The 266802-nt window shown below is 49.2% G+C and overlaps 5 protein-coding genes across 5 annotated transcripts in view; 3 read left to right on the forward strand and 2 right to left on the reverse strand.

Annotated features, from left to right (window-relative positions):
- Positions 1–4331, forward strand: part of LOC143164519 (mitochondrial fission factor homolog B-like) — an 11500-nt gene extending 7169 nt beyond the window's left edge. Inside the window, exons 6-7 of the mRNA XM_076347201.1 lie at positions 1552–1630; positions 2104–4331. Coding sequence (XP_076203316.1) covers positions 1552–1630; positions 2104–2235 — 211 coding nt within the window. The 3' untranslated portion in view covers positions 2236–4331. The remainder of the gene's footprint in view (positions 1–1551; positions 1631–2103) is intronic.
- Positions 4332–7451: 3120 nt separating this feature from the next.
- CNGA2 (cyclic nucleotide gated channel subunit alpha 2) lies at positions 7452–14812 on the forward strand. The gene is made up of 6 exons (XM_076347200.1): positions 7452–7579; positions 7781–7891; positions 8411–8581; positions 12018–12125; positions 12573–12679; positions 13373–14812. Exons 1-6 carry the CDS (start codon positions 7467–7469, stop codon positions 14794–14796), a joined length of 2034 nt encoding a protein of 677 aa, XP_076203315.1. The 5' UTR covers positions 7452–7466; the 3' UTR covers positions 14797–14812.
- Positions 14813–62281: 47469 nt separating this feature from the next.
- LOC143164735 (uncharacterized) lies at positions 62282–72733 on the forward strand. Its single transcript, XM_076347659.1, has 5 exons — positions 62282–62318; positions 64896–64922; positions 65682–65942; positions 66069–66211; positions 72269–72733. The coding sequence occupies exons 3-5, from the start codon at positions 65718–65720 to the stop codon at positions 72309–72311; spliced, it is 411 nt and encodes a 136-aa protein (XP_076203774.1). The 5' UTR covers positions 62282–62318; positions 64896–64922; positions 65682–65717; the 3' UTR covers positions 72312–72733.
- Positions 72734–78073: 5340 nt separating this feature from the next.
- LOC143164523 (gamma-aminobutyric acid receptor subunit gamma-4) lies at positions 78074–121806 on the reverse strand. The gene is made up of 9 exons (XM_076347205.1): positions 121716–121806; positions 116145–116293; positions 115874–115941; positions 94313–94533; positions 93632–93714; positions 92046–92183; positions 90343–90495; positions 85340–85542; positions 78074–84215 (listed from the first exon to the last, which is right to left on the reverse strand). Exons 1-9 carry the CDS (start codon positions 121769–121771, stop codon positions 83922–83924), a joined length of 1365 nt encoding a protein of 454 aa, XP_076203320.1. The 5' UTR covers positions 121772–121806; the 3' UTR covers positions 78074–83921.
- A 26006-nt stretch (positions 121807–147812) lies between these two features.
- On the reverse strand, positions 147813–226822 carry LOC143164524 (gamma-aminobutyric acid receptor subunit alpha-3-like). Its single transcript, XM_076347206.1, is given in 11 exon segments — positions 147813–156376; positions 164139–164350; positions 166972–167124; positions 168770–168913; positions 172623–172705; positions 182539–182759; positions 186604–186671; positions 212579–212700; positions 217111–217239; positions 226643–226707; positions 226710–226822. Coding segments are annotated over 11 exon segments (1626 nt in total). The 5' UTR covers positions 226809–226822; the 3' UTR covers positions 147813–156046.
- Between the last annotated feature and the right edge of the window lie 39980 nt (positions 226823–266802).

Below are 266802 nucleotides of genomic sequence, written 5' to 3' on the forward strand. Positions count from 1 at the left end.
TTTGAAGCCAGCCACTTTGAAACGCCTCTTCTTGGTACTTTGCATCACTTCAGATGCATACGGTATCTCTTCGATACAACAACTTTGTACCCCTATGCAACAATAAAAATTAAAAATGACTGAGCTGACTTGTTTGTCCTGAAATTTTAATAAAGAAAAGTCTGGTCTCAGACAGAGGCTGGAATACTTGCCTGACAGTGACCTCTTGAAGGATATGAGTCATCGGAAGGTAATTTTGAGTCTCTACTTTAAAGGGTGTTCACCTGTATCAACTGGGATTTTTCAGTCAAAAGCTGCAGGATATGTCCCTTTTTAATGGCTCTGTGCTGGGGGAAATTGGATTTTCTTTCTGTTGTGACTTTCATTTTACAACGCAGCTACATTACGTGGAGGTATTATCTCACAAATGTATTTTCAGACAGAGGTTCACTGAATCTCCGCATGCTGTTCTGGCTTGTCTTCAGCGAGATCAACATCATGTTGCAAACAGGAATAAATACCCTCCCCTCCCCAAGGTCTCCGAAGGAGTGGTGTTAGACACTCATTAACCCACATGGTATCAGCAAGTGCCCGTGCAAGTTATTGATGTGCATAGGGGAATTTTGATTATAGAAGAACTGATGTAGAGCTAGCCTATGATGATAGGAACAACAGACTGAACATGGCAGTTTTGATTTTTCTCACTGTGGATCTACTTTATTTTGTGGCTTTATTTTGTGGCTTGGTGCTGTGGGCCCTACAGCAAGGCTGTGTCTCCAGGGGATGCCCTGGAGATCTGTGGCCTGTGTTGCCTCTGCCAGTGCAGCAGCTAATCCCAGTGTGGCCCCTTTGTTTCTGGGGATGGAAGAAAGTGGTTCATGCTTGGGTTGCTTGCTTATGTTTCAAGCTGCAGGTAAAATTTGCTATAAGAGCAAAAAGTGATACTTTTTTTTGTCGGGAGGGTGGGGAAAGTGAGCTTGTGGTATCGAGATACTGGAGAGGAACAAATCCTTGTCTCAGCAAACACAGAAACCTTTTCTGCTGGCTGATGCACTTGCTCAGATAGTTCCCCCCAGTTGATGGATGCTTCCCACCAGCGGGATCCTCACCTGCTGATGTAAATGAGATCATCTCTCCATTTTGGCATTGGCCCTGTGATACGTATTTACCTGACTGGCTCTAAAGATGATTTATCCAATCCTCAATGAATTCCTCTGACTACAGAGAATGGATGCTTGGTAAATATGTTTTCTCTCTGTTGGACCTCTAAAGAAATACCGGCATGTGTTTTCCCTGTTGTCTGTCATGGCCTGTGCTGTATGTTTTGTTGTGATCACTATGGGGTGCATGGTGGAGGGGTATAAATATGCATGATGAAGGTTAAGAAGAGATGAGTAGATGCTGTGCAGGTGCTGTTTCCTCTCTCCTGATGCTGCATCCAGACAGCACATCCTGGGCATGCACACGCTACCTGCATGGCTCGGCTCCCCGTGGCAGTGCCGCGTGTGCAGGAAAACAATTGCACCTCTGGAGTAGTGTTTGTCCGTCTGCATCTCTGTTTTTCTTCCACAGCTCCCAGGAGGCTGGCCCAGCCCCAGAGAGTGCCTTGGAGGAGGTCGGGGCAGCTGAGATGGCAGCAATGAGAAGGCAGGTGAGATGGGGGTGAAGGGCTGCAAATGTTTTCTGGGAAAGCCATAGGAGGGTGGGTGAGGAGGATCCAGGGGTCTGTTGCTCAGTCCTGATGGGCTGGCATTGCCAAACTAGTCCCAGCTGATATTGCTAATGAAGAAGCAGGGGAGGACTTATATGTGTGTTGACCCATCAAGCTCCTACCCTGAGGGGCTGTAGGGCTACAGAAGACAGCCAGACCCCTCCATCTGCTGGCAGTAAAGGGCTCAGATGCTCTTCTGATGGAAAGGGCCTTTTCCTGAAGCATCTGCTCAGGACCTGAGGTAGTGCTGCTAATTCTCCCACGCAAAGATAGCTGCTGCTCTAGAAAAGGGGGACCTGAAGGAGATGGCAGCTCCCATCCCTCCATCCCTTGCTGTCCCACGCTTCTGGGGTGTAGCCAGTATTCTGCACTTTGCTGCAGGGCTGACAGCAGCCCCACTGCTTCCCTTGCAGTTGATGAGGATCTCGGGGAGGCTCCATGTGCTGGAGGAGCAGTGCAACGCCTGGCGACAGAAGGAGGCCCTGGTCTACTCTGTGCTGATCTCCGCCTGCCTCATCAACACGTGGCTCTGGCTGAGGAGATGATTTTCCATGCCCCGACCTCCCCTGCCAAACCCTGGCAGAGTGGGTGAGGGCAAGGAGAGAATCCTTGCTCGTGTACTTGCAAACAGTAAAACTATGTATTTCTTCTTAACTTGACCTGCTTTTTGCACTGTAGGCCCTTAAGGATCTGTGTTCTTTAGGCCCTGATTACAATGAAGGTGCCATCCCTCTCCCATGCTCTAGCATCAGAGGTGGGTGAGGGAGATGATGAAGCTGGACCTCATGCCACAGCAGCTGGAGACAAGTGTCAGGGAGAAGTGGGGTACAAGGAATATGGTCCAACAGGCATAGTCCCAGGGCTGGGCTGTGGCTGCAAATGCTCTGTGTACACTAGCAACCACCTTGTATGTTTGATGGGGTCAGTGCTTGTGTGGGAAACTGTTGTGAAGAGCCCAGGTCTCATAAGAAATTGGTGGCTGACACAGGAGGTGACTGTCCTGCGCAAAGCAATGGGAGACCCTCTGGCCCTTGGGCTGTCTGCCAGAGGAGATGCAAAACCAAAGCGTTGGGTGTTTGCGGACATGGGGTCCTGTTACAGTCTTAGCCTGTAGTGGGCCGAGTTCCCTGACCACGTCCCAGCTTGGATAACTTAATTCTGGCCCCATAAAAGTCCCCAGCCAACTGCTGTGGTCTGTTCCTCATCTTCCACCCCAAAAGCTTGTGTAGGGTGGTTGAGTGTTTTTAAACTGTTGGTGGGTTTTCTTTTCTTCCTTGCGCAACTGCTCTCTGGTGGAGGTAGTACTGCCAGTTCTCCCGTGCCATAGCCCCTGCTCTAGGAGGTATGGAGCTGGAGGATCCAGGAGCTCCCACCCCTGCAGCCGCTGCTGTGCCACCGTCTCCTCGGCTCCTGTCCTGCTGGAGGCAGTTCAGCAGCGGGTTTGCAAATGTTCAGATCCAAAGTGACTGTAAGAACATTGCTGAGGTCTGGGTTTATCCAGGAGCTTGGCTCTTTCCCAGAGAGGTTTACATGGGAAACCTCCCCATGGTGACTCTCTGGATTATAAGACCTTGTACCAACAGTGACAGCACCAGACAGGTCATGAAAAATTGCCCATTTGGGCAACAGTAGATATTTGTTAGGTTGCCAATGCCAGAGGGTAGGATCGCTCCCAGGTTTGCTGACAAGCCATTCAGCGACGGTGCAAGAATACATGTGAGGGAAATTCTTGGCCCAGATGCTCTTTAGCTAAAAACAAGCCCAGTTCAACAGCTTTGCCATTTCTTTTCTTCTGTGGAGTTTAATAACACTTGGATCTGAGGTGACTTTGAGACACTTTTGGTGGTTCATCCAGCACATCTGCTGGAATTGTGCTTGCAGGCTCTGGGGGTAGGTTTTGGCATGGCCTAACAGGACCTCTCTGTTCCACCTATAAGTAATTGTAGCTGGATCTGCAGGTCATCCAGATGTCCCAATAGCTTATTTACAGACATGGATGCTTGGGTGTTTTCTGCCTGCAACTGCATCAAGCAGTTGTGACTGTAAATCTGGCAGCTGGACATTGACTAATAAATAACTGTCCCACAGTTATTGCAGGTCTGAAACTGTGCCTGACAGCTGAGCTGAGGAGAGCGCTGAGATTTATTGCAGATGAGAGCCACGATGGTGTGGTGGGCTTGGCGTGCCGTGCCATGGCAGGGTGTATGTAAGGGTTGGGAGCACTGGTGCAGGGGTGGTACCTGTGGCTTGTGGTTCAGGGATGTGGTCAGGGTTACCAGGGGACCTTACACAACAAGTCTGTGTAAGGGGGCTGCCGCTGTGTGACTCGTGCCAGGAAAGTAGGTAAATTGTTTGACTTGTTTCTCTTCTGTGAGAGGTGCAAATGTGTTATGGAGGAAGCTTGTGTTTTGGTTTTTTTTTTTAATATGTATTTTAGGGTGAGAAGGGTTGACCCTTTGGGGGACACACCACCTTCAAAGTGTGGATTGAAGATGTTTGGAGGAGAGGTGATCAAGCTGCATGTGTTCTCAAAGGCTAATTACTGGCAGGTTGCAGGGGATACAATATGACTTCTATGTAAGGCATAAATCCTGGTGTAAATCTGGAAACACTGACCCATAAAATGCATATTTTAATAAACTCCATGTGTTCTGGATGTGTTTCTTCTACCCACCATGAAGTCTGATCCTGGTATCCCAGTGGATGGGAACAGGTAAGGTTTATTCCCTTGGCAGCAGGACTCTGACCTGGTGCTGGATGTCTCAGCCACGTATGCTTATTTAATCGGATGCTGGATTTCTGATGTCTCTAGAGCTACAGGCCATTTTGTCCACTGATGTAAAACACACATGCCAGCCGCCCTGGCCGGGGGGGATCTGGAGGAGGAGGGTCTCTGGTTAATGCTGTCCCTGTTGGGGTGCAATGCTTTTATTTATTTCCTTTCTCTCTTTCCTGCCTCCTCCTCTTGGCTCTTGTTTGTCCCAGGGCAGCACATGTGGCAGGGCTGGGTGTCTCCTGGGATCACTGCCACAATGATGTGCACGGAAAATAAAGTGTCTTGTGCAATACAGTGCTCAAGGGAGCTGTGAGGGAGCAGCTCCTGGAGTTCCTGTGTTGCTTTTGAAGGCAGCTGCAGGCAGGGAGCAAAAGGAGAGGTGGAAGGGGGACACATGCCGCTGCCAGTGCTCCTGGTCTGTGAGCTGTCCCCAGTGCCCAGGTCTGTGGCGTGGGGACAAGAGCAGGGTGATGCGTCCCTTGCTGCTGGGTGCTCACCCAGGCAGCACCCAACACCGCCAGCAGCCCTGGCCAAGGCTGCAAAAATTCTGTTTCTTCCTTTGGGGCTCCCTGCTGTCCAGGTTTTCAGTGAGATCAGAACACGTGGAATTTAAGGCTTTGAAGGAAAAAAAAGGTAAACCTTTGATAGTGAAGGGACTCCCGGTGCTGGTGCTTTCAGATCAGCCCTGCACACAGTGCAGGACTCCATGCACACAGCAGGGACTGATCCAGCCTCAGCCACTGCAAGTAGCTAGATGCTGGAGGAAGGGGGTAAACATTAATCTCTTCCTTATTGCCTTGGGGATGCAAATTTTTTGCTAACTGGTTCCTAGAATGGCTTTGTGAACAAAATACGAGGGCAGAAATTGGTGAAAGATGCATTTCATGATCATCTTCAAACTCTGCGGCTCTCTTTGCTGGGACTCCAGAGCAGCACATCTGGAGGTCTCCTGCTCCCCGAGTGTGAGAAGAGATAACTGGATGGGAGGGTGTTAAAATGTGGCTACTTCTGCAAATTCTCGATCATAGTTGTGGCACAGGCTGTGAAGCAGGGAAATAGTCACCAGATTTGTTTTTCTGTAGGGCAGAGGGCTGCGAGGGGAGCAGAAGGCGGTGGCTCAGGAGGCAATCCCGGTGCATGCCCTTGTGTGGCAGGACCTGAGCCCAGCTGGGGGTCTGCCAGCTGTGCCTGTCCCCAGGTGGGCAGTGACCCTTCCCCAAGGTTTGCTTGGGACTCAGGAGCCGCTGGAGCCAGAGCTGCTCAGGACGGCTGCGATCTCCAGCGGGGCTCTGCCCTGAGAGAAGTCTGGGGTTCCTCCAGCCACTGATGAGGTGGCAGGGGGAGAAGGGGATGCGTGGGTAGGGAAATGGAGCATCCCTGAGCAGCACGTTTCCCTCCTCCCCTTTCATCCCCCAGACACAAAGCTGGCTGCTATTAACTCCTCTGAAGTGCGCCTTGCTGCTCAGAGCATCGAGGATGCTCAGAGGATGGGCTTGCTGTAGTGACGAGACACATGCACACACGCGTGTGCATCCTCCCTGCACACCACAGAGGCCCCTTTGCCACTGACAGGGTGCTGCCCAGCAGCCTCGCCTGCTTCTCTGCTTGGGCAGAGAAGGGCAGGAGTGGAGGCAGCTCCGCTTGTGCTGACTTTGCTTTGCAGCTCAACACGCATTTTAAAAGCCTGAGTGCTCTGGAGACAGCCTGGGAAGTCCCCTGGGGGAGGGATGCTCCCCAGCTGCCCCGCTAGCTCACGTTAGGCTGCAGCCAACTGTTGAAAGCTTCGGGAGATGCCAGGCTCGTAAGTGGACAGTGGTGGCTTCTTAGCAGTGGCTCTGCTGCCCCAGGGAGGTGACGCTCCTGAGTGTGCATGACTGTCCCTGTGCGTGCAGCGTGGTTGTAGTCTTTGTGTGTGTTGGTAGAGGTGTGCAAGGCATTGCCTTCCCCCAAGCAGAGCCTTGGCCGTGGGCTGTACCGTGTGAGAGCATAAGCGTGTTGTCTCCAGGAACCTGCCTCATCTGTGCATTGCAGGTATGGAGGGCATACTGTGCCCTGGGGGGAGCAGGCAGGGTGGCCAGGGTGGGAATACATGGTCTAGGTAGGGCTGGGCAATGCCTGTGTGCCTTTGCATCCATGCATGTGCAAGTCTGTTGTTTCTGTGAGGTGCTTTTGCATGGTGTCTTCTATACTAGGGTGCAGCAGAACAGTGAGGGCTGCATGTGATGCTGGGGCTGGACAAGCCCCGTGGACATCTCTCGCTTTTTAGACAAATCTCAGTGAAATCCCACACTTAACAGCTCCACAGCTGGCTCCGCATATTAATGTAGGGTCTTCTCTGCTGCTCTCTGAAACCAGGTGGTAGCTCCTGCCAGCAGGAGCCTCAGCAAGGCTCTTTTTGAATAGCAAACCTTAATTTCCAACACAGGGGAGATTTCTGCGGTGATGAGAGGTGGGGCTCACTGTGCAGACTACCAGCAGGTTGCAGTGCTCTGGGGAAGGAGCGTGGTTGCTCAGGAGCAAACACCCTTGTACACGCAAAGTATACTCTGTGCTGCTGTACAACAGCATCTCCCCGCCAGGGCTGGCCTTGCGCTTACATCCCTTACGAGTCTATTTTCTTGTACTCGGGCAGGCAGTGATGCCGAGAGCCATGGGCTCGTTGTTATGGCATGGCTCACTGGGGATGCCGTTGCCCCGGCAATGGCTGAGGAGCCTGAATGACGAGGAGAGCATCTTTCATGGGCCATGGGCAGATGTGGGATCTCTTGGGGAGGGCAAAATGCTCTGCAGGACTCTTAACTGCAGCATCAGCAACGGCTGGTGGTGGAAAACATGGGGTGGGCACATCCCATGGGGTTTGACCCTCTCTCTTCCCGTGCTGTGCCGTATCTCTGTGTTCAAACCACATGATGTGGCCTGTATGGCTCTTCTTGTGGCTGTTTTCTGCTCTTCACAGGTCTCTGGGGCAGGGTGTGTGTCTGTGGTCTCCTCACACGGAGGATGATGGCCAAGAGTAATGGTCTGCACAGCTCGCTGGCCAACCGCCACTCCTGCCCACCTGCCCAAGCCCGAGTGGAGGGTGACATGGAGGGGACGGGGCTCAGCACCAGGAGGTTAGGCTGGTCCCCAGTTTGGTTGAGGGAGGCAGCGGTGAGACAGGGGAGGGGAGGGCCAACTTGGTGTGTCTGCTGAGACCTGGCATCACATGGCTGTGATGCCAAACCTCAGCTGCCTGCTTCCTCCAGTTTGTCTGGCTGTGGACAGGTGCCACGATGGCACGGTGTGGCTGTGACCCCCCCTTTTCCTCACTGCAGGACCTGCTCAACCCAGGATGACACCTCCTCAGAGCTGCGGAGAGGGGCTCCCCCGGATGGGGGGGAACAGCCGGCTGCCTCTGCTTTCCAAGGCAGGCAAGCCTTGGCCAGGTACCTGTGTGTGCCGCCGGCCCGGGGTGAGCGTGAGCCTTTTGTGCCTGACTTTGACACAGGGGACTTGCGTGGGGTCGGGATCCCCTCCTGCTGTACGGCATTCAAGGGTTGCAGGGACCAGCGTCTGTGAATGCTGCTCTGCATGCCCTGCTGCCCATGGAGAGGGCTGCGGGAGGGGATGGCTCCATCACCTCTGGGGCCCCAGAAGGGCTTGGGGGCTCCTTTCCCTTGCAGGCAGCCTCACTCTGCCCCGGTGACCCACACATTCCTCATGTCCCTGTGGGAATGGCAGCAGGATTGGGGAAGGAGATGTGGGACTCTGCCAGGGTGGGCTCTCTTGCTTGTATATTCTTGGTCCCATACTATCACTACAAGGGGGGAAAAAGGAAATGTTTGGGCTTGAGAGAGAGCTGTGAGAGATTTCTTCTCAGCTGTAGCCCCCCTGCTTGCTCTCAAGCTTTTTCTTTCTCCTTGCTCTGCAGACACCTCCTGACTCTGCCTCTCTCCCCTGTCCAGGATAGTCCGGCTGGTGCTGGTGCTGAGGGACTGGGCCAGCAAGAGCTTGCATGAGGAGCAGCAAAGGCCAGACCCCTTCCTCGAGCGCTTCCAGGGCCCTGAGCTCCAGGCAGTGGCTGCAAGTGCTGGCAACAATCTAGAGGATGAGGACACCGAGGAGGAAACCAAAAAGTAGGGTCCCTTCCCTGTGGCCCCAGCCATCCTTGGCAGGAGATCAGCCATGCACGGTGCTTGGGGGCTCCCCTTGGGGGCTAATGGAGGTGGATGGGGATGGGAAAAGGGGAGGTAGGATGCAGTGGTGGGAAGGGTCCTCCCTGCCCCCTCCAGCCCCTGTCCTGGCAGCCAGCCTGGCTTTGCTGAGCTGTTGTGCAGGCACACAGGACCTGGTAGTCTGTCCCTGTGAGCCACAGTCCCTCCAGGGGTGTACCTGCTCTGTCATGGGCTTATCCATGGCCACATGCTTTGAGGTGCTCCAGCATGACCTTATGCACAGCCACTGATGCTTCAAGGTGTACCTGCTGCAGCATGGACTTATCCACAGCCACAGATGCTTCGAGATGTACCCTCTCCAGCGTGGACTTACCCTTGGGCCACAATACCTTCAGAGGTATACCTGCTGTGGCACAGACATAACCACGGCCCCAGATGCTTCGAGATGTACCTGCGCTGGCATGGTCTTATCCACAGCCACAGAGGCTTTGGGGTGTCCTGCTCCCGCGTGGACTCATCCACAGGTCACAGTCGCTTCGACTCGAGTTCACACTGGAGTTCCAGCCTGTCCAGTACCGCAGCACAGAGACAGCAGCGGTGCCCTGGCCGTCTGCCAGGCCAGGTGCATGGCCATTGCTGTTATCAGAATGTTCCCAGGCACAGCAGAGTAAGATGATAAGCAGCACAGCAGTACAGCGAGCAGCAAAAGCAAAATGCAGCCACTAATGAGCACTAGACTCTACTATACAGTAAGGCAAGCAAGCCCCATGGCAAGCACAGGAGCCTGCCAATTAATAGCTAAACAGCAGTAACAGCCATTAATTCGATCTAGCACATTCCAATCAAACCTGTCATTATCTCGAACCCTTCGAGCCCCATGTTGGGTGCCAAAAAGGACCGTCGTGGTTTAACCCCAGCCGACAACTAAGCCCCACACAGCCGCTCGCTCACTCCCCCCTAGTGGAATGGGGGAGAGAATCGGAAGGGTAAAAGTGAGAAAACTCGTGGGTTGAGATAAAGACAGTTTAAAGCAAAAGCCGCGCATGCAAGCAAAGCAAAACAAGGAATTCATTCACTCCTTCCCATCAGCAGGCAGGTGTTCATCTCCAGGAAAGCAGGGCTCCATCACGTGTAATGGTGACTGGGGAAGACAAATGCCATCACTGCGAATGTCCCCCCCTTCCTTCTTCTTCCCCCAGATTTATATGCTGAGCATGACATCATATGGTGTGGAATATCCCTTTGGTCAGTTTGGGTCAGCTGTCCCGGCTGTGTCCCCTCCCAGCTTCTTGTGCACCCCCAGCCTACTTGCTGGTGGGACAATGTGAGGAGCAGAAAAGGCCTTGACTCTGTGTAAGCACTGCTCAGCAATAGCGAAAACATGGGTGTGTTATCAAGGCTGTTTTAGTCACAACACTAAAACATAGCCCCATACTAGCTACTCTGAAGAAAATGAACTCTATCCCAGCCAAAACCAGTGCACCACAGCAAGCACAAACAGATGGGATTTGCCAGTCTCGTTCATCATCTGCAGGATGAAGGGAGATGAAGGGAGTGTGTTTGCTGCCCATGCCCCCCCAGGAGCAGATATTGTGACGGCAGCTTTCTGAAAAGTTTCTTTCAAATCCAGCCCTTTCATCTCCTCACCTCACACCCCCGGCGAAAAGCAATAACCTGGCTTTTCTTCTGCTGGCTCATTAAAGGGCAAAGCTCACAGACTACTCTGGACCCTACCATTATACGTGGTAATTAAAACACCAAAAAATGATTGTTTTCTGTAGGAGAAAAGTATCTGAGCCTTGTATCTGGGTCTTTACTAGTCATGGAAAAAGATGTTCTGCCCTGCGAGGTTAAGGGGAGCTTTTTAATTATCAGAGAGAGCTGAAGCATCCTGTGAAAGGGCTGCTCGGTGCCAGTGGGCTCCTGAGGAGACAGTGATAACTTCTGCTGTTTTCTAGGTCCTCAGCTCCACAGGTAAGAAGAGCCCCAAGTCTGGTAACTCCTAACGTGAGCTGCTGTTCATGGCCATGGGAACCTCCACGGCTGCAGGCTTGGGTGCAAAGCCTTCGGGAAGAAGCAGATGATTATTCCCTCTTCCTGCGTTAACCTAGAGCCCTGGTTTTCCAGCCCTGGCCCCGCTGTCAGCATAATGTCAGTGACTCTGGCAACCTGCTGCAGGCAGCACTGGTGATTTAAAGCTGAAATTACCAACATAATTTACACTGTTATTGAGGTTGTTAGTGCTTGTGGGTGCTACAATAGTACTGGCTCGCTGCAGGTGAGACAATGCTTCCCATGTTCTATGTCCCAGGGAGCAAAGAGTCCCTTTCTCAAAAAAACATTTAAGTCGCACTTTCTGAGCAAAAGATAAGCACTTTTAATGGGGAGGTTGGACCACCTGCTTGTCTGTGGCTGTACCCAAAGCGAATGTGAAGGACCACCGCTGGCTTTGCGCCGAGTGCTGGTCCCCACGCTCTGGGCACCGCGGGTGCCGCTGCCTGTGCTGCTGGGGAAGGAGACTTCAAGGCAGAAGTTTTGCTTTTGAAGCTGTCAGAAGCAGTGGGGTGGGCACGGGGAATCTGTTGGCAAGTGGGTTGGTTTTTTCCTGTCACTGGAGGGAGTTTTGCATGTTCAAAAGCTGGAAGGGAGGGAAGGAGGGAGCAGGAGAGGGAGTTTTGCCCTACCAGGCTGCAGCAGCTAAGCCTATCAGCCCAGCCACAGAGTTTCTCTTCCCTGGCTTCTCCAGTGAGATCTGGAGACTGGAGCACACACATCTTATCTCAGAGTCCCAAGATGAGCAGGATCAAACACTTGGGAGCAGTTCAAAGGCTGGACCCAGGACTGAGCAGACTGCAGGCAGGCAGCTGCGAGCAGCATGGTGATGGCAGCCTTGCAATGCCAGCTGCCCCCAGGTTGCTGCTCTGGGGCTTGGGCTCCTGGTGCTCTCACTGATCTGCAGCACACTTACCTTCCTGCTCTAATTAATCTTTTCTTAAGATCTCTCTGGCACCAATCCATACCTCATCTGGGAGACGTAATGTCATGTAACAAGAAGTTTTCTGATCACCCTCTTCCGTACATCTGTTTCTGGCTCTGCCACTGGGGTGCTGTGTGCATGTAGGCCACCTGCTTTGCCTTACCATCCTACAGTTTTCTCTTCTGGTACATTACTGAGCCCAGTTTTCGGGATAAAGGAGCTTAAACAGTGCTGGACATTTTTGCTCAGCACTGCTGGGACTGGTTTTAGCTTACAGACTGGCACTCAAGCTGCAGTTATGTTTGAGCCAGTCTAGTGCAAGGGATGAAGGATGTGGCTTGGATGATTCCTTCCAACCCTATTTTCTATGTTTAGCCCTTTATTCATACATTGCCAGCTCTGGCTTCTCTCTGCTTCCAGGAAGAAATGGCAGATCTTTGTGGTGGACCCTGCAGGGGACTGGTATTACCGTTGGCTGGCTGTCATTGCAGTTCCTGTCCTCTATAACTGGTGCTTGCTTGTAGCCAGGTGAGCTGGGAGGTTGTAGAGTCCCTGTCTCCTCTAATCCTCCTTATTCACCTGGTTGTCATGGCTCAGCCAGGAACAGACAACTAACTTCATTGGTGGTGCTGGGGCTGGTGGAAACCTAAAGGAAAGGGACCCCTGCTATCACTGTGACTTCTGCGGTGCAAAGGCAGAGCATCCATCCTCTGGCCCCGGTTGGAAAGGACCATGATTTTGGGGTAAAGCTGCAAGGTGCATTTGGGAGGTGGTTTCAAGACGTTGCTTTACCTATGTCAAGGGAGGGCAGATTTTTCATAGAAGGGGGTTTTAATTTCTAGGAGAAGAGGGGCAAGTGGCCAAGCTCTGTTGCAGAGTTAGGAGCCTCAGAATCAGCTTATATTCAGCTGTAATAGTTGGAGATGATATGGAGATTTGTTGGTCTTGCCACCCTATTTTATGACCTTCCTCCAGGGCTTGCTTCAGTGACCTGCAAAAGACCTACGTTGTCCTCTGGCTGGTGTTAGACTACCTCTCGGACTCTATCTACATTGGGGACATAGTGATCCGCCTGCGCACAGGTAAGCAGAAGCAGTGTCCTGGCTTGTGAGTGCTTTGCTTTAATCCCCTAAAAGTGGAGATGAGCTGCAAGGGAGAGGCCTAATCTACAGCTCCATTAGAAGGAGGGTTTTGTCTACCTTGGCACTCACTAGTATGAAGCAGTCTCCAGAGAAAGAATCTAATTAAAAGATCTGAGAAACGGAGTAAGTTTCAGAATGAAAGATTAATCATCCCAGCTTTCAACTTCACCTTTGAATAATTGTACAAAATTACCTGCATTACTATTAGTATTCAGGCATAGTTGAAGGTCTGTATCTCTGATTTTGCATCAGTTCAGCTAATGAATTATCTACATGGAAAAATGGTAGAATTTAATGTTCTCGGAACGCGGCAGGTGGCTGTACATTTTCTGTCGGAACTGCAATAATTTATGATCTAGAAGATGGAAACCTTTGTGTCCCCATTTCTTTGTGGAAACAGAGTAAATCCCTAAGTGATATCTTCAGGTGACTTTTGCCAGACGAAGGGCTTGAGTGATAACAAAAGCTTGTAAACTGAGTAGATCAGGTGGAACTGGTAATATTTGGATGACCCTGTGTACATATGCACACATGTGCATGGCGTACCATAAAATGTTTCTCAGAAGTGCTTACAAAGCCTGCAGAAGAGTTGAACGTAAGCCAAGATAATTCTATCATTTGCTTCTCTGTTAGGTTTCTTGGAACAGGGCCTCCTGGTTAAGGATCTGAAGAAATTATGGGATAACTACATCCACACCTTACAGTTCAAGCTGGATGTTCTCTCCATCCTGCCCACAGACCTGGCATATTTTGCTGTGGGATTGCACTGCCCTGAATTGCGTTTCAACAGGCTGCTGCACTTCTCCCGCATGTTTGAGTTCTTCAGCAGGACTGAGACCAGAACCAGCCACCCCAACATCTTCCGCATCAGCAACTTGGTTCTTTATATCCTGGTCATCATCCACTGGAATGCATGCATTTACTATGCCATCTCCAAGGCCATAGGCTTTGGAGAGGACACCTGGGTCTATCCTAATGTCACAGATCCTGAATATGGGTATCTGACCCGGGAGTACATTTACTGTCTCTACTGGTCTACGTTGACTTTGACTACCATCGGAGAGACACCCCCCCCTGTGCGTGATGAAGAGTACCTCTTTGTGATATTTGATTTCCTCATTGGTGTCCTCATCTTTGCCACCATTGTGGGGAATGTGGGGTCCATGATATCCAACATGAATGCCACCAGGGCAGAGTTCCAGGCAAAAATTGATGCCATCAAACACTACATGCAGTTCCGCAAGGTGAGCAAAGACATGGAAACCAAAGTCATCAAGTGGTTTGACTACCTGTGGACCAACAAGAAGGCAGTAGATGAACGGGAAGTCCTCAGGAATCTCCCTGATAAGTTAAGGGCAGAAATTGCCATCAACGTTCACCTGGAGACACTGAAGAAGGTGAGGATTTTCCAGGACTGTGAGGCAGGTCTACTGGTGGAGCTGGTGTTGAAGCTGCGCCCTCAGGTGTTCAGCCCAGGGGATTACATTTGCCGGAAAGGAGACATTGGGAAAGAGATGTACATCATCAAGGAGGGGAAGCTGGCCGTGGTGGCGGATGATGGAATGACACAGTATGCTTTGCTCACTGCAGGAGGCTGCTTTGGTGAGATCAGCATCCTCAATATTAAAGGGAGCAAAATGGGCAACAGGCGCACAGCCAACATCCGCAGCTTGGGCTACTCTGATCTCTTCTGCCTGTCAAAGGAAGATCTTATGGAAGCAGTCACAGAGTATCCTGATGCCAAAAAAGTCTTGGAGGAGCGTGGCCGGGAGATCCTGATCAAGGAAGGGCTGCTGGATGAGTCAGCTGCAGAGGCAAGCATGGAAGGGAAAAGCGTGGAGGAGAAGCTGGACAGGCTGGCCTTGAACCTGGACATACTGCACACCCGTTTTGGCCGGCTCCTGACAGAGTACAATGATGCCCAGATGAAGCTCAAGCAACGCATCACTGTTCTGGAGTCCAAGATAAGGCAGCAGGATCTGGAGGACTTCTTCTCTGATAGCTCAGACAGTCTGCTTGAGGATGAGGAGAAAGCTTTACATGGTGGGATGCAATGAGGGGGTGCAGCAGTCAGCTAGATGATGTCTGGTGTTGTGCTGAGACAGTGTTTGCTATTTCACAAGGCAGATCCTGTGTCTGCCTTGCCAGGGACTTCTCTCAAGTCCTTAGCATTGCTGCTGCCACTGCCTTGATGGCAGCTCCTGAGATGGCTCCAAATCAGGTGATTGTCCTTGCTCCTCCTCTGGCCAGTCCCTTTTCTCGTTGCTGAGACCTTGGACTTGGATCACTAAAAAGAGGAGAACGGCTAATGCCACTGCTAACGTTTCCTTCCAGCTTCTGCAAAAGGTGCCCATCACACCTCCTTCCTCCTATTTGCCTTAATAGAAGGTGGGACATGAACCTTGCATGGAGGGGTACCTGGACATGCTGACCTCCTATGTATGTTGAGGAGACACAGAGTCACGGTGGACAGAGCCTGCCATGTGCCACCTACCCATCCACACAGGGACCAAGGACAAGACGGGCTTTGGAAGATGCTGCATTCCTTGCAGATAACAAAACCACCCCAACGAGAGAGACCAAAACACAAGCCAGATATTTACAAATGCATTTTGGGTTCAGCCTTTATAACTCACCTTAGGTAAATAGTCTCTGCTGAATGTCTGTGGACACCTAGTCTGTTCCGAGAGACTCCTTACCTGCAAGATACCAAAACTCAACTAAGACAGCCCAATCTGTGTCTCATCTCTGCAAATGGGGAGGCTTGTCTGGGTCACTGTCACTACCTAGATCATCTCCACTACCCACACTGAGGCTGGACATCTAGCTGGAAGGGCAGGCAGCTGCCGTCCTCCTGCCTACTTCTCTTTTCCCTTCTGTTATATTTGGTGCTGTCAAATGGCACCTGGTGTGGGTGGCTCGGTACCCCAAGCACCGCACCTTCCAGGGAGATGGTGTTCCCAAGCCCTCCCACTATGGAGGCAGCATGATTTCCATTTGGGCTATGGATGTCTCAGATGACAAGTACAATACAGAGGTAAAGACCATGGCTCACTGGCCTGACAGCGCCTGTTGTGCTGTGCAGAAAGACGGCAGCAACTGTCTCTCTCTCCTCTATCTAATGATGGCCAGGTGTGCCAAGGTTTGACTGCAATGACACATTTTTAAGGAACAAAGCAGTGGTGGAACCCAACTGTGCCCATATTTGCTTTGCTGTGGGTAGCTCAGAGAGTGTGCAGAACATATTTATTTTCTTAGGCAGGAGGTTTTCTTGTATTCAGTGGGAGTTTTGGGGCTTTGCAGGCCAGTTGTCTTCTGGAGGAGAAATGAGTGGCAGAGCCACGGGGACACATGTGCGAGGGTGAAAACATGGCACCATCGCATGCACCAGCAAAGCTCTGCCAGGCTGTGCTGCAGCCCTGCAGGCTCCATGGAGCGAGCAGCTTGTTGGTGAGGGGTGCAATGCGGGAAAGGCCACCAAAACTGTGCAAGCAACAGCAACCTCAGCACAAGCAGTAATGCCACCCATGCCTAATGGTACTGTGCAGGTACTGGGACTGGGGGGTGCAACCTCATTTCTTGCTTCTGTCACATAGCTTGCCCTGACCCACGTGTAAGCATCTGGGACCTCCTGCTCCTGCCCACTGGATCCATGGGGTGGGCTGGGGCTGGTTTCCAAGGAGGAAAATGTTTGGTGGAGAAGGGAGTTTTGGAGGAATTCATGCTCTGGGTCAAATTCAGCCAATAGTTTGGCTAAAATAATGGGATGACACATGGGGAGGTATCAACCCAGAAAGGTTCATGGTGGAAAACTGAGGGTATTTGCTTTGTCCTTTCTTTTCCCTCCAACGTAAGACTGCCTCTCTTCAGTTTGTATGAGAATTTTCCATTTAAAAATAATGGCCTTGCTTTTTGGGATTGGTGGGGGAGGGAAGGTTAAATTACCAAAATTAGAATTTGGGGTGAGATAAAAAGGTTTTTTGTCATCTCTAAATTAAATTGTAAGGTTTCTGTTTTGCGGTTTTTTTTTTTAATTACTGAGATGACTTTTGTTGAAAATGAGGTGGTTTCTGTTCTGCTTTTTCTTATAACGCCAAGAGCCCCAGCTTTCTCCTTTCCTGTGGTTTATCGCTCCTGAATTTGCTGCTCGTTCTTTGCCTGCGGCAGGCGGGGAGGGTGCGGGCCGGCAGCGGGCAGAGCATCCCCGCCCCGCCAGCTCCGCCGGCGGAGCAGGGGCGGGCGAGCACCCACCTCCGCCGCTGTCGCCCTGCGGATGCGGCGAGGGAGCCAGGAGAGGGTGCTGTGAACCGCGGAACCGCCGCGGCACCCAGACCCAGCGCCCGCCCGCGGCCGCGGGGCTGCAGGGGGCTGGATGCGGCCCCGGCAGCCGGGACCCTCCGTGCGAGCTGTGGGTTCGCAGCCACTCGCGTTTCAGCTGGGGGGAGCCGAGCACTTGGCAACGCAACATTGAGTGTTTCCCGATGGAGCTGCAGCTCCTTGGAGGGTGAGTTGGAACCTCTTCCATCACCCCGGCGCTTCTCAGGTCCCTTTTTCCAGTCCCATGCACCTAATCCGTGCCCCTCTCCGTGGGCGGCATGTTGAGAGCCTGTGGGCTTTGCTTCTCTGCTGCTGTGGAGCAGGGGTGGCCGGGGGATGCAGCCAGCCCGGGACAGCAGGTGCCTGTGCTCCTGCCTAGCCCTGCCTGTCTCCGGGACAGGGCAACTCCTGCCTCCGGGTTGGGGAGCTGCTGGCAGCTTAGGGGATATTCTGGTTTATTCCAGGAAAAAAAAAAAAAAAAAAAGCAACGAAAAACACTCCCTCCCCCAGTTTTAATCCGAGATAATAATCCACTTGGGAAACTTTAAGCCTTCAGACAAATTACCCCAGAGGACGGCTTTGTGAATTCAGAGCAGATCCCACTTGTTTCCTCACGGCGGCAAGCCAGGAAACCGTAGATTGATGAACCGCTTGACAGGCCTGCTAATGAAATTAGCAGCAGCTCCATGATTTTTTCAGTGAGCAGGACAGGCAGATGTCGGAGAGAAGCACACAATGGCACAGCTGCCCTTGTGGGCTGCCTAAATTCCCGGCAGAGCAAACACGGGGCACAGCAGATACAGCTTTGGCTGCTGCCAATTTTACAGGTGGTTTCAGTACATACCTTTCCCCCATAAGGCTCTCCTGGAGACGGGGAGCAGAGGGTTGCTAAAGGCTGCTCCTCAGGACTGGCATCCAGGAGGAAAAGCTGAGGGTGTCCACTGTAAGGGTCTGCTCAGCGCCCTGCAGAAACTTGCCCATGCACCACGATACATTAAACTGCTTTGTCTGTATATTATTATTATATTATATTATTTCCTTCATTTAGGTCTCTCCCATAGCAAAAAATAATCCCCTATACAACAGAGGCTTTCTCAGCTGTGTGTTGTGGGTGGGAGACATCAAATATGGAGCAAATATATTGACCTCCAGAGACGTCAGACCAGGGGAAATGTGTGTGCCTCACCAGGCAGCCACCCCTTCCAGTGCCATTGAACCAGGGAAGCCCCCTGACTTCTGCGGCAGATGTTTTCTGCAAATCTGCTGCTACGAAAGGGTGCATCTTCAGACCTCACCTGCCTCTACCAGAGCTGCAGGAAAAGGGCTGGGATTCTCGGGTGAATCAACACTAAATGCATTGTGTGGTACTGGGTTTCTCTCCTTCTCTCTCAGCACTGCTTCTAGGAATGAAGTAATCATCACTGGATGATACCCAGAAAAAGCTCTCTCATCGGCCTCCGGGAAATGTAAGTACCCATTTCACAGCTGGGGGAAATGGAGAGAGCTTGCCAGGACACAACAGTGATAACTCCTGCCTCCTGGCTGCCTGCTTTTTGTTTTTCTTAAGATGTTCATGAAGAGGCCATTTTGGTGATTGTGAGGAAGCCCCAAAATAACCTCTTCTCTTTAGGCAGTGGCCAGCAGGCCTGGACACTGCAGCACAGGAGACCATCTGGCTTTGCCCCTTCTCCAGAGGTAAGTTAGGTCAGCAAGCTGCAAGCAGGGTTCATATGAGTTTGGACCACTGGATTCTGGGATTGCAGAGTGGGCCTGGCTTTGAGTCCAGGGTCTGGCACGAAGCCTGAAGCTTTGCAGCACAGCACGCTGGTGAGAAGATCTGTTGTGGTGCATGCAGTGCCAGGGGAAAGGTGTGAAATGCAGACGTTGTGTGGATGGTTGGCTCATGGCTCACCAGGATCCCTAATGACTGCAGTTCTGGTGTGTGGTGTGGCAGGGGCAGCAGTACAGCTGCTCTTGGTGCTGCTGAACCTGGTGATGGTCTTCATAGTGCTGTACCGCTGCAATAGCCTGCCCTGCACTGCTGAGATGGGGTCTGGCTGTCCAGCCAAGACCTCAGCATGCGAAGCAGTGGGCAAGCTCCAGTCTTGCTCTGTCTTCCTGACTGCATTGTGTCACTCCTATGGGCTCAGCTGGATTGAAGTCTCTTGAAAATCAGGAAAGTTTGGACGTAGCTCCAAGCTCTCCAGCACGGGCCCCTCTGAGCTCTCCCTAGGTGGCTTTGCCTCCCCCAGCTCCTGCCTTCTCTGCACCCAAGGTAACAAGGACTGCCTGCATGCTGCTGGTGCTGCCTTCCCAGGTGTGAGGCACTGCATGCAGAGAGCTGCCGTGAGCAAGATTTCCACACATTCTCCAGGGGCTGGAATGTGGAGGTGGTGTAGAAGGTCACCAGACTGCCATGCAGCTGTTCCCTGGAGGGGGGGGATGGCTTGCACATGATAATTTGGATTCAGTAGCTCTGAAATCAAAGCACTGCCTGATTCTCCTGCAGGTATGAGTGGGTTTTCAAAGAAAAGGCTCTACACTCAGCTTGTTCTCATAGTCCATGGGAGATGCTGGATGTGCTGTGTCCTGGGGCTGCTCCTGGGAAATGGCTGGAGAGGACAGCCACCACCAACCAGCGTAGGATCTACTGCCAAAGGGGTTTTGGTGGTGCTAGGCAATGTGTGTTTTCTTTGCAGGCCCTGAGGAGTATCTGAGGACCTTCTTGAGGTGTTTCAGTGAGTCTTGACTCACTGAGGTGTGGTCTGCCCTTTGGAGGGGAAGGTTGGTGCTGAGCACCCAGCACATCATACAGACTGATGGGTGCTCAGTCCCAGTTTTGTCCTGTGGAGCTCAAGCCCTCTATCACCTCTGTTTTCATGTGAGGTCTCGATGTGGCATGGAGGCAGTATCACCATCCCCATGAGCATGTTTCCCAGACATGAGGAGCAGAGCCGAAGTGGCTGACTGTTCCACCCCTCTTGCAGGTGGCAGGAGGCTGCAGACCTGCACATCGTGCAGGTCCAGGTCAGCCTCTCTGTGAGCTCCCGTGCTGACTGTCTCGCTTGCTCCCCTCCTCCTTCTCTGTTCAAAATACCAGGATGCTGCCTCCTCCTTGGTTAAACAAGCAGAAGCATCCATTCCTTCCTGAATTGGAGTGTGTGTTGCCATGACAGCAGCTCAGGGCGATGGATGTGTAGGAGGTGAAGCCACCTCAGCCATCCCCCTTGGAGGGAAAACCCTGGGATGCCTTTCCAACACCCCTTCTCCCCCTGACCCACCAGCCTGGGGCTCCTGAGGGTGAAGGCTTCCTTGCCCCATCCCTGGTGCCCTCCTCAGCCCAGCCCTGCAAGTGGTCTCCTAAGAGAAACTCCCCAGGCTGGTGGTCCATGGGGGAAAGGCTCAAGCCGAGACGGTGGTCAGTAAATCAGTTGGTGCAAGGTGGGGTTTGGGAGACCCTAGCAGACTCTGCCCATTGCTGGGAGCTCCATGGTGCAGGTAAGCTGTGCCAGGGCAGCGCAGGGTGTTGGAGCCAGGCAGCCTTGGCAGGGTTGCAGTGGTAGGGTCTCAGTTGGGTCTTGAAGCCAGGATCCAGGCTTGGGCTGGGTGACATTGGCACGGGACTGGTTGCCTGTAAGCTTGCCACCTCCTGAGGGGACATCCCCCTTGGCTGGTTCCTCCAGCCTCTGGGATGGGAGACATGTCTCCTCCACGCAGTTGGTTTAGGGTGAGAGCCTGCAGAGCCAGGGTCTGCAAGGAGGGATGTTTGTAGACTGCAGGTCTCCTCCTCTCTCCTTCCTGTGAGACTTCAGACACCCTTGTCCCCTCCCTGCCCCAAGCAACATGTTTTTCCTGGACCTGTTTCTAAACATTGCCTTTTGGTCTTGGCCACATGTCACATTACATCTTCTGGACTAGAGGGTGGAGGGGAGGGAGGGGAAATACAGTAGAGGATTTAGGCTTATCCTTCTTGGAGCCAGATAAAGCCTGCAACAGAGAGTGAATCCCTCTGTCTGCCTGCCTGGCTGGATTACCTGCAGCTGTAGCAGGACCTTTGATCTCCAACACTGTGATCCCTGCGTGTGGTGCAGGATCGGGGGGGGGGGGGGCATTAGTGGAGTGGCCACTGGCCCTCCCTGTATCTGGCTGTGCTCTAGGAAGAACTGCCTGGGTGCTTTGCTAGGCAGGATGGTCTGCTATAGCTTGGGTAGAGCAAGCTGTTGTCTGGGGAAAACAAGACAGGCTGGAGGAAGCAGAGAAGAAGAAGCTTAAGTGTGTGCCTGCAATCCCCCATGGCTTTCCCTGGCGCTCAGAGGAAGCCCTGATAACACACCAGGCAGAGGGTGAAAATCCTCCCAGGGCCCATGCCCATGATGTGGATGCAAACCTTGCTGAGGAGGCTGCCAGGGCAGTTTTGAAAGTAAGAAGTTTTGAAGGTACTCTGGCACTTCTCTGAGAAGCTTTTGGAGAATATCCAGAGCAAAAGCCCTTGCCTGCAGGATCATCTTTGCTTCTGAGTCCTCATATGGTGATGCTGCACTCGGGTACCCTGCTCCCTTTGTAATCTAGGCCATGGTGGCATCTGCTTGGTGTGTGTGATCAGAGGGATGGGGAGCAAGCTTTCAGTCCCAGTTTCTGGCTCTTTTCCGACCTCATGAGGACAGCTGTCGCTAGCTACACAAGACAGAGGGGTGGGGAGATGGTGACATGGGTAACGCGGAGCAAGAGAGCGGCAGTTTCTCACCTCATGGGTGGCTGTGGGTGCTTCTGAGTCTATTCATAGCTGTCACTGGCAGAGCACTGTCTAGATACTCTTCACTTGGCTTGTCTCTTGAGACACAAAGTTTTTGCTCTTGTTGAGAAGTGAGGATTCAGCAGCTACCTTCCTCTCCAGACAGACCCACACTGGCCAGGCACAGGCAGTCTCACCTCCCATCTTGTCATAAGCACCTTCCTCATCTAATGAACTGGGTGTTTCTACTGAGAGAAACCTAGCCATGGCAGAGACCCGAGTCCCTGCTGATGGCCTCCATCTCCCCTGCTCCTATTCCCATGAGAGCTATAGGCACTGACTTTGGTGCTAAAAACCATCTTCTTGTAGCAGGGAGGATTCAATGGTGTGCAGAGCGGATGAGCTGTGGACCATTTAGACTGGAAGTTGTCTGGATTTGCTGTCCCCAGGCACCTTCCTAGTCCTGCACGTACCTGAGTCACAAAGACAACATATTCTGTGTGTTTGCATACAGCTTCGCAGATGTGAAGGTCAGAGGGGACTGCAAGCGGTAACCTTTGAGCGTGCTGTGCCATTGCTGTAGAAACAGATCCCGACTGTGCTTTTCCACCATTTCAGGGTTTTTGTCTGCCTGCCATCAGCTAGTCTTAAAAATACATGGGGCATGCCAAGCTTCAGTGAGGGTTCACATGGAGCTGATGTAATGGGAATCTTGGAGACTTCTCTGGTAAAGAAAAGTCCCAGTGTCTTGGGGACAGTGTGTTGTAGGAGCAGGATTGTTAGAGCAGAAGAGTTCCCCATGGTAAGAAATCACAGGGAGCAAGGATATACCTGTCTGGAGCATTGCAGCCCTGCTATCCCCTCTTCTTCTTCCAGGCTCCTCATCCCTCTTTCCCCCCTGGCTTGCTCCGGATAGTTTTGAATGCCACACGAATCGATACTTTTAATTAGCTGCCATTCCTCATTTCTGCTTTATTGCTTGGGTAAGCAAATTAAAAGTGAACATGTGGCGAACTGTTACCCTGGATGGGCTGTAAGCACAGGCTGTTTCTTGCCCCTGGGAGGACGGGGAGGCTGCCAGGCACTGGGACAGGGGCTGAGGCGAGGGGGGGGGGGGGGCATGCAAAGGAGCTGGAGAAATGCCTGGCTTGTTTGGGGTGCTGGGGGGAGCTGGGCAAAGTGCCCATGCTTGAGATGAGGGACCTGGGGCCACCCAGCTCTCTGCCAGGTGGCCAAGCTTCTCTGTATCTCTCCACCTGGTTTTCATGGTGGGGAAAGCCAGGGTTAAGCAGCCCCACACAATGCCAAGTTTTGGGATTGCACAGTGGGGCAGAATCTGGGGGACTGTCAGGCCCATGCCAGCCTTCAGGATGATACCTGTCACATCTGCCCCCAGGAACATCCTGGGGGAGGCTGCAGGAGATGGAGCAAACAGGGATGGACCCTGCTTGGTCTTGGTGTGGCGCTGAGCTCTTGCTTGCTGGCAGATACCTTGAACTCATCCCTTTCTCAGCCCCACAGCATCCTTCCAGCCCTGCTCAGAGCCAGGTTAATGCTGTGGTCAGATCTGTGGTATCTGCAGGCAGGAAGCCCCAGCAGCCACAGGGGGATGTCCTCTGCCCCGAAAAGGGGCTGATCCCCATGCATGGGAGCAAAGGGCTCCCTGCTGCTACAGGGACTCAGCATGGTGTAATACTCTCAGGAGCTTATACAAACCGGCAGCACGCTGCCGTCTGCATGGGTATAGAGATGCTTTCCCATCGGCAGACTTGTCCTTCGCAAAGGTTTAAAGCCTCCCTTTGCTGCCTCTGACCTGGGCTGCTCCTGGGGATGTGGCTCAGCTACCTGGAGCACAGCTGATGTGAGCCAGTCACTGCTTCCCTTAACCTGCCTCTGCAGCTGTATCAGCAACATTAAAGCTCTGAGATTAAAGCTCTGCGCTTTTCTGCTATGCCTTCGCGTGCCAAGGCCTTTAATGCAAGGCGCGGGGACTGGTTGCTGAAGGGGTTTTCAGAAGTCGCAACTGCCGTGGCAGGCAGCCGTGCAAGGTGGAGGCGGTGAGTTAGTCTGTGCCCTGACCCACAAACATTGCTTTACAGGGGGGGAGAGCTGCGAGGCGTTAGCTCTGACTTTGCCCCAAGAAGGGTCTCTGTGAAGGGGGTGGTGTTGAGCCATTGGGAGGATGGCAGCTCCCTGCATCCCATCCACCCCTGGAGACAGGGCAGGACACAGATGTGTTCACCGAGCTGGGGGATGTTATCCACCAAAAGCCAAAAACACCTTCTTATGCTAAACCAAGAATTTATTGTTAGACTAATTAAAACTTTTAACAATAACCAAAAATGCAATGAACAGTTGTTATTATTAGTCTAGTTAAAATGATGCTAACACTGACAGCCTATCGATTCTGCAATCAATACTTAACAAATGCCATCAGCAGTGCTGCAGTTACAAGCTGCTGTGCAAATAAAAGCCAGTATTTCCCTTGTGCCCCTGGCGCTGGGCTCCCCCTAGGTGTCTGGGGGTGCAGGCAGTGGGGGCAATGAGCCATTACCCTCCTCAGCTCTTTGCCAGGAGCAATGTGCTGTTCACCGTGGGTGTTTCTTCCTCTTCCTGCTTGAGTCCGCTTGGGGCTGGTTTTATGTGTTTTCCAACAGGCCTTACGCTTGTTTCTTCACTGGTCTGTGAGTTCACATTGCATCTGACTTGACTAAATCTGGTGCCCTGCACATACACAGGACATCTACTCTCTGATGTTTCTGTTACCCTGGGAGAGATTTTGCTCAGCTCCCAAGTTTGCATTGCCATCTGTGAGATGTGGGTAGCCCTGGGGTCTTTTGCATCATCTGTGCCCAGATCGTCAAGGCTTGGTCTTGTAATGCTGCCACTGCAGCTTATTCTGGGGCCTTAGGCAGTTCACCCTACCTCAACTAAGGACTTTTTAATCATTTATCTATATCACAGTTATGAACAACAGGTGCTATACTCCACAATGAGCCTTCTCTGCTCCCCTCCTGCCCTGGCAGTCCCTTCTTCCTCCTACCTGGTCTCTGGTCCCCAGCTGATGGCTGTCCCAAGCAGGTCTCCCTGGGCCACCCCTCACATCCTCAGTGGACTCATGAATCTGGGCTGGTGTTAGTTGCATATCCCAGACATGGCTTGTGCCCACCTCCCAGCCCCCTCAATGAAAGACAAGTATAAATGATTATTCTTAATAATGTGTGCTGATACAAACTCTTCTTGGAACTAGCCCCCCATGATGAGATTTCCTACTGTGGCCACCTATTGCGGCATCTCCCTGGCAGTAAATTGAATTGTAAGACTTCTCCTGTGCAAAGTTCTGCCTTGTGCTGGTGCTCTCTGGTTTCTGATAGTGCACTGGCCTTGAAGGGAAAACTCCATTAGGAAAATAAAAACATTGAATGCAAAACCTTGAATGTAGCCAGGAGGCAAAATGTGGTCTGACAGTTCCTTTGGCTTGTCAGAGCCTCTGAGTGATGGGCGCCAGTGGGCTGCTGTCTTTAAAAATGACCTTTTGTGAAAGACAAATTGAGGGAAAATGTCTCATGAAAAAAAAAAAACAAACCAGCAGTTTATGGAAATCTTTCTACTGTAAAGCAATGGCAAAGGTTCCCTGTAAGTTGGCCTTGGCTTGATTGTTTTCTGTCAGACACAAAGGGCATAGCTTGTGCTTTCTGTGAGAAGTCAGACTTACGGACCTGCATGGAGTAGTTGGCTGTTACTCCTTTTTCCCTTCTCCAACCTTGGTCTTGGACCAGGAGGATGGTGAGGCTCCGCTGCTGATAGACCTCACCTGAGATGTTTCCTAGCTGCTCATCAGCACAGGTCATGTTATCTCAGGAGCCAAGCAACAGCCCAGAAAACTTCTCAGCTGCCACCTCCAGACCCAGTTCTGGCCAGGACCGGTGAGCGCTCTGGTGACCTACCCAAGCTGACTATCATGCTGCCGTGCATCGACCCACGAAACTCTCCCTCTTGCTCCAGCACAGGACATTCTGCATTGGTTTCTGCCACGGCAGCTCGTGACTTTGCCATGCAGCGTTACACGGGGTGCCACCATGCTCCCCAGCTGCTGGCTGGTCCTGCGCCCTCGTAGCTCCATGTCCCCGTGAGCCAGCCACAGCTGGGATGCAAGGGAGGGGAATCATGTCAGCTGGAGGGCCCCGGGCTAAGCTTGGCATCTCCAAAGGCCCTGCCAAAGCAAATCCCAGCACCTGGGGCCTCCCCATGGCACTTCACTGTCTGCTTAGACCCATGCCCTTCCTTCCCAGTCTCTTCTCTCTTTTTGGAGTGGGTTGGCTTTACACTGCAGGATCTTCAAAGAGTCAATGAATTGTATTGATGTTGCTAACGTTCTCTGTAAATTCAGAGAAATTACCAGATGAATATTTGATGAGGCTAGTTAAGGCTAAATTACTGCCACACTCCTCCTTCCCTTCCCTCTGTTCTCTCTGGAGTGTGGATGAACGTTTGGTTCCCTAATGTGTCCTGTCCCCAAAGCCTGGGTCTTCTGGTGGTCACAAACCGTCTGTGGCCCGTGTTGGAGCACAGCAGCTTTTAAACCAAACAAGTAATCTTGGGAAGTCCCTGGAACCACAACTTGCTGGAGGCGGAGAGGATGGGGCAAGTGTCCATGCCTCCTTGTTCTGTTCCTATTCTCATCCTGGTTTTCTCCTGTTTTTCTCCTGGGGCCTGTTACAAAGCCACAGATTTTCGGGGTCCTGGTTCTGCACTGGTCAGACTTACGGTTGTTTTGGCCTTTGGTTGCTGTGGTGGTTAGTTCAGACAAGACCTAGCACATCTGGGGAATCCTGGAAGGATTTCCCTACCACAATAAAGCTGGAGATTACTCATGACAACCGTGGCATTTAACACGGCGTGAACTTGGGAGGCAGGAGATGGAAGAGCTGCTGGGACCATTTCACTGAAGGTGAGACATGTCTAAGAAAGTGAGACTCATGCCCTGAGGCTGTAGATCTTTTCCACTCCAGCGCATGGCAATGTTGGAGGTGCCAACGAGCTTACAGTGGAAAAGCGCAATAATGAACTGCTCAACGCCAGATAAGGGAGGAGGAGAGCCTGCACTTGTGCATGGCAGGATCTGGCTCCTCTCGCCACACTCTGCCGCTAGAGGTGGGGGAAGGACATATGAGAAGAGGGATCTGGTGAATGCCTGGCTCCTGCTGGAGGTACTGGGAGTACCATTGCTGTGTAGCCCGCTGCAGCCTGGATGGAGCATCCCTCTGGGGTAGCGATGGACTCCAGTCACCATTACCCATCCTGGCCTCACTTTCTCTGCCCAGGAACATGTCAGAGAGCATCAAGCAGGGCTGTGGTGAGACTCTTGCATGGGAAGCATGAGTGTCAACTTTCAAAGCCCACCAGCTTGCAAAGAACATGGGAAGAATTTGAACCATTGATTCTGAAGCCCTAGACTGCACTTACACCAGAATAGCCAAAGCCAAAATAAACATTCTCTGCATGCTATTCCTTTTTCCTGACATTCCCAAGAACCCAACAGGACTTTTTAAATAAGGACGTACCCTTGCAGCCTCACTGTTATTGGGTTTTTTTTTTCTGTGAAAGCAATTTCCAGTTGAAGTGCTGGGATTACAACATGGGGACAGTTTTTATGGGAGGCATGAATCTTCTCCAATCTCTGTCTGCCACTGGTGGTTGTTTCCTCATCTCTCATTCGTGGCTGTGGCAGGAGGGCAAAAAATGGTCTTTGCATCAGTGTCTTGGTTGTTGCTGGCCCAAGCAGGGGCAATCTGGTAGTTCAGCCAGAGAAATGGAGATAGCAGATTTTCTGTCCCTGAGCTGCTATGGGCCATGAAGTAAACCAAGGTTTAGCCCCAGGATGTCTACTGCACAAGGCTATTGTGACTCAGGACATGTCTGTAGTGCTTTGTCCTCCTGGATACCACCCTGCAGGAAAACCTTCAGTGAAAAAATGAGTTTTTCCCTTGGCCATATTTCATGGAGCTGCATGTTCCCACTTTTCTTCAGCTTTTATCAGTGCTCCTGGGAGCAATTATGTCACAGTGCTTGATGGGGTCAGGATTTGGGAATTTCCTGAGGCCTCAGTCTCACTCAGGAAGGGCACTGGTGGCTTTCCAGGTGCGTCCACACTCTGTACATGCATGAGCATTTCTACTTGCTTAGATTTGCCTGGAGAACAACAGGGCGCTTTACAGTTAGGAGCCATCCTTAGGAAAGCTGCGATAGACACTGAGGACACACTTGCTGAGGATCCAGATGTACCTTCTGGCCAGAGTCTGGGTTTCCAACCCCACCTCATCCATAACGATTAGCTGTGGTAGCTGTTGACAAGTTTGAGCCTCTGTTAGTGCTCCAAGCCCAGTTCCCCAGCAGAGCGTAAGCCTGTCCCCAATTGCCTTCATGACAGATGGACGTCCCAGTGGTTTTGGTGTCACTCTCAATACGCTACGTGCACACTAAACATGTGCTTTGGTGGTGTCCAGATATGGGGCCTCCAGGGTGCTCAGTCCCACAGAAAAGCAGGAAAATATGGACCAGGCCATGCAAGGGTTTCAGTCCTGCCAAGCCCTGGGGAGGGATGGCCGGGCAATCTGGGCATCCATCAGCTCAAGCCCTCTGAAAAGTGGCTGCCTGCTGAGTAAGGAGGGACTTTATTCACCTGCTTTGAGACAGAAAATCCTTCTCCTTCCCCTTGTTCTGCTTGCCACAGCATGGCCCACATTAACGATAATGAGTTAATAAGCCAGGGTAAGTGACAGGGCTTTGTTCTTGGCCTCTCTTTCCCAGTTCACCTTTAAAGACATGAAAGGCAAAAATAAAAAAAGAGCAGCTCTGTGGGCACACCTCCATCCTCCCCCTTTTCTCAGTCTTTCCTTTATCCTTTCATCCTCTTTTCCCTGTTCCCTGCATTGCCCTGCTATGCCCTGATCCAGCCAGTGCGGAGAGCTGATGCCGCTGTCAAAGATGCCCTTATCTCCAAAGGTATGGCTGGCGTTTCAGATTCAGAGGTGGCATTAGGATCCCTGCTTGGTGTCCCTCCTCACTGGGGAAGGGGAAATGCGAAAAAGGAGGCTGACATGAGCTACACATTGTAAAACAGGACAGGTGTGCTGCAGTAAATTGAATGACAGGCAGAAATAAGCACAAAAGAATTAGATGGATAGATAGGAATGAGGGATCAATAAACCGAGACTAAAGATAGCAAGAGAGATACACTGAGGGCTGTTGACAGAGAAATAGATGTTGCAGCCAGAAAGATCCTCAAGTCAAAGGAACATTGAATGAGAGAGATGATGCTTAGAGAAGGGTCATTTTAAGTGCACTTCATTGCTGGGCCAGGATTAGCCCAGACAATACATGTCTAATGTTTCCTTTTTCTCTCCTTTTTTTAACCCCTCCTGAGTGGTGGGATTGGAGCTCCACTGGCCCCAATCTTGGCTACTGGATTCAGACCTCCATGTTAGAGTCAGCCCATTGCATGTTTTGAAATAATCCTTTCTCATGCACCAGCTTAGCCTGGCTTTACCACATCCTCCCAGCCCAAGCCAGGGACACTGGTTTGGTCCTGTGTGCTGGTGAAAGGCTGCTCGGAGCGATCTCCTGGAGCCGGGCTGCATAACTGCTGCTTTTATGGTCTCTTGACCAAATCTATGTGCTGTATAGCCATATTCCAGATTTAAATCAAACTTAGCCATAATTGAAACCTGCCTTTCTCTCAAGCCTGCCACTGCCAACTAGAAGGAGTGACAGTTTTGGAAAAGGAAAAAAAGTGTAGAACAAGCAGCATTGGGGTGCTCAGGTACAGGATGTCCTGGAAGACACAGTTTGGTGGGGTGAGGAATAAAGGCTTTCCAGGTGTTGATCCCTGGCAGGTTGATTTGTTGCAAGCCTGGATTTTGCTGGCTTTGGTTGTTTTTCACCAATCTAATGACCAGTGAGCTTGTTAGGGAGTCCCTGAGGCATCCTATAGTACCTGTCCTTAGGGGATCCCGTTCCCCAGGTGTTCCCAGCATGGCTCTCTGCCTAAAAGCCAACTGAGTTTGAGGAAGCCTCATACTCTGGAATTGCTTTACTTCTTAAGGGCTGGTCTGAGAAAGGAGTGAAAGAGTTCAGCAGCTTCAGAGCAGCTGTTAATTTTCTCTTGTTTCTATTAATTAGGTGAGCTACTCCCCATCTCCCTCCTTCTCTCTGGGCATTTGCTTAAACCCTGTGAAACCACTGAAGGCAACTGAAGTCCACCCTTCTGTCCTGGTTTTGCCTGGGATAGAGTTAATTTCCTTCCTAGTAGCTGATATAGTGCTGTGTTTTGGATTCAGGACCACAACAAAGTTGATGATAACACACTGATGTTTTAGTTGTTGCTCAGTAGTACTTACACTAGTCAAGGACTTTTCAGATTCCCATGCTCTACTGACTGAGAAGGCTGCAGGTGCACAAGAAGCTGGGAGGGGGCACAGCCAAACTAGCCAAAGGGACATTCCATACCATGTGCCGTCATGCTCAGTACATAAACTGGGGGGAGTTGGCTGGGGGGGCCGCTGCTCGGGGACTGGCTGGGCATCGGTCAGCGGGTGGTGAGCAATTGCACTGTGCATCACTTGCTTTGTATATTCTATTATTATTATTATTGTTGTTGTTGTTGTTATTACTACTACTATTTTATTTTATTTCAATTATTAAACTGTTCTTATCTCAACCCACGAGTTTTCTCACTTTTACTCTTCCGATTCTCTCCCCCATCCCACTGCGGGGGGAGTGAGTGAGCAGCTGTGTGGTGCTCAGTCACCTTCTCTTCATGTGTCCTGGGAGGCCCAGCCAGAGCAGGCACCCCACTCCAGGGGATGTGATGCAGGCATCTTCTCTGGCTCTGCAGGCTTCTTTCCCGATCATCTCCTTCTCAGCAGAAGACCCAGAGCCTCCAGCTCTGCTGACCTGCAGCCTGCCTGCTAGACAGAAGAGAATGGCCGTGGATGGGGACAAGTGACAGTGCACCATGCTCTGCAGAGGGGCACTTGTCTACACTGCCCTGCGGCTGACTAGGAGAGCGAGAAGCGGTGGAGCGACTGGCACTGGTGCTGCTCCGGGAGCACCCGAGTCCTTTGTGACAAGGGATGGGGGAACAGGGGACCAAAATCCTCTCTCATGCCAAAGAAGTGTTTGCAGAGGTGCTTCGGAGAGATGATAAAGCGAGCTGGCTGCAAGTCCTTCTCTGCCAAGGCTTAAGTTTGGGAAGCCTCCAGCTCCTCCTGTCTGTCGGAGGCTTGGACACCCTCCCAGAGCATGCCAGTGTCTCATGGCCACTGTCCGGTCACTGTCACACTGCACCCCGGCTGGCGTCTCTGCAAACCTAGCAGGGCTGAAAAGCAAGGAGGACTCGGAGCGTTCATCTGCTCCAAACCTGACCTGAAAAGAGAGAGGGTAGACATGAAGCAAGAGCCCAAGGGGACTGATTTATCTGAGCATGGCTGAGATGATAGCATCTCTGGAAAAGTGTCTCCGTTTGGTGTTAAGAACAGGGGGCAGGATGAGGTGCAAGAGGGGAGCGAGCCTGTCCTGCCTGGGAGATGCCTCCCTCCCCGGCTGCCTCTGGTTTACCCCAGCATGGCCCTTCCCAAGGGAGGTATCCACACTCAGAGTGCTTTGTTCAACAGGCTCACGGTGCTCAGCACGCTGGAGCCATTTATCAGTCCTGATGCATATTTAATGCCAAAATGGTGAGCAGCAGTAGAGCAGTGTTTGCAGACGGGTGAGCTGGGGAGCTTTGCTGTGGCCGTTAACAGTCCTGCATTAATTATGATAGAATAAATAATTCACAGGGCTAATAACAAAGGCTTGTTTTTAACGGTTATGGAAATCCCAGCTTGCTCCTGGAAGGGGGAATAAGAAAGCAATGTCTGGCTCTGCTTCTGAACCAAGTGGACAGCAGAACACATGGGATCCGCTGGGGATGCTGGCTGGTGACATTTTGGGGGATCTGTACCCCTTGCTGGCCCATGCACAACCCAGGGGCATCGTGGCTCTCCCCAGCACCTGCCAGTGCATATGGAAAGCCTGGGGGGACGAGGGCAGGAGGCATCAGCTTCTCTTGTGGGCCCAGGCACTTGTTTTCCTGCTGTTCATGTTAGGGAGCAGGGCGGCAGCCAGCTTGTTCCCCAGTGCTCCCTGCACACCCCATTCAGGTCCTGCACTGAGCATCTCTGCCGTGATGCCTCCGTAACCCCATTCCTGCCTTCCCCCCCCTCCTCCTTCTCCCACCTGGTGCCAAAGATTGTCTAATTTTGCCTCTCCATTTAACCTCGTCAGGCGGGAAGCATGTGGACCTCGAGCTCTGCAAGGGCATCTATCCCACAGGAATCCTCCCCTGGGAGAGGCAGTTCCCGCTCGGCCCCTGCCTGGCAGCTCTGTGGTTTGTCCTGCCTGTATCCCCTCTGTCTTTCCTTCAAGCCATTCATTCCTCCCTTCCTTCTCCCCATAACCAGCTCTTTTACTTCTTCAAACATTAATATGGATGTTTTCTTGTGCCACTATTGTCCTTCGGCTTAAATAGCTTTTTCCCCCTCCCTGGTGTTTACTCTCCAGATGTATTTATAGACAAAAAAATTGCATCACTGCCAGTTTGCTTTACTAAGGCTGACCAAGCTATGTTCTTCTATACTGCTTTTATACCATGTGCCCTCCATTCACCAGCACACTCAGGAGCCCTTCTCTGCTCCTTTTTAACCTTCTTTAATGTGGATAGCCTTCTGGCTTAGCCACCTTGTGGCGAATGACCCTGGGCAAGTCATTTCACTTTTCCTGCCTCAGCTTCCCTACCTGTAGAGAGAAGACAGTGATCCCATCCTACAGCATGGGGTGGGTTAGATGCTATAGGAGGTATAGGAGCTTTCTCCTTCCCAGCCCTCGTCCTTTATGGGGGCTCATTTCAATACTCTGTGAATTTACATCTCAACAGAAACATAAACTGAAGTGATATGGGAGTCCTGTCCCAGACCATTGCAAGCAGCCTCAGAATAGCTGAGTAGTCCAAACGAGCATCCAGAGTAGGCTGAATGCTGGTGACTCACCCACATATCACCAAACACATCCTAGGTCCTGCCATAAACCTAAAACTTGGGGGAAAAGTAATGATAAAAAGTTTTCCAGGGAAAACAACAGCAGCAGCTGGGAACTTGTGTGATGCCACCTCTCTGATCTGTTGATGCTGAAGGGTTTTCCTGAGAGTCTAACCAGTGACCCATAGACTGCTGTGAATGGAATTGTAACACCTCCTCTAGACTTGCATTTCTCTCTTCTAGGGTCCCATCAGACTCATAGTCTATCAAGGCTTTCCTGGACTTATAGACTTAGATCATTGTCTTCCTTGACCCTTCCCAACTGATGAGCCCTTGATGGGTGGTGGAAACAGCTGTTCCTAACCCCATGCTCAAGAGCCTGAGTTCTGCACACTGCACTTCTCGTTCCCTCTCCTGGTGGGCTCCAAGCTGTCTTCTGCTGGGTGATGGGCTGTGCACCCTCCATCTGCTCCTGCTGCCTCCTGGCTTTGTACCAGCATCAAATGTCATCAGCATGAGGTCATGAATGAAAAATTTGTATGGATCACAAACCCGCTCTGCTGGGATCTCTGCTGGTACCTTCCCTCCAGCCTCATTCTTCCCCTTCCAGGACTCACTTTTGGCTATTTTGGATTCTCCCACTCCCCGCATGTTCCTGCTTTGGTCACCATCTCCCATGGAGCACCAGCACTAAGACCAGAGAGGTGAGACTGCTCTATTGCCTTTGCCTTTCTCTTTCAAGACAGTTCTCACATTAGCCTGGGAGGATAAACCAGTATGTGGTTTAACCCCTTTTTCTTTTGTGTCTATGCTGTTCATCATCCTTTTCTTCCTAATCCTGCTTTGCAGCCCCATCTGCTGAGATGGCACAAGGAATAGAGCACACCTAAAAACTGCCCATACAGGGGATGCATTTGCACAGATAAATAGCCACGCTTGGACTGTTCCCATCCAAGACAAGAGATGTTTCAGAGGAGACCAGGACAGCCCCAAGCACCAACTGTGTTGACACAGGAGAATGCAGCAGATATCACCTAGAAAGTGGCTGTTTGAACAGAGGAGTGCAGCACAGCTCAGAAGTGCTTATGTCTGGAGAGTGGATGTTTACACAGGGGAATAGTGCATTCGCCTTGCTATTAGAGCACAAAACAAATGTTTGCCCAGGTAAGTGCAGATCCCAAGCTCAGGTTTTGCATTGGGTATGCAGCTTTGGAGCATACACACAGGGAGGCACTGCCTGAGCAGGCATTGCAGGTTAAGTGTCCTGCTCTGGACATCTGAAGGCAAAGCAGTGGCTTGAAGAGCTGCTCCTGGTCTCTCCCTGGGCACCTGCTGTGCAGGTGGAGTGGGGTGAAGGGCTGGGCCTGGTCGGCTGCATTCACAACCAAAGCGGGGTTGGGGGAGGCAGGACCCAATCTCATTTCTCAAGAATTAAAAGCCATAAAGTATACGCTAGTGAAAAATTGCTTTTAATATTATTTTTATTAGACAAATTCTCTCTTTTTCTTGTTCCAAGAGGATTGGTGAAGAAAATCCCTGGGGGATTTCCTCACCTCTCCATTTTAATCAAATGGATACATTTTCACACCACTAAATTCTTATCACACTTGCCTGAGTCTTTGGAGAAAGTTTTGGGGCTGGCACCTGGGATTAATGCTCCTTGTGCAGCTGTGGGAGGTTGCAGCTTGTGCCTCTTTGCATTCAGTGATGGTAAGACATGGCCACAGATGCTCTGATAAAGAAGATACATCCCCATCCTCCCCACACCACTCGCACATCGTGGTGTGGATACTGTGCCTGCCGTGGCAGAGAGTGGCTTTGGTGGCCAAGTGCTTCTCCCATGGCATGGGGAGGAGGAAAAGAGGAAGAGACTAGAAAGTGGGGTGGCTTGTGGCTTGGGGTGGGCTGGCGGACATGTTGTGTGGGCTGAGGGCAGGACCCGCAGCAGTGGGGATGCATCCTGGGGAGATGCTCTGCTGCTGATGGGAAGGGCTCATGTTGGGAGCACTGCGAGGCGGCGCGGCTGGCAAGGTGGACAGATTCTCCATTGCATTGCAGCCATCATTTTAATTTCAGAGCAAGCATTAGATTTTAGGCTGTTAACAGGAAAGGGAGTGGACCCAGATCTTTTCTGTCATGGGGGTTAACAGGAACAGTAAGTACCAAACAGCTCCATGAGAGCTGGGTGGTGTTGCAAGGCAGCCTGCCATGTCCTTGGCCCTAACTGTGGTAATTGTTGTGGTCTTTAGGGGGAGCAGCACCTTCCAGGAGCCGAAAGCCCCCCTCCACTCCACCAGAAGCCCTTCTCCTTCATGGCAGTGCCTGAGAGGCATGTAGACCTTTGCAGGAAGTAGGGGGGTCACATGCAGGGTTGGGGGTTTCTGCCCCAGCCAGCCAGGTGAGTTTGTGTAGGCTTTTGTTGCAGCAAACATTGGTTACGGTGGGGATCAGAGGGAGCCAATTGCCAAAATGGCTGTGATGAGGGCTGCTGTTGTGGTTTCTGTGCTGGAGCTTGTGGGCTGGAGAGGAGGAGGCAAACCAAAATATTTATACCATAAAATGTGCACTTTTTTTGAGCTGAAGCTTGGGCAGCATCCCAGCCCCTCCATATGGGCTTGTAGACATTGCTTACCTGATTTCTTTCTCTCTCAGGGAGAGCACAACGTGGCTGCTTGGTTGCAGAGGGGGAGGCAGGCAGCTCCCATGGCCGAACTCTGGGGATGCGGGGGCTGCAGTGGCTGTGGCTGCTCTCCCCCTGTCCCCTTGTGCCCCGGTGTCCCTGGCTGGAGCCCAGGGCTTCCTTTCTTGCTGTCGGTGCTGGCCCACGGGAGGTGACAGTGACCCATCTCATGTGGACCCCAGGCTTGGGGGGAGGCTCCTGAGTCTGCCCCGTTGCTGCTGAGTTCACGTTCCCCAAGTCCTTGCCATGAAAGCTCTACCCACTGGGCATGTCTGCCTGGCCCGCAAGCTTGCCAAGCTGCACAAGGACCTGAGGGCTGGGACGGAGGGGAGGGCATGTGCAAGGTGCAGGCAGAGCGGTGTGTGTGCACCCCAGCGTGGGCTCTGCTCAGCGGCACCCATGTGATGCAGAGAGGCGAGTGGCTTGGAGTGGGGGCAGAGGTTTTGTACACCTTGTGCTGGCAAGGAGAGGACCTTTTCAGGATCTGGCCCTCTCCAGCCCTGGGAAGCTGCTGCAGGGCTGTGTCCTCTTTCCCATGGCTGGGATGAGAGGCACTGCAGTGGCTGGGCTGGACATGCAGCATCGTTAATCAAAGGCTGTGGGAGCAGGGATGTGCAGGGCTGCTAATGTGTGCCATTGGATGGGACTGGCAGGACGTCCTCAGTAGCTGAGTCTTTTGAGCCTCTGAGCTGAGCCTTTTAGTGCATCCTGCATTTGGGCTGCAGCATCCTGACGGCATCCTGACCCTCCTTGGTCTTTGGGAGAGATGCTGAGCCTCTCCGCAGTGACTCCTGTGTTATTTAACCTCCCTCCCTTTGCGGCTGGCTGAGAACTGGCCCTCTCTGACTGCGGTGGCTGGCGCTCAGCCCTAACCAGCTCTGAAAGCATGGGCAGGAGTGTGAGCCCCTTCCCATGCAGCAGCAGCCAGTGTGGGGCGGGCTTATTTTACGATTATGCTGTGGAACAGCGGCGTTAAATCTTCCAACCTGTCCACTGGAGACGGCCTCTCTCATCCTCCCTCTGACAAGATTTAAGATGGTCACAGATAACTGGCTTTCATTATCGCTGTGCTCATAAATCCTTCCGTTATCCTCTTTCAGGCAGGCTCCTGCCATCACCCACAAAGTGGCCGCTCTCTGTCTCCAGCAGCAGGTAACTTCCCCTTGCTCCCCTTGTCCCACGGTCCCTGCCCATCCCCGCTGCCCCCCATTTCCATGTGCCATTGGCTGTTGTGCATTTGGTGTCTTGTCCCTCCCACCCATTTCTCCTGCGACAGGGCCAAACTTTCTGCAGGTGCAAGAGCGCTGGCTGGGCAATTTTCCCTGTTGTTGCTCCTACGGTTTCCCATTGCTTCTCCACCCTTGCATCTAATGTCCGACACCAATGAATTGCCCTCTCCCAGGCACTGGTCTCACAGCTCCCATCCTGTTGGGGCTGTTCAGCCAGGCAGGGCATGATTCAGCCCTTCAACACGCCTTGAGGTTTTGAATGACATCTGTTACTTTCTTCCAATTCCCAACTCATTGTTGATATGTTTTTGGCTCTGGCTGCCCAGTGGTATTGACTAGACTTTTTATGGAGTGAGTGCTCTTCCTGTATTTAGTTATCATGCAAGATGCATTTCTGTGCTACAAGAGCTATATGATTAAGACAAATTGAAAAAGAAAGAAAAAAAGCCTCCACATAAAACCAGGCCTTATGTCCTACTCCTCTAATTGCCTGTGAGTAGAGATGGCAAATAAAAATTCTTCAAGGCTTCTTATTTCATTTTTAAGAGCATTGCTTTTTGCAGACCTCTGGTCCTAAACACATGCTGATAAAGGTTTCTTTTGGGTATATAGAGAAGACCATAACAGTTTCCTCATCCATTGAGAGCATGGTAGCCCCACTCCTTTCTTTTCTCTAGGAAGGGGAGCAGTATGGACTAGTGATGGGAGTTTTACTGCCACAGGGACTGGCTGTGTGCAAAGCATGTTACAAGTTTGTGTAGGGGAAGACTCTGATTTTGGTTTCTAGACATTGGGATTTAAAGGCAGCAGCAAAACCCCTGAAACCCCTCTAAGAGCCAGCTTTGGAAAAGTGGCACTGATCATGGGGCTGATGCATCTCAGCTGCCCCTTGACCTTGAAGCAGGATGGGAGAGTGCATGGGGGGGCTTTCCCTCTCAGGACACAAAGGAGAGCACGTGCGGTAGTGGGACTCCTCACCCTCGATACACTTGTGGTGAAGCAAAGCTTGTCCCCCAGGACAGCACCTGGGTCACCAGTTTGCAGTCAGTTTTAACGGTTAGCTCTGATGATGGGATGGGGATGCACGGGGCTGCCTGGCCATGGGCTCGCAGCTGACCCTGTGGGTGCTCATCTATCCAAGGAGCTGCCAGATTTAAAAGAGGGGTTGAAGGAGGCACTGAAAGGGTCAAAATGAAAGACAGCACAGCAGAAAAAGCCAGAAAACACCCACAGTTTTATGAATGGCAGCCAGGAGTTGATTAGCAGTGAATGCTAGCTACGGACTATAGCGGGACCCCGGAGCTCAGGGGTCACTGGAAGAGGAGATGCGGTGAAACAGCCATGAATCAAGGAGAATGGTTTCAAAGAGGGACTGGTGGGGGAAATGCAGAGAGCCATGGCCATTGCTTTGGGATGCTGCCCTGGAAGCAGGGCCAGCCCTGACAGAAAGTGTGGGGCCACTCATGCCCGAAATGCATCTGAGGATGGAAGCCAATGGAGGGAAGAGCTGCTGAGCATCAGATTTGGTGCATCCAGGTGAGGAAATCCCAGGAGCTGTTGTGGGGCAGACCCCCCTCCCTGGCCTCGATGGGGAGGGCAGAGTCTCATCCACTTGGCTCACAGCTGCTCCTGCCAAAATATTTGCGTTTGAGGTACGGACACCTGCCAGCCAAATTTGGGTTGGCCTGAACAGCTCTCTGTAGTGGCCAAACAGCCACAGGAGATGGAGCTGGGCCTGCTTACCATCTGTCTGAAGTAGTGGCAGGGCTGTGATGCCAGCTCCAAAGGGAGCTGAGCCTCGCGCCTGCGCTGGGGCAGAGCCCCCAGGTGCGGGTGTCCCCCTGGCCAGTAATGCCAGACCACAAGGCAGCAGGGAGGCCCCATTCCACCACCAGTGGCACAGGTACAGGCAACTGCGTCTAGCACTGCTGCTCTCCCTGGCCATCGCCAGCTGAGCAGGGGGCTGGTTGGGATGCCAGGCTGAAAACAGAGGAGTCCTGCATTCCGTGGGCGCCAGTTTGGAAGGAAAGCACCAATCCTGGGCCAGTTTTCCAGTCCATTTGGTTTCTCTGTGGCTTGATGGGGACATTAAATGGCAGGCATTATGTGCCAAGCTTGGGCATCATATCCCTGTGCGGAGGGATATGATGATGAGCAGTTCTTGGGCATGGACACAGGGATAATCATTAGCAGAGCTGACTGTAGTCATAGTGAGGAGTCTATCTGCAGCGAGAAACAGAGCCAGTGTTGACTGCAGGAGCTCATGGTCCAGTCCTGCCCTGGCCCTGGCCCGGATTGTTTGGGCTGGAGACAGAGGATTTGATTTGTGGACTGCAGCAGCTGGGGGAGAAAACATTTCTGCAAACGGACTCTGCCTTGCTGAGCTCCAGGTGGGCCATCGCCTTCAGCTGCGCATCCCCAGGATGATGGTGAGTAACCCAGGGACAGCAGAGCAAGGACTGCACATCTCTGGTCTGCCTCAGTCCAGCCCCAGGCTCTCTCTGCTCCCAGCAAATGAGCTTTGTTTAAAGGTATGTTTTTCCCCTGTACTTGCCTGCTCATTGACTAGATTTCCAATAAGATCACTGCAGGTCTTAAGCAAAGTTTCCTAAGTTAATCCCCCTGAACATAATCATCAGAGAGAGCCTTGTTTTTGCAAGGCTGTGCCTTACACTTGTTAGGAGTTGAGTGGCAGCAGCTGTCACTGAATAATCGTTCTCATTAACTCGTTTTTGTACCTTTCTTTTGCCTGATGAAACCCTCTCTCCAAAACACAGCCTTGAGGGCTGCTCAAAAACAAAGCAGACAAACAAAATGAGCTAGCAAAGTGGACAAGGAGAGACAGGACCAGGGAGGCTAGAAACTCTTCCACCTCCTCATCCCACAGAGAAAATTTAGAGGGAGAACGTGCCCCAATATCTGGTCCCTGGTGGGCCCGAGAGGACAGACCAAGTCAGCTGCCCAAGCATGGCCAAGGTCACCATCTCTCCCATCCCTTCATCCCTCCACCTGCTGCCAGTGACTCCAGCAGAGACCTTGTTACCACTGCCCCTACGCTGGCCTGCTTCCAGCCCCTGATGAAAGACTGCCCACATCACCTGGGGCTGTTTTTTTAAGAAAACTCTCATAAATTGAATGTGAGCTTAATTTTCAGGATATGCTGTTTTGTGATACTTTTTGCAATCCCAGAACCCAAAGACACCAGAAAGGCACTCTTAGACTCTGGTCCCAGCTGTGGGTCAGCAGGTCAAGGTTGTAGTCCTGGCTGTGCTACTGGTTTCAGTGGCATAAATGATGTGGGATCCCAAGTCCCACTGACTCCTTCTGCAAACTACAGAGACCAGTTGCTTGGCCATGCTTAGAGATGCCACCAAGTGGGCAACCATGAGAAAATAACTTTAGGTCAAGGATTTCAAGCTCAGACTTCAAAGTTAGTTCCTGAATCCAGGTTTTAGTATACTTAGTGTGGCACTGGGGTCTGTCAGGCATCTGGAGCTCTCACAGACCTGCTGGGACCTCTCCCTGCCTCTGCGTATCCACTTCCTAACAGCCTTTCTTTGCCTCCTGCCATCCCCAAGACCTAGCCTTCTCCCAGCCTGCCCTGAGCTCCTCCAGCTCCAGCATTCAAAGGAGGGAATTGCATGTAGTCTGCTGCCATCTCTGCCTGCAAATGGTGAAATACTCAAAGAAGCAGATGCAGAGGGAGACTCAGGGCAGGAAGGAGTAGTCCTTCATCTGAGGAAGGCTTCAGGGGCCATGAGCAGAGAAGATAACAGAGAGGCACCAGGGCTCCAGGCAGGACAGGGAAGGTGGGGTGGTGGGCTGTATTTCTGGCTGTGAGCCAGTGATGCAACACTCAGGGTTGAAGGAGATGTGGTCATATGAGAGTGATGGAGAGAGCAATGGGACTCGGGTGCTAGAGGGATCCCCATGAGATCTGTGGGAATGGTGCTGTGACAGAAGTTGTGAGGTGTCAGGGTTGTTTTGTGGCATAGCCAGAAGGACCCTCTCCTGTCCCCACACTGCAAATTGTTCCTAGGCGTTTATATCACTCTGGGGACTTTCCCCCTCTGCCAGTTCTCAGCCTTTCAGAGAGGCAGGATCCCTGGGACCCCATCATGAGATGAAGAGCTATCTGCCTCCTTCTGCTCGTCTCGCTGCATATCTCTGGGACACTGAGTAGTTCTGACTTTTATTTGACCAATGGTCTCCTGCTGACAAGGAGCATATGGCTAGGGAGGGTGCAGAGGGAGAAGCGATAGATTATTCTTAATTGACTAGAACAGACGAAGCTGACCTTCAGAGAACAAAGCCATGAATCTTCAGACAACGGAGTGAGTGCTATGTGGATTTACTGTCCTCTGGCTTTAAAGGTCTGACCTCCACCACCCCTCTCCTGCTCTTGCAACAGAAGAAGGACTAGGAGGATCTGCTGGGCAAAGCCCTGATTTACAGGTGTCTCCCAGCTACAAGTCATGAGCACACAGGAGCTTTCAGGCATGTTTTCCCTGCAAGCTGCTCACAGCTAATGGACAAGAGGGAGAGCACAGACAGACAGACATGGAAATAGCACAGCAATAGATGGAGGGACACAGTCTTCACCAAGGTTTTCTCTAGCCTTCTCTGGAGAAAGAAAATCTTCTCTCTAAGACTAGGAACCTCATTAAAGAGCTCTAGAGGAAACCGTTATGGTGATAGTGCCTCGATAGTTCAGCTTGGGGGAAGGCAATACACCTTCCAAAAAGGAGTGAGGAGTTGTTAAACCTTGGGTTGTTGAGGGGAAACAACTCTACAAACCTTGCAGTGCTCCGTCACTGAGGCAGCAGGGACCAGTTGAGCTGGGGGTAAGTGCCAACTCCAGAGTGACCTGAAGGATCCCAAATCTCTTGCTGCCTTTGAAACAGGGTACTGTGCTCCTGTCAGGGCAGAGGGAGATGATACAGCATCTGCTTTTCCCTCTGTTCAATCAAACTTCCTCGATGTGGCTGGGAGCAGTGGGCATAGCTGCCTGTCGCTGCGGCTCCAGGGCTTGAGCTGTATGGAGAGGGATGAGCAGTCGAATGTGATGGTAGGGTCTTTCTGTGTGGTTTCCACTTCTGCAGTGCCAGTAGTCACCAAGCATGTGTTGATGTGGGAGGATTCCTATCAGATGCTTGGTCGCTCTGAATCAGCAAGGCTGTGTTGATGTGTACCAGCTGCAGCCTGACCCCTCCTGCAGACTCTTGGTTGTGCTCAGTAGCAGCTAGGAACCAAGAGAAGATGATACAAGTAGAAAAGAGGAAAAAAAAGCTTTGCTGCCTGAGAGCAGTTCTGTGAATACCAGCCAGTTTCTTTGTGGGAAAAGCCAGAAGCACAGCCAGGGTTTGTGTGACTAGCTCAGCTTTTCCAGGGAAAAGCCAGGGTGTTTGTATCTCTTAGGACCTGGGAAAGGCATGTCCGGGCATGTCTCACAGGGGCTGCCAGGGCCAGGAAAGCAAGTGGTAAGAGGGGACAGTGTGTCGACAAGGGACAAACCAGTATCTTAGCTGCAGTCTGAGTATGATAGTGTCTCCGGAGCTCTGTGTGTGTGTGGTTTCCTTGCTTCTGTACTGCTGTGTCTTGGCATTCATCTCTCCTCTCTGCTCTTCCTTGGGGCAGGAACAGACCCCATAGAATAAGGGAGAGAAACTCTTGCCGCACTGCTTGGTGTCAGTGCACTGACAAAACACATCTCCTGCAGAAAGAAGGCAAGGTTTCCAGAGGGGAGCACTGCTGGCTTTGCTAGTAGGCAAGACAAGCTTCTGCTTGGCAGCTCCATCATTTGCCATCTGCAGAGTGTTAGGGAGGGAGAGGAGATGGGGAGTGACAGGTCGACCCTCTGAGCGGTGAGTATCTCTGCACAGAGAAGGCACCAGTAGAGAGCCAAGGAAACCTTGGGGTGATCTGCAGTGCTGGAGGGTCTTCTTATGGCAGGAGGTCCCCTCCCAACTCTCTCTTGCCTTGGGCTGCTCCATGATATGCCTCAAGACACATGTGGAAGTGTTAGGGGGTGATTTTAATGGCCATTGAAGCTGTGTTTCAACTGATATGCCCAGATGTCCCCTGTGGACCGCCTGCTCACTCCCACATTCCAGTGAGCCCATGACACCTGAAGCTCAGCAGTGCCAAAAGCTATCCCCATTTGCAAGCTGCACAGCCCCTTTTCTGTTGTCTTTGCTACAGCAGGCTTGTTGTTGGGCTGCCCTCCTGCCGTTACAACTCCCTTCCTGAGCAGATCCTCTTTCCTCCCTCAGCATCCGTCACAGCCCTTCTCATCCTGAGCCATGATGATGTGATTCTGCACATGCGGGACTGTGGCTCCAGCTGCCAGTACTCAGCCTTGGGGAGCAGCACCTCTCTTTTACTGAGCAAAGGGGTTCATCTGAATGATGGGTATCTCTGAAGCATTTGATCATGTGAACACAGGGATGTCTCTGAGTGTCATTTCCCTCAGTGGGGTGAGGTGGGCTTTGATCATAACTGATTTGGCTACACGATCATACCGAGTGTGTACAGGCTCAGGCTGTGCATCAAAGAGGCTAATTAAAAGCCAGAGCCTTTGACCCCGGGTGGTGGGGCAGAGTGTGACTCCCACTGGCACTGGGGATCAGCATGCTCTGAGGGGCTGCTCCCTGCAAGGCTGCCTGCAGTCCTGGATGGGTTGGAATTGTGCCAGAGGGATGCTTAAGAGAAGCAACGCTGGCAAGGGCTGGGCCAGGAAGAGCAAAGAGGTGCAGTGCCTTGGGGTAGCACATAATCTGTGCAATAGCCTAGCTGATGGGATGCAAAGGTGCTTTTGGGTACTGTCATGCTGATTCCTTTTTGCTCTGTGTCCTCTCTCAAAAAACCCCAAAACTCTACCGTGGACCTGGAACAGCTGGGCTGAATGGATCCATCTAACAGCAGCTTCTGTCTTGTGGCTTCTTCATAGAGATCAGATTGGTACCATCAAGAGATGAGGGCAGGAAACATCCCCTCCTAAAGTAAGAGGATGGAACACACAGTGTTCCACACACAGATTTTCCAGATCCATACACAGTGGATCTGGAAAATTGTTCCCCTGCACTGACTGTCAGTAGGGCCTGGATCACCTATAGGTGCACAGGGAGCCATGGTGACTGGCTTGTCTAGAGTCACCTGTGTGTAGGTGCCTGACATTAGGGGAGATGAGTCCCACCTCCTGTGTTTGCTCTGCGGTGGAAGAGTAGCCTCTGGGGCAGATGTGGGCGCAGAAGCCATATCCACTGCTGCCACTTCTGTGGTTGTATACAGTGAAAACCCATTCTTGTGGTCACAGACATGCTGACCAGATCTCAGGGTGCAAAGCAGGTGGGAGAGGTCTTGAGGAGGCAAGCAGACATCCTAAACTGGTAGAGCAGACAGAACAACAGGAGCTTTGGAGTAAGACATCAGCCCTTCACTTCTGCAGCCTTAGCTGGGTTACCAGTGCAGTGGGCTGGGTCTGGGGTCTCTGGGGAAGCTGCCCTAGGACAGGACTCTCCTTCCCTAGCCATGTTTTGATGTAAGTAGTTCTAGCTGCTGGCAAACTGCATGTTCTCTCCCAAGAAAGAGCACTAAGGACTTTTTCCTTGGTAGAAATAGAGGCAAAACCTACAGGGTTCAATCTCTTGCACTACATTAGGGTGGCATAAAGGGGAAGGAGAGAAGTGTATCTATTATAGCATGACACAGCCTTTCCCTGGCTGGATGACGTGACCCCTGTGTTATCAAACATCTGGTGTTACAGCTGGCAGAGGACAGTGTCCATAGAAGGCACATTGTCTGGCAGTGCAGAGATCAGAGAAAGCAATTTTGTAGAAAGGTCAGTGAAGGGATCAGCCCTTCTAGGGATGAACTCTGGATCCTGGGGTTCCAGCTCCATCCAGATATATGCATCAGAGTTGCTGGGACTGGCTGTATGGGTACCTTTCTCTCACACTTTTGTAATCTTTATATTCTGATCCTGCAACACTTAGTGCTCAGAGGGACTGCTGTCCCCAGGCAGGCAGAGCTGCAGTGGTAGCTACTCCCAGGGAGTAGAGTGATGAGACCCATCTGAGAAACTTGAACCCTGCTGCTCTGTTTGGAGATCATTCCAGATCTTGCTGATCCTCAAATGCCAGGCTGCATCTCCCTTGGCAGCATGCTTTGGAAATCCAACTCTGTGTCACGGGGACCCCTTTCCCATCATCCCTGCCATGTTACACACTGAATTGTGCACAGAGGATGATCACAAGGGCAAGCCCCTTTGGGAGAAGGAAGAGTGTCATCTTCAAAAGGGATGTCCAAGAGAAACAAGTCTTGAATCCTTCTGCAAATTACTCCTCTTCCAGTAGTTCCAGCAGTGGCTACTGCTTATATATTTTTCTCAGGCTTTCCACAGGTTTATACAAAATTCATATTATAAATATGAATTAAATTAGGGACTTCTGGGTTAAATCCTCCAAGTGGTTGTTATTTTACTTCTTCCACTTGGGATTTCTGGAAGAATGCAGTACCTAGCACACATTTAAATGACAAGAAAGTGCAGAAAACATTAAAATATTTTTTACCTCTATTTCATTAACCTCTTTGCTTTCTGAAGGACTGGCACCCCCATAAGGGAGCAGATTTTCACAGTACAGGGTACTGTTGTCATGGCTGTCAGGAAGTCCCACCAGAATTCAGAGACTGCCTGCTTCTACTTTTCACGTCCTAAATCTTTTTTTTTTATTATTATTGATGGGCCTCGCCGCCTTTTCATTCATTTCTTCCACTTCCAATTGATGCTTCCCATTGAAGAAATATCCACAGAGTAGACCTCTCCCTCTTGATTTCTGACCCCCCAACAGACCCTGTAGCACATCCACTAACCTCTGAAGAGTCTCTCGGAGTTTTTGCTCTGTAGTTTCCTTTGCCTGGTCAGTGGTGGGCATATTTCTCCCTTATTTGTATCCCATTCTTCCCTGCACAGCCTCATCAGTCTTGTCACACTTGAGGTTTACTCTCATTGTTAGTGCTATTATGTTTATGGTTATACCTGTTCATATAGTGATGATGTTGGGTTTTTTTTCCTCCCAGATCTTGCTAAGGAGCAGATGTGATCTCACATGAGTGCAATCTTCTTGCAAGCAAATAAGGTATTGTTATTCTCATTCCTGTTATGCTTTTTGCCTGTTACCTTGGTGCTGTACAAACTTGTAAGTCGGGCTTCCCTGAAGATTTTCCCTACTAAGCAAGCACGGCAAAGGAAGGCTAGGAGGGAGGATGCAGCATGCTTAACTGAGGATTTTATATTTTGGAGGGGGTGGAAGTTCACTGAAGATGATGAACGGTTTGGAGTAATGTTGCATTTTCAATTATCTGCCATCTTTTTCAAAACATACATATAAAAAACCAAACTCACAGCAGTCTTGGCTGAAACAATTGGTCTTGGAAGCAGTTATTAATTCTTAATCACCTGCATCATGTAATAAGCCTCAGAACTGCTTGCATTATTTGAGGTGGATGAGATAGCAGGCAGCGAGACAGCATGAGAAGCATGCCCCCAACAACAGATACCGAGAGCTGCTGTGCTCTGCTGAATTTGGGAGGATAAAGCTTCACAGCAGAGTTAAAAGGGAAATACTGATAGGGAAACACTGATAAACCAAGCTATTCTGGGAGCAGCAGAATGTGTGCAGCCTGGTGACTCTGGGGCTCCTTGTGCCGTGGGGCTTCTCCAGGGTCTGCAAGGGAAGTTATGCCCAAGCTCTGAGATTGCTCTGGGGTGGGAAAGTGCAAAGTCGTGTCTCTCCTCTGTCTGCCCAGCTGCTCTTTGCTCATCACACACGTGGGACGGCTCTCTGCTGCTGCCTCTCCCAGGAGTTCACCCACACACAGCTTGGCACATACTCCTGGAGACAGAGAGGATTGAGGAGCCGAGGGAGGTAAGAGGAGGGGAGGTGGAGAAGTTTTCCAGTTTGGAAGATTGTTTTAAAGCTAAAAAATGGAAAACTAAAATCCCCCACTGGGAAACCCCTTGGAGAATATCAGAAAACGAGGCCAAGTAGTTTCTTCGGAACCTGTGGAATTTAACACAGATTTGTCATCTAGCTGTCAAACCCACTAGAAATGTCTCACTCTCTATTAATAGTTTCATAGATTTTAGAGATTTTCCAGCTCAAAAGACCATTCTGTTCATCTCTTCTTGCATAAAATGGACTATTCCTGTATCAAGCCCATCCACCCTGGCCAAACAGAAGCTTATCTTTCTAGAGGATCTCTGCTGAGATTTAAACACTTCCAGGCACAGAGAATCCATCACGTACTTAGTGAATTCTTGCAGAGGCTAATTGCTCTCACAATTAACCATGTCTTTCTGAGCATATCAAACCTTCCAGCTGCTGCCTTTGATGATGCAGGCAGGGATTCAGCTAGGTTAAAGAGCTCTTAATCATGTGATTCCCCGTCTAGGGACTTGTTCACTTCAGCAGCTTTTAGTCTGTGGTCCGCTGACCTGTGGGACCTTTCTCAAAGGGTCGCGACAAGGAACCTGGGAGGAGCTGGCATGTCAGGAAGCTTCAGTTAGTTGTACACGGGTGACCACCAGAAAAATATCAGAGGTCCACTAAAGGGAAAGAGCCCAAACTGTTGGTTTGTGGGTCTTTGGAGAAATAGAAATAGGATGCAGTTGTTGCAGTGTCTGCACCCATGTGAGGGAAGATGTGGGAGCAGTGGGGAGCTGCTGCTGGAGCTGGTGGAAGTAGCACAGTGCTGGAGTGCTCCTCCTTGCTGTTTTCCAGAGAATCAGCTGCAGAGAGTTGTGCCAAACCTCATAATTAAGAGCCAGTAAAACCTTCCCCTTGCTGCCATGGCTTCTCCATGTGGCTTGTCACGGCTGCATCCCAAGAAGCTGATTTAGAAGTGTTATTGGGACTGGGACGTTTTTATGAGGTGCTGCTTTCATACCCCACTGCGTGGGAAGCCCAAGCTGCCTTAATTAAACACCTGGAGGGACACAGCTACAGCTATGGAGTTAACAAGGGGTGCCTCTGCAGCATCTGTGATGCTGGTCCAGGACCCCCTGAGTGCCCAGCTCTGCCCTGAGGGGTCCAAGGACAGGGCTGGTGCCTGCGTAGGAGAAGAAGGACACATTTGTAGTGCAGGATTATTTTTCAGGGCTTGTCTTCTCAAAGCCCCTGGAGTGTCGCACTGGTTCTGCCTGGGGATAATCCATCATGAGACAAGTCTCTCTTCTCCACTGGGCTGTATTGTACAGTGATTGTCCTCAGAACCTAAGTAGTTTGGATGTATGACTCCAGCAAAAGTGAGACCCAACAGTAAATGAATGCAGCTATGGGCTGGAGTGGAACTTCTCAGGCTTTTGGTTTGATGTAGCAGCTATATATTCTCCAAATTAAACCATATTCCACTATCTGCCATACCTCTACCTGTTCTGCCAGTTGAATGCTCCAATTCATAAAAATCTGCACATGGCCTGTACTTAATAAATGATAACAAAATCATGTGTTAATTTAGTTAAATTTCTTGAGACAAGCAGCCCAGATAGACATGTTCAATGCACAGATGATGACAGAAATTTGTATTTTTCAAAAAGAGTAGCAAATCTAATCGGTTCTTTCTGGTGGAGAACTTCATGAATTGCACAATCTCCAAATGCTCTTTAGTCATTAACCCTAATTACTGGAGCTAGTTACATACAAATTTACATTTGCAACTGGGAGAGCAGGAAATCTAGATATTTAAATAAGTATGTAGATCTGTCAATTTTATTAACCCTTCTTCTCCCTGCAGAGAGCGGTGTGATCTGAAAGGAAGAAAGTCCAAGAGGCCTCGCATGTGTGATGTACCCTGGTTTCTAACTGCCAAGCAGCTATGAGCTGCGAAGCTTGGTTTCAGTAATGAAGCATCTTCTTTTAGTTTATTAAGAGTAGGTTAGAGGTGATGTGATAATGGTCTGGAAGTACCTACATCCAGGGAGAGCTTCTGGGAGGCTCTTTAATCTCTCAGACAAGAGCATCGTGAGATTGGAGAGTTAGCCAGAAAAAAGGTTAAAGGTATGGCATGCAATGTAAGTTTAATTATCCAGAGGAACAGTTCCCCAAGGGTGATGTGTGCTGCTTTCAACCAGACTTATTTTGGAAAAATGATGCAGAACCCCTGGTGGGATCCTCCGGAGAGCCCCAGGAAGCAGCTCCTGCTGACTGCCCCCAGTGAGCCGTCTGGGCAGAGCGAGTGCATTTATCTGGGAGCTCATCTCAATTCCCAGGCTCCCAGGTGGGACTGGCATGTTCTATATTTGTCCCAGGGTTTTGGACAATTGCTTTCTTTTCAGCTTACTGGTTGATGTGTGGTTCTCAATAGTTTCTTGGAATTTATGATAGCCTGGGAAGAGCTGGTGAGTCAGGAGGCAGGCAGTCATTAATTCCCAGTAATGCCTTGGATTGAGTTCATTACTGTTATCAGGAGATGAAATGATGTGAAAAGTAGATTTATTTATTTTTCTGAGGCTGATGCAGTTTTCTTTTGGAAGACACTGTGCTCTGGGGAAAAGCAGTGCCAGTGCATTGGCAAGCAAGGAGCCTGAATCCTCTTGCAGCAGTTTGTTCAACGCAGAACTGTTTGCTGTGTGTTCAAAGCAAGAGGTTGTATCAAGGTCCCTCCACCGAGATTCAGCTTTGCAGTCTCTGTGAAAGGAGAGCTGTTGCTGTTCTTGTAGATCTTTTTTTATTCCCCTCCACATGTAAAAGGCAGGTCCTGCAAGCTCTTGCAGAAAGAATAAAAGGTTTGCAGAATGGGACTCTTACAAAGTGTCCTGCTATAAAGGACTGCTCTGAATCAGAAACTGCATCTGTTCCAGAAACTGTCTCTTTCTCACACCCTCCCTCCGGGTTCAATCCTTGCCTTCGCTTCATTGCCAGGAGGGCAGTTTGGTGGTTGCAGAGATGATTCAGGGCTGTTCTTCCCATACCAGACCCTGCAGGGTGCTGAGGAGGAAATGGAGAGGTACCCATTTGAAAAGCATTTAGCAGATTACAATAAAATTAATCTGGCAGTTGCCATAAAACCTTCAGGAGCCATCCTCACAGAGTGTTTCCCTTCTCTTTTTTAACATCGCATGGAGGATGCACGGATGGTGAGACCAGCAGCATTTCCCACTGCCTTCCCAACCCACACAGGAGCAGCAATGCCATTTAATTCCTCTGCTCTGTGTGCTGTCACACTGGGCTTGGGAAGTCAATCCTGGTTTGAATTTCATTCCTTTCCAGCAATGTAATGCAGGCAGAGTGTGTCATGGTCACCCTCCCATTCCCAGTTAGCGCTCTGTTGATGCCACAGGGAGGGAAGCAGCCCTGGACAGACTGAGTCCCGGGAGCGCAGCTCTCCTCATGCCAGGGAGGGCAGGGGGATCATTCTTACGCTGAGGGGGGATGTGGATTAATTCAAACACTGCCAGCACTGAAGGAGAGACAAAAGCACCCATCCAGGCTGGAGGCTGAGCAAATAGAGACACTGATCGCTGGAAAGTTTTACGAGGATAATAAAACCCAACATAATAAATGGCCATGAATATTTCATGGTAGGTGTAGTGCTGATATGATGTATCATAGAGGAGTGATGGGGTTTTTCAACATTCTGATGCAAATGGGGAATGTGTTCTATATTTTGCAGGTTTCTCCCCAGACACGCTATGTTTTCTAAAAATCACATTGACTGGGAGCTTTTGATATGAGAAACAACTTCAGGGCTCTGGTTAGAGTAAAAAAGAAACACAGGCAGTATCAGAGGATTGTCGGTGCTAAAGATGAAAAAATCCCATGCAGATCAAGTAGCCCATCTCCCTAAATGTCGGGGGAAGCTAGGTAGGAGTTACCAAAGGGAAATTATGCACTGCTCTGTGCGGTCCTTGGAGCTGGGAGCTGAGTTCTCTGCCTGATAACAGCAGCCCCTCTGCACTGGGGACTCTGAAACGCGGGGTGGCTGTGGCACAACACAGCCACTGGTACCCAGGAGAGGAGATGAAAGCTAGGGACCAAGTCCTCCTTCCTCACTTACTGCTCGGTGGCAAATGTTTGAGCTTGCTTGGGATCAGCCTGGGGCAGACAGCAAAAGAATCTCCTTTCTGGATGGGACTAGAGTTTTTGAGTTTTGGGGTTTTTGAGTTTCACCCAAACTTGCGTACTAGGTTTGCTTTGGTGGAGCCCTTTGTTCAAAGGCATCAGCTGGCAAGATGCCTAGCCCGATGCCTTCATCTGAACAGGTTCCTCTGCAGGGACACTTGGTCCCCCTCCTCCTTGCCATGCCAAGGGCACTGGGCAACTGCACAGCACAGACCTGCTCTGCCCTGGGAACAGCACTCTTACCTACCGCAAGCCCCACAGGAGTTGGCCCTATGCTTTGTCACGTAGCCAGAGGAAACTGGATTTCTTGGGTGTTTGTTTCCTGCTCTCTACTTGCATATGCTTCTGCATGAGCACGAGCATGTTTCAGGGCACAAGCTTGCTAATATATAGTCCCTTGATAGCCGAACATCTGTATGCCATCACACACAGGAACACATGCACAGATGAGCACAGGCAAGTGCTTACAGCTGCCAAGGCCGAGTACCAGTCTGTGCCTGGATAAGACAGCAATGGGAGGACTGCTAGCCCCCCATTTTCTTCCCACAGCTCTCTAGCCTTTGCTGATACATACTGCACTAACACTGGCCCACTCGTCTTCACAAGCACCTTTCACATACTTGTCCTGTCTCCCTCTCTTTTAATTAATTCTATCAGGTCTCCAGACTTCTATCAAAATGCAATGCACGTTGTGTATTCACAAGTTTGGGTGTTGCAGGAACAGCTTCTAACAAGCCACCTGCCTGCTATCCCTCCCTTCCCTACACTGTCTTGTTTGGCACAGGTGGCAAAGCCAGGGTTTGAAACGAGAGACGGGGTAAGAGGAAAGCAGCCTTTGCAGGTGCCTGGCTGGGCCGAGGAACAGGTATGAAGTGGAATAAGCTGAAAGAGACAGTCTGCAGGCATGTGCTCTGCTTCACCAGCTGTGGGACAAACTTGGCTGTTTTCACCCATTGCTTCTTCTCTCTCTGCTTCTGTTTTCCCATTACTAAGGCAGGGTGAGGAGCACTCCGACCCCCCGAGTGAAGAATTGATGAGGAAGATCTGCAGATATGCACCTTGTAACAGTAAGATCCAACAAATTACCAGCTACTGCCACTTCCAAAGCCTGCTTTGCCACCCAGCATGGGCTGGGGACCATCCCTCCTGCCTCCTCTGTCTGTGGGGAGCCCCTCCATCCTTCCTGGGACATCAGTACAGATACCCCACAAGGGACTATTTCTCCTCTTTGCTTTGCAAGTTTCCAGTAAACCCACAGTGATTCCTTTGGATTTCTCACTTAGGCCCTCCTTATGGTGCTGCTGAACTGGTGGCACCAGTGACGCTTACCCTGGGTGCTTGTTCCCAAAATGGTTGCTCTATGTTTTTGCTCTCCGTGCTGTATTGGTGGGCTTGGGTGGCCCAGGGCCTTGCTACTTATTGCCTTTTCAGGGGCTTGTTCCAGCTTCCCGACCACCTCAACCAAGGTTTCCTCCTCTCTATTTTAATTTCACTCCTGACTACCCTGGTCAGGACACAACACCCGCACACAGGTGTGGATGCTGCTCACAGGAGCCCTTCTGCAGAGCACTGTTTTCACCAACATGTCAATGACTAAGTGGGTCACAGCCATTCGCAGAGCAAACCTTTGCTGATGTGTTCAGCCAAATGGCATCTCAGTGGAGTTGGGCCCATCAAACTGCAAGTACCTTTCCAGAAAAGAAAAAAAAAAAGGAAAAAGGGAAAAAAAAATAGAAAAAATCCACTTGTTTTTAAAGTCTGCACCTGAATGATGCTGTGAGCTAATTTTTCCCAAACTGGGTGTTGTCAGTTGATGAAAACTCTTCCACAAAGGTGTTAAGCTCACGTGCTGGATCAGAAGTATTTCTTCTTGGAGAGTGCTGATGAGATCGTGCCTTGATCAGCCAAAATGGGGCTGATTTGAATGTACTTTACTACAAAGCAGTCATTACGTTTCTCTTTAGGATTCAAACGAACATTTACTCCATATCTCAGCTGTGCTGAACTGGCTTTGCAAAGACCCCTCCAGGCATTTGCTTAGGAAGTGGTGAAATTACCCTGCCTAATGGACTCCAGAAGTTAAGTTACCCAAGCAGAAACTGTGCCACGGAGGTCCCAGCAGCTGCGTGAAGCAAATGGCACGTTGGTTTCTATGCCAGTCTCAAGGTAGCAGCTGAAACATAAACTGGGGATGGAAAAAGACTTAATATGCTCACACTCTGTTGTTTTGTTTTGGGCTCTTTTTGTCCATTAATTTGTCACTGCTCCTCCTGGAAAATGTGTGGATGGGAGAAGCAGCATTTGTCCATTTGTCCCATCTGCTCTGCTAACACCTCTGGTCAGGAGGGCTGGGGCTGCCATCAGCAAGTTCCATGCTGAGTGACCAAGGGCAGTGGCTGGTGACCGGGTTAGCTGTGCAAGCATGGGAGACCCTCCTGCTGCCTCTCTGACTGCCCTGTAGCAGAAGAGCCTCAGACTTCCTGCTCGCTACAGACAGGAGCAATTCGTCAGTGCAGCCAGGTAGGATGAATCCCAGTTAGCTGTTCTATGTGGTGTTTCCTTCACGTGGAAACTGGTGGGATTAAAACCAGAGATATTGGCCGCACAGATGCCTGTCAGCTGGACTGACAATTTTGGCTTTGGCTCTCCTTCTCCCAGCCCACTGCAGGAGGAAGAGCTCTCTCTGGGGTGAGCATGTACTCAGGTTTCCTTTGTCAAGGTTGAGGTTAGCTGCCATAAAGTGTAACGATAAAGGCAGCCTGTATCAGCTTCAAAATAGCTAGCAGAGCTCCAGATAGTATTTTCTACAAAGATTGACTCAAATCAGACAAAGATTTCTCAATTAAATTCACCGAAGTACAGAGTTATAGTTAGGAGCTCATGGGAGTACTTACATGTTCTGGTTTGCCACTTTGAAAGACATTGGGGAAGAGAAAGAGAAATGCTGGTAACCAACATGTTGTAACCAGCTGCAAAGCAGCTACAGAGAAATCACCACTGTAAATATCAGGTCCAGCGTCAGTGTCACCCCTTCATCTTCATGGGGCTTCTCTCGTTTCCTCCAAAGCAGGAGCCCAGTTCCACACCCAAGCTAGGGCCTCTTGGCTCTGCAGAGGCTTTTTGGACCTGTTGAGAGCTCCAGGAGGTTAACTGTGAATTAAGGATGTTGTAAATATACATAGCTTCAAACCTGGGGGCTTCTTGTTTTAAGATGTCTGCCCTGGAAGGTCTGGGGTCCCGTGATGTTTAATGGAGTGCTCCCACTGGGGCACAGAGGGGAGCCTCTGGGAGGTTGCAGTGATTTGCTCCCTCCCCGTGGTGACGTAGCTGTGGGCTCAAAGGGTGAAATCTCTCTCACACAGGTCAGGGAGGAGGTGCAGAAGAGGCAGGTTATGGGTGAAGGAAGAGGGGTAGTTTGCAGGGAGTGCTTTGCCTCTTCCCAGAGGGATGTGGGTGCCACAATTTTCCTTGGCTGGGGGCTCTGCAGCCCCTCGGCTGGCAGGGGGAGGTTGATGATGGGCAATGTCAGTGCTCCTAGGAAGGAGGTGTGTAGTCTCACTGTTGAGGGCTTTTTTGTTTTTAAAACCGTCAGTTACCTGGGTAGATTTGGCAAGTGCTATCACGCATATGAAAGGAAGAAGCATGATAAAGCATCATTAGAACAAGGTCTGGCTGACTGGGAACTCCATCACCAAATGTATGTACCTTCTCCCTGCATTGGTTTACTCAAGTAAGTCTGAGTTGTTGCAGACCTCTGAGATTTGCTCTCCTTACGTTTACAGTGACTAGCTGTAAAAGGAGACATCTTTTTTACTTGTCCTGTGTTAAGCACAAATGAAGTGCTTCCCTTCTAAAAGCATTTTAAGATGAAATAATTAACAATCAGGAAAACAACCACCAGTTTGGAGCCTTGTGAAGCTGTTTATGTTTCCCTCAGGACCCTTCCTCTCTCTCATCCCATTTCTCCTGCTTCCCTTGCAGTTTACGGCCCTGAGCTGGTAAATCACATTCAGGCCCATGCCTCACTCCACACGTAAGTAGTGGTGTGATCCCGTGGAATAAATGTGTGTGATGAGAGTGGCTTTAGCAAAGCACACTCCCGCTCCCCACCCCCCACCAGTGCATCGCCCCCAGGCTTGTGAGCACTCGGCTCGCAGGTTTATTATTTATCTTGATGAGCTGTGTTCAAACGTGAGAACCTGACTTCATGCCCCTGAATTACTGCATCAAATCTGTGCGTAAGGACCTGAGTTCCGGCAGTGACTGATATCAATAGGTCTGCCTGCAGCTAAAAATAGAAAGCACGGGGCAGGCTTCCTGGCAGAGCTGTAGTAACTTCTGATATAAGGTGGCTCAGCAGCAGTTCCCATGGCAAAGCTTCCTCTGACATGGTGGGGAAGGCTGTAGCATGCACTCAAGCCAATATTAGACAACAGAGATTCCTTGTGGGAACCGACTTGTGAGGCGCAAAGGCCAATATTGAGTTTTGAAGTTTCCTCCTCCCTAGTACCGGGGTGCCCTGCCCTGGAAAAATGACTCCTTGGCTTTGTATTTCTCTGTGCTTGGTTTCCCCTCTGCAAGGGGGTCTGGGTGCTGCAGTGGATGTGTTTTAGCTGCACGGTTTTCTTGCTCTCTCTGCAACAGGGGAGGCTGCAGTGCCTGGGCAGATCTGCAGACCCCAGCCCACTCCCCAGTGAGCCTGTTCTGCTCCGCCCTGCATTTTTATTCCTCCTCCTCCACATAAGTGTTTGCTCATTCCTCCACTCTCAAGCCCAGCAGGAAGATGCACTTTCTCAGCACCCCTGGCTATTCTGCCCCAGGTATTGCTCTGTGGCCTTCCTTGCAATGAAGTGTTTCCTTCCTTGCAAGGCCAGACATGTCTGTTGTAACTCTGTAAATCTCCTGCATCACGGGAAGTTATTTCTCTGTTCATTAGGGCTTATTTGCTGTGAAAATCTGCTTCCCCCCGCCCCCCCCCCCCCCCCCCGCCAATTCCCCCAGAGTTCTTGTGCCATCAGTCATGACAATGGTCCATCACAGCGATGCTAATCGCAGTGAGTGGCTCATTGTCCCCCTTGCTGGAGCATATGGTCTCCCGCCTTAACGCTGCCCCATGCAAAGGCTTCTGCACGAGGAGCAGCTGTGAAAAGGCTTAGTGGATCTCCCCAGGGTCAGCCAAGTGTAATACCCATAAGGAAGAGCACTAGACAACTGCGTTGCAAGGCGAGGCAGCAGGAGAGTACGGACGGCTCTCGGAGCATCTCTGTGGCTCCAGCGCAGCTCTCCTCCTTGCCCAGGAGCGACGGTGCTGAAATGCAGCTGCTTCCGGGGTGGAGGGTAGCAGCAGGACAGCATGAGGACAGGGCTGAGGGACGCAGGGCGAGGAGGAGTTCTTGGACACTACTGCTGGGCTCAGCTTCGTGTTTGTACAAAATGAAAGTGCTGTGATCTTTTCATCCTAGGCAGAACACTGCTCCTGCATCAACCTGGGCAACCCCTTGGTGTAGGACTTGATTTCTCTGGAGCTGAAGGGAGCTGTCAGGTGGAAGATTTCTTGGGGCTATTGCGTAGACCACAGAGTAACCCACAGGGCTGGGACCTTCACCTGCAAGGGTGCTTAGTCCCTGTATCAGCATAAGAGTAAGTGTAAATGAGTGCTGTGGATGGAGAAAGGAGCAGACCCAGCTCCTCTGGGGTGTGTGACTTTGGAGGGGAGGGAGGGCAAGCATGTGCCCCTGGCTGGTTCATCCCGACTCTTCCCCAGCTGGGGAGTGGGCTGCTGGAGCAGTGTGCACACTGATGTCTCCCTGGCCACCCTCTTGGCATGCTGCTGGGGTCCCCTTAGTTCGCTGGTGCTGCAAGAGGGTAGCACAAGTCTGAGGCTGCCCTGGTCTCTCTGAGCCTCATCCTGCCACCTCCCTGAGGAGGAGGCAGGAAAATGGGGCAGGGGGGTAATCTTTATTTCAAGGCAGAGCTCAGCAGGAACAAACAATCCAGCTTTAAAGGAAATGGGTTGCATAGGACAGGCTGCCATCACTTTCTTGTTCTGCCCTCTCCCCCACCAAGTAATTTTTGGCTGGCTGTAGCAAGGAAGTTGTCCTGGGGCTTTTTAGGTGGTGAAGGTGCTGGATCAGAGCTGATTGTAGCTCTTGCATCAGCATCAGTCTGTGGTGTGGAAGTGAGCAGCCCCGGAGTGTTGTGGGTACCAGGGGCATGCAGGGGGAGGAAAGGGTTGCCAGGGAGGGGGTGCAGAGATTAGAGATTAGGGGTGTGCTCTGGGCAAAGACAGCCCTTTACTTGGGATGGGAGCCCTCCACACCTTTGCTCTCTTGTTCCCCTGGTTTCTGTCCTGTCCCCAGAGAGCTTCTGGAGAGCCCCAGGACTGTTGCTTTCCCAGTGCAAACAGAGGCCTTACTGGGTAAGTACAAAATCCTCCTGTAGGAAGGCTGTCATTTGGTGTTGTGTTCATGGTCCATCATTTGATGCTGTCTCTGCTGCATACAGATGAAAGGCAGGATGGAGATGTGCTTGTGGCTGCCCATGAACTCTGGTCAGTCACAGATCCATCCCTAGGGCAGCTGTGCTCCCCAGAGTCCCTGCCGTGAGGGGTGACTGATGGGCAAGAGCAGAGCCCAGCCCTGGCAGAGTGGACCTCCCCCGATCACTGCCTAGAAGGTCTGGCAGTGTCCATAGGGCATGTTTTGATGCTGCTAGAGATCAGGCATGCTATTGAATGAGTCTTCCTCGATTTGCTGTGATAATGGCTTTAGGACTGTGGTGTGATGGATGCACTCCTCCTGTTTGAACTAACTGAACTTTGGTCCAGGCAGATGCTCAGCAAGTAGACGTAACCAAAGTTAATCCTATTGTGTGAGATTATCGGTGAGAACTCAGCACCAACCCCCCAAAAAAACGGTTTGGCTGGAGACTGGGCTGGTAAGCGGCCAGAACTGCATTAACACAGCAGAAAATCTGACTACAAATCAAACCACTTTACGCTATAAATACTTGCAGCCATCAGGGCCCGTTGAGCTCTCCCTCCATAGCAGATGGCTGCGCAGTGGTGATCTCCCCTTGCGTAGGGACGCCTCTCAAGGTTACCCCTTGAGGCTGAGAGATCCCTGACCTGACACCAGACATTGATGGGTTGGTAAGTGACATTTTTTGCATGCGTGTAACATTTAAGATATGTATAGTAACCTTAAGCGATAATCTTTGTATCCCATACTAACTTTAAGTGTAGTAAATAGTAGAGTATTCACCGCCAACCCATCTGTACTTATTAAATATTTTATGTACCTAAATTTACTGATTAGAACTCAATAAACTAACTACTAGCTCAGATCTGTCTGACTGATCTCTGACTCTTCTCCTGCGACACTGTGGTTGGCATTCATTGAGTTGAAGGTGCACTGTGAGATTTTAAGTAATCTTTTCTCCTGTTCTGCTCTGTTTTCTCTCTTGCTGAGATCCTGCATCCTCTGTTCGTTCAGTTCACAGGGAGCTTTCCAGCTTGCCGTGAGTGGGATGGGGGGGATTTGTGTTCTGGGGTCAGTGTTAGCTCCCCAGTCCCATCCCAGCTGAGAAGGGACACTAAGAGGTTTCCAACACTCAGCCAGTGCAGGAACTGGCATAACACTGATTCTACCTGGTGTCTTCAAGGGCTGGAATAATAATAGGAGGGATGGGCTGTGAGATGGAGAGCCACTTACAGATGTGAGGTGATGGAGGTAGAGATGCTATGGTTGCTGTGGCTTGCGGCTGGGTTAGGATATGTGCTGGTGGTGCAGAGCACAAAAAAGAGCCCAAATGGTGTCCCATCCCTATGCAGAGGTGGCCCAGGCAGACTGGGTCAGTAGTCTAGATGCAGTACTGCTGCATCTATAATGTGGCTGTATCCAAACTTCTAGAAACTCTTTACAGAAGAACAAACCTAATCCCATTAAAATGAATAGACTTTGAGGCCCTCAGTCTTTTTGGTGGCTTTGAAGACTTCTTGCCTGTATGATCAGTTCAAAGAAGTGCTGCTATGCTAGGACTTAAAAGTGGCATTTAAGGGATGGTCATGAAGTGTCTAGGGAGGAAACCAGATTTTAAATAGCTGCAAAGATAACCAAGGGCTAGGAGCTGAGCCCTGTTACCTGTAAGTGTAGATCAGCATTGCATTAGACAGAGTCCCAGCTGTTTGCAGAGAGCTGATCATACTAGCTGAATACTTGGCCCGCTGCATCATCTCTTCCAGAGTGGAGAAAAATAGCTGAACAAATGGAGATGTGCAGGTGATCTGCAGTTCAGGGACTTGCTTTCTGTCTTGTGGTTTTTGGCATTTTTTTGTTTTATTTTTTACTGCTGAGTTCTGAAGGGATTTGGATGGTTGACTCTCCCCAGCCTGCTGGCCTTGGCAAGAAGGCTTTAGCTTCTCAGCACTGAATAAGATAACTGTGCAAGCATGAGTGTTTCAGCCAGGTTGGATGTAGAGCTGATTTATTACTCAATAGAGCCATTGAAGAGCTGGAAATTGGATGTGATTTGTACTCAGGGCCAGTGCTGGCTTGCTGGGATGAATTCTGTTCAAGGCGTCACCTGTGACTGCAGCCTTCCCTCCCCATTACTTCCAGAGCAATAATACCGAAGGGTTTTACAGTGACCTCCCTCTCCCCACAGTGGGCCCAGCTGACAGCGGGATCCCCACTGCTGCCCCCCCATGTTCTTCTCCCTGCCCACACAGGATTAGCCAGCCCAGATATAATCTCCTCATCCCTACTGAACTGCTGAGAGACCCTGTGCTGGCTGTTTTGGGGCAAAAAAAAATCTTTGCTAATTCACAAAACTGAGGGGGGGTGGGGGGGGTGGGGGGGGGGGGAAGAAACTAGAGAGAATAATTGGCTGATTCCTGGCATCCTCGATGGCTGCTCTTAAGCAATTACAGGAACTCAGCAACACCCATATCACAGCACGTTCTCTGAGATTAACTGTCTGCTCAGCTGGCAATTAGAGCTGGTTAAATGGGAAGCTGCCACTTAGCTTTGACTTTGTAGTGGCTGTTTTCTCTTCTCCAAGTCAGGCTCCAGGCACTGAAGGGAGGGGTGTGAATATCTGTAGGGATGATTAAGTGTGAGCTGCCTTTCCTATGCTGGGAGAGAGGCTTGTGGCTCTCTCTCCCAGGGTGGCTGGGAGGGAATTAAAGCTATGCTGTTTCCTTTGTTAGTTCCCCCCCCACTTTTTCTGTCAACCTGGAAAGCACAGGCTGCTCCCTGGTCCCATGTTTCCTGCTGCTCTAACTTTCCCTCCATCTTTGTTTGCAACCTTGGAAAATGACTTAGCTTGCTGATACCATCTGTGAAAACACCAGTGCTGTGTGTTTATGTGTTGGCCTCATTTGCACAGGAAAAACGCTGAGCTGAGAGAAATGGCTTCATCCCTCTGCCCAGGCCACAGACCTCCTGCAAGATCCTGCTCAGGTCAGTAGGGTGCACTTCATGGTTTCTTTGCTACCGAAGAGGTTTACGACGTTCCTGCCTCTTGCACTCTGGTGCATCAGAGGACCTGAATGATAACAAATCCTTTAGCCTCAGCTGCTTCAGTGACCACTGGTGTATTGCTTCAGTGCTTCATGTAGACCCACTGGCCCAGCCAAGAGGGTGGCAAGCCCTCATCTCTGGCCTCTCCAGAGCTCCATGGGGTTTAGTACTGCACTAAGACAGTACTAGGACTCTTGCCCAGCTCCTTTGGTGGGGTTGAGGGTCTCGGATAATGACAATGTAAGGAAAGGACTGGAGTACGGAGGCCAAGACAAGTCCCTGCTGGTCCACTTCAGCCCTGTTTGCATCCTGCAGGCATGCAGAGGCTTGGTATGGCCAGGGTTGGTGAGTCTGTGCTGCAAGTGTGGTGCATTGCAGATTGAACAGCTGCCCCCGTCCTGCAGAGCAGGTCCCCTGGTTGTGGGGAAAGCCGTGCAGCCACCTGCTTTTCCCTGGCTATAAATCAGGCTGACATGAAGGGCTCTGACAGCTGCCAACTGTGGCTGGGTGCTGGCCACCGGTACGCTTGGCAGCAAGGAGTCGCAGTGGGAGCCGGTGCTATGTGGTGCCTCTTTCCTGTGGGCTCAGCAAGAACTTCGCACTTTGGAATTAGCTTCATTTTTTTTCTTGCCAATTTATCTTTTGAGTTTTCTAGGCCAGCTGTCTTCCTTTATTATTCTCACACTACCTATTTATCTCATCTGCCCCCTCTTCTTCCCGCTTTCCTCCCTCTGGTTGCCTGTCCGTTGCTGAGCTCTTGCCTGCCAGCAAAAACAAGCCACAGCAGCGGAGTGTGACAGACCCCACTGAAGACACATTGGGCCCGACAGCTGAGGCTGAGCCAGCAAAGCTGGTCCCCGCTCACTGTCCCCCAGCATCCAGCCTGCATGTGGGAGGAAACTCCTGAGGTGCCCTGCCACCATGAGCACCTTGAACGCATCTGCCATCCTGCCTGCACTGTTTCTGCTCTGCGAGGACAACTGAGGTGCCCAAAAGCTGCAGGTAGGAAGCCAGTTGCCATTTCCTTTACCTATGTGGCGTGCTCAGGCCAGCTCCTTCTCTACCCCTTCCTCTCACCCATGCTCCTCTGACAGCCCAGGTTGACAGATTGAGGGGCAGATCCAGGGTGGTGCTGGCCCCAGCACACTATTAGGCTGCATATCATCCTTCCTGGAAGTCCTTGATTATGGTCTCTGGGCCTCTAGACACAACCTGTTTTCACACAAACAATAACAATAATAATAATCTGCAGTTTTATCTTCTGTTCTGGGCATCATGCTAGAGGGGTCAGATGGAGGAGTTTGGGGCCATGCTCAGATGAAATAGTCTTGGTTGTCTGACCCAGAGTGGCTGTGGATATGAGGCAGAGCCCAGGGGCCCATCATCTGGCCAAGAAAAAAAAAAATCAAAAAAAAATATCACCTGTAGGTGCAGGTGCTATAAAGACAGCCTTTGCAGCACTCTGCTTTAACTTACCCCTTGCTTCTACTTCTGCTGAACTCCAGCCACCATGCACAGTCATGAACTAAACTGAAGGGACCCTTCAAAGGCAGACCATGGAAGTAGATGTAATAAACCCTGCCCCAGAATGTCCTGTGTTTAATTTTGCTCCCTCTTATCCCACATGCCAGCTCTACACCACAGCAGAGCTCTCATCCGAAATCAGAGATGCAGATCAGTAATCTGGTGCTTCAGAGATGTGCTTTCAGAGCCTGGAGAGGAAACCAACCCTTCATTGCCCACAGCTGTAGGACACAGATGTGCTGAGGCCTGGCCCTTTCCAGAGACGTTGTGCCTGTGTTAGACCTGTGCTTTTGAGAAGCTTCGGGCTTGCATGTGTATTGACTGCCAAGAGAAACCTCAGCACATGCAGGATCCCAGGGGAGGGACAGAGGGCTGACTCAGGTAAGACCTTGTAGTACAGCTGACTTACAAGCTCCAACTCTCTGGAACAAGGCTGTGCAAGCCCATAACAATGCCTCCAGATGTGCAGAACATGATCAACCCCTCTGGCAAGGGGAGCAGGAATGAAATTGAGATTGAACTGAACTTTCCTGGTCACACTCCCTCCTTCTTCATCTTTCTGGCACTGTCAAACTTTGTCAGGAACCTCCTGACAAGGTTTTGGGGTAAAGGCAAGAAAAAGCACGTAGTCAAATTCCTTTTAACTTCTGGAAGCAACAGGAAGGCTGCAGAACCTTTGATGTGTTGTTCAGCTCAGCAGCCAGAGCTGTTCCACATGGCTCTGACTCAGCACAGCTGGAGCAGTGTATAAGCCACATCTGTGGTGCTCAGTGTAGCCCTTGATGGAAAGCACAAAGGGCTGTGTGCACTGTCCCACCTGCCTGGAGTTTTAGAGAAGTAGATGAGGCTTAATCAAAATGAATCCCATTGGAAAAAAAACAACAAAAGCTGTGTGGCAAAGACCCTGCCTGATGGTTTGAAAATGTGGGCGCCTGCCTTGGATGGGCAGGGAGCGTGGGGAGAACTCTTGAAGCATTTGAGGATATGAATTGTCCATCACGAAAAGGACAGACCCAGCCAAAAAGATGTGGAGGGGAAGCAGACCTCATTCTGCTGTACTTAAATTTGCAGGGCTGCTAGAAGTAGAGAACATGGTAACTGTCTACCTCCCAAACTAGAATTAAATTTGGGGTCTGGAGGTTCCCCTCGTTGCCACTTGCTGTGTGCCTGTTTCCACCAAGCTGCACTACTCTCTTCACCTTCTTCATGGAGTGGACAGAAAATCAACACACCTGAACTGCAGGTGAGACTATAGGTATAGCAGGGGAACATCTTTGCAGTGATAGTGGTCAAATGTAGTTTTGTGGAAGTCATTATCAGCAAGTCCTTAGGTAAAACTGTGCAACTGCAGTGTACCATTCCACTGGGTAAACTATCTGGTGCTCTCGTGGGATCTGCTCTTACCCAGAATGCTACACAGGAAAGGCAAAAGCTCAGGGGAAGAAAGTCAATAAAAGGTGTCTCATGCAATACAGAAGGCAGGAGCTGGATCTTTTTGTTGATGGACGTAGTGCCTCCATCTCTGTCCTCAGTGCCTAGTTCCATCACCAGAAAGTAGGCTGAGTGTGCCAATGCAGACATCATTTTGCAGGCCACTTGCACATGATGGGCCGGAGTATTGAAGTGTTATTTTTAAGACAACCAAACTTTTGCAGAGAGAGAGAGCAGATTTTATTTTAGCAAGGGACTGGAGAGGCTGTGGGTAGCTGCACTGCTTGATGCTATTGTGCTGGGCTCGGGGTTAAAAGGGGCTAGTAACCTTTAGCAGGATTAGAGAGAACATAACATGGCAAAGAGAACCCTGAGTTTGGATTAAAGATGTTTAAAAGTCTCTTGTATCAGCAAGCTCTTTTCTCTGGGAGAGATGAGGAGTGCAGCTTCTCTCGGCCACTCTGTTAATCTGGTCTCCATGGAAACAGGATGATGTTAGTGGTGACGCACTCCCCTAAATGGCTGCTCAGCAGCCGCGTTAGGGGGAGACTGGCTTTAGTTTGTCACCCAAATCTGGCTGGCTTGTCCCCTGTCAGTCCCTGACAGCTGCTGCTGGGGGAATTTTTGCTGCTCATTTTGTGCTGGTGGAACCTGCACCAGTGCCCCCATGATGCAGATATTTTGCTGGAGAGTTCACAGACTCAAGTCTTCATGCCTCACTCAGCCAGCCCAGAAAAAGCCACAGATGTTTACACAATCGTGATTTTACTGGTGCTCCTGAACAGGACAGGCTGTGGCTCTCTTGCAAATGTGGCAGAGCTGTATGTCTCCCACGTCCTACATTGCCCAGTGTGACTGAGGTACCTCCTTATTGTGGGACCATATTCAGGAGGTCTCCTGGGTCTGCTGCAGTGACCACTCTTGGACAGATATTGCAATGCAATGGACAAGGCATCGAGCAAGAAGTCAGGAAACTTGCCTTGTCTTAAAGCAAATTCAGCCTTGCAACGTCCAGCCAACAGTAATCACTGAGGCAGACCTTGTGCGGCTTCGTTCTGTGCCTGTCTGTGCTAGGGACAGAAGAAATGCCTGTCCCAGGGATTCATCCCAAATGCTGGCCAGTCTGGCCTCTAAATGCAAACTGGAGGTGCTAATGTGGCCATCCAGGTTGAGGGTGAAATGGTGGTTGGCTTGTAAACGTTCCCTGCATCTTTCTAAATCATCCTGAGTCACACGTGGAAGGAGCGTGGGTGAGTGCGAGTAGGCAGAGAGAGAGAGGGATGGTAGGGCTGCATGAATTTGGATATGCACATCAGCTATCAAACATAGTGCAAAATCGCTGTGAAAGCAAGGAAAAAATGTAAATTTCATGTCACAGTCTTCAGATGATGAGATACTGCTGTTACCGTTCCCTGTGTTAGTGGAGTTAAAGTGGGACTTGTTTGTTGAGATGAGCAAGGGTTCTTCTGCACCTCATGTCTCCTCTTTCTAACCTTTCCCTCTTTTTTTCTCTCCACTGCTCCACAGTTGCGTTTCCCAGTGGATCTCAGCCAGGTGCGTGGGACTGCTGCTGCCTCTAGTCCTTTCAGATCAGCCACGGGTTTGGCTAAAGAAAGTTGAAACAAAGCAAACAAAACATAGACGACCTTTCTGCCTATCTGACTCCAGCTCCTGCTTCAATAACATTTTATGCCATCAGCTAATTCCATCTAAATCTGGAACTGTATAGTTATAAACATCATGAAATTGAAGAGTCAGGGGAGAGACTTTATCAGTAGTCTTGTTGGCCTCACTGTGAGCTCAACCCTAAATCGGACCTCAGAGATTTTCATCCCAGAGACAACTCCACAGGGATCCAAGCTTCCCTTGCAGAGCAGCTCACTGGCTTCCTGGGTCCATCTGGAATTGCGCTGGAACAAGTCCATGGGTGTTCCCTGTAAAACTCATTGCTTTTTCAGCCCATGTGAAAGTTTTCACAGAAAACATGTCTAGTCCAAACAGCCACTTCCGATGTAATATATGAGTGATGACTAAAAAAACAGCTACAGCAGCACAGTGTCAGCCAACACCAGGAAGCCTATTAAAGAGAGGCCCAGCCCTGGTCTGGCTGTGAGTGAGGGACAGGGCTCTGCACACCCTGCCCAGGTGGCCCTTTCCCAGCTAGTGAGCCCTGTGGAAGGGTCCTGCAGCCTCATGTATCATTTAAAGAGTCATTCTGCTCTGCAAAGCAGGCAGCAGCTCCCATGTGGGCTATACCTCAGCAATTGTAATTTGTCCCAGTTTATAAAGATGATGTTTTTCCTTGACTGCCAGGTCCCAGTGACATCTACAAGGCAAGCTGTGATCTCTATGGCCTGTGAATCATTGCTGATAATGGTGATCCTGCCGGCTGACTCCTACTCTTGCCAGCTGTACAGCACCAGAATTTGTGGATGCACCCAGAGAGAGCTCCCTGGTACTACAGTGAGGGAAATGGCCTCTTCCTTCTGGAGCACAGCCCAGACGGACATCACCTGGGAGGGATGCTCTTATGGACAGAAGGGTGGTACAGGTCACCTTCGTTGTTCCTGGAAGGTATTCCTACCTCCCTGGCCCAGCCTGGGGAAGGTTTGGCCTGTCCCTTTGCCTCCCTTCATGTTCATGCCTTCTCCTAGCACCAAGGCCAGATTAAGTCTGAATTTTCTCCTCTCTTGCCCTCAGAACTGTTCACTGCCTGGCCCAGGTGCAATAGTCTCCAGCAAAAAGGAGATGTTGTTCTTTGGGTCTCGGTTTGTCCTCCCTCTGGAGCATCAGCATCTCAGCCTCCATCCCTGGGATGTTCCCCTGCTCGGTTCAGAACTCAGGTAAGTCCTCTGCTCGCTCTGCGTGTCAGTGTCCTCTTTTCTGTGGTCACAAGAGCGTTGCCCTTTGTCAGAGTGAAGATAGCATCAAAAACTGTGGGGCTTAGTAGTAGACACCAGCTACATCTTGTAGGGTGAGAGACTGGAACCTGTGCATTTGCTGGGAACAATGCTCAGACGATGCTGGAGGTACTGGCTGGTTGGCGAAGTGTCTGGGGTCCTCTGCCTGCCTCCGCTACATCCGTCTGGCGCAGCTGACAGTGTGTTGTTTAGTCGCTCTGCATCTCTCCTTACATTACAGCCAGGATAACAACACCTTGTGGGGGTGAGAGTAAATGTTCGTTGGCATTTGTCATTGGCTCGGCTGCAAGCACCCTGGGAAGGCCTGTGAGGGGCTGTGATTCAGCAGCCACCGGAGGAGCAGCAGCTGCCACTGTGTCCATTTCATGATGATTTCAAAAGCCTAAACTCTCTTTTTGATTTGGGTTTTGGCAATAAATTTGCAAGAGCCCTCTCCACAAGTGAAGCAGGGGAAGGTGATCTGCTGTGCCTCCAGGGAGGATGGTGTGGAAGTAACCACTGTGGTAATGACGTAGCCCATGAGACTGATTGCAGGCTCCACCACAGCACCCTCATTGCTTATTGATGTGCATCTGCTTTCATGTTTCTTTCTTCTTCTGTTTGCTAGGGTGGGTTTTCCTGATGTCTGTCATTGCTGGGCAGAGAGAGGCACTAAAACAAATTGTTTAAGTCAGGCTTGTGGAGTAGCAACCAGGTATCTGGATGCGTTATCAAGGTAGCAGCGCTTTTGCATCTGCAAAGTCAGTGATGGGACTAATATAAGACTGAGTGATCTGAGCAAAAAGCACAACTGTGTACACCTTGAGGCTCTGAGCAGCAAAATTGCAGCTTGGATTTAGGTTCAGATCACCGAGTTCCGCTTTGGGAAGTTCACCCAGTGCTTTGGGACATTATTGACAGTCATGCTTTTGCAAGGCTGTGTGGGCCTGCGTCTGCTGGGACATGCTGAAGTAAAGGTCCTTTTCTGTGTGCATGTTAGGGGAAAAAAGTGTCCGTGTGTGTATGAACTTCTGTCAGCTACAGCATCGAAGCAGCTCTGCTCTCTGTGTCATTTTTATGGTCTGTCCTCTGCTAAAATAATCTTAGTGAAGGCCTTGGCTTTGTCTCCATTTGGGAGGGAGGATGTACGTCTGCCCCTTGTGTTAGGGTGTCAATATCCCCACAGCTTGATGGGGTAAAGCTTGCTGAGCAGGGTTGTCCATTTCCCCACTGATGAAAGCAGGAAGATGTTTTGTGGGCAGCGGGAAGGGGAATCAGTTGGCCCAGAGGGAGGTGAACAGTAACCATGAGAGGATGTGTGAGACCTGCGATGCCCTAGGAGATCCTAGTGACTCCATGTGGACCCAACAGCAGCAGCACTGAGCTCCACTGCTGGCTCAAAACCGCCTGGATGTCAGTCCCATCATGTGTTTGCAGCTTGGTGAATGAAGACACACTCTAGATATGTGCCCTAGATGAGAACATGGGGAAACAGCCACAGAGGCATCACACAGGCTTCTTGCTGAAGCACAGCCAGTGGGGAGGGAAGATCTCTTGGCCAGGTCATCCTGTGGCTCTCACCCTTTCTAATGAAGCCTTGTTCCTGGTGGCCACTCAGCCCTTCTGCTTTCAAGTCAACAAATTACAAAAAAGGTAAAAAGCAAAGAGGAGGAGAACAAGACAGAATGATACATTTTTGTGCACACTCTCCCTCTCCCTCTTTATTCCTTTGAGCCATTTTTAACCCAAGCTAATTCAGCTGGAAATATTAATAACCCTATAAGGACGCCATCTCCTTGTAATGAAGTGTAAAGGTCACTTCTGCTCAAATCGCACAACTCTTTCATTTTGTTCTCTATGAGGAACAGCTCCTCTCTTTAATTATTCAGTTTGCTTTTATATTGCAGTCACTACTCTCATCTCTAATCTCTGACACTTCCCCATTACGCAAGTCCCTGGGAGGCTGGGCGATGCGGCCTGCTGGGTCACATCGAGGACCATGGATGCTGTGAGCAGGAGTCAGGACTTGCCTGGGGGAGGAAGGAGAAGCTGGATGTGGAGAGGGAGAGCTGATTCTTGGTTTTCAGAGTTATTTCTTTGATGGTGTGGGTCTGCCAGTGTTTCTTCAGGGTGTGGGCACCCCAGGCCCTTGTTCATGTATCTGGAGGGTGGTGGGGCCCTGGCTGGGGTGGTCCTTTCTCCCTGCTGGGGCCACCAGCCTTTGCTTTTCCAAGGGTGTAGTAGGGAGTCTAAGACCACAGGCAGCGAGGCAAGAGCCTGCACGTGAATCTGTGAGGTCCTGTAAGATCTTTAGGGGCTGGAAGGGGCTATTTCAGTGGCTGAGATTATTATTGCACTAATTATTACTGTAGCATCCTAAATAATTAATAACCATAATTAATTCTATGGACCCAAGAGAGGCAGAAACAACTTTTGCGGTGGCTGTAACCCCTCCCTCCCCTGAGCACTGCTCCCTCCAGAACTCCTGTGGTGTTTTATCAACCTGAATATTTAAATGACTTGAGCAATATGGGGTTTCCTCCATTTCCCATGGGACTCCTCATTCTCTGCTCTAATTATAACACCACAGCAGCTATTAATGCCCACAAACAAACAGGTCCTTGGTAGCTGGGATGAGTTAAGGTTTATATAATCACGTGAAGATCTGAGAACTGAAAAGCCTTTCACTGTGCACTGCATTAACCATTTAAAAGGAGCCTGACTGATGGTTTTTGCATGTGTGTGTGGTTGTTTTCTTTTTTCCCCAGTCCCCATGGAGTCCAGCTGTTGTTGGCTATACTTGGTGTGCTCAGAACCAGCCGAGCCATTGCTAAAGCCAAAATGATTTCTGAAGACTCATGTTCACGTTAATCTGGTGATGCACTCATGCAAGTCATGCACTGTGCTGGTAGTAAACGAGCATACCAGGACCTCTGATGAGAACGTGTAAAAGTGTTGCTTGTTAACAGTAAGACATATTTCACGGTATAAGAAGTCTCACACTGAAAGGATAGAACTGGCATGGTCATTTCCAAATTATAGCTGGCAGCTGAGGCACAGAGACATGAAGCAACACTGGCACAGACACATGGGAAGTCTAATGAAGAGCATAGCACTGACCAGCTCTTTGGCCAAGGGTGGAGATGTCCTCCTCCAAGCTGTGCTAGTGCCAGGGGTTTGCCCTCTCATTGCCCCTTTTGGACATGCTGTGGGACCAGTAGCATCATGGTTAAGTCAAGCTACCAATTTAAACTTTGAAGCTATTTTCTCTGATGTTGCCTGAACACTGGGCTTCGACAGCAGCCATCCTTGACACAACTAGCTGCAGAAGATAACTGTTGTCCATAGCATAAGTTATGTATTAGCATCATCTCTCACTCCCTTCCCTTTTACGATTGCTCCTACAGACCATTAACAGCAGTGCAATATGCAGTAGCGCAGAGCAGATTGGGGCACAGTTTGCTCTGTGTGGAGCTACAAATGTAGCTTGGTTCCAGCTGACAGGCTTATATGACCTCATCTCTATAAAACCTGATCTTAAACATACACCATTCATTCATTCAAAACCTCACATGGACATAAAATCCAGAGTTCAAAAGCTGTAACCTTCCAGAGACAGGGGAAGGAAAAAATAGCTGTGAGTTTTTAGGTGAAAATCCAGAAACATTTGACTGTGGTTTTGCAGATGCGATTTCTATGCTGCATCCAAGATGAACTTTGGAGGGTACAGTGTGAGGTTTGACACCACTGCTGCCGCCATCCTCCTTCCAAGCTCCTAAGCATGGCTCATGGTAACGAGGTTTAAGGATATCAAAAAGTCCTAGAAGAGCTAAGGAAAGATAATCAGGGTTAGTGTGCTGACAATGGGGGAAGAGGCTGAAAGAGTGGGGGGGGCTCTATGGCCAGGATGGACGAAATGCCACTTTCCAGAGTCATCATTACAGCAAATCCGGTCTTCTGGCTGAAGATGTGGACTGTTTTAATACTGAAGACATTGGGATTAGACACAGAAGCTGAGAAAATAAGGGGACTTGCTCAGGCCTATAGGTAGTAATGCTCTGGGTAATTCATGTCCTAAACCTGTTTGTTTGAAAGCATCTCTGCTGAAATTGATATGGCAGGTATTCCTATGGTAACCGTATGTTAGGATGCCTTCTGGCCCCAGCCAAAGGCATTGCAATTAAGGAAACAAATGTCAGCTTTTTCTCCTGCTCTTGCTTAATAACCCAGATGTCTGGTGTGGTACTATCTTGCTCTTTGGTGGATGGTCTGTGCTGCACAGTGACAGCCCTCACCTGGGTGGAAACGCTAAGCTCTGGCATGCAGGGGCTGGCGTAGCTGTCTGTAACCCAGGGGAGCAGATGGCACTGCCTGACAAATGCAGACTGTCCCCCCCTTCCCTGCTCCTTTCTGCTGCAAATTGAGGCCTTAAAAAGGATTGATGGGGCTAACAACAACCTCATCTAGGATGACTCTCTGGGGGATTAATGATTAGTCGCTGGGGAAAGGTTTAATGGTCCAAAGAGATCAGCAGTCTCAAGCCAGTTTATTAATCAGCTGGGGCTAAGGCCATTATAGCTTAACGTCTCAGCTTGCGTGGGGGCAGAGGAGGCAAGGGATGGCAGTGATACATCTCTGCACACAAACAAACCAAACAAAGCAAGAAGATCGCTGGAATCCAGTACAGAAACTCACTGATTGTCAGGAACTAAGATTTAGCAAGGAAATGCAAAGAGAAAAGGGAGTGATGGGCTTGTTTCATTTATGCCTGATACACTGCAACCCACCTCACTCCCTCCCTGCTGCAGCGGCTCCTGAAAAAGCCCACGGGCTGCCAGCCAGCTTTGCCTCTAGTGATAGCCACTAGATACCACTAAACCCTATGCTGTGGCCTGGACAGTTGGGAACTACTACTGGGAGAGGAAATTTCTTTCTAACACCTTGTTCAGAGAGCAGGTTTCTGCCCTGGAGCGTGAAAACAGTTCTTATTATTTTTATCACGGCAAGTTGAAGCGCAGAAGCTATTCTTATTCATATAAATGTCTAATCCTACTCTGATTCCTCCTGAGCTGTTGCATTTGCTTTGATTACTTTTTCCAGTTATAGCTCAAATAAATCTTGCAGTATAATAACCTGCTTTTACAATGCAGCAGTCCCTGAGATGAGGAGAGGAGGCACTGATCAGGTCCTGCTATGGACCCTGTCCCATCTCAGGGCTCAGTTGGCTGTGTTGTGGCTGCCCCAGAGAAGTTAGATGCCATTTGTATGGAGGAGGGGGCTAGTGCTATTCCTGGACTACCTAACATGGGGTCTCAATGCCCGAATGTAATTATTTGCTCTTCAATTTAGACCCTTCGGGGGTAATTTATAGCAGCATGTCTGAACACAGCATAGCGACAAAGTCATTCCCCCTGGGGCACAGTGTGGATGAGCAGTAGGATCGCTGGGGAAGGAGACCTGCTCCCACGTACGGAGGTCTCTGGAGCAATTTTCAACTGCCTCCGTGCAGTGGGACTGGGTAGGAGCCACTGACTTATTTCTGGCCAGGTTGGGGTCTGGGAAATATTACAGCAAGCTGTTATGGGCGGCTTGGGGTCAGTAGACTCTTTACTTGCTTGAAAGTGAGGTCCCTGTGCTTCATCCTCACAGAGTCTATTTTAAGCAGCCTACAAAGAGTCTGATCTTCTGAGGAGAGCTCTGGCTTTGGTCTAGAATCTGATCACAGTGAGAAATTGTTTCCATTCTGATACATTTTTAGGTGTCCGAAATATTATATTATTTTTGGATTTTTTTTTTTTTTCTGTGCTTGCTCCGTCCAAAGTCATGAACTACTTGTGAAAGCAGATGCCTTATCTGCATTCATCAGCTGCCTTTTTGGGTAAAACTTCTTCTGAACTCATATTCTGCTCTTCCTCTTTCTTCCTGCAAATGCATGTATCAGTCATGTGCATTTCTGCTCCCTTGACACCCTTGCTGATTCACTCCTGCTTCCCTCTGCAGAGTTCCTGGAGAGCCTGGACCTCTAGCTGGCCTAAGATGGTGAAAACCAACATGCTCCATACACTCTGGTGCCCCAGCCTGAACAAACATCATGTACAGCACTACAGGTCTCTCCTGACTCGGTGTTTTCAAGAGCCACCAAGACAAACTCTTCCCTGGAGAGGAGCCTGGACAATCAGCAGGTGAAAGCTGTTTCTGCAAGAGGTAGTTGGTGGCAAAAAGTGTGTGTTTTTGTGTGTGTGTGGCTTATCGAACAAAGTGGGTGAGCAACCTCCTGTGTTGTTGGATGGTTTCTGCACATCACTTAATAAAGATTTCCAGTTTGCAAGGGCAGTAGCCTAAATTTAATGAATCACAGAGCAGAAAGGTGGCAGGCACCAGGGACAAGCTGAATTCATGGAGTTCCTTTTCTGGAGTGCTGTGCCTGGGCCTCACTTCTTTTTATCCATCTTTTCACCAGGGGGATGGCATATGTGGACTCAGTTTTCTGTACCTTTGGATCCCAAGAGTTCCAAACTAGATGTTTCTATTGCTTTAGCTAATGAAGGGTGGGGATCAATGTGTAGCATGCTGTGAGCTGTGATTCTATAAGATCAATCAAAACTTGGTTATGAGACTTTGTAGCATGTGGCAGAACTTTACGCCACTAGTTCAGCTTCAGAGGTGACAGTTCTCGGTGGTCTTGCTTTTTATGGCTACAGAGACTCATGCTATTGAGTCTGATAATGATGTTGGCAAGCCAACACATAGACCTATAGCTGAAATTAATTCAATATAAAATCTGCTGGGTTCTGATTCTTGAAGACCGAGGGCTGTAATAACTGGGGGAGCTGTAGGAGCCAACAAGTAACTTCTTTACATAAGCCTGAAGTATCTGTGCACCAAGTGGAAGTGGAAGAGCAGAGCTTCCTCAGATGAGGTACGCTGGCCCTGCTTGGACATCCCCTGTGACCAAATTCTGAGGTTCCCTGGGAGATGAAGAACGCATTGAGGAAACCACGTTAGAAATATGCTGAACTATGTTTCAACCTGCCAAGTTTTCCTCTAATATAAACATATGTACTGGTGCTGAATTTAAATTTAGGTCCTAAACACTGTAGAAATGTTGGCTACCTATAGTTCACATGGAATGGTGACCCTATAACCCCTAAACCCAGCAACATGTATTAATGGCTTATCTGGAGTCTCTGTAGCAAACATTTCAGTCTCTTCAGCCAGGGAGAAGTGGGTTACTTTGTGAATATCAATGCAGATCAAATAAAACTTATCTCAAAGACAAATGTATTTGTTCTGAAAATTTGGCCAAAGAAATCAGAAACGGTTCTTTAAAGTGTATCAGCCTAGAGCAAGTTTTTATCTTCCTTTTTGAGCAGTGAAAGTTGGTGATCAAGCCATAATTTGAAATATGTGGTAGGTTACAACAAAATCAATGCCATTGGAAATGCCTTGCAGTTTGGACATATAGATCTGAAGATTTGACAAAAACATGTTCTCTGGACATTAGGCTGTTTTCCTTTCATTTGACTTCATATATATGTAGCCACCCTGGCTTGTTTTGCACTGATCACAACTGCTCTTGTATTCTTTGATGAATCCACTTGTTTGGTTTATTTTGTTTGGTTGGTTTGTTGTGGGTTTTTTTGTTGGTTTGGGTTTTTTTTTTGGGGGGTGTCATATTGGGCACGATGGCGAGTGTTTTGGGAAAGGGATAGTTATTTTATTTCATGCATTTGGCATAACTGGGCCATCAATCTCAGAAAAGCATGTACAAGGTGCCTAAGTAGAGAGACACAAAGATGCAATTGCTGTTTTCTTCCTTTACTTATGTAAAATGAAAGTAAAAGTCTTGCCATGTTTAAAAATCCTCTTTTCTCCTCTGGAGTGAAGTGGTTTATGCCTGCAGCAGGAACCTTCTGGTTCCAGGCTGCATGGAACAATCCTGGGGCTATAAAGAATGTTGGAAAGGGAGAGGGAAAGGAGGGAAGATGATGACTCACAAGAAGTTTCCCTGTCTGTTATGATTTTGGTTTGTCGCTTTGTGTTCTCTGGATGGCTTAGGGAGGGATGCTTTTCCCTCATCTATAATTTGCTGCCAGGTGAATATATGGAGCAGCAGAATATTGAGAAATCTTGGGAAACTAATGAGAAATGCCTGAATGAGCTTTGCATGTTTCTCCACTCGGCCGTTAGTCTTTCATATCCAGGTGTCAATATGGTAAAAGACTTTTCCCTTTATGATGGACGCAGCTGAAAGCATGGCTGCCAGCAGCCCGGAACTGCGTGATCTTGAAAAACAGATTGCAGTGTGAATGCCTGAATTGCTGCCATGGGTATTTCTTTGTCCAGACCTAATGTATTTCTCCAGGAAGAGCGACGTATGCAAGGAAGCTAGTACTCCACTCCCAGATGGGAAGTTTTGCCTTCAGCTCAGCTCTGATTCAGATAGTGTTTTACCCTGAGGAGACGAAAACACCAAGCGAAGCAGAATAATGTGAGGAAGACAGCTGTGTTTCATCTTGCCTTTGGAAAGGGAAGGTGTCAGAAAAGATTGCCTTAGGAGGTGTGTCAGGGTCAGTGACACATGAGAGATGCAAATCAGCCCAATGGCAGCATGGCAATGGCTCAACCTTTCCCTACAGCCTGTTTTGCTTGTGTGTGACAGAAGCTATTGCAAAGCTGGCTTTCTGTGTTACTGCTACACATGAGGAACTTACCACTTTCCTTGGGCCTTTCATGCTGCAGACTGATGAAGGGCAGGAAGGTTATGGCAATAGAATAAAAGTCATATCCCAGCAGCTGTGAAACACAAGTCACTACCTTGTTTTTCCATGGAGTCTGTACTGGCCTTGAAAGAGCATGCTGACACCCATGGGTACCATCTATTGTCCACAGAGGTTGCTCTCTCTTGGAGCCCTACAGACCTGTTATGGCATATGTATCATCCAGAAACCTAACCCAGGGGCACTCACCATATGCTCTGTGGATTTCACACCACATGCAACTTGTGGTGTGAAAGATGGGTCCGTGCCTTCTCCCCTGCTCCTGTACAGCTGGCTGGTGTGTCTTGGACCTGCCAGTCATTCAAGTCCAGCAAAGAGTGATCTGATCGCAGGAGAGGTGCTGCAGCATCATTCAGCAGCTGGGGTAGGAACCTTCTCTCATAGATGACTGGGTGGCTCTACCATCTGATTTCAAAGTTGGCTGCCTTGACATGTGGTATCCTGTGCTTTGGTTCAGAAGGCAGTCAAGAGGCCTGAGTTCTCTCAGATAAATGGCTCAGCTTGGAGCACCGTGGCTTGATGTTCCTGAAGCTGCTAATCCTAATTAACAGCTTTTCTGAGTCCATTTTATACCACTCTAGCAGCCCAAGAGGGCTTTAAAGTGAACGGAAATGACCCCATGGAGAGCTCTCTCTGGAGATGTTGCTATGCCGACCTGCTTACAGCAACTGTTAAGGCTTCGGTTGCTCTCTTCTGTCCTGCGGTGTTGTTATTGTCATACGGGCTCAGATGGTGCCAGAAGCGTGGCCGGGATAGATGAGGCCTGGACTCTATTATTTACTTTTTTGGAAGTTGTGGGGAGAAGGGGAAAAAACAAGGAGAGAGGGGCAAAATCATGTCAGGCAGCAATATAAAGAATCAGCAACAGCAACAACAAAAAAACCCAACCTGAAAGACCTGAGATTCCTCTGACAGAAAATTGAGTCAATTTTCTCTTGCACAATCCTTAAAAAAATCCTTAAAAAAACCCCAAACCCAATTGTTTTCCCAAACACACTTCTTTATTGAAGGTCTGCAGGCAATGGGGCATTTCCCCTGGGTACCTGGGTTTCCTCACCCAGTCTGTGAGTGGAACAGTGGGAGCCTACCCCAACACTTCACAGCGGGTACCTCCTGCCCCTAATGGGCTGCCAGAAGTTGTGCTGTGCTGTCGGGCAATTGATGCCATTTCTCCAAGAGGAGACAAAGGTAACAAATTGGCGCAGTGTAGCAGTCACCCTGACACAGGCCTGGGGTGGCAGCTCCCATCCCAACCACGCTGGGGCTGTGCAGGCGGAAGTGTTTATCTCTCCCCTCTTGCCCTGCAGTGCACAGCTTGAAACATTTTTGGCCATGCTCATTCTCCTTATATTCGATCTTCCCAAAGCCTATAAATCTGAGGCATTAAGAGGAAGACAAATTATAATGAATGTATTTTAGGAATATAAAAAGTAACAACTTGATATAACTTTCTCTTCTCCCCCCGCCCTCCCCCTTCACCACCTCATGTTTTTAGCATTTTGTGAACCGTCAAAGCTTGAAGGGATGTAATGTGTGCCGGAGGGAGGTTTTCCCTTTCCCAGCTGCTGTGAACTGTGCCTGCAGGGAGCTCCTCCCCTGAGCCGAGGGGCCCTTTGCCCCAGGGCACACAGCCATCCCGGCCTTCCTCAGAAACCAGCTGCCTCCCTCGCTGCGCTTCAAATGAAAATAACGACGCCTCCCGACGGCACTCAAAAGTGGGGAAAGAAAGGGGAAAAAAAATCACGTTAGGAATACGACGATTTTATCGTTCAAGCACCGGCGGCAGACGCCGCGGCCTAATGCTTTCCACAGCGACGGGGGGGTGGGGGGGAGGGGTGTCGTGGCAACGCTCCGCGCGTGCGCGGGAGAAGTTGCCCTGGGCAGGGCGCCGGCCGGTGACATGGGCCCTCGTGTGTCGGGGAAACCCCGGGCGGCCTGGGACGGCGTGGGGGGGCAGGACGAAACCCAGAAAACAAGCCCCCAGAGAAGGATTAAGGGGAGGAAATAACATAAAGGGGAGGGAGGTGGCGTGGGCTGCGGCCTCTTGGAGGCGGCTCAGCCCCCCTCCATGTAGTGGGTGAGGTGAGATGATGGCGGGGCCACATCCCCCTGCAAGTTCATGAATACATATGGGTTGTAGAGGAGAGGTGGAGGAGTCTTTCAGGGCAGCAGGCCACCCTCAGGCAGGCCTCATGCAGTGCTTTGTGTGTTAGGATGACTGGTGGGGTTTTTTTTGGGGGTGTATGTGCGCTTTTCATTAGCATCAATGCTCCCTTCTTCCATCGGTAAATCGGTAAATCAGATGTTTAGGGGAGATTTTAGGGGAGCTTCAGGGCCGAGGGAGTGGCAGCAGCGTGGCGGGGCCGCAGAGGATGCGGGGAGGGAGACAGTGTTTTGGTGGGGGAGGGATAGTGAGAGGCCAATTAAATTCTCTAGCGCATCAGGCATGACTAATGAATGCTTCTCCAAAGGAGCAAAGGGTAGGGTTTCACATACGTGGCTGTGTGGGCCTAGGGCTGGATTCGGCAGCCGTGCAGGCACTGCTGGCCTTTGCTTCTCTGTGTGGTTTGGGGACAGGAGGCTGGGTGGCTCTTGTGGGAGGCCTTCTTCAGAGCTTGTCTTTTTGATTATTTTCACCCCAAAAGTCACCAGCATTATGATGGGGAACAGGAAGGCCAAAATAAAGTCCATCAAATATTAATACCACCACCCACCCCAAAACACTTGGGGAAACATCGGTATTTTTTTTACAATGGCAACAGACTGAGGGGACCAAGCAATGGATTCTCTTGCATTACAAACAATGATTTTAAATGGTAGAGACTGTTTCTGAGCAGTGTTGATTTGAAGAAACTTCTGTCTTTAAAAAAAAATGAGGAAAATCCCCCACCCACCCCAAAAACATCAGACCAACATTTTTCCCCACTTTCCAACACGATATGTTGGAAACCCCATCAGGAAGGGGATGGGGGACAATTTTTAGCCTTCTTACAATATGTGGATAGACAGTGGTGTTGAAGACAGGTAGTCCATACTGTTGTTTATTATCTATAATAAGTAGCATCCAGAAATCTCAGTTAAGGATCAAGCCCTAGCGTGCTAGTCCTTGTACAAACACACAATAAGAGAGTCCCTGCCCTGAAAAGCATACAGTCTAAAAACGGTTCCTTACATGGCATAATTTGGAGGGGAAGGATAGGAATTGGAGACAGAGAAATGAGAAACCAACCTTTTTCCTGACTTCCTTTCATCTTCCAAACAAAAGCCATAAAATATAAATGCTGAGATCATTGTTTCCAGTCCCCATCATTAGCCAGATGTTAGAATCATAGACTCATAGAATCATTTAGGTTGGAAAAGACCCTTGAGATCATCGAGTCCAACCGTAAACCTAACACTGCCAAGTCCACCACTAGACCGTGACCCTAAGCACCACGTCTACACGTCTTTTAAATACCTCCAGGGATGCCCAGTTCCCTGGACAGCCTGTTCCAGTGCTTGATAACCCTTTCAGTGAAAAAATTTTTCCTAATATCCAATCTAAACCTCCCCTGGCGCAACTTGAGGCTGTTTCCTCTTGTCCTATCACTTGTTACTTGGGAGAAGAGACCGACACCCACCTCGCTACAACCTCCTTTCAGGTAGTTGTAGAGAGCGATGAGGTCTCCCCTCAGCCTCCTTTTCTCCAGGCTAAACAACCCCAGTTCCCTCAGCCGCTCCTCATAAGACTTGTTCTCCAGACCCTTCACCAGCCTCGTTGCCCTTCTCTGGACACTCCAGCACCTCAATGTCTTTCTTGTAGTGAGGGGCCCAAAACTGCAGCGTTCAAGGTGCGGCCTCACCAGTGCCGAGTACAGGGGGACTATCAATTCCCTACTCCTGCTGGCCACACTATTTCTGATACAGGCCAGGATGCCATTGGCCTTCTTGGCCGCCTGGGCACACTGCCGGCTCATGTTCAGCTGGCTGTCGACCAACACCCCCAGGTCCTTTTCTGCCAGGCAGCTTTCCAGCCACTCTTCCCCAAGCCTGTAGCGCTGCATGGGGTTGTTGTGGCCAAAGTGCAGGACCCGGCACTTGGCCTTGTTGAATCTCATACAGTTGGCCTGGGCCCATCGATCCAGCCTGTCCAGGTCCCTCTGCAGAGCCTTCCTACCCTCGAGCAGATCAACACTCCCGCCCAACTTGGTGTCGTCTGCAAACTTACTGAGGGTGCACTCGATCCCCTCGTCCAGATCACTGATAAAGATATTGAACAGAACTGGCCCCAATACTGAGCCCTGGGTGGTGCAGGAAGGAGTCAGCTTGGCAGTGAGTCACACTGCTGATGTTGACACCATTCACCTCAAGAATATGGTCCCCAGGTGCTATTCTTCCATCTCCAGCAATGACAGAATCCCGCAAGACTTCCTGAACAACAGTGGTTCCTAGTGGGGTGTCTTTACCCCCAGCTATCCTCCTCCTCAACTCTTCCTCAGGGTCTTCTCCGTGAATTTCAATTGTGTTCGTTTCAGCCATAAGACTAACTCTCTGAGGAGGGTCTTCTTCAGTCTCTTTAAAAGCTGGATTAACCAGTCCAAGCTCTGCAGTTCCTAGCGATACCACAGCAGCTGCAGAGCTTTCTGCCACAAATGACGATCCTCCACTTGGTACCTCTGGATCCTTGTGTGTGTTTGTCTCCACCTTGGTAGGAGGATGTGCCTTCCCTTTGGAAATGGGATTCTTTTTCCACTGTAGTTCAGATTTGTATATCTTGAAGCCAGGACACCTGTTCTGCAGATGAGCTTCTAGTTCACACTGCTGCATTGCCTGCTGACACTCTGCCTTGAAAGGACAGAAGACAATCAGCTTATCCAACAGGTTTTGTACTAGAAGGCTGGACTTGTGCCACTGCTGGAAAGAGAGCTTTTTTCCAATCCACAGGACAAATTTATACTCCTGCATGACATTTTCAAGGCATTTGAAACAGTACATATGTCCACAGGGGGTGTCCATAGGTTGGAGCAGAGCCTAAAGGCAGATATGGCACATGAGTTCATCGTCCACTTTATTGTGGAAGTTGTAGAGATGATTGTCCAGCAAGAGGTGGAACTGACCACATTCATAGCAAAGTTCACTAACTTGGGATGCGTGTTCTTCTGCTACAGGATCAGCCATGATAGCCAGCATCAGGCACTCTCAGGCCACCAGCAAGGAAACTTGTCATGTAGTAGCTGTCTGACAGAGGTCCTCTGTAGGCGCTGCGGGTGGGAAGGTGACTCGATCAACCCTGGAAAGGGGAGGGAGGAGGTGAGGAAAGCCCAGTGCCAACTTGCCTGTGACGATGGCAATACCCGGCTTCTCCACCAAGTTTCCGGGCAGGGAAGAAGGTTGAAACCTGTGTGAGAGGAGGAGGCAGAGCAGCCACCCAGGTGTCTTACAGCTGCCCAGGTGTCTCTGTCCCTCCTGCCTGGTGATGCACAGCTCAGCCCCATGTTCTTAGGCTGTGTCCCCCTGGAGTGAGCTAGTCAGACGCTGGTGAAAAGGCAATAGCTGTCCCAGGCTGAAAGACACTGCGGTACCATAACCACTCCAGCATGATGGCAGAAACTACAGCATGCAGGGAAGGGCAGGTGGTTTATGCCAATCTAGGAGGGGACCAGTGGGGCTTGGCTCCCACTGCCTTGCTGAGCCGGGCCAAACACGGTTACTGTGCCCTGGATTCCCTGCTGAGAGCAGGGAAACCTTTTTTCAGGAAACTGGAGCTTTGCAAAGTAGTTAAAAAAAATGGCGGATTTTTCTTTCTGTCTTTTCTTAGCTTTCCTTTTTTGAGATACTGTAGAAACTGAAAAACATGATTGAATTCGTGCATGCCTTTATTTATTGAGCTATTTATGATGGGCACAGATTTCCCTAAGCCAAAAAGCCCCCTCCCTCCTCCTTCCCCAGCCTTAGTAATCAGCTTCCTTGTGCTCCAGCCCACGCTAGGCTATTTTCCTCTGTCAAATCCTCCATCATTGGTTAAACTACCTAGGTGTGTGTTGGCTTTATCTTTTTTTTGGTGAAATCTTATAATCTTTCAAGTCTACTTTGCCCAAGTCCCTGTCATCCTTTTAGGTCTCTTGTACACCCTGCTTCTCTCCTGGCTGATTCTGTAAAAGGTCTAATTTCAACAAGCTGCTGCTCTCAGGGCTGAAGTCTGTACAGCAGTGCCCATGATGATTATCTGTGTCCATCAAGTCTCCCAAGTGCTTCGAAGCTACAGTGAATTGCAGATGTTTGGACTCCTTTGCACATGGATGTTAAATTTTTCCTTCCACCATCCCTTTCTCAGATGCTCCCCTTCCACATTTTGCTGCCTGTGTTCGCTGCAGCCTATGTTGCCTGCACGCCTTTTATGCCACCGTACTGTTAATGAGCATATTTGGCACGGGCCCTGGTTTGCCACCAGGGTGCCCCCTCCCACGCACACACTAGCAGCTGCCTTCTGATACCTGAAGACATGCTTCACTCAGAGTCTGTCGCGTAAGCCAGTTTTAATATAGGATGCTCTTTCCTTTTGGCTCCCCACAGAGATCACAGGACCCTGTTTAATCCAGCTCCTTGTCAGTGTACGGTTGAGTCATAGGAGGTTTTTCTGTTGCTACATCTAATAGCGCTTTGCTATCAGAACCAGAACATCAGCCCACTTGCCTGGGAGTTGGTACTGTCACCCAACAGCTCTCCTTGTCTGGAAGTTGTTTTGATTCTTTTCTTAGATTTCTCCCTCTCTGTCTTTCTCTCTAAAACATTAATTTCCTCTAATTAGAGCCTCCTTAACAATTCTTTTTTCCCCTCTCCTCAGTTAATTTCCTCTAATTAGAACCTCCTTAATAATTCTTTTGGTAAATCAATTTCCTCAGTTAGAACCACCCGCCATAATTTCTTTCCATCCTTTCAAAAGCTGTCGGAATAGCTAAGCAAATTATGCTTCTGGGTAACCTTTATCTCTTACTTGGTATTTTAAAAGAAGAACTGTAACAGGTTAGACAGGCACAATTTCCCCTTCCAGAGCTATGCTGGTCTGACCCCATTAGGTTATACTTAGCTGAGTGTTGTACTACTGTATACTTAATTAGGCGCTCTAGCTGTTCCTCTGGAACCAAGGTAAGGCTGTATTTATGAATGAATTAAACATGACACTTCATTATTCAGATCAGATTTAACAGTGTCAAAATCCATCTTTAAACCAGATCAAATTGCTCTCTAAGAATATGTAAAACCTTCTGCCCCTGTTAGCTGTCCTGTAAGCCAGCTGTTCCTAGCTTTTTCTCTGCAGCCATGCCAGCTTTCTTCTCGTGACAAGCCTTTTAAGTACTAATTGTTTCTAAAACATGCTGTTTTTAAAAGGATTTTTTTGTTTGTTTGTAATTTACACAGTAAGTAACTATTAATGGCACACTGCTTTTCACAATCATGCTGTGGGCCACATCAGCAGTTGGTATAAATGGGGAGACAGCTGATTTACACATTATGGACCTTGGGACCTTGGGCTGAGTTTCCTCTTCCTCTTCCCAGTTGTGACTGTATTACGCATTTCTCTAGCCCTTTAAGATGGACCATAAGGAACCATATCACTATGTCTGACCTTCCTGAAATCTACCAAGGATGACTCGCTCCATTTCCTGATTTTGGGAAGAAAAGGGCAAATATTGCTGGCAACTGGGAGGAGCCATACGGTTTTAGTGAAGTCTGTTTTTTTAATGTAATTATTAAAAAAAAAGGAAGTAAGGAAACACATTTGAGCTGCAGGAATGCTCTCTCCCCACCACTGGTAGGTGCAGCACTGGTAGCTGATCATGTTCCCTTTTCTAGTACCCTTTTCTCAGGTTAGCACGTACTACCAAGCAAAGATCTAATGGTTTCAACAAGCGTCGTTGTGAAGGAGAGCACTTCCCTGCTATGATGCATGGTACAATAGGGCCCAGTTCACATGAGACAGGCCAGAGGAAGCTACATCACAACTGGCTCGTGAAACTCCTTCTGGTCTTTGTAGTGTAAGGACTTCCTCTCTCTTTTGGCTATGCCCAGCATAAGCAGAATGTCACCGTGGGCCCTGAGGAGTCTGCTCCAGTAAGGCAGATGGGCCTTTCAAACTTGTGAAGTGCTTTTTACCACCATCTGATGAGAATCAGCAATGCCTCAGTGGGTGGATGCCTTGGGTGCCACTTGGTACAACAAGTGGAGTGATGCATGAGGAATGCTCCACAGATATTCTACAGGGAGCTGGTGGAGCCTTGCAGCTACTCCATTCTTGTCAGTGCCACTGTCAGCTTTCTGGGCAGGTTCAAAACATTTTAGCCAAGCCCAGTTACTGTGGGAAAGCTGTACTGCTGCCCTCTTTCACACTTCTTTCCTTCTGACCTTTCCAAGCCTCTAGCGCTCCACAAAGTCTGTTCCGGTGGAAGTGGTGCAGAAGTTGTAAGATCTACTTTATTTCCTTTCCAATCTTAGTAACTATGCAGAAAACTCCATTTCCCATCACTTCCCATGGAATTTTGGAGTAGGATTGGATGGAAAAATGAAATGCATTACGGTTTTTGTTTTTGACAAAATCCCTAACATTTGAGATGGGAACAGGACGTTTTTGGGCAGTCTTACAAGGAGTAAAATGCTGGTGGTGCTGGAGAGGGGGTTGTTTGGGAAGGGTAGATTCTCTAAAAAGATATGTTAGAAGGCTAAAAAAAAGCTGTCTGGTTCTTCTCAGAAGAGATGAGAGAGCAGGAAGAGGGAATCACCAGGCTGGATTGCTCAGACCGACAATTGACTACAACAGAAGAGATGCTGTTCTCTATGCTCCTTGAGAAGCCCATCTTGCTGGTCCCCAGTCCATTCCAGCTGAGGACAAAGAATGGCTAGAGATAGAGATAGGCAATCCAGTAGACAATGTTGAAGAGCAGGAAGGCGGTGGGGAAGAAGACGCGAGAGTAGGAGTCCAGACGGGAGATGTGAATGCGGACCCTCCCCTCCCGCCACATTCCTGTCTGACAGTCTTCAATGCAGCAGAAGAACCTCTCACATTCCTTTCCTTCCAGGCACGGGGAGCCAGGGTCGTCATCCTCATCCTCCTCTATCTCTGGGGGCCAGTGCATGATGTTGTTGATGTTGATGGTGGTAAAGGATGGCATCACCTGTGCACCGGCAGGCGGCTGTAATGTGGAGGGGTAGGTGGATTAAAGGGAAGGAAAGGGCAAGAAACCATGTTCTAGACACCAAAACTCATTGACAATAGATCAGTTCATAGCATAGGTGCAGTTCAATGGAGAGGGATGACTGATCATCGCCCATCTCTGCACCTGGTTGTAAATCACCACCTTGGCATACTGTGGACACTGGCAGCTCCCTGCATGACTGTGAGTTTCCTCCCTGGTACCCTAGGGCATAGCCTTAGTCAGCAGAGACCTAATTGTTCTGATTCCCCATCTCTGCCACTAATAGTCAGTGCAGAAACAGGACCTGTTTGGTTTCAGCTGTGCTAGCCTCTTCCCTCATTCCCCTGAGCTCAGCTGTCTCTGAAGACACAGCACACAGTCCAGATGTGTCTTCTGGTTGCTGTCAGTTGCTGGAGAAAAGCTGGGGAAAGGCTGTGTGTGACTCATAACCTCTTGGCCCAGGAGAAGAGGCATATCATCAGCCTCATGGAAGAGCTCTCTCTGCCCGTGCTGGGAAATGAGACTGGCACAGAAGAGATCTGTCTTTTTTGCTTTCAGTTCTGTCCCAATTCAGAGGCCTGTTTCAGCTGATGTGTCAGAAGTACCTGCCATGAGCCTGGGGCAGATCTCAAGAAGATGATGACCACTCTGGGTTCACTATCCCCACACTCAGGAGGTCTTCTGATGGACAGACCACAAAAGAAAGTAGGTTTCTGCATCTCTGTGACCTAAGATACCTCTGTAATCCACAGAGGTCAAACTAGTCCAGGTGGAAGAACCTGGGTGTGGATCACCCTGTCTTAAAGTGGACATTTACATTTGGTCATGTCAGTCATCCTAAACTGTACTGATAAGCTCTCCAGCAATTTTGAAGAGAGCACAGGGTGCCTGGCTCTGACAGGGACCTCCTTGTTTTAGGGGAGCCTTAGCTGCTTTTTCTGGTTGTGTCTCACCTTTCAGGTTCTCAGACACAGCACACAGAGTGGTCTGAGGACCTTATGAACACAGTATGGGTCAGGCACTAAACCACATCAGCAGTTTCCAATGCAGGCTCAGGAGGGATATTTCTAAATAGCTTGGGGTTCTAACAGTATCCACCTCTGCTGGCCCCTTTGACCTACCAGCCTGGCTTTCCTGTTGTTGTGCTCAAGTGGTTTCTTGTTTCCCACCAGGTAGTTGAGTGTAGCATACTCCATGAGAGCTGCAAAGACGAAGATGAAGCACACAGAGACAAAGAGGTCCATGGCTGTGATATAGGAAACACGGGGAAGGTGCTTGCGGGAGATGGTACTCAGGGTGGTCATTGTTAGCACAGTTGTGATACCTAAGAGAGAAAAGAACTGGTTTAAGTAAGTAATGAAGAGGAACAGTTCTGTCTTCTACATGCATCCAGCCCCCAAAACATCCCCATTTCCCCTCTCCTGTGGGAAAGAAATTCCTCTGGTTGTCTAGTTCCATTTTTGCTCTGCTCAGCGAGACTCTGGTCTTGAGGTGCCCTCTGACAATGCTCTATGGAAAAAGAGCTGTTCAAAACCCAGGTGTCACACAGGCCATCAGTGTGGACTGGTAAAGGAGTAGGGAACTCGCACTCTGCTTAAGGCTGTACACAGGAACAACTGCTTGGATGATGGGAGGAGAATCCAAAGGAAGGACGTGCTAAGAGGCAATAACACTGGATGGATGGCTTTAGGCAGGCAACGGGTGAGTTGGGATTCAGTCAGTGATGTCTGGCTGAGTCAGCAATAAGCATGGCAATGTCTCAGATGACACAGGACTGTGTCATCTGACATTATATTCCAACCACAGCTGGAATACAAAGGCCTCTGTTCTTGTTTTCCCTTTGTCTTTGAGCATTTGCTCCCAGGATGACTTCAGCCCAATGCAAAACTCATCACAGAATCATAGAATAGTTTGGGTTGGAAGGGACCTTTAAAGGTCATCTAGTCCAACCCCCCCTGCAATGAGCAGGGACATCTTCAACTAGATCAGGTTGCTCAGAGCCCCGTCCAACCTGACCTTGAATGTTTCCAGGGACGGGGCATCCACCACCTCTCTGAGCAACCTGTTCCAGTGTTTCACCACCCATAAAAAACACACCATAAAAATGTCTTCCTTATATCTAGTCTGAATCTACCCCCTTTTAGTTTAAAACCATTACCCCTTGTCCTATCGCTACAGGCCCTACTAAAAAGTCTGTCCCCGTCTTTCTTATAAGCCCCCTTTAAGTATTGAAATACCGCAATAAAGTCTCCCTGGAGCCTTCTCTTCTCTAGGCTGAACAACTCCAACTCTCTCAGCCTTTCCTCACAGGATAGGTGTTACATCCCTCTGATCATTTTTGTGGCCCTCCTCTGGACCCGCTCCACTAGGTCCATGTCTTTCCTGTGCTGAGGACTCCAAAGCTGGACGCAGTACTCCAGGTGGGGTCTTGTGAGAGCAGAGTAGAAGGGCACAATCCCCTCCCTCGACCTGCTGGCCACACTTCTTTTGATGCAGCCCAGGATACGATTGGCCTTCTGAGCTGCGAGCGCACATTGCTGGCTCATGTCCAGCTTTTCATCCACCAGTACCCCCAAGTCCTTCCCAGCAGGGCTGCTCTCAATCTCTTCATCTCCCAGCCTGTATTGATACCAGGGCTTGCCCTGATCCAGGTGCAGGACCTTGCACTTGGCCTTGTTGAACCTCATGAGGTTCACATGGACTCACTTCTCAAGCTTGTCCAGGTCCCTCTGGATGGCATCCCGTCCCTCAGGCGTGTCAATCGTACCACTCAGCTTGGTGTCATCTGCAAACTTGCTGAGGGTGCACTCCATCCCACTGTCTATGTCACTGATGAAGATATTAAACAGTACTGGTCCCAATACAGACCCCTGCAGGATGCCACTCGTCACCAATGTCCATCTGGACATTGAGCCGTTGACCACTACCCTCTGGATGCGACCATCTAACCAATTCCTCACCCACCGAATAGTCCATCCATCAAATCCCTCTCTCTCCAATTTAGAGAGAAGGATGTTGTGGGGGACTGTGTCAAAGGCCTTGCAGAAGTCCAGACAGATGACATCTGTAGCTCTTTCCTTGTCCACTGATGTAGTCACTCCATCATACAGGGCCACTAGGTTAGTCAGGCAGGACTTGCCCTTGGTGAAGCCATGCTGGCTGTCTCGAATCACCTCCCTGTCCTCCATGTGCCTTAGCGTAGCTTCCAGGAGGATCTGTTCCATGATCTTCCCAGGCACAGAGGTGAGGCTGACAGGTCAGTAGTTCCCAGGGTCCTCCTTTCCACCCTTTTTAAAAATGGGTGCAATATTTCCCTTTTTCCAGTCACCGGGGACTTCACCTGACTGCCATGACTTTTCAAATATCATGGAGAGTGGCTTGGCAATTGCATCAGCCAATTGCCTCAGGACTCTGGGGTGCATCTGGTCAGGTCCCATAGACTTATGTATGTTCAGGTTCCTCAGGTGGTCACGAACCTGATCTTCTCTTACAGTGAGAGGGACTTTGCTCCCCCAGTCCCTGTCTTGCAGTCCATCCACTCGAGGGGTGTGGGAAGAGAGGTTGCCAGTGAAGACTGAGCCAAAAAAGCTGTTGAGTACCTCAGCCTTCTCCTCATCTGTTGTTACCAGTTTGCCAGTTGTGTTCATCTGGGGGGTACTCTTTCTTTGACCTTCCTTTTCTGGCTGACATACCTGTAGAAGCCCTTCTTATTATTCTTTGCGTCCCTTGCCAAGTTCAGCTCCAGCCGGGCCTTGGCCTTCCTGACCCCATCCCTACACAACCGGGCAGCATCCTCCCAGGATACCTGTCCCTGCTCCCACTGCCTGTGCATTTCCTTCTTGCCCTTTAGTTTGACCAGCAGGTCTTGACTCGTTCATGCCAGTGTCTTGCCTTCCTTTCCTGATTTCTTACACATGGGGATCAAGAGCTCTTGCGCTCTTTGGAAAGTGACCTTAAAGATCTGCCAGCTCTGTTCTGCTCCCTTGTCCCTGAGGGCAATTTCCCAGGGGGTCCTACTGACTAACTCCTTGAACAGCTGGAAGATTGCTTTCCAAAAATTCAGGGTCCTGACTTTACTCTTCACCTGACCCATACCCCTCAGGACTGCGAACTCCTCCAGTGCACGATCACTGCAGCCCAGGCTGCCTCCAATCTTGACGTCACCGATTAGCTCACTTGCATTGGTGACCAACAGGTCCAGTATCGCATCCCCTCTGGTAGGGCTGTCTATTACCTGGCTTAAGTAGTTATCTTCAATGCCCTCCAGGAGTCTCCTGGATTGCCTGCGGCTTGCCGTGCTACTTTTCCAGATGTTGGGGTGGTTGAAGTTCCCCAGCAGGATGAGAGCCTGTGAGCGCGATGCCTCCTCTAGCTGGAGTAAGAAGGCTTTGTCAATAGGCTCCCCTTGATCGGGCGGCCTGTAGTAAACACCAACCACAAGGTTCCCTTTGTTGCCTCGGTCTCTAATTCTTACACATAAGCTTTCAACCTGCTCATGACTATTCTTCAGAGACAGCTCTTCACAATCTATCCATTTCTTGACGTAGAGGGCAAGTGGGTAGGACATGACAAGGAATCCCTTTTGACTTGAATGGGACTTGGAATTGTTTCTGCAGCAGCAGTAATGCTCACAGACCTGTTTCCAGACATAAAGTATCAGGAGCCAACAAAGGATCAGCTGCAAGAGCTGGTATCGTGATCTCATCCACTGCTTTTTAGGATGTGGAGAAGAAGCAGGAACTCCACCTGTTCCTCCTTCTTTAGCATTCATCTAAATCCACCTGCCACCCTTTCCTGGGGTCACCCCAATGGCTCTGGGTGGGAGCATGGCAAGAGATTTTAATATTTTCCTGCTGTATTTGCATTAGTAGATGTGATGTGACTTCCCATATATTTGAAATGCCAATGGAACTGGTCCAGTTTACATCTCCCTAATGTAAGCTGACAGGCTTGAAATGTACTGGGGATCATTTGTATTAAGTACAACAGGGGCTGTGGAGAGAATACATTACTCTTGGTGTACTGAAGTCCCTTCCCACAGAGAGAGGCCCCCATCCTGGGGAAACTTGCCTTTGTTTTTTGAGACAGCCACCATAGTGGTGTCAGCTACTCAGAACATTTTGCCTCTTGCTGTTCATTCCTTTCCCAGCCATGGACTATGGCGTACCCTCATCTCCATTGGAAATGACACCCAACTCCTCCTCCTGCTCTCTCCATGGGCACCAAAGAAATTGGTTTTGATAGGGAGGTGGGGAGAGATGGCCAGAATGGATGCGCTCTGAATAGCCCTGCCTGATGCTGATGGCCCCTTGCCCCTCCTCTCCCTCCCCACAGAGGCCTGCAGGCAGGGCTGGGAATGCTACCTCCAATTAAAGGGAAAGTCAGTGGGGCTGATGGAAAGGACAGCACTGGGAAGCAGAGCTTGCTGCAAAATGCAGATACAGCCAAAGTGCATTAAAGATTTGTAAAGACCTCTCTAGCGCCTATCAGAGCAGGATTCAATCAACATAAGCTTTTTCCTGCCTCAAAGAGCCACTGCAGGTTGCTGAGAAAGTCTAAACAATAGGCAGAGCTGTTGTCACGTCCTCCCGCTATGGTGTGACTGACAGAAAGGCTGTACCTACAGGGCTTCGACATCCTGCCAGAGCTTGGGACTCTATGGATACAGCTGAGCAACTTTGCTCATTACCTTACAACCTTCATGTCACTGGTCCTACACTGAGCCCTTGAAAAGTCATGAGGAAATGCAGAATACATGCATGTGACAGGAGCCCTTTGGCCAGCATTGCAATGCCACAGCTCACCCCTTCCCTCTCCCTTTCGGCGCATGAATATACCACATTGTCAATTTGGAAAAGACTGTGTTCAGGTCTCAGATCAAGATATGAGACTGTTGTGCTATCCTGAAATAATCCAATAGTCCAAGCCAGCACAGTTGGAGATTCGGTTGAGCTTGAGGATAGTGTTACAAACAGAAAGATGGAGGAGTGGACTATCCTCCACTAAGCTGAATAATGCCAGAAAACAGCAAAGTACTTTAGGAGATTTTTGTACTCCAACTCTGCCAGTCTGCTAGCCTCGCAGAGTTTGATAAGCATCAGACGTGCAACAACCTGCCTCTTACCCAGAGATGTCCTGGCTGGTGTAGAGTCTCTCTTGATCCAGAAGGAAACCCAGGAAAGAACAACAGTCAGGATGCAGGGAATGTAAGTCTGAATGGCAAAATAACCCATACGTCTACTTAGGTCAAAAGAAACTGTCATCACCATGTACTCCCCTAGGAAAAAGCAACAGAGACATTGGAATGATAACATGTGGCTTCCTAAAACACAAAAATCAGCGAAGTTTCAGAATTTGGAGTGTTTTTGATGAGGTTTTCTTGTTGTTTTAAGTGCCTGGCTGCTGGTTTTGTGGCTGGCTTTGTGGCTGCCCAGATTGTTAGCTTCATGGACAGCTGCGTGGCTGGCTGAGTAGGTTTGGTGACTCGCTGGCATTGTGGCTGGCTTGCTGGTTTTGTGGCTAGTGGACTCTGTGGCTACCTGGCTGGCTCTGTAGCTGTCTGACTTAATGTCTTTGTGGCTAATTTAAGAGCTGACTTCGTGGTTGCCCAACTGGCTATCTGCCTGGCTGGCTATGTGGCCACCAGGCTGCATTTGTACTGGCCTGGCTGTGTGTCCAAGCACACTGTAAAGCACACTGTCTTGAAAAGTTTCAGGGACAAAACTATAGAGAACATTCATCTTCAGCTGATTGCTGCAAGGGTTTCTTTTCTATAGAAGCTATTTAGCTGTAACAGGCTACATGGCCTGGCTTGCCAACTAACTACCTGAGCTGTGACAAAGGAGGTGTCCTTCAATCACTTTTGTCGAGACTCTGGTTCTGCCCCTGGAAAAGGCATGTGGTGCTGTACATCTTAATTGCTCATTTGGCAACTTACAGCTGAGGTTCTTCCTCTTTTTCAGAGGCTCCTAGTGAGGAGTGGAAGAAAGCCACCTGACAGCTCTAGGGTTAAGATGGAGCTTGCAAGCAATTACCACAAAAGAGGATTACAAGTGTCAGACAGCCACTGGTGCATTCAAGACACTTTCACTGCACCACTTCTTGTCCTGGTTTGTGCTGCCTTTCTACCCCGGTTAGAGGCTAGCTGCCGGTGTTGGCAGCAGCAGCTTTCTGCAGAGTGGGAGAAGCACTACTTGAACTTGCTGCTTCAGAGGGCTTAAAAATATAAGCTCACCCCACCTGCAGGAACCCAAAGAGGCTTTCCTCAGTTGTCTGTGGGAAGGAAAGGGGATGTGAGCTATTACAAGGAGGAGGAGCTGAAGGGCCTCCATTCCCTGGTTTCTTCACACATGCAGCCTTGTTCCTGTCTCTTAAAGCATAATTCATGTGTTCATCAGCCCTACACAACGTTACAGAAGGAAAGATTGAGACCTGCACGTTCTGATTTCTCCACCCCTGTTCCAATTATAAGCATCACCCAGGGATTGCATAGTATGCACATACTGCAGCAAGAGGGGATCTGAGCTCCATCTCCTCTCCCTCCTGACCCTTCAATTAGGGATAGCTTCATTCACATCAGCATTGTCACCCCACAGTTCACAGATGTCAGTGGTTCTGGCCTACCCCTGCTTTGTCTTCCCTTCACCCTTCATCTCCATCACTTCTGCTCCCTCTAGCAAAGGTCCATCCCTTCATTCTTAACGTTTATCTAATTGTGCTGTTGTGACCTTCCTTCCCCACCATTGTGGAGCTGTCTGATGACTCCTTTGCCTCCCACGAGTTCTCCAACACATTGGCATTTCTGTGGGCTGTCTCCCTTTGACTCACCTGCTCCAGTCCTGAGAACTTCCGAGGTGTTCCTCAGCCCTGTGAAGTCAAACTGGTAGAGCCTCCAGGTGCGCTGGTCAGAGACCTCAATGGAGTAGCGCCTCCAGCGATAGACAATCTCCTCGCGTGGGTAGCCATCTGGGAAAAGGGGCAAGGACATCAATGAAAGAGTATGTCATGTGCCTCCACCTCATTCACCACCCTGACTGCAAAAGCACTGGTATCTCACTCTAGCTGTTTTGTAAACATGAAGCTCTCAGGTAGATATTTCTGATGCCTTTTGTTTAGATTCCCTTAGGCATCCCCACATGCAATGGGAGTAGGGATAGCATCTCCCCTTGTGGGCTGCTTCAAATCCTAGGGATGGGAAAAGCAGTGCTAGAAAGCCTTTCTAAGGACTGCACTGGTGGGAACGAGACTTGAGTTGTTGTAAGCGGACTCCCCCAGCCTGAAATCTTTAAGGGTTTTAGCTCCTGGGGCAGCACGGGGCCTTCACCACTCCTCATCACTACCTTCCCTTCCCAGGCATGAGTACACCAGGAATACAAAGGTGCCAACATGGGAGGTAGCATGACTCTGGCTGCTCTGACTATCTCCGTACCTCTCACCCTGGGAGCTGATCTATGCATGGAAAAGAAGGGATGCATTCTCCATGGAGAAGGAGACCTGGCTCCTGCAGGCTGGAGCAGGGCTCCTCCTAGCTCTGGCTTTCTTGACAAAGAAACAAGGCTACTGTGAAGGAGGGACCTCAACACCTACGAGAGAATTCCTCAGAGGAAGGAAGGAGCAAGAGCTTGGCAGCTATCTAAAAGTGTGTTTCTAATTATCAAGCATGTATGGCATGCACTGTTAATTAGCAAAGAATGAAGGATGGTGGGAGACGAGGGGATGGTATCTCCTCAGAATGCTGCCTCCCTCTGAAGCACCTCAGAGCCACATGAGCTGCATCCCTTCAGTGGCAGAGGAAGCAGGAGAGGTGAACCCAAGCTAAGATGACTAAATCAGATTTCCAACCAACGCATGAGGACAGGAATCTCTTGGTGCAGAAAGGCTCCCTGCAAAATTACCAGTGGAGATGTGCCAATATCAGCAGCCCTGTCTGCTGATGAGAATGGACAAGTGGGGACTGAGAGGGGAGGTCTGAGTACCCCTCCTTTGCGATGGCCTTGGGTGCAGAAAGTGGGCCTGTCTCTGGGCTGAGGTCTGGAAAGCCAAGCTGTCCCCTCAGAGAGTGGGAGAAGGGGCAAGATGCAAGGCAGGACGGGTGCCATTTGTCTGCCAGCTGAAGGGATATATTCTGTCTAGTAGGTCATAGTGACCAGAAGGTCAGTGAAATAATCACCTCCAACTGTCCACCCAAATTAAGGAGAAACTCAGAGGTGCTGTGAATCTGTCCCTGAAGACCTCTGCTAGCCCAGGAGTGGGAGGATGCTTCAGGGAATGACGGGTAATAGCCCAGGAAAAGAGTCATAGACATTAGGTGAAAAATGTAGCTAAAAGGGAGGATGGTCTCCCCAGAAGAGTTTTACTCTGCTGAGGCTTCTCTACTTGCCTTCTAAAACTATTTTAAAAATATGTATACTCACAACTGGAAAAAACCAAAGGGCAGGAGTGAGTGTCCATTGGGAAATTCTGCAGCTGCAGCAGACATTCAGCCTCGATTGTTAGTCTGAGAGAGGAAGAGAGAGAGAGGGAGACTGAGATTTTGTGTTGGTGAAGGTGGTTTGTTTCCAACACCACAATGTGACAGAGGGATTCTCGCTTTCTTGAGAGAGAAACACCAATTTGTTGAAGATCAGTCTGTTTGCAGGAACATTTCAAAACAGCAGCAAAACAAAACATATGTTTGGATATTTTCAAAGTGAGAAAAAATATCTAATTTTCACATTCAGAAAGACTTTTTGTTTAGTGAGCTTTTCAGATTAATTTATGGGGGTGAGAATTTATGGGAACAAAAGCCAAATGTTTATTATCAGAACAAAATAGCTGGACTGACCAACATAAACTTTTAAAGGATTTTGGTTTAGGAAACTATTTGTAGTTTTGACTTTTTTCTAGGTATGATATGGAAAAACAGTTTGATTTTTTGGAAGCCTTCATCCTGGGAAGAGGAAGCCCATTCTGCAACCAGTACTGCATGTGTACTCCCATCAGCTCTAGGAGACATCTCCACTACTCTGTCCCAGGGCACCTGGAAACCTCCTCTACTTTGACCAGCTCCTCGTTCCCTCACGTCAGCAACCAGCTACAGTGCCTGCTGGATATACCTGAGCGTGTAGAGCACTTTTCCGTCATTCCAGATGCGGAGGAGCTGATTAGGAGTGGTTATCCAGTGGGAATCGGCCCGCTTGGAGTTCCTAAAAAAGGTATCTGGGATCCAGATGCGGCTCACCATGTTGGTGTTCAGCGTGAGGGCCTTCAAGGTGCTGTTGAAACGAAGACGCCGGTCATACCACGTCTGAGCAAAGAAAATATCAATGGTGTATTCCTGTGAAAGAGAAGGAAGAACATGTCTTTCTGAGAGGGATTCAGGCAAAGCAGAGCCCTGTCCTCTGGTCTGCAGGCCACTGTTTTGGAGTCACAGCCAGAACATTTGCTTTTTAAGTCTGGGAGCAGGTGTTGGTGACCACTGACACCTTTGCAGGCTCATCTTTAGCTTGGGGTCAGGACATCCATGGCACACTTAGGAAGAGCCAAAGACTGTGTGTTGACTGGTGGGCTGAGCCATAGCATGTTTGGCCTGACCCATGCCTGGAAAGCCAAGACCATATGAACAAGGGCTTGGGCTTCCTCTTGATGGAGAACTTAAGCCAAACATTTCTTTTAAACACAGGCATGAAGGGGCAGTGTGGGCATTGGCTGAATCCAGTCCTAAGTTCAGCTACACGTTTCAAACACAGGCAAGGAAAGCTGCTCACCAGCTTACCAGAGAAGGCAAGCAGACAGCTCTTTCTGTTATTTATTAGGATACAGCCCAGCAGTGCTCCATACATCTACTTCGTACATATAGAAATAGTAGTGTTGTGCATAAACCTAGTGAGAATCCATCCCTTGCTGCAGGACTTAAATGGTTTATATAATGTAATGGTTTATATGTAAATGGTTTATACGAAAAAATAGGGCACTAGGGTTCCTGGGCAGATACCCCTTGCTGAAGATTAGAAAAGGAAACTGGGGCAGGGGCTGCTATGGACCCAGCTCTTGGTGCAACCAGTTCAAAATCTTGAGTCTTTTCAAACAGAGTTTCCACCATAATGAGGACCTTTGGTTCTGGTGAGAGACAGGGTGTCCTACCTCACCCATAACTAGCATTTCTGGGAGGCAGCACCTGTCTGGATTGGACTGGCAGTAGTCCACACCATTGGCCCACTGTTCTGCTGCTTGCTGCTGCAAGCCAATTTGCTCCTTACCCTCTTTTTAAGCCTGCCTGAGAAGGTGCTAATTAGTGCCATGCAGGATCATGTCTGGCACTCAGTGGCTGTCTGAACCAGACTCCCAAATCCAGTTCCACCAGCCTATACTAAAGGCTGTCACCTGCTCCTGACAGCTCTTCTCTGACTCGGACTTTGCTCCCTTTCACTCCTGTTAAACCCCCATGACCATGGAGGCGTTGTCTCTCTCTCTCCTGTGGGCAGAGATGAACAATGTCTGACTTTGCCATCTCTCCCTCCCATTCTCTTTCTCCCTCTATTGATTTATCTCGGTGGAATTTTTATGACTGCAGCACATCCTCCCTCCATTGCCCTCGCTGCTGGTTCAGAGCTGACTTCCTCAAACCATGCCGTTAAAATAGATGCGGAGCTCTTAGCGCACTCCCTTGGACAGCATGTCCTGCCTGAGGAGGCAGAGCAGGGCAGTGCACGACTCCTCGCTTCATTTTCCTTGCCCTCGCTCCACTGTCAGGCAACCTGTGATGAGTGATTGGTACCAAAAACGTCCCTTGCATAGGAATGAGATCATGAGAAAAAAGCATTTGCCATCAGGCAGTTGAGTCACTCTCTGGGCTGATCCTTCACCCTGGTTAGACACAGGGATGAGCAAAGGCGATGGGGATGAGGTCCTAACATACCTCTAAATGGGGACAAATGCAGCATGTTCAAAGTGATGGTGTTGCCTCTACAGTTCATTCAAAACAGACATGAGGAGACAAAGAGCTAGGATAGCAGCAGCCCTCAAAGCCAAGTGCACAAGCATGGCCAGTGCCGAAAACAGGAGGTGGGGAGAGCCCATTCCAGCATCTGAATGCTCTGGATCGCACTGGGTACTGCTTGGAGATAGGGTGTGGTGATGAAGGCATGAAACACGTTGTGAAACGGTGAAATAGAGCCCACAGGCAGGCAAAGAAGCATTGGCACAGCAGGGACAAAATGGGGTAATGGCAGCCCAAGAAAACGACATATATGGGGAGGGCTGACTTTATTCTGCTTGGGGTAATCTTCTTTTCTTTGCCAGCTGTTGGGGCCAAAATAAAACAACATTTGACATATTCTCCCCCACCCCTGCAAACCCTGTTTGAGCCAGTATGAGCTTACATTGCTCCTCCTCAGCAATATCTCTGCTGTAGGAGAAAGCAACCAAAAATGCAATGATAAATGCATGTTAGATGCCACTATCAGTTTCTAACTCCTAACTGGAGTCACTTGTGAGATCTCGCTTCTGGGCTGGCTGCTCAGGTCAGATGTCCTGCTGTAAAGGTCAGCATTCAGGTCTGGGATAACCAATGCTAACGTTTCAGGAGAGTGGAGGGTCAGCTATCCCAGGGGTTTAGTATTTGTTGTCAAGCCTAGATTTTCAGAAGGGATCAGCATTAAAGAGCTCCTCTTGTGCCACTAATAGCCAGCCTTTGCAAAAAGTCACAAAAAGCTGTGCATAAGTCATTCAGCTCTTCTGAAAAATCTGAGCTGTTATTGTCACTGTCCTGTGGTTTGATCTAATTTCAGTGGCTATCATAAGCCCAGCTATTTACAAGGAAGAACTTACTAGCTGAGCTGGCTCCCTTGCCTCTAGGTGGGGAACCCATTGGGAAACATTGGCATTTACAAATGTATTTTCATTCAGAATTATCTGAGGCAAGATTTATACAAAAATTATCCGGCCTTTGGGACCACTTTTACCCTTCTGATTCTCCCCCCCATCCTGCTGGGGGGGAGTAAGCAAGCGGCTGTGTGGTGCTTAGTTACTGGCTGGGGTTAAACCACAACAGTTCCTGAAGACTTTAGCACCCATCAGGTGCGGTTTGCATTGCTGCTGAGGAACCTTGCACGACTGCGGCTCTGCACTGATCAGCTGTGGAACAGTGCTTAGACCTTTCTCTGAGCATTAATCAGATCCCACTTAGCTGTAGGCATCTGAACAAGGTGATTAAAATAGGAGGTGTTTGACCATGGGTTCCCTACAGTCACTGGAGAGGGGTAGGCACTGGAGGGAAACCCCAATATGAAGCAGTCCAAGTTGTCTTCTGGAAATGCCTCACACTCTTACTGACCTTAGAAGAGTCCAGGCTGATCAAAGCTGAATAGCTGAAGTTTGGCAGGATGAGCTCAGCCCCTAAAACTTACGGCAGTACTGTTTCTTGAACTCCTGCACTCCTGCAGATTCTTTCTGCCCCTGATTCATTCTCAAGCATCAGAAAGAGACTTCTCAATACCTCAATTTCCCCATGTGGAAAAAGGTTATTGTAAAATACGCCTCCAACATTACTGTACCATCTGCTGTGCAGCACATGGAGGTTGCTAACTTCTGTGTAAAAGCACGGGCTTTTTTAGTGTTTTCAACAGAAGGAGCTAGCGAAATAAGAGGAGTCGCTGTAAGAGTTAGGTCATGCCATTTGGATCACACATCACGTAGCACACACATGTTGGCATGCATGCAATATTACATCAAACTTCAGTCATAAAAAATAATAAATCAAACTACCCATAAGGCAAACACTGAAGACTGCCTACCCTAAATACTATCACGTGAGTTTCTTCAATGCTGAGGAACACCCTGCAGCGTCACCGCTACTAGTTGTGTGGGCTCATGTCCAACTCAGCCTTTAAGCATGTCCCTGCTGGCCCTTAGTCACCATCATCACCTGGCACTGCCACACATCACTGATCAGTCCTCGTTTTCCTCATGTGAGCAGCACAGATGCTGGTGGAAACCCAGTTCTAGAAAATGGTAAAATCTGAAAACATTTAATGGAAAAAAACCTGTCCTGTAAAAGAGCATTTGTGGGAGACAAGGGGATGTGGAGTTGACAAGAACATTTCATCTTGGAAGAAAAAATTAAAACAACAACAAAAAGATTTTACTGCACTCTCAAACCCTTTCAATTTTAAAAACATAGTTTAAGTGAAAAGCTATGGAATTTCCGTGCGAAAAGTCATTTCAAAGAAAATCCCAAATTTTTCAATCCAAAAGAAAATAAACAGGTTCAGAAATCAGCCTGTCCCCAGCACAAGAGAGTTGGGAGCTGGCCACTGTTCTCATTTTGTGCTACCCTAAGCCCTGTTCCTTGGGTCTTCCCAGCCCCAGCCACTCTGCCCTAACCTTCATGGCCCTGGAGCACCTCTCTGCTCCCCATCCTGATCTCCTGATACAGCAAGGACATCCAGCCTGGCTCCAGTTAGCTCCTCCCTGTGCCTCCTCTCTCACCTCTGTGTGTATGTGCACACACATGGGGAATCAGCCCGTATTTCCAGTTGGATTTGGCCGCAGGAACTCTACTCTAGACTAAGTTCCACCCTGGGTTCAGAGCAGATATGAGTTAGGGCCACCCAGTTTCAGACTGACAGCTTAAACTCACAGGGTTAGCATGACACAACTTGAAATTAGCAGTTTGTATTTTCAGGTTACCTTATACACCAAATAAACACAGTGTGCACTGCCAGAAGATCCTTTTCAAATGGCTCAAAGCAAGTTTGTGTGTGCAGTTCAGCTGACCCCTCTCAAGGGTGCAATTAGTGGGATACAGAGGAGTTGGTACCCCATGGTTCCTCTGTATCCATCTATGAGCTTCTTTCTCTGTGTTCTTTAAGAGCTCAGCTTTCTGACAAATGCCAAAGAGAGAAGCAAAGCCATGAGATGAAGATGTCTTAGATGTCTTCCTAAATTAGGATAAAATTAAGGATTTAAAGGTGCTTTTGGCAACTTCACTTGTATTCAACAGCAACAAGAAAACCTCTAAATAGAGGAGACAGAGACCTGGAAACAGGTTTCTCCATTTTCCTCTGCTGGAGAGATAGCTTGGAAAGATCCTAAATAACAGTGGGGCTAAGAGATTAATATCCTAGCCAGTCTCATTCTAGCTGTTACTGTTCTGATATTTGTCTTTATTCATAGAGCCCACTTCCCCCTGCACCTCCAAGCAAATCCCTTGCTGCAGTGCAATGAAGCAGGCTGCTTTCCTGAGAAGCATGGCCAGCATTTCAGGTGGGCTGATGTGAACCTGATGGGTCCGTGCTGTCAATCACAGAGCTAAGCAAAACAAGAATTATAAGCAAACTCTTTGGGGTGTTGCAATTCAGGAAAATCTCAGGAGTTATTGGAGGAGACCCAGGAATGGGGTGTATTTCTTTCAAGGGCTGGTAGGTCACTTTGTGCAGCTCGAGGCAAGCCAGGAGGCCTCTCCTCCAGTCTCCCTCTTCTGCAAAACAGGGGTCAGCCCAAGCATCCCCCCTTCAGACAGAACTGCGTTCAGCAACTTCACACCCCCACAGCCCTGCACAGGCGAGCATTTTCCTCTCCACGACATCCCACGCATCCCTCCCAGCCTGCAAACATCTCTGACAAACCCTGGGCTGCTCCCAGCAGCTGGCTCCATGTCCCAGGGAACATGCTTAATAATAGCAAAAAGTCTGGAGACGCTGTCCACACTTGGATAACTAAATAAAATAATCTTATTTTAGAATAATCTTCAAATCTGATGCACAACTTCTTGTCCCCACAGCTTGCAGGCAGGAACGTGCTGACATGTGCAAGCACTCTCCAAAGGCAGCAAGCAGAGAGGACGTGTACTAACCACATCTGCTAATGCCTGACAGTGACCACTTCAGTGGGCAGCTGGGCAGTGTCAGGCTTCTCTCAGTTCTCCCATTAGGAGTGTGAGACTCCTCGCTTGTGGATGCCTCCGTGTCCCTGCTCCTCCCCTGGGGAGTTTTATCTCCCCAACACAAAGAACAAAAGAATGAGAATATAAGTTTCATTATGTTTCCAAGGTCCTCCTCTCTCCAAATCAGACCCCAGAGAGCTTTCTGGACATGATGCTGGAGTGACTAGAGGATCTCACAAGGACAAAAGGAGCAGAGCTCTGATGATCTGTGTTTTCAAGGTGACACACTGAACTTCCCATCTGTTTCACTTCTGCAGCAACACTGGCAGCGCTGTCCTTGTCTGAATGTCTTTCACCTCTGCCCAGGGAATCTTAGTTGAGACAGCGTTCTTTTTATAATACAGGCTCGCTGTTAAAAACCATCACCATGTCCTGTGCTCGTGCCAGGAGCCTTCAAACAAGACATGCTGTACATGCTGCTCTGTCGATTGCAAACTCCCCAGTCATGGCTTGCTCACCCTTTGAGTCTCTGCAGACAGGATCTGGACAGGGCTTTCAAAACCAAGTGCTGACTTCTGAGATCTCTACCTGCCTGTTCCCACACACCTCTGCTCATGCCTGCTCCCATGCATGTGTAAGCAGGGACATCTAAAAGGTAGACTTTTATACTCATGACAGCCAACCATACCAGACTGTTTCTTTTCCCCCAAACCCTTTCTTCTGAGCTGTTCCCTTGTACCACCGCTTCCTGTCCTTCAGTGATATTATCTCCTCACATGCAACCCCAAGATGGCTGCTGATTGCCATGGTGCCTGTTCTTCTTTTCATGGGAACATAGCCTGGCACACAAAGTCTCTCACTGTGAGCCCCAGGAGTGTGTGACCTAGACGCATGTGTTTTAGCATCTGATTAACAGTCATTACCCAAAGGATCAAGGAAAGTCCTTGAGTCGAGACATGACATCAGCCAGACTTTGGTTTATAGAAGCACAGTCTGTCTGCGCTGTCCCTGACGAGGTTATTACTGAAAAGGCAGAGGCGCAGACACAGGATGCTATATGCAGATGGGGCAGAATTAATTAAAGGGGAAGATACTGAACACGTCAATGAAGTATTATGCAAAGCACCACAGGGAAGGAGCCACCTCCTTTTAGTTTGGTGTTTCACCACTCTCAGGACAGGACATGGCCTGGGTGGAAAGTCATGTGTAAGCACCTTCTGATGCAAACAAGGATGCAGCCCAGTTACCATGATCTCTAGAAAATGACTGGGCTGCTTGCAGAGCAATGCCACACTTGTCCAAAGTCTTGTTTGCATGTCAAACCTTACTGCTAAATGCTTAAATGCTCCCCACGATGTTGGGCTTGAAGCAACTTTGTGCTGGAAGAAGAAAGCAGGTGGGGGAAGAGAAGAGGTGAGGACAGAAGCACGTAGGATAACTGGAAGAGAATACTTAGCACTTCAGGCAGGTGCTCTTGTTTATTTGTCCTTTAAGCTCATGGGGCGTTTGACGAGACAAAAAGAAATTTCCTTTGAAAGGGCTAGAAGACAAACCTTCTCACTACATACAATTAACTCCCCAAGATTGCTCCTCCAGGACAGCTTGGCAAGATTTAGATGGGAAGCTGGAATTTCTTTAATTGCACTTCCCATTCCCACACCACCCACTGCAATTAAAATGAAACACTGGGATGGGCACTCTAATACTGCCCAGGACTGGGAGAGCAGCTGCTGCAGCTCCCCTGTACCAGGCAAAGGAAGGTAGGAGGTCCCACGAATCTCCCAAGGTGTCCAGTCCTAAACACTCCTGGGGAGGGGTGTCTGGGATGGTCAGCTTGTCCCCACGGAGACATCTGCAAGTCTGTCATTGCCTGGGAACATGCTCTGTTCCTCCAGCTCTGACATGCTCCTTGCCCTATCTCTCTGTCCTTACAAAACTCACTGTCCTGGGCTGCTGGATTCTCATGAGGCTGCCTGCAGGCTCCTGCTCAGTTCAGGAGCTGGACACTGCAGTCTCACTGCCTCCTCCCTAGGATGGAGAGGCAGGAATGAGAGCAGTATCCTGTTGCAGCAGCAGGGAAATGGCCCTCAGGTGAAGCGAAGGAAGGCAGGAAAGTCCTCCAAACATTAAATGACATGAGTGCCTTCAACTGTCAGAGGCATGTGGCTGTGTGGTTTTGAAGTATTAGAGCAAGCATCCTCCTAGGCTTAGGGCTTGCCAGCTGGGCCTGTCTCCCTGCCGCCAATCTGGTACCTCATACAGAAGGGACCACCATTGGCATCACCACTGGCTTTGCCAGACCCCAGGAGCTCTGCTTTCTGTGTGGATCAGAGCCAGAAGCATCCTTCCAGTGCAGGAATTGCATGGCATGGCACAGCGGCGTGCAAAACCAGAGGGGATAAGAATGGGCAAACAATGTCAGGCAGTGTCCCTCTGTCCCAACAGTCTCCTACAGTGGCCAGTCACAGGAGCTTAGGGGCAGAGTATAAGGAGCAGGAAAATCACTACAGCTTTCTCCTAAATATGCCCTCCTCTGTGAGAACCACTCACTTCCAACAAGCACTGAGCTCTGTCAAACCACCTTCACAGGCAGCACGTTGACAGGGTGGAGAAGCCCGCAGAGCCCAGAACTGGCGCTGAAGAAGCAATGCTCACCACCAGCCATGGGAGCTGTGCTGCACCTGGGAGATGAATCACAGGCTGCGGTGGGCTAACGGGCTGCCCCACACGAGGAGTCATGACACAGCACAAAGCATCATGAGGAAACTGGCCCTGGGTTGGCAGTATGGTTCAGCTCTCCAAGAACCAGTGAGCCAGGGTGGCACCTAAGAGAGAGGCCTACCTCCCAAACCCTGATGCTACTCTGTCCTCCTCCCACCAAAATGGGTCTGAGAAAGCACAGTGCACCCACGTCCCTGGGATGCCATCCATTGTATGGAAATGTCTGTGCTGGCCAGGAGGAAAACAACTGTTTGCCTGTATAAATCCCTTTCTAATCCTCATCCTCAAGGAAAAAAGCACATTCAAAAAATCTGAGAAAGTTCTGCTTTCACGAAAGTGGAGGGTTTTGTGCTCTCTGCAGAAATCCTCACTCCTGACACTCTTCTCTCCTGGTCCCAGATGAAGAAGGAGGTGGGGACAGCGTACTCTGCTCCACTGACTCTTTCAAGGAAACCTGTTTCATGTTGTCTCTCATGCCCCCTTGCTGTGCTTGCCAGCTTTCTCTTCCTGCCCTGCCAGTTCCTTGATTTCATAGAATCATAGAATCATAGAATCATTGAGGTTGGAAAAGACCTCTAAGATCATCGAGTCCAACCGTCGACCCAACACCACCATGCCCACTAAACCATGTCCCTAAGCGCCTCATCTACTCGTCTTTTAAATACCTCCAGGGATGGGGACTCAACCACTTCCCTGGGCAGCCTGTTCCAATGTTTCACCACTCTTTCAGTAAAGAAATTTTTCCTTACATCCAATCTAAACCTCCCCTGGTGCAACTTGAGGCCATTTCCTCTTGTCCTATCGCTAGTTACTTGGGAGAAGAGACCAACACCCACCTCGCTACAACCTCCTTTCAGGTAGTTGTAGAGAGCGATGAGGTCTCCCCTCAGCCTCCTTTTGGAGAAAACAACCCCAGTTCCCTCAGCCGCTCCTCATAAGACTTGTTCTCCAGACCCTTCACCAGCCTCGTTGCCCTTCTCTGGACACGCTCCAGCACCTCAATGTCGTTCTTGTAGTGAGGGGCCCAAAACTGAACACAGTATTCGAGGTGCGGCCTCCCCAGTGCCGAGTACAGGGGCACGATCACTTCCCTGCTCCTGCTGGCCACACTATTTCTGATACAGGCCAGGATGCCATTGGCCTTCTTGGCCGCCTGGGCACACTGCCGGCTCATGTTCAGCCGGCTGTCGACCAGAACCCCCAGGTCCTTTTCCGCCGGGCAGCTTTCCAGCCCCTCTTCCCCAAGCCTGTAGCGCTGCATGGGGTTGTTGTGGCCGAAGTGCAGGACCCGGCACTTGGCCTTGTTGAACCTCATACAATTGGCCTGGGCCCATCGATCCAGCCTGTCCAGGTCCCTCTGCAGAGCCTTCCTACCCTCGAGCAGATCAACACTCCCGCCCAACTTGGTGTCGTCTGCAAACTTACTGAGGGTGCACTCGATCCCCTCATCCAGATCATTGATAAAGATATTAAACAAGACCGACCCCAGTACTGAGCCCTGGGGAACACCGCTCGTGATTTAGCTCCTTCTCCCAGCTTCGTTTTGTTTGTGCTTTCGCAGTTCTTCTTTTCAAGCCACCACAAAATCACAGGCCAGCCCTAATGAGATTTCAAGGGAGCACCAAGCTGAGGAAAGCAGCTGGGAGAAATGAATCAGGTTACAGAGGAAGAACAATTTCTTTCTGTCTCCCCTGTTGGGTATTCGAAGGGCAAAGCAAGCTGGACTGCAGTTACAGAAGGGACACCAGGCCAGCTGATTCTCCTTTCCAGGCATACAACCACACTTCAGGCTAAGTGTGGCGGTCATTTGGAAGCCAGGACACCAGCCACTGGGCAAGCAGTACCTGCAGAGCTCTGCTGCTCTGGGCTGCTCTCTTCCCATGGCACCTGGCGGCTGCAAAAGACTCTCCTCAGAAACTGGGGGCTGGTATTCCCAGTCCTTTTTTCCAGCTCCCAACTGTTTTGTAGAGACCCAGCCTACTGCAGATGCCTACTTTAAAACTCAACCACTCTACCTTCCTCAGCTCCTCTAGATGGCTTTAGGACATCTTTGGGGAGTAGTGAAAAAGATGAAGGCTCAGGTTTTCTACACAGAGGTATAAGGAATGCACTGGCAGAGCTTGTATATCCCAGAATCATACATACAAAGAAACTGAACCATTTTGGCTCTTGAGCATAGTCCAAAGTTCCTGGGAGCTGGATAGCCCATTCTCTGCTGCTCCTTACCAAATCCCAGCACTTAGACCTGCCTTTGGCTTTCTGTGATAGCAACAACACTGAGGTATTTTCATCTCCCCTCTTGCTGATCCAGTAAGAGAGTACCAGCGTCTAAGCAGCCCTCAACCTCACTGCTGCAGAACTGGACTGAAGCTTGCAGCCAGCTCCGCAGGAAGCTGCATGCAGAGCTCACATCTGAACAGCCGTGAGCAGCGGGAAGGGAGCTTGGCTTCATGCAGTGGCTCACTCCTCCCTTGCAGTGCAAACTGAGTGCCCGACATCCTCATTCCCAGTGCTCCTTCCATCCCCTACCTCCTCTGCAGAGACCCTTCCTCCCCTAGCCTCCTGGTGAGATTTACTCTGCAAATCCCTCTGGCACACTGCTCCAAGCCATGTCACCACTGTGGCTCTTTGTTGTGGCAGAGGGAATCAGGGTCCATTGTGCCTTCTCACAAGGTGAAGATTCATGTGACAAACTAAGGCTGCGAGCTCTGGACAGGTCTGTCAGTCCACCACTGCCAGATCATGAAAGGAAATGGTTATCTTGAATATTACGGTTCTCTTTGCCTTCAGCTTTTCTTTTCAAGGAGCAAATGAAGAGAAGATCAGCCAGTTATCATCTTAACTTCACCATCCTACCTCCCTGTGGCTGTAAGAACAACCAACCTAACTCCCACAAATTTTTTGCACTTCTCTACCGCACTGCTCCGCTCCCCCTCCTTGTCCTCACTACACTACTAAGGTGACTTTGGGTGTCTGTGGAGGAGAACGACAGACCAATGGACATAGGTCTGGTGTGGGAGGTGTAACAGGTACACTGGCAAAGCTGGAGGGAAAGAGAAGCAGATCAGGGGGGGAAGTGTCAGAAACAAGGCTTACAACATTTGCAAAATCCTGCTCTGACCTTCCCTGTTCCCCAGCCACATGGAGACAAGGTGTTCCCCCACCCACACTCCTAAGTGTTTTGGTTCACACATCCCATGTGCATCTGCCTGTGGGTGAGCCATTATCACCGCCCGCAATTTTCCTGTTGAGCAAAGCTGATCAGATGGTTAGAGCCATTCCCAGCTAACTGCAGGTCAGAGAACAACCACAGAAATCCTCACAGCAAAGCCCTCTGGACACAAAGATGGACAAGTAAGGCTTGTACCAGGGTCCCCAGCTACCATCAGCTCCATGCTACCAGCACACACCAAGCCCAGCACACAGCAAGCCCAAGACTCCTGACCAGACTTATTCCCCCACCCACAGCACCCCGTGCAGCCAGCATGATTTCTCTGGGGCTTTGACGAGCTGTTGCATTGGGAATTGGTGGGGCCAGTCTCATCAACGCTGGTGTGAAACAGCTGCAGTGTCAGCAAACCCGCGGTGGGGAAGGATGGGCTGCTGCCGACCAGTGTGAGGCATCATGGCAGACAACTGTGAAGATCTACCTGCCCACCCACTTGCTGACCCTAACACGTATCTCCTGCCAGCACATAAGACACCAGGCTGAAGACACAGAGGCACCGAGGAAGTGCCTGGAGGCATGGAGGAGATGTGAGGGGTTGCAGGGAACAGAAGCAAAGTGCTGCCTCAGCCCGGCCAGCCCTGGTGCCACCAGGAGGCTCAGGCTGTCAGTATCACCGCTCCACTGCTGCTTGCTTGCAATTTGTATCATGGGCAATTAAACCCTTCCTGTGCATGGTGATGGGATGTAATAGTCTGAATAGTCAGCCTTTAACATCAAGGCATGAAGAGGTCTTGAAGCGTATTGCCTCTGGTCACCCACAACCTCTGAATTCTGAGCAGGCAGATTTCACATCAGCTTTGTAGGGAAGATGGTAGGACTGCTTCGTCTGGGGATGCAGGAAATAAATAGAACTGATTTCTAATGAAAAAAAAAGAAATTTTGTTGAAAATAAATTAAAATTGTCAGAATCTAAAATGAATCATGTCAACCTTATAATTTCATTCAGAAACTTTTTTTTCTTCAGTAAGCTAACAAAATATTTTGCTTTACCCTTATCTATTTGATTCACTTCATTTTGACTTTTATTTTCAAATACTTATTTTCATGCTTTACTTATAGGACAGAATTTATCACCATATGAAAAGCAAATCAAACCAATCTGATGATACTAAACATAAATGTTTTGATTGTCCCTAACCCATTTTCCCTCAGAAATGTTCAAGAATTTTGGCTGTTTGTCCCAGGTGGGAGGGGAGAGTGAGACCCCCTCCCCTATGATGCTGGCTGTTCACCCTAGACCAGAAACCTTGGCTGCTGACCAGCTCTTTGACTTGGCTTTCACACACCTTAAATATCTAGACCTCTCCTGTGGAGACATCTAAAGCCTCCAGTTCAGATAAATCAACTCTGCCTTAAAAATAATTCAGCCCATCAAGCGACAGCTATTGGTACAGCTCAGAGCCTATATCTTTCAAATTTGACACAGTAGTGCTTTCCCTTTGACTTGGAAGAATCAATTTAATGAGGTTCAGAGCACAGATCAGTACCCGAATCAAACACATGCTTCCTGGCCTGTCCACGCATACACGTCTCTGTATGGAGAAGCGGGGCTGTTGCGGAACTGCAGAGCAACTCCATTAGCTAACGCTCTTGTGATGGAGATGGCTGCATCCGTGCTTTTCTTCACAAGATGCAGCTGCACGCAGCAGCTCTGAGCCTGAGCCCGCATCTCCCAGGCACGTCCCTACCAGTGTGTGATGGGCAAGGTTGCATTCCCACCGCCCAGTGACTGTAGCCATGTCCACACCTGTGCATCACAGAAAAGCCTCTTTTAATGCCCTGCCAGAGGGCAAAGCTCCTACCAAACCGAGAGAGAGCTGCTAGCTGCCAGGGTTGCCAGGGCAGGGGACATCTCTCCAGCCTGGTCCAGGCCCCAGTAAGGAGAGTTGCCTGGTCGCTGGAAAACTGTCATCATGGTCTATTAACAAGCAGAAACCCAGTTACTGGCAGAGACCTCTGGAAAGGGAGACCAGGAGCAGCTGTTGTGGTCACGAGCTGTGTTAGAAAGGTTTTCTGTGAGTAAGAGTGAGGAATTACGAGTTACAACGCTCTCAGGTCAGGCACAGCGAGCACCCTGGCTACTTGGGAAGCGCCTACAGTAAGCATCCTTCCTGGGCTGCCTGCAAGGGCTCAGGGCAAAAAAACCCTTTGCATTCAGCCTGGCTGAAGAAATGTGAGTTTTCTCCAAAGGCTGGCATGAGATGAATGCGGGATTGAGCCATTCCTGCCAGCAGAAGGCCGGAAATTGGATCTGCTTACTTAATTATGAATGTTGATTTATCCCATGTTGCCAGAGGCCACCCGAGCTGTGGGCTGTGTGGAGGCACCTGTGTGCCAGGACTGATGCTGCAGTTTAAGAAACCTGACTGAGTACAGCCACATTCCCCATTTGGTGTTGGACTGGGGAGCACAGATGTTAATTAACTTCAGGGATTTGCTCTCCAGAAATGCCTCTGAAGAAATGCACTTATCCCCCCAGGAGGCCACTGTCCAGATTTTCATATTTTATTTAGCTCCAAATTTTAGAGGCAAACCCCCTGCTTTTTGTTCATTTTCCCTGATAACAGACTCCTTGTGTTTTCGGCACAATAAACAGCCTATAAATAAAATACCGACATGGATGTCACACAGAAAATAACTAGAGGGGATTAGTGTATGCTCTGGATAATAAAAGGAGCTGGTTGAATTATTCATAGTGAATAAATCAGCCCTTTTCTGGTTTGGGAGCAGACCCTGAAACTTGCAGAAGCTCTTGGGATACGTTCAGGATGGGAGTAACTAATTTATTTCATTAGACCTTCTGTTGCGGTTTGTGATTTGTCCCGCAAGTCACACATGATTGGTGCTATTCCTCAGCGGCCTCGTGATTTTTTTTTCTGAAGGCAATGACAAATGATGGCTACAGGATGGCCGCTGCCCTTCTCCGTGTACCCGACCTTACCGCCATGCGAACACGAGCAGCTACGTGAGGAACAGTCACTCTCCTAGCACTTGGGCACACAGGAAGGTGACTGTTCCTGAACATCAAGGAATCGAGAGATACGAGCACTCTCCAAGCAAATGAGTATTTGTGGAGACGTTATAAATGCACCACCAGCTCCAGCAGTGCTGAGCCATCACTCAGGTGTGGAAACTAATGGCCAGAAAAAGCACTGGGGCCCTTACCGAGCAATACCCATTTCCCAACATTTTAAATTTCTACTATATGCATCTTTATCAGGGACCAAAACCCAACCTAGCTCATTACATGAGTGCGTGTCCTGTTGTGACTTCACTAGATTTATGCTGATGCCTGACTCTTGCTGCACACCGGGCAGGCCAAGAAGAGCACGCAGTCCTTGGCAGAGCATTGCGGCATGCTTCAGGCATTGCCATCCACCCTAGAAGTGGGTGCATCTGGGCTACTGCCTCCTAGACAGATGATTTGTTAAGCATTTTTAAGTCCTTTCAGTTGAGAAGTGCTGTGCAACTGCTGGAGTCTATTATTATCAGGGAAGAAGGGTGTGTGTGTGTAACAAATTTCCTTTACCTATAGGCTTATTTTGTGCTCCAGAGCAACACATTCAAGCATCTTAAAAAGTGTGCCATTTTCATTTAATTTCATTCCTACTTATTCCAAAGCAGCCAAAGCTAAGTATAATCAAGACTTAAGTGTTCCTCAGAGCCAGACAATTATTACCAGTCTCGGTTTCCCCATCTATTAAGAAATGAAGATATTAACCCAAGCTTTGCAGCGGGACACCAGGGCTGTGACCCAAGGTTTCCCACTGCAGCTCCCACACTAACTGCCTTCCAACCAAGCACAACCACCGTTCCTCAGGATGCAGCTCTGCTTCTGTGCGGAGATGCCTCAAACCGTCTAAGGGCTCTCTGCAAGGGTGGCTTAGCGCCATACAGCTTTTGTAGAGCCTAGCTCCTCTCTTGGGGATCTTTGCCCCTGCTGCTGGGATAGCTCAGCTGTTCACAAGCAGCTGCTGGCTTGCTGCACACTCTGATAACGTGGCATTGATGGGGATTTTACTCAAAGAGCTGTGATTCAGCAGCTCGGCCACCCACAGCTCTGAGCAGGGAGCGAGCAATCCTTGGAAGAGGGTTGTGTGGACAGCCACTGCCTCCCTGCCCCACTAAGCCATCCCTGCATGGAAAGCACCCATGAGCAAAGACAAAGTGCCCCAGGTCCCCAAGCTGGCTTTGTCACAGCAGCCCCTTCCTCACCGCTACTCCTTGTCAGCTTTAACTTTGAAAGCCAAACCTCTCTCCCTGGCTCCTCAGGATTTACATGAAAGCAGTCAGTGGGGAGTTCTCTTCATTCATGCTGGGCTTATACTTCTAAATTATAAAGTGTGTCAAATGAGGATTTAATTTATATTTAACAAGACAATGTTTGTAAATTAATTATTCATCAGCTGATAACAAATAAACATTTTTCCCTTCCCTCCCTCCCCCTTTTTCAGTGTTTTCACAAATGCACCATACATGCAAATCTATTAAATCTATTCTGCAGTACTCCAGACGTGGGAAAATATGTTCTTCATCCTCGTTAGTGTGTTGCATGGTAACTAATGCAGCCAGGCACAGCATTATGAATTTAATAGTGCGCAGCATCTCCTTCCTAAAGAGGGAAGGGGGGAATATTAAATGTGTGTTTGGACGTATCACCCTCTTCGGCTCACAGGCAGAGCTAAGAAAATAATTTGCTGTAATAATGGAGGCAGGAGCTTAGCCTGACCCCCTGGAAATCACAGGCACTTCAGAGGTAGCAGAATCTGGCCCCTGGTGAATGACAGAGGCTGATTTTGCTCTTTCCATCTTCATTATCATTAAGTAATGAGATTGAGGTGGTGCACAATCCCAGCAGAAGAGCTGTCATCAAGTTTTGCTACAGAATTTGGCACACACGGGCATCTCCTCGCACATACCAAAGAGAGGAGTCTCCAGCATCTAAACTAGCCCTGGCTGCACCGCCTCTGATCCCAGACACCTGAAGCAGGTAACCAAGGCAGGTCCCTAGATGAGTGGCATGACTCCATTTACTTCGGCCAGGAGGCTACCACAGTGTTTGGGCTATGTTCTCTGTGTTCACGCTTGGTTTTGTGCAAGAAAGGAAGAAAAGGACGTTCAGCTCTGACCTCTGGGGTAATCGGAGAAGCTCTGGGCAGGACTTGCTTCATCCCCAAGCTCGGAACAGAAGCGCTTTTTCCACTCCCACCCATGCTGGCTCTCATGGACGCTTCACGGACATCCTCAGGAATGAAAGACACTCAGCCCCAATTTACAACCGCTTTACTTCCACAGCATCATTTCCTGAGAGTTAAGCATCCCTAAAGGAAGGTGATCCAGAACTCTAGGTGCCCTTGACACCAGTTAAAGCTATAATCTATATCAATAAAGCCATTATGAAACAAAACCAGAAGCAAATCCCTCCAGCAAACAACCAGTCAGCGAAAAATTTGAACCCAAAGTCTCCTCCATCGGTCCCTGCTGCCACAGCCCTCCTTGGCACCTCTTCCCGCAAACATGCTCGGAGAATCAAGGTGGGTCTTTGCACCAGGCTCAGCTTAGTGATAAGCCAAGGACACCTAAAAACTGTCTGTGTTAATGGGAATCTAATTGGGCATCCAGATCCACGACACAGCTTGGAAAGCTGTGGCGCTGTGGGTGATAACTCATTTGGCTTGAGGTGCTGCTGGCCAACACCCAGAGGCAGCAGGCAGCTCTGGAAGGGCTTGTGACCGAGTGCATCTTTTCCTTGATGGTGTAAATGCAGCTTCCCACCACCCTGAGAAGCGCCAAGTGCCCCAATCTCACGCAAAGACAACAGGTTCATGGGGATGGGGAGGAAACCCCAGTCCATGCAGCGACTGGAGCAAACAGCTGTGGGACTTGATGGTCCCACTTTTCCGCACCCTTTTCCCTCTCAGCTCATCCTCTTTCAACCAAACCCCATCGCACTTCCTATCATTTAACCATCTCTGAGCTTTATTTCTGGTTACTGCCACATTTTGGCTGGCAGAGCACAGAGGGTCCTTTCCCCAGGGTGGAGAGAATGTAAAATTTGCTCAACTACCTAAATGGGAAACAAGACTGCCATTCTGGTCTACAAAAGATACCAGGAAATCACTTTATGTTTCTTCCCCCTCCAAACCTGCCCGTCTTCTGCTGACTCCTGAATGTTAATGTTATTCATGACAAGTGATTGATAAGGGGGATGCAGAATTCACACCCAGCCCAGGGCATTTTCAAATCACCTATTCATTTTTAAGAACCAGAATGAGTTTTGTATCCTGACATGATTTATCATTTGGAGGTTGAGCAGCGGCTACGCAAGGCCAGCTTCCAAGCCCTGACAGAGCATCACCAAGCTGCAGGCAGCGGTGAGTAGTTAACCCTTTGAGGGGTAAGCAGAAGATCACAGGACACCAGTATTCAAACTACATTGCTTAAGTTGGAGCCTTCTATTCCACCAGCATGTCAGGCCATCCTATAGCCTTCAGCTTCAGATGCACAGACCATGCTGGTCCAAGCTAATAGCCACAGAAATGCTGCTATATTTCTTAAAAGCAGAACTAGGTTTTTATCTTCTATGTAGCCTGGCTATGTGAAAGAGAAATACTTATATAAGACACTGTCATCGCAATGCACCTAAAAGAGATCAATGAGACATTTCCCCTCCAGTGGACCTTCCAGGCTACACAAGGCTCTGTACCTGTGGTAGAGAGAAGTCTCACCATGGGCTCAGGGGAGATCTAGCCCCGAGTCAAATTCTGGTTTCCTTCCCTCGGAAGTGTGCATTTCCTCAGTTTACATATGGGGAAAAGGGAAAGATCAGACATGTGGGATGGGCCTGACAGCTGGGAGAAGGCAGAGCTTCTCAGGTTGGGAGAAGCTATATAAAAAGGGACAAAGTGGGAATGACATGTCCCCAGCAAAGACAACCTGTATCATACGTTTGATGCCAGCCTGCCAGTGGCTGGCACGACCCACAGAATGACTTAATTCATTGCATCAGCATGGAAAAGCAAACAATCACAAAACAAGCGGGTGAAGCAGCCAAGTCCAGAGGTGACACTGTAGCAGTTTTGTCACAGCCCTTTTCTCTTGCTTCAGGAGACACTACAGCAGGATGCAGCCTCTCTCATGAGCAGGGGGAGGTATTCAGAGTACAGATGGCAGAAAGCTGCCATCCAAGGCTATGAGACCTGGGTCTAGCTGTCCTCAGTACCTTTAATATCAGCCCAGCATCTCAGGAAGAAGGGTTTTAAAGCTCAAGGGAATCACAGTTTCAAGCCTAGGAAGTTACCTAAGGGGACAGGGAAGGGGGCATGTCCATAGAGAGTCTACTTGGGGACTCATATGGAAGTGTCTTCAGATCACTGGTGTCTGTTGGGACCCAGCAGGGAGCCCTGGACTTGTAGCATCTCGGCACTTTGGAGAGACAGTGCAGCCAGTTGTGACTGACACCACAAAAATCCCACAACTGTCTCTACACCGAGTGGTTTCCTCCCCTGCCTGAGCAGCTCCTTGACATGCCATTCCCACAAATGGCAATGCCTTCCTCACGTGGGAAAGCTGCAGATGAGTACCTGCCCTGTGGCAGCAGCTTCCCCAGCAGAGCTCTGCAGATGTAGGCAATTCCAAGTGCCAGTCTTGCCTTCACACTCCTGGCTTGCATTAAGTACACTGAGACCCCCTGGGATCCTGTGCAGTTGTGGAGCCCCACTTCATGAAGCGTAAAAGCTTCTGCTGACTCTTAAAAGAGCTAAACACATGGGTTGAGCTGCTCTAGGAACAGTCAGGGCTGTCTTCAGCAGCACTCTCCCATATGATTCTCTGGTGTCTAGTAAGGGTTGAGTTCACACAGCAGTTTTTCCCCTCGGTAGGGATGCACTGCCTTGCATCCTGTTTTCACAAAAATACTGGAGATGCTGAGTATGCCTGAAGCTCCTATACCTGCAGCCATATATGGTTGTTATTAGCCCAGTGGATCTAAAATACTGAAAGACTGGGATGGATGTACGTATGTTCTCACATACCCATCACCATGGCATAAGCTGTGTTTCTTAGGAAACCAGACTAGCAGTAGTGCCTGGTATCTCCGTTTAAGAGAAGAGATGAACTCTGGATGCAAGACTGGATTTTATAAGGCACTCTGCTGCTACCACCTGCATGGCTATGCAGTGCTCCTGCAACAGGGAGGAGAGCAGAGCTTCCAACAGGGGTGGAAAGGGGTAAAGTAAATGGATGAGAGGGAAAGAGAAGGAATGAGGATGTGCACTGTGGTTTTGCGTGGTTTTCTTGGCATACCCTTGGGCAGTGCAAAGCAGATGGGACAGCCACCTATAATAACATGACTCTCATGCTCTACCTCCAGGCACAGCTGTGGCCAGGGAGGTGAGTACACCCAGCCCCTGCACCCTTCCCCCTGCACTGCTGCTCTTACGTCGCTGTGGCTTCATGTCCACACACCCACATGGGATGGAGGAGCTTGCAGTATCTGCTGGCAGCCAGAGATGACATCCACATAGCTTGGGCTGTGGTTCTCTTCCTGGAGACTGGGCCCACAGAAACAATGAAAGGAAATTTTTTGCCTTGAGGCCGTCCCTGCTGGGCATCCTGATGGTGCCCTCATCGTGCAAGCAAGTGCCCAGCCAGGTGCCCATCTGGTGGCTTGTGAGCAGGTGCTGCTCGGAGGCACATGCTCAGCAGTGACCGGTCAGAAGGGCTGCTTCAAAATGCTTTTTGGAGTGAAAGTGGTACTACAACTACAATGCCATTCCTCCATCCCCAGAGGGGTTTGTTCAGTGGAAATTTTTTACTTGGGAAACTAAAAATAACATGACCATCCTGGGAACTTTCTTTTTTTGGTTTAAGGAGCCTGGTTTTGTTTCTGCTCTGTTTTGCATTGAGAGAGACAAGAAAAGCCAAATTGTCCTGGCTGTACTTCTCCTTTGTCCTCTCCACCCCACTGACCAGAAGACCAAAGAAGTCTTTCAAAACCTGACAGCAGTCAGAAAAGAGGTAAAAATGACGTCAGGAAAGAGGTAAAAATGACTTCACAGGCGAAAATAATAATGGAAGCTTCCTGTGAAAAATAAGTAACCAACAGTTGCTCTCCAGTGCATGCCCTGGAGGCTCTTCAGACCAAAGAGCATCTCTGTTGAGTGTTTCTGCAGCTCCTGGTACAGCAGGGTCCTGAGCCATGAGCAGAAACCATTGCAGTCATGGTGGCATCAATCCAAGGTGCTACGTACTGAAGAAGAGCCATCAGACCTGAGGCACCCTGCCTGCCCCTCCCCAGCACTGCAGGCCAGGCCTGGGCACCTAAGTTTCACACCATCAGACCATTTCTGTGGAAACCATCTCCAGGTACCTATTTCAGCCCTCCTGGGAAGCGCGCTGCTCCCCCTCCCAGCCACCACTGCACTGGCTCAGCCACAGTGGTGCAACTTGCCCCAAGCATCCTGGTGCCCACATGCTTCCCAGGCAGGAGAGGGCAAAGCCACCAGCCAGAGGTGTCTGTCAACATTGCCAGTGGAGAGCAAAGAGCATCATCATCCTTCTCCCTGAGCTCGTGAGCATGTTAGGGTTGCTGAACTCACCAAGGGCACTTGAGGACCTTGCTCCTAACCAGGGATGGCTGTCAAGCCTTTCTAACTCCAGCTGTCAGTGGGTCAGAGCACCTCTTCCCAGGGAAGGGAAACAAATCCACCTCTTCTCATGACAACACCACCTTCACACCATGTCTAGCCAGCATGACACAACCTGCCAGCAGCACTGGGCCAGCTACCTCCCATGCTCTCAGTTGTGGTGATACCGCAACCCTGCAGCAACAACACCACTCACCATCTGGATGACAGACACCGGCCCGATGCTGTTCACATAGATATCCACATCAATAAACGTGGGCTTGACTGTAAAGAAAATAAAATAGGTACAGATGAGCTAGGGCTAGGATCATTTGTGAAGGACTGAGGACCAGGGGAGCATCTGGGATCAGCATGGCTCCACCTCGCCAAAAATACCAACTACAGCAGCCACAAAAGCATGGAAAACACAGATCACAGCCAGGCCAGGTCACCACCCGTGGCCACAGGGAGCTTCAGGGGACACTTACTGCCAATGTCAGGCCTCAGCTTGTTGTCATAGTTCTTCAGCAGTGCGTTGAGGATCTGTGTGGCATCAGTCTCCTGTGCCTTGGGGGTGAGGACCCAGGTTTTATTGATGCTGAGGTAATCATAATCATATTCCTCTGTGCTCTCGCACCTGGAGCAGAGAGACAAAAGGAGAGAGACATTGCTGTGGCATCTATCTGGCGCTCTGTGGGAGCAGGGGCACAGCTGGGTTTCAAGAGATACTAAAGGAGGAGGATGCAGCGCTGCTAAAAGGCGGAACATAAGGAGCTCAGGGATCTCCTCTCAGCCACGCTGTTAAGATGACACAACTCACCTGGCACCTTTGCTCACTTCAGGGTCACCAGACATGCAGGGGCCTTGCTACCAGCAGTCAGGACTAGCAGGCATGGGGTACTCCACATCCTCCCCAGCCCCTTTGGAGACATGCTGCTCATCCCCAAAGTGTGGGAGCCAGTCCCTGCCCTCCCCTGCCCTGTTCCTGCCCATCCCGCTCCTGGCCCTCCTCTGCTGCCAGCAGCTCCTGCTCCTGGAGCTGCCTGTTAACCCCAAATACCTCAGCTGTTCTGCCTGCTGCTTGTATCTGAAGTGGGCTTCCTCTGAGGAAGACAACAGTGACCAAACAGCATTTTTGGGAAGCAAGGTATTTACAATAAAAGCATTTCAGAGAAAAGAGGTCCTAAAACTACCAAGCAGGCAGCATGCACATCTGGCTTGCCAGGAACCCAGCCATCTGCCCTGCACAAATCCTGGGAAATTAAAGCCTTATGCAAACCTCGCTGCCCTCAGGCCAAGACCTGCCACAACCCATTCCCTGTACTCACCAACCCTTCCTCCCCAGCCTTTGGTGTGAGCTCCCATTTAAGGATGCTCCATTTTCCTGATCTTCCAGTTCCAAGCCAGGTGAGGAAAGCTTGCATCCTCCTTTGGGCATTATCCACTAAGCAACAGCTTCTCCCACTGCCTTTCAAATCTGCCCTCTCTAAACCTTTTGCACCTCTCCCTTTTCCTAAAGGAGTTTTCCTAAACCCTCTAATTAAATTAGGTCCACATGGTCAGCTGGGAAATTCTAACCACCTGCTGCTGCTCTGGGCAGCTCATTCACAAGATTGTCCCAGGAACGACACAGCCATATGTGAGAGAGGATGCCGAGCAATCCCACACCTGGCACACCCCCCTCAACGTCTGCCATGTCAGTGTGTCACCTGCTCCAGCGCCAGAAAGGGTCTCGCAGCAGGAGCTGCCACTGTGTTGACAACTCCCAGCTGGAGCCTCGCAGCTCTGAGGTGCAATCAGGCACCACCGATACACATCTCTCTTCAGTGCCTGGGGAGGCAGAGCCTGGCAAAGGTACTTGAAGGGGGAAAAAAAGCATTAAATTGACATGTTGCAGTCAATTTATCAGATGCTCCTCTTTTAAAACCCCAGATAAAACTTGCTTTCACAATCACTTTAAAACTCTTTGCATCTGCCCAGCTTTCAGGCACTGGAATGGGTCTCCCAACAAGGGCTGGGCTGCATGCAGCTGGCTGCCTGCCGCCACATGTTAGGTATTGGCACATCAGCTTGTTTCCTGTCTGATTGCACTGCACTTTCTAAGGATGCTTAAGGAGTCTTAAGCAATGCTGTCAGGATGCACTTCCCTATCTGAGCAGCAGCAGCGTGGGCTCGCCTGGCTGTCGTGCTGTGGCGTGCCTTCGAAATGCAGCCGAACAGACAGCTCCACGGCATCCAGCAGCTGCAGGAGGCACAGGGGACCACTACTGCACCCACCCGAAAGCTGGCAAGAGCCGAAATCTGGGGCTGGCCCCACTGTTGTGGGGCACAAAGAGGGACACGTGTCTCTGCCCACAGCCCAGCCCAGGGCAGGAGAAAGAAATCCTCACTGCTTTCCCTTGCTGCCAGCGTTTTGGGTGATGCAGGCTGCTTCTAGCAGAGTGGGAACAGCTACACTGAAACCTTATCTCAGTGTTCCCTTGACCCTACTTGAAGTCAGCCCAAGACAGGTCACCTGCCAGCACTGAACTCTGCATGTCCCACTGCCCTGCCAAAATCCAGTTCCTGCAAGCCATAAGGCCACAGTAGAGTCCGAAACATCCCTCCAGGGCCGAACAAAACCAGACTGGTTACTCTGACCTCAGCCTTCTGGCTTCCCCCCATTTAGTGTCGTTGATTAACACCCTAAGGCTTGGGGTAGCATGTTCAGGGAGTTACATCCTTATTACAGATGCAGTGACACTACCAAAAATATGCTTTTTGCTAATGCAGCTAATCCTGGACTACTAAACCATACTAAGCCATCTTAGCATAAGCAAGCCAGCTTTTGCTGGAGAAAATATGCTTTTGCTAGGTGTCTGTGCACACACAGACCCACACCAGCTCTTGCTGGTTAGGAGTGTGACTCTCATGCCACCCTATGCAAGCCCCTGCCTCCTCCCCAGTCTCTTCTGAGTGGCACCACTTCAAATCAAGAAGGGAAGAATCCAAGAGCTATTGCAGAGAAGAGGAATTAAGGTGACATGTGCATGTCCCCCCCACAACTGCTAATGGAAATGTCACACTGCAAACCTGCAGCGATCCCCAACGCGCTGTGAATACTTGCTGGCCTGGCGGCTCCGTCTCCTCACACAAAGTGACTGGTTCAGTGACAGGGGACAACCAGTTCTCATATGTCTCCGTGCAGCCAGGAGGAAAGGCAGAGCCACATTTCCTCACCTCCACTTGTCGAAATGTCAAAACATCCACCTCACAGCACTTGTGCGCTCAGCCGGGGCTGGGATGCAGCTGCGAGCGTGGGCAGGGGTTGGGCAGGGGGGATAATGGCAGGGCAGAGCTGGGGACATTGCGAGGAAATCCCTGGTCTGACACATGTGGTCAGGGCCATGGCAGCTCCCGCTGGTGCCCAGAGCAGGAGGCCTGCACGGCAGGGAGGTGTCCTTTCAGATGCGCTCACATATATGGATGGGGTTGGACAACCCTCCTCGGGCAACCCTTGGCATTACAGCAGGACAGTGCTCTGCCTGGCCTCCCTAATTCTGTTTTACTCAAGCAGACACCTGTTTTGCTGAGGTTTCCAAGCACACTGATGATCAAAGTAAAAGCCACCTGAAGAGCTGGTGGCTGGCTCCCTCTCCCAGTGCCCAAGCTGTCTGACAAAGTTTCATTTGGCTGGAGGAGGGGAAGAGCAACATGTGCCATGAGCCCTCGAAGCCACTTCTGCTCCTTGCCTGGTAGGACAGCCGATGGTGCTTGACCGGAATGCATACCCACTACTATTTGCAACCTGGTGTGTTAACGAAGTCTGAGACCAGTAAAATTTTGTACTGAGACCTGCACCAGCTGGGGAGGTGACACACACCCTCCCAGCCATCCCTAGTCCTGAGGCAGGAACGTTCTGGAGCAGATGCTGGTACCAGGGCTGTGATTGTCCAGCCCCTCTGTAAACACAGCTCAAAGCCTCCCCTGCTCATGAGGAACAGACAGCAACAAAATGCAAGAACAACATTTCCTTTGGTTGAAAAACACTGTGGTCAATCCTAATTACCACATGCTAATGTGTCCTTCTAGCCACCCATCCCAATGCCTCCAAGGGTTGTAGGCACAGGGACATTCAGGCAAATTACTCTAAATTAGAAGCAGGCAGAGGATTTAAGGACAAGGGGCTCACTAAACTGTACCCTACCCGTTTCACATGTCTTTGTACCTCTCCTTTGTGGGCACGCTCCACGAAGCCCCAGTGGCCAAGTCTACACAGTTTCAACCATCCGTCAAGCTCAGCTTTCCGGTGGTGCGATGCTGTGCAGGGATCCTGCCGTCAGGGCTCAGAGTTGGGTGCCTTGGTCCCAGCCGAGGCAGTGCCCTGGGAAACGCTGGTGAATTAGGCTCTGCAGTGGGGGGACCCCCTGGGGAGTGCTGAGTCATCCGGCACAAAGCATCCAGCCCCCTCCAGTGCCAGGGGACAGGTCTTGCAGCTTGTGCTGGGAGAAGAGCTCGCACACATGCGGCACCTGAACTGGGCTCCTCACCCCAGCACCCACCATCAAGTGTGGGGCTGGCGAAATTCACCCCCTGCAAGCTGCAGCCAGGAAAAATGCAGTGAATGCACAGTAAGACCCTGATATAACTTGCTCCTTTTCTCCTTCTTCTCCCACAGGCTTCCTCTCCCGCTGCATCACACCCCCCAACATGCACAGACACTGCTCCTGGCAAAGCGGGACTCAGGGAAGAGGTAGACATGAAGGACTGGGCAGAAGGGAAGCTGGGCCAGCTACGGGGCTGGCCATAGCTAGCTTTCACATGCTCAAGGGCATGTGAATACATGACTTAACTGCTCCTCCATGTGATCTTGCAGCTTACGACTCATCCTCTCAAAATGCAGTGCTCGTGGCAGTGCACTGCAGGGATGGTGAGGCATAGGAACCGGGACCACCATGGACCCCCATCTTGGCCCTTAAATGCCCTCCGGCACCAGCATGCTGGTGAGAGGCTGGGTGTCAGGGCATGAGCCATGGGGCAGCTCTCGCTGCCTAGACCCCGGGAAGGCCGAGCCCCAGAGGACTGCAGCAGGGATGGACTTTCTGCCCGCACCTGAGGTCAGGAAGCCTTGGCAGAGCAGACCATTAGTAGCAGGATTCATGCTCCCTGTCCCTGACTGCATTTGTAATGGGATTTGATCAGCTTTAAGGCAGCTTATTCTGCCAATTAGCTTCAGCCAGTAAAATCCCTCTTCCCCCGAGCCCTGGGGGCAACAATCTGCTGACAACATGTTCTTTCCCCTAGCTAGCCATTAAACTCACCAGCAGGACTAGGAATTGTAAAAAAAAAAAAAAAAAAGGTGGAAAAGAAACTTGAAAACCCCTTGTGTGGGGGGCCTTTCATCGCTGTCTACAGAAAAGCGCTACGAACTGCTGGCCCTGGGAGAGAACAGTAATCTGCCAGCCCCACGCCTCCTCACCCAGCATGCTGGTGGCATTGGGCTGGCATCGGGCTCCCAGCCGGCACCCAGAGCTGGGACCTGGAGCCAACCTGTAGAGCAAGGCAGGAGCCCGCGCTGCGCTCCTCCTGCCAGGCTGCAAGCCCTGCAGGGGCTTTCGGGGTGCCAGAGGATGGAGTGCAGGGAAGAAAGCTCCTTCGCACCCAGCCCGACTCCGCATGGAAATGCCCCGGTGACGGATGGAGCCCCCAGGAGATACCGAGCTCCCTCTGCTCCTGCTCTGGGCACCCCCAGAAGGGGCTCAGCCCCCGGCAAGATTCAGCCAGCGAGGTGAGGGCTGGGTGGAAAACGGGATGTCCTCTTGATTCCCGGCATGCAAAGAGGGGATCCGGGGTGCAAAGGACATGCAGGCACTTGCATGGTGCTGCCGCGACCAGACCTGATCCTGCCTCGGCGCCGGCTGGAAGGAACCGCTGGGGGCACAGAGGTTCCCAAACCCCCGCTGAAGCCGGGGTGGGGGGGCGTGGGAAGACATGCTGCGACTCCAGCCCCCTCCCCTCCCATTGCCCCGACGGGTAAACTGAGGCGGAGAGGGGGCGTCCCGGCCCGCGGGGGGGCTCACCTGGCGCGCAGGACCGGCCCGAGGGCCAGGCAGAGCAGCAGCACCGTCCCGGGCATCTCGGCGAGGCGAGGACCGGCCCCGGGGGGGCGGCGGCGGCGGTGCGCCCGCCCCGGCGGGTCTCAGCGCGGGGCCGGGGCGGGGGCGGCGGCGGGGCCCCCCCGCTGCCCGCTGCGCCGCGCTCCAGCCCCGCCGCCGCCCGCCCGGCTCCGCGCTCCGCGCACCGCTCCGCGCCGCCGGGGAGGAAGGGGAAAGTTGGGCATCTCTTCTCCGACTCCGCGGCGGGGAGGGGCTCGGCGCAGGGTCCTACCTCCCCGCGCAGGGGCTGGCTCCCCCCACACCCCCCCGAGGGCTGAGCGCCAGCGGGGAGGGGCGCGCGGCAGAGTCAAACCCGCGCATCTGCCTGCCGCCGCGCTGCCGGAGAGCGAGCACCGTCAGCTGGTGTAAGGATCTCTCGCTCCCCCTTTGCGTAACGAGGCGCTTGATTTGTCTTAGTAGCTTTTTTTTTTTTAAATGCACAACAGTTGGTTTTTTTTCCTAAAAAAAAAAAAAAGGTGGGTAATTATTGTTAAAATATGCAAGGCGTCAGTCCCCGCTGGGCTGAGCTGCAAGGGAGATGCAGCCGGGAGAGGGTCCTTTCCCACCTGTTGAGGCTGCTGTCCTGCAAAAAAAGCCGGGAGGGTGTGTGGGAAGGAGCTGCGGGACAGACAGGGGTCACGGGTGGGCTGCGGGTTTTCAGGCTGTTGCTCTCTGCTCTCACGGTTTGCCAAGCTGCACTTGGGCATTTCTTTTCACTGCTGGCATCCGACTTGTAAACAGGAATAACAGATTCCTTCTTGGCGAGTTTTGGGTGACAGTTGCTCTGAACCAACATTGTTACAGCTACATGAGGTACCAATAATTGTCCTTCATCATCTGTTTACAGCCGTGAGTTGCAGGAGCCCATCCCCAGAGGGGCCTGGTCCTGCATCTCCCAGAGGATCTGGTAACACTGATGACAAATGGGGATTTGGTGCCACCCCTCGGGACTGGAGTGGGACCATCCCTGGTACTGGAGTGGGACCACGGACAACTGACTCTCTCAGTCCTGGCCCTGTCACAGCCTTCCCCACATGAGCATGGGCAAATCACTTCTCTGGTCTCCATCTGCAGCGTGCCGGTAACCACTGTCTCATTTGCTCAGCTCGGCAGGATAGGGAGATACCTGTTCCCTAGGCATGTTCAGTGCTTAATAGCCAGGACCAGTCCCAGTGGGGACTAGGAGTGCTACAGGACTGCAAGCGGTAAATAACAGCAGCACACCTGGGTGATTTTTCAAGGCTCTTACTACACAGGCTCTCCCTTGCTGATTCTTGCAGTGATCACCTTGAGCCCTCAAGCATGAGATCTGAGCAGCCTCAAAGCCATAGGAACCAGCTGCAGGCATCGCAGCTCCGAGATGGCATTTCCCTGTAGCGAAGCAGCTGCAGATTATGTTTCCTTTACTGCATGCAAAGAAGCCAGCTCTGGGATGGCAGATTTTACAGGAAGCACATGTCAAAAGAGTAAATAATGAATATCAAAGCAGCTGTGAAGGTGAAAAGAGCCCTTTAAGCTTCAAAGCAAGCCACTGGATTGCCCCAGAAGTTCTTCAGGGATCCAGATGAAGCCAAAGTTGGGAAAGGTTCAAGAGCAGCCACAGGGAGGACGTAGCTGTTGAGGATGCTGGTCATGAACAGATCACAGAAAATCCAGGGGTTCATATATGTGCTCTCAGCTCCCCCTCAAGACGCAGGATGTGAAGTGGTATGTGAGGAAATTCTTGGGACTGATTTCTTTTGACCACCCCTTCTGCCACCTGAGAACTGAGAGATCTGGGGAAGACTGGTGCTTGGAGAGCTGGAGGTGGTCTGTGCAGTGTTAGGGAATCACAACATCCGTTATGATGCTGTTTTGGGGACACCTTCCAGGCAGTTGTATGTATCGAGAGTGTCTGAGCAGCTCTCCTCCCTGGTCTTCTCCTTCACCTACAGTGGTTTCTTGTTGTAACTGGTACTGAGTCTTTTACTTGGAGCAAGGATAAGAATGAAGCATATCAATGGTGTAGGAGAGCAAGAGGAGAGCGCTGCTTTTCAAGCAAACACCTTATTTATCAACAGCACAGGCTCAGCCTGGGAGAAACCCATTTCAAATTCATGGTGAATGATTTTGACCAGGAAAAAACACCCTCAGTCCAAATCCTGAGAAGGACAAAATGTCCTGCACCAATGTTTTGGGAGGAAACAGCCCCTATTTTCCACTTTGAAGAGACATTTGTTTTGAGGTGTACTGTCTTGGGATTCTCCAAACTTAAACAGGACATGAAATGTTTTATTCAAGATGCTTTTTGTCCCTTCTGGTATTTCAGTTTAACTGGAAAACTAATAAAACCTATTATTTACAGAGTCCTTATGAGCACAGAGCCTGGGGGCCATGCTGCCATAGTAAATGAGGGTTTGATCATGCAGTCCTCACTGCAGGATTTAGCCCTGGGAGACAAGGAGACAATTCTAGCCCTGGCCCAGGATCCCAAACTTTGCAAGGTTGGCAGTGCTTTCAGAGGGAGCTGCCCTATAGCCAGAGTCCTGTATGAGTCTGGGCACATCTGCAACCCTTTCTGAATCCCATTGTGCTCTCTCAAAAGCTCCTTTGCAGTGTCAGTCATGAAATCTGTGCTGCCTGCTCCTGCGTTGGTGGGTAGTGTTTATGACTGCAGGCTGGAGCAGCAGGTGAAGGCAGGAGGCAATGCTCTGCCCTCCTCTTCCTTGTGCAAGGGGCTGGTCACTCCTTGCCTCAGGCAATGCCAAAGACAAGGAGTGTCTCTCTCCAAGGAGTGTCTCTCTCCAAGGAGACTGCTCTTCTGGGCTGTGGCAGAAGTGCTGTACTGAGGGAAAATAGATACAGCTGGAGAAAAATATTAACCCAAGGTGCTTAGGAGCTTGTTTCTGAGAAAACTGAGGCTCTTAGCATTTGCAAAATCCTCCTCAGACAGGTATCTTTCAAGGGTGGAGGAGCAAGGTGACCCACAGTGGGACTGGAGGACCCCGGGCAGAGACAGATGCCACAGGGCTCTGCAGGATCAGCTCAGGCTTGAGAGCACTGCTGGCAGAGCTGGGGACACCAGGACAAGGAGCTGCCAGGGTGTTTGCAGGCAGCCACTGCCAAGGCCATGCAGCAAGACAGCTCTGAAGGGCTGCATAGAGGTGAATTTGCCTTCCCCTCCTCCCGTCACTGCTCCACGTCATCTGTCTGAGGGCAGAGCACAGTTAGAGCCACTGTCCTTGATGCTCACTCTCCTCCTGGTAACAAACTGGGGCTTGTGCTGTAGGTAACAGCAGCCAGTGCATCCTCCAGGAGCAACGCAGGTTCCCACGCCGAGGTTTCCCATGGATCTCCTTCCTGTGCCCAGAGCTGCGGGCTCTGGCAGAAGGCAGAGGCTGGTCAGGCTGCGAGTTTCCTACAGCAGCATCCATGAGGCTGAGTATGCTGACACGCCTGGGACGAGAGCAGTGAAGGTTAGCTGAGGAGCAGCTGGTTACAGGGTCCCTTTGGAAAACTTGGAGGATTAAAAACCCTGTATAAGCCTCAACCCTTTTCTCTGAGTTGGGGCATGTCCTGCATGGTAGAAACATTTGTTTACTCTACCAGGGCATTTGTTCAACATAGCCGAGGTTTTGTCTTTTTCAGGCTCACCAGGCAGACCGGGCACAGCAGCAGATGCTGCATCTGGGCTCACACGACATCAATAACTGCTCCAGCTGGGCTCTGGCTTCCCACTATTATGGACAGCGATGATATATGAAGCAGACAGGACACAGTTTGGTTTTTAGGTGCTGGAGTGAACTTGCAGTGCTGACAGATTAAAAAAATGTGTTTGGAGCCTGAACAAATGTGATGTGAACGTTTTCCAAGGAGAATGAAGGATGTGGGAGGACAGCCCAGGCCATAGCAAGAGCTGGTGCAAGCTGTCCCAGAGGGTGACAAGAGCGTTGATGGGAGCGAGAACTTTACTTTCATCCTCTGCTGCTACGTCAGGCCGGGCCTGAAGGAGTCTCCACATCCCTTCCACTGTGGACAGTCCCTCTTCAAAATTAGTTGCTTAGTGGGAAGAGATCACCAAACTGATAGGTGATCTGATACTGGGTGTCAGAACGGTTCTCGCTGTTGTCCTGAGGATGGGAAAGATGCCATTTCCTGCGCTTTTATGGTTCTGCTTTTCTGGCGCTCTCCCCAGCTCAGGGCTTAACACGTTACATTCCTCCTAGGGATCAATACATGAAAAGAGAAAACGTACAAAGGAAAGGGTGGGGAGGGGAAGAGAATTGGCAGCATTTGACAAAAAAGGGAAAAATCTCAGCAAATTGAGCACCAGGTGTTTCAATACTTTTTCAAATGGAATTTGCAGCTATGCCATCCGTATATCTGATGTCGCACGTCCAGTACAGGACGATGCGCTGGTAGTTTGGCCTCTTGCCCCCAGAATAACTCCCAGGTAGTACATCCATATTTTAAATACTGTGCAACTGCTGACACAAATTTTGGGGACATGCAGCTGCAGGAGCAGGAGCAGCTACTTCTCTTCACTGTAGAAATGCATCTGCCTCTGGATGGAGACACACTAGCTCCTTGTCAACCTGTGCCACAATAGTTCAGGGTAGGGAAAAAGGAGCCAGGAAGGTCATGGAGGCAACAAAAACTGTCATTGGGATGCAAACTTATTTCACACAGTGATTCCTCCCAGGGTTGCTCAATACCTGGGAAAAACCTGGGCTTGGGGCTCTCCAGAGGACACACTGGGATTCAGAGCAGAGCCTACACATGCAGAAGACGGTGCTCACGGCCAAAACCCATGGATGGACCTGGCCAGCAGTAACCCTGCCTGACCCTTTCCGTACTGCAGCTCTGAAGGCACAGTTGGTGGCACATCACCACCCACTGGCACCCCTGGCAGGATTTTAAGAGAGTGAGAGAGGGAGGCACAGTTGCCTTTATTGTTAATACCCATAGGCACTTCTATCCAGAGATGCGGGCATTTCAATGACTTCTCTCTACACTGGCTTGGGAATGTTTATACACCAGTAAATAATGTTAACTGCTCATCTGTGGCTGTGTTTAGCTCTTGCAATTACAACCATTTCCACCAGCTGGTCTGGGTCCTGCACTCTGCTTTTCCTCTTGCCCCAGATCTGTGGTTTGCCAGGCAGTTTGACATTTTGTCAGCCTGAGGATAATGCAGGGCAGTTGGCAAGCAGAGAAACCAGTGAAAGAAGCTTTCCTCCCAGAGCTGAGGCAGAATGCAGTCCCTCCTGTGGGAGGTACCAGGTGATCTGGGTACCTTGATCACACAAGCTGTGTTTCTTTGCTGTCTGTTATGGGACTGACTCTGAAGCCCCAGGACAGATGCCTGCAGTGGACCCATATTCTCACACCTCTTTCCTTCTTGGGAGCTACTAGGCATTTTCAGGGCCTCTTTATTTTCCTCCCCTGTGAAGCTCTGGTGCCTCCCCCAGCAAGAGGGAAATGCCCTTCTCGCTCAAGTGCCTGAACTCAGGGGACACATTTTGTTGGGGCTGGTTTTTGTTGTGTTTTAGAGAGGCAGTGCTTGGGACTGTGGCACTGCGGTCCACAGTGCCACCCCAACAGGGCTGCATTAGCAAGAGCTCACCGGGGGGGGTGACCAGCTGATAATGGGCTTGGCACACCTTGATGCACTTTCACCATACGGCATGTGGGCTCCCCAGCACACGCCTGCTCAGGGCAGGGGCAGCACCTGCTCCTCGCCTGGAGCAGCTTGGCAGCCCCTCTTCCACCCCTGGCTCAAAGCATCATTCATTCAGGGGGAAGAGAGCATCCTCTGTGCTGCTATTACCCACTCCCAGATGGGGGGAAGCAATGGGACCGCCTCTCCTTCCATCTCCTCTTGGCCCATGTGGGGGACAGCAGGAGAGCTGGCCCCCATGGCAGCCCTGAGAGCCCCCCATGGTCATGCCACCAGGGTTCCCCCCAAGTCCATGGCAGAGCAGGGCTGCTCTCCCAGTCCAGACTCCATCCAGCAGCCAGCTGCTCTCTACTGCTGGCACTGCCATTTGCACCCTTTCCACCTCCACACCCTTGTGAGCATCTGTGATGCTCCTCAGCCCGTGCCCACAAGAGTACATGGAGAAATGCCAGCACTGCTCTCTTCCTCAGCTCCAGGATCTCCCATGAAACACTGACCTAGATCAACCCTGCGCCGCACATGAGCTCGGGCTGTGCTGCTGTGGCTGCCGGGCACGGTGAGCCCCACTCAGGTACCCCCCCCCTTCGGGATTTTAATTTCCAACTGAATAGTCCTCACACCTCATCGCGTGGAAATCCAGACCCTGTCCAGCCAACGCAGCCAGTGCCACAGTGTCCAGCATCCACTGTTCCCCTCACCCTCAGTTTCCTCCGCCTCCATCCCAGCCCCTCCGGTTGCCGAAAGAAATCAGTGCCAGCTGAAGTGCAAAGAGGCCGACACTGTGAACCACGGCTTTCGCGCTCGGTGCCCTCCAGCGTCCGCGCTCCCAAAGTCATCGGAGCAGAAATGGCTGCACACACAGCACCCCTCCAAAAGAGAGATGCTGGCACTAGGATCTGGTAATTGCCAGCATGTCAGGAATGAGAGATCTTCTCGTAATACTCACTAATCTCCAATCTTAATCTTGTTTGTTGCTGTTAAGTCTCAGAGAAATTGGGCCAATGTGTTGAAAGGAGGTAAAATAAAAAGATTCAAGAGGAGACTGAAGTCTCTTCAGAAAACTGAAAAGAAATAATCTTCAAAGGCTCCCACAAGCCTGCACGCCCTGGCCTGGAAAAGCAGAACAGACAAACACTGAGAACAGCAGCGGGAGCCTTGCTGGAGTTGTTTTTTAGTCAGGTATTTTGTGGGAGGAGACAGAAGAGTTAAGGCTGGAATATCAGAAAGCAGTTACAGGATCTCAGCACCCAGGGCTTGACCCTTTCCCCGGGACCCCATCCCTGGGGTCACTGCTGCCTGGCAGGCTCAGGTCCCCGAGGCAAAGCCCAGTTCCCTTTTCCCCACCGGGCTGGCAACCAGCCGGAGCAGCAGCACATGAGGGGCTGGATGCTTTTCCCTGGGTGAGACCCCCCAGGCAGGTCTGCGGTCCCTCCCCACTGCCCCACCTGCGAGCGGGATCCAGCCAGGTGGAGAGAGCTGCAAAGAAACAACCTGTTCTGGGGGAATGGAAGGAGTTGCCTTGGGCAGACGGCCTCTGCCTATGTCCAGGCAGGGTATTTGCTGCCCCTCATCCCAGGCTTTCAGGGCAAGGAGCCAGGGCAGCGCAGCACCTTGCTCCCACCACCCTGCCTGGGGCTGCCTCACCCCTCCCGCATCCTATTGCCTTGCAGCATCCCTGCAGACAGCCCTGTGCCAACACCCTCTCACCCTCACACAAGGGACACGCATGGAGGGGTCTCCCCTCTCCTTGTATCCTCCCCTGAGACCTGTGAGGTTCCTGCAGTGGAAGCTGCTTCCAGACTATGTACTTGTCACTGCTCACCAAGCTGCTGCTGAATCCCTTCCTCAGGTCACAGGTACTTTTAGCCTCCCTGACAGCCCAAGGCAACACATGTTGCCATTAAATAAGGTCCTGCTGTGAAAGGTGCTGCCCTTTCACCTCACTGCAAAAAGTGTGTGTGTGTGGAAGAGACCAGGGATCATCCCTGGCATACTCCAAATGCACTTTTGTGCCACACACTGCAGAGGGACATGCCCAGCCCCGGGGTGTTCGCAGAAGGGGTTGCGGTGCAGAGATGTCAATAAGCTGAACCAGATCGTGTCTGAGCAAGCAGGGCGGGATCTAATGGGGGTCCCGCAAAGTGGGGGCAGTCTGTCTGCAGGCTCTTTGCTAGAGCCTGCGGCGGGGAGGCAAAGCATCAACTCCCCAGGCAGCTCTGCCAGCTTCAGGCTTTGCAGCAAATTTTGCCTTTATCATTGCCCATGTGTTTGGTGGACAGGGGACTCCTGTCTTCTAGGAGGCTGTTAGAAAATGCCTTTCAACAGCAGTCAAATTCCGTGCCCCCCCCCCCCAAAAAAAAAGAAAAGAGCAAGTCACAATTACACCCACACAGCTCTCCACGCTGCGCTAAGCTTCACCCCCCTGTCAGAAATGCACCCGCACCAGTAGAGTGGATATGTTGATTAAAAGTCCCCCAAAATGAAGAGATCAAGAGAAATCTGCCATAGCCCTGCAGCAAGGGTGAAGTGCTTTTTAATTAAGGACAAAGAGATGCAAATGTCCTGAATCATCACAAGCAAATAGCAAAATAGCACCTGTCAGAATATTAAAAAACAAGCACTCAGCGTTCCCTTGTGATCAGCTTGAAGGAGGCCTTGAGTTAAAAAAAAAATAAAAATTCCACCGAAAGTTGAAAAATGTAATAGGCTGAGAGTAAGTGAAGAAAATGGCTCGGTAAAGACAAGTGGGTATTACTTGCTGGTGATTTTGGCATGGGAACGTGTCACTGCAGCCGACAGAAGGGTCTGGAGCATCCCTGGCCCTGGCATAGCCTGCGCCGGACCCGTTCGGAGGGTCAGTTAAGTCAGTTAAGTGCACAAGGCACTGTTAACCTGCCCAGCCTGCCTGCAGGCTCCTTCCCATCAGTGGCAAAGCCCCGCTCCTCCCAGGTGCGAGATCCCTGCCGCGACCCTACAAAGCCCGTAATCAGGAACACTTGAATAACCCCAGTCAGCTGGGAAAAAATGACTTAATGTACACTGAAATGCTTTGCTGGAGGATCAGCCTGGGGGTCTGCTCCATGCTTATTCCCTCACCCGTGTCAGACCTACCCATGCTGAAGGAGAGGGGATTTAAGTCTTTCTGGGTAATGAAGGTGACAGGGTTGCATTTCAGAGCCGTGCGACAAGACCCCGTAAGCCGTTCTCCTCCTCGCTGTGCATTTGTTTGCGAGGCAGCCTGGGAATGCACAGGAAGGGTCCTGTACATGTCCAGAGCCTTTATTATTAGGATTGATTACAGGGGAAACTGGCTGGAAAGGATGCCTGGATGCCGATGCTGCTGGGGAGAGCAGGCAGGCAGTCTCAGGCTGATCAGGGCAGACCATTATTTTTCCAGAATAAAAGGGTTAAACGGGGAGGTTTGGGGAATTCTTTTGCATTTTGGATGTTTTCATTGCTATCGTTGCTTGCTTTCACCTAAAACCATTTGTGTTCAGGTTAAAAACCCAGAGATGGGGGGACATGGTGCTGTGAGGAGTGCCCCACACACGCAGCCAACCCCCTGGCCTCCAGCTGCTGGGCTGCACCCCAAAACGGTGGCCTTGAGCACCCCCTGGATTAATGACACGGCTGAGGCCACTGCTGTCCCCACTGCTGTACCAGAGCCGGGGGGGGATGAGGGCCGGGAAAGGCAATGAAAGGAGCGTGTGTTGGGAAACATGGCAAGAGCCAGCACAGCCCAGAAGCAGCGACAAAGGGCCGGGGCTGTGAAAGGAAGGCAGAGCAAAAGGGAAATGCCTGGAATAATAAGTGACAGACGGATGCCTTTGAAGGGGACTTGGATATCTTAGGTCTTCTGCCTGACCTACTTAAAACTGGCGTAATCTGATGAAGGAGCATCCTCCGGCTCTAAATATAAACTTCGCTCCTCTTTATTTAAATTCCTTCCCTCTGCCACCCAGGGGTAGGACTCTGGTCGACAGCTGGGTGCAAGGCACTGTATGTATTCTGTAGGTCCCAGAGTCCTGCAGAAGGGCCTCCCAGCCGGGGAGAGCTGGGGACTGCAGGGAGGCTGCTGGGCTCTTTTCCCGTGAGAATGGGCTGTGCAGCAGCAGAGGCACTAGCACAGACCCCAGAGGGACAGCACTGGCATTGTACGGTTTTCTAGCAGCCTATTTATGAATAGGAGCAACGCTACACTCCACAGGGCATTGCCTATAGGGGGATTACAGGATGCACTGCTGTCAGGTAGCCATTCCCAGCGCAAGCTGCAGAAAACTGCACATCAGGACCCAAAAGTCAGGGGTGTCCTATTAGCTCCTTGTATATGCGTGATCTGCAGTCAAAGATTTTTAATTTTAAATCAACAGCAAACCTGGTGCACAACAGAGTCCTGAGGCATCTAAACAATTGGTAAATTTAGGCAGAATTCAGCAATAAGTTTAAGCAAGAAGAAAACCAAACAAAACCACAATCCAAGAAAAAACAGCTGCAATCAAAGCACTTTTTTCAACCTGTTTTGAAATAAAATTTCTGCTTAAGAATGCCAAAATGTTTCATCGATCCATTTTCTAAATTAAATGCTTCACGTTTTTCCACTTCAGCACACCATTGTTCATTTAAAACTCAAATTTCTTTAAATAAAAAGGGTAGAAAAAGGACCACTGTTTTGGTTTGAACAAAAACTAAGATGACAAGATGAATTTTTTTCATTTTTCCTGTTTCACTGGAAAGCCATATTAAAAAAAAAAAAAAAGATGTTTTGATTCAATCTGAACCAAATTTAATCCATTCTTCACTCTGCTCCAGAGCAATTTCCATATCTGCAATGTGTATTCCCTGGAGAGCCGCTCTCGCTGCAGCCCCAGCCCTGTGCGCACACTTGGCGTGCACAGCTAGAGCTGGCATGAAGGGGATGTTCAAGCAACACTCAGCCAGTTTTGTTCAAACAACTCAGCAGCGATCAGGTATCTGGCACGGGGCCAGCTTTGTGAGAGAAATAGCGATCGCCGGTGGTAGAACTCCAGCAGAAATTAAGACCCATAAGCAGTGAGATGGCCGAGGGCAGAGCAGGGGGGGCAGACAGCCTGGCCCTGTTCCTGTGGGAAGCCCAGCAGCAGCACATCCCCAGCTCAGACAGGGACACTGTGCTGTCCCCAAGCAAGAGCAGCTGCCACCACCCTGGACTATTGGGCTATAGCCAGGGACGGTGCATCTCTGCTCTTGTCCTTCCTGCAAGAACTACAAAGCCAGGACATGCCAGGGGCTTCTGGAGCTCCAGGTCTTCCCATTGCCATGCGGGGAGCAAGGCGAGTTTGGTGAGAATTCCCAGCAGATCAGAGGAAGACTCATAACATTTTTTTATCAAGGGCTTCCGTCAAGCCCTTACAGCTCCCAGCTGCCTAAGAATATAAAATTTCCAGCTCATAGACTCTGGGACTGTATGAGCTATTTAGGAACTTTCATATGTTTTATTCAACTTCCTTATTTTGGTGGCAAAAATGTATGTGGGATTAGAAAGGAAAAACAATTAAATTAAAAAACAAGTCATTACAGAAAGCTAGCAAGCTGCATGTCTCTCAGTACCACCATCAGAATTCGATGAGTTTGTTCCCTTTGTGGGGATAGGCCCTGTTAATTTTCTTGGCAGGATCTCCCATGTTAAAGCAACAAGGCAAATGTTTGCTTTGACTTTTCAACAGTGTTTGTGAACCCTGGGAAGCTTGTGGAGGGGGAAGAGAAATTCTCTTAATCAGAAATGCTATACATGTTAATTTTTGCAAAGCTCAAATTTAGGGTCAGATTCGAACTGACAGAGTCTCCTTGAAGGAGGAGGAGGGGCAGAAGATAATATTTGGTAAAGAGAAGAGAAAGATGAGACAGGCAAAGTGGATTTTTTTTAAGCTTGCAGGGAGATACTAAACTCAATAAACAGACGAGAAAGGCAATGAGCAGCTATCAAAGCAGCAGCCGTTTTAAGAGCTGTACTCATCTGAAAGCAACTTTTAGTTCTTGTGAAAACTGCCGCCTTAACAGCTGTCCCAATTAGAGCCAGCCGGAAATTTCCCGATAAACCAACATTTTTGTCAGAAAATAATTCGCTGAGTCTGAAATGCTCCAAGTTGGCTGAACTTTTGTTGAATCGAAAAGCAGGGCTCCAACTGGGTCTGGTGCTCAGCTGCCAGGTTTGCGCTATGAGCAGCAGCACTGATGAAAAAGTCAATTTTGCTGAGCAGCTGCAGGCACCAGGAAGCGCCTGGTTCCCATAATTTATATTTGGGATGTGGTTTGAGTTGGAAAAAAAAAAAAGATAAAAAGGCAACTGAGTTCCTTATAAACTTGAACCAGACAAATTTGCTCATGCCATGATCCCATATGCCTGACCCATTTTAGGATCTGGCAGTTGGATCTGCGAGAAAAAAACACAACCCTAAAGTGCTGTGGAGAGGCCAATGCTGGAAGTGGCTCCTGCCAGGAGAGATGGCTCATGGCTGTGCCCACCTCTGCGTGACCCCAAGGCCAGCAGGTCTCCCAGGGTCTCGCCTTCCCTGGGTTGGCCCTAGGAGAAACATCCTGACACCACCTTCCTTCTCTTTTATTTTTTTTTTTAAGTATAGCAAAAACAATGACTACAGGTATTAGTTTTTTTCAGCTACATCTTTGAAAACTGATGTGTTACCACTGGACATATCACCAGATTTGTTCCAGCTGCCTCACTGCATCAAAAACTCATTAAAAGAAGGAAAAAGTCAACAAGACTTAGTCTAGGAGACCCTGTGCAGAGCTTTGCATGAGCATGGAGATATTTTAGCTAGCTGGATTTAAATTATATTTAAAAAAAAAAAAGTCACCAGCCAGGACAACCCAGACTCCCCTCAACCACCCTCCAGGGGTCTGCCAGACTCCGAGGCAGCTGCCAGGGCCAGAGGAGTTCCTGGGCCAAACTGGAGCTGTGTTTGCAGGGGAAAAAAGCTGTTAATGCTCTGTGTGACTCCTAACCAGCAGGGAAAAGCCTTTTTGTGAGTGGTGATGATTAATTACTAACAATAATTAACCTACAACAACAATGGCACTCACAAACTAGAGCAGAGGCACATGTCCCATCACGTGCAGCTCTGAATGAAAACAGAGTCTCTGCCCCAAAGGGATTTCTTTTTAAAAATGCCTAGAAATGATGACTGACACAACTGGAGCTTTTCCCCACGTGAGCGCTCCCCAGGGGCGGTTTGCAGGGTGCAAAGCCTGCTTGTAGGTGACAGTCTCCCTTCCCACATTGCTAGCTGTTGCTCATGGAGGGTGGCTCCGACGGCATCCCTGCGGGTCTCTGGTGCCCCAGGGAGAGGTGCTTCACTGGGGCCCTGCTGCCTCCCCATCACCAGTCCCACCTGGTGTCCATCACTTGCTGGCCCCATCACCATGCAGGTGCGGTACCAACGCTGCCCATCGTGCTGCCACTTACACCAACAGAAACATAGGGGTATGGGGCTGGAGCTTGAAATCATCCCCCTTTGGTCCATTAAAGTGATATTAAGGGCTTCTTGCTAAGGGCCCTCTGAAGCTAGAAAAAAAGCATCTGCCACATTCCCCATTTCATCTTGCAAGCTGTGAGATCCCACCCCTCTCACTGCCTATCCCTGCTGACAGCCGTGCTTCCTACAGAGCAAATGGGCTTGAAACTCCACGATCAAAGTAATTTGCATTGATTTCCATGGCCTGGTTTCTCTGCCTGGATTCTCCCCGTCCCTGTAGCTGCCCTGCCCCTTCGCAGCGGGAGCACCAGTGTCTTGCCTGTTTGGGGTTTTGCTGTATCCCTGTTCCCTTCCCACAGGAAAACAAAATATTGGTGCTGGACACCAGTGTTTACCTGCAGGTTTAGCAGCACACACACCGAGCTGCTTTTGCTTGACCCGGTCACAAGGCGGAGGCAAATGTTTCCCTGCACACCGTTTCCCAGCGAGCTTTCCCATCTCTGCTCCCTCACAGGTCACGTCAGCAGCTCGCCTATCCCCAGGCACTCTGTTTCCTACCAGATCAGCTCACTTGACAGCCCCTGTTTGTGCCCTCTAACCAGCCTGCCCCCTCGAAACCTCTCAGACAAAGAGCTCAGCCCCCAATAGGCTTTGCTGTAGGGCCAGTTGCCCCGGTGGGTGGCAGCCGGTGTCCCCAGCCCAGTCACTCCTGAAAGAGCTGCTTCTGCTTTCTGTCCCACTCAGAAAAGGACCATAACAGCATCTCTCACTCTGGGAGAAAAGAGGGTCTCCATGGCAGCTAGGAACAGAACTAGCATGACAGTAAGACTGTGCAAGAAACTTGATTTTTTTTTCTTAGAGAAAATGCTTCTATTTTTGACAAAAGGCCTTTTTGAGGTATGAAACCTCTTATGAAACTTCTCCCACATCAGTGCTTTACATAAACTATTTTGCTGTAGTTGTGTTATTCATTGCACACATATTACACCAGCGTGAACTAGTTTATCTCCAGAGAATGGAAACCAGAGCCTGGCTGTGGGGCAGGGCATCCTGCAAGCCACATCCCCTGCAGGTCATCTTGTCCAAGCCATGCCTATTACAAACAACAATTCAGCCTGGTGTGACTCCTCTGAACAGGGTAGAGCTGCACTACAGAGTGAGAAAAGGGTTTCACCAGCATGAACATCACCTTTAGCCATGAAGGAGGTGAGTGTAAATGGGCCAGGAAGCATCACACAGGTGCACCCTGAGTCACAGCCTCTGCTGGTGGGAGCTGCAAAGGTGAACAACATTATGCTGACCTGCTCCCAAAGAGCCCATGTGGAAGATGGCCAGCTACATGCTCATAAGGATTAACAGGGTGTACAGTCCATTCATTGCATTAGTATCACAACCTTATTTTTGTTTTTTCTCTAAGCCTGAGATGTCAGGGCTGATAGCAGAGAGTTTGTTTCACAGTGAATGTACAGCTATAGGTCAGGGGAACAAGTGAAAATGCCACCTTTGAGGGGAATTAGATCATTAACATGTCACAGTAGTACCTTGGGAAGCCAACCAGAGATTCCAGCTGCAGTTTCTTGCTCCTTCTGCTAGGAAAAATAAATAACACCTGCCAAGCGAGACCAGGCCTTTCTTTTCTAAAGAGATTAGTATTTTTTTATATCACCATTGTTTCACACCATTCTGCCAGCAAGAGAGTCATGATCTCATTTTCCATTGCCACAAAGTCTGATTTTGGGGGAGTAAAAGCTTTACTCCAAGCCTGGACTAAAGCATTAAAGGGAGTGCTCTGGGGACAGTAGCACAGAAGAGAAACCTATACACCACCCCACCTCCCATCACATCTGATGAACATTAAATTAATGGCAGTGCTATGCTAGGGTTATTCTCTTTTCTAGCTTTTCACGCTCTGCATTTTTTCCAGCAGCGATTTTACTCTGTGGGTCTTTGTTTCTGCTCCCCCATCCACACTGCTATTGCTTGCTTTCTAAATGCCCTAGAGATTGCCAGACCCTCCTCCCATCATGTGAAGAAGCATTGTCCATTGAAAAATATCATGGTCTAGGGCTGTTTGCTGCTCTGAAGCTGTCTTGGTTGGAGCCTGCAGGGGATTTCTCAGTGCTCAGCTCCCCAGCTGTGTAATGGAAGAAATAATCCTTATCTTTAGCATGTATCCTTAGCACTGAGGAACACTGTGCTGCTAACATCGACCACCATCCATGTTAAAAATTTTCTTTCCAAGCACATATGGAAGGAGATCTGCACAGTAGTAGCACATTTTAGAAGAGGCCACAGTAGGTAAAGCCAAGTCCTCACTGTGCCTGTTGTCCCATCTCCCAGTGGCTGCCCAGAGGAGATAAGGAAAGGGGCAGGTATACAGACTGTTCCTCCCTTTCCAGGGGAACCCTCCATGTTTCAGCAAGCCATCTCTCATGAGTTGCCACTGTCCTGTTGTCTCCTTGCTTTCCCCAGCTCTTGCTCCCCCCCTCTCCCTTGGCAGGGCTGGGAATTGCTTCCCACACCAGCTCAGGATGGAGAAGTGGAACCAAAAAAGACTTTGATTGCTGTCAGGCTACCTTATCAAGGTAGCCAGTCACAGGACAGCTGATGGCAGCAGCTGCCACCACTCCTGGCTTTTCTCTGCATTTCTCTCCTTCTGCTTCCCCTCCGGAGGACCAGCTGCAGAGCCAGCCCAAACCTTCCCAAAACTCAAAGCACTCAAGCCCTCAAAGTGGTGACCCCTTTGCTTGCACTGTGCCTGAGTGCCTAATTGTTCTAATAGTTTTCAAAGACTTCATTCATCTTCTGCCATAATTCAAGTCTTTGTTCCATGCCATGGTACGGAGAGAATAAAGCAGAGTGAGGACAATGGGGAAAAAAAAAAAAAATCAGACACCAAGGGGCAGATGACTCCTTCCCTTTGACCATGCACACAAGGAAAATCAAAGCTCCCTGGGTTTTTGTATGTCAACACCAATCTGGTCCAGGTGAGATAATAACCACAAATGCACAGGGCTGGGGTGCAAAGAATGGGAAGGGAACACACTGTTGTGGCTGGCCGAATGGTTTGACTGCTGGCAAAGCAAAGCCTTTTGTCCACTGATTTTTCTTTTCCTTGCGGATTACTTTATTGGTTACCTTTTGTGTTTCCCCTCTCTCTTCCCAAGCATCTTATTGCTCTATTTGGAGGATATTTCCAGAAGTTTAGGGGTGGCCAGGAAAGTGTAATTGAAAGCAAGGGCTTCACTGATCTGAACCCCCACTTCTAAAGGGGACGTTAACTCTGCACTGGAGTCTGACTGCATCAGTTGAATTCACCCTGGCAAATTTTTAACTCTTTACCCAGTACTTTTGATAAGCCATTTTCAGCCTATCAGGCACAGATTAACTCTTGGGTCCATCTGTCTGCAAGGTGATCTCTGTGCCTCAGGGTCAGCTGGTGAAGCCCCAGCTAGTCCTTTCCTGTCTTTGATTAGATGATAGGATGATTTTTTAATCAGAAGAATCACAGATGGCAAATAAATGAAGTTTCAAAAAGCCAAATTAATATTTATGCTAAAATTCACTGTCCCTTTTGTTTGCAACATATCCATGCATCAGGGGGATTGTGATTTTTTGAACTTCTCTGTCCAGCTCTAGCCCAAGCACAGGAAGTAAGCTAGGAAGGTTTGGAGTCATGCCACACAAGCAGGTTCAAGGCAGGGAGACACCTAAGAACAGGAATATATTCACAACTGAGGCTTTGATTCTCCAATCTTCCTGGTGTTTACAAGGAGGGGGAGAGAGATTGTTTAACTTTGAAACTCCAAAATGGCCTTGGTGTCCACAAAGGTTTTAGAGAGTGCTTGCAACACAGCAGGAGCCAGGGATTAAGCTCTAAATCCATGTTTTGTCCCTGAAAAGCTGTCCTGATCGCTAATAAAGTGAACTCTGTGCTCTCAAGAAATATTTATCTACATCATTAAAACTCCCTGCTATTGTTGGGCATGACTGACAGTCAGCAGCTGGGAGCAAAACCATGGAAGCCCTTCAGCCTGAGTTTGGAGTGCCCCTGCTGAGCAGAACAAGGGCGAAGAGAGAGTTGGAATAGCTAGGGGGTGCCGATGGGGACGGAGGTGCCTCGTCAGAACTGTGACAGCATCATTAGCAGCCCAAGCCAGAATAGCAGGGAAGCTGGGGTCAGGGCAGAGGGCCACCACTGGTGCTGCAGAGGGAGGCTTGAAGACAGCATCTCAACGCACCGCCACTGCCCCCACGTAGCTCTCATCTGTCCCCCATTTACGTAAGCCTCATTTACCTCAAATGCTGCAAACAGAGGAAAGAGCTGCAGCATGACAATACTCATTCAATCAGCTCCTGCAAAATGCAGCACTTTGCAGAACAGGCTCTGCTCTTCCATAGCTCCTTCCAGGAGGTGGGGAGTCCTCAAGTGCAACAGGTTGTGACTCTGCAGCCTGTAAGACCAAGGGGAGAGGTGACCACTCCCCCAGAGGGGAGGGCTACAGTCAACTCCTGCTACTGAAATTTTGGCTGGGAAGCCACTTTGCACAACCAGTGTGAATACCACAACCTAGGCAAGACTATTAGAGAACTGCAGCCCTTTCAGGCAGTGGGAAAGCAATGGAGCAAGGGGACCAAACCTGTACACCACATGAGAAGTCCTAGCATGTTCTGGGGTTTCCCAGGCTGATGTGAACCCATTTTTTGAAATGCCATCCTAGAAACCATCCTCTAGTGTGCTGCTGCAGAAGCACTGCACATCCCACTGGCCACGGGGAGATCCTGGCACATGGGCACAGGGACTTGGGGGCTCTGCCTGGAAGAAACATCACCAAAGGCACTCCAAAAACCCCTGAGTCAGGTGCTGAGCAGCAGGCACACAGCTGAATAGCACTGGACCAGTATCACGTTAACCCGGCCTCTTTGGGCACTGGCCACATGTACATCATGCTGCAGCTCCCCAGCACTCAGCTTTTGCTCAGGAGCTGCTGTACTCAGAGGCATAGGCAGAAGGAAACACACTGCGCCTTCAGACGCCGCAGGCAGCACAGCTTGTCCCAGCCAGATCACTGGCTATGCAGACCCCTTGGCTCCCTCAGCCCCCAGAGCCATGACTGAGGTAGTTAAAATGGGGTATAGTGCATAAAGTTCAAGTGTATAATTACGTGAGGCAGGCAGAGGATGGACAGGGATCAAGGGTTCACCTTCTCTTCTAATGCAAGCACACAAGGAGACATCAAATGGAAGGGGAAAATCATAGCCAAAAGTTAAAGCAAATTATTAAAGGCATTGTCCAAATGCCTCCTAAACACTGACAGGCATGGGACATGGACCATCTCTCTAGGAAGCCTGTTCCAGTGTTTGACCCCCCTCTCATTAAAGAAATGCTTCCTAATACTGAGTCTGAACCTTCCCTGGCACAGCTTTGAACCATTCCCACCCATTCTATCACTGGGTACCAGGGAGAAGAGATCAGCACCTCCCTCTCTACTTGCCTTCCTCAGGAAGCTGTACAGAGCAATGAGGTCACCCCTCAGCCTCCTTAACAGAAGGATAACATAATTAAACATAAGGATGTGGCTTTTACAGGCAAGTCTCTGAGCCACAGAACGCTGGAGGCTGGGAGAGTACCCTGGTGAAGCTCTGCAAGATGCATGAGAGTGAAAGAGAGCCTAAGATTATAGGAAGCATCTGCTGTTTGACTGCTATCAGAAATTGGACACTGTTTAGACAAGGCTTTGGGCTCTCCCAGTATAGCAGCTCTTCTGTACCTGCAGATTGTGAGCCCAAACACTTGCACTAGTGTTGGGTTAATTTTAGGAATACCTGCCTTTTCTCCTGCACATAGCTGGGCAATATTTTTTCAGCAAATGATTTATTTGCTTTAAATAAATGCAATTTCTAGGCATCCAAAGTGATAAAAAAATTCAGGTCAAATTCCCCAAATAGCTTCCACCACCAAAAAAAGCAACAAACGCTCTGAAGGGTTGAGCAAATCACATGGAGAAGGGTTGGAGTCCTTCAGAAACACTCCTTTTTTGATATTTCCAAAATGCTTCTATTTCAGGCACTTCCCATATACACCAGGGATAGGCTCCTTGCGAGCCCAAGAAGCACAGACCCAATTTGCTGCTCTCCCCTGGGGTTACATCCCCCCAGAGCTCGCTCCTCAGCACCACGCTCCATCCTGCTGCAAAAGCCTGCTCTCACCCTGTCAGGACTAGTGCAACTCACAGGACCTGCTTTGAACATCCGTCAGGCTGGAGCAGGACCCTGAACAGGCACAAGACAGTTCCATCTCTGCCACAGTCCCTGCACTGGCTGCAGTCCTCTCCAGCCTGCACTCCAGGCCCCAGAGACCCCTTTGCTTGAGCCGTGTCCTAAATAGTCTCCACATGGTGCCTCTGCTTCTTCCTGCAACAGTTGTGGGGCTCAGCAAGCTGGCACCTGGGCAGCTGATTTCTACAGGCCCACCTGGGTTTCATCTCATTATCCCTCTCCCTCCCCAAATCACCAGTTGCAGCTGAGCTGAAACAGCTTCCTTTCCCACATGGCTTGAAAAAAATGACATTTTTCTGTGCAAGAGTTAAAGTGCCAAGGGATTCTTTTAGCTTTGGAGGAAAGTTCCCCCAAATGGCCACCCTCTTCCAGGCAAAGGAAGAGACACAGCATTTCAGGGGGGTATAGGTTATGCCAAGGAGAGTTTGGCTGAATGCTGCAACCCAGATCCTGGTAACAGCAATGCACCAGGTTCTCCTTTCACGCTATGGTCTGGCCAAACAACTTCACTCGTAGATCCTTGGATGTCCCCTTGGAGAATATTTAGGGGGCTACAGAATCAAAGACCCCTGACCAAAGTGTTGGCTGGATCCAGATGCCAAACGTTGACTTTTGCCTCTTGTGGCATGCCTTGGCCTTCAGGCCCATTTTCACTTTGAAAGAAAACCAGCACTATAGAGCTTTTGCTGATTTTACACAGCATCTCCAAACTTGGAATCTCTCTTCAGAAGCCCAGGGCTTTCCAGCTGGAAATGTCTCCCTACAACCCCAGTTCAGACTAACTCATATCCAGAGGGGCTAACATCATCCCCGTTTGATTTGCAGAGAAGCCACAAGCATTAGCATCAGATCTCCGAATAAGCGTGTAGATATCTAGCTCTGAGTGAATATCTTGGCTTCCAGAGTATTTTGACTAATGTAGTACACATTGTTCCCAAATTTTGGGAACAGAGAGGCTCATTGATTCAGACTGGGTAAAACACAGTACACTTGTGGGGAGTGCATTTGAAATTAATTAAAGATTGCTTCCATCAGACCTGCTTCTGTCCCTCCTTATACCCCTCCCAGCACATAGGTCTTACTGGGCCAGCCCTGAGGGCCATTGGACTATTCCCCCTCGCAGGGAAAGGATCTCTTCTCTCCAGGGCTGAGTTTTGGGGAACAAAGCAGCATTAGCACATCCTGATTGTGTTTAACTCCCGTTATTTTGTAGAGTGCTTCATGAAACCTTAGTTTTTCTAAAAGTATTTTCTTCAGCTAAATTCCACTCCATTTTCTTCAGGCAATAAATGAATTTTGTTTACAAAGTACTTCAACAAGACTTGAAATTTCATTTATGGAAAATGGGCCTCAGACTTCCGAGGCATTTGAAACCATGCTGAAATATGGCAATTTCAAGCACTTACCTGTCTCCTTCCCGCAAGTCTCCGAATCAAAGGTTACCATGACAACGAAGCCCACTCTCAGTCCAGCAGAATGAATTGTTTTTACGCGACATCATTATTAGCCAGGACCCAATAAAATTACGCAAATGAGATCCCCAGACAGCAGGACTGCAAAAAGCCCAAACAAGCAGCATAACAATTACACTCTAAACTTAGCAAATGAAGGAAAATGTCACCCAACTCCCCAGCAATAGCTCTTTAAAAAAAAATACCAAAAAGGCTGACCTCCTCCCAGCACCCCTGCAGGGCTACAGAAGTAGACCAGCTCTGCCCTGTTACAGGTTGGACTTGATTTCCACCCTGGGAGGTGGCACAGTTACCTGCACATCACAGCAGACAGCCACTAGTGTTCCCGGCAGGGATGCTGACTCCCAGCGTACTCCCAGGAAGCTGGTTTGCATTATGCTGTCTGCATGGAAACCCAAAGAGGGAGGCATTGCTGCCTTGGGTGAAACGCAGCTTCTTGCCACCTTGAGCTCCCCATGGCCATCGCATGATACACCCAGGGCTCTTTCCCCCCAGCACCTGGAGCATCCTTACCCCAAGGTAAGGAACTCTGCACATCTCTGCTCCTTAACCAGGACATCACACCACCACCATGTGATGACAGACATCAAGGGGTTCCCCTGCCCCGGGCCACCTGCAGATCAATCTCCACATCTCCTCTGAGCTAGGGCCCTCACAAGCCAGTTGTTTAGAGATGCTTCCCTTTATAACCATGGTCAGGTGAGCCCAATCCTCTCCTCCCAATGAGGATGTGAGTGAGGTCCTCCAATCCTAGTTGATTGAGGGTTTACACTTGAAAATGAGTGTATTCTGGCAGCAGCTGTTCTCCAGAGGAGAGAGAGGGAGTCACTCAGCAATAAGTTGCTATAGATGGTCATTCAAGCATAATAAATTCTCCTTATCAACCCTGTCTCGCTACCCCTCATAATTTAAGCTGGCTGTAATAAGGCAGTATGAAGGTAAAGGCAAGCTTTACAGTCAAACTGGGGATTACAGTCTGGCACAGATATTTAAAGATTCACAATAGCAAAGAGAAATCGTAAGAGGAGCCTAAACAGCTTCCCTTGAATGCTGGGAGATGGGCTGATGAGTTATGGTCATTTCCAGCACAGGTCTGGGCTGATGTATAGTTGAGCTGGGGTCAGACTGGAGATGTACTGCTACCAGGCTTCTTGAGCAAGTGTAAAACCTGAATGTGCTGAAAAAATAGTGCATTGACTTTAGAGAAGGTTTCTGTCTGTATTATATGCATTTTATCTCTTTTTTTTTTTTTTAATCCAGATCACTGCATGCTTTTTCTTTCTTTCTCTGAATAAATTCAGCAATACTATTTTGTCTCCTATTCTCCCCCATTCTTCACAAAAGCCCAGGAAGTACCTTTCCCCTTATAAGCAACTTGCCACTCTGCATAGGAGCTAGGAGCCTTTGCTTTCTGATTCCCTCATTAATGAAGCTAGCCCAGACCAGTCCTTCCCAGGCCTAAGCCTGAAGTTTACAGCACCACATCTGAAGGAGAGTTTGTAGACCTGAAAGCTTAGCTTCTTTTCCCCAGCTGTGCTATCTGTGTAATAAAAAAATACTGCTTTTTCCTACCAGCCTTGCCTCACTTATGTCCGTAGACTATCACGGCCGCAATACTGCCTCTGCTGAAACCACTGCTGTCAATTCCTAGATTGTTATTTATCAGGGATCCCAAAGTGCTTTTATAAAATGCCTAATGCTCAGCTAGCTCCTACACCTCTCCCCTTCTGAAGAAAATCACCCAGTGCTGTTTTTCTGGGACATTTTCTCTGTGCTAGCCAAAAGGGTGGCTGTGGGGATGGGGGTGACGCAGCCCTGTTCAGCCCAGGGTCCCTGCTGTCCCTGGGCTGGCTGACTCCCCTGTCCCACCTGAGTGCCCTAGGGCTGTGTCTGCCACACCTCCCACTGCATAATACCCGTTGTAGCCCTGGGGTGGGGTGTAGGGGGAGACCTGAATCCCACCTGCGGTACTCCTCGCCTGGAGCTGGGACCACGGCAGTACACAGGGTAGACACTTGCTTTGTTGGTAACACTGCAGGGTTGTCCCAGAATGAGACCCAAGGAGCCCCACAGTTCCCACACCGGAGATGTCTTCCCCGCCCTGGGGTCAGAGCAGGGCTGGAGCAGAATCCTTCTGCTTCCTCTGACCAGGGGGCTCAGGGAGGCATTCCCTGCTGCTGTGGGGTGAAGGAGCTTTGCTGTGGTTGACACCCACACCCACCACTCCAGGCACATCGCCTGGTCCCCTCCACAGCCCATCACTTGCTGCCTGCTTAGGGGTGGAGGAGAAGAGGACATCTTCATCCCCATGAAGGACACTGAGGATCCCTAGAAGGAGCTGAGCACATCCGTGCTGGGAAGCAGCCCCCCTTGCTGCTCTGGCTGCTGTTAACACATCACCCGTCCACCAAGCATGAAAGGGGAAGGTGGTAGGGGCAGGAGGAGAGTCACAGCCACTTTTTCCCACCTCTGATTGCAGTGAGTGTGTGCTTGTGGCGGTGAAGCCTGGGATCCCCTGCGAGGGCCCTGCAGCCTGCAGCCTGCCAATGCATGAAAGTGTAAGGGAGAATGAATCCCAACAAGCCACAAATCTGCCAAGCGAGGGTGTTCTCCGTGGAGTGGGGCAACCGCAAATTCTCAAACCATGTTCCTGCTGACAAGCTGCTGATGGATGAGTTCGGTCAGCAGGAATTGTGCTTTGCAGAAGAAAGCACTGTTTGCTTACAAAGCAGCCAGCACGGTGATGGTCCTGGGAAGAACCCCATGAATGGGAGTCATGCAGTGTTGGACCTACTCATCTTACAGGATGAAGGAACCAGAGAAGAGCGTTCCTTCCGCAGAGGGAACCCTACCTTGATGCTGGGGTTTCTGGTCATACCACCCAAATTCATGAAGGCTAGCTTAGGGCTGGCTTTGGGGTACTCACCACACCTCATGAGGAGGTGGTTCGCAGAAGAGGTTTCTGGAACAGCCACCCTTCAAAGGCAGAAGATGACTACTGCACCCCAAGGGACCCTTTCCTTCACGGGGCTGTGGGGCTGAGCCGTCCCCACTGGCTATGTTACAGACTGGCATAGGGAACACATCTATCTGCTCCCCAACATCTGGCACCTCAGGAGCCACACATCAACGGTTCCCCCCGCCTCCCCGAGCACTGCTGTAGTATAAGCACCTAATAATAAAACCCAGCTATTGCGTTCCTAAGACACCTGTCAGCCTGAGCACTAAGTGCCGGGGTAATAAATACTTTCTCAGCTATGCCTCTTCTCCGCCAATTCTCCTGGCTCTGCCTGTTTTCATTAGTATTTCTTTTCTGTGGACACTGCAATTACACTCTGTTCCTCTTCAGGGCCCTTGTTCCAGGTTCAAATAGAGAAGTGATAATGCAGGGAAGCTTTTCACATCGCTGTTTATTTTTGTCTTCTGAGTCAGGAAGATCTTTTCAGGCTGGGACCAACCCTGTGCAGTTTTGATGGAGGAAGGACTCGGGCGGGGGGGTGGTGGTGGCAAAAGGGGTTAAAACTTCAGGTTCCAGCTTTTATGGTTTAAAACAGTGGTGGGCTCCTTCCTTGCTTGCTCTTGCTGAGGTCACAAGCTATGCTTCTTCCTCGGGAAGACATAAGTATGCAGCCTGTACTGCTAAGACCCGTGGTAACTATCCATCTGCCACAGCAGCTGCAAGCCCTGGCGCTCCCAAGCCTCTTCTGTCATCCGAACCTCTGAGCAAGAAGGAGGATTCAGCTGAATGCAGCAAATTCAAATGCGTAACTTTTTTGTTCAAGGTTGCAATATGTTTGGAGATATTGTCCCGCCAGCAAGTCCCTGGTGCAGCATCCAGATGGTGCTCAGGGAATCTGGCGAAGGGGGGAGGCCGTTTTGTTCCTTCTTCAGGCATGGAAAACAACTGACGATGTCACTGCTTCTCCTGCTATTTCCCAGTGGTAATTGAGGGGGGAAAAAGTCCTCACTGAATATGTGGAATTTGGGTAAATCATCAATATTTTTAACTAAAAAGTAGTCAAAAAAGCAGAAAAAAATCACAGGGGAACATAGGATGTTTCAAACAGTGCAATAGGAAGAACTTCAGCATTTCTTGCAGGTGTTTTTTCTTCTGCTTTTGCATTTGAAGAGATTTACTTCATTTCAGATCTTCCTACCCAGTGAGAAAAATCCTTCTTTCTATTAGTTGCTAAATATAACTTGTCATGCATCCAAGGAGATGCAATGAAGTGTCCAAATGAAGCCCCTACACCTTGAACTTCCTTGCCAGCAGACCACAGTCACCTGGACCCATGTCACACTGTCTGAGTGACGTGGCATGGCCAGCTATGTGCTATTAAATCTCCAAAACCAGGGTAGCCACAATCAAAACTCCCTGCAGCAAAGGTCTCTGGTCCATGGTAAATCCCAAGTCATGCCTGGAAGCTATTTGGGTGGACCAAAGTGACAGTGGAGGTTGTTGTAACAGCTGAACAGCACAGCAGGGTGGGTTGAACTGCCCACAACCTTTCCTTGGCACATATTCGGTTTACCGCATGGCCAAAGACATTTGGGCTAAGGGCCTCCATGTCCTTCTCCCCACCAGGGTCTCTTTAAGGCATGATTCAGCTGGAGAAGTGTATGTGGTAGGTTGAATAAACCAGCGTCTTGGCCAAGGCCTCTTCTGGTTGCCCCTAGAGCAGCAGAAAGCTCGATTCATGTTGTACATCAAGAAATGCCAAAGAGCTCTACTGGAAAAGCAAAGTCTAACCATGGGCCACACACTGCGGGGAAAGAGCACAGCTCAGGGTCTCCTTCTTGCCCACCCACCACATCACCACCATCCCATCTTTGAGTTGGTTCCCAAACTCCCCAGCCAATCTGCCTTAAACATACTTTGTGCCCTCCACTCCCCTGCCATTGGAAGGGAAAGCATTTTAAACATGACACGATGGGAACCATGGAATATTTTCAAGCTCTTTTATTTTCCCCTGGAATATTTATTTTTTCATGGGTAGCTTGTCTGCTCATCACTGGGACAAACTCCCCAGATGTGCAGGTAGCCTGAAGTCCAGAGGACTGGCTCCCTGGGCTCCCCATCCCTTTGTATGTCAACGTCATTTGACTTTGAGAAACAGGCCATGGAAAAAAACAATGACACAGATTTTTTTAAAATATGAATTTTTATTTGTTTCGATCGGAGTTCGAGAGAGTGGGAAGAGTGGAAAAGCGGAGTGATTTAATTCAGTGAAGAGGTCTAGTCCTGCTTTGCGTGTTAGATCAGGAGGTTAGTAGGTGCTCAGAGGCGTCCTCCTCCTCCGCTCAGCTTGCTGATCTTATTAATGTATTTCTTGTTTCTGATGTTTTCTAATCTCTCTTCAGAACTTCACTGTAATTTTTTCAGACATTTTTCTGTTGCTTTAACTTATTGAAAAAGCTAAAAGCTGAAAAAAATTGCAGGACTCAAAATCCTGCCAATTAGAATGGGCAAATTTTTTTTTTCCAGCAAAGGGTGAAAAATACAATTCAAAAATACAAACAGGCATTGAACATTGCACCAAAAAGCATTTGAAACGCAAATCTTGGAAAGAGGAAAAGAGAGAGAGAGAGAAATAGAGAGAGGAAAGGTCACAGTTTCTGTGAGAAATCCCTTAAGAAAGTGGCTACCAGCTAGTCAATAGAGAAAATAAAGTCAACAAAAAATTAAAAAAATGCATTTTTTTCCAGTTGTTAATTATTTACAGCTGTAATAACAGGATTGTCATGCATTAAACTGCTGCCAGCTAGATTCTTTCTCATAGTGGAGTAAAGAGAGTCTCACAAGATGGAAAACAGCACAGACTGAACCTGAGGCAGTGAAAATGAGCGTATTCTCTGGCTATTTGTTGCCATCTTTCCCATGATGGGCTGTCCTACCATGATGTTAATGCAGCTTTCCCTACCCTGGGCACCAGGGTTGCAGCTAAAGAAGCAGCAGGTGCCCTCGCCTTCAGATAGGACATTTGCCTGCGGCTATCCCCAAGTCAGTTGATAGCGAAAATCTAGTTGATGAAGGCATACTTGTGGCCACCTGACTAATTTGGTGGGCTGCGAAACTCCCTTGTGACAACCGAGAGGAGCCCTTCAACTCTAAATACAGCCTGGCAAAGGCAATGTGGCAATGACTCAGGTTTCCCAACTCTGCCCCTACTTTTTTGTGGTTGCAGAAATCAAATCGTTCAATGTATGAGCCGTTACATTTGCTGGGTGCCCTGCAAAAAGACAGGAGAAATTGACAGACTTTTCAGGGAAAACAGAGTGCTGCTAGCAGTGTAACATGAGCCAATGGACTTATCAAGTTGACAGGACCTTCAAGCAGCAGTGAACAGAAGAGCAAAGAGCCTTTGAAGACTGTGGGAGCATCCTGCGCACGTAGCAAACCTGGGACCAGGCTTTCCTCTCTAGGCAGATGGGATCATTAAAGCTGTGTACAGAAGAGATCTGCACTGGTGGGGACTGGGACACTGGGGAATAGGAAAGAGTAGATAGAACGTCATATTTTGTCCTAGAGCTTCATGAGCATAACCCCACTTGTGGTGAAGGATGATAGGTCAAATATTAGGACTAATCCAAGCCTAAGGCTTTCTACTGTTTAAAGCAGCACAGATTCCCATGGTGGGAGGCAGGCATAGACCCAGAAAGAGAACCGGCTTTGTTTGGTTATGGGTGGTGACATCCTTCATTCTCATGGTTGGGACACCACAAGGCACAGGTGGCGATTGCCACTGACCACGAGAGTCTTTCTTCAGCAGCAGAGGAGGGAATATAGGAGCTACGAGTGCAGTTGCAGGATCACTGCCTAAACATTTCTCCTAAGACAGGGGGAGACGAAGGGATGACATTAAGGGAGCTGACGCTGGGTACCATTGCTAGGGGCTGCACACTTACTGTGGCTGCTTACTATGGCCCCACTGCTCACGGGCTGCCCAGCATCTGTCTTTGGTCTTGCTTGTGCTGAGGTGAGATCAGGTACGGATCCAGGACACAGCGGCAGCAAAGGCCTATGCTTTTGCTGACCACTCCCACAATTAGCACATAGTCACGTATCAGCACATCCCACCTGGACGAGCATCAAGCAGTGGCCAAGCGCCAGCACTTCCCTTTGCTTTGCAGAAGAGCCCAAGCTGAAGTGCAGCCCCTACCTGTGGTGTTCCTCTGGCCAGGGAGAGCTGGAAAGGATCCTACCAGGTTTTGTGCTCCCTCCTGAAGCAGGCTCAGAGTGGAGACCTCACACCCCTTTGCAACACTCAGCTACACATTCCCTGGTTGTGCTATGGGGTGAGGACTAATTGCTTATGGCATTCAGCTGCTGAAAAGCCATGCTGCCTTGCTGGGAATGTCCTAGTGTCTGAGGCAGGACCAGGGCTGTGTTGGAGAAGTTGTGACATCTGGGACTAAGTTTTCCTGAAAGGTGCTGGGCAGCGCTGCCAGCAGTGACCTTGGTCCAGGCAGTAAGCCTGCACCGAGACCCCAGCGTGGAGAGAGGCTCTTCTCCCTTGCTACCTTTGTTCCCTGTGCCTCCCAAAGCCACCTGAGGACCAGCAGAGAGGGATGCACCTCCTTCCAGAAGATTTAGCAAAGAGAATGAGAGGAAAGTAAAATAATTGAAAGTGGCCATTTTCTCTTTCCAAAAGAAAGAAGTTTGACTTTTAGATATAAAGAGTTTGTAAGCATAAATATACACACGCACACACGCGCATATATATATATATATAGATATGTAAAAATGTTTGGCTGACTGAACAATAACAAGGTCAAACACTAAGTATTTATACCTGGAAGCCATCAATCTCATCTGTGCTGTGGCCTTTTGCCAAAAATGCCTTCAGAAGTAGTTTAGCTTGATATGGAGAGAGGGTTGGTGAATTGTTTGGGGTTTTTTCTCCCTACTTTGACATTAATAGAGCATTTATGTTTTTGTGAATGTGCCCCTCACCCTGGCTGAGCCCTCCCCACCCTTAAGAGCCACCAAGGAGGCAGGGAAATGTTTCTCTCCAGTCTGCAAAATCCACACAGGTATTTGATTGGGTGGGTTAAAGTGTGGCCCCAGAGAGGCATACAATCTGGGGAAGAGGGCCTGGAGTGAGGGCTGGCCTGACACTGCATGCTGTGATGGTCCAGTCCCACGGCCCCACACTGGCTCTCCACCACACCCAGGACCAAACACATGGAAGTGGGGCACTAGCACGTCCCTGCCAAACTGTGCCCCAGGTGAGCCCATCAAGGAGCTGCCTGGTCAGCTCATGGCATGCCCTGGCAAGCTGGGAGAGCGTGGCACCTGTCCTCAATAGTCACTCACCTTTGACCATGATCCTTCCTTTAACAGCACTGTGTGTTTAACTGCTCTGTTCCTCCAGCAGCTGCAAAGAGCACTGCAAAGAGTCCGTTTCTACAGCACCCTCTGGGAGAGGCCACAGCTCCAGGTTTCTGAAGGTCTCAGAGAGGTCCTTAGCAGAACAGAGGGTCTTCCCATGCGAGGTGATCTGGAGCAAGAGAAACCCCTTCCTGGTATGTGATGCAGCCCTATAATCCTCCCCAAGGGATGGCTGAAAGGAATCCAAGATATGGACAGAAGAAGTCAAGGCATCAGATGAGAAATGAATGCAACTTGTGTCCATAGGATAGGCCTCCAGAAACAGGCTGGTCATGACCTTGTTTGCATGCATGGCTTGTATCTGGGAACAGCAAGCATGGGGTCTGCTTGCACAGGGGATGTCCTACAGCAGAGAAACTAGGACCCTGCCAGCGCCACCGAGCTGGCAGAGTTCAGGACAGGGGTGAGCTGTGTTGGCCACAGCACTTGTCTGTAAACCTAGGGAGTGGCAAAGCCAGCTTTGCATATGTTGAGCTTGGTGCACGGAGGAGAACTGGGAAGCTCTATGTCGGGTGTCACAGTCCTGCTCAGTGATGATCAAGAAGCTTTCGAGATGTTGTATGGGGGTAACTCCATCAGCCCTTTAGAAGAATGGGTGGCACCAAGGGACCACATCTCCCCCATCCCTCTCGTGTCACCCTGAAGAAATGTCACAGTACTAACACAGTGCTTGCAGCCACCACGAGCTGCCTCCCCTGCCCGCTTGGAGGACCTCAGCTGAACCATCCCCCACCTCCCCGGGGCATGGAGGTCTCGAAAGCCGCACTGCTTTTGCCCATGTGCGGTTTCAGAGGAGGGAAGAGGCAATCTGCCAGTGCCAAAATGTCCCTCTGACATTTTCAGGAGGAATGCAACTGCAGGCTTGGGCTGCACTGTGTGTGTCCCAGGTGGCGCGAGCTACGAAACAGGAGCGTGGACTGAACAGATCATTTTTATCATCTCCAAAGACTTCTAATTCCTGCCTGGGAGACTCTCATCAAGTCAGGGAGGCTTTGGGCCTTGCCAGAAGAAAAGAAATATTGGAGTATTGAGGTTCACAGCAAAATGAAGTGCCCACTCTGTGCACAACTGTGGATTAGACTATCAATGGCCATGTACAGATCTATTCCTATATAGGACCAATTATAAAAATGGAGCCCTTAGATACTATCACAGCAAGTAGCAAACCCCAGTAACTGATGCTAGGTTAGCTCTGGCCCAGCATGCCCTTAGAGGAGGCCCCCATCAGCAGCCTCGTGTTAGCTGGGAAGGAAACGTCCCAATTTAAGCCGCTGACAGATTTTTTAAAAAAAGAACATTATCTTCTCTGTGATGTCTGCTGGCAGGAGATGTTAAACCACTTATTTATAACTATCTTCCCAAAATGCTTCCCTGCTTGGAAGCCAAACTACAAATCCTGTTTGGTTTGTTGTCTTTAACCAAAGGATGCCGGTATTTCTGCTTCCAGCTGGCAAAAAGATTCAGAGCTAGTGCCAGGCTTTAGTGGGAATAGACTTGGCTTTCAAGGCGTGCTACAACAGATCCAAGAAGGCAGCCTTTTATCAGGCAGAGAACAAAGCTTTTGGAGTCAGGAAGAGCAAAGATGAGCCATCAGATGGGTGGCACCGGCAAGCCAGATCAGAGGGCTGTGTCCTGGGGAGGGACAAGAGTCTTCGCGTCACAGGGAGGGAAGGACTGGGGGAAGAGACAGGCACAAGATTTACCCCGACAGTTTGGTGAGACCGATCAGATCACCTGCAGAAAGGGAGGAGGCTCAGATGCTGCCCTGATGCTATGCCCGGCACTGCAGAATCGTCCAGTCCCGGCACCTTGAGCATCACTCTGCTGCACTGAGCCTGAGTGGCCCCAGGCGGGCAGCAAAGGCAGCGCTTGCAGGTGCTCGGGCTGCTGAGAAGCCGATGGTAAGACCTGACAGTTTATGGAGAGCTCTACGAAGCAGGCACCAAGAGACACAGCAACATGTAGCGAGGCGATGCGCGATAGGACGTGGCCCTCAGGATAGAGGGGATTTTGGGGAATGCCCAGGCTAGCAGAGGAGAGCACCTCTGTGCCAGGCCCAGCTCATGTCAGCTAAGTCACTGGATCCCATATTTAAACTTGCCTTTGATGTAATTCCCTTAGTAAACACAATACATTCTTTGTTACCATTTTATTGTGTTTGTTTTGCTTTTTATAGGGTTTCCATTTCATTCACTTAGGCCTGAGTATTATAGTGACATGAATGTTTTATGAGATACACTTCATCTAGCTTATTTAAGAAAATGACATCCAAGTAGTTTCCAAAACAAACAGCCTCACGGCTGGTTAGCGTAGCACTTCCTGCTGGAAAGCCCGGGAAGCAGAAGGGTGGCAGCAATGGCACTCACTGCTGGAGGGGACGGTGCTGGCATGGAGGGAGCACAGGGAGCCTTGGTGCAGCAGGGCAGTGCTGGGGCGACCGGGCTGTTGGAGCAGGGTGGCTGCAGCAGCAGCAGGTGGCCAGTGCCAGGAGGAACCGGGCGCCCCAGGTGCAAAAGAAGCCAGGATGTCCCCCCTACCTGGCAGAGGGGCTGGGGATGGCGCACCCTCCCTCTCCTCCTCCAACCCGATGCTGGGTGCAAAAGGGGAGAGCTCCTGGGCTTTTCCTTCCTCGCCACCCAGTGGAGAGCCCTCAGGGATGAAAGGCACTGTAGGAATGTCATGAGTGGTTTGGGGTGCAGATGCTGGGGGGGAGGATGGGGAGAGAGCTGGTTTCCTTAGCATTGGGTGGTGGTGGTGGGGGGTTTTGCCACCTCTTGTCCAATGCTGCCTGCTGGTGTGGATGTACTCATGGACTGAATGCACTGGGGGCCAAGCTAAATGTCTCCGAGCTCCTCTCCTCACTGCAGCTGTAGGCAGGGGGAGTGACTGCACTGCTGTTGAGCCAGCAAGATTGGTAAGGGATGGCCAGGACATGCACCGATGCCGCCCATGCTGCAGGACAAAGTGCCCTGGCCTTCCCCACTCCATCCTGCCATCTCCATGGATATTCCAGGTGGGGCAAATCCTGTGCCTTGTGCTCAGCCCTGCTCCTGCATGGGCAGGGAGAAACTGAGCTTGGCACAGCGGCTCAAAGCAATGCTGAAGACATCATCTTGGGGGTGCTGGGGCATCGGCCTGGCTGCATGCACCCAAAACGTGCTGGGGGCAGTTCAGGGGGGACAGCTAGAGGGTCAGAGGGAGGCCCAGGAAAGAGTGGGTACATCCCACCCTGGGAGCAGGGCTGCTGGCAGGATCAGTGCTGCCCACAGGCTGGGGATGAGAACTCACCAGGCACAGGATGTCCTTCCTTGTAGCAGGACAGTATGTCCATGGGTCCAGGCACGAGGGAGGGGGGACAGATGGCTTGGATACCACCATCTTGTGCTGCTGCTGGGAAGGGGACAACCGCTGGTTTGGGTCGTTGACTCTGGTGGACGGGAAGAGAGAAAAAGCCTCTCTCCGAGGTACTGGAGGGCTTTCCTTGGAAGAGTGTGCAGGTGTTAGAGTTGGGTCTTATCTCAATGGCTTTGTGGGATGGCACCTGGCTCACATGGCTCTCTGTGACAGCAGTATCACCCCGCTGTTTCAAAGAGCCCCGTCTGCTGTTCTCCCATGGTGTTGAGGATGCTCAGCTGCATCTGTTCACCAGGGGCAGGGAGGTACTTGGGGACCGACTGTCCCCTGACTAACCCCCACAGGTGGCAGAGTGGCCCCTTGTGTGTCCCACAGGAAACAGGCTGCACCTGAGCTGGCCTGAACCAACATCACTGCTGCTCTGGTGCACCAGAGCAGGGACGTGCCATGAGCTGGACTTCCTCGGGCTGTGCTCCTCCCCATCGGTGTGGCTTACCTGAGGTAGGGGCTTCTCTGCCTAAATCTACCCGCGAGCAGTGAGATACTACTGAGGGCTGCTAAGTAGCCAAAGGAAGATGAATGGGGAGCTGGAAGAAGGGGCTGGGACAGAGAGGAGATGCCAAGAAGGATAAGTGGATGAGGCCAAGAGAAAGTGATAAACCACCCATCTAAACACAAACTCTGTGGCTTCCAGTCCTGATGCTGAATGCATGCGGCCTCACAGCCACTATCTCCTCCAAAGCATTATAAAGCTCCTGTCTTGACTTCCTGACTGACCCTGAGAAAAATTATTTCTCTGGTAGGAACCACCCCACCCTCTAACATGAATTGCCCCAAGAGTGCAGGATGGCAGACAGACAAGACCTTTCTCACCTGTTCTTGTCTGGGGAGAGACATGGAGGAAACCAGCAGCGGTGTTTGGTGAAGACAGAGAGGAAGAAGCCCTGTAGATACCTACAAGATGCTGCCACCCTTTTCCACCTCTGCAATGGCTCCACTGACCACAGCAGTGGTGGGTTCACCCCTAGCAGGCACTGGGCTACAAGCTGGCCCATGCTGCACTACTCCCTCAACAGACCAGCTCACCTGTATCCACAGCCCGGGGAGTACCATCTAGCACAAAGCACCAGGCACTGAAGCGCAGCCTGGCTGATTGACTGACTGACTCTGGAGGCCTCCACATCCTTGAGCCCAGGCCACCAGGAGCATCCACCATGCTAGGGCAGTCCATCTCAGAAGAGGAGGAGGGGGGTGGACCGCAGCAGCAGCCCCCAGTAGAGCGGAGCATGGAATAGCAGTGGCATGCAGACCTTGGGAACGGCAGGAGATGGAGGAGGAGAGATGGAAGCACAGGGTGACTTGGACAGATGGGGGACATCAGACTCACGATGTTAGAGGCACAACTTGTTATGATCCTTTTTTTTTTCCTTTCGTCATCAGAGACAAAGTGAAATGGAACTAAAGTATATGGGATTAAATTAGAATCACAGTTTTGTTTACATTATAAAAGAACGATCTAATAATAATAATATCAAATGAACAATAATAATTAAACAAAACAGGAAAGAATAAAGCCCTGGAGAATTCCTGCCTGAATGGTGCTCACTGATGGAAGGTTTGTGTGACCGGTTTTATTGTTTGGGGATCATTCCCTTGATAGCTGACTCTCGGTTTACATATGTGGCCCAGTAGACTAAGTTGAAAATGGCAAAGAGGACTGGAAAGACGATGCGGGACATCTTGTCTACCTTGCTGACACTGTTGTATGTCTTCTTGCTCTCTGCGAGCTTCTCCTCTATGCGGGGCATCTTGGGGGGTACGTTGGTGGCAGTAGCAGAGGCAGCAGCACTCTTGGAGATGGTGGGCAGGCCAGGGTCCTTGGCAATGTTGAGGGCATATGTGGTGCCAACAATGTTGTAGGTGTTGTTGGTTTTCTTCGCTAGTGCCACTGGCTCTTTTTTCTAGAGAAGGTGGAAGAAAAAAACATAATAGAGATGAAGTGATTGTAGAATTGCATGTAGAACATTTTGTCCTCTGAGTTTACCTGCTTGCCCGGATGAGAAGATGGAAAAGGGTGCGAGGAGCAAGAGACCAAGAAGGTGGCATTGTGGAAAGGAAGGAAGATGTGGTGAGAAGATGGCCAGAACCTATGACATCTGCCACTTGAGTGCTGCTGGAGCATAAGGACGTGCTGGACTAGGGTGGATCAGCTACTTCATGTAAGCCTGGCATACAGCGTGTAGCACAAAGAGGTCCTGGCCTGGCAGCTAGGTCCTGCTGCAAGTCAAATAACTGAAGCCACATAGCTGGGTTTGTAGCCTCCTTGCAGCCCCTTAGATCACAGGAGTGGTATAAAAAGGTGTGTGCAGCTGCACTCAATCAGTAGCTGCCCCAGATGGGTGACTCCTTGATTGGCTGAGTGCTGCCAGGTCTATGTTGCATATTGCCGGGTCAGTATAAGTGAATGCAGGCTCAAACTATACAGACTCCTTGTTTTCTCTCTCAACTGTGTTATCTGTTGCATGTAAGGTTCAGCCATGGAGAGACGATGCAGGAATGTAGTCTTTAGAAAAGAATGACACCCCATGTGGTCATCCTGGGGGAAGAACTTGATTTTCTGCTTTGCTGGCCTGCTTCCTGTGTCAGGTGAGAGGCAGAGACATCACAGAGGATTATAGTTCTTTTTTTTTTTTTTGTAGCAGAAAGCCAGTGGCTTTAAGAATGTGGGTGACAGCATCACAACAGTTTTGCACCATATTACAAAGCCATCTCATACACGGCCTCAGTGCCCCGAATACCTCACAGGAATACCTCACAATTTAACATCATGATGTCCAAAATGCCTCTGGGACCCTTTAGTGCACCTCATGACCTACCCAGACAAGATACAGAACAGATGGAAGGCATTTTCACTAGCCCTAGATTTCAGGATTGCTCAACATGGCACTATAGGGCAGAGGGAAGCCTTTCATCTTGCCTTCATATCTATGGGTTGCTGCAAATCAAGGAAGATAAGTGCACCTCTCCCACAAGGCTCCAGGGACAGCCATGCTGTCCAGGCTGAAGGGAGGAGAGCTTGCATACCAAATGGCAAAAGAGGCACTTATGTGTCAGACATGCAGTACTGAAGGATGATGGAAGATGCTGAAGACAGACAGTTCAGATGTTAATGAAGATGAGCGGACAGGAAGACAGAGCTAGGAAGTCATGATAGGTGTCGCCCCCACTCTGGGGATCTTCCTGTTGCTGTCAGGGACCTGAGACCAGCTGCACCGTAGACGATATCATATAAAGCAATCCAGGTCTACCAGGAGAAGCCCGCTGAAAGAAGTCTATTCATATGCAGACATCAGGCACCCTACACGTCCCAGCACTCATGTACTTTATGTGGTGTCCACTGTAATTAAACCAAGAGCCAGCATTAGACACAGCAATGACTCATGGTGGGAATCTAATATCTAAACTCAGAACAAGGTGTGACTTTGGATCTCATTTTCTATTCAAAAACAACTGAAACGCAAGGTAGGGCTCATCCAGGCATTTCCCAGGGGTGCTTGGCACGATCTTGCATGTATGTGTGAGAGAACCACGTACAAAGTGACCGTCAGGAGAAGGGGAGAGTGTGCAGCCAGCAGGACCTGTTCATCTCCCCACCCTACCCTGGAAATTGGTAGCAGGCAGCATCACTGGGTAGCACTGGGAGCTGGAAAGGCCAGATTCACCCAGTCTGCTCTGCAGAGATACTGCAAGGACTTTAGCTTTCATGCTGTACTTCCATTTTAAATGTGTCCACAATCACCATGGATATTTCTGGTTACCTTAGGAAATGAATTTTCCACAGTGATTTTCAGAGGGACACTAAAAGCAGACTTCTGTGCAATCTTTAAACCCCTCTCCAATAACATCATAGCCAGGCCTGCAGCCTCGTAATAATGCCAGCAATTACAGAAATTAACTTGCTGTTAGAAAGAGGTCTAAATGTCTTCAGACTCTAGATCAGACAATATTCATAGTCTTTTATGGGACAGGGTGTTATGATCTTTAACGATCAACTGAGCGACTGATTTCTGCAATTATTAGAGCCATGTTAACTTGTACCCCCTGCATAGGAGGTGAACTTGTCCCGCTAAAGAGCTGACAAGAAGCAAATAAAGGACTAAAGATTTTTCACCTTCTAAAACATTTAAATATGCTTAAGTACGATTACCTATTAACACAGCTACAGGAGGTAATAAAATAATTAATAATCAGTAATGAAATGAAAAACAGATTGTTGTTTGCAGAATGTAATTTGAAGTGCACTGTGATTATTTTAGTATCAATCAGCCACATTATTCATTACAAGAATAAGATGACTACAAGTGACACGACACTTTCAACCTGGCTAGCTTTTCTGCTCCAGAGCTTGGAAAGTGGATCCGTCTTGCCTGGCCAAAGGCATCTGAAAACAGCAGGCTGAAACGGAGGAAAGTCGGGCAAATATGAATGCTGTGGGTGGTGATAGCAAGCTACTGCTCCTACTGGTGTGATCCAGAGCCCCCAGGCATCAACTTGGGCTTCTCTGGACCTCAGATCAGGCTGTTCAGGTAGTGCAGAGGCTTGGGAGCCTACAGCCAGGGCCTTTTTCCAGCTGCCTATGGGGTCTTCTGCCCTGGTCAGAGCTGGGAGCCTGGGTAGCCTTTGGGAAGCACCCAGAGCACACACTGCCTACACCAAGGCACATGTGTGTGCTCTGGATGTGCTCTGCTCCTGAGATGTCAGAAGAAATGGCTCAGCCTGAAGTTTAACAGGCTGTGCTTTATAAATAAGTGTTTCAGAGAAGATTTTGACAATCAAACAAAGCAAAATGTGCTTATTGCTGTCAGCTGCAAAGTAGCCCCCAGCCTTCCCCCTGCACCTTTATCTGTGAGGAGTTCCACGTCCTACTGAAACAGAAGGAAAGAGTGGAAAAACAGGAGGAAACCCCACAAAACAGGAGGAAACCCCACATTTGCTTTGAAAACTTGCCCTATTCAAAACATCTATGTTGCAAAGCAATTCCGGCGTTTATGGCCCAGTTTGGGCACAGGGAGACTGAAACACTTCACAAAGCTGTCCCTGCACTGCTCTCCTGAGGGAAAAGCTGTGAAAGCTGGTTTAGAGATAAATATGTTCTCTGGATATTGCAGTCTAACAAGTTCTTCCACAACACACATACTGGAAAATAATAGCATTTTTGTTAAATATTCTTGTCTTCAAGCCTCTCTGTTGAGGAGCTAATGGTTGAACCTCTAAATTATGGGAACTGCTGGTTCCGCCTATGATCTGCTGGAGATTTAGTTCTCTGCACCTGGTCCTTGGCTAGAAATTTGGCTTGGAAGCACTATCCCTCTGACAGGCCACTCTGAAGGTCACCATGACTAATATCTGCAGTACTTGAGAAACGCAAGGTATCTGCCACTTGCCATTCTAGAGAAATGTCACTTTAATGACCTCCAAGCAGCTCTAGTCTCTGACACAGTTGTATCCTATAATACAAAGCCCAGCAACTGCAGTTGCTGTTCCAGCAAACATGCCACTCCTTCCTCATGCCAGCCAAAGTTCCCTTCTGCAGTGTGCCAGAGACTCGATCCCATCAGAGAATGTCAGCAAAGTGTTTTACACTGAGACACCTGTACCCTGACCAGAGCCAAAGGCTCCGAACAGTGCAATCTGGCATTAACAAGCAGGCTACGTCAATGCCAGGTTACTGTCAGCTGCTGGTGTAACCTTTGGCATCACTCATCCCTCCCATCTCTTCATTCAGATTATGTGGGACTGAGCCCAATGATCTTATGCTCCTTGGATCACCAGACAAAGACTCAGAGGTTGGATGGAGTCAATAATCAGCCCAACGCATCACACAGATAGTGTTGAGAGAAAGAGAGTGAAATGTTGTCGAAGAATGATACATGAACTCTAGTGAAGATGCTGAGAACATAAATCACTTGCAGTGCTATGGAGAGCTACAGGTGATTGCAAGTGCAGTAGGACAAAGGACACATGGGCTGCAGAGCATAGTCAGCAAGGGAAAGTCTCAGCAAAAATATATTTACCATAGTGAGGCAGAAAAAAAAGAGATGGGTCTGAACCACCCCGTGAGTCTGTAAGACTTCAAACATGTTGAAAATGGTGGCCTGTCAAGGTTGGTTCTAGTTCCTCTCTGTTGGCAAGGAAGGGATTGAAACAAAGATGCCACAAATGGAAAGAAACAAAGGAGAAAGAAGAATGATTCCTAAGTGACCTGGATCAAGGGGCAAACTTCAGACTTGCTGAAGAGTAGGTTGGACAAAAAGCTAGGCTTTACTCAGTCAGTGGAAAAGGCACCTCGTGCAAATGGCGAGCATGCCCGTCACTTCCAAAATACAAGAAAGAAACCCATGATGATCATATCAACGGAGAGGTTTGGAGGATGCTTTTTGGTGACTTTCTCTCAGTGAAAAGACATCTGAAAAGTACATAAAAAGCTTGGACCTAACCTTCTCACCATGCACTACAGGATTATTGTCTAAAGGATGAGAAGGATAAAGATCCAGGACTATTCCTCCATCCAAAGTGTGTTCTTCCTTGTTCTCATATGTCTGACTTCAGCTACTTGTATTGTTTTTGTTGCTTCTTGCCACCCAGGATTTCAGGGCAATGTCATACAAGCACAGATACAGAGCTAAATCAGATTTTATGCATAGATATTGTGTTGCAGGTAGAAGTGGGCTTAAGTAAGCATCTTCCAAAGATCCAAAGCATCTTCTATCCTGAGGAACAGACAACACTTTTTTGCAGGGAACTCCCTGGTAAATGTCATCCTTGCAGACTTCATGAGTTTCCCAGTGGCGAAGTCACTGTTAATGATTGTCTCTCTGGAGGCTCACTCCAGCTGCTCAGGAAGTGACCTTGTTCGCTCCAGAGATGGCCATCCCTATGGTTGGGATGGATGGGATGCCATGGATCTCACTCTGTTCAGACACAGCCCTTCTGTCCTGAAGTGGATCCTTTTAACAAGATATTTTGAGGATGCTGGAGATAGGGAGCTTTGCTGGCTACTGAAACCACTCATCTTTCAGTCTCTTTGGTCTCTCATTCCTCCCCAACTACTGCCATCTCCCACCTTTGTCCTGATGATGTTTTTTTTAAAAATCATCTTTACTAACACGTTTGCCACACTGGATCCAGATACCTCTCTCCAATTTGATCTGCACCTCTAGGTTGGTTGCAGCCACTCTGCTATACAAAAAGAGAGGAAATCCTTCATCCACAATTAGCGATTGCTGGTGGCAGGCAGGAAAGGCTTGGAAAATCTTTGGGTCCAAGAAACATTGGTCAAATCTTATCAGAGTGCATGCTAAAGGGAGTTTTTGGTCACATCTATGGTGATAACTGCCTGCCTTTCATTAGAGAAGAACTGCAGAGAACATGCAGAGTAACTCCCAGCTAGAACCAGAACCCAACTGTGGCTATAGCCAGAACATCATCATGATAATTTATGATGCAGACATAGCAATTCACCAAGATCAGCTCATCATGTTAGATTGTATGTGAAAAAATTCTGTGTTCCCATCTAAACCAATGGGTTGGCTGAAGGGGAGAAAGAAAGAACGGAACCAGCTCTGAGAGACTGAACACGCTGGGAGTGCCTGTCAGCAGCTTTTGCAAGGTAGTGATTTCTTTCAAATGGGATGGGAAGCATTGCTGCTGTTTACATTTGAGGTGAGGGAAGGGCTGATGCTTATTGATTTTTTTTTTTCATGTTCGTGCAAGGAAACAATCAAACCTGGAGTGAGGATCCTTGCCATCACATCAAAAAAGAGCATTCTTCTTGGCTGGGGAGAAGTCTCTCCAGAGACCAGGGCTCAGCCTGGGCTTGTCACTGGTAGTTTTACTCATGGTACAAACACTTTAAAATGCCAATAGTTATTCTTCTGCCTCCTCTTTGTTTTGTGGTTTCAACCACCTGCCTTGTCAATTGTTTCAAGAAGAGCTAATTAAAGGCTGAAACCGAGCCAATGAGGCACTTTCACTGAGTAGCAAATTCACTGCTTGGAAATATTCAATGGAATAAAGATGAAAGGCAAATATGGTGACACATCATATTCCCAAGCACCCTGAAAGCCCACCACTCTTCAGGGAGCTCTCTGAGCTGCAGAGACCGGGAGTGGGTTAGCCTTCCAAGATAAAGATCAGGTATGGCTTGAAAAAGCATCCACAAATTTGGACTCCTTCCTGGTCCTGCTTTGTTTTCTTGTTTGATTACCACGCGCAGAAACATTCTGCATGCTCTTACCCTATTGTTTCAGCACTGTTAGTCTTGCAGTGCTGGGTCAATGAATAAATTAAGGACCATGCTTCTTCTATAACAAACTGAAGCAGCCTCTGCTGCTTTTTCGGCTGTGCCCAGTTCACATAATTGCCCAAGGCTCTGTGAATCCTGTCTTTGTGCTGATTTGCCCATCCCTGAAAGGGACACGGTTGCTTTGAGGACCTGTTCTGATCCTTCACTCATGCCAATGACCTGGGAAAGGCTTCTCTCATCTCTAGAGGCCAGATTAGCATTATTGTTCATGATGGAAGTGGAAGACCATCAACTGGCCTCCTCTGGAGTCTTTCTGCCATGAGTCTGTTGCTCAGACCACAGCTGCAAAAGCAGAGGGAGTCCAAGAAACACAAGAGGGAGGCATTCAACACGCAGTGATGGCTGTGGTTCTCCATAAGGCCTCTGTTCTCCTGCTTTGACCTCCATACCAGAGAGATGACTGGCTGTTGTCTTCCCAAAAGTTACTGCAATTCTGCCAGGTATTTGCATACAGCTCCACAACAATTTTAAACAACACATTAAAATGCAAAGGAGTAAAATATAAAGGCTCCAGAACCAAGAACAAGGACAAAGCTGATTCTCAAATTGATTCAATAAATATAAACAAGGAGTGGCATGCTACAGTAAGCGATTTCTCTGCACAGCTGAGATTAAATCAGTTAGGAAGGAGGGGGCATGAGCAGGGGTAGCGGTGGCTGTCAGGAAGGAAACTGCCAGAGAGGCTGATCCCGAGTGAGAAGGGAAAACGTGGGTGATGCCAGGCACTAATTTACTGCCACTTGCCATTTCTGATTGCTTGCTTCCCACCCACCCGCTTGGCTTGAGCTTACAAAGCAGCAGCTGCCGGCAGCTGTGGGCAACAGCACGAGCGTTACACCTCCCCATTGCTGCACCATGCTTGCCTGTGCCAGGGGAGACCTACAGTTGGGGATACCAACCGCAGGAGACACAGCAGAGTGGGACTGTCTCCATTGGCGAGGCTGGCATCCCGTGGCATATTTGGGTTTGTATGGCATGCTAGCAACATGGAGCAGGGCATTTATGGGTTGGAGGGAGAAGAAAGGAGAGAGGAGACCACTGGCAGAGCGAGACCAAAAAATGCACGCATTCACGTTTCCACTGGCAAATGGTCATGCAGAAGGACAGAGGGAAAAGTGAGCAGTCATGCCTGGGTGTTTTTCTCCAGCTAAGCACAGTGACCAGCCCTCCAAGCCCTTCATCCCTTGACCCTCAAGAACCGCTCCAGTCGAGACCTGAGCTGGGGACCCCAGTAAGTAGCATCCAGCCTCCCGGAGTGCTGCGGGGCTGCATGTTACCCACTCCTGGCCCCAGTGCAGCTCTCTCGTGCAGCGTTTCTTCACCGCCCCCTCCTCCCTGGCCTTGGCCACAGGGCTGACCTTCATCTCCTGGGCCTCCAGCACCTTCTTGCCATCCCAAGCCCAGCTGCGCTTGGTGAAGTAGTTGACAGTGGCAAATTCGATCAGCGCAGAAAACACAAAGGCGTAACAGACGGCTATGAACCAATCCATGGCCGTCGCGTACGCCACTTTAGGTAACGAGTTTCTTGCGCTGATGCTTAGTGTGGTCATGGTGAGGACAGTGGTGACACCTGTGGAAACACAGCAGGAGACAAGGATGGTGTGAGACCATACACTCGTACCCACCCAGTTTCTCCTCAAACCACACAGTTGGCATTTCCATCACGTAAACTTAGGAGCCATCCTCTAAGCCATGTGGCCCACATTCCCGCTGTAATTAAGAGAGTCTTACCCAGCACAAGTCTGTGGTGCAATTCATAGAATAACGAACAGTCCAGGTTGGAAGGGAAGTCAGTTTGTTCAACCCCTGCTCGAATCAGGGCCAACTTAAGGTTGCTCAGGGCCTTCTCTGGTTCAGTTTTTAATAAATCCAATTCATATAATCAATGGCAAACATCTGCATTAGGATGAGCTTAATCTTCCCCAAACTCCATTGACTAGATCTCCGCTCACTATAAAAGAGTCCTAGCTCATAGGTAGGCACTCACATTCAATTCCTTGTCTGCTAGTAGGGTAAGTTGCGTGATGCTAGACCCAGCTCCCTCATGTAGAATACGTCATGGAGAAGCCTCTGGTTGCTTTTGTAATAAAATAAAAATAATAAAGTAACAGTAAAAAGGACAGCTAGATGGTTGGGAACTTCATGGAGGACCAGAAACTCGCCACTCACCCAATGTGGTTCTCTCAACATTTTGGAAATAGTGTCTTGTGACCTGCATGGATGGACACCTGGGATCCTGGGTCCTGCCAGCACAGCCAGGCACCTGTCAGTGGCCCAAGCTGCCAGAAGAAGTGTCACTATGATTTATCTTAAAAAAATGATCTGTTGCAAAATGCCTTGTAAAGCTTTTTTCATTAAAGCAAGCAACCATTGCTATCCATTTTCCCCAATAATGTGCTTTTCAATTAAAAATGCATTAAAAACATCATAAAAATATTGACTAATTTTCACTTCCCTTAAGCCATACTCCTGGTAATTGAAGAGTTTCAATAATATTGTTGACAATACTTTCTGAGGGGCAAAAAAAAGGAATAAACAATTGGAGTTCTCATTAGTTTCTTAATAGGAAAGCAAGGCAATTTGGGAGCAAAGACATTTTTCACAAAGGTAGGTTTTAATTTTTCAGTCAGCTCTTTCCTGCTCAATCTGAGCTGCTACTCGAGGAAACCTGTCTAATTGCAAATCTCAGGATAACATAGGAAGGAATCAACTATCCTCAGAGAAGGGCTCACCCCTGGTGTCGGGAGTGCAGAGACATTCCAGAACCGATGCAGATGTAAGAGCCCACCTGGGGCATGGACAGACATGGGGTCTGGGTGTGCACTCTGTGGGGTTTAGTTACAAATGATTCACAGGTAGATGAGTGAGGAAAGTTAATCGATGACTCTCTATATGCCTAAGCTGGTCCTATTTTCCATGTGATTTCTGTCTGAGCCCCCCCTTTTCCATTCTGCTGGATGAAAACACCAAAAAGTGGGTGCTGAGGGGCCGTATCCCTCTTCTTCACTGTTATCACTGTTCAGCGCAGCTCTTGCAGTCTGGGTCGTGCAAACCAGTTCGGTCATACTAACCACCCAGCTCCCCGCAGCTGCACTCGACCCTGGGGATCGCCATAGGATTTGCATCACCGGGGAAGAGAAGGCAACCTGGTGCTAACAGGGAGAAGCTGGGGTCTACTGTAAATTTTAAAGCTTGTTCATGACCTACATTTCACAAACCCCAGTGAACACAAAACCCATAATGATTCCCTTCTAGTTAATTTAGGATGGTGCATAACCACCTGTGACCCCTCCCTGTGTCCCTTCCAGTCCACAGCACGGGAACAAGGTCCAGGTCTGCGGAGAGGGTCCAGAAAGGAGGACATCAGCCTTGTTGGGTTCATGGGATTATTTCTATCACGACTCTTGCTACAGAGAAAATGCTTCATGATCTTTGAAAACATACCACTTTCTGTCTTATTCAAAAACACAAGCAGGTGGTACCATATATCCCCTCTCTGCTTGGTGACTTTTGTCCAATACATTCTCTGTTAAGTGGTATCTGCTGGGCACTGTTATTTCCAGGAAATACAATCCTGCAGCATCACACCTGGTCTGTGAGCATGTGTGTGTAGATCCTGAACTAAAGGTCTTGGCAGGAAAGCACAAAGCAATTCTATTATTAAATGTTTGTAAAAGCTATTAATATATGTGCAATGTGAGCCTGACACTTTGCCTCAGAGAGAGGATCTGAAACCAGCTGAAGAAAATAATAACAATATATTTACCATGCAGTTATACTCCCTTAGCCCAGGAACTTGTTATGTGGAGCTCTGACCAGGGGCACATTAGCAATTTCAAAGGTAGAGCTTTAAATGCCTCCCCATGTACCTATCCTCTCCTCAACTCAAAAGCTGATATAGATAAGTAGACACAGCCAAATGCATATAATTAGATGATCAATACCTTGATTACTGTTAATATTTATGTCTTGGCTTGTAGCAGAAACATGGACAGGAGTATTTTCGCAGTGATTCAGTGGAAGCAGGGGCACTGGGAAGACACTGAGAGGTATTCTGGGAAATGGCCAGCAGCTTCATTGATGCTGGTCAAGGCTTGGAGAAGACCAGCTCTGATGCTCAGTCTATTTCCTGTCATTTGTGGTGCCTTTTTCCGCTGACCTGAGAGGATGCCCCCATGCTCCCAGACTCACCAAAAACCGTTCGGGCAGGAACGGACTCCCTGTTAAGCCAGAAGGAGACCTGGGACAGGATGACCGTCATAATGCAGGGTAGGTAGGTCTGGATCACAAAGTACCCGATCTTCCTCTTGAGGTGGAAGTGTGTGGTCATGACGACATACTCCCCTGCAGAGACAGCTGGTTAGAGATGCTGAGCCGCTGGTGCTTTCCAAGATGGGTCCAGTTGACCACCAATCCATCTCTAAACCACTAAAGATCTGTCCTGAACAAACTTTCAAGTTCTTAGATGAAATTGCAGTATGTGTGTCATATTGTTACTGGCTGGCATGCCCTGGTATCTTAAGTACTGCAGGCCACCCTAACAGCCGTGCGAAGGAGGAATGCAGCACACTGTCAGCACTGACTTTGCCCATCCTGCACATGTACACACAACTGCTGTGCCATGCCAGGCATGTGCCCCAGTGTAGCCTGGGTGACTTCCACATAGCATTTGTCCTTTCAAAACACTTCTCTGGAGACTTGATTAATTCACTGTAAAACGGTTGTGGGACAAAAGCAAATCAATGCCAATAAACAACAGGCAATAGACTTTCCCTGTTTCACTCCAGGCACAAGATGTCTCTGGGGTCTCTCCCAACCCATCTCCCATCCCTTTTCTGGTTCAGCCCAGGGATCCACATTGTGGGTAAGATCCCTTAAGCTTAGAGAGACCCTAACAATGCTTCAGTAGGATTTCAGGACAAAGGATTTTATTTTCTCTGACAATCCTGAAAATATTCCACCTTTCCTCACTGTAGCCATCTCAAAAATCAGGGCAAGTTCTGTTGTTAAAGATCTGGGCTGTAAACCAAAGAAGCAGCTATTTTCCCTCAATGCCCTTTTCCCCCACTCACAGCTTTGGATATTTTGTTGGATTATTGTGCCTTTTTGGTTTGAGCGTGGCTCTGCTATACCATTACACACAGGAGCCTTTAGCAGCTTTCTTGCCACTTCAGGTTATTCATCTGTACATTTTATTACAACTTAAGTAGAGAGATGGGCCAGATGATATGACATTTAGTTCCCTGGACTCCCCACATTTCCCCAAGGGAGGTGATATGAGTTGTTACAGACAGACACTATTAAAATCAAGTGCACCAGAGAGGAAATATCCTCAAATGAGAGAACTACTGGTGCATACAGAAGGAAAAAAAGAAAGAAAAGAAAAAAAGAAAGATGAAAGACACACATGAGATAACAGAAGCTACCAGTACCTGGATTCAGAGGAGAAGGGAGGAGCAGCAGATGGGAGAGAAAGATGATTAATATTGGTCATTAATCAGAGGAAACATTTGTTTGGAATAATCTTCTATTAGCTATTATAATATTTGTGTAAACAGATGCAGTGAAAATCACATTGAACATTATGTTGCATTCGCCTCCCCTGCCCGCAATGTTCTCCTGAGGGACTGGAAAGGGATCCAAGACAAATGAACCCACGGTACCAAAAACCAGCTGGGCAAGGTGGGGCAGATTTTCCACACAACAGGTCATTTTTAGATGCTTGAAATCAGTTTTCTAGAGGATATGAGTGATAAGGCTCTTTCAGTGGAAACCACTAAAAGCTAAACCCTTTACTGCCTCTTGGTGACTGCTCCAGATGTCCCCAGCCATATTCTCCAACAGCACGCGGCTTGGGAAGTACTGTGGTGCTCACTGTCCACAGGTACTGCCTCTATAATTATGCCAAATCGTGGCATTCAAAGCCCACAGGTCCATCTCGTCTGACAGTGTGCTCAGCCCATGCACTGCATCGAGGTCTCACAAGTACCTGTGCTGGATCGAACCATCTCTGTCCCAACAACATGGCCCAGCAGGTCATACTGGTTCAGGCGAGATCCACCCTTCGCTACTTCCACTGATTTATCCTTCCCCAGTGTCCAGGTATAGATCACCTCTGTCTTTGTGTAGGCATCTGTGGAGGAGAAAGAAGAATGAGGTTTGTGCTTCTGTCTGACCAAAATTATATATATTTATGTATTTTTATATATACATATTTTATATATGTATACACACACACAAAAATTAGCCTGTAGCCAAATTAATCCCTGCTGTGCATTCCTTGGAGCCACATGGCTGAGCACAGCCAAGCATGGCGAGAGACCAAGGCAGTTCAGCAACTGTTAAATCAAATGAGCAAAAGGGAGCTGGGGTTTTTGGAAGGGAGCTGGAAGAGGGGGCAGAGCACTGTCGTTGAGAGACACGCTGTACCCTTGACGTGATGACTCTGCAAGGGCTGGCTCCAAGCAGAAACAAGATAGGAAGGCATCCAGACCAGCAGACTGCTGGGGCAGCAGGACAGCCACAGCCCTGCCATGCCAGGGACTGGGAGAGTCATCCCGGCAGCAGCTGGTGAGAAAGGCTAAATGCAAATGGGGTTGAATTTTAGGCTAAGGAGAAAAAGTTTAAAATCTTTACCTTCACTCAGAAGCAACCCTCTCAGCTTTTGAGGTGGTGTGCCCTCCCACCATGATGCTTTTTTCCCTTCATGACCCTGTGTTTGCCAGCCTCCAGGCCAATCTGCCAGGCAGCGAGGGAGGGCAGTGCTGAGAAAAGCCTGCCCGCACAAGCAAGAGAAACAGCAGGCAAGTGCCGCTGGACTGCTGTGTGGGGTAGCGCCGGGCTTAGGTCCAGGGCATCCTTCCAAGTTCCTTGCAAGTTCCCCTCTCTATCCCACCTGCCCAACTCTCCATATGCAAACACGTTTCTCTAACACACACAGTCACCATCACCTTCACAAGTCTTTGGGACCAAACCCCTGCTTGTCCTCATAGCCACTCGCTTTCCCAACAGCGCCTGCATGCTCTTGGTTTTGCCAGTCCTATGGTATCCAGAAATTGTGTCTCTCCAGACTCAACTAGAAGCTACTTCTCCCCATAATGCCCAAGCTTCCTATCCATACCCACTCTGCACCAGTTTTTTAGGCAAGAACAAAGTTCACTAAAACAAGTCTTTAATTCATTTTTACGACCAGCTTCTCCTATTAAGACATTAAGGAATTCTTTGGCTGGGGTCAGATCAAGCAATGGGTCAGGTCTACTATAGAAATGTCTCAGCTCCTGCTTTGTGAAAGATTGTGTCCTGAGACAACCAGACTTCTTTGATCTTTTTAAAACAACCACTGTTACCCCTGCACTGTAGGTTTTGGCAAACCAGTTAAATACTAAGCAGGTGCTGTGCAAAGTGGGAGGAGTGGTTTTGATGATCAGCCAAAGTTTCTCAGCATGCCAGCGTGCTGCCTAAGCACTTCTAATGCAGGCTGGCACCTCTCATCTGATGTGCAACACTCTGCTTTTCCAACCCATCCTTCCAGCTCTCAGCATGCTTCTGGAGACCTCCATCCTCCTTCAGGCTTAGCTTTCTACAGCTCTGCCAATGCTTTTCCCCCTTGATGGGCAGCACCTTCTGCTTTAGCAGTCATAGTTCACCAACCGCCACTCTCAGTCTACAGAGGAAACTTGCCCACAGTTTCATTGCCATCATCCCTGAAAATGCAGTTGTCTACATATCTGGTCGTCTGGGACAGAAGCATATCTAGTGTCACATAGGCATGGCATGGATGCTTGGAACATATTTAATGCCATGAAGCTGTTTTGGTTCTGCTCAATGCCTCGCTTGCAATGCAGTCTAGTCCAATCCAAACAAGGACAGGTCCTTGACATTTATTACTGGCTTAGAAACAGTTCTCTGCTACATACATCCATCTTCTAGGGAGCATGGTGATAAGTAAAGCCATCACCTTCACTGCACTTAGTCCAAGGAATGATGCAGGTGGGCAGCTGAAGCTATCCGAAATACCTGATGCCTTTACCTCTCCTGCAAACTCTCTGCCTTCCCTCTTTGGGTAGCTGCCATGGTGGGACAGGAGGCCACTGATGAGCCATTCAGGTTGTGGGGATCACTGGGAGGTGGTCACTGAGGCAAATTCGGCTATCCTTTGAACAGCATGTGTCTGGCCCTGGCATTGTCCTTGTACTTACAAATTTGACCCACTCTAAGCTTCTTGCAAATGAGCAGCTTCCAGCTGTCGACGGCTTTTTGGTGCAAACACTAGTTTAATCCTACTCCAACAGAGGTGAGGTGAGCTCAGATGCTATGCGGATGGGTGCTTTAGAAAGAGCCGTACTAATGTTAATCAGGGGCAGCTCTGAGCTGCTTGTGTCAAAACTCTCATCATTCAGAGGCCAAATCAGTAAAAATACCCAGAAGAACCCCAAAGGGTGTTCCAGCAGAAATATGCACATTAATCTCTTTTCCTTACCAAGAAACATTATAAGCAATTAGATGTGGAGTAACCTGCCTTCCTGCAAGTCTTGTAATAATCCCAGAGTTTAGGCCTGAGGTATGAGATTTAATATCCCTCCTCACAAGGTCAATTAACATTAATAATTCATCCTTCTCTAAGGCTTACTATTTTACTGGCCTTAGTGATGTCTTGTGGCAATGAGTTCTACATTTAATTAGGTGGTGCCTAAGAAATAACTTTATTTTAGTAGTTTTGAATAATCCAGTTTCATGGATGCATTTTGTCATGAGGCAGAGGAGCAGATGCACATGATAAACATGATTTCTTCTGGTGTCAATCAAACTTTTCAACTTTCTCCTTAGTTAACTCCCAAATGGCTACAGGAAGGAAGCATCAGTTTAGAAAGGTGATTTTTCCATTTTCTTAGAGTCCAAAAGGAATATTACTGGTGGGGGCTCGTTCTTTAGTTGGAGGTGGGTAACTCTTCCATCTAACGCAAACATAGACTGAGAGTGGTGCTCAGTTTGTTGGACCTGGAGGAGACTCCAGGCAGAGTGGGACTAGGAAATTTATTTCCACATTATGGTGAACCAGTGGCTTGGAATTTGGTTCCCACTCACTGTAGGAACAAAACCAAAAGAAATTTAACTTGCATATGGGAGCAAAAAGAGAACTTGTTCCTAAGCAGGGTATGGGAAGCCCAGGCAGATGAGCAGCTGCAAGCCTAGGAGGCTGGGAGCAGCTTTCAACTCACTAGCAGGCTGCAAATCTTCCCTAAACCAGGGCCGTTGGGTCTTAGGACTGAGATTCCCAGAGTTTCCAAGCCTTTTACTTGAGAGCAGCCTACCTGACAGACTGAAGGGGAGCAAGGGGTTTGTAAGCTCCATTGGAGCATGGAGCCAGAGATTTCAGGCTCTCCTCAGATTGGCAGGAGTGATGTAGGGAAGTTGGACAGGACACCTAGCAGCACACACCACTGCTATCTTCCCAAATCTGTCCCCCCCAGGATCACCTTGTGATGAAGGAAAAGCATCCCTGAGTTTTCTACCAATGCTGGTCCTGCTGAGGCAGCACTGCCCACTCAAGGCAGGGAAGGCAACGGGAAGCTGCTCTTCCCACTTCCCTGATAAACTTACAGCAAAACCATAGGTGTCTAACCCATCCTGTGAATCTGAATTGACCACAGATTTGCTTGCTGCCCATTTCTGATGATGGTAGGAATTGCATGTATGAGATACCAGAAACAAATTTTTGGTCACATTATCATTAGCAATAATTAATAACACTGTTACTAAAATACTGGAAAACACTAGCCACACAAAGGACTGTTCTTTAGCTCTTTACCCACCTCCTTGCAGAGACTGATCAGGGTACTTACAGCTCCCAAATTTCAGCGGGCAAGCATGCACATCCATTGGGAAATCCTCCAGGTGCATGGGGCACTCTGCATGAATCGTTAGCCTACAAGACAAAACACAGGGCATGATCAGAAACACACGGCTGCGGAAGCTCCCACCTGGCCCTTCTGCCGCAGCATCTTTGCCCTGCATCCATCAAAGGCGATAAAGGCCTCAATGTAGTCACCAACCTCTGGGTCTCTGGGCAGAGGGCCATCAGCTGTGGAGAGAACAGCAGGCACAGAGATCTGGCCACCTTTCCCATTGTATAAACTCAACCCTATTGACTGAGTTCATCTTTATCCACTCAGTGCAATCAGAAAATCTGCCAAAGCCAAGGACTTCTGTTTGCTTATGCACTGTGCGCAAAGAGTTCATTAATGCCTGGGGCCAGGGGACATCTCATGGACCATGCTGGAAAGCATGGTTCCCCTGGAAGGGGCTTCCAGGGAACATGGCCTGTTCTTGCTAGTGGCCTGGAAGGAGCTGACGGCTGGCAGATTGTTCAGTCAGAAAACCACAGTGCTACTGGGCTTGCTGAACAAAGTCAGTCAGAGCCATGAAGTTGCAGGTGTTGCACCAGGGTACAACACATCACTGTGCATGTGGGGCACCACATCCCACCTCCCCCAGCTCTTCCCTTGCTGGTGGCACTGCAGAGGATGCTGTGGGCAGACACAGAACTGCGTGTCCTGCGGCTGTTTGCGGGGTGCAGGACAACTTGTGTTCTTTACGCATCCACCAAATCCCAGTAGGATACCACGTCAGGAAGCAGTTTTGTAAGGGAGGCACAACCATAAAAGCAGTGTGCTGCAGAACATGGAGCCAGGCATAAAAGGATCCATTATAAAAGGCTCTAAAAAAGGTAGCTCTAAGCTCGTGTTCCTTCCTGAAGTACTGCAAAGCCTGCAGCCTGGGCAGGGGGAGCCAGGACAGACAGCTTCCCAGGAGATGTCTAATATGATCTTCTCTGAAGGAACCGTTTTTAGAAAAAAGGACCCACTTCTGATGGCTCAGCAAAATAACAAATAAACCGTGTTTTATTGCAACAGGTGGATGCAAAGGGCTAGTGCACAGACTTAAGGCTGAAGGTGGCTTGTGGAAAACTCAGGTCGAGAAGCACAGTGGAAAGCTTCTATTGAGATATTTTCCTTCAGTGGGAAGAATGATCAAGTTATTCTTCATAGAAAATATTGAGGCTTAGTCAAATGCAAAACAAACCCTGAAAAAAATAAAGGGTTCAGATTTTGTTTGCTAAAAGCAAAGAAGAAAAAAAAAAGGAAAGAAAAGAAAAAGAAAAGTTATTTCTTTCAGGTAGACAAGCCTTAAATGAGTCTAAAAAAAAAAAAAAAAGAAAAAAGGACTGTTTTTTAAACTTAGCATAACAAAAATTGGTGGACAAAACCAAGCACTTCACAAATCACTCTAAAAACCCCTGTGGGGAAACAAAGCAGAATCACCATGGCTTGGAGGTGGCAGGGGATCTCCGAGGCTGCAGCGATGGTGGTTGCTGGCGGCAGATGGTGCTGTGAAAGGTGGACACCAGCACAAGTGAGGGACAGAGTAGCAGCAAATTCCTGCACAGCTGCTCCGTGTTGGCTGTGAGAGCAGCCCAGGCTGTGCTGGAAACTCTCCACTGGCTGTGAATTTTGCTCTGCTGGGTGAGGAAATGAACCTCATGATTTCAGACCCACGTCCAGCCTCATCTGCTTCTTTCAGAGAGTCTAGGAAAGCTAGCATCCCCGCGAGAGTCAGACAGAGGTATTAAATCAAGAAGTGGAGGAGCAGAGCTGGAAGCTGCTGTAACTTCGATGGGGCAGGGCTAGGTGGCCAAAACCCTCCTGTGTGACCCAGAGCCCCTGCAGCACCTACAGCAGGGGTTTAAATCCCAGTAAACCCAGCCTTTGGGAATGTCTGGGAAGTGAGGCACGCGACCCCTTTGCAGTGGTCACTAGGGTCACAGTGCCACAGATCAGATCGCACCATGGGGAAGTCTACACCTTATTCTCGTATGAGCTAGCAAAGGAAAGCAGTGAGTTTCCTACAGACCTTCTGAATCCAGCCCCACAGTGTTTCAGTGGTACCTCCCTGCTCCTTAATGCAACAGCAGCACATATTCATTTCAGCTGTTTTTCAGTGCCCTGTCTCCACCGGGCACATCCACTCCACTGTGCCTCAGGAGCTACCCCACATGGGGAAAAAAACCCAAACCCTACAAAAGCAACTCCCACAATCAGGACAGGTTCAGTCCTGATAAATAGCTCTTAGCTATTCAGCATCAGCAGGACATGGTCCCCATACACCCCATGGGGACTACCTGCAGTGAAGCCCTGAGGGGCTGGCTATTGAGTCACCATTCACTGTTGGGTCCCAAGGGCTCACAGCCCAACTGTGGCTGATGCAATGCTCCATACTCTGGCCAGGTTAATCACAGCTGGTTTATTGGGTCTATGCAGGCTGACTCCACCTCCGGTAGAGGAGGCCAGTGGATACTTATAAAGAAGTATGAAACCTGAGTAAATTCAGAGCAAACCACACGTTGCTGTCATCTCCCGGCAGCAGGTGGCTTATGGCTTCTATAATTCAGAGGCTGTATCCAGGCGATTGAGTGCACCAGAGACCAGGGACCTTTCCTACTCTGAGTCTGCCAATCCCTTCTGAATCCATGTACATGGAGAGTGACCACTATGTCCTGTAGTAATCATTATACTGACAAAGAGGTGATGATGACTGTCCTGCTTCCATTATGTCTGGCCCCACCTTGGCTTCCTCAGCCAATCCAAGAACCACTGTGTGGCCAATGTAACTTCCTTGGAAACAAATCACTCTTTCTGACTTGCTGATCTCTTCTTCACCTCTGGACTGAATGTACCTGTTTTACACGACAGAGAAGATGACCTGATCTTTAGGACTTCAACCAAGACTCACTGAAGTCAATGGAAAGACTGATAGTGATTCTGACAAGCCCACAAGCACATGGAATGATTTTCTTCTGGAGACTCAAAGGCTACCATGAACAAATTACTCATTTTCTCTGATGTCTCTTTTATAATCTGGATAAAGATTGGGATTTCAAGAAGCAGGTATGAAAACCTGGCAGCAAGGTGTGGACTCGACAGTCTTGCTCCTCTTGTTCTGTTTCTTTTGTGATGTTTTCTTCTGTCAGCTTGAAATTCACTCAGGGAGCTTCATGGTTGGCAAGCTTGTCAAACATGTCCTTACGGATCTTACCATTCAATTCTTTCTGTGTCCTTTCCAACTGCAATGGACTTTTTGTGTCTAATATTTGTCACCCGTGTAAAGGAAATGTTGATGCATTTCCCGTGTCTCCCTCAGCAGGCCACACAAGACTTCCTCTTTACCTTCCTATTCCTTCGTTGGCTTCATTGATTACTTTATTATTTCAAAAGGCTGTTAGCTGGGTGTTTCCAAAGTCAGCTTTTCCAGAGAACCTCTCCTCTGATCAGTGCTTTCCTTCTGATGTATCCTGAACTCCCCCCAAAAAACCTGAAAGGCCTTTTTCATCCACTGTACTGTTTGCAAGTCTTGGCTGTGATCAACAGCCACTGTGAATAAGGCTGAATGACTCAAAGGACCACAGATTGTAGGTCTGGTGGTTGAGTGCCATTTAGAGCAGCCAGAAAGAGCCTCAGAGGGGGCCAGGATGGCAGCAGAGACCAGCCAGGCACAAGCTGCCCTTGGCCATACCCTCCTGCCCTCTCCAGGCCATGGCGAACAAGAGCAAGTGTGGTCAAGGGAAGGAGACAACTTTATACGGATGCTGGATGACTCCGTAGGTGTGTGGGAATGCAACAGTCACATTTTAAATCTCAAGTGTGTTTTATTAGCTGAGCCAGTAAACAACAATGCAATAAATCCATCAACAAACCACTGAAAAAGCAACCTAATCTGCCACTTCTCCACCTACAACTGAAGGAGCTTTTAAGTCTCCTGAAATTAAATAAAAAAGAAAATGCCATATCATTCCAGCAAGATGAGTCTAGTTCAGCAACTTCAGCCAGCCAGAAGTCAGCACATTCACAGGTAACACGCAAAGGGAGTCAGCTTCCCTGCCAAAGGGGGAAACAATACAAGCATTCCCCCTCCCAGGTGTTCTCCTTTGCCTGATGCCTCTTTGCTTTGCCCCCAAGCATGCTGGGGTGTGATGGCTCCCCGAGATGCTTTCCCCATGACCAGAGTGCATGCACTGCTGCTCGCTCCTGCTCACCCCTCTGCCCCTTGCATCCCTCGGCCATTTTTCACCCCCCTCCTGCAGCCTCTCTTGCACACACTCATCTTTCAGAGTGCTAATTAGCAGAGGTATTTAGGTGAGCTGTGGAATCAATCACCACTCAGGAGAGTGCCCACATTCCCCTTCTACTCCCCCCTGCGCTGGCCTTCCCCACCACCTCCTGTTGCTGGTGAAGGACTCCTCAGCACCATATGCTTTGCTTAATGAAACGTCAAAATGTCAGACTAAGAGGAATGTATCTCACTTCCCAGACAATTACCACTGCCTCTGCAGCATTTGGGTAAAAGAGCCTGTTGCAGAAATTCTCATCTTTGCCCCTTACCCTGTGCAAAAGAGCTTATGGCCAGCTAGCCACAGAGGTTTGCTTCATTGCTCTGATGCCCTGTTCAGGTCCAGACATCTGAGCCCTGAAATGTCATTATAAAGCCTAAACAGCATGTGAAAAATAGCCAAGCTGCCAGCAATCACATAATCCAGCTGTTGTATCCTTTGGCTTATCTGTCCCAAGCACTAGCAATAACTTATGCAGAACTGTTTTGAAAACAAACCCCAAACTCCTCATGTTTTCTCTTCGCTTTGCTGGCACAATGGCACCAGAAGTGGAACATCCAAGAGAGAAACCATGTTTTTCTCTTTAAAGTCATGGGAGGTCCTTTGAACTGCTCAGCACAATGGCAAGAAGCGTGAATCAGGCTAAACATACCTCTCCCAGGGCTGACGGTACAACAAACCACTTCAGCTTTGTTCTCATGGTTACCAGGAGCTTAGCAAAGCCTTTGATGTGTCATTAGAGCTCCTGTTGTTACCTGCGTTGTGCTGCAGGATGAGCGAGAGTCTCAGTCCAATTTCTGGGACGCAAATAATCCCTTGGTGTATGTGTGGTACAAAAACATGACAGCACCCTGCACAGCAGAACTGACTTTGTTTATGCCAGGGATATGGCTTGAGTTGTGTCCTGATTTCTCCTCTAGGAGATTCATTAATAACCACAGTCAGGCCAAATAGTGTTTACGGTTTAGGCTGTGTGAGAATCTAGGTTAGGTTTAATTGCTGGGGTTTGAGCTTGGAAGCCAAATTGCTTCTAGGATCCTTGTGCTGGATCTGAAAGCACTGAATTCACTTTGCATCCTCTTCCAGCCCCTGGAGATTTCAACCCATGATGGCAGAAATGCAGCGAGATAAGGTGATCTCCGAAGATTCTTCCCTCCTGGGACAGCTTCCTTACAAAAGTCTGCCTGCACAAAACCAAGCCTGGAAAACAGATCATTTCTGCCTTTGGATCCACTCTGGGATCTGTAAGGCAGGGAAAAGGAGGCTGTGCAAATCTCATCTCATCTATTCATCTGCTTGTGTGTTTAGCAGTCTAGCTTTGGTCTGCTTGGGTCCATTTATGGTCTTGTTTAGGATCAGCCCTAATGTGGGATGCAGCCAAATAGCTGCCAGTCCGTACTACACAGAGGAGCTGGTGCTGGGATATCCCAGCTGCTGCACTTGCAGAAAGGAGAATGATGGTTGCACCTCCGTCATGTGGAAGTGTTCTGCAAGCTCCAGCCTACAGCTCTCACAAGTTGCCCAGGGGTTAAAAAAAACAGGCAGTAAAGACAACCCAAAGCCTTTGCTGGGAGAGACACTGTGAAGCTCTGTGATTTCAAAAAGCAGCCTGGGAAGCCCAAACCCCTGAGCATGCCACAGCAGGCACAGGACTTGTTATCTAGGGTTCAACAGCCCTGGTAGGACTGCACGTGTCCTGGGTGCCTTTGTACTCAGCTTTCCCTCCAGTTCTGCCTCTGCCTCACCCAGGGGTTCACCAATTCTCCTTCCCAAGTGCTCATGCACTGCCACTAAGGACTTCACGTTGTGTTTAGCAATACAGGTTCTTGAGGCAAAGTCTTTGGGCATGCAGCTGGATGTGTCAGCCTGGCAGTTAAAGAAAATATCCTTTAAGTGCATAACTTGAGCACATATTGTCTGGGAACCACTCTGACAATAACCACAAAGCCTCAATGTGCCATTCTGACAGTCCTTGTGGAGAGCAGGAGAGCTCTTTAAAGCCTGGATTCACAAAGTTGAATCCCATCAGCACAGCATTAAGCTTCCACTATTTTCATATGCTTCAAGGCCAGGAAGAACCAGAACATTATCTATGTGCCCTGCACAATTCAAGCCAGAGAGTACATCCAGAGATTGCTGCAGCAGCTGAGTTTTTGTCTGTACCTTATGTAAATCCACACACAATTCCCAGTTTGTTGTACTCAGGTCTGACACCAGAGCTTTGAGGCCCTAGCTGGGCTTTTGTGAACTACTTGGATCTTGTAAGAGCTCCACAAACAAGACTGCAGAGGCAGGGCTACATAATAAAACTGTGTTCTCCATGCCCTCTAAGGCAGCAAGATGTAGCAGGGAAGAGGCAGAGGGATCAGTAATCCTGTCCCTTCCTCAGCAGCCAGAAGGAGGGGAAGAGAGAAATGCAATTTTGTGCTGCAGTCACAAAGGCCATCTTGTCACCCAGTGACACTGCCTGAGTCAGTGATCAGATGTTTGCACCGTGACGTTGCACCGATCCGCAAGGAGGCTATGCCGTGACTAAAGGAAATCTCGGGATGCTCAGCTACAGCTGGTGTGTGACTTCTTGAAGCTCGGGTCAGTGATAGAGAGGCTCTCTCCAGGAGCTATAAATATTGTCACACAGGTGTAATTTTGTTGGATGCACGTGTCAGAGTTGCTGTTCCACCAGAGCAACTTCATTTATAAATGTAAGCCTTGACTAAGAGAAGTTGGCTTTCACAGCAGGATAAATAGCAGGAGACATGCCTCTAATTGCCCATCAGCAGAGCTGATCCCTCAAGGATATTGACTGGTACAAGGTAAAGGAGTAGGATATGTCTCAGGAGTCAAACTGCATGGCAATGTACCAGTCTAGACTGAGCCTGCAAGGGATCACCTGGCCAGTCCTGCCAATCCAGGAGAAATCTGGTGGAGGTCCAAACTCGCTCCCTAGTCAGCAAGACAGAGCGTGCCCTTTTGGGATTTGCACTTTGCTGGATGTCAGCTGTGTGGGGCTGAGATTGGCTTCGTGGTCCTGCTCCTTCCTTTGAGAAGGACACATGTGCATGCCCCTGGGCACGGGGGAGAACAGTGAATGTGCCACTTGGACATAAAACATGAGTCTCCTTCCAGCCCTTTCCTGGGAGGAGGTTTCAAAGCACTTAACAAGGGAGGGTGATACCATCATCATCATTTTACAGGGGAATTGAGGTCTGAGTGCCTACAAGTGGCAGAGCCAGGTAGGATTTGGTCTCTGAGTCTCAGCTTGATGCACAGTCCTGGACCATGCAGTCTGTGCCCTTGCATCTTCCTTTCTGAGCCCCCACTCAAAAGACCATGTGTGGCCCTGAGCAGGCATTTTCTTCAGCAGCAGGAAGAAGGGCAATCATCAGATGCACCAGGACAGACATCCCATCCTGGATGCGTTGAACTGCAAACCCAGACGAGCCCTGCTTCGCCCCTGACACACTGTCCTGTGCAGCGGGCAGTGCCTTCCAGATGGCCATCTGGCCAGCTCTAACCATATCTCCAGCATCAGGCTGGTCCAATACTGCCTGGAGCCCTACCAGGATAGCTTCACACACATCTGCACAGCAGCCATCTGTGCTGGGTAAGGAAAAGCTCTCCATGCACTACAGCTCCTGGTACTGTGCAATATAACACGTGACAAAAGGCCTGATATCCAACCCTCAACCTTTGGGTATCTCCAAGTGGGCTCTTCACCTCTTGCAAAGCCTTAGAGGTACATTTAAGGGGGGCAGGAGCAGAAGCAAAGGGAGGTCCAGACTCTCCTTCATCACCCCCTTCTTTGGGAGACAGCTAAACTGAAGCATGTGTTGAATTTATTTAAAAAATCCCATGACTCCACATTTTCTTCAAGAAGCTCACTCTCAAGAGCCTTGTAATGCTGCCATCCTGGCACCTGCCCGGCCCTAAACGGAAAAGTAAATCCAATACTTTCTCAGTCACACAAAACTTGCTGAAGCTAATGGCTGTTTGCTGAATAAAGAAGAAATGAAATGACATAAAAGCCCTGAAATTAAGTCCTTTTTTTGCTGTCTTATGCCAGTAGCTCCTATAGTACTTTAAAATCAGACAATGATACAAATGGGGGGAGTGTTAGTCATCCACATGCGGGTCACAGAGCCGGGAGAGGAACTGAGCCCTTAAGTCAAGTTGGGCTTCTCCCTTCATTTACCCCATCTGCCTCAGTACTGTGAGATCACTGATGTGTGGAGACCTAAACCCCCAGGGCACTGGCAGGATTAGCTCGTATTTGAGAACTACTGCACAAAACCAGAGCATTATTTATCAATGTAAGCTGTAAAACTTGCTGACACTATGTAGATTCACAGCCAGCTTAACTCTGAAGAGATGAAATTCTGTCTGGTCCTCAAAAAACAGGTGAAAGTGCAGCATCTCAGCACACAGAGTCCATGATGAAGCCTATTATTAGTTAGGATTGGCTTGAAGATGGAGGCAGAGAAAATAATTTTTGAAAACAAAGATTTACACCTTTTCAAAACCAATTCAATACCTTTCTTGTGCATCTATGAGTAGCTTGTTGTTTCATTTATAAGCATTTACCTTGGAAGGCAAATTAGTTCATCAACCCCAGGTGGCAAACATTATTTACATGGGTGAATAGCTTACAAGCATACAGGAATATCTGAATAGTTCCAGAACGAAAGTACAATTAACCCAAAGGTGTTTCTCTTCATGTTCTCCACCTGTTGCAGCTTAGTGATAAATGTATGTACCAGGGCTGTTCCTGAGAAATCCAGAGAAGATGACTGCCCAAGCATGGTTCCCCAACAGCGACTTGTGTTTTAGAAGGAAGGCCCCAGTTGCTGGAGCTCACAGTGGGGTTGCACAGGCTGTATCACTGCTTGGGGTCTCATGCTGCAGGGCTACTTCATGTTTGGGAGTCCCACTGAGAGCTCAGCTGGGGACAACATGGGCTGTGTTAAACTGAGAACTTCCAGTGGCCTCTCCAAACCTGGCACCTCCAAAACACAGTTTTTAATAAGCTGGTGATTTTTTTTTCCTAATGATATGCATTGATTACACAGATTTGGAGTTTTAATTCCATGAAGTAGGAAAAAAAACCCCATTGTTCTCACAAGCAAGCTTGGGCTCATTAGATGTTTCAAACGGCTCTGGTGTAACATGCTGAACAAATTTAGATCTGTTCTCAAGCTGCTGGAGAATAATAAATTCTCCCATCCTACTGTTCCCCTACCAATACTGGAAACCTGACTTCATAACCCATCAGAGGTCAGGAACAAAAGTAAGTTGGGCGGCGCACCAACTCCACAAACAATAGATCCCAACACTTCTACCTCATCACATAAAAGAAAAAAATCAACATGAGTGATGAGAAAAAAGCTACCTGTAAAAATGTGCTTAAGTTGAGGATCAGTGATGCTACATAGGTAGGAAACAAGGATAGTAGGGAAAGCAGCAGAGTAAGACTCAATTGTGCTAACAGAGTCAGTGGAAGTCTGCACAAACCCTGCTGTAATGTACCCTGAGGTCCCATCCTTGCCTGCATATGTATAGGGATCTGGAAGACCCTGGCCCAGAGGACACAAACTTACCTCATGGTGTACAGGAGGGTGCCATTGTCCACCAGACGCAGCAGCTTGTTGGGTGTTGTCATGTTATGGGCAACAGATTTCTTCCCGTTGTGGAAGAAGGTATCAGGAGTCCAGATCTTACTGGCCAGCAAGTTGTTCAGGGGAAGTATTTTCATAGGACCATCAAACTTCAGCCTTTCATCTCTCCAGGATTGCCGGAAAAAGACATCAATAGTATATTCCTTTGTGGAGAAAGGAGAGAAAAATAAGTCTTGTTTTACTCAGCTCTTCATTGCAAACAAGCTACTTCAAGAAATGGTAAATATCTTCGGTCACTGAGCATACTGTGTTTTGGCACAACTTGATTGACATGAAGCATGATGCAACAAGAAGTAGGAATTAACGGCAGTGGAAAAATCTGTGGAGGATAGAGGGCATTTACCACATTTTGTATAATGACTTACATATGACGCCAAAATTTGCATTTCAGTGTTTCTGACTACTGCAGACAAACTGCAATACTGCCTACAGTGCCAGCCCTGGAATAGCCCTGCTGCACCACCACCTTTATTCAGATGTTTCAGGGGAGGGAACCATTGTGTGCAGCTACATGGGAATTTAAAAAGGCAAAAATAAAGTTCCTAGAAATGGAATTTGGCCAGGATTCTGCTAATTATACCCCTGCTCATAAAAAAAAAAGAAAGAAATAAAGTTTCATGACATTGTCTTAATGTTATTTTGTTCCCCAGGCCACCTCTAGAAAAGCGTTGAATCAAGGACCTCACAAAATTGCATTACAGGGTCCTGTGACACTCTTTTCTTTTTCTTCTTTTTCCCTATTTTTTTCCTTTTTTCTTACTTTTTTTTCTTTTTTCTTCTTTCAGCTAGTGTAGAAACCCATTTCCTAGGCCAAATTCTAGTTGGGATAATTAGAAGTCATCTCCTTGAAACCCTGCAGCCAGGGCCAGCTCCTCACTTGGTGCGTGCAGCCTCAGAAGCCACTTGACCAAGCAGCAAATGCGCTGTGGCTCCACAGCCACCCCGAGGCAAAATTAAATCAATCTGCCCAGTGCCTGGCATAAGGGACTGCTGTACCCTGTGACCTGAGCCACCCCGTGTCCTCTGAGGGTCCATTTCACTTGAGAGAAAGTCTTCAGCCCGTCAGCATGAGCTGCACCACTGCTCACCTCCACAATACACACCTCCTCTTGCTAATCTCATTAGCTCACAAGGCTTTCAGAGAGAGAAGGGGGCTTCAGAAAATTTGTCTGTCCCAGCTATTCTTCCCCTGCTATTGCAGATTCATAGTCTTTATTTACAGGTTCCTGGAGGCTGCAGGACCAACTAAACTTATCATTGTGAGTGATTTCTTTTCTGCAGCTCTTCTCAGCAGCGTTTAAAAGCTGCTGTGCATCAGTTTCCTATAGGTCATAGAAATTCCAGGTTTTGCAGCAGATGGCAGCTGAATAAAAGCATCTTGGTAAAGAAATTCATCCCTGCTCCCTGGCCACAGAGCCACTCCTGCTCGAACGTGAAGTTTCTGGAGCCTGGCAGGGGGAAGGAAAGAGAAGATCCTACGTTCCCACAGGCTCTGCCCTGTACAAGATATTCCGCCCCTTCATGGAAGTGATCTTCACTTTGCTGTTTTAAGCTCAGTAAAGGGATAAAACCAAAGGAATGAGCCTGTGTGCGGTCCCAGGAGGTAGGTTTGGGAAAAGTCCTTATCAGGAGAAGAGCTATCTTATTCAGAACTCCCTGTTCCTATTAAAAAAACAAACAAAGCAGCAAAACTTTTATAACAACTTCCCAGGCCCTGTTTTTCTTCTGTTATGCTAAGGAATCATTCCCGAAGCAAAGAGAAATCTTGTTTAGATTCTTCCCCTCTTTTCTATACTTCTTTCCATGAAAGCATCATTCCCAAGTCACCCCTTCCAAGGAGCACATTTAGTTCTATGCTATCCTCTTCACTGCCTTATAGAAGTGACCAAAACCATCAAGACTGAGTCTGTCTCTGGAGTCCATCCACCAAAGCATAAAACTCCCTTAAAGTTTTTTTTTTTTAATTTCCTGGGGACTGAGGCAAAGCTGCAAGAGCTCACTACCGAAGATTCAGGCATATGTCAGGTCCTATCAGGCTCTACTTTCCAAACCAAACTGAAAGAGAGATTAGAAGTCCCTTGGAGCATCTCAGGGAAAAGGTCTACACGTCCTCCTCCACGCTTTGTAACCAGCTGCTCTCCTCCACTCTCCACAGCAGCTTTACCTACTTCTCCTCCACCATCATAATTACAGTCTCTGTCTGCATCAAGATGCACAGGAGCAGCTTTCCATCGCAATGAGTAATGGCTGTGGGAGGGACGGGAGTGAGATCACCAGGCAGATGTGAGCGGGGAAGGAGGGACTTCCCCACTCCTGAGATGAAAGGAACCACCGCAGAAGAGCAGGCTCTCCCCACACTTCCCGAGGAGATGGGGTTTCTCTCTCTCTCACATTTCTGAGTGCATTTAGCACCAGAACGGCATGCTAAAACACATTTGCTATGCATTTGTAAAATACATGGAACTAAAGCATGCGAAGGGGAAATAATTTATTATTCTTTAACTGTCTTCCTAATTTTAAATTCGTTTTGTCAAATCACATTGCAGAGAATACCTTCCTCTTTTCAATACCTCATTTCTTCTTCACAGTTCATTATACACGCTCCCTTACTCAAATATGCTCCACCTTGGAAGTAATTATCAGATACTCCCCAAGGGCTAAGATTGCTGAATATATTATGGGTCTTCGCTGTGGTAGGAAAGCAAGTGAGATAGAGAGAGAACTCAGATGAGATTACTACTCTTAGCTACGCTGACATCAAGTTAATTTCTAACCCTGGAGGGAGCAGCCTTTCCAAAGCAACATGGGGTTGCGTGATGGGGCTAGCATCTCAGTGAAACACAGAGATTTTATTCTCCCCCAACTCCTCTGCTTGCTAGCACAGGACTGTTGGTGGGGCAGCTGAAGAGATGTTCATGGCCATGTGAGCCCAGAAAATGAAACCCTCGCAGCTCCAGAGGGTCCGCGAGAGCTGCAGGACATTGCTCCTGCCTGACCCAGCTGGTGAGAGCAACGCCTGCTCCCTCTCCTGAAGTAGGCTTCCTCCAAGGCCAGGACTGCCCACCACTGGCCTGAGCTATGCCAAGCACCAGGTCACCTCTGGGACTGGATGCACAGGAGAGTCTCAGTCCTGAATGCATGACTGTCCTTCATGTGGCACCCTTGAAATGTTGAGCAACCATCAAGAGCCAACTCTTCTCTATGCGCCTGGGCACATGTGGAACATGAGCTGCAAGAAACGCTGTTAAGAAAGCTCACTATTAATTATGCTCCACAGTCCTGTTTTAATTAGAAGACAAACTGTTGTGGGAATGCAAGCCTAAACTCAGACCTCAGGCCTTTTCATTAGCTTGTCAAAATACTGCAAACAGTTCACTCTCTTTTTTTCTCTTTTGCCTCCCTTCTGGTTCAAGCACTAAGGACAGTTTGATGGTGAACCGTTGTCTTCTGGCACTGCCACCAAAACAGGCCAGATTCTGGCATCCTCCCCTCTTCCCAGGGAGCACCCTCCTTCCTCCACGCACAGTCAGGTCAAGGAAAGCTGGCTACAGTGAAGGTGTTTGTCAAGGCATGTAATAGGTGTAGCATGCTACGTACAGCTCTTGGTCCCGTGGGAAGATGTCTCCATTTCATTAGGTTGCACTTGCAGGAAAGAAAAAGACCCTAAAGCCTGCAGCGTGCTTGAGCGGTGCAAAGGCATCGACCCTCCAAGGTTGCATTTGCCATTATTAACTGGTTGCTAAAAGCCCGAATGCACCTGAGAAATAATCCCTGTCTACCACCCGCACTGAGCTCCCCCTGGCCTTCGAGAAGATGAGGAGGCACATTCGTGCCCAGGCAGGCAGCTGGGATGCTTGCTCATGTTCTTGTCATTTAGAAAAATCCTGCTTTTGCCCAGATTGTCCAGGGACGAGGGTGGGACACATCTGCTGCAGCTGCAGGAGAAGCCATCCCCCCCCTGTGAGGCGACCAGCCAGTGGCACCTACCATATCTGTGTCCGAGACAGGGCCGAAACTTGTCACGTAAATGTCTGTCTTGACTTCAGTTACGCTGTCTGGGACAAAAAAAAAGGGAAAAAAGCAATTAGAGAACTGAATTTGCTTGTACAGGGAAGGGTTTGGGTTTTGTTATGTGGTGGTTTTTCCTGCCAGGTGCCTCCCTGGTGAGCCCTCAGCAAGCCGGCATTGTGCTCTCTGTTGTGCCCTGAACAATGGCCAATTTTATCACTCGTAATTGGGCAAATTCATCTCTATGTAGCTCTGCTGCCTTCCACGCTTACACCGAGGATGAATAGGTCCCGCACAGGCAGACAATGTGTATTTACAAAATATATGTGGCTACACGATACATAACGTGGTACAGATCCACGTTTTCAATGCAGAGGTAAGCCCTGATGCTTTGAAACTCCTTTTAATCTGAAATCCCTTTGTGTCTCCCAGCCTGATAAACAGCCTAGCAATGTTCCACCAGTCTTAGGAAACCCTGGGTTTGTTACAGCTTTAGGCTTATCTGTATGTAAAAAGAATCAATATTCTGATTGCCTTTTACTGCCATCGTGTTTGCTGTTCTCCTAAGTGCCTCGCTCCTGGCGAGAGGCTGCTCTTGCAAAGCTGCTGCTTGCCTGCATCACATGCTCCCCTGCATTCCAGGCTGTGCTGCCCTCTTGGATGCTGAACAGCAGCCTCACTACCCCAGCAAAACTACTGAGCCCCAGTTCCTGTCCTGAGCGCTGAAACCCAGGGGCAATCTTAATCACATGCCTTCAGGTAAAGATAAACTAAAGTGCTTTGCAGAACACAGCCACCAGCAGGTATTATTTGTGCCAAACAGCATATATAGCTCTCATTCTTGAATTCATTATGATTTCAGTATGTTTCCTAACTGAAATCTCTGCTGCTGTCCCATTTTGCAGGGAAATCAAGGCACAGTGATTTGCCAGATTCATGGTCTACGCTCTTCCCGATGGGTTGTACTGAAAAAATGATGGATGAGGTACCTCGAGTTTAGCACTACGTTACCATAAATCCTCACCACTTTAGGGATAGATCATGCCATTGTGCTCCTTTCGTATGGCATTAGCTGGCTCAGAGCTGCTTTCCCAATGAAAGAACCAATTTAGAGCCCCAAAGAAGAGTTCATGTTTTATGCGTAGTACCCCATTTTGGCCACCGCAGCAGCTTTGCAAGTAGCCTGGATGGCCCATTGCTCAATTCAGTAATGGAAATCCTTCTGGCCCCTGACAGTTATTTTGCAGCACTATGAAGCTTAGTTTTGTGCTTCTAAGTTTTGTATCCAAAAATAAGATAATGCATTCTGGCAGGGTTTTCTCCTTAATGGCTAAAATATACGTATACATGTCTTTAGTTATTATGGCTGGAAAGCTTCTGACGCAGCCTGTGGCTGATATTATTGTGCTATATAAGTAACCCTTGATCTCGTCTTGATGCGATAAAAAGAAGGTTAAAGAGAAATATGGATGCAGTACACTTTCTGAAACACCCAGAAGCCAACAAGACAGCATCCTGAACAAAATGAGTTACTTCTGTAAGACTTAAACACTTGGGGTATTTTCTCTGTCTCCCTCCAAACAAGTCCACAAATGATATACACAGCAGAGAAGAACATTTAGTGAAGTGAGGCTCTTTCAGCTAACACATGCGGCGAGAGAAAGCTAATTATGTTTCAGAGAAAACACAAACTCTGTCTCCTCTCCCCTCCTCCCTTCTTGGCATTCAGTTTGCCCAAGATAAATAATTTACAGCCATGGTTATCAGATCAGGATCCATGGCTGCCCATGACCAGTGAAGCCAGTCCTTGTGAGGTGCAGAATGAATTGTCCCCTGCACCTGAGGGGGCAGAGGGACAGGGACCATGAAAGGACCCATGCTTTACAATGTGATCCTCAGGGTCCAAGCACGAGGGAAGGGATTCAGGAAGTGATGAGGAGGTAAAAAGGCAGAATTAGTTTTGAACACCTTTAGATACGATCCTGCTATCTTTACATGAGCCTTTTATGTCCTTATCATGCTGTAAGCTGGCTGTCACAGAGCTCCAGAGACCCCTTTCCCTACCCCTTCAATTTACTGGCAAATCCAATCAAAGATAATGGCATTAATAAATGCAATTTATTAATATTAATAATATATTAATATGAATAATTACAGCCTTGGTCTGAAGAGTAACTCTCATTTGCAGACTGCAGGCACCCCCCCAGGCCATGCAAATCCACCAAACTTGGTGGGATCCCCTTTGTGCTTGCAAGGCAGTGCCCAGTGCAGGGACGAGCTGGGGGCGCTGGCTCAGTCGCTGGCTTATTGATGTCCCCTGGCACTTAGAAAAATGGGCTTCCTGCACCTTTCATGGCAAAAGCCAGACTGAACTTTCCATGTTAATATGCGCTCCTAAGGGCAGGATTTGGCTGGGATCCAGAGGGATTTCTGAAATTAAATCATTGCTACGCAAGCAGGGATTTCAGCAGAGCTGGGAAATCCAGAGATAAGTAAAACACCAGCAGAACAGAGCAAGCTCCAGCCTCAGAGATTCGCTTCCTTCATGATCCTACAGCCCAAGGGCACCTGCACTGCTTGCAGCCCTGCCTGGACTCATCAGCTCTGTGATGGCGAGACCTTCTTCTCCAGAGAAATCAGGAACTACTCAGCCAGCCTCCCCCCTCCTTACCCTCACACCTACCCACCCTGAGCCTGAACAAGAAGAAATGGTACCTAGTTTTGCAGCAAGAGAAAGCTGAGAGGAGCATCTCCTGCCTCCACTCAGAGACATGGCAGGGAAATCCTTATCTCCATCTCAATCTGCAGACACCTTCACAAGGCAGTTTGGCTGTCTTGCCCAGTTCTCACCAAAGATTTAATAATTAAGGACTGTACTGTAGAGGGTTAGGCACCTTCCCTAGACCTGTTGCAGAACATTAAATGGCATTTTTCCTTTCCTAGCATCATCCTTCCCTGTGACTCAAAGTTTTTTTACATGCACAAGTGAGTTGAGCCTTCAAGCCTGCTGGGGTAGCAGGCAGATGCTGCTAGTCCTGTTTTATAGTTGAGGAAACAAAAAAGGAGAGACTTGGTTTAGGTAGGAAGCTGGAGCAGAGCAACGACCAGAGCCGAGCTCCGGCTGCCCTAGGGAACAGCACAGGTTGGGGCACTGGTGCCCAGCGGAGGGCTCAGTCACACTGCACAAGCACCCTCCAGCCACACTGCTGAGCCTCACTGTGCCCCAAACTGCTGCCACCTGGGGACAGGGAAAGCAAAAAAAGACCCTGAAGCAGTCACAAAACTAGAAGAGCAAGAGATTTTTAGGTTCAACGTTTGAACATGGGCAGAATTTAGAGACCCGAGTGGCATGCCATGTTCCCAAGCCATTTGTTTGAGGCTGATTCCCTTGTCTGGGGGCTTTTCCTATTTTTAGGCTCAGCTTATTCCCAAGCTTCAGCACAACCATGTTTCTAAAACCATCTGGAGCAAGTGTGTGAGCAGGAACAAGGTGCTGCAGGTCTATCAGAGCTGCCCCTTCTCCCACCCAGTACAAAGCCCCATCCCTGCCTGTCAGGCAATGTTGCCTTCCTCCTGCCTGCAGAAATCCCCCACAGCTGGGCAGATCTGCAATGCAAATGTAAACCAAAAGCTGTAATATCCCTTCCCACAGTGTTACCATGGCACTCCCTACACCTGCCTGCTCTTTAAAAGCTACTTCTCTCCTCCAAGAATTTGCTACGCCAGATCTAGCTGCTTGTGCAGGCGATAAACATCCCTATAAGCTCTGTGTGGAGGGCCAGATCCTGCCACCCCGAGCCCCATGCCAGCAGGGTCAGTTGTTTCCCCTGTGCCTGCAGAAGGTGTAAAGCAGCAACAGCTGCTGCTGCTGAGGTGCTTCAGTGTTTCCATTTCACCCACAGTCCCCTGTCCTCCCCTTCGAGTCCCCATGTCCCATCTTCCTAGTCCTGGCTCAAGGCAGACATCCCCCCCTTCCCACAATCTCCCTTTTAAGCGCTCATGACTCCCTGGGCCTGTGAGAAGATAGCTATTATTTACAAAATGACGGAGTGCTATTTTTACTTGCTTCTTGGAAGCACGAAGAGCAGTAGCAGAACTGGAATACAAATTACGCTGCCTCGCTGCCTCTCCCCTCACTGGCTGTAGATTGTACGGCTGCCTCTACAAGTGATTATGGGAGGCGGGGGGCACGGGGGGGCTGAGGAGGCTCTTATTAAAAATCCCACTGCACTCATCAAGTGCTGTTTATTTAAGAATCTCAGCCGCAATATAATCAACTCGGCCGGTTGTGTTTCAGCTCTTGAGGTTTGCAGGTATGCTGAACACAGTCACGTTTCCCAGGCAGGGGTTCCCAGAGGCTATGCCGCAAGCTAGCAGAAATGATGTGCCTGCATCCGAGTGTTGGAGGCTCCCTAACAATGTGCATTATTAAAACAGGGGCGAAGCCACTGCGGCTTCGTGCAGGGGATTCCTGGCTGCTGCACTGACGTCAGGGAGGCTGCACAGCCTTATCTCAGAGATAAGCTGGATGAGCAAGGGGATGGGGACCTCCTCGAGGCTGTGCTCTGCGTGGCAGTGCTCCAGCTCTGCCCCAGCGCTGTGCTGGGACCTAGGGGAGCTCGGAGGCGACAAGCCTGTCTGTACTAGTGTTTCTGTGCGTGATGGCATGGCTGAGACTAGAAAGGAGGACAGTGCTGTTCAGGCTCTTCTGCACCCAGGGGAACAAAGCCTCAATCTGCTCCAGGCCAGCTCCTGGAGGCAGATGTTTCTGCACTGGGCTCCCTGTGAACTGCTCTGGACTCCAGCCAGCCCAATATCCCATCTGCAACCGTGGTCACAACCTAAAAAGTGCAATAACAAGCTGATAATGCCTCTTAACACCCTCCTAGACTGCAACTGCATTTAGCCTCAGCTCAAGAGCTTCTCAGCTTGATGAGGTCCCCTTATTCAGTGATCCTCTTTCCAGGACCCGTCCAGTGTTTCCTCAAATACACAAAATCCTTTGCGAAGGACTCCCACCAGCCTGCAGTGAGGGCAGTGTCACCATGAAGAGAAAGGGGATGCTGTATAGCTCTTTCCCATGTCACGTAACCCAAAGTGAGCACACTGGACAAGATGGTGCTTTACAGCTAACCCAGCATCCCCGGGAAGGGAAACACAAGAAGTTGGTTTGTACTACCAACTTCCACCTCATGCCTTCTCCCAAATCCTTGCCATGCTAATTAATAAGCAGCAGAAGGTAATTTTTGCAGCTGCTCACAGATGCTTTTTGGATGTTTCATTCTTCGTTTTCTCAGCCTCTTGCTGCAGCGATTTAATTTTCCTTCCAATTTTAGCCTCTGGAACAAAAAGGGCTTCCATGACCTTTGCTACAAGCCCCATGAGCCCACCAGAGCCAAGCTGCACCACAACCCAGGGCAGCGCTTGCCTTCGGAGTCAGCACACTGCAGCCCCCAGCCAGAAATTCCACCCTCAGGTCCCTCCTCTCACTCTGACAGCTTCAGTCCCATCGCACCAGGGTTGCTGCCTTTGCCAGTTCCTACCTCGGTTTTTCAGATGGCCTTTTAACCTGTGGTGCTGCCTTGTTTTGGGAAGTAGGAGCTGAGTTTTGTCTCCTTTCAGTAAGAAGAGAGAGGCATTGAAGAAGGAAGGGCATATCTCTGGATGGCGTGGCACAGGGTACCCTCTTTGTGACTTTGCCCTTGGGACTGCCATGCTAATACTGGGAGAGGACAGGGAGCCACAAGCAGAGGGGTAGGTGCCCGAGGGGAGAGGGTAACCTTGCCTCTCCCCACACAACCTCCCTTGCAAGAGCTGCAGAAATGGAGACATGACATCTTCTACATCACCAACCACACACAAGAAACCCCTGATGTAGCCTTCACTGCTGCTCTCCTGCTGCGGGGCCAGCAAGACTCTCCCACATACATTAGAGATGCTTTTCTTGCATTTTTTGCCAGGGAGCTCAGGAATAGCAGCACGGAAGGAAGCTTCTCAGTGAACATCACTGCAGTGCTGTTAATGCCTCCTAGGCTTGTCCAGCCCAGCCAGGGGATAAAGTTGACTCCAAGGACATAGACTGATGGAGCTCCTGCAACCCAAAGACCAGAAAGCAGCATAAGCTATTGCTAATGTCAGGACCACAAACAGCCCTGCTGCACCTGGAATGCTTTCACACCAAGTATCCTGGGAGCAGAGGCTGTGCATCGGTCAGGAGGGGAAGGCTGGGGAACAGAGATGGCAAAAAACCAAGAAGGTACTGGCATTTCCTCCAGCATCTGCAAAAGGGACAGCACAGCTGGAGCACAGAGAGATATGGGGAGCTCTCAGCACCGCCCCTTCTCTCTCCTCAATTGGTTTTGACTTGGGGATCTCAGACAACACAGAGATCACAGTCAACCTCTTCAAACCCCCAGTCCCAAAGTCAAAAGACATATTTTCAGATGTTGCTTGGCTGTTTTAGTGCCTCAGCATCCTTGAATACAAAATTACTTCTTCAGAAGCAAAAGCCAAGTCTCATATTGCAGACATTCACCCAGGTTTGACAAGTTCAGCCTGGGCATCTTTCCCAAAAGTGGACAGCAGCGTGCACATGTTGTTCTTAGAAGAATAACCCAGAACATACACAGGGTGTCTCGGTCCTGTCAGCAGCCTTCCTTACATAGGAATAAATTGTAACCGCCTCCATATATAGAATTGAAACAGTTGAAATCAGTAAGAAGTAAAGGCTTCTGATAGCACACCATACAGCCTACAGAAGTCAATGCTGAACAACAGTGATCACGGCCAAGAGTATCACCAGGAGGGCTGGCAGCTGGCCTAATCCTTCGCAGGCCAGACAGAGCTAACAGCAGCATCAGGTTTAATTCCCCAAACTACCTAAAACACCAACACATCTCCAGGAAAACTCACTCGGGCAGAAGCATCAAGACACAACAGAGACCCCGTTAGCCCCATTTTGTCTATGGGGGGAGGGTAATCCCAGAGGTGGGTCAGCCCACCCAGACCTGACGCCCTCTGATGGCATCTGCCTCTGTCTAGTGAACGTAGAGATGAGGATGACCAGGGTCCCATGGATGAAGGCTGGCATGACAACACAGTTAAAGATTATGGGACGCTCTATCCACTGCAAAGTGGGGTCAGCCAAGGACTGAGCACTGGGAAATCTGTGCTCCGCAGAATAAACCACACAGCAAGGAAAGAAACAATATAAATGTCTGAAACAAATGTCTTATCTCAGCAAAAGCAGGGGTGAGTAAAAGCCTGCAGGGGATTGCCAACGAGACCTTTGGATCAGATCCGTATCTAGCTCTGCCTATGTGTCATGAACTATTTGTCTAATGCAGTTTTGCTCGGCTATTTGCTTGCTTACAGAATTGCTCTCCCTGTCACACTTGTAAAGCTGAAATAACTCAGTCTGTGTAACAGATCTGACCCCCTCAGTTACACTCCCAGTGACTTCTACAGTTATGATCAAAAAGGCATCACATTTATGCAGGAAACAAGACTATCTGCTGCTCTCCATGAAAGCATCAAGCCTCCCCCTCCCATACTGGGGTGCCAAGGCATCTTTTCACAGGGGTTGGCTTATTACCCACCACTGCTGCTTGAATCCCCTGGGACTGCCAGCATTTACCATACAGCCAGTTCCCAAGGAGCTGCTCTGTGAGCTGCAGTGAGGAACCACTACCTTCCCTCTGGTGTGATGGCACATCAGTGTCTACAATTGCATGTCCTCCAGCCAGACTAGAGAGAAGTCATCAAATCTGTAAACACAGATACGCATGTGGTATCATTTCCAGCTGTGCTCTCTCTCCTTTTTCCCCTCAGCTTGGATATTTCAGCACAGGGGGAGCAAGAAGTTCAAAAGAATTTCAGGGGCTCTTGAAAGAGACAGCCAACAACAAAACCACTCACACACGATGAGAGAGATCAGCATGGTCTACAATTACATGAGCTTAATTTTTCAGCCTAGATGAAGTGAAATGATGCCTGTCAAACCCCCCAAAGAGACAGCCCGCTGCCCTGGCTCTCTTTCTTAGCAGGGCCAGGAGAGAGCTGGTGCAATGAAGAGATTTATTCCCTGTCTCACACAGCATGCCGCATACGCAGCTTTCTAACACAGCTGCATTCAGCGTCCTCTGCAGGAACAAGATGCAGGACCATGAAGTGACCCAGTTACCACTTGAGCGAGGCTTGCCTAGGATTTATGGCACACCGTAATGCCTAGATGGATATGCCTAATTCCCAGGTGATCCCTGGGGCACAAGCCACCCAGGGCACAAACTCCTTGGGTTACATAGGGAAGATCAGCTCAGTTCTTGGAACAGAAATCCCTAAGTAGTCTCCAAATGCGCTATACATGGGCTCGTGGCTCTGACCCGGGTCTGAGCTCTCTCCACGCCTACGTAACACATTAGCTACGGAGTCTGGATCAAGGCATAACTACTGCTGAAAGCAGAGGAGTCAGGCACACCTTGTTCCTTCTTGCTTCCCAGTGAGCAGGCAGCCTGTGTCCCAGCACAGCGCTGAGAGGCACACAGGGCATCTGCTTGTCCTTTTTGGGTGAGAAACTGCACTCCCTCCCTAGCACTTCCACATGAATAACAGCACAGGGTAGCCCAGTTTTCTGGTCTGAACTCCCTGCACAGAGCATGCTACACTTCCCCTTTGTCTCAACACGCAACGGATAAGGAGGCTTTAGGCATACCTAGTGCAGTGGGTAAGTCCACATACTGCTGTAGAACGTGCTATAGGAATTTCACACCCTCCCATGGAGAAAGGCATTTTCTCACATTTACCAAGAGTGGGGGATGCAGGTTAGACAGCCTAGGAGAGATGCTGCTGTATCAGTAGCAGAGCCAACAAATCCTGCTTTCCCACAGATCAGCTTTTCCTGCCTGTTTTTCTGGTGCCTAACACCAGCTGATCCCATCCAGTAACCTTTCTCTACTTTGGGTCTTTTTCCACTCAGCTGCATAATTCCACAAATCTTGCAGGGACTTAAAATCTCTGAGATATCTACCTTTCTGTCAAGTTTTGTTCAGATCAGCCAACAGGCTCAAAAGCCCTTAGAAGACAAAAGGCAGAAAGAAAGGTGTAATAAGACTTCCTCCATTAGGAGCCCAGGCAAAAAAACTACCACAAAACTCAACAGAACTATGCATTTGGCTCATGTAGTTTAATTTAGGGTTCCCTCATTGCCCCATGCAGGCATGCACATGCATGTATTCTTATTACTGCACTAAGTGACATAAAATACACATCCAGAGGTTGGAATCAGGACATGGTGCAAGTTATTGATAAACGAAGTCCAGGCAGAATGGAGGAGAGAGCCAGATAGAAGAAAGAGTCAGAAGCAGCAACTGCTAGATGTGCAGTCATGGAGGTTTTACACACACCCCTCATTCTCACACATACAGACCACAGAGACTACAAATTAGTTGAGCTATTTTTGCTACGGACAGAAAAGACAGAATGAACAAAGCTACTGTAGTTACTATTTTAAGGACTTAGGACACCCTCAGATGCTATGAAGACAGAGGAGGAATGTGTATGTATGAGCATGCTTTTAGAGGTTCTACAGTGCTTTGAGACTCTGTGGTAATGGAAGAGAGATGCTACATAAACATGTTATATATTATAAATACAATGAGAAAATGTGTGAATATAAGTTAGCATGCATAATTTAACATATTCAGTATTAAAGTCTGTCCTTGATGGCTAAGCCAGAGGTGCTTGGGGAAGGGAATCCCTGCCAGTCCCAGTGGACAGGGGAAGAGCATTCAGACAATGCTGTGTTGCCAGCTGGTACACGCAGCTGTGGCCCTAATGAAACCAAAGCCAGGAGAATTTTGCTGATCACAGTCCTGCAGGGTGCCTGCATGGCTGTACGCACTGGAGGAAGCAATGAGATGAGGGCAAAAAATGCCAGACTGGTACTTCAGCATTAGGGCAAACCTCTCTGTGTTACCTCCAAAACACCTGTGTTTCGTTTTGGGCCTGCCTTCCTGACCACATCTTCAGTTAATTTCCCTCTTTAGGGGTCAATGACAATGTTCTTGTTGACCACATCAAGGGATCTTGGTGAACAGGGAAAGACTGCAGCAGGTCCCGTGACCCAGTACTGTGGCTGAAGTTGCACATACACAGGAGAGATAAGGCACCAGAACAAAGCAGCCACCGGGCTGCTGCCTTTGCTGTATCCCTTCACACGTGTATAACTCAGCTGGCAGAGTCAGCCATTAGACCAGGCTTATCCAGAACCTGCATGGACATGGTGCACGTCTGAAACTTCTCCATAAGGGAGCTTGCAGACTGGCCCCGGCAGGTTATCCCTTACTCCCTTTCCTAAAAACGCTGAACCTTTCATTAACTCATTCTCAGCAAGTCTGTCTTTAACAGAAATCATCACCTCCCAACAGGCCACTCACTTGAAGAGGAGCTGCAAAAACTTCAGATCAGTGCCAGTAAAATTCTTAGCATTTGTAAAGCAATTACTGAGCTCTGTAATTCATCAGAGCTCAAGGCAGATCCAGAGGAAAAAGATAAGCACAAGGGTGCAATACAAAACTGCTATTTCTAACCTGATAATTATTGATATGTAGAAAATGACTGGAAAGATTGGAAAGCCAGAAAGCAAGCAGGGAAATGCAAGAAAAATCAAATGAGAGACACACTGCATTGCATTAATTTTATGTCATTGCAGAGAAAGAAAGAATAAACAAGATGTCTCAATCAAGTATGTGGGGTTTGCAGGCTGAGCTCTGAGCTCCAACCCCACCATTGGTGCTAATCTGCACTATGGCACTGAGCATGCAATGCAGTTCTGCTGTGCTTCAGTTTCCCCATCTGCCTTCTAGGCTCAGCACTGCCTTCCCATGCCTCTGGCTATATCTTGTTCCAGGTTGCTCTGCAGGCTGAGGATTGCCAGACCAAATGACGGACTGTAGTGTGCAAAAAAGAAAAAAAAGTAAAAGAAAGTGGCTCCTGGGGCTTGTTGTATAGCTGAGAGGAAGAGTCCATTTAATTCTCAAGCCTGTCCCCTGAGGCCAATGCCAGGTACTGAGACAAGATACAAGAAAACCATAGCAGGGAGCAACACAGTAATTTGCACTCTGGTTCCCTTATCTCCTCCATTAGCTCCTGGCTGGCATTTCCTTCAGCGGGAGAACTTAATCAGCTCCTGTGATGGTGTGCCTCCAGTGACACTTCTGGCATCCTCACCACCACCCCCAGGGCAATGCAGACAAATACTTTTCCTTCCTTATGCACCCCAACGTTATCTTTGCCTGTGTGACTGCTGAGCTGTGCGCAGAGCCAAGGTCTCCACTGAGCTGTCTCTCCCCCGTCATGCACAGGTCACTGGGCTGTATGGTCACTGCTCATTTAGTTTTCAGCAATGCCAATACATCGTACAAATAAATTTATTTAATTCACATTGCCTTGCACTGGTCAATTTAGCATTTCCTCTGATGCTAGAGTCCTGTTGCACAGCATGGCAAGCTCTCCTCGCCACCTGGGCTCACCTAGCTCCCCACGTTACCTCTGTGCACGCTGCTGCCAACACACCAAGAAATGCATTAGACAGCATGGACTGCGAGTCCACTTCTGCCATGTGGAAATAACTCCTCCTGTGTTTGCTGTCCCAGATGTGCAAGGATAAACAGAGAGTCTCTAAAGCACAAGATAAATCCTTGGACACACACCGTGTCCCTCCATCACATCCCCTCTCGCCTGGCTTCCCTGTGCCTGCCAGGAAAGTCCTTGGCCGGCAAATGGGGCTGGCAAACCCTGTGAGCAGCGGGGTGATCCACATGCAGCAAGACAGGCTTATTTGTGCACTTGGACTATTGTTTTATCCCCAAGTGAGCAAAACCCTTTCAGAGGAAATGCCATTACGGCTCTAAATCTTCCCTGCCCCAGCACTGTTCAGACACCAGCATTGTCTGTCCCGCAGACAGGAAGGCTTTTTATCAGTTACTCACAAAAATTCAGCAACAAATACCGAATTTTCAGTTCTTCCCACTACATGAATTACGATATGCTGCATAATACTCCAATACTCCCAACAGAGACAAGCAGAGGGCAGATGCCTCCAGATGTAATTTTTAATTTCCTTTGCTGGGGATGTTTTCTTGTTTTAGCGACGTGCATTCCAAGCGTTCCAGTTCCCATGGCAACTCTCTGCTTCCACTGGAGATGCCATTTTTCATGCCATCCCTTCAGAATTAGACATCTCCTAGCAGAAGTTTTGAAGAAATGCCTCTCAAATATTTATTTATTAGAGACAGTGCCTGCGAGCATGCTTTATTGACACGTTTCTTAGGTGACTCACAGGTTACAGAGAAGAAAGCTGTCTCCAGAAATATGCTGGCTGCCAATCTGCATTTTCTCAGCTTCTGTTTTCAACCAGAACTTTCCCCTCTTTCTGCCACATACGTGTTAGCCAGCACCTGCTCCCTTTTTTTTTTTTTATTCCTTTCTGTTCTCTTCACTCCCCCCATGCCCAGTCTCAGTCCAGCTCCCCAGTAATGCAAGCGCAACAGGGGAGCGCCCAACCAACTCAGCACATGCTGAAAGTATCTGCACCCGTTCACTGCCTGCTGGTACAGGTGCTGCCTGGAGACCCCTTCCTCTCCTGCAGGCAGAGAGCCATCACGGGCTTCATTATATGTTTACATGCAGAGAAAAACCCAAAGTACTGCAAAATAGAGACCTCTACAAGAACCTCTCAGCTTCAGAGGGCAGCATCAGGAGCATCTGCACCGTCTCTGCCCCCAGCTGCTCTCCCTGTGCCATCCGGCTGTAGCCTGCTGGGCACCACATGCCCTCTGGGAAGGTGTGAGCACATCAGAGCACTGATCCTGCTCCTCAGCGCAGGAGCCTGTGCATGGGGCTCCTACACTAGCTGGGGGAAGGATTTGTGCCCCAGGTCTTGGTTATCTGGTGCCACTCGGGCACCCCTGTTGCAGCAGTTCACAGTGTTGCGGTACCTCTGTGGGCTCCATGGGTATGGAGCTGAGGGATGCTGAGACGGACCCGCCTCCCTGCCTAACACACTGCCTTCCCTGCCGCACCAAGGCACGCCACCCGCCTCTACTCCTGTGTAGTCCTCACCTAACCATAACATCTGAAAAACCTACGCCTCTGGCTCAGAAACCCCCTGCAGAGAAAGTGAGATGCAACATCCCATCCACAGCAGCTTCCAAAGATTTTTCTCAAGACCCCCAGGGAGAGTTTCTATTTCAGGCTGCGCAGGCAGCCCCCAGCCCCGCTGCCCTCCAGGGGCAGGAAGGCCCCCTCACCCCACAGGGATTTTCACGCTCCCTGGCTCAGCAGGGCCCCAGGTACTGCAGCGCCCGCGACCCTCACTTGCACTGCGCTCAGCATCTCCCACCCGATCTCCTGACAGCTCATCAGAAAGAGGTGGTGCCAGCCCTGGCGGGGGTCCCTGCGGGAAATGCGCTACAGCTCTCTAATAGAGCTGTAACATTACAGCTTCAAATTGCCTTCCTTCGGGAGACAAATCCAAGCAGGTAAATTGGTAGAAGCTGAGCGGATCTGGAGGCTGATGGAGCTAATCCCAGGCATGTTTAAACGCAAAGGCCCAGGGAGCCTCACTCAAACCCAACATGATTGCTGAAGCTTGCTGCTGTGCTTAATTCTCAGGTGCAGCCTTCTTGGAGGGGCATGAAAAGCAGAGGAAAAGGCAGAGCACTGGGAGCAAAAGCTGCACACCAGCTTCAAGGTCAGGACATCAGCCCTCAGCAAAACCATACACCAGCCAAACAGCAGCAAAACAGCAGCTGCTGTTCACCCCATCGTGGAAACCACATGGATAAACATTGCTGTTGTCCCTCAGAGAAGTTTAGAAACATTTTCTTAGCCCAGCCTCCAGCAGGGACACATGGGCTCAGGGGACACTTCTAGCTGACTCCAGACTTCATATTAATTGTACCGTCCCACCAGCCATTAATCAAACATCTTACACTGGCATTTTTATTGAAAATCAATTTAATAAAGTAGGTGGGAGTCCACATGCTTCCATAACATCAGATAAATATTCATGGGGGCTTGTGCTGCTTTAGCTAAATGAGTTTTTTAAATTTAACTGGTGCTATTTCCTTGTTCCTTAATATATAACTTGGCTTGCCCTTGTTGGGGAATAGAGATGCGGTGGGACTCAGCCCTGTGCTAGCTTGCTCTCAGGCACACCAAGGAACAATCCTTTGCTATCAAGCCAACACCTTTTGGCAAAGATGTTGTCATCCGTAATTGGTAATATGGGTCTGCTGGGGTCAGCGTCACCTGGTGCAAATCCCCAGAGCCAAGGCTGAATTCAGAAGGGCCATTTGGAGTTGAAAACTCATTTCCAACCACTAAGAGCATGGCCACCATTTCTACCTCCGTGGGTGTGCCATTTGATTTCTGTTTTTCCCCTCCCTGTTTAAGCAGCTATTGTGCTCCAACAGCAAAGGCTAATGAAAGCCATCGGAAAATGTATTCCCCTGATGCTTACTGAAAGGGGTTAAAAGGCTTCCAGCTACCAAAATATACAATGCACCAGTGAAAGAACCGAAACACACCCACACAAAGCTTCAAAATTTGTGGGGCACAAGTCCTAGGAGAAGGGATGAGCACCAAGCTCACCCTGAGACAACCTCCATCCGCAGCCCTGGCTGTGAGCATCTGCCCTGGGGAGGGCAGGTTAACCCCTCGCTCCCTGAGGAGGCTGCAGAGCAGCCGTGACCAAGGCTCCTTACTGAAGTTCTTCTTCTCAAAGGCAGTTATTAGAGTCCACATGGAAGAAAGGAAAAATCTGACACATTGATCAAATTTAGTAGAAAGGCAGGATTCAGACAGTCCTTATCAGTGAGAGATTTTACAGCGTCTAACAGCTTCTTTGTTAACTGGAGCAGTGAGGAGCTGCAGCTTCCGAAAAGTGGCAATGCAGGCCAATTCAACCACTGCCAGGACTCTTGTCATGTTACCCTAGTGATACCCTTCTCTTGAAAGGCAGTGCTTTAGAAATCAAGCGCATCATCATTTTGCCTTTGTTATTAATGCAAACTGACTTGTTTTCATCGTTACAGCCTCAACCTAATTCCCCACGCACACGCTCCCTACAGCAACTCAGATCTCTGGACAGGATTTGCTTTCCCTGTGCTTTAATGACATGAAGGTTGTGACTGGCCCCGCAGACATGCACAGATAGCCCGAGCCCAGGAATAGGGTGCAAACAGCCATCCCTGCCCCATGCGTCTCCACACACGAGCTACTGAGGATCACGTTTCCCATGCCCCAGCTCCAGGGTGGAGGTGGTATGAAGACGAATGGAGTCCATGAAGTGCCACCATAATCATTTTCCCCTCATCCCCAGCAGCTACCGATGCAGCAGAGGTGGGCAATGCCCACTTTCTCATGCCGGGAGAGTCTAGTCATTCAGTTCCTCCCAAAACACAGCATTGGCTGTGGGGACAGTTCTCCTGCAAGCCTCTGAGCCTACCGATTTCTTCAGTTTTCCCCCTATTAAGACAGTAGTCCTGCTTCTGAGGGATCACCCTTGCTGGAGACAGACTGCCTCTCAGCAAACAGCATTAAATACAGGGTATGATATTTGACAGATAATGGCATGCTTTTAGTTTTTTTTCTCTTGGATGCAGGTCACACAACTAATGTCATCTCCAAACACTGAAATCCTAGATGTGAAAAGGTAAAGCTTAATTGCCTTGAACAGCTACTCTTGTATTGACTCCAACATAAGGCCCATAAATATTAATACAGCTATATTTAGCCCCTTTCAATTATACATACAAAATTAAACATCTTTCTGGGAACAAATTAGTTCGGATAGAGTTTGTTTTTTTTTTCTTTTCCCTTTTTAATGCATTCTGCATCAAAATAATAATAATTCTAATAGAGCTAAGGCTTTAAAAAAAAAGAACAGTGGATGGAGGCAGAGGCTTAAAGATACTTTCACCTGGCTCAGCCAACTTGCTCCACAGGTATTCAGAGGCACTTGCATACTCCTAACCTCACCCCTGCCCCACCTGATTCCCCTCTTATTTGTTAGATTCAGTCCCTTTTCTGGCTGGCAGCAAACTGGGACTCACTGAAGGTGTGTGCACAGAGGGGGGCACATGGGGGAACCAGCCCAGCCTGGGACCTCAGGGTCCCAACACCACCACTGGGAGGGGGATGCTCGAGGGGGGACTCCTGCTTGGCCAGAGAGGAGAGGTCCTATCTGCAGCATGGCCATGCCCACACAATGCCTTCTGAAGTTAAAGACCTTCTCTTTTGTATAAAAATCACATCCACTTTCCCGATTTGCAAATTAATTATACATCACTTTCCTTGCCAAAGTGGACTTAATGGTATTAACGTTACATGACAAAGAGAAGCTATCAGAAAGCTTCTCTCATAATGATGGCTAGATTGATCAGGAAAGAAGAAATAAGATTTCATGCTTTTGTTCTTTAACCCTTCCTCATGCAAGCAGACAGTGCCCTTTTCTAGGAAAATGCTTTTTCAAATTCTCAGGTGAGACCAGGTGCATCTCTCCAAAGGGAAGGGCTCTAATCTTTCAAGCACAAAAGCCTGTAATTCAATTCCCACATGTGCATAGACCCTTTACAGAAAACACAACTTGTGGAAAGAAGAGTTTGCATCTTCATTTTTTTTTTCAGGACAGTGGCCTTAAACTGGCTAAAGTGACATCCACAGCTCTCCAGGAGATATGTCTTCAGGTGAGTAAGTAGGAATGCAGGACTGCAAAAAAATCTGATCTGGCCTGTATGGATACAAACAACTTCCTCAACAAGAATTCAGATGGGTGCAGTAAGCTTTGTGCAGAGCCTCTGCCACCTTCCCCTTTGCAAATTGCCATGTTTGTTGGTGTGTTTTTTTTTTTCCTAATGGTCATCAGATCCTTTCCTTGACAAAGTTTCTTGTATCAGAACTGATCCTTCCAAAAAAAGAGGCATCTGAAATGACTTTTGCAAGGTTGAAATAGTGTCTTGAATTTTCAGACACAATTTATTTCACTCCAGTCATGAATCATTCCACCCACTGATTCAGTGTGAACTTTGTCATCAGTAGGATTTTCCAGCAGGTTTTTGGGGAAAAAAAATAATATATGCTTTTTCCATGCCTGTTGTTCTCATCACTTTGGTTTGAATTATGTTCTTCCAGAAGGTAAAATGAATGGGGTGTCCTTTTCTCACAATGCAAATTGCAGATTAAAAACTCTCTCTAGGCTATACTCTATGCTCACAATCGCTAGTACTCCACAAAGACTTTTTTTTTTAATAAACATTAGCTATGTGTCCTTCAGAGGGAGATCTTTAAATTAAGCTACAGGTTAGTACACATAGACAAAGGAATCATTACACGAAATTCCTGTCCCACCAGACTCAGTGAGAGTTTTGCCATTTACTGCAACAGGGTGAGAATTTCACTCTGATGTTTAACAGTATTCGGTTAAGGGACCCTGCACAGTTTAGCCTCATAGTCTTGCAGCAACTCACTCCCCAAAGCCCCATGCATCTTCCAGAGCCTCACGAACACTCCAATATTTTTATTTAATCAAACAATAACCCTTAAAAAAATAAAATGGCATTAACAAGTTAACAGGTCTGAATCAACAGCATTAATCCCCCCACCACAAGGGGCCCATGTAGGTGTGATTTGTTTGCTTCTTCCAGATGGAACCAGGCTGAAATTCACCACCAACATGATCAATGACTTTGCCTCATCAGACATCATCAGTGCCTCTGTATAGGTACACAAACTGCTGCAAACATTTTATCCTCTAGCTCAACGAATAAAACAACTTCTGTTTCCTCAATATTTGACCAGTTGTTTCACCACCAGCTTCCCAGAATAAACAAATTAAAGTTGTTTTTAAACTCTATAATACCTAATAAGTAAAGAATCTTATTTCACAATCCATATCAAAGACACATTATAAATCCTTTACATGGGACTAAATGAATGGAAATTCTAATAAATTAGTAGCTGCCATAGTCCAACAGATCAATAAAGACATCCTTGCAAGCAGTTTATAGCCTTCTATAACATCATCTACTAATGTTCTTAAAACCATCTAACACATGTTCAACATGCTTAAACATCAGCTCCCCCCTTCCAAAATCATTATAAAGAAATAGCATCATCCTGTCTCCAACATGCACCCACCAGCTTCCCCTCGGGCAGGGATCAGCTGCCCAACATTCGCACTGGTTCACTGCAGGTGTCTGATCTAGCACTGAAGCTCTGAGATGCTATTCCAGTACAAATTACTAGCATAAAAATTCCTCCGAATGGATTCACTTTCCCAGAAAAATTTCTCACCCTTTGGGAAAAATCTTACTTCTTGCCCACATGTGTGGATATATGGAGGGGTTAGCAGCTTGGGGCAGACTCCTCATTGGAACCACACACAGCACATGAAGGCACCATCTAAAAAAAGGCACCCAAAGTAGCATGAGAAACACCTTCCCCTCCACAACCCCAGCAGCCTGGGGGCTTGGTTGTGGCCCCTCTGGAGAGCCCAGGAGCGGGCAGCCCAAGGACAGCCTCATCACTGGTGATCGACTTTGGCCACATGACTGCCCCATGGAGAGGATGGCTGGGCAGGGACCTGCCGTGGTGGTCCACTCCCTCCCATGGCACTGCAGGGGTACAGGCAGCTGTGAGATGCCCCCAAAGCACCCAGTGCTGACCTGAAGCACAGGTGCCATTTCACACCAAAAGCTATTAATCTCTTTTCAGAATGGGTTTCTGACCCCTCCGGAGTGTTTGTGATATCCCTGAAGCTTTGATACATGCTTGTTGCCCTAAGCAAATTCATAACTTAAGAGAAGACTTTCACCCTTAGGCATAGCTGTCAAGCCCGTATTCCTCACTTGCCTTCTGATGCGTGCATGCCTTTTCACACAGGGCTCCCTCTCCCTGTATGCTGTGGGTTTAAACAGCAGCACAACTGGGATTTCTGCGTGAGAGAGGAGAGCATCGGGGCTGTGCAAATCCATGGCAAAGCTGCCTTTGGACAGCGGCACCCCAGGGGAAGACAACTTTTTAATTTGTTCATAGATCTTAACTTCAGAAGTTTGACAAGACAGAGAAGGGTCCCCGTTGCCCAGAAAGGTAAATAGAAGAAAATGCTGTTCAGGCAATACCTCAGCTTCAAATTAAAACTCATCAAGGAATCTCAGACAAAGACAAAAGTCTGAGATAAGACATGAATTTTTTCTAGGAAAGGATCAAATTCTTCCCCGGAGTAATCAATACAAGGCATGAAGCGAGATCAGAGAGAAGAAATGAGAAGTTGGGAGAGGTGGAACATTAAGACAGAAAAACAGATTAAACAGTCCTGAAACCCTGGAAATCATAACAAACCACAAAGAACCACTGGGTTTGTCATCTAATGTTTCTCTCGCACAAACAGTAGATCTAGGTAATGTTTATGACATACTACATGCAGCTTCATCATGCACAGGTGAAAAAAAGGCAGAAGAGCTCAGAAGAGCTCCCTGGACACCTGGGGACCAGCTCTGCTGCAATGGGGAGTGGCACTGCAGTGGGACTCTGCCACCACCGCTCAGGTGTCCCCACAGTGACAGGCAGTGCCCGATGCTTCTGCCAAGGGAGCAAGAACAGGAGCTGCCTCCACCCCTCTGCCCACCACTGAGCACCCGAAAGCTGGGCTGCTGCACGCTGCGACTTTACATGCACCCAGAGTCCCTTCCCCAGGGCCTTGCAACCTATCTGCAGAAGAAAAGGACAATTTCAACATTTCATCCAGATTTTAGGAAATAAAAGTTCTCTGAACTTCAATCTGGACAATTTAACAATTTCTACTACTGTTATAGGTTACTCTCACTGCAAACAGATTTCTTCTTGGATCTTGCCAGGCAGATAAGCCCTCACTGTTTCAGCTTGAAGAGCACTGTACTTTTGAGAGAAGGCAGTTCTATAATTTAATTATTCTGACTATTTCAGCCCCTCTGCCTTAATGCTCACATAATAACAGACAAGCCCTCACCTGCAGGAGGTCAGGACAAAATGACAGATGCACTGAGGTGTAACACACCAAGCATCTCACGGGAATGTCTCAACATAAAGGGAGCCGCTCTGAACCTAAGTCCAAAACCTCTTGGCCATCAGCACTTGAATCAGTGAAGTACAGGTGGCAAGACAGATATGGATGTTTCTCACTTGCTCAGAAGCCATCCTGCCAAACTACACCGTCATTAAAAAAGCAGGAAGAAACACTGCACCACAGAAAGAAAAGACAAGGAAAAACTCCAACTGATGTGCGCTTCACTTACAAAAGAATAAAGGGAATACATCAGCAGGATAAATATTAACAGGTGGCTACAGATCAAAACCATTAGCAGGGCAGACCTGACATAGTAAGGCCAGATAAAAAGACACCATAGGCCCATGTCGGGCACCCCTGATTTGAGTCCTATTGCGAGCAGCAGAGCCTGACTGCACCAAAACCTGCTTGAGCCCAATGTGGGCAGGGAGATGCTGACACCAAGCCACAAAGAGCAACCCAGTGGAGATCAGGAAGAGGAGGCAGCCACAAGCTTGGGTTGCTTTCACTCTCCGAACATACCCAGTTGTGAAGGTACAAACTGGGTCTTCCCCTCTGCCTGGATGGGACCCACTTGCTGCCAACCTCGAGGACAAGGAATGGACGCCATGCCCTGTCCCCAAGGAAGAAACCAAAGGGGCCAAGTGCTTTGTTCTGCCTAGGGAATTGCATTGCTTTAGTCCAGTTACCTCTGTTTGCTGGTCCCAGTAAACCCCATGCTCTGAAAACTTCAGTAGGCTCCTAACCCTCAACTGTCCAGAAGCACATCATGCAGACACAGACCAGCAGGATGCTCGCCAGCCACCACTCCCTCAGCAAGGCCCAGTCAGCCATTTAGGGACTCCAGAGACAAGTGGTAGAAGCTTCAAGGAAATACTGTGAGTTACCTTGTAAGCGGTGCTGTATCCAGGAGCAATAACACCAATCGATCCTAGCCTAGCTGCTTAACATGCTACAAATTACTTTTGAATTGCAATTGGAGAAACTAGCTTATCTAGAAAGTTTACAGCCCATCTTTTAGAAAACCGAACAGCCTACTCTCCTTCTCTTCCTTGGGGCAAAATCTTTTCCTCTTTGGCATCCCCTGGAAAAGGCCAACAGTTTTATGGAGTGCAGGCTTCCCCCGACCCCCCCGATACAGAGACTTTGTCCACCACTGCTCCAGATGCCCTCTGGGTTCCCCATCCTCACACCAAATAGCACCTCAGACACACCCCCAGCCGCCGTGAAGCAAACAGTCTCTGGCTGAGCTGGAATAAATCCCTACCCTGTTTTGCAAACAGCTATGGAAAGGCCCCACCTGCCTCCTCCCTGATCAGTAAAGTGCTTCCCGATAGCTTTGTATTGCCAAAGCATGTTAAAAGGATTCCCAAGGCTGTAAGGAAGGAAAAGGCTGGGGCAAATCTGGAAACCTCCCCTCCTGCCTCTCCCCAGGCATTCATAAGATGGTTGTGTTTCAGTTGCAGCACAATGGACCCAAACTTCATCAATTAGGAAATAAGGCTGCAGGAGGTACAGCTGCACAGGAACCATCATCACTGAACCTCAAACAACCCAACCACCGCATCCCCTCTCATGGTAACTGTACTGGACATCACACTGGCCATGTAAGGATTGCAGAACTTCAATCACTTTTCACAGTGATATACAGGGATATACAAAGATATACAGGGTATTTTTGTGCATCAGTCATTCTTGGAGGATCATTCATGGTCCCATTGCTCACATTCCACTCCTTGAGCATCTTTTCTTTTTGTGTATACAATGACTCTCCCTTTGTCAGCCAGTTCTACCTCTTTCTCCTGGCCACATCTCCTCTCTCCTACTCTTGCAAGTAAGGCAAGCTCCAGGTTCAAAACTGAGGCCTCTCTGCGTGCCAGCTCTGCAGGGCACCCCAGCAAAGAGAATTGGAGAGCTATAAACAGATGCCCCTCACCGCAGCCCCCACGGGGCTGGGCAGAGGATCTGCGTGATTGCACAGCTCCAGACCAGGAGTGGAGGCCAGTGCTGTCCACAGAAACTCTCTTGGTGGAAGATTTTCTTATCCTGCAAAGTTGGCCATGACAACAGATGTCTCCATCTCCTTGGGGTCCATTTCTGTTCCTCTGACTTAATAAGCAATCTGCCCTGTGTTTTCCCAGGGGAAACACAGGTTATCTGCTGACAGTTCCTTCCTCTCATCCCCCACTCTGAGTCCTATAACAATCTATTTATGCAGCTACCCCTTCCCCAAGCCCAGACTGTATTTCAGTGGTCATGGGGCCAAACAAAAGACAGCTCTGTCCCTAAGAGCAAGCAAGCCCCAGCTCACCTGGCAGAGACAGGGAGAAATCTCCTACCAGTCATGGAAGAATTCTCTGTGACACCAATGGTCATGTCCCCAGTGCTACAGGGCATTCCTGTAGAAGGAGGGGTCTGACAGCCACCTTCCCCCCGCACCTTTCCTCTTCTAAGCTAGCCTGGAGTATGCTCACAAACCTCTATGTGCTGTCAAGAGTGCAAGGACTCCTCACTGGAAAGGATGTCCTGAGCCACCTCCTGGGGGCAGAAGCAGCAGCAAGGCACAGGACCACCCTCGCCTGGAGCCTGGCTCTGCAGCGCCGTGCACTCCCGAGCAGCCTCAGCACTGGTTTGCTTCAGTTTGTGTCTGCAGCATCCTGGTAGGAAGAGGCGCTCTGGCATGGGAGCTATTAGAGTGGGTGGCAGCAGATGGTGAAAACAGAGGGGATAAGAAAATAAATACAGAGAGGCTATCTTGAGGGGAGAAGTCGCCACATCAACACTCTGTTGCTTACAGTCTCTTTTCCCAAAGCCTAAACAAACATTGCTCAGTTCCCAGCACACAAGGAAACAGCTCTGCTGAATGCAGGGGGACAGGTGCCCAGGCACACGCAGTACCACACAGCCCCAAGAGGTGCTGCAGTCCTGCACCCTGCTCAGCCCTTCGTATCCCAACCCAGTGTTTTCAGAGGGATCTGTCTCATACAGAGCAGGGAAACCGAGGCCAAGAAGGGAGCCTGCGTGTCCTGCTTCCTGGTTACCCATAATTTAGGCCACTCCATCTTTCCATTAGCCAGTGCGTGGGCACAATACCACTGCGTCTGCCCTTTCCACAGACACCAAAGCAGGACTGCATGGTGCTAATGGATGCTCTCGCCTGACATCTCCAGAAAAGCAAGTGGAAGATATTCCCAAGGGAAACAGGGAGATCCAGTGCTGGGTCTACAGGGACTGCCCAGTGCTGTCTCACAGGAAAACCAATGTACCTTATAAGTCACTGAATCACCCAGCAGCCCAGCTGCTAATTTGAAGCAAAGCAATCCCTTTCACAGATCTCACATAACCTTGGACAGCAGGAGCCCATCTCTTGCTGACTATCACCCCGGGCTATCTGATTAACCCCTAAGTCTGGAGTCTGCAGCAGGACCATTTCTGCTTCTCTGGCCACCAGTGGCAGTGGGAAAGGTCTTTCCCTCTAATGCTCTCCCTGATAGCAGCCCTGACAGACCTCCAAGGAATAAAAGCCCAGACTTGGGGAAAACAGGTCCAGCTAAAAGTGGGGAGACCCTGACTCACCAGGCTGCCCCATACACACACACACTGAGGACAACTCATTGCCAGCCAAGAGCCCCCAAAACCTGTAGCCCTTGTCAAAACCTCCCATCTGGGTCTGCAAGAGTGCTCCATGAGGGGAAATCAGAAGCGAAAGCAGTCTTTAAACATGCAATGTCTGGTTCAAAGGCAATTTATTATGTTAAGCACGTTATTAAAGGATCTAAAGCAACAGAGCAGAGATGTTCCAAGAAAGGTTTTAACTTCTCCAGCAAGGGGCTCCTGGGAGTCCTCTTGTTAATACTTTGCATGGGGTTGTCTGCAACTGAGCCTACGGTGAACATAAATGCACCCTCAGTCCCCTTGCAGAACTTGTTTCAGTTAAATCAATACAGCCATTGGGGAGACTTGAGGAAGCAAAGCTATTAGTGGGACCGCAGTTAATTCTGGGGGAAAGAAACAAGCAACAAAAGCAATAAAACTGATGGATGGCTTATGCAGACACAGTAACCCTTTCCTGTCCGGGTCCTGGCAGCATGGCAGCCCATCAGAGGTGAGGATGCTCACTGGAGAAACCCTTCTTCCCCAGATTTTGCATGGTCTCTCCTTAGGAACAAAGTACTCCTGGACAGGTCCAGGGCAGAGGGCCATGGCACAGAGGTGGACACGGGGCTGGGAAGAGACGACGAGGCTGCTCTGAGGAATGGAAGGTGCAATTCCAGGCTAGTACTATATCACTGGAGCCCCCATGAGCATGCAAGAGCTCAGGAAAGCTCATTCCCAACCTCCCTTGTCAGCAGGACCTTCAGGGAATGGGGGAGCACACAATGACTCCAGCTTTGGGTGGGAATCGTGGTCCAGCAGCACACCTTTGCAGCCAAGCAGGAGCTCAGTGCAGAGATATGACCTCAGCGGCCCCTGTGGCACCCAGTTGCTGGCATCTGAGAGGGGTCATCTTCTCTGCCACAGCAATGCCCCGTGGCAAGAAACCACACAGGTCCGTGTCTCCCTCTTCTCACCAAGAAAGCTCACGTCTGTCTTCCCCATACATCTCCCCATTGCTTCCACCTCCTTACATTATGCTAAATATATGCCATAAGCATTGGGAGGGAAGGTGACTACCATGGTTTTGCTTTCTAAAGCACCTTAAACATCTGTATGTGCTTGGAGAGAAACTCAGCAGCAGTAGCTATAATGGCAGTGGTGTTAAAAGCAGCTCAGGAGGCAGCAGAGCCCAACTGACTGCCCGGTGCCCAGACCAGCACACAGAGAAAAGCTTACCAGATGACAGCTACATAGGAAATAACTGAGAAGGTATCAAGATAGAGGCTCTGTAGCTATGCTGGTCTTGGTTGGGATAGAGTTAATGTTCTTCATAGTAGCTACTATGGGGCTGTGTTTTGCATTTGTGCTGGAAACAGTGTTGATAATAGAGGGGTGTTTTAATTACTGCTGGGCAGTAATTAAAGTGAGGCCTTTTCTGCTCCTCACATCGTCCCACCAGCGAGTAGGCTGGGGGTGCATAAGAAATTGGGAGGGGACACAGCTGGAACAGCTGACCCCAACTGACCACAGGGATATTCCACACCGTATGACATCATGCTCAGCACATAAAGCTGGGGGAAGAAGGAAGGGGGGGACATTTGCGGTGATGGCGTTTGTCTTCCCAAGTCACCGTTACACGTGATGGAGCCCTGCTTTCCTGGAGATGGCTGAACACCTGCCTGCCGATGGGAAGCAGTGAATGAATTCCTTGGTTTGCTTTGCTTGCGTGCGCGGCTTTTGCTTTACCTACTAAACAGCCTTTATCTCAATCCACGAGTTTTCTCACTTTTACTCTTCCGATTCCCTCCCCCATGCCAGCTGGGGGGGAGCGAGCAAGCGGCTGTGTGGGGCTTAGGTGTCGGCTGGGGTTAAACCATGGCAGTAGCAAAGCTCACTGACTAAAAAGCAACACCAACACGAGTTGAAGGTCCTGCAAACTGGTAGTATCATCATTTCTGAAACAGTAATGCCTATAGAAGTAGCAGAAATAAGTTTAATCATATTTGCTCCACCTACAGGCTTATCAATGTAATGTCATAGAAGACCACAGCACTCAGACTTGCACCTCTCATCTCACAAAGTATCAAACAACAAGATAGCAGAGACTCAACATCGGGAAACCAGCAACAGACTGACTCTGGCACTGAACCAGCCTCTCCTCCTGACAGCACCAGACTTATTAAGAAGTAATCTGTGCAGCCTCTCATTTCTAAAGCTACACAGATGGGGAAAACATCTCTCCACCCAACTGACCTCCAAGGCCGGGTCTCAGGCGGTTGTCGTATCCATCCAACAGCCTGTCCAGGATGCGGGTGAAAATGGTGATGTTATCTTTGCTGTCATCGACGACATCTGAAACATGCTTCTGAGAAAGCCTGGCATGTGGGGGAAAAAAAGAGGAAAAAACATCATCAGAAGAGAAACCTACTCTTTACATGCTCTAAACACCTGCTGGAAATGAAGGGATGTTGGTTAATCCTCCCCGCCTGTGCTGCAGTGGGCCCTGAACTGCAGGATGGGGCATGCCTGTTGATAAGGCGATGTGCTTGCAAGACTCCCCAACAGGGCGGAGTGGCCTCTGCCACCACAACCCTTGCTGTGGAAGCTGAGGCATCCCCACTGCCTTCTCCCCACTTTTCCATGCTCAGGGCCAGCTGCACCATGGGTAGCTGTTTAGGAGCCCTGTTTTTTCAGGGAGCCTTCCCCTGCCCCAGCATCCCTCGCCTGCCCCTAAGAAAGGACATTTTATGAACAGAGGCTGTGGGTTATGGCTCAGTTACTCAAGTGCCAGTATCTCCTTATAGGCAGCATGGAAGAAGTGACGCCAGTTATTTACCATATCGAGCCATTTCCAAGTTCTCTGCCCCTGGGAAGAGGGAATGGAGGCAGAAAAGTAGGAATTCAGTAAAGCAGGCTTGAAGCCCAAGTCCATCATTAAAACCTCTTTGTGAACCATTTCTGTGGTTTGTTGAACTTTCCCTGTTTATAAAACCAAATGAATTTTCATGTTCCTATCTCTGCTCAACGCAAGAAGCCTGGAAGCCCCCAAATAAGATTATTTCCTCAGGGCATTTTCTGCCCCAGGTGGAATAAAATAAGTAGTAAATTTCTCAAACAAAGCTCATCTCACCAAACAAAATCTTCAATACAGTTTTGCAAGCCCAAGGGGCTCAAATAATACATTTGCATTTTGTGTCTCCCTTTCAATCAACGGAAAAGGAGCCTGCAAATCCTTCTGAAACTCTCTAAAAGAGATTTCGGACAACACAGAGTACCAGTGGCTCCAAGCACAGCTACCCCCAGCAGAAATAGCTGTTAGGACCAAAACAAATGGAAAGGCAGAAGATTAAGTAACAGACAACCAAAAGAAAAATCTATAGAGATGCAGAGATTGCAAGAAAAATGGAAGAGGAAATAAAAGAGACACCAATGAGGCCAAAAAAAGATTAAGAGGTACAGACAGGCAGTGGGATGGCTGAGAAAGCCCAACCAGGCAGGGGGAGAAAAGGCTGCTGGAGCAGAGGGATCCTCAGCAGTGGCACCAGGAGCCCCTCAGGAGAGGGGCAGCCCTGACTGGCAAATCAGGCCCATGTCACTAGCCGGAGAGATAAGTGACTGGGGAGCACTGAAGCAGATGACGACCATGAATGCAGCAAACTAGAGAGACACTGGTGGTGCAAGACCTGGGTGCAATTACCAGGGAGAGCACCTATGACTGAATCCCTGAAGCAGGGTCCCACTCCCCACAGCTGGGGGAAGAGAAGCCCCTAAATTGTTGCTTTTAACACATCTGCCCCTTTTCTTCTCGTCCCCAGCCTCATTTTGTCTTGCTCCAGTTGATGTGTGCAGCCACTGGTTTAAGCATGCATCAGGAAGTAACTGGGGGGAAAAAAAAAACCAAAACAGAAAGAGGAGTATCATTTAAGGAGTTCAAAGCTTAATCCTGCTGCATCCCATCTGGTTAGACTAGTTACCCCTGACACTACTGGTCCATTTGTAAATACTCTGTGAAGGGTCAAGTAGGATGACAAGTAGCAGAGCTGGCTTAGAGTTTTCTCTCAAAATGTTCTCCCAACAGAAAACCCAGCTTCTGTAAGATAAAAGAAGAGCAAAAAGTATTTTCTAGCAAAAGAGGAAAAATTGAGAACAGGATATGGGTATTTTTAGAGTCAGGCTGAATCAATACTATTCAGCATGCTGCAGCTAATTGAAATATTCCATTTTGGGCAATTTTGACATTAATTTGCATTGGCATCAATGACCAAACACTCTGGGAAATTGCATTTCAAGTGGTTGAGGTTCACTTCTCCAGGGATTGGATCCCACTTCTCACAAGGCCGCTTAGCCTCTGTTTTTTAGCAAAGCAATACCTGCTATCATGGGAAAAGTGGTCAAGCCAGGAAGCTCAGCCTACAAGAGCCCAACAAGGGTAATAAAGTGCTTAAACTGCAGTTCCCATAGGGTATGGGGGGTGAGGCGTGGTTGGGAAAACACCCGTCCCAGCCCTAATGCAACCTGTCAGATCTAAAACATCAAAACACCGCTGATACTACAAACTGCATCACAGCCTTTAAGACTTCCCATTTGAATCAAAACACTGGTTTTGGCTTTTCATCTGGACTTGAAATATTTGAAATAGCTGAACTCCCTGCAGGTAAGTAGAATTTTGAGGAATTTAACAAATGCCTACTGTAATTAGTGAGGTTTCAATTGTAGCAGCTTTCAATAGATGTCACGGTTAAAAGCAATCTGTACCAGTGTCTGCTGATGGGTATATAACCATCTATAACTTATGAATAGCTAGCATGCTCATGAAAGCTCATTCATTAATGTTTTATAAGCTATCTTTAAAAGTTACCCATAATATAAAGAGCAAGAGGACAGATTTTTGTGAAGGAACTCCTGGTGGATGCTCAGCAGTAATGGGAAAAATGAATTTACAAATTTCAAAGCCATTTTACTTAGCTTGACATTTGAGGTTTTGACTTCAATGGGAGCAGCGTGGGATTCACTTAGTAGGCGCCAGGGAAAGAGCAGTGCAGGCAGGGCAAGGGAAAGGTGCAGGCAGGGGAGAGCCAGCAGCACCTCTGCCTGGCACCTGATTTGGGCCAATTCTCCAGTCCAGCCGAGATCTGGGCTCACTCACCTAACCTTAACATAAAGCTAAAGCTGCCCTTTAGCAAGGCGTGAAAACAGGTCTCATTTATCTCTCTCAAAGCCCCAGCGAAGAACTAAGGAACTGCAAAGAAGTATGGGGATCATGGTTCTAAAATAATTAAAAGCCTTTAGGCAAGGAAGACAGAGGTTTACAGCAAATGTAATTAGGATAGGCTTGAGGAAAAGTCATTACCTCGCCACCCGTCCCTGTGCACATGCTCTCTGGAGAGCTGGCTGCCACATTGGCACGCTAACCTCAGAAAAAGGGTCCCCTCATACGCAATTTAGGAAACAAATCCTCCTGTGGACCAGAGCGATACCTACATGGCAGGCAGCAAGGGAGCAGCGGCAGCATCATCAGTGATTATGTGATGAGAAACAAAAGAGCAGCAGTAGGGAAGGCAGAGGCAGGGCTGCAGGCACAAGGGCTGCTGACACCACCCCCCCCCCTGCAGCTGGCATGGGGATGGGGACCCAGCCCCAGCAGGCTGGAAGCGAAGGCGAGAGGCCAGTGCCTGGGGCTGTCTGGGCCTATGCAGGCAGGGGCAGGCAGCTGTACATCGATACGAGGGTCAGCATCTACATGTCAAGGCATGCTCGAGACGCATTTACTTACGCAAAGTTAGATCCAAGCAGGTGAAGTGGTGTGGGCAGGACAGGGTAGGAGCATGCAGCTGGGCAAACGGCTGCATGCAGAGGGGTGCATGAGTGAAGTAGGAGTGGCAGCACTGACATTTTTTCATGCATGAAAATCCTTGATCGCTGCTGGACTTGTAATTCAGCAGACAGCATTTAAGTGTCCATACCTGGCACTCTAAAGGCTTGTCTAAATTTTTTATAGAAGTCACGTATTATTTGCATTTCTCTCTCTCTGCGCAGAGTTCCTCCCTCCCAGTGGCTGGCAGGCTGTGCTGGGGGTGACTCTGCCTCCCTTCCTCGAAGAGCTCACCAAGCCTCAGTAGAGGCTCCAGTGGGATGCAGAGGAGGGCTGCAGGGCCTGTCACGGACTAACAAGCTTTCGTCTTCTCCTGATGGCTCCCAGAGGCTGGTAAGGCAAGGCTGGTAGCAGCACGCTCTGTGCTGGGACAGCTGGAGCCTACATGCCCAGGGACACCAACCCAGGCAGAGGGTGAGCAGCATGCCCAGCCAGGGCTGGCCAGAGCCCCCCTGTGCTACAGCAGATCAGGTGTGCTGCTCATGGCTTGTTATACCATAAACAGCCAAACAGCTGAAGCAGTTTCATTTTCTTTTCTTTAAAAGACTATTAAAAAAATTAAATGGGGGGATTCTCTTTTCCAGGTTAAAACTCATCCAAGCCAAGTCCTTGCCCAGACTAAATTGTGCAGAGGCCAAATCTGAAAATTGGTTTTGTTGCAAAAAAATGCTGACAACTGTCCTTAGTGAGAGCACCTCAAATAATGCTAATGTAATCAGTCAGCTCAGCCACGAGGGACTGAACAGTCCTCGGGTGAAAGGCATGGGGACAGGGATAAGGGGAGGGTCAAACACAGCAGAGACTTTTTAGCACTTTGCCTGGGACTACTTCACACAGGTACTGGCCCCGGGATATTTAAGCACAACAAGAAGACTGCAGCCTTGGCCAACAGCCTCAGTGCTCACCACCTTACCCAGCATCAGCAGGGAGAGCCAAAACCAGGACTAGGACTCCAAGGCTAACGAGAGAGAGCGACCCCGTTCCCGGGAGCCTCAGTGCCATGGCGTCAGCACGCAGTGACTGGCAAGCAAGCCTCCAAAACCTGCCAGGGTGGGCACAGAGGGGAAGGAAAGAAAAGAAAAGAGATTTTATTTACTAGGAGGAAAGCAATCCGCTTAGTTCAGTTTTTCTCAGCAGTTCATCCATGTTAGCCAGCAGTCAGTATTTCTGGGCTCCTGTATTTGAAGTCCCAGAGACACCCCCCACCCCCACCCCCCGGGGACCAAAGGCAGCAGCATCCCCTGCAGCACTGCTGGCCCTGGGGAAGTCACAGCATAGGGTCAGAGCCAAGTGTGTACGTACACGTGCAAACCCTTACCTCATCTTCACAGCACATCCAGCAGCTCCCCAGGTGCTTCAGCACCTGGCAGCAAGTGCATAGCTCCACTTCCAAAACTACCGTACTGGTTCTTCTTCCACCCATTGCTTCCTCCTCCTCCTCACCCTGTACTTTCAGTCACTGCCCTCCCCTTGCAGCAGTTCCCAGCTGCCCCCCACTACCTGTGCTGCCTTGGGGACACCTACACAGCAGAACCACCTGCAAAGTCTCAAGACCCATTTTTTCCAAACATTTTTTTCTGAAGAGTTAGGCCCTCATTTAATTCTGGTAATGACACTGCCAGAAATTATTAAGTTTGGACATTGAGGCCCAAGGTAGTGGAAGTGTTTGACTGTACTACACTTAGCGTGCTCAGATTTTTCATTAATGCTCAGTTTTACTTTTATTGTGATGTTACTGCACATTTAACTGCCTTCCCCTTTTATGTATCTCATTATGTTGATGCACCTTGGAACAGCACTGCCAAGCAACAGCCTGTATAAATACAGCTTGTTGTGATGTCTCCCCAACACAACACCTCATGTCTGGCACACACAGGATTCAGCCCAGCACAGGCTCAGCACTGCAGCAGCCAGGGACAACCAGCCAGCGTGAGCCCCCAAAGCCATAAATGAAGGCTCACTTCAATCACAGCCTACAGAAACCAGGGCAAGGTGCTGCTGCCAGCCAAATCCTACCTCTGGATTTCCCCACTCAATAGGCACCAACATTGCAGAGTCTCAGGCAGCTCTTTCCAGCAATGAAGGAGATGCTGGGCTGAAAGCCAAACCCCAGCACCTGAACAGCATTTCTCAGATAGCGGAGGGTGCCCCAGGATGAAGGGGACAGGCAAGTTATGCAAGTGCTACCAAGGAGCAGGGGTTTCTGTACACAGACATGGGAGATGGGAACCCCCTGCAGAAATCCCATGCAGGGAGAGCAGGGAGCTCAGCCAAGCAGGGTGGAAACACCTGGATATCATGTATTTCATGTATATCATGTATGTGCAGTGATGTGTATCTGGCTACCCCTGCCACAGACGACTGGAAGAGGAGAGGGGCACAAGGCCAGGCTGGGTCATGTATTATGCCACAATTCTGCATTTAGCTGCCCCTGGTCACCCCACAACATTTTGGCCCTACAATCTTCCTGGATGCTGTGCCTGATCCTTGCTTTTTAGCTCAGTACAGCTCTAGGAGGACATGAGCTGCCACACAGGCAGAAGGTAAGAGCCAGACACTACAAGTCTTTACCCACCCACCTCACCTTTTGTTCTGGCAAGATATTCACTAATAGCAGGCACAGGAAAAAAAAAAAAAAATAGCGTTGAGCCCTAGCATTGCCTTGCACAGAGCATACTTCAGACATGTGTTACCTTTATCTTCTTCCCCATCACTCAAAATCCTTGCAAATATCAGTGCATGGATTAATTTTGTGCATATGAGCATTTGCTGGTGTGCTCAGGCCTTATTTAATCAGGATGCTACCTACAGAAGCATAGCCTTCACACCAAAGGAGCACACGCTTACTGGAGGCTGCAGGAGCCTTCTGGCATGGGCACATTTACATCTCTGGTGAGACAAGCCCTGATTTGGGATGGCTCTTCTGGCTCCTGCCACCCTCCAACTGAGAAGGGACACACAGTCTTGGAAATTTAAGTATTTGCTGATGAAGCACAAATTAAGAGGCTGAACATCTGTTCTGTGGGAAATTCCAACAGTTAGGGGAGACTCGTTCCAAATCACAAGGACAACTAAAACATTGATGTTTCTTACAAGGCAAATTCAAAACTCCTTCAATTAGCAGCTCATCAACAGATTTCCTTTCAACTTTTCCCTTTCATTTCACTTAAACATGCATATTATACAATAAGATTTAATTGATTTTTTTTTTTCCTAAGGCAATTTCTAACACTAGCCAAAAGCAAAAAAAGAACCTTGCTGGCTTCCCTCTCCCCTCCCCACAGCATCATTGAAAAATTTCATTGAAATCAACACTTTCCCATTCAACTGCTGATTTCAATAAATAGTTTGTTTTGGCAGAATTTGCCCTGCCAGCAGTTTTTGACCAGGGATATCCACACAAATGAGGACTCTCTAGTTTTGCAGCAGGTGCCTCCTAACTCTGCAGGAACTGTTCTGGCTCCTCTAGAACATTTTGGACCATCTTTATGAGATTTGGTGAGACCATGGGCTGGGGAGATTACACACCAAAAGTGGGACAGAGCAGCTAAAGGAAAGAGGACCAGAAAATGAGGCAGCAAGATAATCCAGAAAGAGATAGGGTCAGGGACAGTGACAAAAGCCAGAAGCACTTACACCTTCCATGTATGTGTGTATAAGGCATGCCTGTCCATGCCAAGAAGCTCTAAACAACCACATTTCCACCAAACCTTGTTCATAAGGTTTTCCTTCAATATTATGTGGAGATGAAGGGCCAATTTTCTACTTTGGATAGTTCTGTTGAGGAACGTGCTAGCTAAGGATAACAGGGCTGCTTGAATAAAGTTAAATACATGCTTAAGTCATTTTAAGCATCAGAATGAGTTCTACATACCTGCACTGGGAGAAAAATCTGTTTTCACTACTTGCCCAAGTGATTACTTTGCCAGCCATGGCTCGGTTTGCCAGCACAGAGAATGCCCCCAAAAGGCGTGTGAGAGTACATGGATGGCTGGTTTGCTATGGCTGCACTTATGGACTCAGGAAGGACAACACAGCATGGAAAATAGCTTGGCACTGTTTTCTACCATTCTCCTTTGGTTCTTGTATCATATTTTTCCTGGGGAGCTGGATAGGAGAGGCTGCATGGCATTTTCCTTGTTCTTTGGCTCCTTTACACTTAGAGATGGATTGAGAAGCAGACCCGGTCCTGAGGATTGTGGTTGACGTTCCCAATTAACACAGGGGCTTTAACTGTTGGTGATGAACCCTGGTAGCCTTGTTACATTGAGCCACAGCTAGCCAGGCAGTGCTGGGGGAGAAGCAGAAGGAACAACCACCTTCCAGTGCTGGTGCTCATCACCCTATTGCCAGGCAGGAAACGTGTCTCTGGAGGACACAAAGAGGCTTTTGCAGAGGAGGAGGTTTCACCCTTCATACAGTTTAAGGGATCTTCCAAAGCTCCCCATAGTCAGAGCCTAGTGTGGTCCCCATGGCACAACAGCATCACCTCTCCCCTTTCCTGGGGCTCTTGCTAGTCCAGGCCTCTTGCACCAACCACAGGGACACAGAAAATCTCAGCCGCTACAAGTGCTTTATAAGCCCGGTAGCTACTGGCCACACAGCCTCTCTAATAACAAGGTTTCTGGCCTGGCAGGTTTGTAAAACCAGTCCTGGTTTCAACAGCCCAGTAACTGAGCTCCTCAGATTTTTAGCACAAAAGAGCTGCTCTTGGAGAGGACTGCCTGCCCCATAGCAGTTACTACTCGCAGCAGAGCAGGCAGGAAGGGGTCCCTTGGTGTGCACCATGTTGAGCAAAGGAAAGGAATGGAAACACCCACAAGTGTGGCTCAGGAAGCCCGAACTGGTGCTGTCCTTGCAGAAGGTGCTTAAACAAAATGCTATTCAGCTGTCACTTCCCACTCAGGAAGGCTCTGAAACAGTCAGCATCTTGATCTGAATACCTGTAGGGATCCCTGATCCTCTGGGAGGGAGGATGCATGTTACCCAGTGAGGGTTTAGGAATGTTAATTGGATGGTAATAGTCTCAAAAAAGAAAACACCCCAAAATCTCTTACTAGGTCTTGCTGAAAGGAAACTGCATAGCGTCCATGAAGAAAAAAGCAAAATGCAAAGATTTCTAAGCTCAGAAAAGAGTGGTACAAACTCCTTAGACTGACCCCTCTTTCACATAAATTAAAGAACATCACCCTATAGCTTCTGGTTCTCGACTATGCCTATGCAAGATGGAGCCTATAGGGATGGTATGTGTTCAAAGCAGCTCTGCACTTCCTTCCTCCATCTGTCCATTGCTCATTTCTTAATGGCACAGTTAGCAAATGCATTCATCACTAATTCTGCAGTTGCTGGTAACCTCCACAGCTGAATGAAATGCAGATTTTTCTAAGGAGCCCTGCTAACACTTTGCAGCTGGAATCTAGCAATACTTGAAGTTTACAATTCTGTGCACTCTGGATTTTGGCAGGTCTCTTTATAACCACATACCTAAAGGCATCATAAACATACCCACTCCTCTCCAGCACACACAGTCTGTCCAATCTCCAGAGCATCACAGCATAACAACACTCCTGAGAAATACAGCCTTCCTGTTGGATGTGCAGTTTTGGAACGAGGATTTGGAAAAGCTTCCTTCTCCCCGAGACAGCAACATGCTCAAGCCCCTGCTCCTACTGAGGTGAGTTTGAGAACAAAAAAAGTGCTGGTACATTGCAGATCAGCAAGGTACCCAATGTTAACATAGTTACTAGGGTATCTCTTGACTTGGCATACTGAGCCTGATCTTTTCAGAAATCCTTATTCTAGAAACCATTAAATATTCTGAAATGCCTTCCTAGGAAAGAGTGATTAGCACAGGCTTACTGCTGACAAGGGAAAGACAGATAGAGCTCCGGAGGTGGAGACTGAAAGGTAAAGCTTGCAAAAAACTCTGGGAGAACAGCCCAGAGAGGGGGAGACTGCAAGCATCAGAAAGGGAATGAAGACAGAAGAGGCCCATAAACCTACCTGGGTACATTTGTGAGTGTCACGTAAGTATCTCTCCCAAATTACTGCCTCCTTGGAACATGCACAGCCAAGGGAACAATCTGATTCACTTAGCAATAGTCTCATAGTGCAGATGGCATTCATGAAGCAGACCAAAGGACGTATTTGCCCCATCACTGCACCCAGAGATGCTGTTTACCTGCAGTGTACTTAGGTCGGCAGGCCCACATGCCGTGCACCTACACCAGTGGCATCAGCTGAAGGAGTGCTGAGCACTTACACCTCTCATTCAGCCCACAGCCCCCAGGACCTGTAGCTGCTCCACATCTTTGCCAAGTCAGGTATCTCGGGGAGCGGTGTGCAATGAGGAGCTGATGCTGGGAAGCCAGCTGGAAAACAGACTGGGAAGTAGAGGCAGCCTCAGTCCAAAAGCCCAGATACAAGCACTTCCATGCAGGGAGAAGAGGGTGATCTAGACCCAGTGGGTGCCAAGCACATCCACTGTGCACCTGCACAGTAGCACAGCCAAACACAGCACTATAGGTGACCTCACAACACCTGCATATTTACCCACAAAGTCAGGTGCACTTGCACAGCAGAAGCAGCTCCTTAAAGCCCTTCCTCATTGCACTGGAGCCTCTGCAAAACAGGTCCCAGGCATCAGGAGAGGTCCTTCAACACCTTTTAATGATTCCAAACTCATCCAAACTGCATGGGCTGTGCTCTGCCCAACTGTCCCTGATCCTCTGTGAGCACACCAGCCTTGTGGTGATCACTGCTATGCCTCTTTTAGCGTTTCTTCGGGTAAAGCTCCAAGCACTCTCTGCAGAGACGGGCAGCCAGCAAGCGCTCAGTGCAGCAGCAATAAATGCAGCAGTGCACATGCTGCCCTGTGTCCCTGTTGGGGAGGTTTTGCTTCAGTTCTTAATCACTTCAGCTAAAAAGAAGGGTCCCTTGGAATAAAACTATCTTTTTCTTTGAAGGCAGGAGCAGCAATGAGCAGATACGGTTCATCTGGAAGCCTGGAAATGATGGAATAAGACACTGTGGTGTTTCACAAGACCCTTGTCCTACTGGTTGTTTGCATCCCTTTGTTCTGAAATGAGCTACCTGGGATGCACACATACACTGCACAACGCAGAGACGCACAAGCCGGTGCCTACTGGAAGCAGTCCAGCCTTGCCAGCATTGTGCTCTACCTGCGCCAGCCAGCTCAGGGGGAAGGCTTGGTTAACTTGGACCGAGGGGAGTGCTCTGCTTCCATCATCTGAGATAGCCCGGATTTCTCCGACTTGCCTCTCAGTTTAGTGCTGCTTTGTGCCGTACAGGTGCTGCTGAAGGCCGGAAGCTACTACAGCGTTTTATAGGAATCAGAGAACAAGAAACAGGCAGCAGTACCTCCGCCTACCTGAATCAAACTTGTTGTTTACCATCTACTTAGAGAAACAGCACTGTCTCACAGCAAGAGGCACATGGCAGAGGAACCACACAGTCTTCAACTCACAAGCATGAAAATGTTTGTGCTTACCTACCCAAGAGGCACACATTGGCTCATCCCCACAAACACACACACACTACACAAGCCATAAACAACCTTCCCATGAACCTGCCAAACACATAAGGTATGAGGCACACGTGATGGTTACCAAATGCATTGTCTGCAGCTCTGCAAGAGATGCCAGCAAAAGAGGACACTCGGAACCAGAGGCACAAGGCAAATTAAAGGTTCAGATCAACATGGAAATCTTGGGAGCAAGCCTTAAAGTGGATCTTTTCTGTAGAAAGCTGGTAACAGAGAAACAAGCTCTGTGCCCAACTCCCAACCCAGCTTTAATTCTTTAAAATGAGAAGCTGCTTGACAGTTTTTCCTCATCAAAACAAAATTAATCCCAGTATTGCATCTCTCTACTCAAAAACACATCCAGAGGGACTGTAGAGTGATTCACACCCACAACCGCTACAGGAAACCGTTTGCACTCAAAGTGTAACAAGCCAACACTGATTCACCCACATAATTACAGGCAGACACTGATTCACAGGCTACTGCAACTGCAGACAGACTGACTCACAATCAAAGCAACTGCAGACTGACTCCGGCTCACAAGCACAACTAGAAATACAACCGTGCTGACAATACCCACAGTCTGCAATCATACGTACACACAAATCCTTGTAAAACTAGCTAGCACCCTAACCAACGCAAACACAGCTAGCCAAGCCCTGCGTTTTTTGCTGGCGCTCTTGACCTTCACCCCACAGCCATCTTTCTTTCACCGATGGAACAATATCCGCACCTCAGCAATTGTTCCTTCCCTGACAGCCCTCGCACTTGCCAAGCATGATTGTCAAAGCCTCAATCCAGGAGCAGAGCCATATGCATATTCAGACACACAATGCGTACAGGCACAGTAAGTGTATATGGTGCAAGACACCAACATACATCCACTTTGATACCATGTATCTGTGCACTGACTGCGTGTTTCCAGAATATAAGTAAATGCAAGGAAGTATAATACATTTAGCCCATGGGCAAAGGTAATGGCAGAAGACTCACCACTGGGCAAAAACTTGAAAGGCAGGATTATTTACTATACTCTCTGGCTGGGTATGTAATTATGTCAGTGTTCAGCCTGGGTATTGTGCTACTTTTCATAAACAGTTGGCAGGAATACTCCTACTGAGATGAGGGGCTGGACTGCTTCTCCAGTGTTGAGAGAAGCAGTCTGAAGAGGACAAGGTCGACTTAGAGAAAAAGAAACTGAGGTGAAAGAATGAATTAAGCAGGAAAAGACGGAGGAGAAGCTGAGACTGAAGTGGGACAGGTGTCAGTCTACAGACAAAGAAAAAAGAGGAAAGGAGAAAGAACAGAAGGAGGAAAGCTGCATGATGCGGACTTGTGATAAGAAGCTCCAGAAGCGAGGAAAAGCAGCAGCCTCCCAGTGCTGAGCATGTCTCGCAGCAGTGTGGAGAGTGCATCTGTGCATACCCATGCACTGAGCTCTGCTGTACGCTGCAAATCAGGAGGAGATTCCAGGGAAAGGATGAAGCCTCCAGCCAAGCATGTGCCATGGGGCCCAGGTGCAGCTGCAACCCCTTCAGCTGCTCAGAGGTCTTCGGGAAAAGAGCAGGAGTGTCAGGCTCTCGCACTCCTGCCTCTGTGCATGTGTGTGCACGTGCTGCAGGGCACCCAGCCACCACAGGCACAGGCTGAAGGGCAGGCTGGCAAATTCCACCAAAACAGCACCACCTCAAAACAGCCGGAAATCCTTTATCCTCCCAGGTAAAGAGAAAGTTAAGAGATAGACTACGGAAAGGAGGAGACTTGCCTGAAACACACATAGCATCTTCTAGTTGTAGGCTGGACCTGCCTCACCACCTGTTATTTTTCTTCTTCACACTTCCCACAAGGAAGCTAAGAGGACCAAGAGGTGAGGGAGCAAACCTGCTCTGCTGCTGTCATCAGAACAACTCAGGTGAGCAGCCACTCGGAGCTGCTTTTGCCGGCTAGCCCACGAGTCTCACCAGAGGGTCCCAGTTCTCCCTTTCTGTCTGAGGACGCTGCTGCGTTTGCAGCCACCCAGCAGCAGATTCAGGGGAGAGACTACGGATGCAATTGGCCAGGGAAATGAACTATTTGTTCAATTATACTTCTCTTTTCCAGATGAGAATTGTTCTGGCAGAAGGCAGAGCGAGGAACAATGGATAAGTGTTGCAGTGGGGACTGTCTAATGCTTAATTACATTATGCTACTCCTTTTTAATGATCCATATCTCAGTTCTAGTAACTCTGGGGGGAGGAGGAAAGATCTGCAGCTCTTTTCCCTTTCCTCCCATACCAGCCTCAGAGACTGCAGCCCCCAAAACTCCTTTCCCTCCCCACCCCGACACAGCATCAGTGCCCATTAGGCCTGGCTGCAGGATTCAGGGGGAAATTTGATTTTGCTTTACTACACTGTTCTCCCCGCTCAGCCCCTTCCCCTGCATTCATCATTTGGCTCTAGGAACAGGACTGAGTATTGTCCACATCCAGACATTTTCCATCGCAGCCGCTTACACCTCTCCCCGCTCTCTAGCTGGCAGTGCCAGGCAGGCGGGCTGGAGCCCCGGGGGTCCCCAGCACGGGGGGGACCCCGGAACGGCTCGGGCGGCCGCTCTGCTCCAGAGCAACACGCTCCGGAGTTGCTGCGGGAGTGGAGATGCTCCGACCCCGCGGCCGCCCTCCCGAGCCCCCCTTCCTCCCCGGGGCCGCTGCTCCCCCTATTGTTCACCGGCCCGTAGACAATAGCCGGGGGGCGGCGCAGCACCCGGGAGCCTCATCCGCACTGCCCCCCGCGTCCCCCCATCCCCAGCCCCGGGCGGGGCGGTTATTCGCCGCTCGGTGCAGCCGCCGGGGAGGCGCGGAGCGGAGAGAGGAGACCCGGGGGAGCAGGGACGCGAACCGCGCCGCACCCCGCACGCACTCACCGCCGCGCCGGCTGCCCCAGCGCGGGGGCAGCCGGAGCCCGCTCCGCGCCGCTCCGCCGGGCTGCGCGCCCCCGAGTCCGCCGTGCCGCCCGGGGCTGCCAGCCGCCGCCTGCGCGCTCCTCCGGCCGCGGCGAGGGAGGAAGAGAGAGAGGGAGGGAAGCAGCATCCCCCCGCCTTCCTCCTCCTCCCCGCGCCCCGGAGGAGGGTTTACCCACCCGCTTTGTGCGGAGCTGCCCTCCCCACAGCGCGGGCGGCGGGGACGGGGTGCTGCCGCCCTCTCTGCCCGGGGTTGGGGCCACCACCCCAAGCGATGCCCTGGGGCCCTCCGCCAAACCCCGGCCTCACAGCACCGCGGCAGCCCCCGCTATCCTTTCCGTGCAGGAGGCTGAGCAGAGCAAGGCTGGCTGCTCCCAACGTCTACCTGTTGAAGGGAGGAGCTCCCCAAGGCACTGGTGCTCTGCAAGGAGGTGGCCAGCACCCCAAGGGGTGTGCTGCACCCCAGCTCCTGCCAACCTGCCTCCTCGCTGCAAGGCCTGGCTGAATCCCGGGTCTGCTGGCAGGGCAGGGAAGTTTGGCTTGCAACTTGGAATTGCCGAGGTTTATATCACAATAAAACAGCACAGGGAGGAAAACAAATGTGGAGAAGGGGGCAGGAGGAAGAGGTTAAAACGCAGCAAGGAGTAGGCAGTGAAAACAAGGACAGATTCAGTGTAGCAGTGCAGGGACCCCAGAGGAAGGGCGATGCAAGATGCACTGGACAGAGCTGGCTGGGCTTTGGAGGTTTTGCGGAGCCACACGACAGTGAAGCTGGGAAGGCGAAAGCTGACAGTAAGGCGCACACAAAATATATTGTCCCTGCAGAGCTCTCCTTGTTACACACGCACTGCAAGACTCAGCTGCAGCTGTGACTCCGAGGTACATAACCATTCCTCCATCACTGAGGATGCAGGATGAGATGAAGGATCATAACTGCAGGCATTACTGACCACCCCAAAATTCCTCTAAAATATTCTTGGTTTTGAATACTTAAAATAACATGCAAACATACTTCAGGGCAAGGGCCCTCAAGGCATGAGTGATTAAATCCAGTTTAACTGTCAGTTCTCTGCATTTTGATATCAGAAAATGACCCAGTTCTTGCTTCCAGGAGAAAGTTGGGGTAATCACTGTTCTACCTTATCACTACAGACCACAGCCATCCCAACTTTGGTGAGACAGGAGCATTCAGTATGACGTGTTTCTGGACAGTAGGAAGAGAATACAGGCTCTCCTTCAAAGCAAAATTTCAACTCCTTATGATCTGAGCATGGTCTTTACTAATCTAGGTATCCAGACATATCTGTTAGCAGCAGTTCAAATGCCAGTAGAGTTCTGCTTTCCTCTGCTGGATAGGGGCCATAGGCAAGACCTGACGAGCCTCACAAGATCTGAAGACCAACACCCTATGCAAAAACTGAGCTTAGTCCAACACAGTGACCCCACAATCAAATCTGACATCTCTTAGACCAGAGGAGGAAGAGTCCTTACTGTTACTGCAACACTTGGCTCTCTTACAGAAACTTTGTGGCTACCACAAACCATATGTAATCAAGATAAGTTTCTCCAGCCCTCAACACCACATCCAACCCTAGCCAACAGAGATTAAATACTCACAGGACAATTTTGAAGCCTCAGCAACCAGGCCTTCAAGTTGTTATTTTCTGGTCTCTGAAAGATATTTTGCATGAGCTGCAGGGACCTTACTTTTGAGATCTCATGTGGACAGCTGACATTTTAATTGTCCTTAGACTGCTCATACATGAATGACAGCAACCAGTGCATGGTGTGGGGCTGTTCCCATTTTAAAAAGTCTGTTTCTGCATTGAATTCCTCTTGCCATAATCTAAAGCATCACTCAAGAAGAGAGCTGTGTGTGCATGCTAGCAGAGGAGCTTTTTTGCTGGTCTCCACAACTGGGGCAAATCATAGGATCATAAGAAAATTCGCACTGGAAGAGATTTCAGGACATCTAGTCCAACCTCCTACTCAAAGCACGGTCAGCTAAGGAAGAGTCCTGTGAGCAACACAGGTTGGCCATACTTATTCACATTGAATTTCTGCTTACGTCTAAGTTTCCTCCAAGGCACACCTTCCATTCCTGATTTATATGCTTGTGAACACGAGTGTTGGCAAGGGAACAGGGAAGAGCTCAGAGGGAGTCCCAAGGCACAGCCATTCACTTGGCTAAAAGCCCCAAGGATCTGGTCCACCATCTTCCCACTGGAAGGTGACACTCCATTGGATAATATCACCAAGATGATCATGCCCAGAGGTGGGACCAGACGCAGGACCTGGCTAACTCAAGAACATTGGTTGCTTGGAGGCTGGGAGCAGAAGAGGCCCTAATACTTGTTCTTCCTCCTTTCCAAACTGACTCAGCTGCTGGCATGAACTGCCTTGGATAAAACAACAGGCATGAAACAGAATCAGCGAGAAGCATACCCGGAGACAGAAATGACTCAGGATTTTAAATGGTTCATACTGAAGAACATTCCAAGATTTACAGATTTAAGTAGTACTAGCAATAGTCACAGGCAATGGAAACCATGCTTCTCTCGAGGCCTGTTCATCCATGAGCAACAGCCATACAGACTTCCCCCCCAGGAGCAACATATCTCACTCCACTCTGAGATGCCTTCTCCAAAGACTGCCTCCTCAGCTCAGAGGTCTCATCTGACACTGCCAGCAGCCTGAAATAGTCTTGGGCACAAGGCCCTTTATTGAAAAAGTTTTTCCAAGAATCTAAAAATCAAATTAAATCTCTCCCCTTGCAGCCACACCACACACCAAGTTCTCCTTACAAAGGTGGGGGAAATGGCCATAATTGGGGTCAGACAGGAAAGAAAGCACAAGGTAAGGAATTACAAGGGCATAACCACATGAACAGTGAGTTGCTAAGAGCAGAGCAAGAGATACAGCACCTAAAAAGCACCCTAAATGAGGTCAGTGGACATGCACATTGCAACCCTTTCTGTCCCTCCAGATGTGCTGATCCACACCATATCAGCTTATGCAAATCTTTGGCAGAGCAGGCACCTGTGCACCACAGCAAGGCCTGCTTCTAGGTACCAAAGAGCAATAAGCAAAAACTCCACCAGTCAAATCCTTCCTGGATTATAGAGGCCACACCAGACAGACTCCAAAGCTTTGCATGATCTGTGCCCCTTATGGTTTGGCTGCAATAATAAGGGCTGGCTGGCTCACCCCACCAGCTAGCCCTGCAGAGACATCAAGGGAGGCCCTGTTAACGATGGAGGCAGTGGAAGTCCTCCTTCATCCCAGCCAGTGCCAAAAGCCAACTGACCCATAAGGGAGGGGAGTACTCCTACCATCTGGCTAGTGCATGATGACAGAGTTAAAGACACAAGGGCTGTTCAGCAGTAGCACAGGATGGCTTTGAACAACAGTGGATGCTGTCGGGGGGCGGGGAGAGGCTTTAGCCAGAGAAGGCGGCATTAGCTAGCTCAAGAAGTCCAGCTTTAGACAACCTTTCCTTTGGGGGGTGGGGGTAGTGTTATCAGTAGTTGGCATTAAACTAGCTGGAATTCTCTCGGATCTCTGCTCTGTTCAGAAGGAAAGGTAACCCTCCACTAAGAGCATCAGTCTCTGAGGATACATCCATCAATTTAGGAGGCATAAAAACACCTTGTGAAACCTGTAAGCAATTATCTTTTAATGCATCACTCCATCATAAGGCTTTTTATTTCCATCTTAAAATATATAACCTCCCTCCCCCCCACCCCACTCTCCTTTACCTGCTGGAACACCTACCTGAACTCTGGCACACTCTGGAGGAGATGGCTTTGAGGCAAAACCCTTCCTATGGTGATCAAGGTTAAAATATGGCTGTCACTATATTACTGAAGAGTAATCTCTCAAAATGGAAGTACAGCAGCCTGGGAATATCTTGCTACTAATTAGCTAAGCCTTTCCCTCCCATCACCCTGCTCAACTAGCCAGAATAAAAGTATGCTTAGTTTTAGGTCCACGCTACAGTGCTCTTGAACTGAATGGGATTGCAGACTTAACCCCTAGTATAGCAAAGCAGGAGGGTCCTTTCTGAAGGTGCAGGCTGGAGCAAGAGCTTAGGGATGTGCAGCACAGCTCCAGTACACCCACCTCTTTGGAGGCAAGTCCATGCCATCCCCATTCATCCCCATCCAACACCCATACTCGGCATCCAAGGGAGCTGGCTGCAATTATGTTTCAATGGCTGGGATGGAGGACTGAGCCAGGGAACAGGTGACCTTCCCTAGTGCTGAAAGGCAGAAGGGCAGCATGCTGAGGGAGCCATGCCCTGGTAACACACAGCACTCCGGGGGCACTGGGTGGTGCAGACCTGCTCTGAGGCTGAAGGGTCATCAGCACAGGGAGGGCACTGCAGTTAGAAAGGTCCTGACCACCTTATGTGCAGGCACCCGCCTTGGCATGGAGCAGGTCCTGTTTTCCCCACACATAAGCTAACCCTGAGCACAGCAGAGTCCTTTGCACCAGTCCTGCATGAGGTGGCCTCTGCAAGCTGATATCCAGACCCACTCTGAGGCCCTCTCAGGCTGCCAGGGGAAGCAGCCAGCCTACAGTCATTCAGCAGACAGGTGGTTGATGGAGGCAGGAGACCAGAACAAAAGATACACTGGCTGCATAGGGGTCCAACCTCTTTCCCGAAAGTTGCTGGTCCCACTCACCACCAAGGAGCACCATGCTGACACCCGCCCCTCCCAAAGAGCTGGAAGAAGGGGGATCTCTTCTCCCATCACCCCTTCCTCTCTCAAAGCACCCAGGGCCATCTCAACAGCCCTACACACCTAACTCCTGCCCCGCTCTCCAGGTGCTACCCTGTTCTTACTCTCCATCCCCACCAGGCCACCTGCCCCTTCTCCCCACCCACCCACTCCTTGCAACCATAGCAGCATCAGAGCCAGCTGTGCCTGGTGCTTTATTAGCCCATCTCCATGGCAACTCACCTACAGCTTAACTCAGAGAGACCCCTATCTTGCCTTGGCCATAAATCAGCCACCTGCCTGCATCCTCAGTCAGAGATGGGGGTCACCACTCATTGTGCATGCTGCTGGGAGCCTTGCTGCCACTGTTCCAGCCTCCCTGCTGGGGCTGTCCTATGCAGGCAGCAGGCACAGCAGAGCTGCTGTTTGCCCTCTGTGGCACCACATTTGCACCCCTCAAGCAAAGTCTAACAGTCATCCAAAGAAACAGTATCAAAAAGCTGGAGCCACCCATACAAACCAGCAATGAACTGGTGCTCTTCCTCCTTTAGGCAGGGAGCAGAGTCCTGGGCCAGTCCCCAGCAAACAGGCATAGCACTGGGCTGAGGCAGAAATGCAGCATCTCCTTCCCCCACGGTAAGGCAGCCCCCTCCCCTCCTTGTCCACGGTAAAGCCCTCAAAGCCTGCCAGGAGGGAACACAGAGCCACCTAAAATGCTGTGCTATCCCTGGTATCCAGAAACAGCTCAAAAGCAACCTTTCCCCTAGCACAGTTCGAAGGCAAGGCTCCCCTTCAAAGTGTTCTCTCATCAGGACTGTCCTTTGGGCACCACCTTACCAGTAAATCCACTGGCTGTTATCTCACATGTGCTGGCGGGTTAAAAGTAGGTGACTGGTAAGAATCTGCTGGTGCCCACAAGAGCAGACATTCCCACACACTTTTTACCTGTGGCACTGGGAAGGGGCTGCAGGACATGCTGCTCTTTTGACCCTCTCAAATACACAGCAAAAAATGTGTTCTTGCTGCTGAAACTCTCCACCTCTAAACTTTAGACTTACAAAGAAAAAGCTCTCTCCATTTTCTATCCCACATGTTATGCCAGTTTGTCACTTAGTCCATACATTTCAAGCACCTGATAACATTGGGGCTAAATCTTGGCAACACAAATGCAAAGGTGGCTCCCATCACCAGAAGTTTAGTCTACAGAAGCCTGACAAAGTGAGAAAGAATCATCTTTAGAAGCTGTTGGGGCATTGCAGGGCTGTGCTGGTGGGAAGAAGGTGGTGATGGGCTAAGGCAGAGTCATCAAATGGCTCACTTGCACAATCCATGACAAAACAGACATATCTAACATGCACTAGTGGAAAGAGAATTTTTCCTCACCTTTCCACACTCCCTGAGAGGTACTGATCTACATGTATAATCCCAAGGGATGCTTGACACACAATGCAGTGTTTCTATACAAGATCACATAACCCTTGCTGCTTTAGATAAGGGCTCCAGTATATCTGGGGTTTTACCCATAGCTTAGAAATGCCCAGGGAAATCCAGAAGTGGGCATTGTGATAGCTATATATCTTCATTTTACATAGATGCTCAGCATGTATACCCACGGAACAACTTAAAGAGCTAAAAAAACCCCTTCTTGCAGGACACTGCAGAGCTCAAGCTCTGTGTCTGAGCAGATCCTGGCAAAGCAAAGAGCTGGAGCCTTGTTTCTATGACAAAACATGTCCATCCAAATCTCCAGAAGCCAGGTCCAACTACATGGAGAAGTTACCAGAGCTCTTTTAGCAGGGATAGCTATCTCGAATTTCAAAAACTATATGCTGGCAGTGGAACAAATTCATAAAAGCTAATGGGCCTGAAAGAGGCTATTTGTCCTTCAGTCCCTTGGCAAGGGCAAAAATAAACCTGGAGAGAAAGACCTGTTCACATACTCTTTCTTTTCACTTCTGCAGTTACAATAGCAGCATCAGTTCAAAAATGCCCCTGTGGAGTCATAAGGTTTTAGATGCCTCAGCATTTCTATTTCTAACATTGCACATGCTTGTCAAGTCCAAATATGCTTAACCAATTTAGGTACCTAACACTCATCTAAATCAAGTGCTTAGAAAGGCTGGCTTTGAGAGTCCTGCTTGTTTGCTTTTCTGATCCAGGATCCTCCTGGGATTGTCTCTGCACCCACAAAGCTGTGAACTCATGTTTTGTTTCAAAAGGAAGTGGAGAGCGGCATGAACCCAAAACCTGGAACTTGCAACAAGGCCAAATATGAGGAGGTTCACACTAAAAATTGCCAGTGTTGACAACACTAGCTGAAGTGTTTGGAAAATGCCCTATGGTCATATTACATGAAATATGTTATTCCAGGTCTTCCCTCCCCTCCAAATACCTTCCTCAGCTTTCTTTGTCAACTCAGAGGAGACTCTGGTCTCATCATAGCTTGATAAACTGAGCTCAGTTTACAGCTGCACACCAAACAACAGTGAGCCTCCTGGCACAAAGATGTTGCTGAGCTTCAGGTGCAAAGGCCATTATGACAATAAATCCCAAGGGAAGTATGAACTCTGGTGCACTCAGGAACCTACCACATCTGGAGATTGACTGTACTTTCATCGAAACAGCAATTTTAGGATCCTCTCCATCAAGCAGGATAGTTAGCCACGCAATACAGTTGTAGATAGAGCCTGTCAGTAAGAGAGCCGAAGTTTCCTAAAGACTTCAGCTGAACCTGCTACTTTAACAAGAGCTCTAAATGTCACTGCATTGCCTGTGCTATGGTCCCTGAAAGGATTAATATCTTGTCACATTTGGTAAACTTTAGAAGGACCACAGGAAGCTGAGGGACAGGCAACTGCCTAACACTGGGTAGATTTAATCAGCTCTAATTAGCTGAAACAAAACAGCAGAGACCCAGGTAATAAGAGCTCTTCATGATGTTAAGGTGAGTGGTGGCTGCAGGAGGCAGGACACTCCAACCACTGGCTCCTGGAGGCACCCATGTGGGAAGCTGGAGGCTGAGCCACAAGCTCCACCGTTGATGAAAGGAAGAACTGCTCAGAAATGGTTCATGTCTTAGCCTTGTCCTGGCACATGGTGAAGCACAAAAAAAGGGGTAGTTCAAAGCCCAAGGGCTATCTCCCTGTCACTCACACAGCTTCTCATGCATACACCATCTGCACAGCTGGTGCCAGGGGTGGAAGCATGCTGGAGGACTGGCTTATCCATCAGTCCAGGTTCCCTCCATCCCTAACTTCATTAGAACTGATGGTGACCCCCACTCTCAGAAACGCCTTCAGACACGTACATTGGAAACCACTACACCAGTTGCCTGCCAGAATTGGGCCAACACTGAGGCAGATAGACATTAGGCTATGGGTCCCAGGACAGGCAGCTGGGACTCCTTCCTGGCACAGTGCTTTGGAGAATCCAGCTGTAGTTGTGACTACAAATGTACCACCAACAGTCAGTGCTCTCCCAGGGCCTGTCTGCTTCAGGAGGGGTTTTTAGTGTGAACAGATCAGAGACAAGCAGCAAGAGAAGTTGTGCATTTGATGATAGGAAGGCACACGGCAGAGCAAAGCAGCTATGCACAGGAGGAAGAGCCACAAGGCACAGAGACAGGCAGATGTTTTGCTCCTGCTATCAGCTGTCTGGCAATGGGACATGGAGCCTCTGGAAATGCAGTCAGCCTCAGCCAAATAGGAAAACACAGGCCCAGAGAATCAAACAACACTCAAGATGGGAAAAGATGCTGTAACTGCACCCAAACAGGCAATACTAATAACAGGCCAAGTTGCATGACCCAGAACAGCCCTACACAGAGAGATGCCCTGAGGCTGGTTGGACTGCAATGAGTGTCACTGCTTCTACTCAACCCCATATCCCAGAGCACAGCAGCCTTCAATACTGGGAAATTTGAAACAGCAACTTTTCCAAAGTCTTCTCCTTCCCACAAGAGCTGAAGTCAGAACAAGACAGTCCTACAATGGCTTGGTCAAACACTTACCAAAGATTCAGGTTAGTTATTTCCTTCATATGCCTCCCTAGTCCCAGGTCCTGGGCTATTCAGGTGACTCCAAAGCAGCAGCCAGTCTGAGCCAGGGTCCTGGCTCTGAGTTACCCCCAGTGCTGATACACTTCACCTGCAGGGCCGGACTTGGGCCCCAGCTGTTAGAGGGCATCAGCTGCAGCATCTGGCCATCAAACTTTGCAGGATTTACCAGAGCAAGCTTTGTTCCAACTGATAGGAGGGGAGAGGATAATAATTAGCAGGATCCATTCTGCTTTTCCCAGTCCAGCCAGCCCCACCATTAAGGAGGAGAGCTCCTCCTGTCTGGGAGCCACTGCACACACTACCCTCTTGATTTTTAATTAGTGGAATAAGAATGCTCAGTCAGCTGGGAAATCTGCCTGAGTAAATCACATCCTCAAGTGCTTTCTAATCCGAGGAAGGCATCTTCTAACTTCACTGCTAACGGGCAGCAGTAGGGAGGCACCAAAATTTCTGCTGTGGACCCACATGCATCCAGGAACACTTCTTTAGCTAATTCTCTCCAGGATCCATGCCAGCAGCCCCAGCTGGTCACCTGGGAGAACCTGTTAGGTCCTGCCAAGAGTTTGTCAGTAATTAAACTGCCTCAGTCTCACAGCACTTGCTCCCTCCTCAAGGCATCGTGAGCATATACTGTTTAAGGAACAGTCCAGGCAGAAAGGACTCTTGGGTCAAGGAATATGGAAGCTACAGAAAGCCCAGAGGCAGGTTCAAGGACAGCTGCAGTACTATTTCCATGGACAAGACTTTAGAAGTGAAGGAACAGAGGTTATGAGTCAAGACAGAAGCTGCACAGCACCTGGCAAATCACACAGTGGAATATTAACTAAAATAACCCTCTGCCTCATCTCTTTTAAATTCAGATGCACAGGGGAATCCATCAAGGTAATTTATGGTGCATAGCTGCTGATATGCCAATCAAAGGAAGCCCAGAGTAACAAGCATGTTAAAAGAGACCTCATTGATCATTATCTCCACAAACACAGGCTTAATTTCTTCAATCCCAGTTAATCAGGCTACTTTGTTACATTTCTTATACAAAAGAGTACGTGATCAGTGGGAAACATTAGGCAGTAGACATGCAACCCCCAGATAGCTTCCCTTGTCTGGAGGGAGGCTGTGGAGGTGGTGTTTAGTAGGGCACATGTTCTGGAGCAAACCTGAAAGGTCCCCAGCCAGAGGTTTTCAACAGGACATTTTTTTCTTTCATAAGTGGAGATTTCTCCACAAACAAACCCCCAAGATTTTGATGAAAACCTGACAATTTGCAGATGCAGAGAATTAGGAAGGCAGAAAGAAAAGAAAGAGCTTTGCTAAATTCCAGGAGCACACAATCAGCTTTCACAGAGGGAGCAGGCTCAAACATTTTGCCAGGAGCAGCAAAGCAGACCTTGCTCTGTGGGTTGCAGATCTGGAGCCATCCAAGGTGCCAGAGCTGCAGCAGGAAAAGTACCACTACAGCAGCTTCTCTCTCCACCTTCTGTTTAACAGCACAAGCAGAGGTCTCTTTTCCTAGGTCTGATATATTTTTGTTCTTTACTTGAAAAGAAAGCCATTCTGACCAGATTGGTAGGGACCTTTTTGCATGGACTGTTGTGCTATTGCATTACTGTAAGCTGTAATATCACAGCAAACCGAAAAGTGTTGAGAGAGCAGGAGGTAATGCACAGATCAGGACTAGATCTGGTCTTATTAAATATAATAATTACTGATCTGGAAGAGGGAATAAGCAGCACATTAATTAAGTTTGAAGAGGATCTGAAACAGAGAAGCTGCCAATAACAAAATTGAAAAAAGCATATAAAGAGGAGAAAAAAAAAATCAGGTGAGAAGAAAGTAGAACCCATCAGCAAAGGAAAAGACACTAAAGAGAGGCTGTGGGGGAGGAGGGGGTTCAACCCTACCTCACCCTAATAGCCCCAGAAGTCCCTTGCTTATGTCTACCTTTTTCCACGAAGCCAAAGCAGCCCTCAGGCAGAAAGGGCTTTGGCACACTAGTGTAGGAAGACAAGTCCTCCCAAGTTTTTTACTTCAGCACTATTAGGAGGGAATGATGGAAGCTTTGTCCCCAGGTAAAACAGGAAACTTTTGCCCACTTTTAGCAAAGGGCCATTCTGGGAACCTGCAAAGATTCATCCAAATTCAAGTCTCTTGCTGCAGGGCATGGCAATAAAGCACAGCCTCCCAGACTTGCACACAGACCAACACAAGATACTTGCAAAACTTCACCCCTTCCTAAGGATGAAAATGTGGGGCTTTGGGTTTTTTGTGTGGGTTTCTTTGAGAAGTTCAAAAGCTACAAAAAGCTTTTAGTGAAGTGGTCTTCAGATGCCAAGGAAGCCAGGGAGTGGCATGCTGCAGAAAAGCTTTTGCTGAGCAGGGTAACTGGATGAAGCTGCAACCTGTCCAACAGAGGACTGCAACCAGTCAACAGAGATATACTCAGAGAGCCCAAGTGACTACCCTCAGAGAGGCACACCCCGCCCCCCCCACTATCAAGTGGCAGAACAGAAGGGGCAAACTCCCTTTCCCTGCCCTGACAGTGGCAGCATTTCCAGCTTTGCTATGGCTGTCTTAAAGTTGCTACATATTACAAACTTCTTTAATGCAGATTACTTTGTTGAAGATTATGTCTACATCCAAAGGTGATATTTCAGCTGGCCTGCCCTAGAACTGCTAACAGAATGACATCACCACTAATTAATCAGCCTCTGTCCTGGGCATTTCTCAAATCCCCTGAATTCAAAGCACAGCAATTAGTCACATATTCCAGCAGGAATTGCCACCTTCCTTCTCTTGCATTCCTCTCCCATTTCTTGCTCACACACATGCTCTGTAGCTGTGCTGCTGAGCCAACCCAAGCATCTATCCACAAGGAAAACGATCACATGGTATTGCTTAAAGTTCATATTTGCCTTGTTCATCATCATCCCTGATAGAGTGTTGGCCAACATCAGTATTAACAGAAGCAGAAATGCAAGGGACAAAGAAACAAATATTTCCCATACTGCTGCAGAGAGCTGGACTCCACTCATCCCCCAAGCAACCTTTCTGAATGCCCTTCAAAAAGCAAGGGCATAAGCACATACTGAAAATGCACAGTAGGAATTCCAGATTAAAAGGGAGTTCGGTGGCTGACAGCTCTACTTATCAAGTCAGGGATGTTGGGACTGGCTGGGGAGGTAGGAACAACTGAGACAAGGCCATATTGGTCAAATGCTGGGCTGAAGACATAGGACCCTGGACCGTAAACAGCAGCCAAAGCATATGGGGAGGGGACCAAAGTCTATGAACATTGCTATGGCCACAAGTGTCTGCTGCCAACAGTCTGTGAAGCCTCTCCAGAAGCAATACCCACAAGATTGTAGAGTCAAGCACTCAAATCAGGAGTGCCAGAATTCAGAGCAGCCCTGATGCCCTTACATACAGATACGAGTGGCAAATTATGATACTGTTTAATTTTATAATCCTATTACTTCACTACAGGACCTCCAGCTCTTTCAGCCAGCCAGATGCATCTATCCCAGACTGAATTAGCACAATGAAGTAGCAGCAGTTCCTGTTTACAGGGAACTGCTATTTGTTGCAGATAATGAGGGAAAAATAGAAGATAGCCATAAAGCTGCAGAAAGATAGAGGATCCTCCTCTTGTGAAGGCACATCGTGGGAGCAGGTGCTACCTCTGGCTCTTACAGAGTACCAACAGAACCACTCAAACCCAAGTTTCCACAGGGAGCCACTTTGGTTTGCAGAGGTATGAGACCTCCTGGGTCTGCCTTACAGATGTGCCAGGCACCCACTACTGTTACTCAGGCGCAGCTGCACTGCAGAGAACCCTCCGGGGTTAAGTATGCCAAAATCACGACCCTAGATATCTTCAGCTTGACAGCCAAAAGCATTCACTGCTTTTCTGCTTTAAGCTCTGCATGTCAATTCTCACAAATTTAAAGAGAGGATAAAAATAACCTGTCTTCCAGTAGTGGTGGTGTGAAGTTAAATTCATTGCCATGTGTGAAGCAGTCTGATACAATAGTGATGAGTACTACCATGCAGCAAAAAAGCAGATCCTACAATAGCCAAAAGAAAAAAACCTAAGAGCCACATTTAATGCAAGCACTGGGTATCCTGTGCACTCAATGAGGCAGAGGTGCTTCAGAGAAGATCCATGGGGGTGGGGTAATCGGGCCGTGTTGATGCATATGCACAGCATGGGGTGGGGTAAGGTAAAAGAGGAAGATTCAATTTTCATCTCCCAACTCCTGAACATCAGGCTTCACTGCCTGAACATTTCAGTAACATCAGCATACATAGTACAGAGAAGCTTGGTAAAGAGCAGAAGGTTAAAAATGAAGCTAGAAAAAAAAAAGAGAAAAAGTTGGGCCAAAAAGGTAGAAAGGAATGAAATCAAGGTAGAAAATACCAGGTTTGCAAAAAAAGCTTGGCTGCTTACAAGGAAGCACGACTTCTTGAAAAGGCTGATCTAAGAGCCAGTACTTCATTTACTCTAAAAACCATAGCTATGAAAGAAAAGATACATAGCTTGTAGAGGTCAGGTGAAAGGGAAGGTGGGCAAGTAGAAAGGTTTGCATCTATTGGAGGGAAGGGACACATGTAAAAGCAGAGCTATCAGAGTGATGCCAGGCATCCTAAAAACGATGCAAAGCACACTCAGCAAGCATTGCTAACCCCTCCTATGACTGCAACACCCATGAGGTCTCACCACAGACTGGGGAGTAATTTTCAGCTGTCTGATGCCTTTGCGTGGCTTGCATTTTGCTGCTGTGGCTTGAGCATCACAGATCAGCAGCCAGCCCACAGCAAACACATCTGGACCAGCTGCAGATGGCAAACTGCTGTTGGCCAAGGAAGGATTCATCATGTGGATTTACTTTACTGCCTTCCACGTGATGTTTTTAATTGGAAGTGTAAGACAGCCACACTTGTGGTCACCTACGCAGGCAGCTGGTTGGGCTCTGCTCTGGACATGGCATTTCTGTGCCTGGGAGCCCCTGAAGCACTGCAACAGGCTAGGGTGGTCCACTTGCAGCTCTTGGTTTCTTCAGTGAATTTAGTTTTTCCCATCTGAGTCTCCTGCAGGCAGAGTCAGACTGCTTTCCATACCAATCATTTGTCAGGTGGTTTGGTTAGATGCAAGCCAAAGCTCTTTGACTTTATATCCCAGCTTCAGAGGATCTTGCCTATGACTCCACTTTCTTTTCCAGTATTTTGTCTCCTATATAAAGTTCATCCCATGGAAACTGATAGCAGCCTTGTCTTCATTCACATTTATAAAATGGCAGCACAACCTACAGCTGTCTCCAGCAAAAGCTCTTTGCCTCACTCTCACTTGTTATCCATTAGCACGAGGGAACTCAAGCTTGCACTCGGGATGTGGTTAACATATTTAGAAATAGGATTATCTGAGGCCTCTTTCCAGCCTGGCATGACTGGAGGTACAACTGACCTACTTCCCCCCCCTCACACTGAGTTTCCACACCAAAGCTTAGATTACTTTTTTGGGCTAGTTTTCATTTTGTCTTGACTCCATCTCCAAAGCACCTCCATGGGGCATGGCACTGAAGCAGGTGGTCAGCTCTCCCATTGCTTTTAGGGCACAGCAGGTGAGGGTGCTCCAAATCCCTTTGGAGATAGAGGGGAATTAAGAGGAAGAGACACAGTGCAAAGGTGCAATGGAGCCGAGGAGCCACTGCCAAGAACCAAACAGACCTCACTGCATATCAGCTGCACCAGGCTTCAGCACTGCCCTGCTAGTAAGAACCAGAGTTACAAGGATGTGATGCTGGCAGCTTTTTCATTTTAAAATAGTTTCTGCTGGATTTCCTACTTTTTTGAAAAAATCAACAACTTTGACTTTAAAAATGTAAAATGAAACTTTTGAAAAACTGCATTTTTCTTCAAGGTCTTACATTTCCACTTTAAGCCCTCTACCAGCCAGAACAGCAGTAAGAAAGATGAATTTTTCAGAGGAAACAGAACAGTCTTTCAGTTCTTTTCTCCTTTTTATCCTTCTATCTTCACCTGAGCAACAAAGTAGTCAGAATATTTGAGCAAGTAACTACTGCCTTAGTCCCTTTCTTCACTCCCATTTTACCGACCAGAAAAGCGATGAGGGGTTTCCATCACTTTGAGGAAGGTGGAAAGACTTGATAAGTCTTCCCATTAGAAAATAAAAAATTAAACCAGAACAAAAAAGCTTTGCCAGGTGAAAATGGATGAGAAAATTCAAAGAAAGAAAAGGCTGTTTCTCACCAAGAAACCACCCATTTGAACCAGCTTCAACTCTTGTGCCGAGACATTCCTCAAAAAAAAAAAAAGAGGGTTTAGGTACTTGCTGCTAAAGGTACTTTTTTTAACCTGGGCTGATAATATCAACTAGTTTGCAGAACAAAGCACTGTGATGAGACAGTAAAGAGAAACAGTAAAGATGCCTTCACTCCTTCACAGACAAACCTCAGAGCCTCTGGAGCCAGGCAGTGCTGTGCACCGACTGCTGCACTGCAAGGAACAGACCCAGACCTGGTCCTGGCCATGAGGACAGGGCCAAGGAACACTACCACAATCCACAAGAGGTGTTTTACAGTTGGATTAAATGCCTATGAAAGTTACTCAAATATTTGGAGATTACAGCCTGCATAAGAATAGCTGCACATTTTCCTAAAACACTGAGGGAAGAAGGAAAGCCACATCTGGGGTGGCACTGGACTGTGCAGATCAGGACCTCTTCCCAAAAGGGACTGTTGTCCTTTGCAATGACTAGCACCAGAATGCCCTGTTTCAGAAGACCTAGAAAGAGGCATCCATAAAAAGGAGGTTACCGAGGGATTCCCTCAGCTATTGACACACCAAGATACTTGGCAAGACACTTGCTCTGGAAACTGCAGAGATACAGATGCTGTGCAAGCTCCCTCTGCGGCTTTTGAGAAGTGTTTGACTCAAATGGAAATCAATGCAAGGCTGGAATCAACTACTCTGGAGAAAAAAAGCTCTATCCAGAGCCAAGCCCAGGCCAGCCTCTTTATGCCACCCTGGGGCCAAGAGGCATTGTCCCAGGGCCCTGCCGAGCTTGTGGTGAGGGAGCAGCACACCAAGGGGAGCCCAAGTGTTGGCACCATGTTTCTAAGAGCTTCCTATCACCACAGCACTGAGTTTTTCCCCACTGCTTACCTCCTTTCTACACTTCCTCTTTATTTTCTCAGGCTCTACCCACAGCCCTTGCTGGTCACACTCCCATTCCTGTGCCTGGGGCAGTGCTACAGTGCTGCCTGCAAGGGTGGAGCAGACCTCCTCCTGGGCATCACTGCATGGACCAACCAGGGCCTGGGAAGTTGGTTTTGCCAAAACCAGCCGCTTCCCTCCCAGTTCCCAGGCAAGGCTGGAAGGGGGAATTACTTGTAGTGCAAGGAAAGCTCCCTAAATCGCAGTTGCATCAGGAGCCATGGCAGTAACAGATATGCTTGAAGGGCCAGCCCGGCCACAGTCCTGCTGGGGAACGACACTGCTATGAGGCCGATTCCTACCATGGGACAGAAATGCACTTGCTCCAGCCGAGATCCTGCTCCTTTCTGTGCCTACATACCAGCAGAAGGCCCACTACAGATAGAACAGACCCTCTCAGCAGGCACAGAGACCAGGCAGGACAGGCGGTACTGCTGTCAGCAACAGCATCTGCCCGCAGGCTTGCCCGAGGAAGGAGCCTGGAGGGAGACTGGATGAACGCGGCGGAGGAGCTCACCAAACAGGCCGGGCTAACCGGAACAGACGTTGCCCATCTCCACGGCTCTGATTAGTCCCCACCACCCTCGCAGAAAAAAGTGTCCCTGCACCCGCTCCGGGCTGGCAGCGGGGCAGGGCCCAGGTGGCGCCGCTCCGCCGTCCCGTCCCGCCCCGTCCGGGGCTCCGCCGCCGGTTCCGCGGCTTCTGCCGCCCTCTGCCAGCCACGGGAGGGAAGCGCCGCTGCTGCGGCGGGGCCGGGAGAGGGGCTCTCAGGACACCTGCACAGGGACTGCGATGGGTCCACACAGGCAGGTGTAAATATCCCCCCGTTAAACTAGAACAGACTCTTAAAGCAGCATCCGGCAGGGAGACCTCCGTCCTCCCCACTCACCCTGCAAGTGCCAGAGCTTGCAGAGAACCACACCTCAGCCAGGCCACAAAACACATCCAGTTTTCAGGCCAAAGCACCTGTTAGAAACCTCTGCACCTCCACTGATGATAGCAGATTGCCAGGTGAGCATTGCAGAGCAGAAGCAGCAGTGATCTGGGTGTACAAAGGTACAGCTTGTCTTATTTATGCATGTTTATTCCTGCAGATAAGTGATCAAACAGCAGGCAGGGAGCTCCCTGGGAATTTCTGCGCAACACCAGCACTGGTTGCTAAGGAAGGAGACTGATTCAAGAGCCATTCTCTGGACTCCAGCAAAATCCAAGCTCTTTAGTTAGATGGACACAGTCCTACCTTCTCAGAGAGGCTTCTCTCCCACCTCCCCTCCTTTTTACACAGCACTTCTAGCAGCCCTTAACACATGGTTCCCAGAGTGTCTTTGCTAGGCTCACTTGCTCACATGCTAAGAAAAGCTGTAAAGCAATAATAGTGTCACTTGCAGACATGTGCCACAGCCATTCAGGTCAACCAGTGCATTTCTGGTAAGTGGGCACATCCACAGGAGACCTCTGCTTTCCCAGATAAACTTCCATTCTAAACTGAAGCTTATTCAAGCATTTGCATCCCAGTGATGCATGAAAGTGTCCCTTTGCAGGCAAAGTGACTGTAAGATGGCATTTTTGTGTATCTGGACTTTTTTTTGTACAAGCTAAGCTATGGATAGTTCCTTCTTCAAGTTACTGCTTTTCAGTAGAGTTAGGGTTTGACCTACAAGCTCTACTGCCCCAGACAGGGCAGACCCCAGCCTGTAAACCTACCCAGCAAGGTAAGGAGCAAAGCCAGGGGGCTAAACCCCTACCCAGTAACTGCAGATCTGCAGAAGTTGCCTGCCTACACAACTGTCCCAGTTGGACATCTGAGAAATCATTGGCTTTATTTTTGAGGGATGGGGAAATTCAGTCTCCCTGCACATGTGTTAACACTCCACAGACAGCTGGCAGCACCTCTAACCCTGTCTCTGCTGGAAGAAAGAGCTTCAGCACAAACAAGCTTCATCCCTGCAGCTCTCAACCATGCCCAGACAGCAACTTAGCACTAAGCATTTGCCAGCTTATGCTACTGCAGACACACCACGGTCTCACTGCAACAGGCTCATGCCTCTCCTTCAAACTCTCCCTGCCAAGCAGGCAGCAGGGCCCATTGGAAGACAGGTCAGCTCACTGCCCTCAGGGTAGTCCCCTCCACCAACCCACTGTTGTCCTAACCCTGTGTCTGCACCCACCATAAGCCACAGAGGCACAGGCCCTCTCTGAAAGCCTGCACCTGCCATGCACTGCTGTAAGCTCTGGAGAGTCCCCATAAAGCCATGGGTTTTGCTTTTATTTCCCATTAGAGCTCCTTGGCTACTCACGGCTTGTGGGCAAGTGGGTTGAAAAACCTTGGTTTTATCTCCAAAAGCAAGATCAGCTTTTAAGAACTGTTCAGACAAAGTGTGACATAATAGGGTACCTGTTTCTTCAACAGATCTGCTTCCCTGCATTTGTTTGAAGTCTGACCTGATTATTCTTGCAATTGTATTTTTAATGCTTATCAGGTATCCTTAGAGAAATGGATAGTCACTTTTTTAGATCATGCATATGCAATCAGACAAAAAATATAGCTCACCTGCCCTGTTCTTCCCCTCTACAGCAAAAAGAGCACATCCTTAACAATTGCTCCAGAGAAAGCAATAGCTATTCAGATGGGACAGATTCTGATCTGCCTTGGGCACATGCACCAGAAGCGCCATCTGTCTTCATTGTAGGGACAAATGCTACCCTTATACTGGAATAAACTAAAGAAAGTTGTTTCCCTGCCACCCATGCAGTTCCCCTACTCATATTAGGAGTTCATGCATACAGTGCCTTCCTCTAGCATTGTTCTCATATTTGTACAAGTTTACCTAGATTTTTAAATTGGCAAGTTCAGCTCCATGGGTACTTTTATTCCTTTTTATACAGTCTATTAATCATTGCCTGGACAAGACTGAGGCAGGGAGGATCACTCTTGGTACTTTGCAGTAATGACTTTGCCACGAATGTGCCACCGAAAGGAGAGGGGCACTAATTCAGCAGATGATGCAGCATCAGTTCAACACTTTGTGGCTGGTGAGATGCCACCCACATGTGCTGGGTCACACCCCCCTCAAGAAATACAACCATAGCACCAGGGGAATGAGGAAGAGAGACTGGAAGACCTGCTGAGGAGGCAATCACTCAAAAAAGTTCAGCCAGCCCAGCCCACAGCATGAAGCTGGGACATCAGCTCCAACCTGTGAGCACACCCCAAGTCCCTCTTGTCTCTGAGGCTTGGCATGTGTTACAGTTCTAGGGCACACAATAAGATCCATAGGCAGCCCCTGACATCAGGAAATGCCATCTCACCCAGGTGCCTGATCAGCTCAGCCCCCAGCCCTCTGTGAGCTGCAGTCAAGGCTGCATCTCTCAGCCTTGCTGTTGAGCAGCTGCTGTCACAGATCAACATTCCCTCTCAATTCCTGCCTCAGCACTCCCTTCCCTGCTATTAAACCTCCCAGCCAGGAAGGGCTGGGATCAGGGTCAGCAAGCCTGGGGTGCAGGGGAGCTCCACACACCACTCACAGCAGCAAGAGCCACAGAAACCCCCCTTCCAGGCCTGAGTTAGAGGCAGAAAGTTTGAGACACTGCAGAGTGCTGCTGTAAGCAGAAACCATGGACACAGGCAGTCTCTGCACCTCATAAATCATCAGGAGGGGGCAGAGAACTAGCCACCATTTCATCAGTTAATTACAACTGTTAATCATATTTTCATTAACCTGAAATGAAGCTGCCAGCATTCCCCCTTTTTCCACCCCATGCCCCAAATCCCATTTCTCAGATAGCTATCCCATGAGCCAGGACACATGCTGTCCTTCGCAACATGCATCTGGCCAGCCTCCCATTTACAGTAATTTCCAAACTCTGCTATCTTGCTTCTCCACATCTGCATACACACCCCTTCCTAGGCCTTAGCAGGCACACATACTGCCATTGCTATAAAGGTGACAAGTTTAACCCCCATGTACTCTCCCAACCTTCCTCTAAAAACACTCTGCTTTTAATACTACTGCCACCCTAACTTTGCTTAGGATGGGGAAAGCCTGCAAGGTCTATACTCTCGACGGTCAGACTTGCTAACATATTGAACATGTTGCTATAATAACATGCCTCAGTTTCCCCTATTTTTTAAAAGGGTCTGGTGCTATAAGCCTGCTCCTCTAAAGCATTTTGAGCTCTCCGTGCACACCTGTAAACAGAGCTGTTCATGCCAGATATACCATGGGACTGGGACAGGCAAGAGAGACAGGGAAGCCTTGACCCTCCGCAGGGCAGGAGGTAACTGCAAGGGCTACTCTACTAGGGATGGAAAGGGAGTTAATAGCTCAGTAGAAATCTTGCAACGGTCAGGACTTCCTCACTGTCTGCCTGCCCCAGGGATGGGGGAGTGGGCTGCGAAGCCCTTGCCCCACACTGCTCAGTGCCCCTCATGCAGCCGCAGCAGCTGCTCTGTACACTCCAGCTCTGCTCCTGCTCCTCTGTCAGCTTCCCCTCATGGCTCTCTCCATGAGGACAAGGGGTGTTGATTAATGTTAATTGAAGACTTTGGATACTACACCTTCCCCCAGAGAAATAATAAGCAGCATGACATTTGAGGTCCCCTTTGCCTATGCTCTTACAGCAGTGTGCCTAAGCCCTGCCTGAGGGGACAACTCACCTCTGGGGTGAGAAGGGGATTCAGCATCCCCATGCCTTAACTGGTCTCACTTCCCTGCTACAGCATTCAGCCCCAGACCTGGAAAACCCCCTCTTCCAGACTGAGGCATCACATCCCTCATGTCTTTCTGCTCTTGGGAAAGCAGTCCCCATGCAGAGCCCAAATGCTCCCTAGAGGAGCAGTGCTATCCCCAACCCTGCTAAGCACAGGGCAACACATCAGTGGAGCAGCACCTACCAGAGGGTGGGGGAGAGGGAGGACATGAGAGCAACCGCAGAGCTTAGAGCTTCCTGCTCAGCTTGCTCTGGTTCAGTCTTGGTCTACCAAGGTCACTCCCAGTCTGAACTAGGTGGCTTGAGAGAAAGTGGTGACCACCCTGGTCAAAGGCAAGCCCTACAAGGCGCAGGACAGCACTTGTTCAGCCTCCAGAGCTGTCCCAGACTTCTTAGACAGGGATGTTGCACCTCTTCCTCCATTTGCTTAGCCTCTCCACCCACTCATAATATCCAAGAGTGAACTCAACTCTTTGCTTGCTCCACTACCTGTGGGGCTGAAAGGAGGTCAGAAAGCCAGCCAGGGAAGGGAGGAGAGCTTGGTTATAAGCCAGGACCAGAGGCCCCAAGCTCTGCAGTTGCTTTTGCCTCCCTCTCTTCTCCCCTACCCTCCAGGAGCCTCAGATATGTGCTAAGCAGCCTGTAAAGGCATTAATGGGGAACGTATCACCTCTGTCACAATTGCGGTGCAACATGGCACCCAGCACAGAAATGAGATATAAAGAGTGTACTTACTCTCCCAGTGTGAAAACTACTTGGTTAAATGTAAGAGGCTTGCTGGCTCCAGGAAGTGTAGCTGATCTCTTCATTTGATGGCAGAGCACTTACTTTGCCAAACAGACCTCAATCCCCATGGAGCAGGCAATTTCTCCCATGTTAAATGTGTATATACATTAGCAGGTATGACAGAGGGGCATAAATTGCCTTCATTATATATATTTCCATGGAAAGTGTCACAACACAGTATCTCACCAGCCAAGCCCCGCTTTTTTTTGGTTCAGTGAGTTTTTGATTAGGTCCAAGTAACACTAGTTTCTGCAGATGCAGAACTTAAGGAGGTGTGTTGCAAAGAGGGGCCAAGAAACCTTTGACACCTCCCTGGCACCCTCAAGCTGAGACATGGCAAACAGGGCACAGGATTGCTACCAGTAAGGACCTGATTCTGTGGCAGCATTGAGAGTTAGCATCTGCCTTCCAGTTAGAGCTTTAGCCAAATTTCCTCCGCACCTTTGTGCTTACCTGAGCAATTAGGACCAGACAGAGTCTTGGAGTGAGGATAAGCTGCATTTGTAATATCCCATCACACTGACAGCACAGACTGCTTGGCATTCACCTTAGGTCTTCCACAGGATCATTTGTAATCCCTTGGACTTGAGTCCAACACAAGACATCCTTATCAGCTACCAGTGAGGAGAGCTTAAATGCCAAATAAACACTCCCATGAGTTATAGACCTGCTCTCACAGCTAAGCAACTCCCACACCTTGCACCCATGTTAGGAGACCACAGGTGCTCACCATCATTAAAACAAAGCACAATTCAGCAGAAAGCTGATTTAGTTTAGCCATGGGCAGGGAGGAAGAGGGTGAGAAACAAGACTTGCTTGCCACAGTTCTATCAGAAATAAAAGTGACCTTCAGAGTTTGAAATTAGCAAAGAAAAGTCACAAACTCAGCATTTTTAATGGCAAGGGTAATTAAGTATTGCATTCCCTGCAACTGCATTCCTTGTCTGTCTGGTTGCATAGGAGCTTCTGTTTACAAGAGGTTTGCAAATCAAAATGCAACCCTTCTAACAAGCTGGCCTTGCCAAACACCTACTCTGCCTTCATCCAGCTAAAGTTATTGGGCTCATCAACTGAGCAGTGTTAACCAGCTGAAACTTCAGGACACCCTAGATAGAACAACTTACCAAATTACCCCTTCTGGCCTCAAACTCCAAAAGCTCAAACCTTGAATCCTTATCAAAAGTTGAGGCATTATAAGCCATTTCTTATACCAGACTAGCTAAACACTAACAACATAGGAACACACTGCTCACCTTAAAGTCAGCATTAGCATTTACTAACTGAATGCAAACTGCATAACAGCTCTTATCTGTGCCAGGTTTAAGAGCAGCCCAATAAAGACATGTCAGCAAGGCTTCTTTTTTAAAAAGGGTGCCAAGGGATCTTGTTGTAAGTGAAAATCTTTAAGAAAAGTGAGGAGATTCATTGCATGAAGTGCATGGTATAAAACTGGGTTAGTCAGGACCGCTCTCCCTAGGGAGCTGGCTTTGCCAGTCATCTGAGGGGAAGTATCTTTTAGAGAAAAAAACAAACAATCCTCAAGTGTTACCCAATACATTTAAGATCATGGCCCTTTACCAACCCAGTTTTCCTCCTCAGCTGGGAGCACCAACTGGGTGGATGGCACCCTCAGCCCCCTCTGTGCATTATCCTAGCTGGGTGAGACAAAAGGCATAAGGCTACCACCCTCCTAACTCCCCTGCCACAGCCCACATCTTCGTGGCAGCTACAGATTTAGCATCACCTTCCTTTGTAATATGTTAAGCTAATCCAGGTCATTCTCCATAAAAACCCTGAAGAGTAGTTGCTAATACATCCCAGCCCATTTTCAAGGAACCACCACATACAGGGTTTGCCAGCTTTCTTATATCCATGATAATTTTATATCACTTCATTTTATTACCTAGTACTGTGACAGAGCAGTGCAGGCTGTAGCTGGAACACCACACCCAAATTTGCAGCAGCATCTAAGAGACTGTAGACTCACTGCCAGGAGAACTGAAAAGCAACAGAGGCTTATTAGCTTTGTTTCTTCAGATTGAAAGAAGTGCTTTGAAGACACAGGCAAAGGGGAAAGTTTCGACTCACATGAAGCATTTTGCTAAAAATAGCTACTCTACCCTCATCACAAGCTTGTGTTAGACTGCTGTAGTATTTTAAAAGAAAGGTTATACAAACAGCTTCCTTCTCTTACCTCAAGAAATTTCTCATCAGCAGCTGCAGCACATACACAGACACTTTACAGCATGCACAGCACCCTGGCAACCATTCTGCCTTTAGGGCTCGTCAAGTATTAGGTCCAGGTCAATAGGCAAAACCTAACGCATTTGCTATGGGGCAGTAATTGCTCAGGTCCCCTTAACACTTTGCAGAGGAATCACAAAACTTAGCAAGTCACTGCTGAAGGAAGAAGGCTAAAATAAAAGGCAGAAGCAAGAAACAGTACCTAATTACAGCAGGGACTGAAAAAACAGGCTCTGCAGTGCCTTAGACTGCTACCTCTGAGGGCATCTGGTTGCACTGCTGACATTGGGTCCCTCACCAAGGTCCAGAGCACTCTACCCCACGGCTCTGCTGCAAGGATGAACCAAGTCCAACCTGTGAGACCTTCCAGAAACAGAGAACCTACCAATCAGTAAATATGTTGATTGTGAACTGCAGGTGATTAATCACAGATGATTTTACTGCAGTCTGTGGGGTGGATACAGGGGGTCCCTACAGTATCACAGGTGGGCATGGTTTGCTGCTGGAGGCTGGCAGCTCCCTGTGGCTGGAGAGGAGGTGGATGCTGGCAGCAGCACTGAGGCTGCTGCTCCCAGGCTCAGATTTTGCTCCTACTCAGGCTGGGAGTGCCCTGGGTGAACACAGCACTTTACTAAGATAATGAGTGCTTAGAGTAATTCCTCAGCAAACACCCCACCTGGAGAGCAAAGCCTTCCTCTCTAATGCTCTGGTTTTGCAACAAGATGTTTTTGCAGGAGGGCTTTAAAGTCATCTAGTCTGCTACAGATCACCAGTGAGAGATGATGTTTGGGCTAATGCTCAACTACATCTCCTAGGGCAAAGGCCAAGGAGAAATACTGCAGGAGAGCAGAGAAGGAAGGAGAGAAATTCCCTGAGCAGAAATTATTTTGAGCAGAGAAAGCTGCAGAGCAGTGTGGAGTGAGGCAGACAAAATGCAGGAGAGGGAGGTGGCTGTGCTAGGGGAGACAAAACAACAGAGGAGAGTGGAAACTCAAAAGGCTCCTCTGGGGAGGATGGGGGGGAGGTAGGATGCTTGCTCACTGGGACTCTGTAGAGGATCCCTGTCAGGAGCTGGCTGGGCTCAGCAGTTCTTCCCCCTGCAAAGAGATTCCCTCTGCCACCCACTATTGGTCCTGGCACAGTGACAAGCTGCTGGAGTGGATTTCTCTTCCCTGAATATGTGGTAGCAGTATAGGAAAACAGCAGCCCCATCCCCCTCTGCTCCCCTCTGGAGAAGGGGGATTCCTTCCTCTACCATCACTGGATGCTGCACACCAGGGTTGAGCACTCACACAAAGCCACATGACCTGTCTTTGGGGAAATCCACTGGGGTTTGTGCTCAGCCTGTCTGCAAGGTGCAGGAGGAAAGGTTGTGTGCCAGCAGAGCACTAGGGAAGGGATTCAAAAGCTCAGTCCCTGGTGAGTGCCAACACATCTCCATCTGCTGCTGGCACCAAAACATGCCCCCAACTATGCTAGGGTTCTGTCTGTCCATACAGATGCAGATACCCAGACACCAACTAGTCTTGCAAAGCTATTGTGCTCCTGCATGTGCAGAAGGTGCAAGCGAGGCAGCTCAGGAGATGTGGGACCTGGGCTGCATGCTTCCCACTGACCAGTCCTTCTGCCTTTTCCCACCTGTGAAAAGGGACACAACTGTCTACCCACCTATTCAGGATCATGCCCAACCATGTCTGAATGCAAGATATTACAGCTTAAAACCCTACCTTAAGTTTAAGTTCTATTTTAGTTACAAAACACTGATCTCTGACATAGACCTCCAAGGTGACCTTGAGACACTCCTCTTTTCATGTCCCTCTTGCCAAGGGAAAGATCTTCTTCACTTATTACCTTGAGGGCTGCTTAGGAGCAGGAACTGGCTCCTGCTCTGCCCAGTCGGGAAGTATTGCAAGAGAAATTGCAGCATAGGGGACTCAACTGGTACCTTCTTTCCAGGAGTACATCTGCTATCTGCCTTCCTCCTCAGATATGAGCTACAGAAGGGTCCTCAGAGAGCCACTCCCACTGAGTGCTGGGGAAGCAGCAAGAGCAGGGCTGCTCCATGAGGGGAAGCAAACCAGGAGCCTAAAGTGACCACAGCACAGGCAGTGCCCTTACCAACCGAGGTGCAGCCCCACTGTACCTGAACATGGTAGGGCAGCCTCCCACACAAGGCAACAGATCAGATCCAGGCAGTCTACCCAAAGACAAGGCTGCAAAATACATGTGAGAGCCCTCTAAGAGACAGATCCAGAGACAGCTACAGCATAGCCCAAAGCAAGGGGTAGTACTGTAGGCCTGAGCTTAAATGGAGTCATGGCCCAATGGGTGGGTGGGTGTTGGTGGACATCCCAGGTGGGGCTGGTTGGGGCAATTGGGGCCTGGTGGTGCACTCAGGGCCCTGACACAGCTGCAACTTCATAAGGCAAAACTCTCCAGGGGTGTGTGTACTGATGGTTGGGCCGTTTTAGGTGTCACAGGTGACTTTTCTTCTCATCACGTCTTGCTTCATGCTGTTGTCTGTGGTTTGGGAAGGAGCAGCACACAAAGCGCTGGTGTAAAGTAAAAGTTTCACAGAACCATTGCCAGAGCTGGATGCTGCTCAGAGGCTGGAGGGAAACCTCAGTGAACCCTTGCAAGAGACCTGAAGTGCAGCCTGGACCAATCTGCAGTCCTGGCCAGGGAGAAACCAGAACCAGGTTGAAACGTCCCCTTGATATACCCAGACAAAAAGCAGCAGAATATGTAGCCTGGCATTATCCAAAACTGTGTGAAACTGTGTGGTGTGTCACACTGTCCCAAATTACATGCATGAGGGTAACGTGTGCCTGCCTGCTGCGGGTGCATGGACAAACCCCTTTGGGTTGGGAGGTCGCTTCCAGGGTGGGAACAGGGACTGCTGTGGTTGCCATTTGCATGGGGAGTCCTGGTGTCTTCTCCAGCATCTCAGAGATCCTGTGTGGAAGCAGTGAAGGTTTTGGCCATGCAGACAGACCTGCTTTTTTAACCCCTCTACCTCTTCACTCCTCTTTGTTCCTTAGGGAACACTCTGCATGATTTCTAATAGTGAACAAGAATTACCTAATGCTTGAAAAGCCCAGGATCTTGAACCATTTTTTAAAAAATGTAATTCAGAGTCACCCTCTCCGTCCTGTAATGGGGAGGGTAAAGCAGTCCAGAGTGGTGATGAGATTTGTGGGATATCATGGCACAAACAGAGCCTGGGTCTCCTGCTTGCACCCCAGATCCCTGTCCACCACCTGGTTTTGCCTCCCCAGGGAGAGAAGTTGGGAAGAAAATGGGGAGATATCAAGAAGAAAAGTGGTTAAACCCTCTCTCTCCCCTCTCCCTGACAGCCAGGGTACAGATTATGCTGTTTTTCTCCCATCACAATAACATCGTTATTCAACTTGGCAGCACAAGGTGGAGTGAGTGAGTGAGGGAGAGAGGGAGAGTGCGTGCGGTTGGTATTTTTTTAATCTGTCAAACATTTCCCCATTCTGCCGATTGCAAACTCCTGCCCGGCCGTCCCCGCCGCAGCATCCCACGTTGCCATGTCAACAGAGGCTGTCATCCCCTGTGTCGTGAGGGAATGCTCTGCTTTCCTGGGGGCCACGGGCTGGCGACTGAGGGATGTGCATGTGCCCAGCTGATGCTGACCCCTAACCAGGGCATTTTTTGGTAATTTTTCCCCAGAGCTTCCAATGCCAGGAGATGATTTACCCCTCATCAGCCCCTTTAAGATGTCATCATTAGTGCTTGACTTAATCAGGACATCTTGGCATGAAAAACAGCTTTCTCCTGACCCCTGCACTTCCACTGCGAATTAGATATAACAAAGCAAACAGCTCTTCCACTCCCCGCAACGCCTCTCCGCCTTCCTGCCCTCGCTGCTGCTGCAGGGGAGCGTGCAGAGCTGGAGGGAGCTCGTGGATCGGGCCAGGCTGCAGGCCTCTGCCTGCTTATTTCTGCACTCTACTCTCCTCCCCAGGAGCGGGGAGCCGAGGCACCGCAGAGCCAGGCTGCCCAGCCCGGTGCCAGCATGGTTTTTTTTAGAGCATGTTTAAACACTGGCTTCCCAGGGAGATGTTCTGCAGGGCTAGACAGGAAAAAAAGAAGACAAAGTTTGATGAGCTTTGCTTCTTTCCGCTGGGGTGAAAGTGCTTGCAGAAGAGTTGTGGATGTAAATGTGAGTGCCACCACCAGGAGATAATAGCCTCCCCTAGGGTGTTGGTTGACTCCAAGGACAGGGAAGCAGTGGATCTGCTGGCTGGTCCCAAGCTCACACCAGGCTGTCCTCCCTTCTGTTGCTGGCGGGGGGAAAGTGTCAACATGGCAATGTGGGGAAGGGGTACAGGGCTTGTGCTGGAAGAGAAAGTAATGGCATGCCAACCAGCACCTACCTGAGACTGGGAAAACAAGAATACCCTTGGATCAGGAGTGTCCCTTGCTTTGCTGGCTGGTTCCAAGGTGTGGATGGCTTGCAGTGTGAGGGGAGGTTGGACTAGATGATATCCAGAGCTCCCTTGCAACCAGTGTTTCTATGATTAAATCTCTGGGCATCACCAACTTGTTGGTTCAGTTTTCTCTGCAGAACTGGGCAGCCATTGCTGGAATAATTGTTATGTTGATGGTCTGGAAAACAACTTCACAGCCAGAAGCTAGGACAGTGGGCTAGGAAGCTTGTTGCTTCTCCTGGGAGGTTGCTGGCTGAGGCACCCTAGGTGCAGGTTCTGTGGGTACACAAGCATCCAGCTCTGTCTTTGCTCCTGGGCTTGCCTCTGGAGGCTGTCCCTTATGATTACGTCTACAAAGTGCTTTGTCCTCTCCAACTGTGGAAGAAAAGTGGCCCCTGCTCTGGGTAACAGAGACTGGAGGAAGGAGATAGCAGAAATACAGGTCACCTCACTTCAGCGTGGGCAGTGTTGTGCTGTGTCCTCCTTTGAAGAGGACCCAAGAAGATGTGAAGGTCTGGATTTAGCTTGAGCTATGGGTTATTTAGGCTTTGTAGTACACTTTCACTGGGGCCCCCAGGGAAGGCAGCAGTGGGATTTGCTTTTATTCAATTAAAGAAACAAAACAAAATGCATCACTGATATCTGTGAGCCCAATATGGCTAGCTGCTGGGTTTGGAAAATCACAGCCAAATGTGCAACCGCACCAACATGCCTGTTTTTTAGCCTAGCCTCAGGTCATCTCCTATAGCCTTTTGGTTTGCAAATGAGGGCCAGAAACTCCAAAGAAAGTGGAGAGAAAGATGAAGTTTCCAGGAACTGGGAGTTCAGGGTCACATGGCAGCCTGTGGGAGCGTGGCAGAGACCAGCGAGACCCTGGTGTCAGCACCCACCACTGACCCAGCCAGGGTTTGCTGGGTCCAAGGACAGCACAGCCCAGAGGTCCTGCTTGCCTGGGCTGCTGCTCCTCCCTGCAAGCCCCTGCCTGCACATCCCACAGGAAGGCTGAGTGGTGTGGCCATTCCTATTTCCCATTCATAAAGGAAACTGCCTTTTCCTCCCAGAGAAGGTTTGTACTGAGCAGCATTGCAGGAATGCTTTATACTTCCCCTTCCAGTTGCTTTGTTCTCTTGCCTCCCTGCAGTTTCCTTGGAAAAGTTAATTTTCCCTATGGACTTTCTTTAGATGGAAACATTTCCCCTCAATGGATTTGGTGAGCACAGAAAAGATCAGTTTGGAACCTGAATGGAAATAATTTGAAGCACCTTGGTGAAGAAAAATGGGCATGCACTGAGAAACCTTGCACCCCTATATCCATGCCAGTACATATGAGATATGGCCTAAATTTATGTCAATAGCTTTCCAAAAGCTCTTGTGCTAGCTTCAACTCACTTTCTACTACCTTCTGCAGCAGCTGGCACCAGCATAAAGCAAATGTAACACGCTACTCAAGTTTTATGTCTTTGCACTCATTTTAGGCTGGTGCTAGCTGCAGCAGGAGGTGTTGGCTGGTGGAAAATCAGATGTTTCAGCTATTGCTTCAATTATAGATAGCTCTTCCTGAGAAAAGACTTTTTTGCCTGGGAAAAAGGCAGTGGAGTGAGAGGGACAGCAGCCCAGCATGAGGGTGGCTGAGGTAGGATTCATAGCTCCTCTCCACCCTGCACAGGGAACATGCTGTAACCCTCCTCTCTGTCAAGTTTTCTGGGTATTGTTTTTTAAAAAAAGTTCTTTTCCTTTTGAAGCTCAGGCTATGGCAAGGACAGACATGGTTAGCAACACAGCTGACACAGGCAAACTCAGTGTGACCAGTGTACGTCCTGGTCTTGCAGCTGCTTCACCCTGCAAGCACCAGCCCAAGGAACGCTGCCTCCCCTTACTCTCTCAGGTGCTGTGCTAAACCTTAATTTTTACAGAGAAAGCAATAGATTAATTTTCTCAGAAAACACTTACGGTACAAAATGGAAATGTTCTGCGGAGAGAGATTGATTTTTTCCCTCAATACTCATGATAGAAGATTGTAATAGACTTTGTTCTGATAAGTGTTGCAGTTCTTATCAGTTTAAATTTAGTATTGCCTCATATTAGAAATGACAAGAAAGGTACAGCTAAAACAAAACTTTATCCTGAACATCTCAGAAGCAGCTGTACTTAGAAAAAATATTTTTGCTTATCTTTCCAAATTGGGATTTGGGTTTTCTTGCCAGGTTGAAGTCCTGTTACAGCACTGTTTTCAGTCAGGCTGGGTGGAAAAGCATCAAGATGGAAAGAACGAGCTAAAAGGTTTATCTTAATTATTAAGACTTTAGAGCTGAGCACAGAGAAACCCCAGTCTATCGCAACCCTACTACTCCCTCACTGTATGAGCGTGAACAAGATACCTTGTTTTATGTGTCCCAGAGGCAACATGGATGAATGCCTCCTCCTGAGGACACTGTGAAATAGTGTGGTTACTCTAAAAAAGCAAAAGAGAAAGTCAGAGGGTGGCCAAAGGGACGGCTGACGTCCTTTTTGCAATGTGTTCTGTACAGGGGCAGTCTTGTGTGGCATCAGGGGACTGATGTGTAGGGCTGAGCTGTCAGGCTCCTGTCTGATTCAGTGCTGAAAAACAGCTGAAATGCAAGCAGAGGGAGGTGGGGAAACCTCATGCATGGGGCAAAACAGCACTTCAAAAAATTTCTTTGGGATGTCTGGGGCAGAGGTCTGCAGCCAGGACTCATGGTGCCGTGCTCCAGGTAAGGGGGATTACAGACATCCCCTGGGGAGGGATCGGCAACAGTGAATGAGTGACCTACCAACAGGCTGGGATTTCCCAGTGAGAAAGGACCAAGTGTCACTTCAGTTGGCACGGTGGCCTTCCCCAGGGATCTTCCCTGAGAGCTGACTGTACCCCCTCCCTGCCATCCCTCCCTGAGCCATAGCTCTGCTCCAGGCAGGGAGTCCCCTCCGGTCTGCATGTTGATGTGGGGAAAGGGATCCCCAAAAGTTGTTGTGGATGCAAATGGGAGGACAGAGGTGCAGGAAGACCTGTGGCTTTTAGAGGGATTAACCAGATCAAAAACATTTAGCATGGATGGAAACCAATTGCTTTCCTTGTCCATTTACCCTATCCCTCCCTCCCTCCCTCCCTCCCTTCCTTCCTTCCTTCCTTCCTTCCTTCCTTCCTTCCTTCCTTCCTTCCTTCCTTCCTTCCTTCCTTCCTTCCTTCCTTCCTTCCTTCCTTCCTTCCTTCCTTCCTTCCTTCCTTCCTTCTTTCCTTCCTTTGTTCCTCCCTCCCTCCCTCCCTCCCTCCCTCCCTCCCTCCCTTCCTTCCTTCCTTCCTTCCTTCCTTCCTTCCTTCCTTCCTTCCTTCCTTCCTTCCTTCCTTCCTTCCTTCCTTCCTTCCTTTTCTATTTCCAAGCAGTTAAAAGTAAAGGAAATGAAGATTAGACTCACACCCATTGTGCTGGCCAAGCCTGACCCCTTAGCCCAACTGTGGTCCCTTTGGGACAGCTGAACTGAGGTGGGATTGTTTTGGGGATTTGTCCGAAAGGTGATGTTATTCCCAGTGAAGCCTTATGTGGACGCTCCTTGCTCAGAAAAGAAGTCCCTTACCCCAAATCAGTGCAATTGACTTTGAAACTTGTCTGAAGTCTCTGGGAGTTGTGAGGGCAGCAAGATGTGAATCCCTTAGAGGTGAAGAAGCACTACTGATGCTCAGAGGAAAACTGCATTTTCCTGCAGTTCTTTGGGACAAAGCTAGGACACATCTGAAGAGAGACTGCAGCTGTCCCTGGGAGGTGACAGCTGAGAGCCCTTGCAGCTCAGTGAGTACCCAGATGTCTTCCCTGGGGTCCCCTTCCTTCTCTTCCTCTCTAACTTCTCTTTTCCTCTACCCTCAGTTAGACTTCATCTCCCTCTTGGTTCTTCTCACATTTTTGTGTCTGTGCCTTTGCTCCAAGACATGTCCGTCTCTGTTGGACCATGCTCCCCTTCCCTCTGCTATGTGCACACACACGCAGGCACTGTGGCTGGAGATGCTCCTCTCCAACACAGCCCTGGAGAAGACTTGCCCTGTGCTCCATCGCTCCCGGCCTGTTGCCAGGCAACACAGCATCACATGGATTTCACTCCCAAGCTCCAAAATAAACTGTATATACAGGGGATTTTCCTCCTGTTCCTCCAAAGAGGGACTTTGCAGACATGGGGACTGGCAGGTCTGAGAGGATGAGAGGTCTCCAGCAGTCACTGTTGGCTGCTGGCTTTTCTGGCATGCTGCTCTGTCTGGAGCAGGAAAGCTGTGACAGAGTGGGGTGGTGAAGGCAGAGAGGAGACACCTGTAACTCCTGCTGGGACCAACCATGGTTTCCTTGTGCTCACTGTGCAGCTTGCTCACACTTGACATCTACCTTCCACGCTGCAGTCACAAGGAATGGGCAGCAAGACTTCTGCCAACCTGTGAGACCAGCACTGTGTTTTCTGTTACACTGGTTCAGATCAAGGCAGTTTCTTACCAGTGTAAGAGGGAACACAGAGCCCATCTCAGTTGTTTTCTCTTCCAAAGTGGAGGCATACTTAACACACAACTCCTCCCTTTACCTTTCCATCTGCCAGTTTTGCACCTGGGAAGTCCCACACTGAGTTTTGTTTGAAGGCAGCGGATCCCTCTGGGCACAACCCCACAGGCAGCTGGAAGCCAGACACTTGGGAGCAGTAGGAAACACTGGCATGATCCTTGTCTCCCACAGGGATTTGTTTAACAGATGCCCCACCTTCAGCCTGCACAGGACTGGCAGTCTGCAGGATTTAATTTGGGTCTTTGCACACTTACACAGGAGTTTTGTTTTCACATCTACAGAGTGAATGCTAAAATGACTTCAGAAGTTGAGGCATGACCCAAGCTTACTTGTTGTCAGCAGGCTGATGGACTGTCAGACCTATTTCAGGAGCAAGACACATGTCTCACTGTCTTCCATCCTATAACGTACAAATTGCATTTCATGGCAGCCATATAACACTCCTGAGAGCAAATTTCAGCACAATTTCAGCTTTTCAGGTCATAAAAGTCACTCAGCTCTCAGCCACCTGTTTTAGAGCTATCAGCCAAAGCCCCTTCCAGCCACTGCAGTGGTTAAATGCCATGGGAAAGCACGCATGAATATTATCTCACATAAAATGCTGAATTAACGAGCATTCTCACATGTTCCCAGTGAGAATGTATTGCAAATACCCTGTTCCAGGCAGGAGGAGTCCTAGAGGCAGCACACCTTTCCCAAAGGAGCATATACCTTCAGAAAGCATGTTTCATATGTGTTCTCCTGCATTTCCACACTAAAAACTGGACCCAGTATACTGTCTCCATCACAGAAACAAGCCTGCTAGTTGGCTTAGGTGTCCAGTCAAAACTAAAAGAGACAAATTTGGGAAGTCAGAGACCTCCCAACTGGGAATGGCGCATTTGCACTACCAATGGGGACCTCTTGATCCAGCACATAGTTAAGGGGGTCCTGGTCTGCTCCAGGGAAGCAACTGAGCAGAGCAGCTTCCCAGCACAGTGTGACACCAGAAAGCTGCAGGCTGACAGCGCTGCGGTGCAGGGCTTTCTGCTGTGAGAGCGTCCATGGCCCTGCCTACAGGGCTGTACTATAGAATCATAGAATCATAGAATCATTGAGGTTGGAAAAGACCTCTAAGATCATCGAGTCCAACCGTCGACCCAACACCACCATGTCCACTAAACCATGTCCCTAAGTGCCTCATCTACTCGTCTTCTAAATACCTCCAGGGATGGTGACTCCACCACTTCCCTGGGCAGCCTGTTCCAATGTTTCACCACTCTTTCAGTAAAGAAATTTTTCCTTACATCCAATCTAAACCTCCCCTGGTGCAACTTGAGGCCATTTCCTCTCGTCCTATCACTTGTTACTTGGGAGAAGAGACCGACCCCCACCTCGCTACAACCTCCTTTCAGGTAGTTGTAGAGAGCGATGAGGTCTCCCCTCAGCCTCCTTTTCTCCAGGCTAAACAACCCCAGTTCCCTCAGCCGCTCCTCATAAGACTTGTTCTCCAATGCTAAATGCTCTATGTTCTCTATGTTCTAATGTTCTCTGTTCTCTATGTTAAATGTTCTAATGTTCTCTATGCTAAATGCTCTACAGGCACTGGGACACAGGAACGTAAATGCCTTTGTTCAAGGGGGGCAACTGTGGTGCAAATCTCTTTGGAGGGAACGGTCATTGGGATTGGTGCCACCTGACACCAAGGGAGTTTTTCCACCCCGTTTTGCACTGCCCAAATAAATAATCACCCATTCCCAGTCTCTGTAGCTCAGAACAAAATTGGAACCTTCCCCAGGACACAGACATGGCACCTGCCTCTCCTTCCTTACTGAAGTATTTTGTACATCTGATCACCAGAAGTGTCAACTTTTCATTCTGAACCAGAACTAAGTATTAAAAACCTCTCTGAGCTGAAATATCCCAGTGACTGAAAGACCCAAAGAACTAACCTTTGCCTTTTTGACTGCACAAGTCCATCGTGTTTGGGGCTGAGATGTTCTTGCAATGTGGCATTGCTCTGGCTGTGCTTTCCTGGGTTCTTGGTCCCTCACAGAGCTGCCCCTGGACAGACAACCTCCTGGCTCTTGATTTAAACCATCAACTCGGGGAAAACTTCTCTTTCTTACTGTCTTTTTTTTTCCTGTTAATCTCAAATGTTGTCGTACAAAGGTCCAGGGTTTTTAAATCTTCTACAAAGAGAATACTTTTACAGTTAAAAAGGAGGCAGGAGTTTTAGAGGACTGAAATTGTGCATTGTAGGCAGGTAATTAAGCTAGTATCTGCCTCAATTTCCCACCTGAAAAATAAAAACAGGAATTTATGATGAACAAAGGAGTAGGGTTGTTCCTTCTACATTCAGTCTTGGAAACTTTGAATGCAGTTTTGTGTTTTCTCTTTCAGCTCTGCTCGGAGTAGAAAGCCCAGATGGGCACCTTGATGTATGTGTCCTTCATTGATGTCACAGCCTGGGGATTTCATGCATTTGCCTCTCTCTCTGCAGCTCACATGTCTTTGGGATGCTGCTTTCAGCAATATGCTTACTCAGGCACCTTCTATATGTTCCCCCCACGACGTCATCACTTGACATTGCCCTCTACCCATGACATCACTGGCCATCTTTCCCTGCCATTGTCCAGAGTGTGACTCTGCCTGGGTGACCCCTACAAGCCCCTGTGCATGGCCTCTCCCGTGCAAGGGGGCTCTGTTTGCAAGCAAACCCCAAGCTGATGGCCCAGCCAGGCCCTGCTGAGCAGGAAAGCCATGGGAGAGAGCCCCAGCTGTCTCCAACCCCTGGGGCATTGCCTGTGGAAGACACCACCATGAGCTTTGTCATGGGATAAAATACAGACAAGGACTCGCTCTCTCCTATGTGCCTGGGACGCAGGAGACATGGGCTTGACTTTCCTGAGGCTAATGGGGGAATCGAGCGCAGGTGCCCCATGGTGTGCAGGAATCATCTCTTTTATCACATTTGCTGTGGCCCCTCAGTGCAGGTGGTGGATGCTGCAGAGCTTTGGGAGGAAACAGCTCCAGGTGGCACCTGCTCTGGGAACACATTGTCCCCGTGGCCAGCAGGGGCCAGCAACTGGGTTTCTCAGCTCCTCCTGCCTCCTGGGTGGTGGTGTTGAGCCCTGGCCCTCCTCAGAGCAGGAAAGCTGTGGGGACAGAAGGAGAAAGAGGAGCTGAAACCATCCACACCTCCATGTGGTGGTCAGGAGTGGAGTTTTTTACCTCGATCCTTGCAATCCATTTCACTGCTGCTTCCAGCACCTTTTGTTGGATCTCCGTGACTCAAACCAGGAGCTTTCACTCAGAAGGGGGCTTCTCTGCTGGCGTAAATGAGAAGGAACATCCCTAGGAGCAAGAGGTGCTACAGCTTCTGAAACGGGGATGCCTCATGGGAGACATGGGCCCAACAGACACACGCTGTGTCAGAGCAGATCTCCATCGTTAACAATAATGAGCAGGGAGGCATTTTTTGGCACTTCTTAACTGTCTGCAGGGCCTGAAGGGCCTTTTCCTTGCCTTGGGCCCTTCACACTGCCAGTCGTAATATTATCAGAAATGCCAGTCCCAAAGGGCATTGCTGCTGCTCTTAACCACCATTGTGGAAACACAAAGAGAAAATAAACTTGGGGCTTTTTATGTGCTAAGCTCAAACCTGAACAGGCCTTTGCCACAGATCAGGAGTTTGTGTTTACAGCCCCTGTGCAAGCAGGATAAGTCGATGAAACGCCACTGCAGTAAGCAGGGTCAGGCAGGCTGGCACTGCTGAGGAGCTGGCCTCCATCTCCGCAGCAGTCAGTAGCCAGGGGACATACAGCCATACATGCATTCACGAGATGACTAATGCTCTTCATCCCTCAACATGCATGCAGGAACGAATTCATGCCTCCCAGGGTACCACAGCCCCACTATGGCTGCATGTCAGCCCTAAGGCTGCCCTGTGGACCCAACTCACCCATCTCTCCCATCACCAGCCTTCAGGTATGGCTGGAGCAGATTGCCCCTGTGCATGGGGAGACTGGTATGCATAAGGCTGTTCTTTCATTGTAGACGTGGGAGCTAAACCTTCTCAACAACCACAGCTATCACAGCACTTCTGCACTCTCATAATCAAAGGACCTTCACTTGGCCATGCCATTTTTCAAGTGAAGGAAAGCTCAAACTAGACTGTGTCTGCAGCCTCATAAGCTGGAATGGCAGCTGGTGCATGAACCCATCTCCACGGACAATCCTTTCTCCCTTTCCTCCACACTTTCCATCCTCTAGTTAAAGAGATTTGAGCACACAACTACATGCAAAGCTCTGCTCACCAGTTCACCCATTCACAGTTCCTAAAAATGGTCAACATTTCCACTTACTCTGGAGAAGTCTGCACTATCTTGCAAAGTGATGAAGGATCTTTAACTCAGCAAAGATGGGGAACCCTGTATATACACTATGTCCTTGGGATATTTCCTCAGGAATTTATAACATTTAGCATATGGTGTGTCCAAGCAGAGGGGCTCCTAGTCATCCCCATTAGGAGTGATTTGTGAGTTAGAGGACACGGAGTTACTGAAATGACAGTCCCAGCTGTCCAAGCAGTTTCTGGTGGCTGTCAGCCCCATTAGTACATGGAGGCAGCGACTTGTGGTCTTCTCATGCCAGTGCCTGAGGGTGATTAGGTGGCCCTGTAATTGCTGATGGAGCATTTGTCCTGCAGGATAGCTTGAAGTAAAACCTTTCCTGCTGAACCTAGAGCTGGAATTGTGAAGGGTCTCTGGCTGGATGAGTTCAGTCCTGGACGCAGCTGCAGCAGGAAACAGAGGCTGTGCGCCACACCAGGTGGGAAAGCTTCCCTTCCTTCTGCCCTTCTCTATTTCTGCCTCATAAGGTACACTTCATTTATTTTCAGGGTGTTTTCCACCTTCCACACAGAAATGCCAGCTCTTAGGATGAATATTTTCTCCCTTCCTGCAGGACTTTTATTAAACTTCTGGTTTAGTGTCTGGTTTGTTTTGCTTTCTCTTCTCTTGTCCTTTTTCTGCTTTAGAAGAACAACCATCTTCTGCTGGGAGTTGTTGGCTTAACAGAAGAGCCAGCCATCCTGCCAGCGGGGAGAGGGAACTGGGAAGATTTTCCACCTTGATGGCAAGCCCTTGGGAAAAGCAGCACTTATGTGATAATCGTGATGGCAAGGGAAGGAGCTCCTCGTTCCCTCCTGCTGCAAGAGGGACACATGACACCTCCTCAGGGCAGGAGGTGACACAGCTAAGTGGTACTGGTGGACCTGTATTTTGGATGCTGCCTAGCACTAGTTCTAATTATGGTATTTCCTAATGTTAGATACTTTCTACTGAAATACCTACCCAGAATCCATTTGCTGAGTGCATCTGCATGCTTGGAGAGGAGGTCTAAAGCATGCCTTGGTGCTGGCAAACCTCAGCCTCTCTCTCTTCCTTTTTTTTGCTAAAAGGTAGAGACAATCTGATTTACTGCCTCGTTACTTTACTCGTGCAAACCCCTCAGGACAGCACTGATCCTTCTCTCCCACACCATGAACCCAAAGATGGAGGTAGCACACAGATGAAGACTCAGCAAGTGCTCAGCTGTTAGACACCGTGGAGACAAAAAAGAAAAAAGGTGAAAAAGAAAAACGGAGAAAAAGAAAAAAAAAGAAAAAAAGGAAATTGCACTGTCTCTGGTAGCTGTAGACCATCATCTGTAGAGGCTTTTGGCACAACACTGTCACACTGACTGTGACTTGGACTCAGCGGTGGCCACAGGATAAGAAGGGAGGTCAGGGTGCAGAGCAACAAGTAAGAGAGGAGTGAAAATGAATGATTTAATGGTGGAGGACAGCAAATGGCCATGAACACAATCCTCCATGGCCTCTTCAGGGTGATTACAGCCACAGCATGTCATCTCCAGCAGCCTCTCACAGCTCTTTTCAGACTCAGAATAAGAACTTCAGAAAAACCCATTGCTGGGTTCTCACTGGAGAGCAGACAGCCCCCAGCAGGGGAGGGAGACCCAGCATTTGGGATTCTGGGAGGGGCTGAAGGACGCCCGTCTTCTGAAGGGCAAGAAACAAACACCTCAGTGAGCATCATCACGTATCAATGTGCATCAACCTTAATGAGACTCAGCAGAGATGGGTGACTAATTCCAAAGCAGTTCTTTATTCATGAACATGGCTTCAGGTAGATTATTCAAGAGCACACAACACCTTCTTTGAATGCATTCACTGCTAAGCAATCGGCTTTCCAAAGTTTCCCGTTGTGGCTGAGTGGTCAGATAATTCATGTGACACGGTTTCTGCTCCCGACTGGGTGAACTTGCAAGCACAAATGTCACCATTTGTGAGCATAATTTTTCCTCTTCATGTATGCCTCTGACATTTGCTTTTCACTTACCTTTTTGCCAGTAACATGCAATCACAGATGGTGGGAGAGAGCAGTGCTAAGGGGTCAGAAAAGGGAGGAGTGGAAGGGCCCAGGAGAGGCTAAATGGGGCCTCTGGTGCCCACAGCCTTGGCAGAGGCAAATGCTTCTCCTCTCCCCAATAGCTCCTCCCCGGTACCCAGCAGCTTAATTCAGAATAAGTGCTTCAGAAATACACTGCTGCCAGGAGACCTGTGTGCTGGCAGCAGCAGATGAGGTAAATACCATACCTGTACAACAGTCGGCACCCGAGAGGAGCCAGGGCAGCTCATCCCAGGGAGAAGGGGTTGCAGCGTACGTGATCTGTGGTGTGCCTCTGATGAGGAAACCATGAAGAGCCATGCCAGGCCTGAGGGAAGGGAGCATTATGAACCCCAGAGCCAAGGATTTGCCCAGCTGGGGGTGGGGCAGATCCCCCTGCAGGGAAGGGCAGGATGAGGATGCTGGCCAGTGGCCACTGTGCATTGCCCTGTGCCTCTTCAGAAGCATTTTGGACCTTGTCCTGCCCAACTGCAGTGACACATCTGCTCTGCCCTCTTGGCCCAGACAGCTTTGATGTCAGCCAGTGCCAGGGGAGGGGAGACTTACCTGCTTGGAGGGTCTGCTCTGAGCTGCCATGCTGGGACAGTCCTGGCATGAGAGCTCAGACATTTCCTCCATGAACCACGGCTTCTGCTCTGCATTCAAAGTGCTGCTGGATCTCTTCTTTTTCCTAGGAAAAAATCCTCCATGGAAATACATTACTGCATGCCTGATTTAGAGATGTAGAGCTCCTTAACTATATTACTTCTTTAAGACAAAGTTCATAAGCTGATGCACAGGTGATTGTGACTGTGAAGATTTCAATGGCTGTTACCATTTCAGCAGGCAAAGCTACAGCACCAGGAGCTGATCCTCAGCAGCTTTTCTGGAACTTCAGGCTCCCTTTTCCCACAAACTGTATTGTACCT

The sequence above is a fragment of the Aptenodytes patagonicus genome, chromosome 9 (assembly GCF_965638725.1).
Source record: "Aptenodytes patagonicus chromosome 9, bAptPat1.pri.cur, whole genome shotgun sequence".
Taxonomy (NCBI): domain Eukaryota; kingdom Metazoa; phylum Chordata; class Aves; order Sphenisciformes; family Spheniscidae; genus Aptenodytes; species Aptenodytes patagonicus.

Excerpts from the sequence above, each read along its gene's own strand:
- LOC143164735 (XM_076347659.1), top strand. The coding sequence starts at position 65,718 with ATGGCCTGTGAATCATTGCTGATAATGGTGATCCTGCCGGCTGACTCC. Across the intron at positions 65,943-66,068 it reads ACCTTCGTTGTTCCTGGAAG|AACTGTTCACTGCCTGGCCC; the intron begins GTATTCCTACCT and ends TCTTGCCCTCAG. Across the intron at positions 66,212-72,268 it reads CTGCTCGGTTCAGAACTCAG|AGTTCCTGGAGAGCCTGGAC; the intron begins GTAAGTCCTCTG and ends TTCCCTCTGCAG.
- CNGA2 (XM_076347200.1), top strand. The coding sequence starts at position 7,467 with ATGATGGCCAAGAGTAATGGTCTGCACAGCTCGCTGGCCAACCGCCAC. Across the intron at positions 8,582-12,017 it reads ACCGAGGAGGAAACCAAAAA|GAAGAAATGGCAGATCTTTG; the intron begins GTAGGGTCCCTT and ends CTCTGCTTCCAG. Across the intron at positions 12,680-13,372 it reads AGTGATCCGCCTGCGCACAG|GTTTCTTGGAACAGGGCCTC; the intron begins GTAAGCAGAAGC and ends CTTCTCTGTTAG.
- LOC143164523 (XM_076347205.1), bottom strand. The coding sequence starts at position 121,771 with ATGCCCGGGACGGTGCTGCTGCTCTGCCTGGCCCTCGGGCCGGTCCTG. Across the intron at positions 116,294-121,715 it reads GGGCCGGTCCTGCGCGCCAG|GTGCGAGAGCACAGAGGAAT; the intron begins GTGAGCCCCCCC and ends TCTCTGCTCCAG. Across the intron at positions 85,543-90,342 it reads ACCAGCCAGGACATCTCTGG|GTATCACAACTGTGCTAACA; the intron begins GTAAGAGGCAGG and ends TTTCTCTCTTAG.